General features: G+C 33.9%; 8 protein-coding genes and 2 pseudogenes across 18 annotated transcripts; 6 read left to right on the top strand and 4 right to left on the bottom strand.

Annotated features, from left to right (window-relative positions):
* The first annotated feature begins 25,097 nt into the window (after positions 1-25,097).
* LOC143240091 (apicoplast pyruvate carrier 1-like) lies at positions 25,098-47,256 on the top strand. Of its 3 annotated transcripts, XR_013021568.1 has the most exons (11): positions 25,098-25,165; positions 28,943-29,207; positions 29,565-29,691; positions 30,083-30,210; positions 33,328-33,454; positions 34,098-34,370; positions 36,563-36,685; positions 40,358-40,567; positions 41,085-41,184; positions 44,451-45,142; positions 45,173-47,256. XR_013021568.1 is itself a non-coding variant. In XM_076481943.1 (10 exons), the coding sequence occupies exons 2-10, from the start codon at positions 28,948-28,950 to the stop codon at positions 44,570-44,572; spliced, it is 1,437 nt and encodes a 478-aa protein (XP_076338058.1). In that variant the 5' UTR covers positions 25,098-25,165; positions 28,943-28,947; the 3' UTR covers positions 44,573-47,256. The 3 variants fall into 3 exon arrangements, 2 of the variants coding, with proteins under 2 accessions (XP_076338058.1, XP_076338057.1); XM_076481943.1 differs by having other exon boundaries at positions 40,358-40,534; positions 44,451-47,256; XM_076481942.1 differs by having other exon boundaries at positions 44,451-47,256.
* Positions 47,257-55,300: 8,044 nt separating this feature from the next.
* LOC143240090 (4-aminobutyrate aminotransferase, mitochondrial pseudogene) lies at positions 55,301-57,481 on the top strand (annotated as a pseudogene).
* A 17,605-nt stretch (positions 57,482-75,086) lies between these two features.
* LOC143240929 (4-aminobutyrate aminotransferase, mitochondrial-like) lies at positions 75,087-79,203 on the top strand. The gene has a single exon (XM_076484194.1). The coding sequence runs from the start codon at positions 75,242-75,244 to the stop codon at positions 76,787-76,789; it is 1,548 nt and encodes a 515-aa protein (XP_076340309.1). The 5' UTR covers positions 75,087-75,241; the 3' UTR covers positions 76,790-79,203.
* Positions 79,204-84,669: 5,466 nt separating this feature from the next.
* Positions 84,670-112,561, top strand: LOC143240087 (oxysterol-binding protein-related protein 9). Of its 2 annotated transcripts, none has more exons than XM_076481939.1 (21): positions 84,670-84,823; positions 86,343-86,393; positions 86,930-87,008; positions 87,426-87,514; positions 87,999-88,097; positions 92,657-92,731; positions 93,499-93,549; positions 93,965-94,046; positions 94,346-94,537; positions 96,417-96,573; positions 97,133-97,236; positions 102,967-102,996; positions 103,297-103,459; positions 103,867-104,035; positions 104,730-104,814; positions 105,792-105,966; positions 107,329-107,425; positions 108,020-108,142; positions 108,524-108,615; positions 109,573-109,708; positions 110,224-112,561. In XM_076481939.1, exons 1-21 carry the CDS (start codon positions 84,716-84,718, stop codon positions 110,293-110,295), a joined length of 2,229 nt encoding a protein of 742 aa, XP_076338054.1. In that variant the 5' UTR covers positions 84,670-84,715; the 3' UTR covers positions 110,296-112,561. The 2 variants fall into 2 exon arrangements, with proteins under 2 accessions (XP_076338054.1, XP_076338053.1); XM_076481938.1 differs by having other exon boundaries at positions 110,127-112,561.
* A 3,180-nt stretch (positions 112,562-115,741) lies between these two features.
* Positions 115,742-124,273, top strand: LOC143240089 (ADP-ribosylation factor 6). Its single transcript, XM_076481940.1, has 5 exons — positions 115,742-116,027; positions 117,382-117,495; positions 118,058-118,161; positions 119,781-119,979; positions 120,737-124,273. The coding sequence occupies exons 2-5, from the start codon at positions 117,414-117,416 to the stop codon at positions 120,877-120,879; spliced, it is 528 nt and encodes a 175-aa protein (XP_076338055.1). The 5' UTR covers positions 115,742-116,027; positions 117,382-117,413; the 3' UTR covers positions 120,880-124,273.
* A 1,709-nt stretch (positions 124,274-125,982) lies between these two features.
* On the bottom strand, positions 125,983-196,324 carry LOC143240086 (ribonucleoprotein PTB-binding 1-like). Of its 4 annotated transcripts, XM_076481934.1 has the most exons (15): positions 196,051-196,312; positions 195,571-195,637; positions 171,744-171,968; positions 171,206-171,453; positions 164,367-164,549; positions 163,390-163,489; positions 162,491-162,696; positions 162,129-162,206; positions 160,915-161,700; positions 146,976-147,101; positions 134,812-134,966; positions 134,513-134,579; positions 131,207-131,311; positions 130,256-130,288; positions 125,983-129,276 (listed from the first exon to the last, which is right to left on the bottom strand). In XM_076481934.1, exons 1-15 carry the CDS (start codon positions 196,291-196,293, stop codon positions 129,082-129,084), a joined length of 2,817 nt encoding a protein of 938 aa, XP_076338049.1. In that variant the 5' UTR covers positions 196,294-196,312; the 3' UTR covers positions 125,983-129,081. The 4 variants fall into 4 exon arrangements, with proteins under 4 accessions (XP_076338049.1, XP_076338050.1, XP_076338051.1 ...); XM_076481935.1 differs by lacking the exon at positions 130,256-130,288 and having other exon boundaries at positions 196,051-196,314; XM_076481936.1 differs by lacking the exons at positions 125,983-129,276; positions 130,256-130,288; positions 131,207-131,311; ... (1 more) ...; positions 134,812-134,966; positions 146,976-147,101 and adding an exon at positions 154,787-158,613 and having other exon boundaries at positions 196,051-196,324.
* A 3,750-nt stretch (positions 196,325-200,074) lies between these two features.
* LOC143240088 (polypyrimidine tract-binding protein 1-like) lies at positions 200,075-225,255 on the bottom strand (annotated as a pseudogene). The gene is made up of 18 exons (XR_013021567.1): positions 225,076-225,255; positions 222,304-222,328; positions 215,624-215,725; positions 214,595-214,741; positions 213,439-213,586; positions 212,969-213,106; positions 212,608-212,659; positions 209,847-209,905; positions 209,288-209,450; positions 208,723-208,806; positions 208,218-208,351; positions 206,863-206,896; positions 205,828-205,920; positions 205,448-205,545; positions 204,483-204,601; positions 203,974-204,051; positions 203,540-203,603; positions 200,075-202,176 (listed from the first exon to the last, which is right to left on the bottom strand). The product of XR_013021567.1 is annotated as a polypyrimidine tract-binding protein 1-like (transcript).
* A 14,256-nt stretch (positions 225,256-239,511) lies between these two features.
* LOC143240085 (3',5'-cyclic-AMP phosphodiesterase 4B-like) lies at positions 239,512-259,217 on the top strand. Of its 4 annotated transcripts, none has more exons than XM_076481932.1 (11): positions 239,512-239,852; positions 241,048-241,248; positions 249,141-249,231; positions 250,146-250,321; positions 250,666-250,764; positions 251,268-251,429; positions 253,167-253,266; positions 255,706-255,860; positions 256,412-256,534; positions 257,710-257,892; positions 258,624-259,217. In XM_076481932.1, the coding sequence occupies exons 3-11, from the start codon at positions 249,150-249,152 to the stop codon at positions 258,879-258,881; spliced, it is 1,338 nt and encodes a 445-aa protein (XP_076338047.1). In that variant the 5' UTR covers positions 239,512-239,852; positions 241,048-241,248; positions 249,141-249,149; the 3' UTR covers positions 258,882-259,217. The 4 variants fall into 4 exon arrangements, with proteins under 4 accessions (XP_076338047.1, XP_076338046.1, XP_076338044.1 ...); XM_076481931.1 differs by having other exon boundaries at positions 257,689-257,892; XM_076481929.1 differs by lacking the exons at positions 239,512-239,852; positions 241,048-241,248 and adding an exon at positions 245,457-245,585 and having other exon boundaries at positions 257,689-257,892.
* Positions 259,218-266,811: 7,594 nt separating this feature from the next.
* On the bottom strand, positions 266,812-267,880 carry LOC143237924 (nodal homolog). The gene has a single exon (XM_076477675.1). It carries the CDS (start codon positions 267,858-267,860, stop codon positions 267,561-267,563), a length of 300 nt encoding a protein of 99 aa, XP_076333790.1. The 5' UTR covers positions 267,861-267,880; the 3' UTR covers positions 266,812-267,560.
* A 32-nt stretch (positions 267,881-267,912) lies between these two features.
* LOC143237923 (uncharacterized) lies at positions 267,913-275,816 on the bottom strand. The gene is made up of 2 exons (XM_076477674.1): positions 275,380-275,816; positions 267,913-268,442 (listed from the first exon to the last, which is right to left on the bottom strand). The coding sequence occupies exons 1-2, from the start codon at positions 275,657-275,659 to the stop codon at positions 268,228-268,230; spliced, it is 495 nt and encodes a 164-aa protein (XP_076333789.1). The 5' UTR covers positions 275,660-275,816; the 3' UTR covers positions 267,913-268,227.
* Positions 275,817-288,358: the final 12,542 nt, after the last annotated feature.

The following is a 288,358-nucleotide window of genomic DNA, read 5'->3' as shown; positions in this document are numbered from 1 at the left end:
AATATACACAAAGCGAAAGTGGAGGCAGGGCGGCTCAGAAGCCGACATCCACCCGACCCCCCATCACTGCACAAAGGGACGAGACGTCCGGACGCCAGAGATGGTGAAACGTCCCGGAACCCAGGCGCTGGTAGTTCGCCTCAAGGTAGAATAACAGTCGATACCTACCCTTACCGAGTATCGAAAAGTACGACAACAGAGCCTGCTCGAAGACCAAGTTGTTCCAGTAAAGCCAGATGACGTACTTAAAGATGGTAACTGTGTAATCAAAGGTAAAGGCCAGGAGGCCGGGAACAGGGACCGGTACATGGTACAGGATGGTCTCCGCCGAGAGCGACAGGATCCGAAAAAAGGCCCGCAAACCTTTTCCACTTGAAAGCCTAGAGGTAGCGATCAACATGGTGCAGCGCAACGCGGCCCCAAATAACGTCCCACAGCAGAGCACAGTGGTAGCGCTCGAACCTGTGGGAAGATGCAGGGACCAACAGGCAGTAGAGAGAACGGGAGTCCGTCGGGACATCGGCAGACATGGTACAACACTGCCGTATCACAGCACCAGCGTCGACGTACCAGGAACGAGGGTCAAAACACATAGGTGTCTGCAGGCTCATAGGAACACCAAAGAGCCTGCGCCCCGTGCCAACCAAGACAGACAGTGAAAGGTAACAGACAGAAAAAGGGAAAGACACTGGGTCCGGACACATGGGATGCCCTGACAATCCCTGCGAGGCGGGAGCGACAAGGAGCACCGAGACACCACCTCAAGCTTGCCACCCCACAAAAAGGCATAGACATGGCACTCGATGGCTCGTGCATTACAGTCACACAGAGGAAGAACAGCCCCCCAGGTACCAGACCAAAGGGAGGATCCTCCTCCTCACCACCTCCGCCCTCTGAAACAGATTAAAAGGGCAGTAGCTGTAATCATGCACGTTCGAACCAATATGCTAAACCACCCCTCCCAAGCAGCCCCAGGGCCCGCGAGAAATCGAATCCTGAAGCAGGTGATTGGGAAACCAGTCCAATCCAGACCAAGCGAGGAGTCGGCAGCCGAAGCCCATTTACCAAAGCCTTGAGCACTAGACTTGGGAATATTCACCTGCGCAGCACTGGCGCGAGAGTAACAATGGACGATGGCCAGCATTGAACCTAAGGATGTGAAGTTCTCAAGAAGCCGGCTCACTTCATCTGCATGCGCAACATACGTCACGCACGATCCCCCCGGCATCTGGAGGCCACGCACCGAGACCGAGTGGTACAGATGAGAGAGCAGGCACTTGATAACTAACAGATAAAGTGTTGGAGTCAGCGGGCAGCCCTGACGAACTCCCTGTAGAATTGGAAAGGAAGATGTCAGGTACATGTTAACGAAGAGCCTGCTCGAAGAGGTCGCGTACAAGGCTTGCATGTACCAGACAAAATCTGGAGGGAAGCCAGACCTCTCCAGAACGAACCACAGAAATCCATGGTGAACTCGATCAAAAGCTTTGCTCTAATCGAGGAACACAAAGACGGCAGATATATCCCGATCCATGATGTAATGGAACAGGTCCCTTAGAAGCAACAGATTTTGTTGGATACTTCTGCCCTGCACACCACAAGTCTGAGTGCAGCAGACCAAGGAAGGCATGACTGCACCTTAAAAATAATCTTTGCATCCACGTTCAGGAGAGAAATGGGGTGCCATAAGAAAAGATATTCAGACCAGCTGGATCCTTTCAGCGAGCCCTCGAAAGGCGCATGCCAGCTTGCCACAGCAAGGAGGCACAGATTTCCTTGAGACCTGCCCACCAAGACCCAGTGACAGACTCAATAGAACAGAGCTCCTGAACAAGGGCAAGCAAAGTGTCTCCACCCTCATCCTCGCCAAGGAGGAAGATGTTGAACTGTCACACACCGGGGCTCCGAAAAACGGGGACAAAATCCCGGAACGTGGTGAGAAACGCGCTATGGTCAGACAAGTAAAACGAGACATCCCCAGCCCGTCGAACAGTATTCCCGCCGATGCTCTGCCAAAGGCATCCCGACCCCATCCCCTCCTCGCAGCAGCGGCCGCCAACATCCGACCACGGCTGCTGCACACGAGAGACATGTGGACCGAAGTCCAGCAACAAAACGGGGCTGCAATGCCCCCGCACCTCCCCTCTGTCCTCACTCAAGCCAGAGAGGCAGGGAAGACTAGGAAAGTCCTACAAACTCGCGAACGAGCTGGGCGACGGCAGCTTGTCCAACGTCGGGGTCAGCACCAGCACGGCCTCGGGGAAGGGAGCTGGAACGTCCACCATTCCCAAAGCCAGGGCCCCTTGGAATCCCAAGCTGCAGCAGCGCTAGCAGGGAAAGGCAGGGGCGCTTCAGAGTCCCCAAAAACCCCACTAACCCATCCCAAAGAGGGGAGGCAGGAACATTCACAGAGGGACCCACCTCTACACTGACAGCAGGAGCAGGACCTCCCTAACACTTATAGGGGTGGTTGGAACGTGGGCGCTCACACAGCCCCCAACCTCCACACCACCCGACAGCGATGTCAGAGCCTGTACGGAGACGAGGGTCGCCTCAGGCCCACCCAGGCCGTCCAGAACCCCCACAGGAGCTCCATCCAAACCCGGGCCCGAAGGGTTGGCCGAAGTCTCTGCAGAGATCCCCACCACCCGAACAGCACCCAAAGCGACACCCTCCACCGAAGAAGAAGCATTCTCCACGTCCAGGGTAGCTACCCCCCGAAAACGGCGTTCACGTCGTCTATGACCGCCGAGGGTAACGTGGCCGCGGTCACCACAAAGCGGAGAGACCGCGTCCGAGAAGAGTACGGTCGGATGGCCGAAGCCATACCGACCTACACAATGTGTACACACACACACAGCCACACACACGAAAAGGCGGCGAAACAGCGCTGAGACGACACAACACACGGCCAAGAGCAACAGATAAAGCCGAACACGACACGTAACACGGTAATAAAAACACAAACACCCGTAATGGGCACAGCAAACACCGGCACGACAAGAATTTGAAATTTATTTACAACAATATACTGTACAAAATGGCATGACATTAAGTAGTTACGACACGCGAAATATATAAAAACATGAAATATAGACAATGAAAAAAAAAGTAAATATTTTCAACATGAAAGATATACAATGAAACAGACATTAAAGATATACAGCATGAAATATATACAACACTAAATATATACAATAATAAATATATATAATAAGAAAAGAAACACGAAACATATATATACAATGAGAAAAACATGAAATATATACAAAAATCAAGAAATAGATACAAGAGAGAAAAACAAACAAACAAAACATAAAAATACACCCAAACGAACAATGTAATTAACCTCGAGAACTTTGAACTCGGTAACCTGGAAACACAACCTAAATATAAGCGTAAACTACGCAGTAACTCCACTCGCCATCACAGTGTTAAGATTTAAGAATCAGCCCTGAAGATCTCTGCAAGAAAGTAACAATAGAATCAAACTGTAATTTTAATCAACATCAACTTATACCAAGTCAAAGACCGCAAGAAGATTCCGCATCTAATTCATCTGAGGACAAAAAACTAATATGAAAATCGTTCCAATCAACAAGAGTAATGTAATACGCAATTTCATTGCCAAACCAAAAGCAGGTCCATTAAAAAAAAACTTTGTTGATGAATTTAGTAACGAAACTACAAAAGTACTAAACAATATCAAATCTATGAAACAAAACTTGACATCATCTTAAAGAAAAGGCCTAAAACTTCATAAGAAGAATAAAGACATTGTCATACAAAAAGTCGGTAAAGGAAATTGGATCGTTTGATTCCTTTTGGTAGATGTATTGAATTATGCGCGTACGTTTACCCAGCGAAATACATACCTCAACCCAGCATAGAACAAACAATTGAGAAAACTACTCAAGATATTGCTAACAGAAAGAATTATTACTAATTTATAATTTTTTGCACACAAACCAACCTAAAACTCGAAAAATATACGATTTAACAAAATTCTTCTAAACCCATTAACCTTACGCCAAATTGTGTTTTCTTGCAAAATACGCATCCACATAAAAATCACTCCATGTTTTGAACAGTACTTACATAATCTAGATAATAACGTCATTATATCTAGCTTTGTCATAATCCTATTCCTCAAACCCTTTGTCACGTATCATCACAACTTACTGCATAAATTATGTCACATGATACCGACAACAGAATCAAAATAAAACAGGAACACCAGACATAACTGTTATAACTATTCAAATTTATTTGTTTTCAATACAGATCCGTACTTACTTTAGTTACTTCGGTTTTCTATGGGAAATACATTACATTGACCACACTTGTCTTACATCATGTAGAATAAGTAACACGTCAGAGTCACTTCTATATATATAAGCCAACTTTTGGCTTACATATCTTGAAGACGTGTTTTTGTTGTTGTTATTTGTTTTCATCTTAACATGTTAAAAAGAATAAACAAATTTCATTCAATACATAAAGTCCTACAATTCCTACAAAACGAAAATAATTGCACGTGACGTATTTAAACTTTAACATGGTACTAACCCATTCCCCCAATGCTTCACCACTAATATTCATAAAATAAAAAAACATTCAACGGAACTTACATAAACTGGTTTGCTAATCATATAATCAAATAACCATATAATCATATAACCAAACCAAAAGCAGGTCCATTAAAAAAAAACTTTGTAGATGAATTTAGTAACGAAACTACAAAAGTACTAAACAATATCAAATCTATAAAACAAAACTTGACATCATCTTAAAGAAAAGGCCTAAAACTTCTTATCGTACAAAGAGCCGGTAAAGGAAAGTGGATCGTTTGGTTCATTATTGGTAGATGTATTGAATGATACGTGTAAGTTTACCCACCGACATATTTACCTCAACCCTGCATATAACAAACAATTGAGAAAATTACTAAAGATATTGCTAACAGAAAGAATTATTACTAATTTATAATTTTTTGCTTACAAACCAACGGAAAACTTCAAAAGTATACGGTTTAACAAAATTCCTCTAAACCCATTAACCTTACGTCTAATTATGTTTTCTTGCAAAATAAGCATCCACTTAAAAACCACTCCATATTTTGTACAGCACTTACATAGTCTAGATAATAACGTCATTATATCTAGCTTTGTCATAATCCTATTCCCTCAAACCCTTTGTCATGAATCATCACAACGCACTGCATAAATTATGTCACATGATACCGACAACAGAAACAAAATAAAATAAGAACACCTCACAGTACTGTTATAAATATTCATATTTATTTGTTTTCAATACAGATCCGTACTTACTTTAGGTACTTAATTTTCTATGGGAAATACATTATTCTACATCACGTAGAATAAATAACACTTCAAAGTCACTTCTATATATATAAGTCCACTTTTGATTTAGATATCTTGATGACGTGTTTTTGTTGTTGTCGCTTTGTTTTGCATCTTAACTTGTTAAAATGAACAAACAAATATCATTCAATATATAAAGTTCTACAATTCACAGATGAAAATGAAAATAATTGCACGATACATATTTAAACTTTAACATGGTACTAACCCCATCCCCGAATGCTTCACCACTAATATTCGTAAAATAAAAAAAAAACATACAACGGAACTTACATCAACTGGTTTCCTAATCGTATAATCCAACACAAACTACGCACTCTGAAAAACGTAACTCAATGTTTTATTGACGTTAACTAGTTCTTTAGTAAAGTAGTTGTTTAATCACCTTAAATTGTTTTTTTCTTTAACCATTCATGTATAATCTGTAAAATTCACGTGGAGTGGTATTTACATGAATAAGTAACTACTATCAGTTCTAGAATTTAAATTCATTGTAGAATTGTTGATTTAAATACTAAAACGTTCTTTACTGTAAAAAACTTTGTATTTAGTAATTATCATGCCAGTCATAGAAAAGTCGCGCCTGTTCTGAAAAATAATCTTAGTTATTGTAAAAGCTGTAAATGGGAATAAAATATGCTTTCTAAGTAAGTTTGGCTTGTTTCGAATTCCGAGCTAACTATTCATGATTTAGTAGGGAAGGGCTGGATGGAAGGTAGTTAGTTATCACTACCCATCGCCAGTTCTTAAGCTACTTTTTGTATTAACGAATGGTGGAATTGGCCGTCATATTATAACGTCCACACGGTGAACGGGTAAGTATAATCTGGGGGATGTGGATTCGAACCCCTACACCTTGGATTAAACGTCGAGTGCCTTAACTACTGAGCCATCCCGGACCGTAAAAGAAAATACACTCAAAACGACTTTTTTTTCGCTATTTTTCTTTCGATTCGCAATGAGTCACTAAAGTTACGTTTACATGTTTCATTTCAATAATATATTAATCCCTAAAAATGCATCTGATAAAATAACGCTTTAAATTACCCATAGTTCCATTGTTTACGTACAGCTGAAAAGCCTTAAAAAACGACGTTTGCCAGTGGATTCTAATGTCACGTCATCTGAAGAAGGACATTAAGGTGTTGATGAATGTTTTAAAATGTATTTTCTTCATAATCTGGCTTGGTACTTCCAGGTAAGGACTAAAGTTGCATACTTTTAACTATTGTATTTTTTTTATACATATACATATATAAGAAACGTCTTAACGTCATTTACACATATATCTGTCTGTCTATCTATTGTCCGATACTTCTGTTTGTCGATTTATCTGGATATATAATTTAATTTTAGGTTTACTTAATAATTATAAGTATTACTTTATTACAAGTTACAGTTTTAACTGTAAGGAAAAATATTACTAAAACAGGTACCACGTTTCAATAACTGGAACGATCTCTCTCCAGAACGAGAAGTTTGTGTTGTTTTTCATTAAAATTAATATTTAACGATCCAACAACATATTTAAATTAAAGAATCGTAAGTGATTAGCTATCCATGTTCATATGAACCTACACGAATTTACATATTATTTATTTATAAAGAAATTGAATAAATTGACAAAATTGAATAAATGTTAAACTGTGGGATATATTACACAAAAGATGTTCATAACATTAGGTTAGTGTGATGAAATAACGACCAAACACATACAGACATGTACCTAGCTATTCGTTAACTGTGGGGTTGTTTGATTTTATTAACAAGACTTCTCTGATGTTTCTTATGTTAATATCATGTAAATATTATGTTAATATTTTGTTCAGAAAATATAGGGTGTTTTTGTTCATATGTTCATGGACTTGGGAAGAAGGTTCTTGGTGTTCTTTTTACCTGGTGTTCAAATTACGCACTCTCTCATCTGTGTAAAACACTGGACAACTGTCACATTTTATTTCTTAAAGATTTTTTGGTTGAGGGGGGTTCATTATATAGTTTTCTTAAGGTGTTTAATTTTCATTCCCGGAGCCAAAATGAATCTAGTCTTTATATTAAGGTTATATTTATGTGCTGGTATTTTCCTTATTTCGGATAGAGGTACGTTAATATTTCATGTGTATGGGATAGTGCAAATGTTTTCTTTGATTTGTGAAGTGTTTGCAATGTTTTTTGTTCAATGTGTCTTACATGTGCTTGTTAATTTCATTAATAGCTTACATAACTACTTTAGTAAAGGAATAATTAACGTTAATAAAAGATTGAACAAAGCGTTTTACTTTTTTCTGTGGTACAAATATTGTGTTAAATTTAGGTCTTCGAGAGTGCCTAGCTTCTGGTGGATTATATGATCAGAAAACAAGATTATTTAAGGTTCGCTGTGGGTTTTATTATTCTATGAATGTTAGTGGTGAGGCCTTGGGGGAGAGAGTCGTGTCAGGTTAACGTTTAAAATTGTATCGTGTAGTTATTTTCGTTTCTAACTATGGATTGTAGAACTTTATGTATTGAATGAATTTTGTTTGTTCATTTTGACAAGTTAAGACGAAAAACAAATCAACAAGAACAAAAACATGTCATAAAAAATATCTAAGCCAAAACGTAGGCTTATATATATATATGGAAGTGTCTTTGACGTGTTATTCTATATGATGTATGACAAGAGTGGTCAAAATACCTGATGTATTTTCCGTCGCATGTCTAGGTAACTGAAGTAAGTACGGATCTGTATTGAAAGCAGATAAATAAGAATAGTTATGAGTTTTATCAGGTGTCTGCTGTTTTATTTTGATTCTATTGTTGGTGTATTGTGAAATAATTTATAATAATAAGTTGTGTTCCCCAATGGCAAAGGGTTTAAGGGAAATAAGTTTACGAAATAGGTTTTATTTTTGAGTACATCAAACAATATCAAAATAGAATGTTTTCAAATAGTATGATCAAATTTATAATATTCGCCCCTAACCATTAGACAAAAACAAACAAATAATTAGTAAACGATACTTAAGCACACATACGACAGCAAGAAGAGAAGCAACTTTAATTGAACAATTATGATAATTTTTAAACATTTCAAGTGTGAAATATCATGTTAAAAACCTGTCTACTTCAAGTGATATATTTCTGTCGTTTTTAATCGAAGAGCTGCACAATAGTTTATCTGCACTTTGTCTGGAGGGTCAGGTTTCATGTCAGGCCTCTTGCTCCCTCCTGACTACTGTTAATTTTGGATGCTGTGGAATTCGGAACTTGACATGGTGATGACGAAGATTTTTTTTTCTAATTTCGAGAGCATCATCTGGTTGCAACTCTTTTACAAACGAATAATGGGATTGAACATGCAGAGCCTTTGTGTATAAGATGCAGTCTGTACGTATAAGTTCGGGGGCTGTGTAGTTCTTGGTGTCAATAATAACAGTGTTTTTTCGTTGGTTTTTTTTTCAATTCTTTCATCTCTGCTTCTTTGTGTATGTTGCGGTACTTATTGTCGGTAATAAGTATGTTAAGATTCGACTTGTTTTATGTTCCAATTGTTTTTTGATGTCCTATATTCTGTCTTTTGAATGTGAATGCTCTGCCACATACTGATCGTTTTATCCCTCAAGTTTTGAACCACTAGGGGTCAGTTTATACGAATATTTACAAAATAACGGGTATTTGAACAAATAACTATGATTAACAATTTATTTATAATTGAACCAGAACATCAGAACTTTTCAAAGTCATATTTTTTCTGAAAAAAATAGCGAACTTTATATGATTACTTATATATTTATTATTAAAACAAAATAATTGAAGAGCCTAAATGCTCTGGTTTACAAAAAAGGGGATTCGGGTGTAGTGAGATTGTTCACATGCCCAAAATTTCAATCTATGGTTCCATGTTCGCGCCACGATTGTCGCAGTTGTATTACGATAAAAGTAAAACCATAGTCTCACTGAATGTGTGTGTGTTTTATTTTTGCAAAGCCACATCTTGCTATCTGCTGAGCTTACCTAGATAAATCCAAGCCTGTTGTAAATCCGTAGACTCATCGCTGTACTAGACAAGAATACTGAAACAACCGGCGGTGGGTGTTGTTAATTTGAAGTCCTTCTTCCGGTTCAGAATTATAGTCGGCTATGCGCAGATATCTCTATTTCTAGCGTTTAGGGTAAAAATATTGAATTTTAATCAATGTTTAGGAATTTTTCCAATTAAAAGCTATTAATTAAAACTGTAGTTGTATAGAAAAGAACCTAATATTAACGATATTCATTGTTTTGAAATATCGAGATGCTAAAATTATTTAGTAAATTGATTTGTTTTGGAGTTGAGCACAACGCATTACAATTGGGCATCTGTGCTCTGTTAAATAACTTAAATATAAACTTTTTTTCAGTAATTTTCATTCACCGTCTAGCCCTATGCAGAACATGGAAATTCGGCCGTATATTTCTGTATTTGGATGCTTTCTGATCCATTTTGGACTTGGTACATTTCCTACCTTCGGTAACTTAAATCCATACTTGACATCGTACCTGAAAAACCAAGTTGACTGAACAGTAACTTATGAGAAAGTCAGCTGGGTATTGTATACGTTTTACGTTGGTGTATCTTTCATAAATTTTGAAGATTGTTTAAGTCATGAGGTTGGACGACGTAAAGCCATGAACTTTGGCTTGTCCTGCTTCATGTAAGATACCCAAACTCTTTTGCATTTTACACGAAGAACATTGTAAAACAGAGACTAAATCAATTTTTCTTTTCTTATCTGATGTGGAATATTAACGAGAATATATTATGTTGGAAAATCATTAAGTGTATAATTGGAAGGTTTACTAAAGACACAATATTAAAAGTAAAGTCGCGTTTCAGTTTGATAAACTGTTAAATTCTTATGTTAATAAACTTTATTTTAATACAATTTCGTGCGTTGAATTAAAAAATATATATATTTTTTGGAGAAATTATAAGAAATAATTGAAATTAACACCTGAATTCGGGAAAAAAAAGCATAATTTTCTTAAAGAAATATTCGTTTTCTGAATTCACAAAAATAAAAAATCTACCATCAAATAATTGTAGTGGTCACCCACAGTACAACCATTTATATGAAGTTCACCTTCGCAAAATTTAGTACTTTTGTATTCTTTGGACTGACAACATATAATCAATATTTTCTCTTTTTAGGAGGTGTTTTATAATTGCCAAGTCACATTGGACTATCTTCTAGGACTACTGAAAGGAACCGAACTCCTGATTTTAACGTTGTAAATCCGCTGTCCCAGTGAGGAACTTTTCAGAAGAAGTGTTGTTCATTTGTATCAGGTTCCCTTCCTCATTGAATGTGATTCACTACAAATGTTTATTGTTTGTTTGTTTATTGACAACTCCATATAGTTGGTCAAAGAGAAATTTTATGTTCATTTGGTGTTTTATCCTTTATTGGGGATAATTTTGAAGGATTGCAAAAACATGTACCCATTGCTCTTGGAACTTGAAATCTGTCCATAACAATTATGGCCAAGTGTGTTAAGGCATTGGACTCGTAATCCTAGGGTCGCGGGTTCGAATCCCGGTGGCGCCAATCGTGGGCGCGCTATAATGTGACGGTCAATCCCACTAATCGTTGGTAAAAGAGTAGCCCAAGAGGTGGCGGTGGGTGGTGATGACTACCTGCCTTTCCTCTAGTCTTACACTGCGAAATTAGGGACGGATAACCCTCGAGTAACTTTGCGCGAAATTCAAAACAAAACAAACAAATCATAACCATTGTAAAATAAGTTCAGTTTTAATCTATAAACCTATAAAGAACAAGAATAATCGTCCTTTTTCAGTACTATCTTACTGTTTTTATTTAAAGAAATACATATTATTTTTAATTCAGCGCACGAAATTATGGAAGAATACGCTAAATATTTAATACTTGTATTTCTGTTATTTAAGTATCGAAAACACACGATAAAGGTATTTAGTCAATTTTCTGAGCTAGGTTTTTGGTATTTGGTTTTTATTTTCGATTTATATTTATATTTATAAATACGCAGATTTGTGTGCAGCTTTTCGGTTAACAATAACATAAAAATAACATTTAAAATAGACAGGTTTTTGAACATGAAATGTTTAAAAAACATCACAATTGTTTTATTAAATTTGATTTTCTTCTTCCTGTCGTAAGTGTGCTTAAATATCGTTTACTAATTATTTGTTTTTGTGTAATTGTTAGGAGCGAATATTATAAATTTGTTTATACTATTTCAAAACATTTTTTCCTAATATTGTTTGATATACTCAAAAATAAAATCATATACCTCCAGATTTTAGCATTGTAAACTCACCGCCGTCCCATCCAGGGGACGAACAGATAGACAGACTAGCAGATAATTCAGTCAGTACCAACACGATGTCCATTTTTCATGTCAATTCACGTAGATTAAGAACATTAATAAATAATTACTTACGATTCTTTTATTTAAATATATTGTTGGATCTTAAATAAACTTTTTATTTAAATATATTGTTTAAATATTGGTTTAAATAAAAAAACACAAACCTCTTGTTCTGGAGAGAGATCATCTCAGTTATTGAAACGTGGTACCAGTTTCAGTAATATTTTCCTTAATGTTAAAATTGTAACTTGTAATAACGTAATACTTATAATCATTAAGTAAACTCAAAATTAAATTAAATATCTAGATAGATCGACATACAGATGTATCGGACAATAGATAGAGCAGACTGATATGTGAATAACAGACGTTAAAAGAGACAGATAAACAGGCACTTGTATATATATATATATATATATAGAAAACAATACATGCAATGTTTAAAAGTATAAAGTTCAGTTCTTACCTTGAAGCACCAGACCAGATTACGAAGACAATATATTTTTAAACTTTCTCCAACACTTTAATGTCCTTCCTCATACAACTTAATGTAATGTAAGTTACAATATTTTCAGCTGTTTTAGAATTCACGGCCAAACGTTGTTTCCAAAAGTTTTCAACTGTACGTAAATAATGAAGCTACGTGTAATTTTTGTGAACCGTTCTTTTATCAGATGTATTTTTAGGGTTCAATGTATTCATGAAATGAAACAGATAAACGTAACCTAAGTGACTTATAAGGGATCGACAAAAAACAGCAATAACTTCGTTTTGAATTTACTTATTTATAAAGTACAGTTTATAATTTACAGCTTTTACATTAAGATTGTTTTCTCTTTTCGGTTGTTTCGTGTCTGCTTCTATCTATGTATGTGTTCCGAGTCTCTTTAGAGCTTAGTGTCAGTAATAAGTGTTGTTTTTTTTCCGGTTCTTTCATGTCTGCTTCTTTCTATGTATGTGTTCCGGGTCTTTGTAGTGCTTAGTGTCGGTAATAAGTGTTTTTGGCGTTTTTTTCAATTGTTTGATGTCTGCTTCTGTGAATGTGTGTAACGTTAGGATTCGACTTGTTATGTATGTTATGGTTTCATGTTTTAATGTCCTTACATTTATTGCATCTTTTGTAGTTTGCTATGTGATGTGCCACATATCCAGTGTTATTAACCCTCCAGGTTACCGCTTAACAACTAGGGGTCACTTTATATGGCAAAAAAATATTTATTTTCAAAACAAAGCTAACAAAGTTCTATTTTATGAATAGTAGAATATGTGTAATTATAAAGAATATAACTGCCATTAAAATGTAATATTTAACATAATAAATATTTATAGATTAAAAGTTCATATATACACTCTTAAGGCCAATGAATATAAAGAAAAAATATGCATTTTGCGTTGTTAGACTCAATCACTTATTTGAGTAGAGCTTCGAAAGATGAAAATAAGAAAAGGAAAAATAAAAGTGAAAACTTTTAGCATTTAATAGGGAACACTATGAAATTAGCCTAAATATTAGCTGGTCAAAGGTTTAAGACCATAATGAAACGAAGCGTTAATCGGTAAACACGTAACGAAATTTAGTCGTTTCTGTTCAAGCATTATCGTTGTCAACATCTCCTGTGTTACAGTGGGTAAAAACATGGCAAAAGCTGAAACGTTGACAGTGTTTGAACATGGCAGAATTGTCGAGTGCAAAAGCAAGGTCTCTCTCAACGTGACATCGCTGGTGAGATTGGGCGTAGTAAAACTGCATGTTGCAAATTTCTAAAAAGACCCTGATGGATACGAAACGTGAATTTTAAGTGGTCGGCCCAAGAAAATTTCGCCCGTGTTTGGCAGAAAGATTCGACGGGTTGTTCGGCAATACACCAGCCGATCGTCGAACCATATTAAGGTCCTTATGGACGCCGAATGCAGCTCAAGAACAATAAGATGGTATCTACGAGAGAAAAGCGTTAAAACCGTAAACGTCTTCAAAGGCAACGCCTCCTTCCACACCACGAAACAGCTCGGTTAAACTTTGCTGAGAAGCATCAAACATGGGACGTAGAAAAGTGGACGAAGGTTTTGTTCTCTGATTGTTTGTTTGTTTGTTTTGGATTTTGCACAAAGCTACTCGAGGGCTATCTGTGCTAGCCGTCCCTAATTTAGCAGTGTAAGACTAGAGGGAAGGCAGCTAGTCACACCACCCACCGCCAACTCTTGGGCTACTCTTTTACCAACGAATAGTGGGATTGACCGTCACATTATACACCCCCACGGCTGGGAGGGCGAGCATGTTTAGCACGACGCGGGTGCGAACCCGCGACCCTCGGATTACGAGTCGCACGCCTTACGCGCTTGGCCATGCTTGTTCTCTGATGAGAAAAAATTTAACCTGGACAGTCTAGATGGCTTCCAACGTTCCTGGCACGATAAGGATATCCCACCGGAGACATTTTCTACACGACACAGTGGAGGAGGTTCCATCATGTTCTGGGGTGCTTTCTCCTTTCATGGAACAATGGAACTTCAGGTTATACAGGGGCGTCGAACAGCATGTGGCTACATTGGCATGTTGGAGAGATCATTCTTATTGACTGAAGGCCCTCGCTTGTGTGGAAATGACTGGATCTTTCAGCAGAACAACGCTGCAATCCACAATACCCGCAGGCCAAAGGACTTTTTCATAACGAATAACGTGATTCTTTTGGACCATACCGCGTGTTTGCACGAACTGAACCCCATTGAAAATGTTTGAGGGTGGATGGCAAGGGAAGTCTATAGAAATGAACGTCAACTCCAAACAGTGCATGATCTTCGTAAAGCCATCTTCACCACTTGGAATAACATTCCAGCCAGCCTTCTGCAAACCCTTATATTGACCATGTCAAAGCGAAAGTTTGAAGTTATTCGCAATGACGGCCGTGCAACTCACTACTTAGACCTCTTGTTGGGCATTTCCTACCCTGTTAAGAACTTCTTTTTGGTATGGTCTTAAACTTTTGACCAGCTGGTACTTAGGCTAATTTCATAATCTTCACTTTTTCTTTTAAATGCTAAGAAGTTTTTGTTTTTTTTATTTTCCCTTTTCTTATTATCATCTTTCGAAGCTCCACTCAAATAAGTGGTGGAGTCTAACAACGCAAAATGTGTATTTTTTCTTTATGTTTATTAGCCTTAAGATTCTGGCCAACATTAACTCTATTTATCCCAACATTAACTTCACATGTGAACAGGAAGAAAGCAATCAAATATCATTTCTTAACCTCAAAATTACAAGAACCGATACACAATTTAAAACAGAAATCCACCGAAAAATAATCCATATTGGACTATACATTCCTTAAGACTCAGCACATGAAACAAAACAAAAACTCAACATACTAAGAAACCAAATAAACACAGCCATAAAACTATGCTCACCAGATAAAATTAACGATGAATTAGACAAAATAAGACAATACTTCATTACCATCAATAAGTTTCCTCCACAAACCGTGGAAAACATCACACCTAGACAGAAAGCAAAATCAACCAACTAAAGTAAATATATCTCACGAATCAAAAAATCACGAAACCATATACTGCTGTACACCATATATTCTCGACATCAGCAGACAAATAACCAACATTTGGCAAAAACTAGTAACAAAATATGACATTTCAGTTAATACCAAATTTATTCAAAAATCAGGCACAAAACTGAGGTCTATACTATGTAAAAACTACACTGACAAACACCACACCAACATTATTTATAAAATACAATGTGATAACTGCCACGACTTCTATATTGGAGAAACAAGTAGAAAAATTGAAACCAGATTTAAAGAACATAAAAAAGTCACCTTCACACGTTTTCGAACACTGCAAGTTAAATAAACACAACATAACCATAGAAAACACTCAAATACTAAATAAAGAAACAAACATAAACAAACGCAAAATTAAAGAAGCCTTACTTATACAACAACTTAAGCCCAAAATAAACCAATACAAAGGAACACCTTTATATCTATATTAAAAAATATATATAATAAATAATAATAATAAAATAATGATATAAAATTATATATTCAAACATCTAAGCCCGCCCTCTACATTCCGACACTCAGTTACACTGAGTGTATCTTCGGTCATCGTCAGGTTCACAAAGAAAGAGAGGGGTAACTGACCGAAAGCTGACCACATGAAAGGTCGAAACGTTGTTCACTCCTCTACGTAAAAAATTTTCACAACCCAAACGAGCCGTTTTTACATATATAGTCAACTGTGTGTAGCAATATGTGTAAAAATATTGAATTTTAAGCAATGTGTGTGAATATTCACAATTAAAAGTATGTAATTACAACTATACTCTTATTAAATGTATTCATTACTGCAAAAATAATTAAATGATAAAAATTATTTTGTAAATGATTTGTTTTGGAGTTAAGCACAAAGCAATACAATTGGCTATCTGTGCTCTCTTAAATAACTTCAATATATACATATATTTTTTTTTTTCAGTAACTTTCATTCAACCTCTAACCCAACGCAGAACACTGAAATTCGACCTCATATATCTGTATTTGGATGCTTCATGTTTTGGTGGTTGTTTATGTCTTCAGGTTGGATGACGTAAAGCCATAATCTTTGGCTTCTCTTGCATCATGTAAGATACCCATAACTCCCTTGGATTTTAAATTAAGAACATTGTAAAACAGAGACTAAATCTACTTTTCTCTTGTTATCTGACGTGGATTATTAATGAGAATATATTCTGTGGAAAATCAGTTGGAAGGTTTACTAAAGACACAACATTAAAAGTAAAGGCGCTTTTCAGTTTGATAAACTGTTAAATTCTTATGTTAATAAACTTTATTTTAATACAGTTTGTGCGTTGAATTAAAAAATATATATATTTCATTGCATAAATTATAAGAAATAACTGAAATTACAACCTGAATTCGGAAATATAATGTATATTTTCTTAAAGAAATATTCGTTTCTGTATCTATGAAGCCAAAAAAATTCACAGAAATAAAAATCTACCATCAAATAATTGTTGTGATCCAACATAATACATCCATTTATGTGAAGTTCGTCTTTGCAAAATTTAGTACTTATGTATTCATTGTACCAACAACATATAAAAATTTTCTTTTCTTTTTTTTTTTTTGATAAAGTGTTTTGGTGTGTTTCTCTTACAGCAAAGTCACCTTGGCCCATTTGCTATGTCTACTGAGGGGAACCAAACTCCTGATTTTAGCATTATAAATCCGAAGACTTTCCACTGTCACAGGGTGGGCCTTTTCAGAAGGAGTGTTGTTCAACTTAGTCAAATGCTCTTCCTTATTGAATACGCCCGGCATTGCCAAGCGAATTAAGGCGTTCGACTGGTAATCCGCGGGTCGCTGGTTCGAATCTCAGTAGCACGAAATATGGTCGCTCTTTCAGCCGTGGGGGCATTATAATGTGACGGTCAATCCCACTGTTCGTTGGTAAAAGAGTAGCCCAAGAGTTGGTTGTGAGTGGTGATGACTACCTGCCTACCCTCTAGTCTTACACTGCTAAATTAGGGACGGATAGCGCAGATAACCCTCGAGTAGCTTTGCGCGAAATTCAAAACAAACAAACAAACAATCGTGTATAGCAATATGTAACTATTCTAATTTAGAAATCAAAACCAATGTATGATGTACAGACGTATTTAGAAATCACAAGATTTTATGCATGGGAGTTTTTGTTTCTTTCATACTTGTAACCTCGTGTAACTATTTCGAAAGATTAACGTTTTTTAGGGGTTACTGGTTAAAATATTTCAGAAACTTAACTTTCGCTAAAGAGTGCAGAAGCGATGACGTCACACATTTTCCATAGTTCAAAACAAACACCAAGAAGTGGTGAAATAGCGTGGTAATCACTGTTTATTTTGAATCAAAGTCAATCGGTAGGAGAGAAAATTGGTACCAGTTAGATGCGGAAGCTTTTCAGTACGCAGAAAGTATTCTGTGCATGCAGATATGAAGAACAAGAATTTAATATTACGGTCAGTAAGTAATAGGTATATTATTATATACATCTATAACAACTTGTTCTGGACAACGAACGCGATATTTATCACTTTATTTATATATGAGGAATAATTTTTTAATCTTAGAAATATTTTCAAAATTTACGTATTTCATATTTAGTGTTCCTTGAAACAAAAAATGAACCTATTTAACGCGTTACATTTTTTAATTTGTTCTGAATAAAGTGTTAAACATATTTGTTACTTCATAACTAGCCCTCAGTGGCGCAACGATTTGTCTTTATGACTTATAACGCTAGAAAATGAGTTGCGATACATCTGGCTGGCAGAGTGCACAGAGTGTAGTTCTGTGCATTACTTGAACAAATTTCCTCAATAATTTATTTATAAACCGTAGAAAATGCTATTATATCACCAAAACATGCAGCTGTTTTACATATTCAGGAATGAATAAACACGCTCAAATAAAACCTCTGATGCAACATCAATTCTATTTGTTTGTTATCATTATTACTATATTCGATTCTTCATCAAGAGAGTGAAGGGAAGAAGTGTTTGTTTGTTTTTTAAACTTTGCGCAACGCTACACGAGGGCTATCTGCTCTAGCCCATCCTAATTTAGCAGTGTAAGATCAGAGGAAAGGCAGCTAGTCATCACCACCTACCGCCAACTTTTAGACTACTCTTTTACCAACGAATAGTGAGATTGACCGCACATTGTAACGACCCCACGACTGAAAGGGCAAGCATATTTGGTGTGACGGGGATTCGTACTCGCGACCCTCGGATTACGAGTCGAGTGCCTTAACCACCTGGCTATACCGAGGCCTGAGAGACAAATAAATAGAAAGCATATCCTTTCACAGGCTCAGAGAAGCCTGGGTCTCTTGTACGTATGTGGTTATAATAAAACAATGGTGGCACGTGAAAATAATACAAGACAATCACTAGCCCGAAATAAAAGTGAAACATAATTCGAATATTGAATTTGCATATATAATTCTAATATTAAATATGTATATATCATTTCCATCTCTAAACTGAGAGTGTATGTACACACTTTGGTCTCATCGAAAGGTACACAAAAAACAAGTTTCGAAACTTAACAAATGGAAAAAACAACTCTAAATTGAAACCCGCCATTAAGATTGAAGCCTGGACTTAATTACCCTCTTCTCTCTAATTAGCTACAGCTAGAAACATACATCTTGATAGATAAGCAAACAGAGGGAGTGAGAAAACTGTTTCACCCATCATCATCATAAATAAAACAAATTAATAGCTTGTGGGAACGTGCGCCACAGACGGTGTCTTAGAGCTCTGGAATATGTTTGTTACATTTTATGCCTTCGTCTGTTTCTTTCTGAGATAAATTTTCAATTTTGGTTTATTTTTATTGGAACATGCTGTAAAGTAAGGGTGTGCATCTCCTCGCTTCCTTCGCTACTATCTTTTGCATTTTACATATTTCTCGTAATATTGGTTTTAAGCCAATAACAAGAGCTTATTTCAATAGATTAATAACAAAAACAACCAAATGTACACCAATATTTTCACGGTTGTCCATACACCATTACCCACATAAGCCAAAGAAAAAGTTTTCCTGTTTTCCGTCCACGTATCATCCCCACAATCTGTTAATCATGTGACGATCTATTAACGACCAAAGTGTGTAGAGGACGCTTTTCGTTTTTCCATGAAATGTATGAGAAGTAAGACTTGTGCACGAGCAAAGTCGAGCACGTCCCTAACTACTTTAATTGTAGACATCAACAGCAAACTCGCATTGAAAGTTGTTTAAATTTACGTGCCTGTATTTTGTTTTTACCTCTAAGCTCTAACCTTAAGGTTTGTTTGCTTACTTTAAAATTTTATGAAACGAAGATTCATAATGAAAACGTTATATCTGTTTTGTTACAAAACATTGTTCTTAACCCAAAATAAACTATACCTTAACTCGTCCAAATGTAATCACTGAAATAGCCATGAACTTCACCCTTTCATAACTAGTTTAGAATATGTTGGTGTGAGTCAAATATATGATGGTATTTTTCGCTTTTATAAACGCCCATGTACATGTTCTGTATCTAGTGTGGCACTGGTTTTAAGCGAATGTCGAAAGTTTGTAAATGTGTACTAATATTCTTAGTGAAGTAAAGAATGCGTCAACATCTAGAAACTCGTAACGCTCTGTGTCTGTCGCTCTCTATACAAATTGATACGAGTTAGAATTTTGTATCTTCTATTATTGTTATTTCGAATAGTGTGTGACCTATGTAGCCATTGGTTCTGTTATACAGTACTTTACAAGATTTGGGCTGTAAATGGGAATTTGTTTTTACCTTTACCTGTACGGGCGTGGAAACAAATAACCCTCATCAACCGTTACAGCTGGTATAGATATATCTCATCATGAAGGTGGTTCATTCTGGTAAATAGACACTGTACAAGTTAACTGTGAATCATGGTAATGTTCATTTGTTCGCCTGTGTTCCTTTTTTATCTGATGAATGTCAATGAAACAAATACCCCACCTATAAAGATGGTTATTGTTTTTAAAAATTTCACATAGACTAAAGAACACAGAACGTTTAAAGAACTGCACTTACGTAATTCCTCATCCTTCCCCCAAAGAGTAAAGCTTCAACAAACACTAAAAACACAAAGCATTAATAAATAATTATTATAATCGCTCAGTAATCATGAGTATCGACATCTGCTTCACACATTTCTTTTAGGATACTTGTTCCTCAACACCCCTTCCAGGTGTCGAGTCTCCAGGTTCATCTAGCCCAGTAAGTAGGGTTACTTATTTGTTGTCAGTGATCCTGAATAAACTTCAAAGTTGATATTGACTGTTAACCAATACAAGTATTATTTTCACTGTCTAGACAATTTGATAGAAACAGATCCCCCCCCTCAGTGGCACAGCAGTGTGTCTGTGGACTCACTCACACCACTAAAAACCAGGCTTAGATACCCTTGGTGTCCAGAGCACAGATCGCCCATCATGAGGGTTTGTGCTTAATTCCAAACAAGAAACAGATATAAATTAACAAAAAACAATTAATCTTTTATGTATTTATGTATTTTTTATTTTATTATCCCATTTTATCTGTTCTCTAAATGTTTTATACTTCTTAAAGAAGACAAACAAATATTAAAGCATATGCTGTAAGCAGGCCTTCTCAGAAGAGGCTCAGACTACTTCTACCTTTTAAGGCCCATGACTATATTAAAATTTTAAAAATGAGACTATCATTAACTGAAAAGTTTATTTGTTTGAAGTTAAGCTCAAACCTACACAATGGGCTATGTATGCTTTGCCCACAACGGGTATCGAAACCAGATTTATAGCGTTGTGCGTCTTTACGGTAAACTCAATATTTGTATTTCGAGGTTAGATAGAAATTTCAGCAAATGGATGGTTATCAATAATACCGTAGCTAAGCTAAAATACTTGGTAGTTATTTTAGGTTTAGTGGAAAACCTGGTAGTTCTCAGAGGTCGATGTCGTCTCTCTTTGCCTTCTTTCTTGACGGGTTAATAATGGTGTGTCTCAATTGCTGGTTTTTCGTGACTCAAGCGTGAGGGAAACCCGCGAATAAAACCATTTGCTTTGTTCTTGATTATTTGACAGGAGGTGTTTTGAAACTTCAAGTAATCACAAACAGCGGACCCGGACCACACAGGCCAGCATCAGAATACCAGTACATTAGAATTGGTTGTATCACACACTTACATGTTATAGTTTTATAAGCAGTCGTTTTCATGGTGATTAACTTTACACAGAACTTACAATGTACTCTGTCTATACAGTTCCTGAACATTAGAGATCTTACTGAAACAGAAAACGTTCAGTCAACAACTATTAATGAATGTATGCGGTCCACTGATCGTTCTAATCGATAACCTGAAAAAGAGACAGGAGGAGGAGTTCGAAAGGTAAAACACTCAAGAAGTTTCTTGATGACGAGAAACCCACTTGAAATAAAAATGTATCTCACAACGGCTGGTGTGGGTATTAACACTTTTATTGATAAGAACAATGTTTCGACCTTCCTGAGTCATCTTTAGGTTAAGAAAAAGGTTCTCTCCTTATCAATAAAAGTGTTAATACCCACACCAGCCGCTCTGAGATACACTCAAGGTAGTTCTTGGGGTATGTATTGTTCGTTTCCTGAGGTGATGTGGTTTAGTGGAGAGATGAACTTGGTCCATTAGGTGGGTGTAGTATTTGTTAGCGAGGGTTAAGAAGTGTGCTAGTAATGTTATTGAACTGGTTGTTTGTGTAGTAAAAAGGAGTATAGACGTGGAATCGGTAAGTCAATCGTAGCGTTTTTAGTTGGGAAAATTCTAGTTGTTTTTGTAGATATGTAGCATCTTACCGGGCATCCGTATTCCAGAACAGGTCTTATATAGACTGTGTTTATCGTAATTGTCATTTTATGATTGCAGCCTCTGGTGAGGCCATTGTTTTTTGAAGATAGCTTGTTTGTTGTTTTGCCTTAATCGTTTTTTGTGAGAATCGTGTATTCCAGGTTAACCTACTGAAGGTCAAACCAAGAAAATTTAGACCATTTGTAATGTTGGTTTGTGTGTCACATAGCTTACGTTCAACGTATTTATTTCTTTTATTATTTTGCTTACGCCTACGCTAGAAGATAATAGGTTGTTTTTTTATGTGGGTTAAGTAGCAAGCGCCATCAGTTGAGCCATTGGATAATGTGGTTTAGAGTAGCTTGTATTCTGTTTGCTGCCGGTAGGGGGATACGTAATGTGTTCCACACTGTGATGTCGTTAGCGTACTCTGAAGCTTGTATTTTGGGAGCCTCTGAGAGATTTTTTCATTTACAAATAATATATAGTGTAGCAGGCTTAGTACAGAAACATAGGATACGTAAGTTTTAAGTGGGAATGAGGATGACATGTCGCTAGTAATTTTTACTTACTTAATTTTTGCTTTTAAGGATCTATTGATTAGAAAGTTTGAGACCTATTTAATGATTGGAGCAGGTATATTGTAGTTACACAGTTTATATATAAGGCTCGTTGTGCCAAACAGAATCGAAAGTTTTTTTAAGTCCAGGAAAACGCCGATTGTAACTTGGTTGCGATTAAACTTTTTGCTTGTTAAACCTATTAAAATCTGACTAAGTACTCATTTGCTGTTCGTTTTTGCATGATGCGTTTTGTATATATGAAAGGAGCTTATTTAATTAAAGATGGTAAAGCAGTCTGGTTGTAACCATCTTCTGCAATAGTTTACTGTTTCACAATGTTATTGATTTTGTAACCAGCTGGACTATTAGGGTCGTTACTGTTTTGGGGATGACGCTAATTATGTGATGCTGTGTTACATTCACAACTATACTGGTACAGATATGTAGATGACACGGTTGCGAGATTCAGATCTACAGAACACATACTTAATTTTTTCAATCACATTAACTCTATTTATCCCAACATTAACTTCACGTGTGAACAGGAAGAAAGCAATCAAATATCATTTCTTAACCTCAAAATTACAAGAACTGATACACAATTTAAAACAGAAATCCACCGAAAAATAACCCATATTGGACTATACATTCCTTAAGACTCAGCACATGAAACAAAACAAAAACTCAACATACTAAGAAACCAAATAAACACAGCCATAAAACTATGCTCACCAGATAAAATTAACGATGAATTAGACAAAATAAAACAATACTTCATCAACATCAATAAGTTTCCTCCACAAACCGTAGAAAACATCATACGCACACACCTAGACATAAAGCAAAATCAACCAACAAAAGTAAATATATCTCACGAACTAAAAAATCACGAAACCATATACTGCTGCACACCATATATTCCCGACATCAGCAGACAAATAACCAACATTTGGCAAAAACTAGTAACAAAATATGACATTTCAGTTAATACCAAATTTATTCAAAAATCAGGCACAAAACTGAGGTCTATACTATGTAAAAACTACACTGACAAACACCACACCAACATTATTTATAAAATACAATGTGATAACTGCCACGACTTCTATATTGGAGAAACAAGTAGAAAAATTGAAACCAGATTTAAAGAACATAAAAAGTCACCTTCACACGTTTTCGAAAACTGCAAGTCAAATAAACACAACATAACCATAGAAAACACTCAAATACTAAATAAAGAAACAAACATAAACAAACGCAAAATTAAAGAAGCCTTACTTATACAACAACTTAAACCCAAAATAAACCAATATAAATGAACGCCTTTATACCTATATTAAATATAATAAAATAAATAATAGAAAATTATATATTCAAACATCTAAGCCCACCCTCTACATTCCGACACTCAGTTATACAACCCCTTCCAAACATGTGGTCAGCTTCCAGTCAGTTACCTCTTTCTTTGTGAACCTGACGATGACCGAAGAAGGCCGAAACGTTGTTCGCTCTTCTACGTAAAATATTTTCTCAACCCAAACGAGCCGTTTTTGCATATATACTTCGTAACATCGTTTTATAATTGCTAGGAGAAACTGCTTGTTATGACAGTATTGACTAATAGTAATATTCGTACTCGATAACGAAACAAACATTGTGAATATAGCCAATCCCGAATACCTCAAGTAGGTATTTTTTTATGAAGTTGTATTTACGGTGACATTATATAAAGGGCGAAGGAGTTTTTATTTCTTATATAAAACTGGCATGGTAAATTGGAGACGTTTTTTTGTTTTGTTTTGTTTTTTTAAATTTTGCACAAAGCTACTCGAGGCCTATCTGTGATAGCCGTCCCTAATTTAGTAGTGTAAGACTAGAGGGAAGGCAGCTAGTCATCACCACCCACCGCCAACTCTTGGACTTTTCTTTTACCAACGAATAGTGGGATTGACCGTTACATTATAACGTCCCAATGGCTGAAAGGGCGAGCATGTTTGGCGCGACAGGGATGCAAACCGGCGACGCTCAAATTACCAGTCGCACGCCTTAACACGCTTGGCCATGCCGGAGACGTGAATGTGTTTTATATGTACATATTGTACATATACACAAATGTTCTCAATTAGTTTAGGGATTGAAGTGAGGAGTATCATATTTCTCAGAAAAAGTTAACACAGGTTATTATTTGATTACTTTTTTTATTTAGATTCATTAAGAATAGCGTTGCTAACGTCTCTGACCACGTGAATATTTCAAATCTTGAAAAGGCATGCGGTAAAATAAATGTTTACAACTACATGTAGTTCTATTGTTCACTTCTAGCTAAACAGTGATTGGCTGTGGATTCTCAAGTAGATTCAAAACATAACCACTTACATTTAGCCATCTGGCTCATATTCTGAAATAGTGAAACTTTCTGTTAAAGATCTAAAGTTGCTTCTCTTCATACGGTGGCTCGCTGTTTTCAGGTAAGGGTTAAACCTTTTCAGATAGTTTTAAACATAATTTCTCTCCACACACACACACACACACACACACACATGTAAAACTGCGTATTTATATGTACGTTTAAACATCTTTCTATTTTATCTATCCTTGGCCCGACATGGCCAGCTGGTTAAAACGCTCGACTCATAATCTGAGAGTTACGGGTTTGAATTCCCATCGCACCAAACATCCTAGTCTATTCCTTGTCAAAAGAGTATCCCAAGAGTTGGCAGTGGGTGGTGATGACTAGCTGCCTTCCCTCTAGTCTTACACTGCTAAATTAGGAACGGCTAGCTTAGATAGCCCTCGTGTAGCTTTGCGCGAAATTAAATAACAAACAAACTATCCTTATTTTTATTTTTTCTCTGCCTTTGTATCTATTAGCCTAAGTGTCTGTCTGCTAGTCTACCTCTCTCGTTAACATATTTTTCCGTAAACTTATACTTACTTTTATGTAAAACTGACGAACTTGAGCACAAAATATTAATTGACTAGTACCTGACGTTTCGGTTTACGCCTTTATGAAAGGTCTATGAACGTCACAAGTTAGCAAACTAATTTTTAATGACATTGACCAAAAACAAAATATACCACAACAATATAACAGAAAAATTTTACGTGATACAAGTACAGTTGAACAGTGTTTTACTTTAAATGTGTTTCTCGTCATAATGAATCAAAAGTGATTCCTGATATTTTCTCAATAGGTTAATCAGAGATTATTTACATATAAGTTCGAACATCATCTTCTTCACTCTTGATGTTGTTTTTATGTATCCTTTCTTTCCTATAGAAGAATGTATAAAATCGGTTATGAATATTTTTAGATCGACCAGCTGTTATACTACCATAGATATTCTTAGAGAAGTTACTGAAAATTTTCTCGAATTTATTCTCAGCAACAATTGCTTTAAATATGATTCAACTCTCTACAGACGAAAGAAAAGCATCGTTATGGAAATAACATGGCTGTCGTCAATTTCTTTGAATCATCGTGTTTTACTCAGTGCAATTTTGAAACTAATCTTCAACCAACTAAATGGAACAGATGTGTCGACGATATTTCGGATAGAAGGAATCGTGTACTCCCTTCTCTTATGTAATTGGTTGAATTTCCTAATAATCAATACTCCAACATAGTACTCACTTATTCCCACCGAAAATGGCCAGAAATCTATACCCTTTCTTTATCCATGGTCACTACAGCAAACAGCAAGTTTGTTACTTCGATATATTCTAAACCATGTGTTAAACCTATTATTCTACATTATAACTCACATCATCCACCAGCTACAAAACGAGGTGTCATTATTGGTCAACTAACAGAATTAAGAAAATCTACAACCCTATGAACGGTAAAACACAAGTCAGGATCAAACGTTACTGTCGTTGTATAGCTACCTGGACAGTCACACAACTAAGACATTTCGCAGTTTTGACTCACAAAATATTAACAAATAACGTCAAAAAAAGAAACTAGCACATAAGACACTTGTTCATCTGTTATGTCTTTCGTAGATCATCCTTTAAATAATCTCCTTCACCAAGTGATTACAAGATCTGGTTTGAATATCAAAATCATACAAAAATCTGTTCGGAACCTGAAGGGTGTACTCACTCGTTCAGCCTTTAATAACGACAATGTGTATAAATAAGAAAAAAGTGTTGGGTAAAGACGAATATCGTAGAGAAGTCCTGAACGCTTAAGAATTATGGTTTGTTTTGAATTTCAAACAAAGCTACTATCTTCTATCCTGCACACTTAAAAACAGTCTATAAATTTACGTGTGTACGGTGTTTGGCCACGCACATGATCGTTTCAGAGAACACATTCGTGCCACAATAAAGATGTTAAACAGTACTTACTTGAACTTATATAATCAAAATTGTAGAAAGTTGTGACAATTTTCCAGAGAGAAAATATAACTAATCACTTTCGATTCAGTCCAGACATTCTCCCATTAATAGGTGCAGGCCCGGCATGGCCAAGCGTGTTAAGGCTTGCGACTCGTAATCTGAGGGTCGCGGATCCGCATCCCCGTCGCGCCAAACATGCTCGCCCTTTCAGCCGTGGGGGCGTTATAATGTGATGGTTAATCCCACTATTCGTTGGTATAAGAGTAGCCCAAGAGTTGGCGGTGGGTGGTGATGATTAGCTGCCTTCCCTCTAGTCTTACACTGCTAAATTAGGGACGGCTAGCACAGATAGCCCTCGAGTAGCTTTGTGCGTATTTCAAAAACAAACAAACAAACAATAATAGGTGCAATGCCTAACCCCTTTAACATTTTATTATTATTATTAATTTTATAATTTTAATTTTATCTATATTTGTTATTATTATTATTTTCTCTGTTTTAATGATCAACGACTTAACACTGTTCAACGATATTTGTGTCATGTACACTTTTCTCGTATTTTGTTGCACACGTATTTTTTTCGGTTATTGTCTTTTAAAATCGGTTTGGTAACCTCTGACATTCGTAGACCCTTGATAAAAGTGTAAGCCGAAATGTCAAGTACAATCTATTAATCATTAAAAATTTAAAAAGTAATAGTGATATTATACTTACTTTTATTATTGAGAATTTCAAACAAAATGTAAAAAACAATGTTTACAAATAGTATCACTTACGAAACAGAAAATTTACTCTCTAAAATTGTTACACAAAAAAATAATAATTGTTAAAGAACAAAATTTGTTATTAAAAGGATAGAAGAAAATTTTGTGCAACATTTGCAACATGTCAAATACACTGCTGGCAAAAATCTTAAGGCCAATGAACATGAAGAAAAAATATACATTTTGCGTTGTTAGACTCAACCACTTATTTGAGTAGAGCTTCGAAAGACGAAAATAAGAAAAGGGAAAATAAAAATAAGAAACTTTTTTAGCATTTAATAGAGAACACTATAAAATTAGCCTAAATATTAGCTGGTCAAAGGTTTAAGACCGTACTGAAACTAAGCGTTAATCGGTAAACACGTAACGAAATTTAGTCATTTGTGTTCAAGCATTAACGTTGTCAACATCTCCCACTGACACCTCCTGTGTTACTTTGGGTAAAAACATGGCACGGACTAAAAAGTTGACAGAGTTTGAACGTGGCAGAATTGTCAAGCTGCAAAAGCAAGGTTTCTTTCAACGTGCCATCGCTGGTGAGACTGGGCGTAGTAAAACTACTGTTGCAAATTTCTTAAAAGACCCTGAGAGATACGGAACGAGAATTTCAAGTGGTCGGCTCAAGAAAGTTTCGCCGGTGAACTTATATGATTACTAATATATTTAGTATTCAAACAATATAACTAAAGAAACTAAATGTTGTGGTTGACAAAAAAGGGATTCGGGTGTAGTCTAATTGTAAACATGCTCGAGCTGTCAACGTATGGTTCCATGTTCGTGCCACGGTGCCGCGACTATGTTAAAATAAAAGTGACACCACAGTCTCACTGATGGCTTTTCGATTAGAAAAGGGTACTGAAAGAACTGGCGGTGGGTGTTGTTGATGTGATGTTCTCCATCCGGTTTAAAATTACGGTCGGCTATGTGTAGATACCTCTGTGTGTAGCATTTTGTATAAAAATATTGAATTTTAAATTATAGGTAGGATGATTTATTATTGTAAAATTAGTACAGGTGTATGTGCGTTCAAAGAAAAAATTTAATCGTATTAATTATTATAAATCTTCATCTTAAAGAATTGTGAATTTTATATATATGTATATTGCAGTAATCTTTTTCCAACCTCTGACCCTATAGAGAACATGAAAATTCGGCCGTATGTGTCTGTATTTGGATGCTTTCTGATCCATTTCGGACTTGGTAGTTTCGTTACTTTCGGTAACATAAATCCGTACTTAACATCGTACCTGAAAAACCGAGTTGACGAAACAGTAACCAAAGAACAAGTCAGTTGGGTATTGTACACGTTTCACGTTGGTATATCATTTATCCATTTTGGAGGCTGGTTAGGTCTTCAGGTTGGACGACGTAAAGCCATGATCTTTGGCTCGTGCTGTTTTATGTAAGATTCCCATAATTCATTTAGATTTTAAACACTGTGAAATTGAAGCTAAATTCCTTTTTTTTTCTTTTATTATCTAATTAGAATATTAATGAGAATATATTATGTGGCAAAATCATTATGTGTACAACTGGAAGATTTACTAAAGATACAATAGCATAAGATATTTCTCTTATTTAAGCATCAAAAACACACAAACAAAAGATATTTTGTTGTTTTATGTTGCTAGATTTTCTGTTATTAGTTTATATATACATATTTTGTGACGCATTATCTAAAGATTTTTACAAAAATTTTAAGGTTAGAATATGTTTTTAATAGTTGTATTTAATTAAAATTTGTGGTTTACAACGGCAGAGGGGCAATCGTTGCGACGCACTGGAGCATAAAGACAAGCCTAGCAGCTACGATTATAGTATATGGTGCATTTCATTCATTCGGATTAGTATGTGTTTATGGGCTACCTGTAGTCACAGCTATAGAGGTAAGAGCGTATTCATTTTATGTATAGCAATATGTAAATATTTTAACTTCCAAATGAAAAGCTATGTACAATTTATTTTTAAAATCACAAGATACTTCACGCATTGGGGTTTTTGTATGTTTTTTTCATTTGTTGTAGGCTCGCCTATATATTTTAAAACATGAACCATTATTTAAGATTTTCTGATTAAAAATTGGTAGTGTTATTATTACTTAAACTTAGCTCATGCTGTCTATTCACAAATTTATAAACGTTCAAGTGTGATTGATGTGGATACAAAGAGGTATGCCTATATATATATATATATAAACTAAACGAAGACTTTTAACAGCATTTACTTTTTTCTCTGTTCAAATGAAACACGTAGTGTTTTAAAGTTGTTTTTCTTCAGTGGTTTCCAGAGAAAAAAAGCTTAGCGACAGGAGTGGTTGCATCGGGATTTGCTGCTTGCCCTGTTTTAATGAACAACGTACAGACGTTTTTTGTCAACCCTAATAACCTGAATCCTACGTCTGATGGGTAAGTCTATCAAAAGATAAATAAAATAAAAAGTTGGACACGATTTCCTAGGATTTCTTGTATAGTTATATTTGTACTCATCACTGTATTGTTGGGTAAATAGGTTTTCCAATTAAGGGACAGTTAATACAATATGTAAAATGTATGTTAAGTTTTTTACTCATCACTTGTGAAAAAGGAGCAGGTTGTTGTTCAACTTCCATCATTATATTATTTCCAATGTTACAATACAATGGTTTGCTAGAAGGAGCTAATAATGGAGATGACGTAAGATATAGAAAGAATACCATGATAGTTTATGAATCTAGAAACGTAGTGCAATTTGGAAAAAGTAAAGTACAATGTAAGTATGAATAATTAGTATGTGTGAAGATTCAATGAGAATTTACTTGATAAACAGTGAGTTTATGAGTTTTTCAGAAAATAAGTTTGGTGATATTTACTATTCGGTTACTCGAACAATTAGACAAAAAATTCTGTAAGTTTGTTTGTGGGTTAGACAATTTCTGTTAAATGTCATGAGTGTGTAAGGCATACAATAGTTTCTGATGAAATGTATCGTATTTGAAGTCAGGCATTCAGGTAAAAGTAGCTGTAGCAAACGTTGAAACAGAAATAAATTAATTTCTTAGGGTTCTGCTAAACATTATTGACGACTTCGATCCAGTAAAACCAAAGTCCTCTTTGAAGCTGGTAGCGAATCATATAATTTTCTGATCTTTCTGTTTCTCTACTACAATGCACTTTTTGGTGGATAACGGAAAAATTACAAACAGTTATTACAGTTTAAACACTAATGGCATTAGTAGTTTAAACTGCTAGTTGTTTACTTGTGTGTTGTGAAGAACATAGCTATATAGTGGGCTACCTGTCTTCTGCCCATCGCAGATTTAGAAACCCCGTTTTTGGCATTTGGCAGGTAGAAACAGGCTTTAAAAAAGTTTTTTAAAAATGATGAATTTTAAAATGAAGTAGACGTCCTGCTATAAAAAATAATAAAGCTAGAATTGTGTGTGTTTTCTTATAGCAAAGTAAGGATTAAATGGTGTGTGTTTTCTTATAGCAAAGTAAGGATTAAATGGTGTGTGTTTTCTTATAGCAAAGTAAGGATTAAATGGTGTGTGTTTTCTTATAGCAAAGTAAGGATTAAATGGTGTGTGTTTTCTTATAGCAAAGTAAGGATTAAATTGTGTGTGTTTTCTTATAGCAAAGTAAGGATTAAATTGTGTGTGTTTTCTTACAGCAAAGTAAGGATTAAATTGTGTGTGTTTTCTTACAGCAAAGTAAGGATTAAATTGTGTGTGTTTTCTTACAGCAAAGTAAGAATTAAATTTTATAAATGTGTGGCCGTAGTTTTCATTCTTGTTTCATTACTTTTACACATATGTATAGCATGATCCTTACTTCATTCTAAAATTAATAATTTTTAATACTCTCGTTTCTTTACTTCTTGTGTTATGCTTCCTTAAAGTATATGCTCTACCTTTAGTTGGTAATTAAGTAAAACGCTACAGAGGGGACTGTCTGTACTTTTCATACCACGCCTATCGAAACTCGGTTTCTAGCGTTGTAAGTTCGTAGAGATGGCACTGTCCGACGTCTACCGCTAGGACGGCGGTAAATCCTTGGATTTACAACGTTAAAATTAGAGGCTCGATTCCCCTCTGTGGATGCAGCAGATAGCCCGATGTGGCTTTGCTATAAGAAAACACACGCGTCTGTCAACTGACATGTAGACTTGCTGACGTGATAAGGTGGATATAGGTATGCAGTAGATAAATATTTAAAGTTTTAGAAATATTTGAATTGTAATACCAGAAATATTAGCAATGTTTTAGCATATTATTAGTGTATATGCAGTTGATATATCGTAACTATTACTGTGAATGGTCGGTTTCTCGCTTAGAAATCCGATATGGTGATTTTTCAGCGCAATAATTATTTGGAAACCTTTGGAAAGTGCCATCGTAAGGTGTTTCCTATTATGCATTTATTTTAATATCAGCCCCGTCATAGCCAGGTGGGTTAAGGCGTTCGACTCGTAATCCGAGGGTTGCGGGTTCAAATCCCCGTCGCATCAAACATGCTCGCCCTTTCAGCCGTGGGGGCGTTGTACTGTGACGGTCAATCCCACTATTCGTTGGTAAAAGAGTAGCCCAAAAGTTTGCGGTGGGTGGTGATGACTAGCTGCCTTCCCTCTAGTCTTACACTGCTAAATTAGGGAAGGCTAGCGCAGATAACCCTTGAGTACCTTTGAGCTAAATTCAAAAACAAACAAACAAAACAATTTTAATATCGATGGCTGTTTTAGTTATATTTATAAATGTGTCTAACTTATGTTGTTAAATATGTGTTGCGAAATTCCTGCCTGTTCTCTATATTTGTAGAATATTCTAGAGTGTAAAAATAAACAGTGTATGTTTTACATTTTTCCCAACTGAACTTGCGAAAACTTCGCTTCAAGTTTGTAAACAGATTAGCAGAGAGACAGTTTTCATAATACTGTCGGCTTGTTCCAGTTAGTACACTATAAACATTGGAAACTACAACTCTGATAAACGTTTATTTATAGGAAAGCTACAGATAATTGATCAGAAACGCTTATAGATTTCGAACATTAAACACCGTTTAAGTTCAGTGAATTAACATTCGACATTAGCGTTTCTTCGAGGACATTAGATATCCGCCTCAATGAAAAGTGATCTGCTAAACGGCGTGAGGCCAGCCAATCCGTTAAGCGAATATCAATAACACAAAATAAATTTACTCCTCGTGGTCCATCGAAAGGCTATTCAGTTTTACACCAGATAGAAAACTTAATTTTGTTTGAAATTTGGTAAAGCTTTTTTATATAAATAATTATTTCTGTTAACCATTATCGTAAACTGTATCGTTGTTTGTATATTAAAATATATTTCTTTTAAGAAAAAAAGTTTTGTGTACCAATCTTGTTACCAAATATCATAAATTTGATACGTATGTTATACTGAGGGAAAAAATATATTTTATTCTGGTTGGTTAATTCATATAGTTTATTCAATTAATATATTCATATATTTGTTTCATCAACCAATTTTCACATTTTAATATTTTATCTTCGATATATTTGTGTTTTAGATACTTCGATGATCCTGATATTTTAGACGCAATCCCTTCAGTGTTTTTATTGACAGCAGGAGTGCACGGCTGCTTTTTATTTGTGGGTTTGTTACTTTACAGTGAACCCAAGTCTCGGGGAAATGAGGTAGGTTAGATTGGTTTGTTCTAAAGAACAAAACCACATTGGGCTGTAATGTTTTCTTCACTGTCGGGATTGTAGCTAACTACTTAAATCCACTGCTGTCTCACCGAAGAACTCAGTGGTTATTACAAATAAATAAACAACTTATTGTTCGTGTGTTTGTTTTCATTCAGTGTGAAGAAACCCATAGTTCGTTTTGACTCTTTTATCAGTTAATCAGTAGCTGATGAAATGAAATAAACTTGTTATCGTTGTTAACAATTAGTAAAACGAAAATAATTTCATAAGTTAACAGTTAAAACCTTCTTCAGGAAAGTTTACTTTAGATACCAGTTGTTGGTGTTAATAATTAAAATCTTGTTTAGGAGAGTTTACTCTAGATACCAGTTGTTGGTGTTAACAGTTAACACTTTGTTCAGGAGAGTTTTTACTCTAGATACTAGTTGTTGGTGTTACCGGTTAAAACGTTGTTCAGGAGTGTTTACTTTCGATATCCGTCGTTGTTTATAAGTTTATTGTCACTTTTGTTACAGGTGTTTGTGCATATAACTGTAATTTGTGTTTGTTGCAACAAGTAATCGATCGAAATACAATATCTATTTTCAATCGAACAAAAGTTTGATGGAAGTAAACTTTATAATTGCAGAACTCTAATGAACCTGACGCTGTCGACCTTAAAACAATCAAACCAAACTGTCAAGAAAGTTTGACTTCTTCTAACCTGGACCAGAAAGGATTAGAGAACACTGTGGATACCAAGGAAGTGACCAATGAGAACTCGCCAAGACCAGAATTGGTTGAGTCTAAAGAGTTTGCAGTAACCCCACAAGAAGCCCTCAAGTCTAAGCAATTCTATCTGCTAGTAATAACAGCTGTCTGTTCTTTTCACTCACTAACGTTTGTAAACACATTCTATAAGGTATGTGACGTCACATTTAGTATTATCTAATACTTATAAAGTAAACTGACGTTAGGGGACCATTATGAAAGAGGGGAATCTTGGTATACTCTTAAGCCATCTAAACAATATGATGTTGGTAGTGGAAGAGCAAATAGCGTTTCTGGTTGTATGTATGTATGTATATATATATATGTAAAATCGGCTGGTTTGGGTTGAGAAAATTTTCTATGTAGAAGAGCGAACAGCCAACAGTAATCGTCAGGTTCACGTGCTGTTTCTTTACTCATGTTATTGAGTGGGTTCCCATCTATTATTAAACATACAATCTAATTTATAATAATCAAAATGCATTAACTTGCACATGTTGCAACTAAAGATCATTTGCCAAATACTTGTCAAACTTAATTTATTAATTATACCTGTATCAATATCATTAATTGAAATGAGAAAAGGCAAATGTCTAAACACTGTTGGCTTTCTTTTATGGAGTCATATTTCATAAAATAATTTTGTGAAACTTCTTTTTATCACAATCTAGAATTTTCTCCCACTGCAGATCAGCTCTGATCACATCCTTTTGAAACAGGAGTAACATAAACAACTCTCAAATTGTCATGTCTGCCAGTTGTTTTCCAATATCTGATCCTTTCAAACCCTAGGAAAACCTTGTCTGGTCTTAGTGCTTAATGTTCCATTCTTTCTACTTGCAGCCATTGGATTGATTTCTAACTGTTTCGGATAGTTTTCAGTAGAATGTTAATGGTAAAGAATATTGCTAATATCTTTTTATGTAAAAAAAGGGAAGAAAACATTTAAACTTGAACATCTGTTACTTTTCAACAAAACCACCATCACCATCCGTAAGTACTCAGTTCCTTTTTTAAGAGTTGCTTGCCTATACTTAAAAACAATATTTGCTGTTCTTTTTAACATCACAAGCCAAGTGTTTCTTAGAGGTGCTTTTGGGTTTCCTAACTTTCTTAACAACCAGGTTCCAAGTTTTCTTGTAGTTTTGTAAACCTCCATTCCATCTATTAGTCAAACTCCTTAAAACTTGTAGCATTTAATCCTAATTTCCTTGTTATCTTTAGTAAACCAGTTAAGTTTTATCTTCTGTATTATGTGAACCTGACGATGACCGAAGATGGTCGAAACGTTGTTCGCTCCTCTACATAAAAAATTTTCTCAACCCAAACCAGCAGTTTTTACATATATATTTTCCTCTACAAGTGGGTTTTCTCGTCATCACTGGTTGTATGTATATAAAAACTGCATACAAGTATAAAAATATTATAATTTCATTGTATAGGTCATTAGTTATGCCACATTTGGAGTATTGTGTTCAGTTTTGGGCTTCTTACTTTATGAAGGACACTAAATTGTTGGAAATTGTTCAGAGGAAGGTTACTTAAATGGTATCTGGAAGGGAAGGATTGTCATATGAGGAGAGATTAAGTTCTCTGAAATTGTTTTATCTTTAAAAAAAAGTGTTTCAGGTTGATAAGCGAATCGACTGTGTTGATACATCATCTTGTTTCTTATGTAAAAGTTAAAAAACTAGAATTAGAGGAAACAGATGTAGCTTTAGGAAAGGTAGAAACTCTCTTTAGCTAAGACAGTTTTACTTTTCTATAGGGACGATTGGCCTTTGGGCGTTGTAGAGGCGGTAAATTTAATTGAGTTTTTAAGAGAAAGCTTGATGATCAAATTAATGATAATGGCTGGATTTGAAGGTTTCTTCCATGGTGTTAATTTATTTAGAGGAATGAACAGCCTAGATTGACCAATAGATCCCTTGTTGTCCCTAAACTTTGTTATGTCATAAAATAAATTTTAAAGAAATGTAGTAATCCGTATACGCTTGTTCATCGTATTACATTTGTAATTAACATTTACAATAAAACACTTATGAATGAATGAATAGTACAGAAATTAAATAAAAATTCCAAATTTATATAAATCTGTATTAACCCTAGAATATATAATAACAAAACAATTGACATTTTACTCGGTTTTTCTTTTTCATTGAATTGCTTGTTGGTCCATGACTTTGTTAGATAATCGCCCTCATGTAACACAGTTTACAGAAAAATGTTTAAACCGAAACAGTATAATTATTTCAAGTCATATCACTAATTATTTTAGGGGTGCATATAGACCTTAAAGTTTTAGGAGTTTACTGAAATATTTTTTTAAAATATCTTGTCTAGATATTTGGTCAATCATTAATTCAGGACGACAAGTTTCTAGCTACTGTTGGTTCTGTGTCTTGCGTGTTTCACGCAGTTAGTAGAGTCTTGATAGGCCTAATTCAACAGAAAAGTTCTTACAAGGTGAGTTTATGGTCATAAAGCAAAAGTTTAGAGGACATCCAAAATATTTATTTCAAAAAATATTTTGTAATGTGTGAAAATAATACTTTCCATTATTATTGAAAAAGTTAAATAGCTTCCAATTTTAGCATATACATTTTTGGCTTCACTTCTAATCTGTTTGTTGTTGTATGCAAAGCTACACAACGGGCTGTCTATGTTCTCCCTCGCTGCAAATATTTAAACCCGATTTTGAAAGTGTTAAGCCTTACTTTCAACTGAGCCATTGAAGGCTTCCTAATTTGGATGTCGTTTGTATTTTATGCCATCGTATATAATTTCGGAAACACTACCAGTGCTGTATATCCCCCAGCATTAAAATAAACTATGTAACCACTATTGTTAAACTTCTTGAAAACAGCATGCCTTTCTTTTCAGTGTTGGTACTTTTATATATTTTTATTTCACTTTAGATGTTTATTATGTTAAGAAATAAAATAGAAGCACAAGTTCATATCTTTTGTTAGAAATGAGTTTGGTTTGGTTTTCTTACTCTTCAAACAGACAAGCACTTCACCTAGTGTAAAAAAGGTTAAATATTCTGTTATAAAAATATATATGACAAATACAAATTAAAAGCGAAAATAAAGTACAGATAAACTTAAACTTGAGAGGCGGCTCAGTTGTAAAGTCTTTTATTGCTGTTTTAACCCTCTAGCCCCGGGTATCCTTTACTGCGCCTGACACAGTCTCAGTGTCTTACATTCCAAATTTTATTTAACTAATTTTTGTTTGTTATATCAACTAAAAGCATAAAATCTTAACTAATCATCCATATTTTAATAGTATGTAAGTTTTAAGTTCTTAAATCTACAAGGCAATGTTTTAAAAAGGTCATAAGTTCTCCAAATGTGACACGTTTTCTTTAGATGTCTTTTCTACTTTATTCACCACCCCTTCCAAAAAGTACAAAGCATAAATTACTCACTATAAATTCATCATTGCTCAAATGAACTATAATTTTTATAGCCTTCACTTCTGTTTGGCTACAAAATTATCAAATAGAAAATCATAATCCATTCTGTCACATCCTCTCTTTCAGGATTTGTTAATAGTCCTCTCTTACGTTTAATTATATATTACCTATAACCAATAGAAAGTCAAGATTTTCATCTAGATGTATAATGTTATGTTCTAAACAGTTAAGCGTCAGTTTCACTTATAATACAGATTTGATTCCAATGGGAAATTTAACGACTAGCTTTGATGTATTTGCAATGACTCTTGTAGCATGGTTAGAAAGTCATATAAATGTTGAGTTAGAGGAAATTGTCTGCTTTTTACATGCTATTATTCATGTTTTTTGGTACATTGTTTAATTTAATAAAGATCATTCAATGCATTATTGTCATTAGTATAAGAAAATCGGGTTAATTGTCATCGAAAATCGATAGCAAGAAAAAATGAACATTGGGTAAATAGTTTACTTCTTGTTTTTCGTGTTTATCCTTTATTTATTATTATAAAAGTGACTAAATGTGTAAAATATGGATTCTTATGTTATTTGCAATTAGATTAGGTAAAGTAAGTAATAATAGTAATATCATTAAAATATTTTTCACGAGGCATGCATACGAGTAATTTGAAGGTAATGCTATTCGATAACATAACGTGAACTGTAGGTTCCCCGAGTGATTTACATCTCATAATGGTGCAGATGGTAGTTATACAAGGCTCAAAGGGCAATAAAAGAATAACATTTAATTATAAATAAATATATACTGTTATGATCTTAAAGCTGCATGGGATAAACGAATGCACTTTTGTCTTGCAATTTTAGGTCGTTATAAAAATTAAAAATAACAGGTACTTTATATTTATCTCGTTTTGTGTGTGTGTGGTTACGAGGTCGGTCAAATTAACCAATCCTGCACACAGGTAGAGTAGATAAATCAACTAATAACACTGAAAAAGTTTGCATTATATATTAAGGGGTTTTAAGTATTACAGAAAGGAAATTTGAGGTTTTTGAGATGAGGAAAAGTATTTTTAATCTTAACATAAATTACTTTGTACACGAAATAATCAAAACAAATACTCTGTGTATTAATGGACACATCTTAATTTTAGTTTATTAAAAATACTTTACTCAAAAATATGCATTTTTTGGATGTGAAATACATAATGTTAACTGAAAGACTGCCAAATTTTGGAAAGATATATGTACTGTATTTAAATTTAAAAAATACTGAATGTATAAAGTCTTTAAAAATCTGTAACTCTCTGAACACTACGTTTTCGTACTAATTGTAGTAGTACACCATATAATTTTTATTTAATCAAATAATGCAACAAAGAACATAGAATAATAAAATGCAAAAGAAAACAGTCCTCCTCTGTCCCGTAAGGATCACAATTTTTCTGGCGTTTATAGCGGTCCAGTAGATTCAATATGAACCGTTAAAACCCAATCCATATACGTAATATCATTCCACGGTGAAAAATAAACAAAATATTTTATTAAGAAGTGATCTACAAATATTTGTGTCAAAAACAACGTAATGTAATACACTGTTGGATATAACTAATGTGGTCGTCAACGTAAGAGAGAAGTACATGTATTAACAAATATTGAAAAAGGTGTGACAGGTCGACGCAGAAGGAAGGGTCTGATTATTCTATTTGATGGCAGCGTAACCAAACAAAGCCTAAAGGGTGTGTTTTTGTTTGTTTTGTTGTGTGTTTTTTTGGGGGGTTTCACCGATAAAAAAATTATAGCGAGTAATTTGTGGTGTTTTCTGAATCAGTCAGAATATAAGGAGTGTAGAAAAATTAGGATTGTGTTTAAGTCTTTCAGTACATAAATAAGGCGTTTATCATTTACCGATAAGGAACAATACCTTCAGTTGCATACCTTCATATATGTAGTGTTAAAATGACTGTTTAGAGCTCTATTCACAGGTAGCCAGCCCTTCCTAAGCAATAAATGAACCATTACTGTAATTTTTCACCAAACTCTCGTCCCTAATGTTGAAGTAATACCGCTAGAGGGAAGGCAGTTAGCTTACGCCTCACAAGTAAAGGTATTTTCCACCGGTTTGACTATGACATTCTCCCTTAGGAATGTACGATCATCTTCGATAACAGGATTTGCTCCAGTGACCCCAAATAATGGGTTGTGACTCTGTCACCAATTATGTCTTAACAGAAACGCAGTTAGGAAATACAAAAGGGAAAATTTCTGTAACTTGGATATTTTATAATAATATACTGTGGTTTTATTTAATAATTAATGCACGATTGTATGTAGTAGTAGTAGTAGTACTAAATGCAATTAAATTTCGGTTACCTCTTCCAAAATTTCCTCTAAATAAGTATGCACTCCATCGAGCATGTTCAGTGCCCCTGCCAAATTGTGGTGTTTTCTGAATCAGTCAGAATATAAGGAGTATAGAAAAATTAAGATTGTATTTAAGTCTTTCACAAATTTTGCCTTCTTAAATTATTTTGAAAGAAAAACCTAAGAGTGCAGTAAGTTTGTAAACCCAAAACGAGTTTCTTGTACATTTGTTTTCTTTCTAATTGTAATTTTTATTCGTTGTCAAGATTAATGTAATTTGTTGCGTTTCACTGACAAATTAATAAGTACATTTTAATTATAGTGTTTTTGTTTGTTTCTTTCCTTTTTTACAGTCAACTGTTTTAATTTTGTTCGGAATGAAGACGGTGTTATTATTTACGCTGGTTGCGACATCTATCGGGGGTAAAGTGATGTTTCTGATATGGGTTTGTGGTTTGTACGTCACCTTTCCAATCTGTTTTGTTTGTGTCCCAGCTGTCATTTCTGAAGTGTTTGGAACCAAGTACACTGTAATTATCTTTGGAATGGTTATATTTATGGCGGTAAGACCATGGGAGCTAGAGTAATAGAATAACTCCTTAACTAAGCCTAACCCACTGCAGAACACATATATGAGTTGATGTCCTTTTAATAAACAAAATCTAAAGATATTTTTAGTCATGAAAATATTTATCTCGAATTCCATTACAAGCAGTTTCTATAGTGGTTTATCAAAGAGCATTTTATTAGAATGATAATATGTATAATTAATTTGTTAACATTTTCACTATAAAAATGGCGTTCTTTCATTTTCACTACTAGTATGTGTGCCATATATAATATGGCCACGTAAATCACAAGATATTTTGATGAAACTTGTACCCAACGTCTTTTATGAAAGGACCATCTAACTGTGTTAACTATGATATTTGGAGTATTCAACCGAGATGCTAGGATTGTTGTTCTTTTATTCCTACTAATTTCATATCATTTAATCCTACACGAAATACAAAACATTTATGTTAGACAAATTATTTTCATTGTTACATTGGTTGATGATATTTTTTTGTCTCAAACTAGGGTATGTCAAGTATCGTGTGGCCTGTCATCTTCACTGAATTAATACCAATTTTAGGATGGTTTGGAATGTTTTGTATAATGGCAGTTTTCTCTTCTATAGGTGGGTAGTTTATGGTGATATAATTTATAACTTACTATTCTTCCTTACTGAAATTTTACTATCAGTGGTAAAACAAAATCATGCAGAACGAAGCTTACACGTGTCGTACTATAAATAAAACTGTAGTTGTTGTACTTCAAATAAATCTTACTCGTTTTGTATTCTAAATGACACCTGCATGTGCTCTACTCTACACGGAACATGTACTTGCAGTATTGTAACAAATGCTGATCTTACACTCGTACCAAATTTGTCAGTAAGAAACTTTTAAAGAAAACTAATTAGAAGTTTTTAATCTGGGTTGTTTCCAAATACTTCAAAAGTGGTTTTGTGCTTGAGGTCATTTAATTATTCAATGTCCTTTACCTTTTTTATTTAATAAAACTGTATATATACGTGTGTGTGTGTGTGTGTGTGTGTGCGCGCGAAGATGCGCGTATAATAAACATTAGTAGAAATACCCTTGTCAGTCTTGGTTGTCAACGAGGTTTTGTTTGTTTGTTTTTGAATTTCGCGCAAAGCTACACGAGGGCTATCTGAGCTAGCCGTCCGTAATTTAGCAGTATAAGACGAGAACGGCTAGTCATCACCACCCACCGCCATCTCGTGAGTTTCTCGGTTACCAATGAATAGTGGGATTGATCGTAACATTATAACGTCCCCACAGCTGAAAGGGGTGAGCATGTTTGATGTGATGGGGATTCGAAACCGCAACCCTCACATTACGAATACGTTATGCCACATATCGGACAGTATCCAATCGCTGGTGGTAAACTTGTCAGCTATCACAAAATATTAATATGGTTCACAGATGAGTGGTTACTCCTAAAACGTCTCAACTCCTACTGTCAATAGCTACTTGTGAGAAGACAGTTACCCTTGTAGTATTTAAAGTAGAAATGAAACCATCCTAGAAATTTCTATTACATGAAATTTCTAGCTTACCCTCTTAAAAATATTTTAAATGAAACTACAAGCTTAGCACAATAACTCTTAAACACCGAAACTCCTCCATTTCTTTTAAAGATTTATTCAGGTATAACACTTTTTGAAGGTGGTCTTTCCGTTCCGGTACACTGAATAAAATTATATTTTACAAAAGTCTGTTTTTTGTTTGTTTGTTTGTTTTTTGGAACTTCGCACAAAGGTACTCGAGGGCTATCTGTGCTAGCCGTCCCTAATTTTGCAGTGTAAGACTAGAGGGAAGGCAGCTAGTCATCACCACCCACCGCAAACTTTTGGGCTACTCTTTTACCAATGAATAGTGGGATTGACCGTCACATTATACACCCCCACGGCTGGGAGGGCGAGCATGTTTAGCGCGACGTGGGCGCGAACTCGCGACCTATGGATTACGAGTCGCACGCCTTACGCGCTTGGCCATGCCAGACCTTACAAAAGTCAGCTAATTATAAACCTAAGTACCTAACGTCCTCTACTGTCTCCATAAGATATTTTCCATGATTTAATTTTAGTAAATTTAAATTTTGTAATAATAATTTCTGTTCTTGCAAAATTATCGAACAAGTCACTGAATACCCTCGTTAAATTCCTTAAATATATTTTAGTATACAGTGTAGTAAAATCATACACAGAAACAGAATTAGCTGTTTTTAAGTAATTTAAATTATGTCAACATTCCGAAACTAGAATGCTATTTTTAATAATTAAAGAAGTAATTATTCAGATTACTTAATAATAGTATTTTTTCAAAGAACACATCTAGAATAAAATTTACTACAATAGAGACAAACTTATTACTGTATTTAAATGACTGGTAACGAATCTTAACAACATTATTGTGCAATATTTTGAATTGCATACAAAAATGGAAAGTTAAAACAAGAAAAATCTGTAAGTATATTCCATTTTTAATGGCTTTCGTTAAATTAGTAATAATGTTTTTCTTTAAAAATACTTTCTCTAAATATACTTAATTTATTTTTATTTATGTAATTAATCTTATTTTAATTTATTATGTATTTAATTAATTTTATTATTAAAATTTGTGTGTAAATGTTTTTTTCACACACACTTCCAAAATTTACAGTATCAATATGGGTAATAATAAACTGTTCTTGAATTTCTTTTATTATATTTTTAAAAACCCTGAAAGAAATATCTTTTGTATATCAAGATAAATTTAAAGTTCTGCATCGATTTTTATTGAATTAATAAAACATAATTTCCACTCGAAAAGGAAGCATGGAGGGTAATAAAATTTGTTTTGCTTATTTTAATAATATAATTATCAATTTTTTCCAAATCTTTTCATATTTTACATTTTTACATAATTCTAAATTTAGAATTTTACTTCCTTATCTTTGATATCTACCAAATTACCTGTAACTATATGATTATGAAAAACGTCGGTGAAATCATTACCACGGTAACAAGAGAATTTGTCAACATATATGTTGGATTAAATTCTTCAGTGAATTCTCTTTATAATTTGAAGATAAGATGGCTTATAGGTTTATTATATTTAAAACTAACTACAGGCTGGACTGATTTAATTGGAAAAATGCTTTCTCAGTCGCTTTTATGGATTAGGTAAGGTTGAGATAAATCATCATATTTTGACAAGTATCTAAGTTTTTGTGTATTTTAATTAAAATAATTCTTTTAATAAGAATTTTTCGAAATTAACAGATCTATCAAACGCAGAATCTATATTGCCCATGTTATATTTGAATAAATCTTCAAAAGAAATGGTTTAGTTTGGATTTCGCGCAAAGCTACACGAGGGCTACTTGCGCTAGCTGTCCCTAATTTAATAGTATAAGACTATAGGAAAGGCAGCTAGTCATAACCACCCGCCGCCAACTCTTGGGCTACTCTTTTTTACTTACGGATAGTGGGATTGACTGTAACATTATAACGCCCGTATAGCTGAAAGGGCGAACATTTTTGGTGTGACGGGGATTCGAATCCACGACCCTCAGATGATGAGTCGAGTGCATTAACCACCTGGCCATGCCGGGCCCAAAAGAAAGGGAATAAATTGGGTATGGAAGAACTATTGAGGTAAGGTTTGTAGTTCTATTTAAGAACTCTCAGTTTTCATTTATTACCTTCTTGCAAGAACGTTGGGTGGGAAATTCACAGGAGAACAAACACATAATAATAACTGTAACTAACGTTTTTTAAAAATTTCTTACTGACAAATTTATTTGAATATGCTCATTTTGATCGCTTATTAACAATTAGTGTAACCAGTACTGTTTGAGATATTTATTTATTTTCTCTTCTTTTCATTTCTCCAGGTATCCTTGTAACTATGTTATTTCCAGAAACTAACCATCAACAACTGAAAACGTCTATAACTCAAAAGAAAACAGAAAAGCCAGAACGTAATTATGGAAGTATTTCTCCTGGAGAAAATTAAACATTAAACCAAAAGTAAATTAAAAAAAATGATTACCTGGATGTCATTATTTTCCACCACCACCCCACAGTAACATTTTAATTTTTTTTACTTTCTCTTACGTTGAGTGTGAAAGCGTCGTTTTATACTTAACGTTAGAAATGTCTTGCTCCAAAAAAAAGACGTTTTGTTTCCCTCACCCATGTTAAACTTACCACGTTGGAAGAGATGGAGGCGCTGTCTTGATTTACCTAGTAGTTGTAAATATTGTGTTTTGTCTAATGTATTTACCATATATGCTACACTATCTACCTTGTGTCGAGACGATTCGTCATATTGCTACACGTATATAATACTATTTACTGTAAACAGGTTAATCAGGTCTCTATTTACTTTAAACAATTGAATCAGGTTTTTCTTTATTGTAAACATGTTTTTAAGTCTTTATTCACTGTAAACGTATATATAAGGTCTTTATTTATTGTAAACAAGTTAATTGGGTCTTTATTCACTGTAAGCATGTGGAATTGGTATTTTATTCACTGTAAACGTAAGGATAAGGTCTTTATTCACTGTAAACGTAAGGATAAGGTTTTTATTCACTGTAAATGTAAGGATAAGGTCTTTATTGTAAACAAGTTAATTGGGTCTTTATTCACTGTAAGCATGTGGAATTGGTATTTTATTCACTGTAAACGTAAGGATAAGGTCTTTATTCACTGTAAACGTAAAGATAAGGTCTTTATTCACTGCAAATAAGGATAAGGTCTTTATTCACTGCAAACGTAAGGATAAGGTCTTTATTCACTGCAAATGTATGGATAAGGTCATTATTTATTGTAAACATGTTTTTAGGTCTTTATTCACTGCAAACGTAAGGATAAGGTCATTATTTATTGTAAACAAGTAAATTGGGTCTTTATTCACTGTAAGCATCATCGGTTTTATTTATTCTGTAAGCATGTTTATCGGTTCTTAACTGCTGTAAACATGTGGATAAGGTCTTTATTCACTGTAAACGTATGGATAAGGTCTTTATTTATTGTAAACAAGTTAATTGTGTCTTTATTCACTGTAAGCATGTTTATCGGTTCTTTATTTACTGTAAACATGTGAATTAAATCTTTATTTAATTTATTTAATTCTAAACATGTTAATCGGTTCTACTTATACTGTAAACACGTTAATGGATTCTTTATTTACTTTAGGAAAAGATTTGAATAAAGACTTTATTTGCTTTTAACATGTGAATCAGGTTTGTTTTTATTATCCGCTAAGGGTCCTATCCACATCCAATCCTTTTGTTTACCCCTAATATACTTTAAAAATACTTACTATTGATTTTGATGCTTTCAGGCAAATGTCTTTTCATAGATCCTTTTGAATGTCCTAACTTCCTATTTGACCAACTTTATTGAACTTTTAAATCTTCCATGGTAAATAAAGACTAGCATTTTTATGTAAACATCATAAACAAGTTTTTATTTCATGCAAACATGTAAATCAGGTATAACCATAAATAACAGGACGACAGCAGCAACAGCGAACATTTGACACTGTGTGTTGTTGTTGTTGTTTTGAATTAAGCACAAAGCTATACAATGGGCTATCTGTGCTCTGCCCACCACGGGTATCGAAACCCGGATTTTAGCATGTAAGTCCGTAGGCATGCCGCTGAGCCACTGGGGGCGACACTGTGTGTTCAATAATAAACATTTTATTTTTGGACGTTTCAGAATATATATATATATTCTATCTTCAGTAAGCTATATTAAACATTATAAATTATTAGCTACAGACATATTATACAGTTTAAACATTCTATAAAAATAATTAAAACAAACCATAAAAGTATGAAATAAATTAATAAACTATCAAATAAATAGATAATAGAATACAACGATATTGTACAAGTATTTAGAACAGATTAATTGTAGTGAAGCCGTGTTATTATTTTAATTTGGAAGTTAATTTCTAACAGATAAACTTTCTTTAATTAAAAGTTTCATATTGTATAATCCAGATAAGATGACTTTGAAATTCGTAATCAAAACATTTGGTTAATGTTTTCATTATGTGTGATAAATGTGGAGTCTGGTGGATTTGATAGATTTTTTACCAATTTTGTTTGATATTTTAATATCTTCGCAGGTGTAACTTTCATATAGTTTGGTCAATGTAAGTGTTATTACAGCCATACGGATAGATAATAGGTTTTGTATTTTGAAAGGTAATTTAAATATGATTTGTAGTTGAGTGTTTTTTTCTTATAGCAAAGCCACATCGGGCTAACTGTTATGTCCACCGAGAAGAATCGAACCGCTGATTTTAGTATTGTAAGTCCGTATACTTAATGCTGTCTCAGCGGGGGACATTTGTAGTTGAACTTGTAGATAAAAATATGTAGTTATTCTTAAATTTGTAATTTCAGTATGAAACTTTGCTTACCTATAAAAAGGAACAATCAATTTTAATGGGTATATATCAACGGTGTATGTTTTATGGGAGGGGAGGTGAAGAGTTCAACTTTGTGAGAAAGAAACTTGCGTGTTAGTGCTGGAACAAAGTACAAAGGATGGCTGTTATTTATTAGAATATTCTGTAACGTGATGAAGAGTGAGGTAGTTAAAACAGATGCTATATGATCTATCGAGAAGGTTGAGAATAAGTTTGCTTTTAAAATAATTTGGAATACAACTGTCGAACCGAGGATGTAAAGGTATATATATATATATATATATTTATAATAAACGGGTGTTGTGAAGTGGATATCTAATTTGTTGATTTGGATAACAAGGAAAGGCAATTTACCATTGTTTTATTTTTCAGTTTTACGAGTAAAATTAATGTCAGGGTGTCTCGAATTCAAATAATTTAAAAACTGTTTGATGTGAATTGAGAGTACAAAGACTCAACAAGTACTGACAACGTAACTTCGAAATAGAGCTGGTTTGTATTTAAGGGGACAGATGTCTAACCCGTAACAAAGAAATATATCAGCAAATATAGGCCCTAATGGTGACCCCATTGCCATGCTATCTATTTGGTCATGTAGTTGACCTTTGAAGATAATGTACTAGACTTGATGACAAGTTTAAGTTAAATGTTTGTAAGTAAAGATTCAATGGTGAAACTAGCAATACGTATTGATCACCGCCGTTCTTAATTTTAGAAATTTCTTGTCAATCGCTAAGTGTGAATTTCGCGCAAAGCTACACGAGGACTATCTGCGCTAGCCGTCCCTAATTTAGCGGTGTAATACTAGAGGGAAGGCAGAGCAGTGTAAGACTAGAGGGAGGGCAGCTAGTCATCACCACCCACTGCCAACGCTTGGGCTACTACCTAGCCAACGAATAGTGGTATTGACCGTATATTATAACGCCCCCATGTCTGAAAGGGCGAGCATATTTGGTGCGTCGGAGATTCGAACCAGCGACCCTTAGATTACGAGTCGAGTGCCTTAACCACCTGGCCATGACAGGCCCGTCCTGTTATTCATAATAAAACTTCGATTCCCATCAAATGAAACTACTCAGTGTAAATCAGGTCTTTATTTCTTTTAGGAGCGTGAATCGGGTTTTACTTACCGAATTATAAAAACAAGTTCCTAGACCGAAACTGTAGTGAGGTAATGAAGTTCACAATTATTGATAAATAAATAAAAATATACTTAGGCCGAAATCTTAAGAAGGTATAGCTTTCTAGTGTGACGTCATAACATCACGTGGTCGTTTCTTCTTTTGTCTTCTCGATCGGACGGCAACTCATGTATACTCTAGGCAGTGGGAAAAAAACGTGGAAATACGTTTCCACTGTTGGGCTTTTTTGTTGCACCAATAGACCTGGCTTATCTTCTTTTACATACTTCCTTTACCCAAAGCGGAAACCGAGAAGTTCTAGTAGCAATTTCTCCAGGAAACTGGAAGGTCAGGGATCTTTGTTTTTCTAATTTTGCTCAAAGCTACACGATGGCCATCTGCGCTAGTCGTACATAATTTAGCAGTGTAAGACTAAGGGGAAGGCAGCTAGTCATCACCACCCACTGCCAACTCTTGGGCTACTTTTTTTTTTAACAACGAATAGTGGTATTGAGCGAAACATTGTAATGTCCCCACGGCTGAAAGAGCGAGCATGTTTGGTATGAATGTGATTCAAACCCCCAACCCTCAGATTACGAGTCGAGCGCCCCTACCCGCCTGGTCATGCCGGGCTCAAAGAAAGAAAATAAATGTAGGAATAACTAATATCAATCGTTTAAAAACAATGCAAACAATACTTTAGGGATGGCATTTTTAACCCTAGATAATAATACAAATATAATTAACATATACCAATATATGAATGTATACATAAAACTATTCAATAAATAATTAGGTTTAATTTATCCTGTTTTTATCTGTTAGCATTCTAGTACACTCTGTGCCTGTGTTATTATGAAAAAAAATTAAATATCTATAATAGGGATATCTGAACCTAGAAATCGTACATTTTATTAAAAAACGAGTCTTTTTTGGTTTCGCTAAAATCCGAAGTTCGATTCCCTGCGGTTGACGTATGTCTAAAATGAATATTTACTTTTACTTTGCCAAAAAAACAAACTTTTAAAATGTTTGTACTTGACGCAGAATGTCCTGTGTTCCGTAAAAAAAAACGATTCATCATGTTGCAATACATGTTTGTCTCAGTGAGACCTCACGTCGGTTGTTATGCTATTTGTCACGTACATACGTTGTGAACTTTTCCCTTGTTTTCAACACAATTATTTCTTGAAATCTATTGTAATAAGGTCCCTCACGAGAGACGCGTTGCGTCAGTTTTTTGTACTTCCTGGAAATGCGTTTTGATATAGAAAGAGTCAAAACGCGACAGGTACTAGGTAGGTGGCGCTTCCGCCAACAAATTAAAATTAGCCCTCCAAATGCTGCACGGAAGGATATCATCAACCACAAACTTTAACAACTTCTTAAGAATTTTTTTGCCCATCTCATATGTTTGGGTAATATTTATTTATAAGCAATCGACTCTTTATAACATACAGTGCCTATGAGCCCGTTTTTGCCCATGTTTTAAGGTCAACGTCATACATGATATTGAGGATAGAGGTCTGAAACGACCTTCTTATCTGTTGGCAAATTTCAACAGCAATGAAATCCACTTAATGATTTATCTCAAAGAATTTTTCTAACTATTCCAGAGCTTACAAAAAGTCATGCGTTTATAACACTCTGGTTCTAAGTCCGTTGTTGTCCTAAGTTGAAGGTCATGCTCATGCCCTACATCAGATAGAGAGGTCGCTGCGGAACTAACAATGACACAGATGTTTTAGTGAATTTGTTTGGAAGTTCAAGAGTGATAAATTCCTTTCTTCGTCCCCTTCCCCATTTTCAGTTTTCAGTTAACTGTCAACTGGAATCGGCAGCAAAGATATATGTGTATATACATAAGCAAAATAAGTTAAAGAATCAATGGTATAGAAACCGTGATTTAGAATATAACACAAAAATTTAGGTTTCGGTACCTGTGATGGGCCCGGTGCAAGTGGTTTATGTGCAGAATTGCGCTTAAAGCTAACAAACGCATTTATGAAAATCGTAATTTAAACCAGATTAAAAAAAAGTTTAAGGCTTGAAATCTTTGTTTGTAGTTAAACACAAAGCTACACAATGCCTATCTGACATATTCTCACTACAAATATCGAAACCCAGTTGGCAGCGTTGTAAGTCCGCAATCTACCATTGCACCATTATAGGACCTTCGAAAGATAAAAGCTTCTTATCCAAATATATCAGCATCCTTTCAACCGTAACAGCAACATAATGTGACTTTCAATCCCATTTTTCGTTGGTACAGAGTAACTCACGAGTTGGCGGTGGATGTTGTTGATTAGCTACCTTTCCTCTACTTCATCATTTAAAATTTAGAGAGAGAATTAAATAACAAACAAGTAAGTCAAAACCAAATGTTAGAATTTATCTACAGTATAAAAATTTTAAGAGCTGTCGTAGAAGTGAGATATTAAGAGTGGAAGGCAAGACGCACTACTTCTTTGCAAGGTATAACACATCTTTACGAACTTGGTGAGGTGTCAGTATTAGAAATTTCCCATAAAAATCTGCATATATATCAGAGTAAGTAAGTTTCTCAGCAATGAATAGTCCAAAATTTTACATTAAAACATAAAATTATTTAATTATGAATAAAGTGCCACGCCTGGCCTCGTGGTTACCATTTCAGGAACATTAGTCCAACAATTTATGGTTTGCGTTACACTGCTGCAAAAGAAGAGAAAAAAAAAAGTGGCAAGCAAAATCGTGCTCCACACTTCAAACCCGAAATAGTGATGGTCAACACAGGAGTGCCCTTGACTCTTCTTGGTTATCGTGTCAGAATATGAAACATAGGGTCCAAAGTAACTGCAAATTCTATGTGTTTCTTGTTTATTTTAACTATCTGGTGAAAATAATGCGAATTGCAGTCCACTTAACGATAACAAACTAATTTATTTATTCAATAACGTTGTCACTGTTTGCGTTTACTTTGACTCGAGTGGTAGGTCTATGTTTACAATCACTTTTTATTTTCAACACTTCACTGATTACTCGTATTTATACTGATATATCAAGATCTACATATTAGTCGAAGCTCCTATATTTTTTGGATGACCACGAACTTTCTGGAAATTTTAAGATTACCTTCATGAAGTTGTTAGATCTACACGTTATGTCCCTCCCCCTCTTCATTAACTCAATGGTAAGTACAAATACGGCCAGGTGGTTAGGGCGCTCGACTCGTAATCTGAGGGCCACGGGTTCGAATCCTCGTCACACCAAACATACTCGTCCTTTCAGCCGTGAAGGGCGTTATAATGTACAGTCAATCCCATTATCAATTGGTATAAGAGTAGCCTAAGAATTGGCGGTGAATGATAATGAACAGTTGCCTTCCCTCTAGTTTTACACTGTTAAATTACGGACGGCTAGTGCAGATAGCCCTCATGTAGCTTTGGGCGAAATTAAAAGCAAACAAACCAAACCAATCTTACTATAATAAAAGAAAACGAATTTGACATTTGATCCATTTTGTATTAAACTGTTCACCAGCCTACTAAACAACCCTAAAAAGAAAACTAAAGAAACAAAGGCGATCATGCAACACGTTACCTTATTTTATGTAATGTACAGGATGTCTGGAACTGTAGTTACTTTACAGCTTTTCTTAATTTCAGATCCGTGACTTTTCATGAAGCATGTCTGTAATATTATCTTAGATACACAAAGGGATAAAGTTATGGACATATTAATATCTTAGACACACACAATAAACTTATGTCTGTGATATTTTATAGAAATAAATGTAGTTCTCACTTTACGCGATAGTTACATTCCAGGAATTGGTCGCGTACATTAAACACTATTTTTCACAGAGTCACACGATACGTTCAGTCTCAGTGGGAATGTTAGTCAAGTCTTAATATACTAGAAAAAAATAACAGTGGAAAACTTCTGAAAAGCCTTAGAAATTATCGACAAGTTCAAGACGGGTTCATCGCGTGTACCTGTAGATCGAGAACTTCGTTGACTTCCCGTCCCGTCGTGTCTCAAACTACCCATTTATTTATAGTGTTATATGTGTCACTTATGCTCACGTAGTCAACATAATAGATGTACAGAAAACATCAACTCCAAAGCATAGCGTGATAAATTGATTTTAATGACTTCTTTGTATGACTAAACGGACCCCGCGACTATCAGACTACTTCACAGATAACTGTAATGTTATTATCATTGTAAAGTCACTTCAACTATCGAGCGTCTCGTTATCGAGTATATTATCGTAATAAAGCGTCTATATCGGCTAGACTTTCAAACACACGGTGAATAACTGCTTCTGTTTGTACCATTATAATACACAAAGCGCTCAAAAATCGCGTTAACCCAAATTCGCAAGTGCGTCAATGGAGAAATGGTTTTATTCCATCGATTGCGTTAATCCAGAAACGCGTAGAAAGAATTCGCGTAAATTGAGAACTACTTACAGATAAAGTTATGTACTTGACAATATATTAGATACACTGTAGTAAAATAATAACAGGAGGATATTTTTGTATATTATTAGTACAATAACATCACAAATAATATGTACACGTGTATACACGACCATACTTACCCTAGAGGCCTTTACACACCAATATTGTCACATCTACTTCATTAAATACAACAACGTAACACAGAACAGAAAAGAAATTCTTTCAACTGAAATGACTGGAGGAGTCTTGAACTTTTTCGTTCCACAACTAGTCTGGGTATATACTGCTAGTAACGTATATTCAGGTATTTTTTTCTAAATGTTCGTGCAACTATTCGACATTAAGTGCGACACTTTTGTTAGTCGAATGTCGGAAGTTGGTAATCGCGTATTGATATGTTTAATCAGGTGCAGAGTGCATATGCCAACGTCTAGAAACTCAAACCACCTTGACACTGTTTCTATTTTCCCTGAGTCCATAATATGGGGTAGCACAAGCACATAATAGAAACTGGTAAGAGTTAAGAGTTTTGAATGTTACCTGGAATAGCCTGTGACGTACGCAGCGTTTGGTTCTTGTATGCAGTACTTCAGGAAAATGTCCTTTCCCAGTACAAACATGAAAACCAAATACTTTTAGGCACAGTGCATATGCACAGTCTCCCCCCCCCAAAAAAAAAAACATTACAAAATTAAGAGTGAAAGAAAATGAAAAACAAAGCGTTGGAAAATAACTACAGAATACATACAGCCCGAGGTTAGATACTTAGAAATGTAAACAGATGACTATTAGTGACAACGAAAATTTAACAATAGCGTTTTAAAGTTATGGAGACAAACACGTTGTATTTGTTAAGAAAGAGAATTGCGAAGTTATATGTTTTCTTATATGTTGCTTGTTTCTTGTTTTATTCTACAATTCGTTATGAGTTACGTTGGCTACGCTGGCCCGGTATGGCCAGGTGGGTTAAGGCGTTCGGCTCGTAGTCCGAGGATCGCGGGATCGAATCCCGGTCGAACCAAACATGCGCGCCCTTTCAGCCTTGAGGGCGTTATAATATAACGGTCAATCCCACTATTCATTGGTAAAAGAGTAACCCAAGAGTTGACGGTGGGTGGTGATGACTAGCTGCCTTCCCTCTAGTCTTACACTGCTAAATTAGGGACGACTAGCGCAAATAGCCCTTCAGTAGCTCTACGCGAAATTCAAAAAACAAACAAACCTTGGCTACGTTTACCTGTTTCATTTCCTGAATATATTAATCCCTAAAGATGCATATGGTAAAAGAACGCTTTACAAAAATTACACATGATTGCATTGTTTACACACAGCTGAAAATTCTTAGAAACAACGTTTGGGCGTGAATTTTAAAACAGCTGAAAATTCTTAGAAACAACGTTTGGGCGTGAATTTTAAAACATCTGAAAATTCTTAGAAACAACGTTTGGGCGTGAATTTTAAAACAGCTGAAAATTCTTAGAAACAACGTTTGGGCGTGAATTTTAAAACAGCTGAAAATTCTTAGAAACAACGTTTGGCCGTGAATTTTAAAACAGCTGAAAATATTTCTAACTTACATTATATTACGTCGTATGAGTAAAGACATTAAAGTGTTGGTGAAAATTTTAAAATACATTTTCTTCATAATCTGGCCTGGTGCTTCCAGGTAAGGACTGAACTTATATACTTTTGTTTTCTATATATGCGTACAAATACAAGAAACGTCTTAACGTCTGTTATACACATATCTGTCTGTTCAATCTGTTGTCCAATGCATCTGTTTGTCGATCTATCTAGATATTTAATTTAATTTTGAGTTTACTTAATAATTATAAGTATTACTTTATTACAAGTTACAGTTTTAACAATAAGGAACAATATTACTCAAACAATTGCAACGTTTCAATAACTGGGACGATCACGTGTTAAAAATACTATATAATAAACCCACCCTACCAGAAAACCTTTACAAAATAAAATGTAATAGTTGTCCAGTGTTTTACACAGATGAGAGAGTACGTAATTTGAACACCAGGTAAAAAGAACACCAAGAACCTTCTTCCCAAGTCCATGAACATATGAACAAAAACACCGTATATTTTCTGAACAAAATATCACCATACAAAAAAAAAACAAGCTGATATTAACATAAGAAACATCAGAGAAGTCTTGTTAATAAAATCAAACAACGCTACAGTTAACGAATAGCTAGGTACATGTCTGTATGTGTTTGATCATTATTTCATCACACTAACCTAATGTTATGAACATCTTTTGTGTAATATATCCCACAGTTTAACATTTATTCAATTTTGTCAATTTATTCAGTTTCTTTATAAATAAATAATATGTAAATTCACGTGGGTTCATATGAATATTAATAACTAATCACTTGCGATTTTTTGATTTAAATACATTGTTGGATTGTTGATTTAAATACATTGTTGTATTGTTGAATTAAATACATTGTTGGATTGTTGAATTAAATACACAAACATTTCTTTACTTGTTTTCTTGAAAATCACTAAACCATTCTTACACCATTACTCATTATAAAATCCGTACAATAAAATATACCGTATATCCGAATAATACTACTATAATCAGTAAGTAAATCCAGAACAAAAACATCGCTTTCTGAAACTAAAACGTGACGTTTATCTCCCCGAGAAAGCTTCGTGGCCTATTTTCTCAAGTCCGTTTTGCCCAACCCTCAATGTCTCGAGTTCCCTCGGGCGTATCTTTCATCAAAATATATCTTAACTAAAAGTTATTCTCCAGAAATGACTGGATGAAATACACGTGGATAATTCGTGATGACTAGAAACTCACCTGAAGACTTGAGAATACCTAAAAAGTGCTATGACTGGCGTCTTGTATCTGAGAGCTGAAAAAGCATTGCCCGGTGATTTGCTATGCATTGTGAAATCACTTCCTCTACCCCTGAGCAACGCGTCACGACCTAGAAAGTAAACACCCAGTGGAAAATTGTATATATATATACCTTCTGCTTGGACTGTAGTGCTGTTATTAGAATCCAAACCAACATAACACTGATCCATATACAAACTGTACATAAATAACTCCTTCGTACTCAACCAGCTAGTTTCTACGTACAGACCGTGTCTGTGACAGTGTAAACCCCTATTTCTGTCATGTTTAAACAATGGACTTGTTTATTCCGCGTATCAAATATCCAACGAAGAAACTGTTTCAAACTGTTCACCCTCTCGTCATATAGACGCATGACTACAATCCCAGAAGTAAAGAAAAGGAAGTTGACAGAGCAGGAACCACAAGATCTTAGCCTCCACAACAGACAAAATTTAGAACTAGAAACACAGGAGCCATCAGGCCCTTCTATCGTGACCAGCGAGGTTCCTGGACCAAAATCACGAGAACTAAAACAGCAGCTCGGAGAGATTCAAAATTCAGACGCAGTTCAGCTGTTCGTCGACTATAATAAATCTAGAGGGAATTATATTTGTGACGTAGACGGTAATACGTTTTTAGATGTTTTTAATCAAATATCATCCATGCCTCTTGGCTATAATCACCCAGCTTTATTAAAAGTCATACAAGACCCTAACAACCTGGCAACATTTGTAAACCGACCAGCTTTAGGTGCACTACCCCCTGTAGATTTTGTAGAGAGTTTACACACAGCTTTGTTATCTGTAGCGCCTCCTGGATTAAAACAAGTGATAACAATGGGTTGTGGCTCATGCTCCAATGAAAATGCTTATAAAGCTGTATGTATATGGCACATGAAAAAAGAACGAGATGGACGTGAACCTAATGATGAGGAACTTTTAAGTTGTGTAATCAATAAGTCCCCTGGAAGTCCTACGCTGTCCATTCTGTCGTTCAGGGGGGGATTTCATGGACGAACGTTTGGAGCTTTGTCTACAACTCATTTTAAACCACTTCACAAGTTGGATATCCCAGCTTTTGATTGGCCAATAGCTCCCTTTCCAAAGTACAAGTATCCCCTAGAAGACAATGTTCGAGAAAATAATGAAGAAGACAAAAAATGTTTAGCAGAAGTAGAAGATTTGATAGAAAAATCAAGAAATAATGGGAAACCAGTAGTTGGACTGATTGTGGAACCTATTCAAGGTGACGCGGGCGATAACCACGCATCGGATGAGTTCTTCAGAAATTTGAGACAAGTTGCCACCAATAATAGTGTTGCGTTTATTGTGGATGAAGTCCAAACTGGAGGAGGGTCGACTGGGAAGTTCTGGGCACACGAACATTGGAAGTTGGATAATCCTCCGGACATTGTTACTTTTGGTAAGAAGATGATGACTGGTGGTATATTCTACAAAGACGAATTTCAACCAAAAGAATCTTACCGGATCTTTAACACTTGGCTAGGAGATCCATCCAAACTGATACTTCTCAAGGAAGTGATTAAATTCATAAAGTCTAATAATCTAATAGATCGTGCTGTCTACATCGGATCTCATCTTTTGCAAGGTTTGGTAGAAACTGAGAGAAAATTTAGCCACCTGGTGTGCAAAGCTCGTGGAAGAGGTACCCTCTGTGCTATTGATTTCTGTGACGCCATTACCAGAGACAGGTCAGTTCTTGCTCTACATAAAAAGGGGATACACTGTGGTGTGTGTGGAACTAAAACCATAAGAATTCGACCGACGTTGACTTTCCAAAAACATCATGCAGACATTTTCCTTTCTGCTCTCAATGAAATTTTATATGAAATTCGTTGATTTTTTTTTAATTATAAATTTCTAAGCCTAAAAGCTAAGTAAGAAATCAATTACAATGCAGGAATCACAGTTTATTTTTATAATAAAAGTTTTCGTAGTAATAAAAAGAATATCCTTAGAGTGTGCTTAATGTATGTTTTATTATACAATTAATAAAAAACTGAGATTCTGGAATAACTACTGTATTGTCTAATAGTTTTTTTTTTATATTTTCATTACTGTATTAATGTTATTGTTTTAGTTCTTGCGCTAAAACACACGAAAGCTATTTGCTCATAGCCGTTCTTATTTGGGTGTATGTGTGTTTTCTTATAGCAAAGCCACATGTGGCTATCTGTTGAATCCATCTTATTTTTGTACTTTTAGACTAGAACGAACGTAGCTGTCAATAATGCTTACAGCCAACTCTTGAGCTACTCATGTCTGACTGTTCGGTAGAATCTAAAGGTTACTTTTATAGTGCACTTATACCCCAAAGTACGGAGCACGTTTTTCCATCCACGGAACGACAGTGAAAAAACCCTAGAATTTTTAATCCCGCAAGTTAACCTTTTGGTTAAGACTGTTCATACAAATAACTGATCCGCTGGTGAGACAGCGGTAAGTCTTCGTGTTTGCAACATTACTATTAGGGGTTCGATTCCCATCATGCAAATAGCCCGATGTGGTTTTGCTATAACAAACACTAACATACTAATTCCGGAAAATTCATCTAGCTAAAAAACACACAACAAAACTACACTGAATACCGACTTATTGTCTAGACAGCTCATCGTTTAATGACAAAAACTATGTACATTAACTTTTAGTTACTTACTACCCATTATTCTTCTGTGTCAACAACTAGGTACATTAACATTTAGTTACTTACTACCCATGATTCTTCTGTGTCAACAACTCGGTACATTAACTGTTAGTTACTTACTACCCATTGATCTTTCTGTGTCAACAATTAGTTAGTTACTTACTACCCATGATTCTTCTGTGTCAACAACTCGGTACATTAACAGTTAGTTACTTACTACCCATGATTCTTCTGTGTCAACAACCCGGTACATTAACTGTTAGTTACTTACTACCCATTGATCCTGGTACATTAGCTGTTAGTTACTTACTACCCATTGATCCTTCTGTGTCAACAACTCGGTACATTAACAGTTAGTTACTTACTACCCATTGATCTTTCTGTGTCAACAATTAGGTACATTAACTTTTAGTTACTTACTACCCATTGATCCTTCTGTGTCAACAACTGGGTACATTAACTGTTAGTTACTTACTACCCATTGATCTTTCTGTGTCAACAACTAGGTACATTAACTTTTAGTTACTTACTACCCATTGATCCTTCTGTGTCAACAACTGGGTACATTAACTGTTAGTTACTTACTACCCATTGATCCTTCTGTATCAACAACTAGGTACATTAGCTGTTAGTTACTTACTACCCATTGATCTTTCTGTGTCAACAACTAGGTATATTAACTTTTAGTTACTTACTACCCATTGATCCTTCTGTGTCAACAACTGGGTACATTAAGTGTTAGTTACTTACTACCCTACATTAACTGTTAGTTACTTACTACCCATTGATCCTTCTGTGTCAACAACTCGGTACGTTAACTGTTAGTTACTTACTACCCTACATTAACTGTTAGTTACTTACTACCCATTGATCCTTCTGTGTCAACAACTCGGTACGTTAACTGTTAGTTACTTACTACCCATTAATCCTGGTACATTAGTTGTTAGTTACTTACTACCCATGATCCTTCTGTGTCAACAACTCGGTACATTAACTTTTTACCCATAACCGTGTTGCGCTGGTGTTAAATAGTAAAAGCCAGACTATAGAAAATACTTGACATATTTCATTTCTCTAGAAGATGTTCAGAGAAACGTTTGCATGACAGGAAAGTATATTTATGTTTTCTTAGTTTTGGTGAATTCAAACTTTATGTTCAATAAACAAAACTACCTACAAATAAATTGTCTAAGTGTGGGGAATTCCGTGACGCAAGTTCTAACCAACATTTTTGTGACACAGATTGAATCTCAAAATACCAGTTCAACCTTACACCCGCCACTATACTGGTACAGGTATATTGATAATACAATTGTTGGATTCACGTCTACAGAACACACACTTAGGTTTATCAATCACATTAACTCGATACACTTCAACATTAAGTTCACCTGTAAACAGGAAAAAGCTAACCAAATAGCATTTCTTAACCCCAAGATCGCTAGAACTGATACACAATTTAAATCGGAAATCCACAGAAAAATCACCCATACTGGATTAATCATTACCCGGGTCTCAACACATGAAACAAAACAAAACCTCAACATGTTAAGAAACCAAATAAACACAAACACAAAACTATGTTCACCCGATAAAATTTACGATGAGATCAACAAAATAAAACAACACTTCATCAACAAATTTCCTCAAAAAACCGTGGAAAAAATTATACACACACACCTAGACCAACAACAAACAAATAACAATAAATCCCAAGATACAACAAACTACAAATCCTTATACTGCTGCATAACCATATGCTCCCGACATAAGCAAAAAGCAACATTTGGTTAAAACGTAAAACAAAATACAAGATTCCAGTAAACACCAAATTTATTCAAAAACCAAGTACAAAACTGAAGTCCATACTATGTAAAACTACACTGACAAACACAACACCAACATAATTTATAAAATACAATCCAATAACTGTCACGACTTCTTTATTGGAGAAACAAGTAGAAAAATGGAAACTGGATTCAAAGAACATAAAAACACCTTCACACGTTTGTGAACACTGCAAATCAAATAAACGCAACTGAAACCAAAATTAAACCAATATAAAGGAATACCTTTATACCTATAATAATTTATTATCTAACATCCACCTGCAACGACCCCTACAATCCTGTACACGTTTATATTTTCGTCCCTAAGACAAGTGCCCGGCAACGGTCAGTTGCAACTCTGTTAATCTGAAGATGACCTAGGAAGGTCAAAATGTTGTTCTCTGCTTCTCTATAAAAGTGTCAATTCCTGTACCTGCCGTTCTGAGGTACATGACGTCTTTTCTAGCTCCGCCCCTATTGCATGTGACTAACTTTAACGTGATTGAAATAAAATCGTTTTTTCACTCGTTATTGGACATCATATTGTACGAGCAATAGCCTAAGTCTAATTGTAGAAGTTGGTTGTTCTTTCATGTAAATATATTTTTTGTCCTAGTTGCGACACCAACGGATAAACCAACGTAATTTGACGCGATTCTACAAAGAACAACGATTACATTTGTTTACATTCCGAAAAAATGAGAATTTGATTGAAACAAGAGTCAATAACGGCAAACTCACCAAAAAAAAATATTTATTGGTATTTATAAACAACGTAAGTTTTTTTCTATTTGTTCTATTCTCTGTCGACCGTAACAAGGGATTCGAGCTTATCCAGGAGATATAGCGACGGTAAAGTCAGCTATGTATCATAGCTAACAGAGACAGCTTCAGGAGGATGCTGCTGTCGACCAGTCGAAATTAAAACAACTAAGTTTGACTCAAAGATATTTCTGATGATAAAAACCGGGCGTCAGGTCATTGCAATCGTTTTCCAAGAAAGTTATGCGATTGAAACGTATGCATTTCCCAAGAACGTGCGTCCCTCAGAAACCAACTTAATAGTAAAATAACATTTTACACATTCGAAACAGTTGACAGAAATTCGTAGATGAAACCAAAAAGTAGGAAATATAATACAGATATTCTGTTATATGTAGAAAAGGAACAGTCCCACACTGCGTATAAGAGCGTTTTCCAAATGTGATGACATCACGTTAGTATGGATAGACTTAGGTAAATAACCTCGTAATAAGTGTTTTTGTTGGGCTTTTGTGAGCGTATTAGTGGCGAGCGTACACGTTATTTTGACTTCATTATTTCTATATAAATTTATTTGTCTATTGTATGTCCATATAATTACTTTGCAGACTATGAACAGGTCTTCACCACAATTGGTATGGAGAGGGTTCATTGAGTTCATGGAGAGATAGATACAAATATTCAGGATTCCATTTTGCGTTCGATTTTTGGGGGCAGGTTTTTACCACCCACTACTTCGTTTTCTGTTAATGGATATTCACCATATTTGGCATGAAGGTTTGTTGGGCCCATAGGGAGAAACATGCAAACTTGAGGTTTCACATTTTATGTTTTGCAGTTTTGATGAGGTTCTTTACATTTAGTTTACAATTACAAGTAAGGGAAGCAACTTTTTAATTGTTAATCACGAATTTACATAACTTTACATAATTTTACTGAACTGGTGTTGAAGTTATAAATATATGTATAAACTAAAATTGAGGATATATAGAAACATCACCATATTTACTGAAATCAGTTTTTGAACCCTGGTGACATCTCAGGTACCCTATATGATATATCATTAATAAAATGGTTGAAGGTGATTGTATCACGGAATTCGACATCCCAGTTAAATGATGTATTCCTGAACTTTAAGAGCCTTACATTCCATATAGGTTGATCAAATCAGTGAAGTCTTTCTTTCAGTGACCAGATGTGTTTCAAACTGATTGTTTAGTTAAATAACAATGTTTAATTAAATTATACCAACATTGTTTAGTTACGTTATAACGATAACGTTTATTTGAACTATAACAACATTGTTTAGTTATATCTCAACAGTAGTGTTTAGCTAAATAACAACCATAATGCTTAGCAACATATACACAAATGTTCTTGCGATAATTATGGCCTGAAGTTTCTGGTATTTTGTCCCATTCTCTTCAGATGAGACTGACAGACTTTGGTTATTACTATATACAAACTGAATGGTCCAATCAGAAACTGATTTTGATTGAAGCTTCCTCATCGAGTTCTAACCCATTTTCAGAACTATAATGTACTTCAACAGCTGCCAGAATCGTTCTACCCAATCATCAACACCTAATTGAATGCTATCAGGAACAAATGTGCTCTGGACTGAAAGAATGTTGGAATAGAAACTTGAATTAAAACATAGGCTAAGGTTAAGGCTACACCATCGTAGACCATTAAACACAACACACCAGGTCAGGTAACCGTTCGTTGTAATACTTAAAATGCACATTTTCACTGTTTGTTTAAAATGATTTTGTATACTTCACAGTTATTGGTGAACGGCCGAAGTCTTTGGTAGTATTTGTTAACCATTTAAATGATGGTGTCCAATTCTCTCCATTTTGGCATTTGAATGGCGACAACATATTATTAGGTGTACTGGATAAAGTTTGTCACTAACCATGGTAAGTGCTCAGTATGATCGGATGAGCCGGTAAAAAAAATGGCCGACGTATATCATGTATTGAAACTGTTGTGATGACTTACACGCCAGAACGTTTCATTTTAACTTAGGGAGTGCAGTGTTTCACTAAGTTCAACACATGATGTCCATCAGGACAACTCATCACACTGTCATACATTATAAAATATTCACTGGTATTGTTTAAAACAATAAGTATGATGTGGGTATGACAATGCTAAAATAAGGGAAGAGATGAATACACAGAACCATACAAAAATCACTACATTAGTAGCCATTCAATGTTACAAGGTCACAGGGCTCGGCATAGCCAGATGGGTTAAGGCGTTCGACTCGTAATCTGAGGGTCGCGGGTTTGAATCCCCGTCTCACCAAACATGCTCGCCCTTTCAGCCGTGGGGGTATTATAATATGACGGTCAATCCCACTATTCATTGGTAAAAGAGTAGCTCAAAAGTTGACAGTGGGTGGTGATGACTAGCTGCCTTCCCTCTAGTCGTACACTGCTAAATTATGGACGGCTAGCGCAGATAGCCCTCGTGTAGCTTTGCGCGAAATTCCAAAACAAAGAAGGTCACGGGAATTGGACATTATAGCATTATTCAATTTAAATGTTTTTAATCAAACCTGAATTCAACATTTAGTTGTAGATATAAGTTTTTGCTGGAAAAAATTGTCTACTTATGTTGTACATTTTGTATGGTTTATTTATTTCATCTATACTTTGTTAAGTGAGGTGGCTAGGGGGCGATCGACTCCCAATCCGTATGCCAGGGTTCGAATCACTTCACACTAAACACGCTCGCCCCTTTCAGCCATAGGGGCGTTATAATATTACGATAAATCCCACTATTCGTTGGTAAGAAGCTAGTCCAAGAGTCCACCCAACTGGGTGGTAATGACTATCTCTCTTCCCTCTAGCCTTACGCTAATAAATTAAGGTTGAATTGTGCAGATAGCACTCGTGTAGTTTTGCGAAAAAATTCAAAACAAACAAATATACTTTGTTTCTGTACCTTTTGCCATTTCCAGTCTTACGTCATCTTAACTTCTTCAAACTTTTTGTTATTACTTTTACAACCAAACATCTCTTCTATACCTGCACGTGCCTGCATTAAAACTCCGAAATGGGAACACCACAAACTTCTACCAGTGTTGACTGGGTACATAAACTAAACGGTACCATTCGTGACAGTATTACACCGCTTTGTGTATATATATATATATAACAACTTGCACAATAAATATAATGTACTTCAACATTTGTTGCAATGTATTGCTTTTCACCTGAAACATTTCAAGTTAATTACATGTGTAGAGCATTAAGGTCATAGATAAAATATAGAACTCAATAATTTGCCTATTTTCATGCTTTTCCCAACATTAAACTACAATAGTTTTATTTCACAGACGTATTAACTGAAAACTACACAAGCGATGAGATCTTATAAAAAAAATTCTGACTGTTATATGAATATATTTGTAATAAATTTCTCACTGCTGTATGAATATATTTATAATAAATTTCTCACTGCTGTATGAATATATTTATAACAAATGTTTCACTGCTGTATGAATATATTTATAATAAATTTCTCACTGCTGTATGAATATATTTCATTAACAGACATATTTATTTCCGAAACTAAACATATTTTTCGACACCTACTTTTCAATATACTTTTATGATACTAGACCATAAATTAATGTTAATTTTTATTTCGCCTACTGATTACATTAGATCTTTTACTGTCTTAAATGATTCTTTTCTAAACCTGTCCTTGGAAGAAACAAAGTCATTCATACTTCGTTTCATGAAGAAAAGGATAAATCGAGCAGTTACAAGCGTAATATCTCAACCAGTTGCTTGATTAATTATTCTGGAAGAAGCAAAAAGAGAGATTACTCGGTGTTTTTCTTGTTCTTTGAGTAAATTAATAATGAAAATTAGAAAACTTAACTTAAAGTTAAGAGATGTGTGTTATGCGTTGTTAGCTGGTTTTGAATATCCATGCAAACTACACAAGGGTTAGCTATACATAACAAGTTCTGATTTTGAACTAATAGAATAGAGGGAAAGCAGCCCTTTTCCCCCAACTGACAGATCAGTCTAAAACCTTATAAAACTAGTCTGAATTTCCAAAAAAAGGCAACAAACAATTATATGGAAAGCAGCTAGTCAACAACACCTAAAGAAAAAAAAAAACCGAAAAACATTCAGTTTGTTGAAAAATATACTTTTAGTGTAAATTGATTTATCGAAAATACAGTCTAAAGTCTTTAATTATATTAACTTCTGACACCAGCTTTAAGTTTGTTTGTTTGTTTGTTTTTATTTTGCACAAAGCTACTCGAGGGCTATCTGTGCTAGCCATCCCTAATTTAGCAGTGTAAGACTAGAAGGAAGGCAGCTAGTTATCACCACCCACCGCCAACTCTTGAGCTACTCTTTTACCAACGAATAGTGGGATTGACCGTCACATTATAACGCCCCCACAGCTGAAAGGGGGAGCATGTTTGGCGCGACGGGGATACGAACCCGCGACCCTCAGATTACTAGTCGCACGCCTTGATACGCTTGGCCTTGCCGGGCCCCAACTTTAGGAGTTGGAGTGAATGAGTTCTTCAATATATATACATTTATACTCTAACAGCGTTCATGTTTTCTTCAGAATTAAAGTAAAATATTGAAGATAGACTTTTGATAGAAACGACAAGGCTTAAACAAATATCTATTTTTTGAAACCTCAAGTAACATTCAAAGTTATAATAAGCATGGTTTATCAAAAATTCAAACACATGCTAATATGATTATAAAATTATTCTTAAACATTCAAATATGCAGTTTAATCGAGATATACCTAAAATCTCTGAAGTTTCAAAAATTAATACAAACATTCGAAGGCTTCAAGATTAGAAGTTTCATAAAAAAAAAGCCTAAATCATGGGCATAATTTCGTGAAAACATATTCAATTTAAAGATTTGTGAATGTTTAAGAAGTCCTAACCTGATTTATGTTATCTTTAGAAATAAAGTAAAGTTTTAAAAAATTGGCACAATTTTGATACAACATCAAAACTTATCGTGCCTTGGGAGGTTTGATAGAAAATAATTATACTTGAAGAAACCAAAACAGCTCCATCTTCCTTGAAAAATATATTTAAAAATATAAAGTAAAAACTTTGAGGAAAAAAATGTTGAAAGTTTTATTAAAGAATTTTATTGTCTTCGTAAGCAAAGTAACATTAAACTTGGACAGAATTTTGATAGAAGCATGACAAATTAAGAAACAAATATCTTGAAAAGTCCTAGTTATTCTTTTTTTCAGAAGAACATTGAAAACAACAAAACTGAGACTAAAGTTTGTGATTTTTCGTACAAAAAAATGCACAACTAAGTGTATTTCATCAAATAATTAAGATTTTTTAACAATATAAAATTGCAACGAAAACACTAGGTTAAATTATGAGAAATAATTATAAATTACCAACTGTTGTTACTCGTTAGAAGGGTGAGAAATACCGGTAATTCGATTTTATTTCATCTGTTTACAAGTAAGTAAAGTATCCAATTTTAATGTTTCTACCTTTCTAAATGTAACTCATTGCTTTTATATTAGCGATAGCTTCTTCTCTCAGTTATTGAAGTATGTTGAATCTAATTATTTACTGAAATTAAATATCACTGAAGAAAGAACAGATCCTTTGTGAACCTGACGATGACCGTAGAAGATCGAAACGTTGTTCGCTCCTCTACATAAAAAATTTTCTCAACCCATACCAGTCGTGTATACATATATATTTTTATCTACAAGTGAGTTTTCTCGTCATCAAGTATTATGATGGAACAGTTCCTTCTGGAGCGCTGGACCGACATTAAAGACATAGTTTGGAAAGTACGTCCTCCAATTTCACCCCTTAATATAATGATTTTATCTTCTATAAAAAGACTAGTGTTAATTGGGCCTGCCATGCCCTAGCGCGTTAAGGCGTGCGCTTCGTAATCTGAGGGTCGCGGGTTCACGCCCGAGTCGCGCCAAACATGCTCGCCCTCCCAGACGTGGGGGCGTTATAATGTTACGGTCAATCCCACTATTCGTTGGTAAAAGAGTAGCCCAAGAGTTGGCGGTGGGTGGTGATGACTAGCCGCCTTCCTTCTAGTCTTACACTGCTAAATTAGGGACGGCTAGCACAGATAGCCCTCGAGTAGCTTTGTGCGAAATTCCAAAACAAACAAACAAACAAACTAGGGTTAATTGAACGCAAACACTAATATCATATTAAATTTTCTTATCATTACCTAAAGGCTTGAGTCATTTCACACCTCGATTGTATTGGATGTTTCTTTTTTTCAGTTTTCCGTAGATTCAAATGGCAAATATTTTATTTGTGCAATGAAAATAGGCAACTTTTCGTTGCATAAAGTAAATATGTGCTGTCACCTATCGTATACAACTTGAAAATATCAGTTTAAATTTCGTAGTGAATAAACAGGATTTATTTATTGGTATTTTGTTCCTTTCTACCACTGCTACAAACATATGTGTGGTAAAATAGCAGAAGAGCACTGCAGTTACATTTTAATTAATATGTGATATGTCTCTTTACATATGTTTTCTTTCGGAAAAATATGTTTAATAATTTATTTCATAAAGTAGATGCATCAGATTAAACTCAATTATTTCCTTCTTCTAACAGTAAAGTAAATTACATATACCTTCTAAAATTAGCGTCGACCGTGAACACCAGTGTTTTGTTTTTTTCAGTCGTAACTTGAAGAGTACAAAAAACATAAGTTAATAATTTTAGGATTAATACGTTGAATTAAGGAGTTGGTGGAAAAAAATACTCCATAAATTGAATTTTACCATGTCAAGTTACCTTGGAAAAACAAAGCTCTTTTTATTTCTGACTTCAGTTCTTGCGTGAAATTAAAAAACCAAAAAAACGTAACAGGAAGGGAGGGAATATTGTAATATGTTATATATCTTTGTTTTATATTTTATAACATCTTTTATACGACGAAAGTTTTATATAACTCATAACTCCATTTGCACAGCACATTCGTTCAAGATAACAATCAGAGTGCTCTCTCGAGATTTTGGTAATCATATGTACCCTGAGGGATCAGGTGAGCTTTGACCTCTTCCTCCTTCCTTTACTTACATGATCATGCATTGCTGGTTGGTATAGCTACTGCTTTAGGGTCAAAGTGGTCTGAGTTTACTCCGGCCCTTTTCAGGGCAATGTCCATGTACTAGTTTCGTACATTTATCGATACTATTTGCTCTATCAGTAGGAAGTTTAGTTTGATGGTGGCCTCTTTTTTTTTTGTCCCTTATATATGGTCCGGCATGGCCAGGTGGGTTAAGGCGTTTGACTCGTAATCCGAGGGTCGCGGGTTCGAATCCCCGTCGCACCAAAACATGCTCGCCCTTTCAACCGTGGGGGTGTTATAATTTAACGGTCAATCCCACTATTCGTTGGTAAAAGAGTAGTCCAAGAGTTGGCGGTGGGTGGTGATGACTATCTGCCTTCCCTCTAGTCGTACACTGCTAAATTAGGGACGGCTAGCACAGATAGCCCTCGTGTAGCTTTGCGCAAAATTCAAAGACAAACAAACAAACCCTTATATATATATTTGTGTGTGTTTAAAATATATATTGATCGGAAAGAGATGTTTATATCTGGATCAGTATATGTTTTAAATGTATTTTGTAGTTGGTATTTCTAAGCTTCGGCTTTTTCTTTATTTGTATAAGCTATTGTATTATTGTGTTCAAGTGCAGGATATTTCTTTGCGGCTGAATTGTCGTTGGTGAGTCGTATTAGGTGTGTCCAGAATTTTCTCGGATCAGTTTTATCGTTTAATTTTGAACAAAAATTGTCCCTTTTATCTTGTTTTAGTAGTTTTATTTGTGCTCTGATGTGGCTTCTTATATTGTATTTTTGTGTTTTGATTTTTCTGTTTCTTGTTATCATGAACTGTCTTCTAATTGTCTTTGTTTTTTGATTAGGTTTATTATTTGGGTGTTTGGTTTCCATGTGTTCTTTGTTGTTTCGGTATTGTTTTATTTGCCGCTTTTTGAAGGCACTCCGTTATTGTTTGACAGTAGTTATCCAATTTAATATGGTTTTTTTACCTCTTCTTAAACATTATTAGGTAGCTGATTGTCTAATTCCTTTTGATAGTCTTGCCAATTTGTTTTATTGTAATTAAACAATTCTTTTCTATGGGTTGTATTTTTATGGGGGGCGAGATCGAAGACGCAATATAATTGGTAGGTGCTCGCTATCAACATCTTTTCCCACCTGAAATTTTATTAGCTTCTGGCTCATTCTGTGTGTGCTAAGACATAAATCTAGTATGTCACTAGTGTTAGTGGCACACGCTGTATGTGTGGAGGTGTTATCATTCAGTAGAGCCATATTATTATCGTCTTTAAACTGTGATATATTTCTGCCATGGTGTCTGTATAATTGCAGCCAAAGTTAACATTTTTGCTGTTTAGGTCTCCAGTGACTATAGAATTTTTGGTTCTGGGAAAAGATGTTGTTGAGTAAAGTTAAATCTAGTTACTATTGTCACTTTTGTTTTATTTATTACCAGGATATCCACAGTAACATGTTTGTTGTTATTGCTCGTACTGATTCCTGTGACTGAGAGATCAGTTTTGTATAGCATCATTATGACTCTATTTTCATCGTTTTTATTTATTCTGTCTTTCCTTATTGCTGTGTAGTTTGGTATATTAAATCTATTGTTGTTGTATATTAAAGTTTAGTTTAATATTTTATTGTGGGGGTTAGTTTCTTGTGTAACGTCTTCGATCTCGTGTTTCTTGGAAGCTATTGCACCTTGGATGTCGATATGTACCACTGTGAACTTTATGTTTTTAGTAGATATCCTGTAAGTGTTGTTATTATGTTTGGTATATGACGTATAATATGTTGGTTTTTCAAGATGTATTCTATCCTGTGGTTATGTTTTTAGTTGTGGTAGCCAATAGACTTGTTTTGTCATGTGTGTTAGTGCTTGTTTCTGGGAGCGAGGCATTGTTTACTTGTGATTTTTGTGTATATATTGAGGTTTTATCTTCTTGTGTAATATTATTATTTTCTTGCCGGTTTTGTGTCTTGTTTCCTTTTAGCAATTGTGCATAAGTTGTTTTACATATTTTACTAACTTCTGTTGTTGTGTCATTTGTGTGTTGCGAATTTATGTTCGATTGTTCCTTTTCAATCGTTTGTTTTTCTTATCTCATATATACATTGTTTTATTTGTTTGTATTTGTCACATCCTTTGTAGTTTGCTCTATGTGTTTGACCACAGTTCCAACATTTAGGTGTTTCTTGTTCCTTTTTACGTTGAGAAATATGATGTTCCCCGCCACAACCGCAGCACGTCGGTGTTACTATACATGTTACAGAAATGTGCTTATATTGCACGTCGGTGTTACCATACATGTTACAGAAATGTGCTCATATTGCACGTCGGTGTTACCATACATGTTACAGAAATGTGCTCATATTGCACGTCGGTGTTACCATACATGTTACAGAAATGTGCTCATATTGCACGTCGGTTTTACCATACATGTTACAGAAATGTGCTCATATTGCACGTCGGTGTTACTATACATGTTACAGAAATGTGCTCATATTGCACGTCGGTGTTACTATACATGTTACAGAAATGTGCTCATAGCATTGAGTCACTACAATTCCCAGAATTTGTAATTGTTCAACCTGCTAGGTTTTGGTACCAAAACATTATTCCATTATTCATGATGTTTTGTATGTTGTAGTTATTATCTATGTCAACTCGTCTTAAATTTGTTGGTGCTTGTGTTTTTTTGGAAATTATTCGTTGTATATTTGTGTGTGGTATACTTTGTTCATCTAGTGCTTGGGCAATGGTGTCAGGGTTTATTGATTGATGCACCCCTCTTACGACAATGGATTTAGGCTGCGGCTTGCTACCTGGCAGGTGAATTTTGATTTTATCAGGTTTAAAAGCATCTTCAGGCGATTCCTCCAATAACCTGTTTAGGTCAGCGGCAACTTGCAGTTGTAGTATCAACATCCAAGGGGTTTGCTTTATTTATTGCTACATTTAATTTGTCAGTTTTATATCTATGCACTTAGTTGCTGAAGAATAAATTCCTGCTACTGTTATAGTTGAGTGGTTATCTAACAGGATGTCAGTCCTGCTACTGTCACAGTTGAGTGGTTATCTAACAGGAACTAAACTAAACTAAACTAACGTGGCAGGGGTTCAGTTTAGAGAGAGAGAAATCAGAAGAGTTCTCTCCCCAACTGGGGTGTTCAGGAACTTTGTAGTTCCTCTTCGTCCCCTTACATGAGAAATGTTTTAAGATATCCGTGGAATTTTTACTTTATTTTTAACATTTCAAAAAAATGTAGTGGTGTATTTGTGAGTGAGAGGAAGGACGGGAGAACTGGACGAAAGCAGCGAAAGTGAAGTGAGCCAGACTTTGGCTCGAGGATGGAGTACACTGGCGGCTGGTGAATTGGTTTAAAATTTACTGTAATTGATTAGATACCCTTGACTGGGAAAACGGCCCTTTTCAGAATGAGGCTGGGACCTACAGGTCCGATGCCAGAGATTTTGCTGTGGGGGGAAACGGGAGTGCCCCGAGAAAACCCACTTTCACGGCCTGGGCGCATCTAACAGGATGTCAGCCCTGCTACTGTTATAGCTGAGTGGTTTTCTAACAGGATGTCAGTCCTGCTACTATTATAGTTGAGTGGGTATCTAACAGGATGTCAGCCCTGCTACTGTTATAGTTGAGTGGGTATCTAACAGGATGTCAGTCCTGCTACTGTCACAGTTGAGTGATTATCTAACACGATATCAGTTCTGCTACTGTCACAGTTGAGTGGTTTTCTAATAGGATGTCAGTCCTGATACTGTTATAGTTGAGTGGTTATCTAACAGGATGTCAGTCCTGCTACTATTATAGTTCAGTGGGTATCTAACAGGATGTCAGTCCTGCTACTATTATAGTTGAGTGGGTATCTAACAGGATGTCAGTCCTGCTACTGTCATATTTCAGTGATTATCTAACAAGATGTCATATTTTCGTTGTTGCTGTTTATTTTAATTTCTGTTACTGAAAGATTGTTTTGTATAGCAACATGATTCCTCTGTTAATATCATGCTTGTGTGATCTATCCTCCCTGAATGCTGTACAGTTGCATATCTTAACTCTAGTGTTAGTATAGTTTTACTTAGAATTATAATATCAGGGTTGGTATCTTGTATTGTGTCTTCGATCTCGTCCTTTTTGGAGGCGAGTGCACTTTGGATGTTGATACTTAGAACTGTGAATTTATGTTTTTAGTAAGTATCCAGTGCTTGTTGTTATTAATTGTGGTATGTTTGGTATTATGCGTATTTTTGAAATGCTTATGATAAAATCACTACAGTTTTTGGTTTGGGTTGGTTTTGTATGTTCTGCATAGGGAAGGCAACTAGTCATCACTACCCATCGCCAACTCTTGGGCTACTCTTTTACCAACGAATAGTGAGACTGACCGTAACATTATAACGCTCCCACGGCTAAAAGGGAGAGCACGTTTGGTGTGAGAGGGATCGAACCCGCGTCCCTGAGATTACGAGTAGAATGCCTCAACCACCTGGCCATGCCGAGCCCCTTCAAGTAAGGTGCAAAGGAACTGTGTAATGAGAAACCGTACATATGAAACCTACACTGTGGTACAGAGAAACTGAATAATTTTATATCTTTACTATTTCTGATTAGGACAACAAATAGGGTTAAAACCGAAACTATTCCGGTTTTACTGAGGCGTCTAGTAACGCTTATTATATACCATGGAATTTATATTGACGTTATCACGTATTTAAGGAAGAAAATACACACACCCCAATCCAAGTTTGTTTTGTTTTGTTTTGTTTTTTGTTTTTAGAGCAAAGCCACATTGAGCTAAACGATATTTACGATAGTTTTGAAATATTTGAAATTTTCTATTAGTTCAAGGTTATAAACATAGGGATAAAAATGTAAAAAACAATCTCCAAATGAGCAAACAAGTTAGGTTTAATCTATCTTAGATTCTTTACACCTTGATTTAAGTTTCGTTCAACCTTTTCTAACCAAAAATCAGTGACGGCGCCAAGGGGGGGCTTGGGGAGCTTGAGACCCAAAAAAATGAGCCAAGACCCCTCAGCCAACTCAGTATTGTTACCTACATATATTCATAAAATATGGAAAACACAATCGTCGTCGTTGCTTAACAATTAACATCAAAAAGACATAGATATGTAGAACTCAACGTCGTCATGCGTCCCATAGCAACGTACTGAAAGATAGTTAGCCTGATAGTGGCCTTACTTTTCATCAGAGTGTATTAACTTCACATGGGATAATTCGTTTCTATTATGTAAACTACGTCTTTATGTTATATTTCTTTTGATTTGTAGCTTTACTTTTAATGGCACATTAAATGTTCAATCTAAGCTAATCTTGATTTTCTTCATTATTATGTATTACCTTGGGTGGAATTTAGGTGAGCTTCCTCTTTTACATATACGCATATTTTCATAAACAGATTATTTCTCATTTGTAATAATAAATTATTAATCAGAGTATGAGTTTCCAATGAAAACTGCATTGAAAATGCAGTTCAAAATAGCATACCTTTCTGAAATTACCTTGGTATTTACATTATTATAATTTACCATCTATACTATATATTGATGGCATTTTGGGAAGCCCTTCCACAGTTTACCTCAGCCCCTTCCCCCAACGAAAATATCCTGGCGCCGCTACTGCCAAAAATATAAAAATACAATATTTTAAGAATCATCATCTACTTTTAGCCCTTGCAACTATAAACGTTTTAGTGATAAAAAATTGATTTTCTGACTAAAAATTATTGTTTCGTCTTAAAGAGCTTCTAAACGAACCGAAACATTGTCCTAAAAACCAAGTAATTGTTGATTTCGATTGAAAATTGTGCTCCTACAGTCACAATTCTTATGAAATAATTTTGGGATTCATCCTTTTAAAGACGCTGATTACAAGAGATGTGTGTGTGTTTTCTCACAGCAAAGCCACGTCGGGCTATCTGCTGAGCCCATCGAGGGGATCGAACCCGTGATTTTGCGTTGTAAATTCGAAGACATACCGCTGTACTAGCGGGGTGGATTATAAGAGCCCTTAACTTTATTTTAAAAAAATCAAAATATAACTATAAAAGTCATTGGGTGATATATACGCTCCACTAATGTATATGAAACACATTAAAATTATTTTCATTTCTTCTGGACTATTGAAACGGGATTACTCAATTAGTTTTTAGACTTTTATGTAATTTTAGAAATTGTTTTGAAACTTTTTGGCATTATTCGTGAATTTTAAATATTTAAAATCATAATAAAATAAATAATTGTTACTAGATGACACTATTTATCTACCACTTGCAGATATAAACGCTGTAAGTGCGGCTGCAGGCGCCACATACATTATGGTAATAATATTCAAGGAAATGGAACACTTGTATAAAATCAACATAACTTTTTCCTTTCCATGCGTGATATTCGTAGATGCATTTAGGTTTATTTCATAAACATTCATATTGTATGTAATTAAATGATAAGTGTAAATTAGGGACGGCTAGTGCAGATAGCCCTCGAGTAGCTTTGCGCGAACTTCAAAACAAACAAACAAAATATGAAAAATATTTGATTTTTATGTGCCTCTTCCATCTGTAGACGATTACGTTTTCTGTGAATGTTTCTTACAGACCAGTTTCTGTAGCTTCATAAGCAAGGAAAGTAATTCATAAATCATAGCGACCGAAATTCTTCGGTTAGATAAAAAATATCTAAGACATTGCTTATAAGTCGGCAAATTTTTTTTATGGTTTAGTAATTCGAACACAAAGAAATGCATTATTGTAATAGCCAAAAGTAGATGAGTTGTCTTTAAAACGTGCATTTTTAACTAATAATTAAACAGATGATGTTTGAGATTCATGGTATATTAAATTTCGTTATATGCTCATGATAAGTAAGGCCAAAACTAAATATAACGTAAAATTGTTTTAGAATTTCGGTCAATGTTTCAAATGTTAACAATAAGGACAGGATGCTGTAATGTAAACTTCACACACTTGGCGCCTCGTATAATAACAAAAATAGAATCGGTATATTTTCCTTCATTCATGCATAAAACTATAACAAATATAAAATTAAATTAAAATAAGTATCATTTTACAGTTTTTTTATAAATACAAAACAAATCTTGATTGTTACCGTATACAAAAAACAAAAAAAAAAGAAATACCACCCTGAAATGCAATAAGTTAGTGGTACGACATCTATCGCAAAACCTTGGTATTATTCTTCTGAGTCTCTTGTCTAAGGAAAGAGCCAATAGAAACTCTCGTAAATATTTTTTTCTTTTTTCAACGATGAATGACTGACTGTAGCGTTTATAAGAAGCAGAAATGAGGAAAAGGTTATTTCTGCTTGAGATCTGATTCTGGTAGAGTATTTTTTAACGTGATTTAGTAAACATAAGTTTTGTATTTTTACAGTGAAAAGTATGACTAGATTTAGTTTCAAACAGGTAGGTTATTGTAAACAGTTAGCTCTGAGAAGTATTCCTGGTTTGTTGGATAAGGCAGCAAAATGGCGAGTTCAATCCAACTTTAATCGAACGAATCGCTGTTTCGCTACTCAGTCATCAAATCTTAATATTAAGGAGCCATCAGGCCCTTCCATCGTGACCAGCGAGATTCCTGGACCAAAATCACGAGAACTAAAGCAGCAACTGGAAGAGATTCAAAATTCGGACGCAGTTAAGCTGTTCGTCGACTATAATAAATCTAGAGGGAACTACATTTGTGACGTAGACGGTAATACGTTTTTAGATGTTTTTAATCAAATATCATCCATGCCTCTTGGCTATAATCACCCAGCTTTATTAAAAGTCATACAAGACCCTAACAACCTGGCAACATTTGCAAATCGGCCAGCTTTAGGTGCACTACCCCCTGTAGATTTTGTAGAGAGTTTACACACAGCTTTGTTATCTGTAGCGCCTCCTGGATTAAAACAAGTGATAACAATGGGTTGTGGCTCATGCTCCAATGAAAATGCTTATAAAGCTGTATGTATGTGGCACATGAAAAAAGAACGAGATGGACGTGAACCTAATAAAGAAGAATTTAATTCTGTCATGATTAATAAAGCCCCTGGGAGCCCACAGTTGGCTATACTTTCATTTATGGGTGGATTTCATGGCCGGACTTTTGGGACTCTATCAACTACTCATACAAATCCACTTCACAAGTTGGATATCCCAGCTTTTGATTGGCCAGTAGCTCCCTTTCCAAAGTACAAGTATCCCCTAGAAGACAATGTTCGAGAAAATAATGAAGAAGACAAAAAATGTTTAGCAGAAGTAGAAGATTTGATAGAAAAATCAAGAAATAATGGAAAACCAGTAGTTGGACTGATTGTGGAACCCATCCAGGCTGAGGGAGGGGATAACCATGCATCAGATGAGTTCTTCAGAAATTTGAGACAAGTTTCCACCAAAAATGATGTTGCACTTGTTGTAGATGAAGTCCAAACTGGAGGAGGGCCAACTGGAAAGTTTTGGGCACATGAACATTGGAACTTGGATAATCCTCCAGACATTATAACATTCAGTAAAAAAATGTTGACTGGCGGGTTTTATCATAAAGAAGAGTTTCGTCCAAAGGAGGCCTACAGAATCTTTAACACCTGGCTTGGAGACCCTGCTAAGCTTATTTTGTTGAAAGAAGTCATCAGAGTGGTGAAGGAAGAGGATCTGTTGACAAATGTTGCTATGGCCGGAAGTCAACTTTTGAAAGGGCTACAGCAATTTGAGCAAAAGTACAGTCACTTGATTTTTAACGCTAGAGGAAGAGGAACATTTTGTGCATTGGACTTTGTGGACACCACAGCACGAGACAGGGCTATAAAAGCTCTTCATATGAAGGGAATTCATTGTGGCAGTTGTGGATCTAAGTCTCTTCGAATTCGCACAGCTTTAACATTCAAAATTTCGCATGTGAACATCTTTCTTGATCGTTTGAGTCAGGTTTTGAATGAAAGATTTTGAGAGTACTCTATCTTTAATTTTCTGTTTTTTTACCTGTTAGTTTTAGTTTGTATTTTTATTGGATCCTTAAATACTAGAAACAAAGTGAGAGCAAACTTCCATTAATAGAGACACTATGAAATCAAATATTAGTAGTAAACACATGCAAAGCCTTTCCTAAAAGTGTTGTACTTGCTGTGCTTAGGTGAAAGTTTATCACACTTTAGTATGTAATTTGTCAGTAATGTGTGAAATAATGCATCTTGAGTAATATAGTTATTCACCATAGATATTTGGTGAAACTCCACAGCTAAAAAAACAGAAATATGGGGCAGTTGTCTGTTTTGTGAATATATTGTTTTTTAAGATCATGATTCCACCAACAAAGACATCATTATAATGACAGCTTTATTGGCCCTCTTTGAATAATGTGTTGTCTGATTTTTTACCTTAATTTTTTATTTGTGTATATCTTCACTTGGATTCCTCTATTAGTCAACAAATATATTTTGTTTTATAAAAAAGAAAAAGTTTATTTTTTATTGTTCTATTGAATTTATTAAAGAATAAGTTAGCTGATTTTCTTTACATTAATGTTGTTATTTACCCACAGTATAGAAATTATTAAAGTAAAAATCATGTAATTTATTTATCTAATGAGAAAATTAAAAAAAAGTACTGATTACTTCATAAATATAGCTATAAGGTGTGTGTGTGTGTTTTCTTATAGCAAAGCCATATCAGGCTATCTGCTTAGTCCACTAAGGGGAATCAAACACTTGATTTTTTGCATTATAAATCTCTGGACTTACTGCTGTACCAACAGGGGACTAGCTGTAAGGTTGTGCTCTTGTTTTACATGTATAGATAATATGTAACTATATACTTAAAATATGGTTTCATTATACCTTTTATTTTTACTTTATTATACTACCTCAGAAAATTTATTTTTCTTTATCAAGTTAAAAATATCATTCATGTGCATACCTTTGTTTAATTTTTCTTCATTTTATTTACAACATAATTCCAAGCTACTAGTCATTAAAATTGTTATAACGTTCCAGCAACTAAATGTTATTTTAATTATGTGAAGATGGATCTTTGTTTTATTCTAAGAATGTACTCTTAACAAACTCCAATGCTCTAGTGTGTGCTTGAGCATTGTATGAAAGCTGTTTCACTGTTAAGCCTATAAAATCTATAGATATCAGAAGTCTGGCAAACCTTAGCAACCAAATGTTTGCAAGATAGCAGACCTTGTTATTTTTTAGGAGAAATGAACATTTTGATATGAGGAAAAAATATGGCATGAGCCTTTGTGCATTGTTTGTTATTAATGTTGCATTTATTAACAATTTTGAGAATACTGTGTATATTAGTCTATGTTGCTAAGGGCAGCATCCATACACAGTAAGCTATAAGAGAATGTTATTATTAATGTGTGTGTTTGTGTGTATCCATTAACTGTTCTTTAGTATAAACACAATAGAGATCCCATTGAGTATTTAGAAAATGTTCAGTGCCATATCTATGATATTATATTACCCTGTTGTTTGAATAGTAACTGTAAAAAAAAGGGTTACTGGTTCTTAATCAGTTATTATTGACTAAAATATATTTTAAAGAAGTGTTTTGATTGTTTCTTAGTGTAATAGTCCCCTTAAAGAATTGGAATAGTTTGGGTATTGTTGTAATACTGTGACAACAAAAAAGAAAGACCTGATTGGTTCTCAACATGTGATGTGACCATTTTTTTATGTTCTGGCACATTCAGTAATAGTACATCTAAGAAACTCAAATTATATATTTACTTTCTCACTTAATGAAAAAATCTATTTATTGTACTTATAAGACAGAGCTAGAGAAACAAAAAATTATAAACTCTTTGATTAGTCAACCTTGTAATTTTCATTCTGCTGAATGATTGGAATGTTGTGAGAAATGTGTAAAGGAGGGAAAGTTATGGGTTGGTCCCTGTGTGTTCAAAACAGCTTTCCAACAGAAATTTAGTTTAAAATATTTTAATTTGCAGAATAAAACCTTTCAAGAAACATTAAATCTATGATTGCCAGCTAAATATAGCTTATATTTACAAATGGTTCTATAAAACTGTTTTGTGTTGCATTCAAGATAATTTAGAGTAAATAACACGTTTTTTATTTTTGAAGTATTTTCTAGTGTGTATATGTAAATGAATAATAACTGAGACTTGCACTACACGTACAGATATATTATTCCAATACTTATGGGAAGACACATTATAAGAAGTAACAGATTTTATATTTTTCATTATGGCTGCTATGCTTTTAGTCACTTATTTTTTTATATTCTTCCAGTCATTATTACTGAATTATACTGAATTTTGTGAACGGTTAATTTGTAAGTGTTATGTGTGTTAATAAAATGTGAAATGGTACTTCTCATGTTTAAGTCAACTTTTGTGGACAGTTTTTGTGTTAATTAAAATCGTAACGCTGCTTCATTATTCGTATATAGCGATAGTGCTTGTAGAAAAACATTTTAAAATTTAATTTTATCGTAATATTTAATTTATGTTTGAAGAATCAGTGATCTTGAAATGCAGCTCTGAATCGTGTATACACGTGTATTTTAATGTACCAGAAAATCATATATAAGTACGTATTAACGTGTGGTCATCTTTTGTAATGTACCAGAAAATCACATATGCATACGTGTTAACGTGTAGTTGTAGTTATCCAATGTAACGCAACAGAAAATCAAATATACATATGTAATAAAGTGAAATAATTATATTTAATCACCTGTAACTCGCATATCCATGAATATTATTAACGTATAATTGCAAGATAAATATTAACTGCTTTCTGAGATGTATGAAATATAAAATATTAAGAATTTTATTTGTTGACAAAGTTATTTTCGACGTATTAGGATATTACATTAATATAATCAAATATGGCGCAATAAATGAAATAAATACTACACGAATTGAAAGACCCAGTAGTTGTTTCCATTGGACAAATATGAAAGTTTTACTAATATTTAAGGTACGCTAATCGAATAAGTGATATCGATTTATTTAATGCATTGTATTAAAACACGTCCTTTCTTCCTGCAACATTTCAGTCTTTTTTTCTTTCTTTTTTTTACATATATGTGACTTGGGGTCGTAAAATGAAGCTTTAACTTTATTATTATTATTGTAGGCACATCTAATATGTTTTTTGTCGAATGCTGTTTAAGTTTTACTCTAACATTAATAAGCCCGTAATCCGAGGGTTGAGGGTTCGAATCCCCGTCACACCAAATATGCTCGCCCTTTCAGCCGTGGGAGGGTTATAATGCTCGTTCAATCTCTCTATTCGTTGATAAAAGGGTAGCCCAAGAGTTGACGGTAGGTGGTGAAGACTAGCTGCCTTCCCTCTAGTCTTTCACTGCTAAATTAAGGACGGCTAGCGTAGATAGCCCTCGTGTAGCTTTGCGCGAAATTCAGAACAAACAAACTAACTAACACTAATAAGTCTAACTACCGCATATAGTTATTCCTTAAACCGTATTTGTCAAGAAATCTGTCTAGACACATTTACCAAGGTGTCTGATACAATGAAAGAGAAAACGTACTTTTGAAAGAAATAAGTAGTCGTTAGTATTAATAGATTTTATTGCGCAGTCTTCTGCATAACTTCGTGTTAAACATGATATAAAGGTTCGACTGAAAAAAAAGAAAACACTTCTTGTAGTTGCTTTAAAACTGTTCCAAACAACAGGACAAAGTATTCAGGGTAATGAAGATTGTTATCCATTTGTCTTTCATTTTAATGGCTGCAAGTGAAAAAAAAAAAAAGTGTTAAGTGCAACATCCCACATAATTTTAAACAATCTAACGCGGAAGGATGTGACGTTATTAGACATAGTGATTCTCATGTGAACATGAAAGCTGTACGAGTGTTAAAGGAATAAAATTAAATTCCCCTCTCTATCAAACATCCTTGAACCTAACCCCGGAGGGGTGCTTATTGCTCGTTGCGACTGAAGATTTGGGAGGAGCCAGTGGACGAGTGAAACTATTCATATATACTAGTCGACACAATTTCAGCTGTTCCCAAGGTTTTGATATTAATACTGAATGTGGCTCAGTCGCATAAGAAAAGTAAATAACTAGTTATTTTCGTAGGATAATGTCATCTTTATAAACACCTAAGCATCTCCTGTTCATTCGATCAGTCTAATGATGTCACGTCCTCAACGGCGCTGTGCAACCTGTTGCCATGGGCAACAGACTGAGCTATCGATATATGAAACATTTTTGCTTATGTTAGAGAAATTAATCGCTACCGTGATCAGCTGAGTGGTGCAGCTTAAAGCAAATATATTTCAACAGACCAATCAAATCAACGAAGACGGATTTTATTAGCATGACCTATGCGTATTTAGGTATAAGATATAGTCTGATGAAGTGTTTCTAAACAACATTTGTATAGAATTACATTGTTTACGACCATATTTGTCTCACCATTTCAACCAGGAAGAATCTCTAAGTTGATTACTTCAGTTATGGTTAACGGTGTAGTATTATGAAACCGGGAAAGCAAAACGATAAATAATAGTCCTAAAACAGATGTGAAGCCCAATTTCTGAATTTAGTTTACTGCTTGTCACCGATCCATACCGGTTTCAGTGGATTCCACCCTTTCTCACCAGAAACCCTGAACAAGGAGAAAATTGAAAATAAGAAACAAAATTTCACATAGTGGTTAAACGTATTTAAACGGTGTTTCGAAATGCCTTTTTTTTTTTTTTTTTAGGATTAATACGTGAATAAATGACATTTCGAAACATCATTACAAAAACAAAACTAATATCTATAATAATAAAGATATTCAATGATCTAGTTTACCCAAAGATACTTGTGGTAATTGTTATTGAAGAAAACATAACTCGATCGGAATAAAGGAAATTCAGACTCCATGTTAACAATAGCAGTTCGTAATGAATACCACGAGTTTTGAAACAAGAAAAACTGTTTGACTTAAACGGAAAAAGATGTATTTTCTTACATGGATATCTGCTTACCTCAATTACAGAATGAGATATCTAATTAGAACAACACTAGAATGAGATATATACTTAGCACATAAATAGAACCAGATATCTACTTAGTACAGTAACAGAATGAAATATCTACTTACTACTGCAGTACTTGCTTTATTTATTTTTCTCTTAATAATATTAACACTAATTTATGTTTTGTTTAGAATTAACATTACATAAACTTCTTGTAACTGTAACTTATTTCGAACAAAGTAGAGTCGTGCAGTTTTTATGTAATGATTGATTACTAAGTACCCCAAATTTAGTTTTTTAATAAAACTCACGGGCCCTCGTTATTTGAGGGTCGCGGGTTCGAATCACCGTCACACCAAACATACTCGCCCTTTCAACCGTGGGGGCGTTATAATGTAATGGTCAAAAGACTTGGCGGAGGTAGTGATGACTAGCTGCCTTCTTACACTGTCTTACACTGCAAAATTAGGGACAGCTAACGCAGATAGTTCTCCTATAGCTTTGCGCGAAATTCAAACTAAATACAACTTATTAGCACTCTGATTGTTAGGGAGGAAGAGGTCATAGAGAGGCTGACCCTCCAGGGTATGAACTTTTATTACCCAAGCACCGACGACATTCATTCATTCTGATTGTTATGTTGAACGAATGTACTTTACAAATGGTGTTATAAATTATATAAAACTTTCCTGTGTGTTTGTATGTTTTTCTCACAGCAAAGCCACATCGGGCTACCTGCTGAGCCCACCGAGAGAAAATCAAATCCCTTGATTTTAGCGTTATAAATCCGTAGACTTACCGCTGTACTAGCGGGGGGCCAAAACTTCGTTGTATAGAAGATATAAAATATATTTCTGAGTCCGCAACTTGTTTCATGAGAGACATGAGGACAAATTTTAAACTGGGGGCGCTGAAAATTGGGTATGGAAGTCTATATTTTTAAATGATTTTTTAAATAAATATATAGATAGAAAATAATTACTTTTGTGAAATTCTTTCTCGTATGCACAAATTAAATCAAATTGATTTTACATGTAAGAAGACACAGCGACAGAAAATGAAAATAGCAACAAAAACTCAGAAAATTCAAGTCTATCCTATTATTATTAATTTAAAACGAGAAGGATGTCGCGCTAAACATGCTCGCCCTCCCAGCCGTGGGGGTGTATAATGTTACAGTCAATCCCACTATTCGTTTGTTGGTAAAAGAGTAGCCCAAGAGTTGGCGGTGGGTGGTGATGACTAGCTGCCTTCCCTCTAGTCTTACACTGCTAAATAAGGGACGGCTAGCACAGATAGCCCTCGAGTAGCTTTGTGCGAAATTCCCAAACAAACAAACGAGAAGGACGGTTCATACCACCACTTTTCGTGTCCTTGTGTTTGATTGCTTTCTGTCAATTATCACTCAGGTTATTCCTTGAACTACAGTGGGAAAAGGACATTTTTTGTGTATGTGTTAAAATGCTTGATATTTCAGACTTTTGTGGCCCTTTAGTTACAATTGGAAAAGTTATAATATACGTATATATGATTTTTAACTATTAGTTATAAAAACTATTTTCTGGTTTTCAAGGTTGCGAGTACTTTTGTCTCTCTCTTTTTTTCTTTTTTTTGCACTGTTACAAACTGTTCCCACACTTTAAGCTATTGATGCGTTATAAAGATGGAAGTAAATCTCCTAGCGTGGTCTGTGAATGATACAATGATACTGACTGGCTGACTTCTCTTTTGTCAACAGCTCAAAATTAGGGACGGCAACAAATAGCGTTAATACCTTTACAATAAATCCAAAAATAAAAGTAATAATCATATCCATTGTTAGGATTGATCGATTGTTTGGAAAGCTACACAATTAGCTATCTGTGCTCTGTCCACCACGGGTATCGAAATCCGGTTTCTCGCGGGTAAGTCCACAGATATACTGCTGTGTTTCTGGAGGGCTCGCTATTAGGATAATTTTTTAAATATAAATTTTGTTTGTTTGTTATTAAGCGCAATGTACACAATGGTCTGTGTATAATCTTAACACCGTGAGTATCGAAATCCGATTTTTAGCGTTATAAGCCCAAGACTTACTGCTAATCCCCAGAGATAAACGTTTTTTGTTTTAATGCCAAAGTTATACATTGGGATATCTGTGCTCTATCTGTTAAGCGCAAAGCTACACTGACTACTACGGACGTTGAAACAATTTTTACGGGTTGTAAACCCTCAGACTTCCTAATGAGCCAGAGTGGAATTGAAAGGCAAATTTGTTAAACCCTATTTAACCAATATTTTAAACTAAATGACTTAATTATTAGCAGGTTCAAGCGTAATCCCGGTTGTTATCGTTCCGAACCATGGATATAAAGTTTCCATTTTCATTTTTCGTTATCAAAAAAAAATCGTTCTTTTCCCTATGGAACCGCAAGTGAGTTATAAATGTTACAGTCAAATCCTACTATTCTGGCAAACAAGAGTAGCTCAAGAATCTATCATTTCAAATTTATGGGCGGCTAGGGCAGGAAGCCATTTAATAACGTTATAAAGATATCCGAAAACAAACAAACAGTAAGAAATTAGTCGTTGATCAAATATTAATAAAAATGAAACAAAAAATAAAACATCAACTGTGAAAGATGAAAATAAAGTGAAAATTGATATTTGTACAGAATTTTCACAAACACTTTTCTGAATAAAGCATTAAGTTTTTTATACGCTATTTTGTTGTTTGTGTGTTGTTGTTATTGTGAGGGAGGGAATATCATATTATGGAAGGGTTTCGTAAAACTTGAAATAAACAAAACATGACCAGCCTAGGTCCAAATAATAAACTTTAAATAGCGACCTCTTTAGGGAAACTGAAATATCAAGTATAAGATTCTTGGTGTCGAGATTTAACTGTCACGCGTTTTAAATATGGCGGTGATGGAAGGTCAGTTATGTAAGTGGACAAATGTCATGAAAGGGTGGCAATATCGATGGCTCGTATTAGATGACAATGCTGGATTATTATCATATTATACGGTAGGTAGGATTAGTTTTTTTTATAAAGTTTAAGAGCACTTGCTGTTATTAATTTCATCCTGGGTTAGTATGTTTACTCTGATATAATTGAGGTAATTATTGATACCAATATTATCACCGATGAGAGCGATGTTTGATGACGTGAAAATAAGTGTAGAGGCTCCCTCTTCTAAGTGATAATATTAATAGTTAATATCAAAGCAATAAAATATTATAATTAAATGTGTTGACCATAGCGTACCTTCGATACCTAGTAGTAGTAGTACTAGTTTTCTATGATTAACCTAAATTGTAAAACTAAATAAAATAAAAGCGAAGGCGTAGAGCTGCGTGTGATACCACTAAGCCTATAATTAACTTTTCAGTTTTAAGATATTAAAAAAGTTTATTTACAGTTTGCTTTAAATCATGCAGATTTTGTATTGTTTTTCTAATCGTCTGAGTGTGAAATTAAGCATTGTGTTGATAAATAAAAGTCCGAATATATGTGTGTGTGTGAACAATATGAAAGGTTTTTATAGCTTATATACTCGTTTGTCGTTAAAAAGAACTAGGTCAACTGCATTGTCACATAAACAGAATTGTTTACATTAGTAAATGTGAGAGTAAATATCCATAATGGACGTCCATGGCATAAAGATGGTTACATCGTAATGGTTTATGCTTTGATGTGTATTCCTGTGTTACACCACCTAGCAAGATTTGAAAGTATAATAGATAAAGACATTAGTTTTGTGATCCTATGACTGAGACAACTGATCTTGCCCTAAGCAAGCTTTTCTATAACTAGATGAAGTGAAACATTTGTAGAATTATTTTTCTCCTTTTGGTATAAGTATTAGTATACAAATAATAAACTGTGGTCAGCCATTACCTGATGGGCAGAGACATGCATGCTGTACTTCTTGTGTTGTCCATGTTAAGTTTGGTCAGATTATGTTAGCTTGCATCCACAGGTTATGAGAGGCGAGATTGATTTACTTTAGATTTAACTTTATGTAGTAATTGGCTACCCTAGTTGTAGTTAATGTACGTACTATTACAGAATAGTTGTACGTACAGTTAAACTGTAAATTGTTTTCCTGATGAGCAAATGTCATTTTTATTTTACAACATACACTGTAGTTGTGTAATCATTTTCATTTCACTGTGTATAGAATGACCAACTACATAATGTTTTCAACAGTTGGGTATGGGTATGGTTGTAGTCACAACCAGTTAAGGCCAATTTATAAATGCATTATTAAGTATCAGCAATACTTCTAATGTATATTATCTTGTGTTTTACTTATTAATGCTGCTAATCAATGTTATTAATTACTGGATAAAAATCATTTTAATATAAGATAAGTATATTATTCAAAAAAATGTTTTGTATTCAGATTTTGTCAATAAAACTATTTTTTGATGTGGCATTCTAACCATTAAACATTTATTGAAACTCTTTTATAGTACATACTGTTATAAGCAAGTGTGTATACCTTATTTGATGTGGTAATTATTTTGTTACTCTTTTTAGTCAAAGGAGAAAATGATGCGAGGTGCTAGGAGAGGATGTGTAAGACTCAAGGTTAGTCCTAACATCACACAAGAATTATATGAAATTATATTAAATAAATAAACTATTATTTGCAAGTATGATGACTACTTTTAATTCTACTGTGTTTTACATGTCCAAAAATAATTTTTTAAAAATTTCAGTTAGTAAATTTATTAAAAAAACTGGAAGTTAATATGGAGGTACTACTTTGACTTAGAATTAGTTTAAGGGTCTGAGGAAAAAGATATTACATATTGAGTTAAAAACTGGGGAAAACAGTTTTTTTACAACTAGAATTTCAAGGTAGCTTATGTAATTGTTTTGTCTTCAATTTATATAGCAATAAAATTTGTATAAATGAAAATGTTCATTTCTCTACAACACAATTTCAAGTTGCAAGGTTTTGTAATTTATAGCGAATGAACCTAAATAAGCCATATCAGAAGAGGAATCTTGGGAAGTTTGTACAGTTTCCACTTTGTTTATATTTGAATGGAGGTTAGTTTAAAGTGAAAGTATGCTTATATTTTCATCAATTGTTTATTTTGCTTGGCTTTTAATCAAAGGGAGCTGTTATTGGAATAGACGATGAAGATGATAGCACCTTCACCATCACTGTGGATGGAAAAATATTTCACTTTCAAGGTGACCCCATACACAAAGATTTTAAGATATTAGTCTTTAAGAAATTGTCATTCTTAGCATAAAATTGTTTAACAAATTTCTTTTTCGTAATATCCTGTGTCTTGTTTTTCATAATAATGAAGTTTTATATAAAAATATGATTTTAGGTTTTTAATACATTAATTGCTTACATTTTTTATTTAATTAATAGATTAAGCCTTTTCTGTGTCAAAAGAGAACAGGAAAATTTTAAGATGACTTATTTTGAACCAAACAATGCTAGTACCATCTTAGTCTGTTTTTAATTTGCAAGATTTGCATAATTATTTTAAAATCTCTCTAAACATGTATTAGACTAACAAAAAACATATTCTTACTGTGACTGGTATTTAATTATATATCATGTAGAGAAGTTAATTTTAATATTTTCAACCCTAGCTGAAAATGCTGATGATCGAGAAAAGTGGGTTTCAGCATTAGAAGAAACTATTGTGAGACACACTCCAAGCCGAGGTAGTTATTACAAGGTAAGGTTAAAACAAGATTTGTTTTTGTTAAGATTCTCCATAGTTTATTATCTCGGCTGCAGACAGAACTTGAATGGAGGTACTTTATGTTTGAAAACATCTCTGAAATTCAACTTGTTTCATAAACTTATTAAATATGGTTTATCAGTTTACATGGTTGTTTGTTTCCCTAATATTTAGTGCACAAGTTCTTAACCATGATAAGGAATATCACAACAGGTGTAATAATGATATTAAACTATATGATACTGAACAAGCATATGTTTTAAAGTTTGATCTTTGACAAACATCAAAAGATATTTTTTTTGATATTGTAGGTTATTTGCTTTTTCTCATTTGAAAAAAGATGTTATTCTCCTTGTTACAATGAGATTTGGTTACTTTTAAATAATCTTTACTTCGGTCCTTTCTTTTCATTAGAATGTTTGAACATGTAACAGGTCTTGTGTTTTTTTATTCTTATATTAGTTGTGTATTTTTTCAGAGCTGGGAGAGAAGTGTCTTGGCTTCAACAATCCAAGATTTTGAGTCCAAACTTACTGAATCAGATGCATATTTACAACTTATGATAGAGCAAGTCAAGGTGGGTCAGAAATAATAAACTTTTAATATTCAAAGTTTTGTTCTTGCCGAGAGTTAAATCTAAAAATTACTAGCTTACTAGCTATTAAGAAATAAATTGAGAATGGAACTTCAGGTATAGAAGTGAAAATAATATTTTTGTTCTAATTTCTGCATAAATAGGTTTATATGCATCAGAAAGTTTCATATAGTTTATCATTATAGTTGTATAAGTGATAATTTATATTTTGTTTCATAGCGTTCGGTAATGTATTGTGGCGGAGGGTTCTGAGAGTGTTATTATTACAGTGTGTAGCGATCAGCTGATGTGGTCTCCCCCAACTAACTTTTGATATGAATTATGATCAAAAGCAAGTGTGATATTGTTTTACCTGAGTTCTTATTTCTAGGGTTAAACCACTGCTTTAGCATTTTGGTAAAACTGTAAGTTCTTTAACTTCCAGCATTGTTTACTGGAGATAGAGATTTTTGTACAGATTGTGTTGATTGGATGTTTATGACTCGGCATATGGTCTGTAAGAAGACAACTTACACTTCCAGTGGTAGCTACTGGAGCTAGAGATTTATATAAAGATCTTATTGCTTTGATGATTATAACTTGGCGTGTGGTTTATAATAATTATGACTTGGGATGTGGTTTATAAGAAGACAAAAACTTGCAATACCTGCTGAAGAAGTAAAGACATTTATTTTCCAGAATGGTCAAAGTTTAGTCCTTTCATCATGGGTTGGGTAGAATCCACCCAACTTGTGACCATGAAAGTAATTACACTATGATTTTTGTTAATGTACGCATATGTTTACAAAAGATCACAGGTTATTTTTAAACATTTAAAAGGCTTTGATGTACAAAATGTTGTTGTTTTTTTAATCAAGTATTAGGATGTTTTGATTAAAGATTTTCTCATAAATCTTTCTTTAAAAATGTTGACTAGGCAACAAACATGCAGAGTACTTTTCATTTTAAGATTAAAAATACCTCCAAATAACTATCGAATGTTTTAAGAAAAAACTAATTTATCTGTTATTTTTGCTATCAAATCAAAATCTCTGTGTTTTATAGATTTGACTGATCTTATAACCAATTAATCATGCTTTTTTCTTACTAGAATGTTCCCCACTGGGACAGCAGTAAGTCCTCAGACTTACAATGCTAAAATCAGGGGTTCAATTCCCCTTGGTGGACTCAGCAGATAGCTCAATGTGGCTTTGCTATAAGAAAAATTTGCACACTCTTACTAGAATGACTACAAATTATAACTCAAACAAATGTTTAATCTAAATAGCTTAAATGTCATCACCTTATACATTTGTATATTTTTATTATATTGACCTTTCAGCCATTGCTGGCTAAAATAGAAGTTACAATGACGAGATGTACATACACTTAGGTTACTGTATCCAAAAATATAAAACTGACATTATAGTCTTTACAAAGTGATCTATTGTGGCTGTGTTTTAATGTTTGTTCTTTTAAAATAAAATCTCACTTTAGTGATGATGCTTTATGTGTGTGTGTGTGTGTGTACATTATCACTATTTGCAAATAAGATTTTAAACTGATTTTTCTTAAATTATAGCACAGTAAATAAAGAAATTAAAGCAAACATCTCTTCTAGTTATGACCTTTGTACTCAGTTGCTAAATCTTAAAAAATTTCACACATGGAGGATGTGAAACAATTATTTTTTTTAGGTTTATGCAGTTGAATAACCAAAAAAAAAATAAATTACTATATTGACATCATAGAAATCTATTATAATTTTTTCTAGTGTAGTAACAGAGGAGTAAAAAAAAAAAAAAAGAAATTTTGAACAGGTGAAGATTTCTCTCACAAGAAATAGGTGGCACTCTTATATTTTAGAATGGCTGAGAAACTCACTTGTGGGATATTCTGAGCTTTCAGTTGGTTTTTCACATAGAATAATGCATATATAAGGGACTGTTTCCAAAAATCAAAGGAGATGAGTGCAAGGGGCACTGTTTGATTCAGTACAGTAGATATATTTCATCATATAGAAAAGATAGGTTTTTATTATTTAGTATATATTTTAGCTTTAAAATATTGGTAATTTCAGTTCCTAATTTGTACAAAGTTACCAACTTTGTATTTTGACATCATAAACATTTAATTTGAACCAGTGCTGCATTCAACATACCATGTGATGCACAGAATCAATGTTTAAGAGCATTTTTTTAAATTGAGAAATTAAATATTTTATAATATTAAATTTTGAATTCTAATCTAGTTAGTTGCCATACTTAATTACATAAGCTCACAAAATCATAGTTGAATAGAATTTTAAGTGTGATTTAAACAAACAAAATGATGTGGCCTTTGGCCTGTCTTAGTAGGGTTAATCTTATTTAAAGAATTTCTTGGAATCCCTCAACTCTGCTCAACAATGATGCACATAGAAGATTAACTGATATGTTAAAAGTTTGTTGAACAGTGTGAAACTAAGAATATGTTTAAAAAAGAAACAAAGTTATACCAAGGTTTTTAAAGACCGATAGTTGAACTTATAAATTGTGTTATCCTTTCACAAAGAAAATATAAATAATATTCCTGATCCTGAGGATTGTGTTGGAAGCATCAGAATTGGCTAAGTCATATAGATATGTGGAAAAAATTGAAATTCAAATTAGGTAAAGAACCATGTAGGACCAGGATTTTAATAGTGGTAAAAAATCAAATGTGTGAACCTCTCCACCTTTTATTTTTTTACAGGTCAATATATAGTTATCTGATGATTGGAGAGTTGTTTGTGTTATCCTTATGAAGCAAATACTTGACTCATGAATTTTTAATTATAGTGAGTCTAAGGTAATGCATTTGGGTTATTGTAATTTGGATCACATGTTACAATGTAGATGAAAATTTGCTTGGCATGGCTGAAAAAAAGATCTTTGAATTTTAGTGAATAAATAACTGAGACTATTGAAGCAGTACTTTGTTGCTTGTAGTAGAGTTAACAGAATTCCAAGTTGTACTTGTAGACATACTAGTTAAAAGAGGAAATAATTACCTTTATACAAATAAATAGGTAAGTCTCACTTTGAATACTGTATCCAGCTTTGATTTACTTACTGGAGAAAATGTATTGAAAGGATGGCTTTATGACATGTGCATAATTTAACAAAGAAATTTTCTTTATTTAAACTTTTTTTTTCTGCTCTACTATTGATTATGATTGCTATTGCTACCCAAATTCAAGGTACTGGTAACATTTGTCCAATGATAATGGACTAACATCTGATCCATTTTCTATTTAAGTGGACTTCTAGATGCAGTAAGTCAAAGATTTCTTTCTGATACATAAATAGCACAGTTAAAATCTTTCTACCCAGCACAAACTTCCTCACAAAGACTTCGTGACACACTAAACAGCACCCAATAAAATTCAGCTATTCTGAATTGGAAAGAAAAACCACTTGTGAAACGTATAATCAGGGTTAATTTATCTTAATTTCCACCAGGTTTTTGTGTTTCCTTTTTGAAAATGTATTCAATTAAATTTAAAGCTTACATGTTTTGAGCTATTTTATTTTGATGGGTTTTTATTTCTTTATTTGAAGTTTCTCAGATTCATACATGGGGCAGGTTAACCATAACCACAAATTTTGTATTTTCACCTCTACAATCTTTAATTTACATAAACCCTTACATCATCCTGAAGTTATTTCTGTCATAGTGACTAAGGGTTCAGAGGAGGCTATTAAGATTGTTCCAGGGATGGGAGGGTTATTGTACAATGATAGGTTAAGAGCTCTTGAGAAAAGAATTATAACAGATGGCCTTATTCATGTTTGTAAGGTTATACAGAAGACTGATAGTATAAATGTTTCTGATTTTCTTGTGCAGTGTTTTGAAGTTAATATGACAAGTGAAGACGTGATATTTGGAAAAAACAGGCTTGGTTCCAATTAAGTTAATGAGATTCTATTGGTAGTATATTACAGGAACTTGAAGAGGAGAATCAGTGTTTCTTTATGAACTAAAGGTCAAGTTTAAATCATGGTAGTAGCTAGCAATTTACAGGAACTTGGAGAGGAGGATTAGTGATTCTCTGTAAAGTGAAGATTAGGTTTACATCATACTTTTCCCAAGTGTTGGTGTACAAGGACAGCCTTGAAGGACCACATAATCCTTTGTTGTATATATGTAAATGCATGCTACAATGTAGCCCTTGTTTAACTTTTTGCAAAAATGAAAATATTAATTGATAAGATTTCTTTTTGTTATTTAAAAGGAAAAAAAAAATCCATTTCTAACAATTGTTTTTGTGGCTAAACTACCAATGTGTATTGACATTTGAAGAGTGGGTAATGAATTAAATTGTGTTACTAGTTTAGCATAGTAAAAAATATGACACGTTTCATCGTGGAGCACTTGTTCAATCATAAACGGTGAGTTTCTTTATCAAGATGGATTGAACAACAAATCATTCCTCAGAAAATCAATTTAAGATATTTCATAGAAATTATAATTTAGCTAAAACTTGCATTTCAGAACTGTTAATATCTACTAATCCAGCTATGTTTATTTTTTTCTAACAGAATATTGAACACAAAATTGAAACTGCTGATGAAACAGAAAAAATTCTCTTATCATTAGTGAGAGATAAAGCAAACGTGAGTCTCAAAGTTTTTTGTTTTTTTAAGAAATTAGTTTCAACATTTAAGAAGAAAGTACATTACAATACTTATTTTACCCTGATGAAGAAAGTATGCCATTTCTTATTGTTGTGTGTAATTTTTTTTACCATAAATGTTTTTCCAATAATGTTTGTGCATGTCTTGATAAAGTTAACAAAAAATGATATTTACACTCCAGACAAATATAAATGTATTTTTATTTATCTAGGGTGTAAAGGTTGTATTTTTTTTCTTAACTCTTATCAAATATGTAAATCCCTCCAGTATGCACTACATATTTCACAGTGTGTCCTAGAACATGGTATATTTAATATAATTATGAAAAAAAAAAAAGGGGGGGGTTGATGGTGGAAAAAGAAACCGGAGAAAATTATCCCTAAGCTTGGAAAGGTCTGTTAAAACTGTGCCCTCAATTTCAAAAGCCTGCATACACGTAAACTGTACTGCTTAGTTGCACTACTTATTGGCATATTTTAATGTAATTGATATATTTAATAACAGTGAACTAATTCAGTATGTGTTATAATCTTATAAACACAAAAAATGGGATATTTTGTCATCTCCCTTCAAGTTATAATGTTTAAAGGCACTTTTCTGTAGTAATTTAATCTGTGATAACGTGTCCTCAAGTTTTCAAGTCATCTTATGTTAATTAGTTAACATTTTGAGAAATCAGAAAACTGATAATGTCAAGGAATGAAGCAGTGTTTTTTAAATAAATTGGTATTTGTTCTTTTATGTAGTGTGTGGTGGAAAGTGTGAAACACTCCATTATTCTCCTACAGATTGCTAAGGTTTGGAAATGTTTTTGTTGTTTTTTATGTTATTAAAATAGTTTTTAATTCTGTCCTTAATTTTTTTAAAACTCAAATAAGGTTCTGTGTAAATGTTTTTGTACTTGAATAACTTAAAGAAAAGTGTATCATTTTATCTATTTATTTGAAACAAGTGGATACATGATTGTTTAATATTTAATTTCAAAGTTTGCAAGGCAATGTGATTCAATTCTTTGTAGACACCAGTGGGCTGGTAATATCCGAGTACATTGAAAACTAAGAGTTTATTAAAAACAGCAAGGAATTCCATATAGTAGTTCTTTGTCTGAGCATATTTTCCACTACTTACCTGTCAGTGTTGTATGTAATTGTCTTGGTTCACCTGTTTTAATTTGTAAGAACACCCATTGACACAGTGTGTTCTGTCCGGTAGAATACCTCACATCCAGTGAATGGAGTTTATCAAACATTTAAACCCACCGAAGTTTCTCCCCAGCCTTCAGTAAGTTCAAGAGGTAACGTGAATAATTGTATTATCAGGTCCAGAGATTTTATATTATAATAATTTTTTTTAAGAAAGCATAATGTAATCAGTTATGTAATTGTATAGGGTGGTTTTAATTACATTAACATTTAAAGAAAATGTTTCCATGTTTATCATGGTATTTGTTGATAAGTGAGTGTACATGCAATATGTATGTAACTTAAATAGGATATAATTCCACGTAAATAATTTTATTCATATTTGCTTATTTTTGAGTTTCATGGAAGCTGAGTTTTCAATGTAATTTCAAAATAAATGTGTTTTTTACAGAGATAAGTTCAGAAAGCGATCCTATCAAACTACCAGTTGTTAAAGTAGAGGAAGCAGCAGAATGTAAGGAAGATGGTGGATCAAAAGATGTTAATTCCACTACTTCACAGTCTTCAAGTTCTAGTATGCAGGTGACTACACCTCTTCCTCAAATATCTGTGTCCTGTAGTCAGTCCGTTGTTTCAAGGCCAGGTAAGGAAAGTATGAATTAATATACACTTACTTTGGTAAGCCTAACTCTATTTGGAATTGACCCTCTTACCCCAGGTATCATTTACTGGACATGACACAGTTAGTGTTTTGCATTCAAACTTTTATTAAACAACTGGTTTATGTTATACCAATTAGCATAGCATAAAATCTTAACTAATTATCCATATTTTAATGATATTCAAGTTTCAAGTTCTTAATTTTACAAAACAATATTTTAAAACATCTTGAATTTTCCCTAATGTGACACATTTTCTCTAGGCATCTTCTCCATTTTATCTACCAACCATTGAAAGAGTAAGAAATTAAACATTAAAATACCCACTATAAAATTGTCATTGCTCAGACAAACCATAATCTTTATAGCTTTCAAATTTGTTTTGGTTACACAGTTAAAAATAGAAAATCGGACCCACCTGTCGCAAATTACCTATAACCAATAGAAAGTCGAAGTTTTCGTCTATGAAATGATGCATTGTGTTACATTTATGTTCTGAACAGATAAGCATCAGTTTCCCTTATAATACAACATCAGTTCCCATGGGAATCACAATAGCTAGTTTCGATGAACTTGTGATTGCTCTTGTTATATAGTTAGAAAACCAAAAGTATTTTGAGAGATAAGAAAATTTGTCTACTTTTTGCATGTTATCAATTTATGTCTTTGGTGCATTATTTAATTATATAAAAATTATTTAGTGCATCACTACCATCAGTATCAAAAATAGGCTTAAATGTCCTCAACATTTGACAGCAAGAAAGAAGATTGGGAAGGTATTTTATTTAATGTAAAATTAGGGATCTTTTTATATTAGCTAAGAGTATATTGAGTAAAATAAATACTAATATAATTAAAATGCTTAACAAGGCTCACATGCAAGCAGCTTGTAGTAGCTCGGATAATGTAATTCGATACTCTAATGTGCGTTGCATATACCTCAAGTAATTTACAACTTATGGCATGGACAGAAGTTGGACAATAAAACAATATTACTTAATTATAAATAGAAGTATACTGTTACAAGCTTAAAACTACATGGGATAAACAATTGTAATTTTATGTAACAATTTGAAGTATTTTGTGGTTATGGGGTCAGTCGGTATGAGTGATCCTGTTTTAAGATAGGGCAGATAAAATATAAAGGTTTACTGGGAAAAGAATGTTTGAAATGTATTTAGGAGGTTTTAGGGATTAAACAAATGAAATTTGAAATGAGGAAAATATTTTTAATCTTAACATGAAAATTACTTTGCACGCAGACTATTCAAAACAAATACTTATATTCATGAACAAATCTTTTTTAGTTTATTAAAAATATTTCACTAAAAATGATCTTTCATCTGTGGAAGACTTATCTTAACTGAAAGATTGCAGGATTTTGTGAGTATACACACCTCATTAACAGTTAAAGTATTAAATCTGTAGACTTTAAACAACTACAAAGAGGTTACGTCATCGGTCAAATTGACCAAGCGCATGTTGAGAGAGTTAATTGAGTTCTTTTATTTGACAGGAAATGAGTAGGGTTAAGTACAAGGCTATTTTTGTTTTGACTTTGTTAGATTCTACCTTAAGTAAGTAATGGATTTTTTGTTGTTGTGTACTATAAGCAGTCTTAATGACTGCTGTAAAAATTCAAAAAAATCATAAACAGTTTTTAATTTATAGGAAAAACCATTTTATTTAATATCTTTACTTGAAATGTTACCTCATGTAAGAAATCACTTGATAATCATTACTTTTCCATATAAACTCAGCTACATTAATAAACCCCTTAAATAACCAGACTGCATTCAGTTTTCCAAAGTATTTTAAACTGTCAGGATGTTATAACTCTTATTAAATACATTTTATCTGTAGAAGTTCCTGAGCTGGAATCACTAGTTGCCCCTCTGTCTACAGCCAATGCTGTTTCTCAGTTAAACCAGTTGTTCCCAGAAACTTCTTATTCTAGTAGTGAAGATGACGATTTTTTTGATGCTGCCGAAGATACCGTGTCCTCCCTGCAGAGCCCCAAGTAAGCCTTAACAAGTTGGCTTTAAAGTTTTAAACATCCAGTACAGAGAGACAATGTTTGCAATCCTTTTGACATTATGTTAGAACTAGCCAGATCTATTAGAAGATTAAAAGATTGCATAGTTATAGTCTTTTAATTTGATAATTGTTGAACTGTTGTTAGTTTAAAAAGGTGACTTAATTATTTCACATGCTTTTATTGTTATTTGGATGTAGAATGCATTATTTGGAAATGGTGAGTGATATTAGATTATAATAAATCCAGTAATATAAATTACATGATTCTTCACCAGTCCAATAGAGAGCTCTGAAATAAGAAGAAACTTAAACAAGGGAAAGATAAAATGGTATTATGTGTTGTTCTTATGGAAGTCTGTGCTGGAGAGTGGAGAGTGATGCATGTTAAAGTATGCTTTTAAATGAACTATTTTTGTGTCACAACAAACATAATATATGAATAGGATAACAATTTCTTTTAAGGTAAATATTACTTACACCTGGTGTTATGAAGTTTTTTATGCTTGCACAAAAATGTTTTGAAAATTCCATCTTTTTTACAGTGGGCATCGCACATTTGTTGATGCTATGGAATCGTTGGAGGTGGTTCCAGTTCGAGCTGTAGAACCAGAACCTTTGGTCGACACAAGAAATATTAACAATGATGGTAATATCCTAGTTTTAATTTAATGACTTTAATACAAAGGTTTTCAGCTTGAGCAGGGGAGCTACAATTACTAGTTATAGCTGTTTGATGCAACTAGTGAATGTCAGTGTCACAAAACTTTTCCTGAAGTTGTAAAAAATCGGGATACTTGCACGTCATTGAATTTCTTGTCTTAGTACTTTGCATGCATACATCACTGAGCAAAAGTGCAACTAATGGATTTTGATATTGAAAAAGTACAAAAAAAAAAGATCAAATTTTTAATTTTATATAAAATGCCATACAGTTACGTAATTATAAATGAAATCTGCATCAGTACAGGTTGTGGAAAGACTAGTTTATAGGATTGTAAGATGATAAAATATGAGAAAGCAGAAGGTTATGAATACAGAGTCTTGTCAAACTGAACCTTTGTTACTAGTGGTGTACCTTTAGGGGCCAGTCCTTGGGCATTTGTTCTTTCATTATTAACATTGTTGATAGAAGCATAATTAATGAATTACTGAAGTTTCATGTATTTCTGGCTATACTGAGGATAAGGTACTACTAAAGAAAGATACGGAAGTTTCATGTATTTCTAACCATACTGAGGATGAGGTACAACTAAAGAATAATACTGAAGTTTCATGTATTTCTGGCTATACTGAGGATGAGGTACTACTAAAGAAAGATATGGAAGTTTCATGTATTTCTAACCATACTGAGGATGAGTTACAACTAAAGAATAATACTGAAGTTTCATGTATTTCTGGCTATACTGAGGATGAGGTACTACTAAAGAATGATACTGAAGTTTCATGTATTTCTAGCTATACTGAGGATGAGGTATTACTAAAGAATGATACTGAAGTTTCATGTATTTCTAGCTATACTGAGGATGAGGTATTACTAAAGAATGATACTGAAGTTTCATGTATTTCTAGCTATACTGAGGATGAGGTATTACTAAAGAATGATACTGAAGTTTCATGTATTTCTAGTAATACTGAGGATGAGGTACTACTAAAGAATTATACTGAAGTTTCATGTATTTCTAGTAATACTGAGGATGAGGTACTACTAAAGAATGATACTGAAGTTTCATGTATTTCTAGTAATACTGAGGATGAGGTACTACTAAAGAATGATACTGAAGTTTCATATATTTCTGGCTATACTGAGGATGAGGTACTACTAAAGAATGATACTGAATTTTCATGTATTTCTAGCTGTACTGAGGATGAGGTACTACTAAAGAATGATTAGAATTTATTAGTAATACGTATCACATATTTAATGTAGACAAGAACAAACATAAAATTGTGAGTTTCAAATCTTGGAATGATGGCAGGTGAATTATCACTCGAGCTGTTGAAACGGTGCTCTGTTGCTGATAGTTACTTAATCCAATGGAATAACAGGGTGTATTTATACTGTAGACAGGTTTATTACAAATAAAAAAGATTACCTCACATTTAGTTGTCACTTGAAATACTGTCTCCCTATCTGAGAAAGAATATTTAGTTATTGAAGAGGTTTCAGAGGAGAACTACCATGATGAATCCAGGGATCGAGGGTTATCTTGCAGGGATAGGTTAAGATGCCTTAATTTATTTTCTCTTGAGAAAAGAAAGGTGAGGCTAGATTTTACTTAATGGATTTATATTTTAGACAGGGTGACTGACATTTGGAAAGAGGTTCCATCACTAGTAGTGAAAGCTTGTATTTTACACAAGCTTAAGAAGGAATTAGGGATTGATTAATGAAGGTTGGTACTTTACAAAAGTTTAAGAGGGTATTGATTGTAACGGATGTCACTTTACACAAGCTTAAAGAGGGTGTTAATGCATGTTACTGAGTTGCATTTAAAACTTAAACTTCTTCACTATCAATGTATTTCAATAAAATTCAGCATTATCAATTACGTTATAATCCAAAGTTTAATGTATATAAGCTTTTATTTCAAAAGAAACCTCTAAAACAATAATTAAAGCTTCAGTAGTAGTGTTAATTCTGTTCCATCTGATGTGTATGTACAATATCTTGACATTTAAATGAGTTAAAACCAAATACCAAACAAGGGGTTCAAATTACACTCTAAGACTTTAAAAGGAAAAGCTGAAAGTCTTTCTTGTCCTCTGATAGTTGCCACACTGACCTTTTTAAAGCAAAAATGAAAATATTACAATGTAATTTAGTTCCCCAAGGGCATGTTTATATTCAGTAGAATGAGCTAATTTTAACTGTAACCTCTGAGCCTGTTATCATAAAACTGATGCTCTTTGTTAATTCCAAGTTCTTTGATCCTCTTAATTATTGTTGAACATTTTTCATCGGCTAGCACTTCTGTTTTTTTTTCACGTACATATTAGGTTGTTAGACATTTAAATTTTATTTAGGTTTTACATTTGTATTCTTAGTTAATCATGTATTATTTCTGTCTTAAAATTCATATTTGAAAGGTTTAATCATTGTTTTTTTAGTATAACCCAAACTTTCCTTCTCTTCAAAATGCTTATTAAACCTCTAAAACAATTTTCCCAGATACTGAAATATCTGTGCTGATCATACTGTTGTTTTGCTCTCTGGTTCACATTGATATATCTCAATATATATATATATATTCTATGGTTAAAGAAAAGGAAAGCAAGATAAAACATTAAAAATAATTATAAGTAAAAAGATGTGAAGTTATGCATATGACTCAATGAAGATATATTAAAATTATTCAACCAAGAGATATATATAGATATTTCTGTTACTTAATTTTAAATATTTCATTGCATCATACATTGATGATAAGTTACAGTTAGGGATATGGAAGAAAAAATTCAAAATAAAATATGAATTTTTACCTTAAAAAACCTTTTTGTATTCATTGAGGAGGTTTGAGTAGTTATGCAAATGAAATTTGAAAACTGTAAGATGAAAAGAAATGTTTTTATTTTATACTTAACAGGAAAAATCACCTTACACTTGAACTCTTCAGAATCCAAATAACTACAATAAATAAATATTTAGTAGAAACAGAAGTAGAATTTAAAATATTTTTTTGAAACTACCTATCTTGTTTCTTGTTAAATTTCAAACAATTTCATCCACTAGTTTTTATTTTTGAATTAAAATTTGATGATGGTTACATAACCTACTTATAATGTAATTAGGTCGTACTGAATGGGTTTTTGTAAAAACTCTAATGACATCAATCATGTTCAAAGATTATAGAGTAATTGTGTCGCTTGTATTACTGACATCAGTCACATTCATGGATTATGGAGTGATACAGTACCACTTGTAATACTGACATCAGTCACATTCAAGGATTATGGAGCAATGCAGTATAATCTAGAAAAAGAAAGAGAGAGGATTCAGTGAAAGTTAGTGGTTAATATGTCTGGTTTTGGATATGATATGTATAGTTTAAGAGTTAAGACATAGTTCTGCAGGATATGGTCTACAATTTCAGCTGTAAATGCCTTATAAAAGTGACAGTCCAGTTATTCAGTTCAAAGAACCAAACAAAGCCTTATGTTGGAGGTTGTTACAGGGTTAGTTGATTTCAGTTAGTAATTCAAAATTAGATATGGGAATTTCTGAACCTTAGAGGGTTTATTGTGGTTATTTAAACAATGGCTACCCCTTAACCTTAGGGGTGGGGGATGTCTGCCCTCATCATCTAGTCCATACATCTATAAGGAGCCATTCAAGTTTTATAAAATTAAATTCCAATTGAAAATGAGGAAATGCATTTAAAAGAGTGTAATGTAGTTTAGAAGATGCTTATAAATACCTTTAGTAGTAAAAGCTACTTCTAATCAAATGTTCCATTAACACATTTATTACAATACAAATAGAAACAGTGAAAGTATTACTGTGATGAATTGTAAAAAAATAGCACAAGTCACTGGTACTAAACTACAGGGAATGAAATGTTTCAAGCTACATACTTCTTAAGGGGTTTGACAGAATTTTAATATCTAGAATATAAATTTTAAAATCTTTGATACAATAAATTACCAAATTAAACATGTTAACATGTAGAACATTTACAATTAATTACTTTTATTGAGTAATGAATTATCAGACTAATGATATGTAATTATTAAATGATTTTTAATCAGTTTTATCAAACCGTGAATTATCAAACTAATTGTATCTAAGAATTAGAGAGTGTACAATTAATTTTGTTGAGTAATGAATTATCAGACTAATAATATCTAAAGGTGAGTCAAGCATTTTTTATACTTTTTATTTTCCGATTGTTTTTTTCGAAAATAAAAGTGGGAGGAAAGGGGGAAGTTCTTAACAATATGGTTGCATCAGCCAAACAGATCTTTTCTACATGCAGAACTGCACAAAAATCTATAGAAATAAAAATGTAAAGCAACATAAGGTTCTGATGTGTTTATTCATCAATGTAGAGATTTTGTGTCCTGTCATTGGTTTCTTGGTAGAAGTGAAGCATTTGTTACAAATGGTCCTCCTCAGTTCCTTAATTTCTTAATTTTTGTGTAGCATGTTCTTGTCAGCATACTACTTGGAAATCTATTGTTAAACTTGTATGATAAAGTTACAAGATTAATTTTACTCCGTAAAACCTAAGGCTAAAGATGATCCAGAAAACTTTGTCTCATGTTATGTTTGTTTTTTTTAAACTGCATGTAAACCAGTCTCTAATTTCATTCTTGTTTATTTATACTAAATATAGCAGGTGGTCATAAAACAACAAAGTTTTTATAATGAGTTTCAACACACTGTTGTCAATAATTCCCCAATTCAAGCATTTTTTATACCTGACTTCTTAGGTTGTTTCCATACCCATTGATAATAGCAAATGATATCCATGAGTTCACCAGGATTTCAGGCTGATGCTTATAGTTGTGCTTAATTCTCTTCAAACCATTTTCCTGTTTTCCACTGTAGTCCAAATCTTGAACCAAGATCACATGCATTTTAAGCACATGTTAAACGATGAGAAAAGACAACATAACTCTTGAGAAATTGTAATAGTGGTAAAAGTTCACTTTTTTTGATAGAAAACTGATGGTGATGCAGAAATAAAAAAAATAAAAATTTATTTAATTTTTACGTTTGATTATTTCTGAGTGAGAAGCAAAAATATTTTATTTTTATCTACAGTCAGGAAGATTATAAAACTAAAAAATACTCACCTTACAATGTGTGTGTGTGTAGGTAATTTATTATTTTATAAATGAATTTGTCTAAGTGAATTTCATCACACTTATTAAAACTTCTCTGTAAGTAATGTTTAGTTTTATTTCTTCAAACTTAAACAATTTTGATTTCTATTCATCACTTGATCAATGAACTTCACTATTATTAAACTTTTCACTTCATGTCTTAACAACAAAAACTAGATGTAAATTACAGTGACTTCACCTATTTTTTGAGTCCTGTTGTAACCTTTTTTGGCGAGAATGCTCTTTTCCCAATTTGTGGGGATATTATAATGTAGTGGTCAGTCCCACTGTTTGTTGATGAAGAGTGGCTCAAGGTGTTGGCAATGGGTGCTTCTGTCCAGATCTGACATGCAAAATTCAATGTAAAGGGTGGACATTTGGAAATTGGAAATTTGATGAAATAACTCATTTTACAATATTGTGCTAAATAGAAGTAAATCAGCTGGTCATTTTTCATTTGTTCCTAATTTTTGAGCTCATGAACTAAAATAAATGACATGGGAAGGAACCAGGAAGCTTTATATACTTAAGAAATTTTCTTTATTTTCAGCCCTTTATGAAGACAATGATGAAGAAGATTGTAAGTACAAATAGTTCTGTAAACTAGAATGTTTTTAATGCAATACCCAGTTTGGTGATGTCAGGTTCTTCAATAAACTAACAAACAAACCAACATTGTTTTGGTGGTTAAGTCAATAGCTTTTCAATAATTTTTGTTTTTTGAAACACTAATGTTGTTAAAGCTAATTATCATGTTTTTTCTTATACAGAAAATGTTTGTTTTTCTTGTTCTTTCATTTCGTGGTTAGTGTAACATTAATTTTAATTACCCGTTTCCCTATGAATGTTCCTCGTGATTGATTTTTTTTTTTTTTTTCAGTGGGGTCTTTAGAAAATCAAGGCAGTGTGATCAGCCACTTGTTATCACAGGTGAAGATAGGCATGGACCTGACCAAGGTTGTCTTACCAACATTTATTCTGGAAAAACGGTCTCTTTTAGAAATGTATGCTGACTTCTTTGCTCACCCAGATATCTTTGTAAGGTAATTATTTCAATTTCTAATAAATTTCAGGGTTAATGTGGGGTTTATTCAGATTTACTGTTGGATATTTTCACCTGTCTTTCATTCCTCGTTTCTTAATGTGGTTTACTGTCGTTTTTCCCTTAATAGTCATCCTCTGTGATTAAGAAAGGATATTTTCATAGTTTTTTTTAATATCTAGATTATCTTTTACTGCCAATAAAATGTGTTGGTGTGAAAATAAGTATATTTCTTAAACTTCAACAAACTCTGTTTACGTACGTGAATTCTGTATTTTTGTTTCTCTTATCATTTTGACATTGAAGGTATTTAAATACTCTGAACATGTGTGAATGTCATGTTATCTTTCAAGAATAAGTATCAGCTTCATAAAGTTGAACAAATTAATATGAGGTTTTATGTAAAAGCATTCCAGACTTTGAAGATCCGAAGGACCGAATGGTTCAGGTACTTAGATGGTACCTCTCTGCGTTTCATGCCGGTAGAAAGTCATCTGTTGCCAAGAAACCATATAATCCTATCCTTGGGGAAATATTTCGGTGTTTCTGGGAGGTTCCAGGTTTTCGTAATACACAGGTTGGTCTCTAATGGTGGTTTTTGTTGTTTTTTACTTACTGTTCAATAAAGTGTTTTTATTACTAGATGATTTGGCAAACTGAAAACGTGTGAAATACATGATTTTATTGTACTGCTAAAATGCATGTGATAGTATGACATCTTTACGCTGGCTTGCATTTGTCATGTTTGTTTTGTAGTGTTTGTGTGTTACTGTATGTACGTGTGAAAATTTTTCCAATTAAAACCATAACAGATGTATAAAAACAATGCCAGTTTCTTACTAATGTTGGAAAATAATTGTCAGCATCATATATAAATGTTGGACAGTTTGTTACTATTATTTGACAGCCTCTGTCTGCTCCAGAGAGAAATGTTGAACGGTTTCTTACTAGTGTCAGACAGCAACTATTGACTTCACATATGAATGTTGTACAGTCACTTACTAGTGTTGGACTACAACTGTTGGCATCATGTGTAAGTGTTGAACTGTGACTATCAGCTTTATGTATATATGTTGAATATATATATATAGCTAACAAACCATGACATAACAAAGCTTGGTCAGTAACACATTACTGTGATTGTTGTAAAAAAAGAAATGTAAGATCTCTTAACAACACATGTGGGCTAACTTGTATAGTTTTTAATGTTATTTCTTGGGTATGTGTGATGAACCAGTTTTGAAAGTAATACGCTCATCATGTTTTTATAGGAATATGTAGTTGATGGTCCTATTCCCTGGGCAACTAAGCAGAACCTCACCTTTATAGCCGAGCAAGTCTCTCATCATCCGCCCAGTAGGTGTAAATTTGGTCATTAGGCTTATAAAATCTTTGGTATAACATTTGAATCTAACTGTTGAACCTGATTGGTTTTAGTGACCAATGTAAGTAGTGCATGAGATAATTACTGTTGGTTTCTATTTGTCTAAATTGCACTTACCTTTGATACCTATCTGCTTGTTTATTTTTTAAGTAGTTAAAGTGTAAGATTATAATTTCACAAGTTAGGTCCCTTTGTTGTGTCTGTTTGAAAGTTTTATACAGTCTGTGGTCCAAAAGGTTAAAAATAAATGATGACCCTGATTTGGGGGGAAAAAAAACCTTTAAAATCTATTAAACTGACCATTAAAATAAGTTAAAACAAGTGATGCCTATAAGGATATGTGAATTAAGTATGAAACCATCAAGTAGAAGATTCTCATGTCACTTGTTTGTTTGTTTTTTTTAAAAAAAAGGAAATGTGGATTTGAATCCTACTCTCAATTATGTTTCTCATATTGACTTATGCCAGCATAGTGATAGTCAATCCCACTATATGTTGGTAGAGATCAGCTTAAGAGTTTAGGGTTGGTACTCCTCTAGTAGCTTTGGGCAGGGCAAACTTTACAACTAAACAAACCTTTAAAAGGCTTTCTGGTGTGAATGTTGAATTTGATTAGCTGTATCAGTTTTGTGCTGTGGAAGTTACTTTGTTCAAATGTGTTCGGGATGTAGGGTTTCTATTTTATTTCTATCAAGACTTCTTAGACCTATGTGTATTTAGAACATTTTTAGACATGTTTGCTAGAATCTTTTTTTGTTTTTTTCCTTAGCAAAAAAATGTAACAAATAAAATCTTCATGATTTGGAAGTAGAAATGTTACTTGCCACTTCTGACACTGTATTAATTTTCTTTCATTTTTAACAAAGACTCAAAGTAGACTTATTTCTCTGATTTTGTGTGTCTTTTTCTTTGTTATTCATTCACCAACTGTTTGTTTGTCTGTTCACAGTATCAGCTTTTTATGCAGAACACTACGAGAAAGGGATTTCCTGTTGTGCTCACATCTGGACAAAATCAAAATTTCTGGGGCTGTCGATAGGTGTACATAATATTGGTCAGGGCTGTATCTCCTTACTAAAGTATAACGAGGAATATATTGTTACATTTCCTAATGGTTATGGCAGGTACAGTATATTTCTGTTGTTTCATGTTCGTGTTTTTATATTTCTTGTGCTGTACAGTTTATAATGGCGGTGATACATACAGTGTTGTGTTTCATGTCATTGTGTTGTAAGTTTATAATGGTTGTTATACATACAGTGTTGTGTTTCAAGTACTGATCCAACTGGATTGTGCTAATTAATGTAAGTTTTGTTTCTCTTCAAGTAATTGTAAACCTTAAATGAATGTGACTATACTGTCTCGATGTATACACTATTCCTGAACCATGTACAGGAGTTCTGAAGTGTCATTTTTGTATACCACAGTACTGTTTATGTGTTTTACACAGTTTAAACTTGATGGATAATAAACATCATTGATAACTGCCTGTTCTGGAATGCTTGCATGATAATTGGGTTGTACACATATTGAGTAACATCTGATATAATTGGCCTGAAACGTATCATAACAATTTGTATTGATATTTTACTGTTTTAGTGTCATGACAATAATTTTAAAACTGTATTCATTAGGTTCAGGTTTTGGCCCTAGCATGGCCAGGTGGTTAAGGCACTCGACTCGTAATCCGAGGGTCGCAGATTCGAATCCCTGTTACACCAAACATGCTTGCCCTTTTAGCCGTGGAAGCATTATAATGTTACGGTCAATCCCACTATTCATTTGGTAAAAGAGTAGCCCAAGAGTTAGTGGTGGGCGGTAATTCCCTCTAGTCTTACACTGCTAAATTAGAGACGGCTAGCGCAGATAGCCCTCGTGTAGCTTTGCGAGAAATTCAAAACAAAACAGGTTCAGGTTTTAAATTTTACAATAAATTACACAGGCCTGTGAAGTTAAACTTCATAAAAGTTATCTTGGTCTTAATAACGTATTTTCTATAATTCAGTTTTGGAGGTTTTGAAATAAGTATCCATTTTCTCTATCACGTAAGGTTTTCTTTACAAATTAGGAATAATAATAAAAAAAACAACTCAAATCAAATTATGATTTTATTGCCATAATGAACATTCCTTATTATTACATTTGTTATGTTTAGGTACTAGAACAATTATTAAGACTTTCATGTTGGAATTTGTCCAGAGAAATCTATAGCCAGTTGTTGTCAACATATTAAGCATAAAATGATTCACTTATGCTAAAGTACATATGACATTATGTGAAAAGTTTAAACTACAGATAAAAGTGGATATCGTGTTTGGAGTCAGCTTACTGTAGAAGGTGTAAACAATTTGAAGACAATAAAACCATCTCAGGCCTGTGTTATTATAGACTCATGAATGTTGTGGCAGATGTACAGTAAGTTTCAAACCTTGTCTGTGTAAGGAGACTATATCTGTAATAATAAATGATACTTAACCCTGATCTAGGTCAATTCTGACAGTACCGTGGATTGAATTAGGTAGTCACGTTAGTATCACGTGTGCTCAGACTGGTTATTCTGCAACAGTAGAATTCTTAACCAAGGTATCTGTATATATACTTTCTTTAGTGTTTATTGTTTGTTTTGTTTTTATAAATAGCATTTATGTAAACATATATTCTTCTATTAAACTGTTGTTTTTTCAAGTGGGTGGAAACCCAAAGCAGAAAACATTATGAACAAAAATTAATGTTTCTGCTAAACCTAAATTGAGGTTCCAAAAAAAACATAAAAACCTCATGTTATGGGTCTCGTGACTAGAATCTAACAAATGTTATAATTGAAAGGGCTCCCAAGACTTGTTATACATAGATTTATTTTTGTTATTGATGATCAGAAAGCCCTTCATGTTTTTTTTATTTATTTTTATTATAGTCTGTCTTGTGATATTCATAATTTGTTAGTCATGTGCTTTGAATATTGAGGTAAATTCTGTGTTTTTCTGTCCTTTTCCTTATATGACAAGATAATATGTGCATTCATAATTGTAAAGACTGAAGAGAGAAGGTTAAGTGCAACTGAGTTTGTTTAAAGCAAGTTAATAAATTAAGACTATCGAGACTGACTTGTTTTATAGCTTGAATTCTACTTATGGTGTCGTCTGATTAAAAATAAAAAAAATGAAAATTCCTCTTCAGCCTTTCTATGGTGGAAAGAAACACCGGATAACAGCTGAAGTCTTCCAACCTAATGACAGGAAACCGTTCATGAGTGTTGCAGGAGAGTGGAACGGAATAATGCACGCAAAATGGGCTAGTGGAGTAAGCTGGAATTTTTTTTCATTCTGTACTAGGTATAGATTTAGTATAAATCTACTGTACCCAACTCTCATGTTTCTTACTTCTAGGAAACAAGTTTTATTTTTTCAGACCTTGTTAACACTGACTATTTTCGTTTGAAATAACAGAGTGAAAATCATTCTTTAATCATAGAAATGTAGTCAGTGATTCATAATTAAGCAGGTACTTTTAAAGATTTATAGACAGTCATCACTCATGTTGTTTTTATTATATCAACGGAAGTACATATTTTGGCTTGCTAACAGCAATTTCATAATATTTGTGTTTCTATCAAATTCTGTTTACTTGTTACTTGTGTTACTAAGAACATTAATGCCTGGGTAACTATTTCTGATCATTCAGGAAACGGAAGTATTTGTTGATACAAGAAAGATTCCCATCATACGAAAGAGAGTTAAGAACATAGATGAGCAAGAACTTTATGAATCAAGAAGGTATTGAGGTTTTCTTATCAGTTAAGATTGTCTTTTAAGATAAACACCTGAAGAAATATAAGAGAACCTTACTAATGTTGGAACCACTAAGGTATTATGCTTTGAATGATATCATTTTAAGGGATCTTGGAATTTTGTGAGTACTTGTGCAATGTCCATCTCCGTTTACCATGGACCGTTTACAGAGATGCCAACCATTACGATTTGAGCGTAATCATTACGATTTTGGTGTATACATTATGACTATATGCTCATACAGACAAATATTACGACTTGTTGCAACTCCCAAATTATTATATATTATATAGGCCTATACAATAAAGTGATAAATTGTTCTCCCAGGGCTTGAAAGGGGTGAAAAGAAAATTTCTAGTGAGATACAAATAAATTTTGATGATAAATAAAAGACATAGTCCAAATGGTTACTTGCAATAATCATGTTTGTGCTTGAAATAATAAAAAATATTTGTATCTCCAACGTCTACCAATAGTTTGAGTGCGGTGTTTCTCCATACTGGGTACGTGGAGGAATTCATAGTTATGTCATCAGTGCTTGTCAGCCAATCAGTGCTTGCGTAGTGGGTATTTCTCGTTTTCTAAGTGGCATAGAAAGACCAATGCGATCGTTCACAAGATGGAAAAAAAGAGGCCTCATTCACCAGATTGTCTTGTTTCTGGCAAATCTAAAAGGACTAAAACTGTGAAAGGGCTCTGTCTACAGTCATTATGCTCAGTCATTTGAAATAGTTGGCATCTCTGCATTTATTACCTTAACCACTAAAAGTAGGCACCAACTTGTTAGTACAGAAAATAAAGGAATATTTTAATTACCACAATTTTCAAAACCTCACACTTTTTTGTTTATTTTCTGTTTTTTAACAGTTTCTGTTGGTTTCTCCATTTAAAAGGTTTTATTAACATTTCTGTTTAACATATTTTAAATATTTTTATCGAAAGGTTGTGGGTTGACGTCACCCGAGGGTTGAAGTTTCATCATGTTGATGCAGCAACAGAAGCAAAATTTTCTTTGGAGCAGCAACAAAGGGATGAGGCTAGGGCAAGAAAGGAGACGGGAAGCAAATGGGAAACTAGAGTAAGTACAAGTCTGCCTGCTGTGTGTAAGGCTACTTTTGTAAAAATTTCTTACATTGCACATTATATGAAAAAACATTATCATTGTTAATCTTTTAAGATTTACAAAAAATTTGTTCAGGTTAATGAAAAATATTTTTAAAAAAAACTAAAGTTAGTGCTTACAGAAAAATAAAAGGATTCTGTAGTGAGCCATTTTTAAGATTTTAGAGACTTCTGTTATAGATTTAAAGAGTGTAAGTTATGAACCATTTTGGAATGAAATAAACAAACATTTTGTATGTTTACAAGAAGACGTGCAGAATATTCGTTTCATGTGTTTCACTTTATCTTTGTTAATTATAAATTAATTAATTTCCATTATTCTTCATTTTCACTTTGCCAATTTTGTTTGTTTGTTGTTGGTTTTTTTTTGGCAGTTTTTCCATGAGGTGGGAGAACATTGGGTGTATGACCATCCTCTTCAGAAGAGAACACAAGTTAACTGTACATAATATAAAATATCTTCATTTCTAGTCTATAGAAAACTCGCTAAAGGGCTCTGGGTTCCAGATTAAGTTGTCTCAAGCAACTCACCACCAGTTATAAAGGATGGTGGACAGTTGGCTCAAGAAAAGGCTTATGACTGTTGATTAGTCAGTATTTTGGTCTCTTTTTGCTGGGTTACATCAGGATTTCGACTGATTATTTGATGGTTTTGGTAGAAATTGTGATGCAAGACAATGAAGTGAATTAAAGTTAATAGTTATTATTATTAATGTTATTTCTGTACTTTAAATTAATGATTTTTTTTGTTTCTTGATGCTAGATATAACTTTTAACAGCCACGAGCCCACAAAATCATATGGATGTTCTAAAATATGTGTATATATGTATTAATTGTTTAATATAAACTACTTTTTCATTTACATACAGTGAAAAGTGAGTAGAGACAGTTTTAAGCTCCATGTCACTTTTTTTCTTCTGGTGTGCGATGTCAAGATTGTTGCTTTAAAGTCTATATAAATTTCTGTTAAATTTTCAGTTTATCATTCCAAGCATAATCAAGTAACAGGGTTTAAACATAGCCAAGATTTTTTGTGTTTTTTTTGTTGTCGTTTTCTTCTATAACTGAAGGATTTTAAAAATATTTCTGATGTAAGAAAGATTCAAAATTACTGCCAGTTACTTAGTTAGTTAGCTGTTGTTTTTATATTACTCTTTTTCCATTCAGTTGCATTCCTTATTAGGGATTCATGTATAATTCTTACATCTTAAACTGCATCTTAAAGAAATTAGAATGAAAAAACATAAATGTATTAGATGTTAGTTTTTTGTTTTTATCAGAATTCTGGAAACGTTTTTTTTATCTTTTTGTCTTTTGTTTTGGACAGAAGATGATAAGGAAACTTTAATATTTTTCTTTGTAATTCATATAAGAGAAGCTATTATTTTATTCTTATTAATTATCTATTGTGGAATTAATAAATCTCAAAGTGAGAATAAAGCTCTTTCCAGAAAACAAAACAAAATAAATATCTATTAATACTATGCCCAAAATGTAAAAAATATAACTTGATCCAATTCATCACCAGAATACACTTGGTGTTATATTTTTAGTTGAGAGATTTTCTAACACAAATATCATTTTCCACTAACATTTTCAAATAATTTTATCTCAAACCACTGGAACCTGGATTGTATTCTGTGATAAAATATATTCTTATATATCTTTAATAATTTTTCTGTGTTCTAGTGATTTGATGTGGTTGGACGGGTGATCTGGTGTTTGACCAAAAGTTTCAGAGTTAGATAATTCAGTTGGATTCTGCTTATAGCTTTTTAAGTTAATTTTTAAATAAATTAATTCAACAACTTTTGGTGAGCAGTAGTTACCCATTTAACTATCAAGGAGCAGTTTCTGAGGGTTTCATGACCTTGTGTTAAAAGAGTATGAATAGTATAACATTCCACAACAATTGATGTGTTACTGTCTTGCAAACTTAATAATTTGACTCTCAAGTCTGAATGAAATCCAAGAATTGTTGGCCCAGTTTGGAGCTAAAAATGTCTAGGAACCAGTTGCTTCAGTTTCAGTGATATATTTGTTATTAGTTGAACTATGTGATTGTGATGGCTTTTTACTATTCCAATCTTTTAGTATTTTAATATTTTCTTAAAAAACAAGTATGATTCTTAAGCTATTCGTGAGGAATTGAATTGGGACATCAGGTATTATTCTTAGAATTGGAACATTGTTTAATTACCAAAATAGGCACAACAATGATGTCAATTTATTATAGGATTATCGCAGTGACTATCTTCTGACCAAAAAAAAAAGGGGGGGGTTCTATTCTGCATACACTTGTGTACAAAACCTTAGTAGGTTTTTGTGACCATTGCAAAGGATAGTTAGCTTTAGTTTGTAGAAGGTGTGGGCTTGACTAGGATTTTTTATAAATTGATTAGTTTATTAAACAAGATCATAGTTGTGGTATATTATAGATTCTAGGTCAATAATTTAACATTTAATGCTTTGATTATACATTTTTACTAGAATCAAACACATCTATGTTTTTGCAAGAGGGCATCTTTAGCCTGCTAAACTTTCATGTTAGTCTTTGTACTTTTGTCACTAAAACATTCCTGAATCTTTTTGAATGTCATTAAAAACTAGTAGTTGTTGATACTGCAGTATTTTCATACTATACACTAGTAACAAAAGTCACTATACGTTTAGTTTTATAGTAAAACGAGGAAATGTGGGAGTTAAAACCAGGAGTCATCTGAGTGCCTATATGAATTGTGTTTTATTATCTCTTCCGTTAATTTCTGTCTTTGCAAGAAAATAGAGTAATAAACAGCTATTTCAAAACTGTGTGATTTTTTTTTTTGTCTTCAGGAATGAACATTGGAAGTTTCCTCTTCACTGAAAAAATTTTAGTGATAACATTTTTCTTATTTTATGGTTAGAACATCAATTTTAGTTACATTTATCTAAAATTTCACAACATATTTTTTTTTCATGCTATAGTTATATATAATCGATATTAAATAATATTTTGGCGAAAGTATTGGCCCTGTTGGTTACAGAGTACATTAGTTTATGAAACGGCAAATATCTATATGTATATATACTTGTGTGTGTGTATATATATATATATATATATATATATATATATGATGATAATTCTATTTATATCAAATGTTGTAATAAATCACATCGGAAGAAAGCTGCTTGCTTTTTTACAAAGTAAACTTTCACTTTTTCGAAGAAAGTAAAATGAACTGGAGAAGTTTTTGACACCAGAATCTCAGAATAAATAAATAATAATTTTACTACCTATATGTGGTGGTGGGGGATAAAGTAACGGTTGTAAAATATACAAAAGAACTTAATTGTGAGATTATAAGTATGATCATCATAGGAATTCTGAACACAGTTATTAATGTACCGAACTACTTATAGGTCAAAAATGCATTAATTATATAGTTCTTAATTTAGTAGGTATGATGTGATTCATTTAATATATTCTTCGTTACTTTTTCACAAGTGCTTGGCCAGGTGGTTAAGGCACTCGTAATCCGAGGGTTGCGCGTTCGAATCTGTTACACCAAACATGCTCGCCCTTTCAGACATGAGGGCGTTGTATTGTTACGGTCAATCCCACTATTCGTTGGTAATAGCGTAACCCAAGAGTTGTGGTAGTGATGACTAGCTGCCTTTCCTCTAGTCTTACACAAATTAGGGACGGCTAGCGCAGATAGCCCTCGTGTAGCTTTGGGCGAAATTCAAACCAAACAAAGTTACAAGTACTTATGGATATCAGCTACAAAAAAATTGAACAAAAATACAGTCATGTTACAAACCCATTAGTTCCTGTGGGACTTCATTTGTATAAAATAGATGGTTTCCGCCATTTATATACTCTGCGTGTTGCGAAAGGCAAAGTCATTCGAGTTACGATAAATGGCACAAGAACTAGACGGGAATTTTTGGGTTAATGAAGGAAGTAGTTAATATGAGAGTGCCCTTAAGGTTCTGTTAAATTGTTTCTTTCAAATAATTTCAAAAATATGATATTCGTACTAACTTATGTCACTATCTTAAATGACGTATGCAAAAGACAATCGTACAATTAATTAAATAGCCAGGCAAACAATATAAAATGTTTTTGGTTAAAATTTCCCTGGCCATTCTAATCTTACACAAATTTTTACACATTCAATTTTTTTATGTTTATCGATAGATAAATAATTTATCATCTCACGAATTGATATGCACAGTAACCAATATTGATTATGTTATTTAAATACACTATTAGGTAGTTAATTTACACATTGAAACCTCTTATCTTTGGTTTGTTTTGAATTTCTCGCAAAGCTACTCGAGGACTATCTGCACTAGCCGTCCCTAATTTAGCAGTGTAAGACTAGAGGGAAGGCAGCTGGTCATCACCGCCCACTGCCAACTCTTGGACTACTCTTTTACCAACGAATAGTGGGATTGACCGTCATATTATAATGTCCTCCACGGCTGAAAGGGTGAACATGTGTGGTATGATGGGGATTTGAACCCGCGACCCTCAGATTCCAAGTGGAGTGCCTTATTCACCTAGCCCTGCCGGGCCGCTATTTTCTTTAAAACTGTGTGCTTAAGAATGATCGAAACATCGCACCCGTTTGTTTGTTTTTGTTTATTTTTAATAAAGTTATTTGTTATTGTAAATTTTGTAATGCGTTAAAGAGAGTGGCCAGTATAAAATTGGTTGATATGTTATAGTGTATTTCATAGTAAGTACATGACAAAACAAACAAACCTCTTTCTTTCTTTCGGTATGAATGTTTTCGATTTAAATTTGTATTAATGATACCAATGAAATTTCAATTGCAGATTGTTCATTGTTATAGTATAATAGTAGACTCGGCATGGTTAGGTATTTAAGGCGCTCGACCCGTAATCTGACAATTCTGGGTTCGAATCCCCGCCACACCAAACATGCTTGCCCTTTCAGTCATGGAGCATTATAATGTTACAATCAATCCCACTATTATTTGGTAAGAGAGTTGGCGGTGGGTGTGGTGATGACTAGCTGCCTTCTCTCTAGTCTTACAGTGCTAAATTAGAACCGGCTAGCGCAGATAGACCTCGTGTAGCTTTGCGTGAAATTATAAAACAAACGAGCTAACAAGTATAATAGTAGCACTTGAACTTGACTGAAACATTAATTTAATAATTAAGCTTCTTCGATGAATCGACAATTTATGGAATTCCTTCAAAATCAGGTAAAATAAATCGATTTTAAAAAACATCATTTGTTTCAACTTAACTTTCAACCAAATAATGATAGGGATAAAGATCATGTACTATTATTATTATTAAACCACTTCTGGAATTTCGCCAGTTTACGGATTTACAGCGCTAAAATTAGGGGTTTGATTCCCCTTGGTGGGTCCAGCAGATAGCCCTATGTGGCTTTGTCATAAGAAAAATACACACAATGGTGTTTAATATAAAATTTTCTCTTTCAAAGTAAGCCTAGCACGGCCAGGTGGTTAAGGCACTCGACTCGTAATCTGAAGGTCGCGGGTTCGAATCCCCGTCACATCAAACATGTTTGCTCTTTCAGCCGTGGTGGCGTTATAATATGTCGGTCAATCCCACTATTCTTTGGTAAAAGAGTTGGCGGTGGGTGGTGGTGATGACTACCTGCCTTCCCTCTAGTCTTACCCTACAAAATTAGGAACGGCTACGCAAATAGCTCTCGTGTAGCTTTGCGCGAAATTCAAAACAAACCCTTGAAGTAGATAATGTAGTATGTAATAAAACTTAGATGATTTAATTTCGATGGGAAGCAGCCTCAGATAGTTATGTGTTTGTAGAGCCAAAATTAAACGAGAACGTTCATTAAAATATTAACGTTTCTTTGAATGAAATAATAAAAAAGTGATATTAACAAAATAATTTCCAGAACTAAACTGATATAATTAATGATTCATGCTCAATTTACAATAATGAAAAAGAGGGAGCGCTTTTATAAATGATAAATTTGTTGTTCTCAAAAAAAAAAAAAGGGAAAAGGGGGACCAAGGAACGCCTATTAAAAAATTTGAAAGGAGGTGGTGTTTGTCATTATTTGAAGATGTGCTATAGCTGTTGACATAGATGATTGCGTTAGGTATTATAAAATTATTAGGTTAATGCTGAAATTGTAGTGCCTTTAATCCTAAAATTCACAAAAACAAAATATAAAGTGCGCTAACACTGTTCATATTCTCTCCTTGCCGGTACGACGATAGACTTACTGTCGCAATCAGTGGGTTGGGTCACGGCCCCAACGGTAAGCCTAACTTCATACACTACAGTTTTATTTAAATTCATTATTAGTATTAATGACCCTTAATACTCTAAAAGTAAGAGTTAAACTCTGTGGTTTTACATTTATTAAATCGATAGTTTGTGAACGTAGAGTTTAATTGTTACTGGTATTAAACCTTTATGATAACCATGATTTTGTGTGCATAAGTTTGTTATCTAGAGCTATGATTTGGAGTTGTACTACTAATAGTACTATACTACCGTTATGAGTATTTTTATTAATATTAGCTATCCAAGTTCCTTTACTTTTTTTCTTTCGTCAATTCTCAAGCATTTGTTATTACCCGACTAGTTACTCCTAAGCTAATAATTATTTTAAAACTACACCGAGGGAAATACTTTATAAAAAAGGTTAATATAGTGCATTTTTAAAAAATATATTAGACTGTTATATACATTATGTACTCAGTATCTAAGGATTTTCATACTGAGTGTGGGTCTATACTCCACAAGTAAAATTTGGGATCTTGTATTATTTTTAATGCAGATGTACCAAATTAATGCCTTACATTTTATAGAATCTGTATTCTAATATGCACACATGGTAAATTTATTAATAAGAACTTCTAAGTGGAGTAAAGAATTATGTATAATTAAATAGAAACCCTATAACCTGTGTGTATAATATTAGACTTACTGGGTTTGATTTTTGCATAAAATCTAGTATTTATCATGGCCCACATTTCTTGAAAAGTATTGCTACAAATACATCATAAAAAAAAAAATCATTGTTGTGTATAAGAAGCTGCAAAACGAATAACTAGAAACTGTCAGTGCTGTACCCAGTGGATGGTAAACCTCAGTCTCTGATAACACTTTTGTCATATTCATAATTTAGCTTTACGATACCAAGCCATTATTATAAATCAATTTGTTCTACCTTGATGTAATGAGAATACTTCTCATTTAGCTAAAGAAAAAAAAAAGACTAAATTGTGTTGTAACAATAAACTGTTAAACATGGAAGCTGCAGATTTTAAGATGGTATTTTCAAAGTAAAGTATAAAATGTAGTTAGATGTGTTATTTGAAATTTATTCATTTTTTGTATGAAAGTAAAATGTCTTGTTCTGGAATGTTTGTGTTTAATGCTGAACGTTGAATGTATTTTTCTCCAAGTAGATGTTGCACGATTTGACAAGCAGTTAGTATAATCTACACCATTTATTAGAGAAGAGGTGTTGAAACCCCACCATATTTTATATTCTTATAGAAGATACAAATGTTATAAATTTATTTCCTCATCAAGTAAAGTGTAACATACTTAATAGTTTACCTATATACATAATTACAATGATATGACATTCCTTCTTACAGGGTTTTACTCATCCTTTTCTAAGTGCAAGAAGATGGGAAAGCTGTTGTCTAAAATATTTGGCAATAAAGAAATGAGAATACTTATGCTTGGTTTAGATGCAGCAGGAAAAACAAGTATCCTTTTCTAAAAACAAAGCTAGGTTTTTAAATTTGATATTTATGTTATTGATACAATGTTCATGACTTTATGATTAAAGTAGAAAGATTTTCAAAAAAAAACTTCGTGCCTAATTAATTAATAGGTCTTGGGAAGAACCTGATGAATTAGTATAATTTATTACCCAGAAGCATCATTTACATTTTCTATCATGTAAAATGATCAAAATGATAAATCAATGAAAATAACTGAGTTTATTGTTTTCCTGTTATAACTGTCTAATAATTAAAATATTTCCATTTTCACTTCATATTATTATTTTTGATAAAATTCTTTCTTAACCACTTACTGTCATTACTCAAAATAACTCAGGATGAAAGACAGTTCTCAAACTTAAAATATATTATTGTTCATGATACCAGGTAGAAGAATTGGATTTAGTCATGTATATATGATTACAATTGTGTTTTTTAATTGTTTTTGTGGTACTAGGAGTAACCATTGTACTTGTAACTGTGTCTGGGAAAATTGTTTCCCTTAAATGAGATAATAAACAGTTTTCCTTAATTTGCATATCAGCTGTTTTATACAAACTCAAACTAGGTCAGTCTGTTACAACAATACCTACAGTAGGTTTCAATGTGGAAACTGTGACATATAAAAACGTTAGGTTTAATGTGTGGGTAAGTAGTACTTTATTAATGATTGCTGTGTAGAAGGGTGGTTTTGAAATCTGTTTTTGCTACTTGGGTGACTACATTTGGTAAACAACTGTTGCGAAACTCCATGTGCAACCCAACTTGACTGTACAGTAGACATCTTGCATGTCATTGCAGTGACTTGTTTAATAGTTGTTGAACTGATGTTTGGACAGTATGTACAATGTTACAATATGCCGTATGACTGTGTGCATTGTCTTTTACATGGTCTTGTTGGTGTACATACAAAATTTATAATTATCTTGATTGCTGTTTTCTCAGTAGTTTATGAGATAGGGAATGTTCATACTTGCATATATATAGATACACAATTATAAGTCAAGAAAAATATATTTTGGTGATAGGTTATAAATACATCACTTTTTGCTAAATGGTAAAGACAAAAGTTTGCTGCAAATATTTTATTTTCTAAGATGGTAACTTCCTATATTCTCCAAGTTATCTTTCTGTTTCCCAGCTTTCACTTTGGCTAACACATTCTGAACAGTTGCATGCTATACTTTCGAACTCTGAAACTTGTGGCATTTCCTAGTGGGAAATACAGACGAGATATAATAAAAAAAAAAATTTTAATGACGTATAAAGTAACCCACAAAACTGCTTTCAAATACTTTGCAGTTTTAAATTAAAAGATTTTAGAAAGAATCAAGACAGATTTTTTTTTATGTTTGTAGGCACACCAGGCTAATTCAACTAAACTTTCTCAGCCTGTTGTTCTAGGCTGAGGCTTCTCTACTAATTAGGATGGAAACATATTGAGATACAGAAGTTGATAACTGTCAGGAACATTCTTATTTTAGTGGTATATATTAAAGTAAGTATATGGGTGTGTTGGGCTAAGGGTTATTCTGTTGGTGTCTATAACTTGTTGATGATAGATTCAACAATAAACAAACAACACCCACTTCTCTTGTTTTTTAAAAAGATATGTATGTTACAAACAAGTTGAATGTGTGTATTCTCAAGACAGCTGTATGAGTATTAGCACATGAATTAAAATAAAGTACAGAACAATATTTTTTGACCTTCTTAGGTCAAAACATTGTTCTGTACTTTATTTTAATTCATGTGCTAATGCCCATACCAGCCATTTTGAGAATACATTTTTACTTCAAGTAAGTTTCTTGTCATCACAAAGTTGAATGTGTTTTCAAACATTTTTTACACTATTGAAATTATAGTTGTATCTTAAATGCTATACATTTCACTTGGTATTATCAAAAGTCCATTTAGGCCTATTCTATTGCTTTAGAATTCAGTTGATGAGCTTATCTAATTGACTTTCTATTTTTCTCTCAAATGCTATGGAGATAAAAATGATTCATTTACATTGTCTCTAAGTTACCACAGTTTTATCCTATATTTCCATAATTGTCTGCTTTTGTACTTCTAAACATCCTCTGCCTTTTGTTAAAGTCCACTCATGTTGGTTCAATTATTTTAGAACACCCTTTGATGAGACAACATATTCTCTTTATCTCTTTCAAAATTGTTCATCTTTCACTAACATATCAATCATTTGGCCATTTGTTCTCATGATGGTTAACTTTTTTTTTTTACCAACCTTCTCTTTTTCTTTGTAGGATGTTGGAGGGCAAGATAAAATCCGACCATTGTGGAGACACTATTATACAGGGACACAAGGGCTCATCTTTGTTGTGGACTGTGCAGACAGGGACAGAATAGATGAAGCTCGCCAGGAACTGCACAAGATTATTAATGACAGAGAAATGAGAGATGCCATTATCCTGGTGTTTGCTAACAAGCAAGACCTGCCAGAAGGTATGATTAATGCTAAGCACAGGTGGAATTTGGGGTCAAAACATGGGGAAGAAAAAATAACAGTGTAACTTAATTACTGTCAGTGTCATGTGAGCAGTATATTTTGCAGAAAAAGAAAACGTGGGGTGGCAACCCTCCCACATCTGTGGCATTAATATTCCTTGCAATGTTTTTCATTTTAATAACTATAAAACCACATGTATTATATAGAGGAGATATTTGAGCAGGTTAACTGTAGACGTTGTTTACTAACGCTTATGTTTAGACTTTTTGCAGTATGATAAATATGGAATGGTTGAGCAGTGGTTCATCACTGGGGGTGATCCTCATCTAATTGCTTGTTGATTTAATTTTATTAAATAACAACACTAAATTTCAAAATTCAAAAGATCACTACCTCAGCTGAATAATTCATCTGAAAGACAAGGGTTGCATAATCACCTGAGTATTTGTTAATTATATTAGAATGAGTTACCTAAAATTAACACAATTATACAAACTTTGGTGTTTCTGGGTGTTTGTGAATAATATTTATCATGACACGGTGGTTGTGCATGTTTGTACAAGTACATTACTTTTTGTATGTGATTCATGTACAGATGTAATAGGAAAAACTTCTTTTGCTGCTGCTGTCCTTCTCTTAACTTAAATGTAGATTTTACTACTTTTGGTCTGTTATGTTACTCTTGGTTTATGTTAGTTTCACATGATACACACATTTGTAGCTGTTCTTTTCATGGGTTATTTATGGTTGCAGCCATGAAACCTCACGAAATCCAGGAGAAACTTGGACTCACTAGAATTCGAGACCGTAACTGGTACGTACAGCCATCGTGTGCCACAACGGGGGATGGATTGTATGAAGGACTCACCTGGCTCACTTCAAACCACAAGTCCTGAGAAGTGTATAGAATTGAACTGTACCTAAGATTTATTTTAAATTTCCATTTATTGTACAGCATCATTGAGAAGTGTAGAACAAAAAACAACAACAAACCATCAGCAGTTTTCAAAATTTTCTTTTTGGCTATTGTTAAGGTGAAAGGGTAGCCAACCCATCTTCTTTCCCTCACAGTTGGATACAGTGTGAATGTGTAGGTAACGTTGAGACCATAAACCTGTATATAGCAAAAGACTAAATTTATTGAGGTCAAGAACAAGGAGACCCAGAAAATGCGAGTTAAAAAACAAAGAAAACTGAATTTCAGTTTTTTCTGTATAGAAATGAACTGTTTGTGTGAGTAAGAGAGAACTACTTGATTTAAAATAATCTTTTCCTGTGTGTGTGTGTGTGTGTGTGTGTTTGACTTCTCTATCAAACTGTGTTCGTTTAGGACTTGGTTTTTAGTGCTTGAATAATGTTATGTAGATTTTTAAATTCCATTTTTCTGCATCATTTTATGAAGTAAATGTTTTTGCAGTTAATGTTTAAGTACTCATGAAAACTGTTTAAGTCACAAACAAAAGTGTTTACATGATTACTCTCAAGAAACTACAAGTATGAAAGTAATTTTATGTAAAACCTTTCAAGCCTTAGATGCTGTGTGAAGTTCGGCGTACTTCCTGTACTATACTCTGGATTTGTGAGCATTGCTAAGTTTTTTTCAGAGTAAATTTTTCATACAGATACTTTATTCTCAAGATAGTTTTTTGTTTTAAACAATTACTCCTTGAAACAATGTGCCCGGGTTATAGAATATCTTGTTTAAAAGCTAAGATTTTTCATAATAGGTTTCAGCTGTCTTTCTTTTTGTATCATCTCAAAGGTTTTTCAACATTTGTCTTTTGCACAACTAATGTGTATTTGAGAAAGGACCATAGTTTTTGCTTTTAGGTGTTTATGTTGATGAAAAGTGGCATTTCTTACATCATCTGAAATTACAAATGATGTGGTGAAAATTAAAACTACTGGGTAGGGATTATTATAAAAACTTGTATTGGACAGGAACTGCAAGTTTTTCTCTCCCCCATTTTATTTCCATGGAATAAATCTCAGAGTAATTTTGATCTTGATAACAGTGTGTTTATAATCGAGGATATCTTCCAATGTCCCTGTTTTTAACGGTAGTTAAAAAAGTATCGAACCGATTTCAGATAATTTGTAGATGACCCAAAGTAATAAAAGTTTGAAATTTCTATAATAAAACTTGACGGATTGCTTAACATACATACTACAAATAATCCTGAGATGTTTTACAAGTGGCAAAGGTAGTTACAACTGTTACAGGTGTTGTATTTCAAATCGAGATTTTTAAAAATTATTTTGATCGACTTACAAACTCTGCCTTTCTATGTAAAGAATCTTAGAAGTAAACCTTCCACTTTCTGCTTGGTGAGCTTTCATCCGTCTTTGATTTTACGAATAAGTCGGTCATTTTAACCTTTATTGAAGATTTGGTACTGTTTAAAAATTAATTTATTGTTAATATTGTGACAATAACACAGTTTAACATGTTATCCTGTTGATGTAGTTGGATCTAGCTCCTTGTTTCACTAGAGGGTATTGACTGCAAGAGAGGGTTTAATTTTCTTTACTTAGTAGATGGAGGAAGATAGCTGTGACAGATGCCTGTATAGTGTGACATAGTTATCTGTGTAGTTGTGGACAATACAGATATGCTGTATTTTTCACTGTTCTAAATGTTCTTCTACCCTTGTTTCATTGCTTTTGGTATCAAATTCCTAAGTGCCAGCTCAATATTTCCTGTACAAGGTTGGTTATCTTCACTTTGGATAAAAACAGCTAGGGATGAAAATGTGAACTTGTGTGTTGTGATGGTCTGTTTTCAGCTAATCGGCTAGCAGATCAACTCTTGGTTATCTTGACTCTCGCATACCCAGTGTGCATACTCAGATGCAGGTTCACTGCTTTCATGTAACCTAGATGCACCATCTAGATGTATAATCACTGCTATTTATTCTTGGATTAGTTCCTTTTCAAAACTACCATGTAACAATGGTTATAAGTTACTTTTGTGAAGTGTATTTCTCAGTGCTCTTAAAGAATATGGAGTTTTATAAGCATAGTATTTTAGCCATTAAATATGACATAACCAGTACATGGAAATTATACTAAGAACCAGGGTAATAGTTTACTTTTTGTTTATGATTGCTGAGAAAGGGGGAACATTAACCAGAACCATTTTACAGTGTATGATTATGACTGGATAACCACATGAGTAAACCTGTAACTTAAGGTACATTAGTGAGTCTGTAACTATATGAATTTTGATTAGAAAATATATTTTATAATCCGAGATGTTCATAAACATAAATGGTAATTTACTCACTGCATAGATGTAGAAAAGTGGCTATTTAATTGTAGTTTTTACTTCTTGAAGTTTAATATTACATAATAGTAGACGGTGTTCTGTAACAGAAGTTTTAAGCAGCTATTTAAAATTAAAATGGATTTACTATTATGTGATAACCCCAAGGGGTTTAGTGTCCAAAATCATGTTATCTATAAAACTTGCATCCTGGTTTAGTTTCAAACTCTAAGAATGTAGATTTTGTGTGAAAATTTAGTTAGTTTCAAGTAGTTGATAGAATACAAAAACTTGTGCAACTCATTTTATTAGAATTAGTTTATAGATAGATATACAGGAACTTTGCTTTAACAAATATGGTAGGAGATATTCATCTGTAGTTATATTTCAAGGGGCATCTCATTCTATGTAAAAGAACTTTACATTCCATCCATCTCAAGTACTGGTAAAATAAATCTGAAAATAGTTAACTTGTATACATACATACAAGTAATGTGGTTGTATTTTATTATACACTACTTATTTAAAGTATAGGAGAAACCTCAAAACAGTTGAATGTTAATGTATTCCTAACATCTTGAGACAAACTACACTAATGATGTAAAAAGCATTATAAGTCACAATTAAGGGAACTCCATTATTCAGGGATATATAAAAGTTAAAATATTCCTTTCAGGTTATTTTGAAGTTGCAAGAGTTAATTTTAGTTTGTTTCATTGAAATACAGTTATAAAAAGTAATCATTAATAGTATTCTGGCTGGTACATCTGTTCAGTAATTCACACTTGATATTAATGATTAAACAGTTTAGTGGCTAAGCCTTGTCCCAAAGTATGACATAGAAATCATTGGATAATAATTGTCTTGAATTGGTTTTACCTTGTTATTTATTTTTGTTAACGGTAGAACAAAACAGACATCTTGTTAATATAGAAGTAGGGGTGAGGTTAAATGTTTTATTTCAATTAGTTGATGAAAACTGTAAATGAATGTCAACAATAAATGAACTACGTTTTTAATAGGTATGTCTGTTGCTGAGGTCTTTTCTGTACCAGCTTCTTAATGTCCTTAGGTAAATGGTAGTTATGGTAATCTTGTAAAACTTGTAGAAAAAATATGCATAAGATATCTACACTTTGTCAAAACAGAACATTTCAGGAAATACTAGACTAATCAATAAATTTTTTATAAAAACATTTTTGCTGAAAAGTTCTCGGATTAACTCGGCTCACAGTGTTAGATTCAAAATTAAACAATTAAATTAAATATCCAACCATTATTATTAGTTCTTGTTGATATCAGCCATTGCAATGTTGTGTTGATGCATTATGGTGCATGTCCTTCCTTGCTCTTCATAGAATTATGGGCTGTGGGACTAGAGGACAACCCTCAGTGTACTTGTATTACAAGACATGTTGGTTCTTCAAGATATCTCTGGTAAAATTCCAACACTGCATTTACACTTCTTTACACATCATGAGATTTATATAACATTCCTGATGCTCTCTTAAGAATCATAGCTATGTTAGATCATGTGTTAACTACTTAAGAGTAGAACACAATGTTTTGGCATAACAAACAGTAGAACTTAGATTTTTCAGTTGCCATTATCAGGGTTGAAATTTTTAATAAAGATTATCTTTAAGGTTAAAAAACAAATGCATTTATTTTAGTCTTAATACAGTAGCACAATCATGCTGCAGAGAAATTGAGTAGTTTGATGGATAATTTGGAAACAGTTAGGAAAGAAAACTAGTTGCATTTCACAATAAAAAAACTAAGAATTTAGTATGTATTATTGAAAGTTGTTTTGAAGAAGTTCATTTCTTACACACTAACTCAGCACAGAATCTCTCCCTTAACCAAAAGAGCTTTGGTAGCATGGATTGGATAAAACCTAAACAGGACAGAGCATAAGATATGAAAATTGAAACACATTGTGTGGTATCATTAAACACCCTATAGTTAATGACAGTATTTCTTGTTGTATAACCTATGGGTATATTATAACAAACAGTCTTTGCACAGCAGTGCATGTGTTTCTCATATAGGAGTCCAAGAGCTAGCTTTAAGCTCTGCTTCCTGTGACTGGAACTACACTTTGATGTGAAAGGTTCCAAAATGTTTGACTTGCAGTCAAAATAGTTTTTGATAGCCCTTTTTGACAAAAATCAATCTGTGAAACCCCACAAGTCTGTAGCAGCTATCACAAATAGGTTTGGTATTGACAAGGACAATTGTGAATGTAGTAGCCTTCAGGCAGGTCAGAATATCAATACCAATCAATTGGCATTTGTGATCATTGCTTGTAAGAAGGTGAGGCCACTCCATTGCTCCCACATAAAACAGTACGATAATGGGGTTGGTAGATTGGGATACAACAGACTGCCTACGAGAGTATACAATAAATTCAAGAAAAGAATTACCAGAATTTGTTGTACCTTTCTCCAAAAAGGCTAAACTTAGATTTCTGTACTTTTACATTATTTTCATGTGTCAAGGTTAATGTACAAAGTAAACAGCTTGAATTCGTTTTCTGACAAATACATTAAACAAATTCCAAGCTTCTCATTTTAAGCTGCTGAATAGGTCCTACAATCTTCTGATATACCAAGTTATAATTACATCATTAAATTTATGCTATAGCTGTTGCTTGTGTGTATATACACACTTACATTCCTACAAGCAAACCTTCCAGGGAGGTTTTTCTGAAGAAATGTTTTAAGAACAAAGGTATTTCACATCATTTTATTAATGACACATTTACCTTACATCAGGACATCTGTTGTAAGAAAATAAAGTTGATAAACAAATGTTTATTTTTATAATTAGCATTTAGTTTAATATAGTAAATGAATTTTCAGAATGTTAATCTTTGGACATGAACTGCTAAGCAAAACACTACTTCACACTGAATGCTTCTTGGTAATATTTACAAAATTTGTAAAAATAATTATTCATAACTTTCAATTCTTTTAATTACTGTAATATCATAATCAGCTTCAAAACAAACTTTAGTGAATTAACAAAATCACAAACTTGTGCAATGAGCTATACATAATAAAATGAAACAAATTACACTTCATAACACACAACATCATGAAAATAATAAATTTCTCAAAAAAAGCTAATTATAAAATGGTGCTTTGTGTCTGACATCAGAACTTATCTATTAAAAAATTCATTGTTTAAATAATAACCACTTAAAAATTGGCAACATATTAAACTTTCCAACAATAAACAAGTCTAATTTCCAAATATTAACACAGTATAAACTAAATCCATGATAAGTTCTCTTTTACTTACAAATTATTAGAACACTACACAAAATAGGTAACTATTTCAACATACAAATTGTATAATCTCAAACTTACTTAATCCGTGCTTTTCTTCATGTATTAATTCTTCATTAATTATTTTTGTCCATTTCTTCCAAGAGAGGAGGAAACAATGATGTTGACATAATTATAAGTGTGATAACAAATGTTTGAAACTTCGATAAGGGAAAAATAATGTGATCAACTTTTCACTCAAGTCACTTTACTGATCCCAACAAAGGTTATTTGACCAAAACACTGCCTGCATAATTATTTTAACATTTATCAAATATAATATACTATGTTAATAGTTAAGATCTTAGTACTTGGCAGATGCAATTCAAGCCCTGACTCCCAACTTAATAAATAGATACAAAGCCTATAACAAGTACACAAACAATGTTCTGAAGCATAACAAAATAAGTACACAAACGTAGGGCAGTATATACCCAGACATACAACTTTATTTGGAGATCAAGTAGTAACTGTCTGATAATTCTGTTTGACATAAGTACCTTTATGGGAGAAGATGGACATATAAAACAGGTTCCAAACTTAAGAATCACTTGTTGATGAAGGCTTGTGCAGCTTGGAACAAGAACCTACACCACCCTCAGAGAAATGAAACTTATTTGGGTACAGTTGTTTTAGGCAGTGATTCTTATGGGAAAGTGGATAGGTGCAAATGGCCTGATGTTCCAGTAATGAACAGCTCTAGAGAATATTGCTCTCAAAAGTGTAATGATTGTTAACTGGCCCACCAATTCTATTGCACACGTGAAATATTAAACTACACATTCTATCAAAATGTTAGATAATATTCCTAGAGTTGTTTACACTTCAGGTAAAAAATGGCAAGTTAGATAGACACTAGACCAGTACAGAAAAACAACTGCATGTGGTTTCAGGCCACAGGGACTACAGAAGAGAAGCTGCAGGGTGATATTATATCTGCTCAGTTGAACTGTGTAAAAGTAGCTCCACCTAGAAGCACATCAACATTTTTCTGACAACAAACCTTAACTTATGAAGGCACCAGCAAGTTTGGGATTGCAGTTACCAACATTCCTTCTCCAAAATTAATCAATTCATGTATCAAATGTTGATTCATGTGTGGGCTATCTATCCTACTTATAAGTACAAATCTTTGGTGTAATGTTTTCTTTTCAACTATCAAAACTAACTTGAACAACAAACATTTCTTCATTTTAATTATTTAATAAAAATTAAAAAATGCTCAATTTGGATGAAAACTGGTAGATATAGGCCATGATTATTTGGATCAAAGATGGCTATAGTACCATACTGATGACAGCCACTCTATACTACAAAAAATTATTATTCAGTTATGTTTTAATTGCCAAAAGCTGGGTAGTGTTACAAGCCTTAAATTTGTGTTAATCATTATAAAATAATGAGGAATGATGAAAAAATATCTGCACTTTATGTGATTTAATTTTTATTTTTATTACCTCCAATAAACAATCAGTTGGCACTTGGTCACAGAATTTCTAATCATACTGCAAGAAAAACTGCATTACAGAGGTCAGACAGTTTGAGTTCCAGCTGGCCCACAGGCTAATTGCCTTGGCAACAGATAAAAAGCAAAAGAAACTGTACCCTTACAACCTCCATTTTTTTACACCAAGTCCAGGATGCCATGTTGAATGTGTCATGGCATCTTTTTATGGTGCTTTCCTGCACCACTAACTAACAGTTTAATGGCAAGCCCTACATGGGGGTGAGGGGGAGATTCTCACAATATTATTAGAATATCTCAACACAAGCATGAAATCTGTCAGAAAAGATAAGAAAGTTGGTGCAAATGTTATTAAATCTAACAGTCAGTGAAGGAAACCTGATGTTTTATATAAAGCAGAAGTTTGTTACACTATTACCACATTTATATTAACCATCTTTCAGTTATCCAAAAATTTGAGAACTTAAAACCATAATGATTTCTGAAAAACACTTCAAAATTATTTTATGGTAATCAGAGAAACTAGAATATGAACAGGTTATATAATTTTTAAAATTTTTAAAAACATTTAATATTCAATACCACACTACCCAAAACCAAGTATGTATTCTGGGGTAGCTCTAAGCTAGCTAACTTGTAAGGTCAACCATGTCTTTTTACATGAAAAATAAATGTTGATAGAAATTCTACCATTTAGCCTCTCTCTTCTGTTAAGTTGATAGTTTTACCAAGATACCTTCATAAATGAGATATTCCAAAAATATTGTGCATCCCTCTTGATGAGGGTATGGTGTGCCTTAATAAAGTTCTGACAATTGATTACAATAATACCAGTTCTTCCAACCTGGTGGTAAATGACTAATTGTTGTAGAAAAGTTAAGCCTCACTGGCTAAATATTTGTGGCTAACATTGCACATCATAAAATGGTGTATGGCAAAAAAAAAGTAAACTAGTAAAAATAGTTTAATATGCAAAAACACAAAAAAACAAAAGACCCACAATAAATTGTACTGTATTTCCTCCTGCATTATAGGTTCACCTTCGGTCCGGTAAAATCTGTCGAGTGGCACCATAAGGAGTCATACCAGACTGAGATGCTCCTCTGTTAGTACCAGTCTGTAGGCTGAGAACAGTTTTACTCATGTCTAGTTGTTCTTTACTGAAGTTACGTCTGTTTTCTTCTGCCAATTTCACACCTATCACAGGGCCATCGAAACCTCTCTTTTGGGCCTAAAGGAAGAGATTCAAAGATAATTAACTAATCTGAAATAAACAACACATTGTGCTTGAATGAGTATCTTCTCCATACCCAAATACACTATATGTCCAAAAGTATAAACAACATTTCACGAGTAATCTTCTTCACTTAAAAACATGACACAAGTAAAGAGAATTCTCTATAAAAATATTTAAACAAATTTTACAAGTTTCAATACTTTTGTTTACAGAGTAGAAGTTTTGTGTACATACATAGAACTGAAACAGATGTGTTCTATACACTTGTAGTCCTAACTGATCAGTAAGTCTACTGTTTGTGTACATACATAGAACTGAAGTACCTGTGTTCTATACACTTGTAGCCTGAACTGATAAATAGATTACTGTTTGTGTATGTACATCAGAACTGAAATAGCTGTATTCTATACACTTGTAGCCCGAACTGATAAATAGATTACTATTTGTGTATGTACATCAGAACTGAAATAGCTGTGTTCTATATCTTAACTGATCAAATAGTTCCTGTTTATGAACTGACACTAGAACTGAAACAGTTGTGATATCCAAACTTGTAGCCCTAAATGATCAATAAAATCTACTGTTCATGTACTACATCAGAACTAAAAGAATTGAGTTCAGTACACTTGAAGCCCAAAGTATCAACAAATCTACTGTTTGTGTACTTAAATTAGAACTGAAACAACTGTATTCAGTACCTCTGTAGCCCTAATTGATCAATTAATCAAGAGTTTGCACACTCACATCAGAAATAAAAGAACTGTGTTTTGTTCACTTGAGCCATAACTGATCAAAGTGTCCCTGTTTGTGTATTTATAGGACTACAAGACCAAAATTGAGCCATAACAGGAAATAAACTGAAACGAACAAGACTTTTAACTCAAAATTTAATATTATTTGTGGTTTTAATAAACACCATTCTTCCAATCACAAACATGTAGATATGAATTAAGTGTTTCTATATCTAACTTACCAAGCCCCCTAAGGTGAATAAACAGCTCACAACCTGGAAAAGAGGAAATGATTTTACTTTATTTTACTAATGTTTGCACATAAATCTGTGGATATAATAATAGATTTTAAACCATTACCTTGTAACCCTAATTTTCATCACAACTTGAAGACCAACTGTACACTCATGTTAATTATGGTAAGAACCTAATAGAGGAACTTTTGTGCATAAATGATCTCCATTCATTATATCTTAAGGAAACCTTCTACACATAAATTATGTTACATGGTTTTCTTATTCAGCTCCAGCATTACATATCATTTGTGGTCTTCAAGCTTTATACTTCAAAGCTAACATTTCATTACTGGTCACCCAATTTCAAAGTTAAAGCTGGCCCAGTCTTAAAAACTCCAAACTAATTAAATGAAAGATATATCTTAAGGCTTCCAGTTAAAGTATGTTGTTGTCTCATGATGTAAAAGCAAATGTACTGCTAGCTAGTATCTTAAAACATTCGGAATTCTTGTAGTAAAAATCCATCACCAGACCACTGGCTAATACTGTTAAAGCTTCAATTAAAAATATACCCAATGACTTCTGGCTAATACTGTTAAATTTTAATTAAATGTGAATGGACTAACCATTAGACTAATAATATAAAATTTCCATAATTTTTGTTTCTTGTAATAAAGAAGTATCAGCTGACCACTGGCTACTATCATAAAACATTCACAGTTCTTATAATAAGACCTGCTGACTAACCACACATCTGTAAGTAAGAATTAATGAGAAATGTACAGAGCCAGGTTGATAACAGACAATCAACTACATTCAAAAGTCTGAACACAATTCAGCAAAAGTTCACATTATCATGACAGTTAAAAGTGAAATACAACTCCAAATTGCAGATAAATCACATTTTCACACACAAATCGAACTAGGAATGTTTGTTAATCCTCTGGTTTCACTTACCATGTAAAGGTTCTTTCTTTCGTATAAGTCATTGACTTGGAACAGGTCATGAGGTTTCAATCCATATTTAGTACACCCTTTAAGGAACATTTCGATGTTTTCCATCTACTTACAAGTGAGAAAAAAAAATAGTATTCTTAATAAAATATAATTTCTAAACTGTCTGCTCTCTATGTTCTCTATATTAATGAGTTACAAAAACAACTTCAAACAGTCACATTTTATGTCACAACATCTATGAAGGACATTTGTTAAGAAAGATTTCAACAGTCCTATCTGCCTTAATGGAACATTTATCAAGTAATATTTCAGCAACTAACATTTCACTGTGTACCTCAAAAGTATTTTCACTAAACAGGAATTGAACATCTAAAGGAATAAAGTATCTGAAATAATGTTTACATACCTCTAACTTTTATTGAACAAACTATGAGGAATACAAGAGAAAAACATATGCAGCAGACTAGTTTCTATAACACTTTTTAGCCTATTGATTTCCAGTATTTTGACAGTTTACTTGCTTAACATAATATTTAGGGATAACAAGGAACCTGTTGGACCATCGACTGTCCAATCCTCTAAGCCAAACTAAAAAAAAGTTTAAAGCCAGCCTTAATCATTCATACACTTATCAAACATTCTTTTAAAACTCACTCAAATTTACTGCCTCCACAACATTTGAAGGCAATCCATTCCTTAGGCCAGCTAACCTATCTGAAAAATAAATTTGTCTTAGCTGAAGACGGCTTCTACCTTTTCTAAATCTCTATTTGTGTTCACTAGTTCTATAATTCTCACTGTTAAGTATGAAGAATATTGCCATTCTAGTAACCCTCCTCTGAACACTCTAAAAGTGGCCTAACCAATAACCTATACAGTGAAATTATAAAGCTTTAGACTTGTATTCAACATTCCTGTACATACAACCTAAAATCCTATTTGCCCTACCACTAGAAACAATACAGTGCTTCAATAGCTTAAGAAACTTATCAACCATCCACCAAGAATCTTTCATTTCATAACACTGTTAAGATTAGTCTCATTCAAATTATACATAATTTATGACAACCCCACATCGAATATCTTGCATTTATTATAATTAAAACCCATGTACCACTTATTCATCCAACTCACTAAATGATCTAAAACCTTTTGTAAATCAGCAGCATCCTCTTCACAGTCAGTAACACCCAAGACCTTGATATCATCTGTTAATATAAGTAATTTCTTGGCCACACCTTCATCTATATCACTAATGTAAATCAAAAAGAGAAACGGTCCTAAGAGAAAGCCCTGATGTACATCACTTGCATCATTAATCCAGTCTGACTGAACTCAATTTGTATCTCAGAACAGCTAGTATGAGAAAAACACTTTTACTAATAAAGCGGAGAATAACATTCCAACCTTCTTGAAGATGACCTAGGAAGTGAGTTTATCATCACCAAGAATGAACTCCATTTATAACAACCCTCTACTTTCTTCCTTCAAGCTACTCTTCTATCCAGTTAGTTAACTTGCCTCCCCACACCTATAGAGATAAGTTTCTTTACAAGCTTTTTATGTGAATGGCACTTCATCAAATACTTTCTGAAAATCCAGACACCAAATCTACACTCTTATCCTCATCTACATAAACAGCAACATTTTTAAAGCATATCAAAAAATTTGTAAGACAAGATTTTCCCTTAGTTAAACCATGTTGACTGTGATAAAATTCTAAATATTATTAAATAACTTTGCAAAGTGTCTTTTATCACATTTTCCAAAACTTTTCCAACAACTGATGTAACACTAATTACTGGAACAACTTTTATTTCCTTTCTTGAAGTTAGGAGTGTCATTAGCTAATTTCCTATCTGTTGGAATATACATTTGTTTTGAATATAGAATATTCGTTCTTTGAAAATTTTCCACATTTGACCAGTGTCTCCAAATAAAGCTGCCCTATTCACAACAGATAATTATTGTTTCATCCCTTCAAAATTAGTTTTTTGAAAATTTGGAATCAAAATATTATTTCCAATTTCCATACTCAGCAAAACATCAAACCTAACACAGCAGCAATCACTTGTATCTAACTTTAAACAGTAACTTGTATTATTCTATTATGTATATGTATGTGCATATATGTTTCATAGAATCCTCAGTCTCTCATCATCTGAGCATTGTTTTAACATAGATGGAAAGAGGGTAGTAACAACACTAGTATGTACAAAAGGAACTTACTTTTCTATGCTGTCATATCAATTTCACCCTCTGTAACATCATGCTTAAAAACACTTTGGGACTGATAGTGACATCTAATGGTTATATAAAGTACTAATTTACTCCTTCATATTACAATAAGAGTTATGAATATACAGACAAGTTCATTTTACACTTCAACATTTTAAAACCAAAAACACATCTATCATCATAACACCAAGTTACATGGCCCAATAACTCTGAAATCCAGTACAGAGTTTGATACCAAAAGTTAAATTCACTCAAGTGTAAATTATTTTGTTTATAAAAAAACAAAACAATGATGTTTCTAAAACTCACACTAAAGACTGTTTCCAACACAGATGCCCATGTGATGATCACTTACTGGCTTTGGTTTTACTTTACAAAGAAAACAAGTATTCCATTCAACAGGAATATCAAAACAAAGTGCTTAATGACATAATTTCAGTAGAAACTGTACAGTGAAGAGATCCTCTACATAGAGATTGTAGAATCACAGATTCTACACATATGTTAAGCTCTGACCTACAGTGTATCACATGTCATTACATCATCAGATTTCAGTACTAGAGTAAATAGCATTTTCTTTTCCTTTTCTTGACATGTCAAGAAATATTACATAGATGGTTTTTCCACACCATCTTTTTTCTACACTACAACTAATTCCAGTTTTCACTGAAGTCCAACAGATTCAAAAGTTGAATCATCTTTTAATGCTTAGTTGAAACAAATTAGGGTATGTATTAATTTTGCAAGTCTTGAAAAATATGATTTCTATGATTAGAGGCATCAAAAGTTATGGCCCTTATAAGGTGTAAAAAAACAATGAATAATTTTTATTATTATTTTCTGTTAGACATATATTGTACATTAAAAATACTATATTAATATGTTTTTCCTCATATCTCAAAATTATGGATTTACCAACAACCTGAACATACAAGCTTCCAGAAAAATTACCAAAGTTAATTCTTCCTTTCTCTTAGAGGATAATAGAACTTTTCTGAAGATGAATCACTTACATCTTTAGTGTATGTCATATGTAATGGAACAACATTATTTTTGGCATCAACTAACCTGTTTAAATGGCATTTTCCCTTCATTTATTTTAGGTACAGCACCTGGCATGAGTATATTTATAAGCCTGTAAGAAACAAAAGCATATTTACCAAACTAAAAACCTAAAGCTTCATAAACAGGCTAAACAGGAGTTGTTCTTTTCTATGGATCTATAATAATACCTTTCACTGTCATTCAAAAAAGTTATGAATTAGAACAGAAATAATTCAGGAACTCAGTATCTTACTATAAACATTTAATTCTCTTCTTCTGAATTTGTTGTATCTTAAAAATAATGTGATAAAAAAATAACACACTTGCAGAGAGCAATCCCATCCTTCAAACTATCAGCAAAATCCACTTGGTCTTCAAATCCTCTCTCTGGATTGGGTGGTTCTAGCTTCTCATTGGTTACTTCTCTCACCCAATCAAGAGCTTGAAGAGCCTGATCCAGTTGAAACTTCTTTTTTGACTACATGTATAATATTATGGAAGAGTTATATAAACTTTTTACTATATCTGCATGGGATGTTATCTTATACAAGTACCATATTTAACAATATTTGATTATCAAGTATAATATCAGTACAAAATACAAAAGATGTCTAGTTAAACTCAAATCAACTGTATAAAATAACTACTCAAGATAGTCACTTTCAATCAACCACAAGAACAGTAATGTAACCACTTGTATTTCGGGACACTACAGCCTAACAAGACACTTAAAGAGTTTAATATAGTCTAACAATGTTGCTCATTCTGTGTGGGTGTTTAACAAATTATATACCATCAGTAATAACAATGATTTTATGCTATCATTACTGCTTTAAATAATATTTATTTTACCATTCCACACGATATTGACATATCACAGCTATCAATTCCTCAGTTATATTCCTACAACTATCAAATATTTCACACATTTGTTGAATAATTTCATGCATAACTAATTTAATAACATTAGACACATAATTTGCCAACATCTGAGATGGTGTGCTACAGAGCTGGTACAATGGTTAAACAATAAATTTTGAAATGGTTAGTGAATCATGGTCTCATTCTTATACAAGAAACATGATAGATCCATGTGTGATAATTTAGTGTTCTCCCTGAAGATTAGCCCAAACATTGGAAGAAACATGATAAATTTGGTTTTCACCAACTAATGATCACAAGTGTTAGGTGCAAGCTTCATTCTTCCTGGTGCATTACCTCATACTTAAAAATATAAACTTCTGTAACTTGCTTAATATACTGTGGCATTCTCTGGTGAAATGAAAATACTTTGTAGCAATATCAGATAAGCTGACTAAACAGGAAATTTCATCAGTACAGAATATGTAGCAGATGAGTTAATGCTAAGGAATAAGACATGCAAGTTAGATGACTAAAACACATACTCACAGTAGTGTACTTGCTTGACTAGGGATGATTGCTTCTCTACTGGTTAAAAACTAAGGTCAGGTTTAGACAACACTTGGAATCAAACTTTAGAAGAAGTAAATGAAAGGTTGCAACCAACAACAAAAACTTAAAATTTAGCTAGTACAACTGGGCATCTTTATTCCACACAACAGCTCTAATAGAGAATTGTACAGCACACCTTCTTGTACTTATAACTGATCTTACAAATGTCATGGGCTACATGCATCCATGCTATGCCTTTCTGTATGAGAGTCAGATGAATTACTCCTTTCTATACAAGAATTCCTTCAGCTGTTCTTTCTGAAGCTCACAAACCATTAATTGCTGCATCTGTCTGCTTGTGAAATCAGATAAGGTCTGTCACTGTGTTAAAAACATGCATCTCAGAATGGCTGATATTAACAGGGTATTAACAATTATTTATAAGAAGCAAACAACATTTCGACCTTCCTAGGCTAACAAAGAGTTCTGAGATACATTTTTATTTCAAGTGGGTTTCTCATCATCAAGAGTATATTAAAAACATTCTTAGCTCCCACACAGCATCCAAGAAGAGAACATATTTGATGAAAAAATAACCTCACCATTCAGCAACGACAGGCAGGCTATATTTCTGTGTTATACTTCTGTAAAGCTATTATCTAGTTTGCAATCATCCTTAAAAGGTATTTAAAAATTCATGAGTCATTTTAATAACTTATGATCCCATCAAACTGAGCATTCTACCACATGGATAGAGCCAAAAGTACACCACAAAGACAACAACTGCAACTAGTTCTCTTTTCATCATGTAGTATCTAACCTGTAAGCAAGTGACCACTGTACACTGCTCAAATTTAACTGTTGCTGGTGTCCAGCAGAAAGTTACAATCCTGTTGTGGATATGCCAACATTGGATCTTCTATCAAAGCACATTTCATTGACTGGAATGCTTGCTTGTACTCCTCACTCCAAATGAAATGCATTTCATTCTTTTACAAGAGCCAATTTCATAGAAATTGGCCATAAACCATCAGTGAAACCAAGGTAACTGCATACTTGCTACTTTTCACAATTTGAGTCAATCTTACAATGTTGCTATCTTAGAAGAATCCACAGAGATTCACCTTCAACTCAAAACATGACTGAGAAATGTCACCTTTGTTCATATTTTCTGGATTTAAGTTTCAAGTCTGCCATTTCTTACTCACTAGAAACCAGTGTGGTTGCATCACAATTCCATTATGCACAGGTGATTGGCTGAGCCATGACAGAGAATCCTGATGAGATCAGTCTGTTGGGTTCAAAGTCACTGCAACTACTGTTACAGACTTCTTCCATTCTTGCAAATGAACTAAAGTTACCACTTTCAACCCCTCATAACAGAAATGACTTCTGTTAGTGAGATAAGTGCTCTCATATGCAGGACTCATTTGGAAACCATTACATAAACTTCTCAGCAAGGACTTTCTTGCGATCCATTGAAGCATTATAGCAAATGGTGTAGGTCATCTGCAAGTTTTTCACAGGTACCTTTTTTGAGCCTTGAACTAAACCCAGTGGATTACACTATTCTACACCATGTCAGGCCTTCTGCACAACTTGGTAATGATGATCTCACAGTTCAGAAATGGCTTTTCACTGACAACTCAATACCAGGTGTTAAACTACCTACTCAAAAGTCCAGCCATTTCAAGCAATTACTTGCCCTAAACTTTTTAAAACACAGTTTAAAATCTTCCTTTGCCTTTAAAGGTTGGTGAAGTGACTTATTTACTCTTACTCACAGAAAACAGTGAATATGACAAAAAATGCATTCAATGACCTCTGGTCAATACCTGATTGCAAAGCTCATAGTATAATAGGAGTATTCTGTTATCTTAATGTCCCAGTGGACTCCTGAATTTAAAGAGGCAGTGTAAGGCACATGCTTGATTGATTGATTGATTGATTTAGTGTTTTATGGCACAAAGCAGCGAGGCTATCTGTGCCAGACATTCGGTAAAAATGTAAAAAAAAAATAATAATAAATGTAGTAATAGACATAAATAGAAATGAAGGTAAAACAAACAAGTATAAAACCAATGTTGACACCTAGTCTACAATGTTAAGATAGAAGGCAGAGTATAAGAAGTTGTAACGTATTTACTCTAGCAAAAAGGTAATGATCATAACCCACCAGGAAGACTAACAGGTAAGTTCAAGAACCACCGTCAGTCATCTGAAGTTGGTCTTTCCAGTCCTGGTTCTGGGTTATGTGTCATAGCAACCAGTATCAAAATGTAAAAGAATAGAAGTTTTAAAAGATACATAGCAAAATTGTAACAATGAGTAGCCAAATGTCCAGTAAAAAGATAAAGTCAAGTAAATGGAGTAGAATTTGTAAAAGTAAATGAAGGTAAAAACAAAACAGCAATTAAAACAGAAAATGGTGTAAAAACCAATGGTGACATCCAGTCTTCAAAGTTGTAAAATATTTACTCTAGCAAAATGGTAATGATCATAACCCGCCAAGAAGACTAACAGGTAAGTTCAAGAACCACCATCAATCACCTGAAGTTGGCCTTTCCAGTCCTGGTTCCGGGTTATGTGTCGTAGCAACTATTATCAAAATGTAGAAGAATAAAAGTTTTAAAAGACACTCCGCAAAATCGTAATAATGAGTAGCCAAATGTCCAGTAAAAAGATAAAAGTCAAGTAAATGGAGTAAAATTTGTAAAAGTAATTGAAGATAAAAGCAAAACGGCAATTAAAACAGAAAATGGCGTACAACAAAGTTGTAAAGGACTACCTGTAGCAGAATGGTAATGATCATAACCCGCCAGGAAGACTAACAGGTAAGTATAAAAACCACCGTCAGTCACCTGAAGTTGGTCTTTCCAGTCCTGGTTCCAGGTTATGAGTCAATATGGCCAGTACTAAAAGTAAAGTAGTAAAAGTGTGAAATGATATGCAGCAAAAGTATAATAACAACTCGCCAGGACGACTAACGAATAGTTCAAACGGATAGTTCAAACAGTAGCGTTAGTCACCTGAAGTTGGTCTTTCCAGTCCTGGTGTCGAGTTATTTAATGTTCTGGCCATTGTTCAATGTCAAATTGAATGAGAGAGATTAAAACTGTAAAAAAGGAACCACAATGAAAAAGGTGTAATGAATAAATATGCAACACTAAAATGAGATTAAAAAGATTAATGGCCATTAAAAAATTAAAAACATTATCAAGGTGGACAGAGTCACCATCACCAATAACTCTGTCCAATGTTACAGACTGACCCTGGGAAAAAATATGTTTAAAATATTGCCGTCGTTGAGAATTGTAACGATGGCAAGAAAGTAAAACGTGGCTAATAGTGATTTGAGTGTTACACAAACTACACATTGGTGCATCAGTTCCAGATAAAAGAAAATGATGAGTTAAAAACTGTGACCAATCGCGTAGCCTAGTGAGAACAACTTCCTCCTTCCGAACTTTACGGAAGCTAGATGGCCAACGTCAATTTTGGGTTTGATTTGAAAAAGTTTGTTGTCGCGTTGCTCACTCCAAGTGGACTGCCAGCTGGCACGGAGCCGAGCCTTGAAGACAACACCATAGTCCATGTACGGAATAGGCACAGGTGTGATGGTGCTGAAGCAGACATATTTAGCTGCCATGTCTGCAAGCTCGTTCCCTCAAATACCAACATGGCCTGGTATCCAGAAAAACTGGATTGAAGTAGCTGCTAATGAGAAATTGGCCAGTCGGTTTCAAATATCAGCGAGAATAGGATGTGAGCTAACGTGTAGCGATTCCAAGGCAAGTATAGAACTAAGCGAATCAGTATAAATAGTGCAGTTGGAGTACTACTCAACTGCAATATGATCCAGGGCAAGAGATATGGCATACAGTTCAGCAATGAACACAGAAGCTGTAGAAGGGATTCTGCACTCAACTATTGACCCATAGCAAACCATAGCAGAGCCCACTGAATTACCCGATTTGGAACCATCTGTATACATGGGAACTGAATGATTGTTTGAAAGATATTCATTGAATAAAAGACGGTACTTCCAATCTGGAGTATCTGCCTTTTTTAGGTGACTGAAAGAAAGGTCACATTTGGGGCTGTAATAAGCCATGGTGGGATGGGCTGACCTGTGGAATCTGCAATGTTATCAAGGACAGACCCAATTCATCCAATTAGCCGGATGTGAAGGCCAAACGAGCAATGACAGATCGTCTGTTCTGAAAAAGTACTGCCCACCGAGGAAGGAAAACACATTTTCAGGTGGGATGCTTTGGTAAGGAATGAAGTTTCGATGTATATTGTAAAGATAGTTGCAAACGGCGAAGGTGTAGAGAAGGTTCATGAGATTCAATGTATATACTTTGAACTGGAGAGGTACGGAAAGCCCCAGTGCAGAGTCAAAGTCCTTGGTCGATGTATATTGTAAAGATAGTTGCAAACGGCAAAGGTGTAGAGAAGGTTCATGAGATTCAATGTATATACTTTGAACTGGAGAGGTACGGAAAGCCCCAGTGCAGAGTCGAAGTCCTTGGTGATGAATGGGGTCCAGCATCTTTAAGGCCAAGGGTCTGGCAGAGCCACAGACCATTGATCCATAATCGAGTTTCGATCTAATAAGAGCACGATATACCTTTAACATTGAACAGCGATCTGCCCCCCAACTGGTAGAAGAGAGAACACGGAGGATGTTCAGTGCTCTTGTGCATTTGACCCGAAGCTGCTTTAAGTGTGGTATAAAGGTCAGTTTACGATCAAAGATAAGCCCCAAGAACTTGGTCTCCGGGACCACAGACAGCAAAACTTCACCGATATGAAGTTCAGGATCAGGGTGAATACCCCATCGATGGCAAAAGTGCATGCATACAGTTTTGGAGAAAGAAAAATTAAAGCCGTTCACCAGAGTCCACTTCTGTACACAATTGAGGGCAGTTTGTAGTTGCCGCTCAATATATCTCATGTTTGACGACTGACATGAGATGTGAAAGTCGTCGACATACAACCCATTCGCAACAGTGAGAGGAAGTTGTTCAGTGATGGCATTTATCTTTATACTGAAGAGTGTAACACTCAATACACAGCCTTGAGGGACTCCAAGTTCCTGTACAAAAGAACGGGAAAGTGTCGAACCCACACGAACTTGGAATCTCCTGTCCATTAAAAAATTTTTAATAAACATGGGTAGATGGCCACGTAACCCATATGTATGGAGGTCTCGCAAAATGCCGTACCTCCATGTTGTGTCGTAAGCCTTCTCTATGTCAAAGAATATTGATACAAGATGTTGGCGGTTGAGAAAGGCTTCTCTGATAGATGTTTCAAGACGAATTAGGTGGTCTGTGGTGGAGTGCTGTCGACGGAACCCACACTGGGTGGGCGAGGAGATTGTTTGATTCAAGGAACCAAACAAGACGAGCATTAACCATCCTTTCTAATGTCTTACAGAGACAGCTCGTCAAAGCAATTGGACGGTAGTTTGAAGAAATCTTGGGATCTTTCCCTGGCTTAGAGAAAGGTAAAATAATAGCCTGGCGCCAGGCATCAGGAAAAATATTCTCCTGCCAGATCTGGTTGAAAACAATCAGAAGGACATCAAGAGAAGAAGGAGATAGATGGTGCAGCATGTCATAATGAATATCATCAGGTCCAACAGACATACTGGCAGACCAATGAAGGGCCATTTTTAGTTCCACCAGGGTAAAGGGACAATTATAGTCAAAGAAACAGTCAGTCCGAAAGGAAAGAAGTGATCGCTCTGCCCGAGTCTTGATGGCCAGGAAGGTGGAGGAACAAGCAGAAGTGCTAGATACCCGGCAAAAGCTTTCACCTAGAGTGTTAGCGATGTTCCGAACATCAGTCACCTCCTGACCATCAGAGAATAAGATCGAGAGGGGGACAGGTAGTGCCCATTAACCTTTCGAATCCTGTCCCATATGATTTGGAACTGGTGGTAGAAGATATGCTGGTTGTGAACTTAATCCAAGATTCCTTCTGGCTTTGACGTCTTACCCACCTCGCATGTGCACGGGCCCGTTGGAAAGCAACCCGGTTTGAAAGTGTGGGATATCTACGAAAAGTATCCCAAGCCCGCTTTTGAGCCTTCCATGCTAAGTGGCAAGCAGGATTCCACCACGGACGAGGATATTGTGGAAAACGTGTTGAGGTTTTAGGAATACACTGAGCAGCTGCATGTGTAATACAGTCAGTTACCGCTGCTACAGAGTCGTCTATTGATGGCAGGATCAAGTTCTGCGAGAGCAGTGAAAGTGGACCAGTCTGCCTTATCCAGCTTCCACCTGGGCACGTGGGTAGGGTGGCATCGACCAAGGCCAGTCTCTCTCAAAAGGATCGGAAAATGATCACTGCCTAGTGGATTACTGTCAACCCTCCATGAAAAATGGGAGAATAATGAAGGGGAGCAAACTGAGAGATAAATAGTGGTAAAGGACTGACTAGGTGCATGAATGTAAGTGGAAGAACCAGTATTGAAAAGAGAATGATTGTGATCAGAGAGCATCCGCTCTACAGATCGGCCCCTCCCATCAATAATAGCACTTCCCAAGAGGGGATGATGTCCATTAAAATCCCCTAGGATTAGAAATGGAGATGGCAACTGTTCAACGAGAGCATCAAGATCTGATTGATCATATGTCTCTCCAGGGGACAGGTACAGAGAACAAACAGTGATGGTATGACCCAAGGAAACACGGATGGCTGCAGCCTCCAAGGGTGTGTTGAGTGACAAAAACAGGGTGGGCACGTGTTGATAAACCAACAGTGTCACCCCTCCATGTACTCGACCATCACACAACCTGTCATTTCTGTACAGAGAAAACTGCCGAATGGAGACAGTATCAGCAGTTTTGAGAAATGTTTCTTGTAAAGAAAGACAAACAGGATGGTAGGAAGCAATCATCGTTTTGATATCATCCAGATTAGAACGTAAACCTCGACAGTTCCATTGTATCAAGGTGGCTATTTTTAAGAACGGGTAGGTGAAGTGGCTGGAGAACCCTTCGGTTTACGACCACGTCTTTTTTCTTTACTGTCTTTAGTCGGAGGAGGTCTATCAACCTCCATGGATCCTGCTCTGAGTCGGGTGGACAGGTTTTTGTTATTGGAAGGGGAATCCAGTGACTGAAGACGCGAACAAATAATTGTTTTGTCTCTTGTGGTGGGAGAAAAAGATGTATCAGAAGAAATGCCTGTATTTGAAACTGAAGGACGTGGATCTTGAGGTTTGTTGGAAGGTATGGGAGGAACAGAGATGGGTGTGGAAGTCGATTCATCAACCTTTTTAACCACGGAGGTCAAAAGGCTTTTCATTTGTTTTGAAAACGATTCTCTTGGAGGCACAGAGAGATCTGTCTGCACTCCCACTGTAGTTGTGGAATGAAGTGCAGCAGCATATGTCCGAGATGGAGTTGTGGACACCAATTTCCGAGCCTCAGGATAACTAATGTTATATGTCGTTTTCAAACGCTGCACCTCTTTTTCCTCCAACCATTTTGGGCAAGAATGAAAGTAAGAGGGGTGAGAAACATTGCAGTTTACGCAATGTGGGTTCATGTCACAGTCATAGGCACCGTGGTCCTTGCCTCCACAACGAGCACGTGTCAGGGAACCACGACAAGTTGTCTTTGAGTTGCCGAATCTCTGATATTGGAAACATCGAAGAGGGTTTGGTATGTATGGCCGAACCCTGCAAATGAGATAACCTGCCTTGATGGTGGCAGGTGCACGGTGAAGTAAATGTTAAAACGAGGGTATTTGCTGGCAGTGTAACTCCATCTTTGCAGTGGAGATGCTCACTGCAGAAACTCCTTGAGTGGAGAGACCAGCGAGAATCTCTGACTCGGGAACGTTCTTCAAATCCCTTTCAACAATAACCCCTCTTGAAGAATTCAAGGTAGCATGGGGTGTAACCTCAATAGGTATATCCCCAATTGCCTTTGAATTCAAGAGGAGTTCACTGTGTTGGGATGTGGATGTTTCAACCAATATGTCACCAGATCGAAGTTTCTTTACTGACTTTGGAGAGCCAGCAGGTCCCTCTAGTCCCTTTTGAATAAAAAAAGGGGACATTTGCCCTAAAGGTTTTTCTGAAAAAGAATGTAATATAAGAAAATGAGGTACGTATGTCACTGATGTTGAAGATTGCTGTTCTGAGTATTCAAGACGTGGTCGTTTACCCATTGACTGTTTTTTACAATTTTATTTAAATTTTTTGGAAGATCCATAGGAAAAAGAAAAAATTTCGGTACCCACTGACCCCACCCACCATGGAGCCCTACAAGGGGACGCACTACAAAGTCATGCAAGGACAATGCAGCAACGCCAGGGTTTCGTGAGCACTATACCCAAACACCAGCATCAGGCACAATGTCCACAACACCCGTTGAGAACTTCCAACTCTGGTACTTGGTTGACTCTAGCCCAAGTGGACCAGCCAATTGACCCAAGGGGGGCCACCCAAATGCTGCCCGTCTACAGGAATTCGAGGCCAAAGTGGTGTGTTAGGGTTGGACCCCTCAACCACCAGGATCCTCTCCTCTTCACGGGTCGCCACACACGGCAAACACATGGGTGGATGTTTAGATCCCAGAGAAGGTAACCAGATAGAACAGAACCTTCCCTGGGAGGTCCCCTCACCACATACAGGAATCCACACAGAGGGGGTAAGGCACATGCAGCAGCTTGTTTCTGTCCTCTGTCAAACCACAAACTCCTTCATGGTTTACTCTTATGTCAACAATACATCTCCTAACTTGAGGAGGCTCACTATTGCCCAACAGTCTACTCAGCATCTACCATCTCACTTACTGGTGAGAGAGCATCAGTTGACAGTGTTGACCGATTCCAGTCCTGACTCTGACTGGTAAGATCTGAGAGTTCTATACAATTTACACACTCTCTCTCTCTCAAAAGTGGTACCAGAATCACAAGATACCATAACTCCATGGCAACCCTCAGAAAGCATCACCCTTACACCTACATTAACCCTTAATAAGAGGATCTTATTGAACATTGATCTAGATGCACTAGATTTTGACAGTTCTTGATTCATATACCATAAGAGTGCAGTCATGGAACTTCACAAAAGCAGTAAAAAGTTCAATGTCCAGGAAAGAACTTCTCTTATATATTACTGCTCTCTTAAATAGCACTCTCTAATCAGTAACTAACTTACTCATAGAGTTATACGTCATTTTTGTTGTAGAAGTTGAACATTTACAATTTTTTAAACCAGAGTTCAAGCTAATGGCCACACACATTCAAACTATCAGAGTCTGCAATAACCAGTATTCTGTGGCAACAACACCAACATTTCTCATATGCATTCTATGGTATTCTTAGGTTAAATGAAAATTCTTTGGAGCCATATCAGATAAGTCAGCCAAACAAAAAATTCAATCACAACATGGATGCTGAGTTTGTACTGGGTGAGTAATGCTAAGTAATCAGATTAGGCAAAAAATGTAAAATACAATGGAAACAACCTTTATTAAACTCAAAAACAAAAACATTATAAATATTTGCTTGACTATGGATGTTCCCTTCTTTACAAGATCAGGTTTAGATGAAACTTGGAATAAGACTTGAATAAATTAACTAAATAAGAGAATTGTGCTAAAAATGAAACCTTGCATTTACCATACAGACAACACTACTGCATGACCGGTCATTCTCATTTCACATAAGATATACCAAAACCTCTAAATGTTACATACACAACAACTGAAATACACTGCCATCAGCAACTTGAAATAAGGTCATTACAAGCAGCATTCTCCATGGGTAGCAAACAACAGGTACTATCAACTTTGAAAATACAAAAAGAAACAAAGATAATAAAAAAAAACACGAAATTCATGGTTTTTTCACCCATACATATTGTGAAAACCTACACACACAAAAAAACAAATTTTAATACAAAACTTTGGGTATATTCATATAACAGAGAATCATCTGATCTTAGAGATGTAAAATAAACATTTTTTGGTTTTTAAACACAGAGAAGCTATTATTATCTTTAAATGCAGAGAAGTTCTGCTTTGGTCTTCAGACACAGAAAAGTTCTGACCATTAAATGCAGAGATGTTCTGTTTTGGCCATTAAATGCAAAGAAGTTCTGTTTTTGTCTTTATACATACAGGAAGAATGAGTAAATTTCATTAATTTATGAGCTTTGCATAGATTTTTAGTTATATCAAATAATTAATAAATCAACCTACTTACCAATTTAATTTTATGTTTAAAATATGAAAACAAATGCATTAGTCTCCATATAAATTATACAAAAATTACCCAAGTGATAATTAACTTTAGAGGGTGTAATTACAACAAATAATTTTTTTAAATCCAAGTTCACTTGCTATTTTATGACATCAAGTGGAGTCTAATTAATTTACATATAAATCTGATTATGTAAATTGAAAAATGAAAGCAACATAACTAGATTTTTATACATCAATTATGACACAAGAGTGTTATCCACCATTCTAGAACCCAAACATAATAATAATACTCTTGGTGGTAATCCATATATTAACTTCATCTATGAGTTTTTCTTCCCAATTTGCACAAAAAATCTTTACGTGACAGAAAGAAAGAAATATTTTCGAAATCTGCGTAGCTCAATTAAGAAACATCCGTCATTAAAACCAAAACAAGATTCACGAAGTTTTAAATCACAGGCCTATGTAGTTATTACTAGTCTATTTTACGTTTATTACATAATTCATGGTTTAGTCTAGTGAGGCTCCACCTTTTTACCCATTAGAAATAATCATAATGCTATTTAACAAGCGACCATCAATATTTTAAATATTTATTCTCGTTATTACATATTATCTTCAGTCTGTTTTAATAAATGTTCTATAAGTGTAAATATAATTTCTAAATTGTACAAATAATTCCTTACGTACAGGAGGTAAATCTTAATCTAACTTCCTGAACTCGACTAACTAGTCAGTACTTTTTAACTATTAAAAAAACACAAAGTTGGTTAGTTCTAGGCTAACAGGTTATATTTCTCTGCACTTTTATTTATCTCGATCAGCAAGATCCTTACCTTTATCTGACACTCTCGACTGAGGCCATAAGCTGGTCCTTGGTATGCCATTTTCATCAGATAATTGTGGGGTCTGACACTTCCAACTCGATCGAATATTTCCTTTCGAGAGTTTAACTGCGACCACTTCAAAATAATGTACGAAAAAGGATGGGTCAAAGCAAGAAGTTAGCACGTGATTTAACATTTGCCCAATCATAAGAGTTTTCTCATCTACGCAAGAGGCTTTCATTTCGTTTTACCAAATACTTCCAAAAATAAAGTAAGCGCCCTAAATTACGTGAAAAATAACTTGTGCTCGTGCATACTTTCGAAGTATAAATGGCAAACCATATGAAAACGCCAGAACTTTATTTAAAACTCTTGAAGCATGTAACTTACTGTATTACTAAAGGTAACTTTTATACATTCTAATTCACTAAGTTGACTAATTTGTTATATGATAAACGAAAACAAAAGTTTTAGACATTGGTAACGTAAATATGTATGTTTTATACATTTTTACAGCCTCTGATGGACTAAAATAGCTTACATTTAAGCAAACTGTAACGGTAATAAATTCTTAAATATCGATAACTTAAACCAAAAGGCATGTATTACTAATAGATTTAATCCTTAAAAAATGAAGTTATCATTCGTAATAAAGCTTATTGAAATTACGTGTAAGGTATAAATATGTTAACGTATTAATTAATAATTACGCGTTAGCTACAAATACCGAGAAGTTTTCTACCTTATTTGGCCATTTTATAAGATTATAATTATTTTATTATATTATGATTAGTCTGTTAATATATTGTGCTAACATCCATATCGCGCAAAACTACTGGACAGCCATCTGCGCTAGCTGTCCCTAATTTAGCAGTGTAAAACTAAAGGGAAGGCATCTAGTCATCACCACCCACCGCCAACTCTTGGGCTACTCTTTTACCAACGAATAGGAGGATTGACCGTACATTATAACGCTCCCACGGCTGAAAGGGCGACCATGTTTGGTGTGACGGGGATTCGAACGCGCAACCCTGGGGTTTACGAGTCGAGTACCTTAACCAACTGGCAATCCTGGGCGGTTCAAAATTTGTAGTGCATACTGAAAAAATTTAAACATTTTAAATAAAAGTTAAGAAAAAGCAACCTTTACACTCCGGATAAACATGATATATGTATATTAACCCTGAAGAAGCCGCAAAGGTTAGACGTTGGTTTAAATAAAAATATATTCTTTTATATTTATCTGGAGTATAAAGGTAGATTTTTCTTAACTTTTACCATAATTTATGTCTTTCGTAAGCATGAAATTAATACGGCTCATTCATTAAATACTTTTAACAGCAGAATGAAGAGCCCAAGCGATTTTCATTATGTACATGTATCTAAACTTGACCCACTAAAAAAAAAGTTTCAGCTACGCATAAATAAACACAATTTCAATGGTATGTAAATACTCATATTCTATCCAGATCTTAGCACATTAGAACAGATGTTCAAAGCTATGGTACAAAGAAAAGATTCATATTTGTAGATAAGTTTGTAGATCCCGGAGGAAATCCGAAACCTTAAACAATTCAGTTAAATAAGCAGAAAGAATATATATATAATATAAAAGTATCAAACTTACGTTGTACGGCTTTCGAGAGGAAACGGGAAACATTGTTTACTTATGAATTCTCTTGCGTTTAAAATAATAGCCTATCTGTTAGTTCTTCTAAAAGAAAAAAAGCCACAGCCCTAGGTGATTTTTTTTTCTCAATGAAACAGTTAAGGTCGGAATTTAAAAGATATTCACTATTAGAGTTTTGTTTTCAGAGAACGGGTAAGTGCCCAGAATTCGCAGACAAAGCATTTTTCTCGTGCGAGGGATGATCTTCATCGCTTGCGGCTCTCAAACCTAAATACAGAAACACGATCAAAGCTGACGAACCTAGCATTATAGAACTTTTCTTACAAAGAGTGGGCGCGCTCATCGCATAAAAACATAGAAAGTCTATATTTAATACTAATATTATAGTGATTTTTACGCTTTTTTCTGCGTTGTTAAATTATACATTTATTATGTGGTCCAACGAATTCCACCCTCAAACATAGATTCTTAAATGGTCCCGAAACAAATACGTTTCGGAACCACTGTGTTAGAATTTATCATACTTTAGTTCGTTTTGTATATTCAAATAATTTTTCAATAGTATGAATATGAGAAATACATCGACATCACAGAAATGAATCATAAACATTCAACCAGAACTATAGGTTAATAAGTTTTACAAAATCAGTTAACACGTTTTAAACAGCACACATTCTGGGTTTGATTACATATATATAACCACCTGTTGGATTCTATCTTAAACATTCTGGGTTTGGTTACATGTATATAACCACCTGTTGGATTCTATCTCAAACATTCTGGGTTTGGTTACATGTATATAACCACCTGTTGGATTCTATCTCAAACATTCTGGGTTTGGTTACATGTATATAACCACCTGTTGGATTCTATCTCAAACATTCTGGGTTTGTTTGCATTAATATAACAAACATACCTCAACAACATACGTACGTAACAAACATTCATTTCAACGTCACGTAAACAGAAATATCCACTTCACCACCAGGTTATATAAAAAATATCTTCATGTGGGCCCGCAAGAGAGGGTATTTTCTTCCCTTACATTTCACAAAAAAATGTACACAGCACGATACCAACTTAACATCGTATTTAAATTAAATATTCCTAGTAATGCTTATTAAAACTAAATTTATGTTCAAGTTTAAGCACTCATAGCACATATTATTTCAAACTGTTGAATGACACTGTAAAAGCTGCCTCCTTACATGCGTTTACCCCCCGAAAATATTTCTGTGGGCGTTCACGAATATCTTATCACATTTTAGGGGAGAGAGAGGCACGATCATTGTAACGTAATTTCTTTCTCTATCAACGTCCACACCTTACCCATTAATTGAAACCGTTCGTTAAAATGTGGCCCGGTGTGGTTAACGCGTTCGATTTGTAATCTGAGGGTCGCGGATTTGAATCCCCGTCGCACCAAACATGCTCGCCCTTTCAGTTGTGAGGGCGTTATAATGTGACGGTCAATCCCACTATTCGTTGGTAAAAGAGTAATCCAAGAGTTGGCGGTGGGTGGTGATGATGACTAGCTGCCTTCCCTCTAGCCCTACACTGCTAAATTAGGGACAGCTAGTGCAGATAGCTCTCGTGTAGCTTTGCGCGAAATTCAAAACAAACCAAAATCGTTAGAATATTTAACTAATGAGTAATAAAGTTTATTAGCCTTACATGTGATCCGAGTGTAGCAGGTTAATGAGCTTAAAAATCTGATGTCACAGTCACTAAACGTAGTCGAAATAAAACAAAAATCAAGATACATTACTCGGTTAAGACGTATTCTCTGTTCACTCCTTCGTTTGTTTGTTTGTTTTGGAATTTCGCACAAAGCAACTCGAGGGCTATCTGTGCTAGCCGTCCCTAATTTAGCAGTGTAAGACTAGAGGGAAGGCAGCTAGTCATCACCACCCACCGCCAACTCATGGGCTACTCTTTTACCAACGAATAGTGGGATTGACCGTCACATTATAACGCCCCCACGGCTGGGAGGGCGAGCATGTTTGGCGCGACTCGGGCGTGAACCCGCGACCCTCAGATTACGAAGTGCACGCCTTAACGCGCTAGGCCATGCCAGGCCCTGCACTCCTTCGACTGTTATAATGAAAGAACAGTGTTTCTTATTGGTAAAAATGTCCCCTTTCGTGGAAAACTATACAGATGTAATCAAAACACTGGCTGATAAATACGAAATCCGATACCTGAATTCGTTAAAAATGATAAATACAGAATTCTGAACAGCAGCAATAACTGGAGATTCCAGGAATTTCTGTCGCTACCCGCTTTACCACAACAGGGTTCGAAGTTGGAATTTAAACATTGCACACATTTACATATCTCAGTTAATTAACAGGACACTAAAATGGCGGCATTGTGACAAACTGTTCGTCACTGAGCCCCGTTTGTTTTGAATTTCGCGCAAAGCTACTCGAGGACTATCTGCGCTAGCCGTCCCTAATTTAGTAGTGTAAGACTAAAGGAAAAGTCGCCACCACCAACTCTTGGGCTACTCTTTTACCAACGAACAGTGGGATTGACCGTCACATTATGACGCCTCCACGGCTGAAAGGGCGAGCATGTTTGGTGTGACGGGGATTCGAACCCGCGACCTTCAGATTACGAATCGAGTGCTTTAACCACCTTGTCATGCCGGACCCACTAAGCCTCTTTATCGTCTGTTACCAAATATTTTACTGGATCGTCTTAATTTAAAACGTTTATTCATTATTTTCGTACAAAACTAGAAACAAAAAGGGGAAGTTTAGCCGTCTCTTCCACAGCGCACGTGTGGATCTCTTTTCTGCATTAACGGGATTCGAAACATGAATAACTGGGCTCACAGTTCGGATGCGCTAACCAACAGGTCACACCCAGCCTTAAAAGGAATAGAAAAAAAAAACACTAACATTTAAAGAAACTAAACTATTGTCTTCGATTTTCCAGCAGTTAAAAGACAGTGAAAAACTTATACAGGTCCGAGCACGTAATTAGTAAAACTATAATTACTCACTGATCCTTCACGATATTCAAAACTACATGTAATTTATATGTTTCTCAACGCGAACTGTGTTCACTTTCACTCGAACTACGGCTTCGTATATATCATATCTAGTGCGCAGCTATAAAGTTCTGCGAGTGACAAGAACGGAGAATAAGTAACTCGCAGAACGCGGGAGTAGCGTACATCAAACTTCCAACAACGAACTTATTAAATAAGATTCATCTCTGTGCATAATCGTTTGTTACTGTTGACTCATGGAGATATTTGCTACTTGTGCTCGAGGTTATTCAATATAACTGTTTATTCGTCCGAAAATACTTCGAAAATCAGATGATGTACAGACACATTTAACCACGGTTGGGTATACTCGTTTGACTGAAACATTTTATAGTGTCTAATCTTACGGAATTCTTCTCAGTATCTTTCAAAATACCAGGGATTAAACGTTTCTGGAATCAAATCATTTTAAACGTGGGGTTAGATTACCAAGCCAGGTGGTTATATAAATCACGACACGTCATGGAAGTCGATGGTGAATTTAAAGAGAGTTAATTTATTGCATTTATTTGATGTGAATCACGCACATCTTACGTCTTCGGGTCCTGCACAGTGAATCACGTGGTTTGAAACTTAATACTCTCACTACAGCCTTGTCCCACCTTTAGAAACCAAGGTCCTTAATCTTCTACAAACTCTTTCCTTATTCGGTCAAATGTTGATAAAATCACAGGTCCTTAAGGAACAGTAAAGTGACTGGTATTTATACTTGTCGTACAGAATCAATGGTCTTTTAAGAACAGTAAAGTGAGTGGTATTTATGCTTATTGTATAGAATCATTGGTCCTTAGGGCACTGTAAAGTGACTGGGATTTATGCTTATCATATAGAATCATTGGTGTTTAAAGACCAGTACAGTGACTGGAATTTATATTTATCGTAGAGAATCATGTCTTTAAAAAACAGTAAAGTGACTGGTATTTGTAATTATAGTTTAGAATCATTGGTCTTTAAGGAACATTAAAGTGACTGGTATGTATCATTAATCAACCCTATAACTCTGGGAGCTACAGCAATTAAGAAACCTGTAACCCCAAAACAGGTGGTGTTACCCAAGTTGAGACACTCATAGCCCCCCAAACTGGTGGTGTTAGAAGAATTTAGACACCTATCTTAAGAATGTCACTAAAATTTCACTTGGTTATTGTTAAGCTCTGTACTCTACCCAGTTTTCACCAATATAACCCTGTAGACTTACTGACCATTACAAAATAGTACCTGGGAAATATATGAAAAATAGTTACAATGAGTACCAATATGATTTGTCAATAAAACATTATGAAACCATTGTTTTAGTTACCATGAACCAAGTAAAAAGTTAGGTATATGACAGTTACACCTAATAACATATATTTCAGGAGTTTTGTTACTACATGGATAGTCTGAGGGTTGTATAATGTTGTAATTATCAGAAACTTGAGAGTTTAGATACTGAACATAAAGTACAGGTGTATTAACCACTTTACCATTTCTTGATGTTTCAATTTCAGAATTAACAAGTTAACATAATGAATACATCTAGTCGATAATATTGTATTAACACCTGTATGGTTTCTTGAAGTAGTAGTTTTAGAATTAACAAGTTAACATAATGAATACTTCTAGTCAATAATGGTGTATTAAGGCCTGTATGGTTATTGAAGTGGTACTTTTAGAATTAACAAGCTAACATAATGAATCATCTAGTCAATAATGGTGTATTAACACCTGTATGGTTTCTTGAAGTAGTAGTTTTAGAATTAACAAGCTAACATAATGAATACATCTGGTCAATAACGTACTTACACTTTATGTAAAACCTTGCTTCCTTTTAAATATAACATTACCTGCAGCAGAGAAGTATGGTGGTAATGGTTTTATATGATGTGAACAACTTTGCATACAGAGGTGTGGTCTCAACAACACCAATCCTAACATGCTGCACGACAACATAAAACAAATACAGCAGCTACAAAAACCAACAGATATAGCTTCCATTTGTGTATGACAGACAGACAGACACTGGTTAATTTACTCAACCTGACCAAAATATTTGGTTACCTTCACTTTCAAGGTTGTCCACTGCCACCCATTTGGGGCTCATTATGCTAGCTGTGGTAGGAAAACAAGTGGATCGTGAATATAAAAAAAAAAAGATACAAATATTCACAAATAATTTGTCCTGTCGGGAACGTTTCTTCACAAGTTAAACTGAGTCAAGATTAATAGTCTATTAAAATATAAAGTTGTTTCATATTTCTTTTTGATAGATTGTTTAGGCAGAGTATTCACGATGAAACTGTGTTGAATAGATGGCAAGTGTCTCTTGTGAAGACACAAGTGTAGAGGATGACATTTCGAAAGTCTTCTGCCTTTCATCAATCTGAAGACAAAAGTTGGAAGACTTTCGAAACGTTGTCCTCTACATTTGTATCTCCACAACAGATAGTTTATGTGCATTCTACAAAGTTTCATCATGTTTCATATTCTTGAAAATTTTGAAAACTTTCCTAATTCTGGGATTTCACGTCTGTACAATCTGGGTGAATCTGAAAAAAGTTTTTTGGGTTTGATATTTCTGTGATTCCTATAAGCTCTTGCAGCATGTGTCCCAATCTTAGCCTTCTGTGTGCTATTTATTACTGGGTTATACTTTCAAGTACAGATGTATATTCTTTACACATGATAATAAAGATGTTATACAAATATATCTTATTGAAAGGTAATTAGTCTTTGACTATGCCACCTTCTGTACACATAAGATGAGAAATAACTGGGCCATAAGAATGTTATAAAACTCACTGAGTTCAAACACAATTTGAATGATATACCCTGTGCACATGGTCATCCATATTCTCTTGGATTTCTCTCAAACATGCGGAAATCTTAAATGTTTGTATCAAAAGCAAAGTTCCAATATAAGTGACCATAAAATACAAATAAAATAAAAAACTATTACAATTTACACATATGAGTATTCTGTCAGTTTTTGTTTGTAAAATCTCATGGATCAGCAAGATGGCTGTGACAGTAACCTACAAGTCCCTTTTGTTACAGTTGTTTCTAAAAACATGTACCTCATTTGTGTAAGCTAGTTATTGGGATCACAGATTAAAAAGGCATTATAAGAAAACAAGAAACCAGACACAAAGAAACACAGTGTGTACTTTATTCAACTCTACTTACTGGCTACAGTAGCTAAGAAAACAGACACATCTCCACCAGGGACACCACCCAACATGGTATTTTTAAAGAATCTTTAAGACATAAAAGACAAGCAACTGTTAAATTGTTTACTTACTGAATTCCTCAACATTTGATAAAGAAACTGCAGATTCAGCATAAATTTGAAACTAACCTACAGCGACAATTTCATGGAAAACACTAAAAACTACTACAACATTTGCGAAAGTGTCCTGATGCTGACATTAAAAACAGCTGTTGAATTACAAATGGAAATTCTACACAAAAACAAAACACATTAATCAAAAACTTGAATCCACATCTGCTATTATTTTCTTGGTTGAGCTATATTGTGTTTTTGAGCAAGTTGTTTTCAACCGAAGAAGCATTTCATCATTACCATGTCTAGATCAGGTCTCCAGCAGCCCCATATCAGTGTGTTAGAATTCACATGAAATTATCACCTTCTTGGGGTAAAAACTGTCATAAAGGGAATCACAGAACGTCATACAACACATATATTGTTACTATTATAATACAGACCTATACCACAGATGCTGGCTGAGCTGACTGATATATGTCTGATTGCATGTTTTTTTTTTAATAATATGTATAATTCATCAAAATCTCAGAGAGATCTCACAAAGCCATTTAACACTTACAAGTTACATACATTTCCACTAGTTCAATTTTTCTTGATTTTGATAAGACTGCCTTGAAAGCAGCAAACTACCCTCTGGAAATATAAGAAATACATGCTAAGGGCAAGCAGATGAAACAGTTACACGGTCTGCCAAGATGCAGTTTCCTAAGACTATAACTTCCTTCTTATATCCTACTGAAATAAAATAAAACATCTGTATTTATTTAACATGTGACAGCATTATCAATAACACCACTTTCAGTGTAAGTTTTGTTTGGAAATGACATATCTGAAAATACACACACGTTATTCATCTCTATTCTTTAGAAGAAAATGCAGACTTAATTAAAAATAACAATATCAAAACAAATCATATTTATCTTGTAGCAATCCTACGTTGAGTGAATTTATGAACAAAGATAAGTGTTACCCTCTCATATTGAGGAATAAAAATCCCTTTAACATAATTTGATCTATTCAATTCAGTTTTACTGCCATGCAAATAAGGTTAAGTTCTACAAGAACTCAGTAACTTGAATACCTTTTTTTCCACTAACATGGAAAACATGTACAATTATAAAAATGAACACGTAATGTCAGTGTGATAATTGATTTTTAACCTAACAGGAGATAACTAACAATGGCTGCAGTGAAGAGTTTTAGTGTTCACATAATCTCTCATACAACCTAAAACTTTTTTACCACTACCTCTCAACTACGAAGATGAATTTAAAAATGTTGATATCATCCATCCTTATATTCATTTAGACATCAGAAGTGAGTGGAAGCTCGTTCATACAGTAATTCTGTTTCCCAAACTTCAAATAGTGGTGCTCCCAAACTCAACAAACTCCCCACCCCCCACCCCTCGGAAGTGACAACAGCAGAATCAACGTTTTCTTTTCCTGTTTTTACTCATTCTTTTAAAATGAAAAATAGATTGTAAGGAATGAGTAAAGATGAGAGAGAAAAAAACAAAAACTTTAAGAGCAAACTGATAGTTTTATCACATTATCTTCACATCCAACTCTTCCATTTCTTTTCTTATTTTTGGGCTCCCACCCCCAAAGGGCATGCTCAGATTTTGAAAAACACTAGATTAAGTGAAGAAATTTTCTAAAGCAGTATCAAAGTAAATTAAATAAGTATAAACCAGAAAGAGTGAAAATCTAAGGTCTTAGAAGTTTATAATTGTAGACTATACATATATACCAAGTTTTCAAAAATTCATATTACAGAATATTTTAGTCATGCTAATAAAAAATAAAGACGAATAAAGCAACAACATTAACAGCATAAGAAATAAATGTGAAACCATAACCACTGTATACCTATCATAAATAGATAACCATATCATAACAAAATTTCAAAATATTCATTACTTCAAATACTAAATGGACCACAAATACACTGTGCCCTATTAAATGTATAAACAACCAAGAGGATCTAGTTTCTGTTTTTTATCTTTCAAAAAAACATTAAGTTTCATTTCATTAACTATGAAAATTGGATGAACAAGTTTTCTCTCAGTTATTTCACAATTTATACTGATACCATTTGAATCTCAGAATTCTATTATTAATACACCTAGCTTCCATACAGTACCTGTGGTTTTTAACAACAGCCCTCCAAAACATTTGTCACTATAAAAAGTTGTAACTTTATATATCCACCATTTTGTTTTGCATAGTTTTATCTAATAGGTAAAAGGTGTTAAGGTATACTCTTAGACAGAAATGAAATCATTTATACTGAAAACTGTCTTCACTTACCAAACATACACATACACACACACACACACACACACACACACACACACACGCACACACACACACACACACACACCAATATTCATGGCCCACTTTCAGTTCTAAGCACTATACATTAATATGTAACAACACCCTTGACACAGATTCAGTTCAAAGGTTGTTTTACATCAGGAATTTAGACTTGTATCTTGTCTGAAGTACAATATATGTTAGTGTCCTAGACCTCCACCTTTGGTTTGAAGTACAGTATATGTTAATGTCCTAGACCCCACCTTTGGTTTGAAGTATGACAATTACTGACTCATCCCCAGTTGAAGAATGTCTTCAATGAGAAGTTCCAACTGAATAAAAAATAAATATACTGATTCTGTGATAAAAATCCAATACATTCCTTCCTCACAACTGTAAACATGTAACATTATTTTGTTTAGAACATGATTGATCACAAACAACTCTTAACTGATTTCTTTGTGGCAAGGGCTATCACATCAAATTTTATCCAATCTAAAAACAACCTCAATAATATCTATAACCAACAGACAAGCCAACTTAACAGTTTCTACATCATACCTTTACACTGAAGTATGTTATTATAATATCTTATGTTTGAAGCCAATATACAGACTGTTTCAGATTATCCAATAAAATTTGAAAATATAAATAAAAAAAGATTAGCTTCCAGCTGAAAGCTTAATTAACATAAAAATTGCATCAGATTCTTACAGTCAAAGATTATAAAGCTATGTGCTAGAAGCTTTACAAGCAGTCCTATCCTAAAACAGATTTATTTATTAAACATAGCATACATACATGCACACACAAATCTTGTGATACAAATGTAACACAATTTCTATATAAAATAGCAAATACTTAATTGTTTTTACATAACCTATACATCTGGATTTCAGTGTACAGAATTTATTGTTTGCCATGCAGAAGAACTAAACTGCTTCTGCATGTCTTCACGTTCCAGAACCGAAACCATACATCAACGAAAGATTTTTAACATCAAAATATTCTCTCCTCTACAGTCAAGCTTCTATAGAACATATATAACAAGCTCAAACTTAAAAAGTCCACTCTTTGTGACTCGTCTACCAGAATTATTGTACATGTATCCAAAACCAGAAAGTCGGTCTCTTCCCTGCAGTAGTGTAACTTCAGCCTACTGGGACAAGTCAACGGTCACATCCATCTGTTCACTTCACCACACAATCTTGGGTCCCGTAGTTTGGAGATTATAGCTTGAGCCTCTTGTTCGACAGGTAGGACTCAGGGTAGTGGCCACCGATCCCCTGGGAGTGCTGTCCAACATAGTTGTTCTCCGGACTGGGTTCTGGAGAGGGCAACAAGTAATGGAGCTTGCGTTTTTGTCCGACAGGAGTCTTGAAACAAAAACACATTTACCCCTTCTTATGATCTGTTACTACTAGTTATTGTTATCGTATGTCATGAGGTTTTAAACAAAAGCTGTCTGTAGTATGGCAAGCACTTGTGAAGCAAAAAAAAAAGTTTCCCCAAAACATGCATAAAAATATTTCATTATTTAGTTTTCATAAAAATGACAAAGCTCAGAATATCCACAAAGCATTTTAGTAACAAATGGCCATTTTAAGAAACTCCATAAGGTTACCATTAAAACTCTCACCCTACAATAGCACTGGTCAAAGTTTCATCCTGTACTATAACACTGATCAAAATTTTATCTTACATTATAACACCAGTCAAAATTTATCCTACACGAAAACACTGGTCAAAGTTTCATCATACACAATAACAACACTGGTCAAAGTTTCATCCTATAACACTGGTGACATTTGTAATGTTTGAGTCAGTGTACAAAAACAATTTTGCTTAGTTGCAATTGTACATGCAACAAAGAATGTATGATATAGATACCTTGTGAAAGAAGTTCAAAAGTTTGTTTTTTTAAGAGATGATTGAGTTTCAAACAAAGAACACATCATACCAACAGCATTAAAGTGCAAGCCATATTACAAGTCTCTCAGCTTTTGTCTCACAATCCCTCAGTAACATGTCTTCATTATGTAAAAGCTAACAGATTGCTTATGTTTGAAAAAGTTTTGTTTAACTCAGAAATATACGTTTTAATCATCAATTGTATTGGAACAATTTCAGTTACCAATCTTATTACATGATACAAACTTGGTGACAGTTATAACTAGATCACTGGTTCGAAGTTGTAACACATCTCTTGTAGTTTTTAATCATTTGTTAAATTTATCAAACAGTACTATTTTAGATTAGAATCAAAATAATGTTTTTTTAGTCTATAACATACATACAATAACAGATTACTTATTTTCACACTTTCTGCTGCTATTATTTAGCATACTTTACACGCTCATATTTTAACATGAATCAGCAATCGATGGATTAAGATAAAACATACCCACAAGTTTCAATTATTTATACAAGTACAAAATAAAAATTAAAATATTCCCACAATGTAACTGCAACTACTACATCCTGTCTAGCTTGGTGTTTAAATATTACACCCAAGAATTAAGAAAATACATTTAAGTTTTAGATTACTCAAAGATGCTTGACACAATATTAGAACAGATATTACCTGGATGTTGTTACAGTATCAGGTTTTCACAACTTTCTTATAAAAATTACATTAAAAAATGAACTTTTGTAGTTGAGTATATTATATCAAAACAACATTGAATAAACAACTCAGCAAGTTTGAATATATCAGAAATACAGTATGACATTGTGGAGTATTTCATATTTAGTGTAATGCTTTTGGGAAGGGTATACAACAGCTCTTTCAAATGCAAAATATTAACTACCCAGATCATGAATATGTGTTCATATTAGGATTTTGAATTTTTATTTCATGTAATTAGAAAATAAAGAAATATGGATCAACCTGGATAACTAGGACCATCCAGAAAAAGAGCTCAACCAAGTTGTAACCAAACCACTGTATGCAAAATGCAGTTTATTATAATAGATAAGAATCCATCAACACAAAGGTCAGTGATAAATGTCACTTACATGCTCCAGACAAGATCAAGAATCACTATTTGGAAAAATAAAAAAAATTCCCACGTACACCAGCTGCTTATATAACATATCTACTCAACCACTGTACGTCTTAAGCAGCTGGACAACAAAAACAGGTATCCATGCTATTCCATTTAAAAATGTAGCAGCCAAGAAGTGTCATGTAGCATCCATGGACCTGTGTGTGATTGGACTGTTGAAAAGGGCACTGTGAAACCATCATTCTTGTACATTAGATGGATTATGAAAACATGCATGGAAAGTGGTGTGCTTTGAGCACAACAGCCTTACAACAAAGCTTTTACAAACAAAACTACACTTCAAGAGTACTGTCAAGATGCATGGTCACCAGAAAAAATACAACTGGACAAGTCAACATGGACTGCAATGAGGTTTTTGATAGTCCAAAATCTTTTTTAATATAACTTACTCTGTATAATAAACTAACTTAAGATGTTAAATGAATTAACAAATTATACTCAGTGTCACCTAATTGAACAAGTAAAGCACTTTAATTAAAAGATTTTTAAACATAAATTCCACATTCAAATTACACTATCCACAAAATAACAAAGTAACCAACATTCAGGAAACCCTATCTATATACCACATAAAACCAAACCTGATGAGATAGAAAACTACAGACTTACATGTGGAATTCCATTTAAAAATGGTGGCCTAAGATAGCCTGAACTGGAAGTATTAAGAGAATTTCCTGGAGATCTCCACTGGAATGACTGTGTGGGGGATTGCCCTATCCCCCTTCCAGGAAGTGTTGTATTACTTCTTCCAGCTACACTGTTTAGTAATGATGGGTGGGAGGTTGGTGCAGAAGGACCACTGAAGTAGTTTTTGGCCTGCAGATTAACCAGTAGATGCTGGAGGTTAGAAGGATTGTTAGGAACACTCATTCCCCTATCAGTGATTGATCTAGCTCCCCCAGTAAGTCCAAGCTGCTGCTGTTGGTTTAACTGTTGAGCTAACAAAGCTGCATTACTCTGGTCAACCCTGGCAACATTACTGTTCTTGAGGATTTCATTTGAAGCACTAGAAAACGTATTTACAGCTTGGGGTCGAGGTTCACCAGCTGCTCTGTTCTGCATCAGACTAGAGAGTTCACGATTCTGGAGGAGGTTCCACTGCTGCTGTTGAGTAGCAGCAGATGAAGCAGCCAATCCATTTCTTGCTGACAACAGCTGTTGATTTAAGGAATGTTGCAGTTTTTGCTGGATTAGATTTTGTGCCATTTGGTTATTTACAGCTGCTAAAGAGTTCTGAAAACTAGTTGATGTGTTGCCCACCATTACCTGTGGCTGCCTAAATCGTTGAATACTAGTTGTTGGATTCAGCTGTGTATTTAGGAGAACACGATGGTTTGGTGTGGCATTAGTTAAATTTGGAGGCTGGGGTCGAATTACACTTGACTGTGCTGAAACCTGAGGAAGAAACATGACATAGTTAACCACAAACTAAAATTTCAACTTTAGAAAAAAATGTGAATTTAGAACACGATTTATTCTAAGCCTTTCATAACGTTAGAGATTGTTTAAATGTCACCTGATATTACTTTCCACATTAACATATTTCTAGTGCTACCATTTTTTTTCCCCAGCTTGAAACTGTTGCATTTTTACCTAAAATGTCCACATCACTGTAAGTTGACATTTTTATACATTGCAGCATTAATTGTTAATAAAATTTGTTTTACTAAATCCATAGGCAATTTAATGATTTTAACCACAGACACATATTTAAAGCTTATTTGCAAATGTAAAAAAAAAGCAAAAAACTTTCAAATAAATCAACTATTATCAACTGCCTGATCCTGTTTTTACAACATCTATGAAGAATTAAAACATCTCACCAGTTTCTGAGCTACAGGATTCATATTTCTGACAGTGTGTGTGGATATTCCACTGCTGGAAGCTTGAGACTGGAGATTCTGAAATCACAGAACTTAGAATCTGTCAGAATACAAAAAATTACACTTCCTACCAATATCACAAACACTTGTTTTATGTGTATATAACCATGTGGAACAAATTCAGGAATACCAGTGTTTGTTAGTATCATAGAATTGAATATGATGGCTATTTGGATTACAAGCTATAAGAAACTACCACATCATTAAAACCATCTATAACTAGTGTCATATAATGTACTTTTATTTGTAGTACAAAAATAAGCAAGAGAAAAAATTTCCCAAAAGACAATGAAAGGACAAACCTGGTTCCACGTGAAGGATGTCTGTAAGTTTGGAGGATTTTGAGTTGGGCCACGTATAGTATTAGGTAGCACTGGAGAAATCCAATTCTGAAGCCCAAAGTTTGGAGCTCTCAAAGGCCATGGAGCTCGATTTCCTGCCTGTTGTTGAAGAGGGCGAGGCTGCATTTGCATCAAGTTATTTGGCAAAAGTTTTTTCAAAACTTGAGCTGAAAAATTAACATATTAGTTACTGCTCAATAAAATCACGCTGGTGGAGCTTTAGGAAGAAATATTATATTTCTATCTTTATGTGCATGGGCTGGGGTCAAAGGTAACTTCTGTGAATAAGCTACACTGAGATAAATATTTAACATATTTTATTGCAAAATTTAATCTTAACTTAATAGGTCTGTAACTGTATTAACAGCTATTCAAAAATATGTTTATTGGAATTAAACAGATATCGATAAATAAAAAATTTATCATGACTATGCAAAAATACAAAACTGGATAAAAGTTCAGCTAGAAACTTCTCTTTATGTCGTATTTTGTGAAAAAAAATTTATATATAAAAATAAAAAAGAAAAAATTACTAATGTTAAAAATTTTCAATGATTCACACATTACTTTATATCTAAAGTACCTGTGTTTAAAATAAGGTGTCTTTTATGATTTCACAAATTTTGAAAAAACGGAGATGCAGAAATGGCAATATACTTCTGTCGGGCTAAAAAGGGCTTAATACCAATTAATATTGACATACTCATAAATTATTCTTGTAAATGAGTAATTCAGATTTGCTTTAAAAACAAAGTGAAAAGTTTATTTTTCCATTTTAGCATACACTGACAAATAAAGTACACACATACAACTAAAAGGAACATTTTTAACATTAAAATAAAGAAAGATGGGATAAGCACCTTGGGCATTTTTCATAGCTGCCATTCTTAACTGATGCAATACTTGGGCTGGAAATGCAGGTGTTGGAAGTAACCCACTTTTATTTCTACTCTTGGAATCCTAAACAATAACAACACAATCTGAAAAAGCTCTTTCTTTTTTAAAGTATTAAAATTAAAACTTATAGTTTAAATAAAAATTGTAAAATTGTAAGTATAAAATATATAAATTTTATTTGAATTTAAAATCAAACTCTGATTACAATGAATCTTTTGATTAATATCAAAATTAAAATATTTTTGATGTTAGCAATAAAATGACTAACAAAAATTCCACAAACTATAGATATTATTTTCAAAAAATGCTTTACTTACTTTGTCCTGAATAACTTATTTGGAGTTACACACAGTAGGCTTAAAGTATGTGCAATCCTGGGCCCATATTGATTAAACATCTCATCTCATCTAACAATTTAAGTAAAACTTAAAGAAGCACTAAATAAAGCATTTTCCAAGGACTAATATTTTTCTTTTCCATTACATATCAAGGAGGGCAATCTTTCATAAAACAGGTTCATTGTAAGTAAATTAACTTCTAAATTATTTTATTGTTCAAAATACAAATCTTTCCATGTAGAACATTTTAAAACATAAGTTACATTTTTATTCTACAATAAAAAGAACCTTTCAACTTAAATAATTCCTACCCTCTTCATTCAACATTCTAACACTAGTTAGAAAGTTTTCACTTCTTGTCCAACTGAAACTTATTCCAGACAATAGAGTAACCATTAACATGAAATCTAACAAATTTAAAAATGGGAAAAACCATATTGTTCCCCCTCTATAAAAAAAAACAAAACAAAGTTATTCCATTTTGCTAGTCCCAGAATGCAGCTGTTTCACAGAAACTGTATTCATCACAATATTAGAAAATACATTACTAAGCAATTACTTCTGAAGTAGCAGTAAGTAAGCCAGTATATATGTTTACTCACCATGTCAGCCACCAGCTTGTCAAATAGCTTTACTGCAGTAAATCCTGGCTGACCAAAGGACACTCTCAGCTTCTGGCCCCCGTGCTCTCGTCCATCAAACTTCTTTTGGGTCTCATCAGCATCCTTTTGGTTTGCAAACTCCACGAGACCAAACTTCGCTGATGGTTCATTTCTCAAGGATAACTACAAATAAGTTTGAAAACTCGAAACTGTTTACTGTTGCAAAACATAAATAGTTTAGTTGTACTCTTAAATCTGCAACATACAGCTTTTCTGTTGACCAAACATGAGGATTTTCTTCCAGATTATTTTTTTTTAAACTACAGGCATTAATTCTTCCTCCAATTTCAAATACGCTTAGCTATTAATGCCATCCATCAGAATGTTTCTATACATTTTTCTGAACAAAATGCACATTTTGTTTAAAAAGCGATATGTCCAATGTTGGTCATTTAGTTTATTTTCTTAAATCAATAGGTATTAAAATAATGTGTAAATAACTGTCTCTGAGTAACCCTGATGAGACAGTGGAGTAGATGAAAAAAGGTGTAAAAAAACATTTACACAATAAATGCATTGTAGAAAATTCTTTACCTCATTCCTAGAGAGAAAACTCTCTTAAAGGAAAAATAAACTCAAATTCAATAAGACAATGCAATAACTAACTTCTTTAAAGTAGTACTTCCAAACTCTGAAAGATTTTTATACAGATACATGTAGAAAATAAAAATGAATCAGCTTTTCCCAGTACAATAAAATCCCACTCCCTGGAAATATACTGATGAAATAAAACATTAATAAATAAATTCTCCATAATTCATTCTGATTTCCATAGTTCTTAAATTCTGGAACACAATATTAAATTAGCATTTTTATTTTTATTTTTCCATCAAGGAGAAAATGCAACAGGCTCGAGTCTTATGAGAATCAACATTTACAGTAATATTATTTACTTGAGTGTCATGGCACACAACATTCACAGCAATAAATGTCAGTAAAAAGGAAAGGTTTTTCTGGCTTGGATGGTTGGTTAATTGATTTAGTGTTTTATGGCACAAAGCAGCTAGGATATCTGTGGCAAACATCCAGTAAAAAGTTAAAATTAAAGTAAAATTAGGAAATTTATAAAAGGAAATTAAGGTAAAATGAAACAAAGTTAAAAAAAAGTATAAAACCAATGTTTACATCTAGTCTACAGCATTAAGAGAAAAACTACAGTAATACAAGTTGTAAAGGACTTTCTGTAGCATAACTACAGGAAGACTAACAGATAACTACAAAAACTGCCTTCAGTCACCTGAAGTTGGCCTTTCCAGTCCTGGTTCCGAGTTATTTGGTGTTATGGCCATTTTCAAAAAGTAAAGTAAAAACAATTTTAAAAGACTTGTAGCAAAATTTTAATAATCACTGGCCGGGATGACTAACAAGTAGTTCGAACAGCACCGTTTGTCACCTGAAGTTGGCCTTTCCAGTCCTGGTTTCGAGTTATTTGACTTTATGGCCATTTTCTAATTTCAAATCGGACTAGATGGACTGTGATTCTTAAAAGGGAATCTCATTAAAAAAGGTCTAATGTATAAATTAAAAAACTAAAATGGCAATATAAAAATTGATGGCATTTAAAAAACTAAAAACATTACCAAGGTGGAAAGTGTCACCATCACCAATAACACGGTCTAACGTTACGGACAAATTTTGGGACAGAATATGGTGAAAATGGTGACACTGTTGAGAGTCATAACAATGGCAAGAAAGTAAAATGTGATTTACTGTGACCCAAGTATCATGCACACTGCACAATGGTGCATCAGTTCCAGATAAAAGAAAATGATGAGTTAAAAATTGCAATCAATGTGTAGTCTAGTCAGAACAACTTTCTCTTTCCTATCCTTACAGAAGCAAGACTCATTCCAAGTCGACTGCCAACTGGCATGGATGGTTCCATGCCTTAAATACAGGACCATAGTCCATGTATGGAATAGGCACAGTGGTGATAGTGCTAGAGCAGATAGATTTAGCTGCCATGTCTGCAAGCTCATTCCCACAAATACCAACATGGCCTGGTATCCAGAAAAACTAGATAGATGTAGATATTAAAGAGAAATGAACCAGTCAGTTTTGAATATCAGCGAGAGCAGGGTGTGAACCAACGTGAAGCTATTCCAGGCTCAGTAGAGAACTAAGCGAGTCAGTATAAATAGTGCAGTTTGAGTACTGCTAAGCTTCAATATGATCCAGGGCAAGAGATATGGCATACAGTCCAGCAGTGAACAAAGAAGCTGTAGAGGGGATTCTGCCTGCAACCACCAAACTGCAACCAAATTGGAATAAAAAGGTTGTTCAAAAGATGTTCAGTAAATAAAAGAAGGTACTTCCAATCAGGAGTGTCTGCTTTGCTCAGATGACTTAAAGAAAGGTCACATCTGAGGACTGTAATTAGCCATGGTGGGATGGGCTGACCAGTGGATACAGCAATGTTATCCAAGGACAGACCCAATTCATCCAACTGCACCTTGATACGAAGGCCAAAAGGAGCAATGGCAGATCGTCTGTTCTGAAAAAGTATGACCCACCGAGGAAGAAAAAAAAAATCCCAGGTGGGATGCTTTGGTAAGGAATGAAGTTTCAAAGCATATAGTAAAGACAGTTGCAAATGGCAAAGGTGCAAAGAAGGTTCATGAGACTACGTATAAGTTCTGAACTGGGAAAGCGTGGAGAGCCCCAGTGCAGAGCCGAAGTCCTTAATCCGCTCCCCAGGTGGTAGAAGAGAGGATGATCAGTGCTCTTGTACATTTGACCCGTAGCTGCTTGATGTGTAATATAAAGGTCAGCTTAATCAAAGATAAGCCCGAAATACTTTGTCTCAGGGACCACAGGCGATACAATTTTGCCAACATGGAGTTCAGGTTCAGGGTGAATACCATGTTGACAGTAAAATTGCATGCAAACAATTTTAGAGAGAGAGAAGTTAAAGCCATTTGCCATGGTCCACTTCAGTAAACAATTGAGGGCAGTCTGAAGCTACCACTCAATAAACCTCATGTTCGACAACTGAGAGGAGATGTGAAAGACATTGACGTAGAGCCCATTTGTAACAAAAAGAGAGAGTCGTTCAGACACAGAAAAGAACAGGAAGGTGTTGAACCCACATGAACTTGGAATCTCCTGTCCATTAACCCATATATTTGGAGATCTTGCAAAATGCCATACCTCCAGGTTGCAACATAAGCCTTCTCAATGTCAAAGAATACTGATACAAGATGTTGTCATTTGAAAAAGGCTTCTCTGATGGATGTTTCAAGTTGAATCAAGTGGTCCATGATGGAGTGCTGTTGTCAAAACCCACACTGGATGGATGAGAGGAGGTTGTTTGATTCGAGGAACCAAATGAGATTAACCATCCTCTCTAAGGTCTTACAGAGACAGCTCATCAAAGCAATTGAGCAGTAGTTTGAAGGACTATTAGGATCCTTCCCAGGCTTAGAGAAAGGTAGGGCAATAGCTTGGTGCCAGGCATCAGGAAAAACATTCTCCTGCCAGATTCAGTTAAAAACAAGCAGAAGAATAGTAAGAGAAGCAGGAAATAGATGGTGCAGCATTTCATAGTGTACATCATCAGGCCCAACCTATGTACTGCCAGACTGATGGCCAGCTTGAGTGCCAACAGTGTAAAGGGACAATTATAGTCACAGAGACAATCAGCTCAAAAGGACAGAGTTGTTTGTCTGCTTGAGTCTTGACGGCGAAGAAGGTAGAGGAAGAAGCAGAAGTGCCAGATACCTGGCAAAAGCATTCACCTAGAGTATCAGTGATGCTCCAGGTATCAGGTATTTCCTGGCCATCAGAGAACAAAATCGAAACGGAGATGGTATTATACTGCCCACTGACCTTTCAAATCTTGTCTCATATGACTCTGAAACAGGCTGTAGAAGATATGCTGGTTGTGAACTTAATCCAAGATTCCTTCTGGCTTTGACATTTTATCCACCGAGCATGTGCACAGGCCTGCTGGAAAGCAATGCAGTGCGAGTGTGGGATACCTACGAAAAGTATCCCAGGCCCGTTTTTGAGCCTTCCGTGTCATGTGGCAGGCAGGATTCCACCATAGATGAGGATATCGTGGAAAACATGTAAAGGTTTTAGGAATACACTGAGCAGCTTCTTGCATAATATAGTTAGTTACTGCTGCCACACAGTCATCTATTGATGGCTTACAGACAATGGCAGAATCAAGTTCTGCAAGAGCAGTGAAAGAGGGTCAATTTGCTTGATCCAGCTTCCACCGAGGCATGGGGGTCAGATGGCATCGATCAAGACCAATCTCTCAAAATTATAGAAAAATTATCACTACCTCTTGGATTATTGTCAACCCTCCAAGAAAAATGGGAGAATAGTGAAGGAGAGCCATTTGAGAGTTCAATAGCAGTAAAGGACTGACTAGGTGCATGAAAATGAGTAGAAGAACCAGTATTGAAAAGAGAAAGGTTATGATCAGAGAGCATATGCTCTATGGAGCAACCCCTCCTTTCAATATCAGCACATCCCCAGAGGGAATGATGTCCATTAAAGTCCTCCAGGATTAAAAAGGGAGACAGCAGCTGCTCAATTACAGCATCAAGAGAACAAATAGTAATGGTACGACCCAAAGAAACATGGATGGCTACGGCCTCCAAGGGTGTGTCAAGTGGCAAAGACAGGATGGGCACATGCTGTTCAACCAACAGTGCCACCCCTCCATCCACCACACAGCCTGTCATTTCTGTACAAAGAAAATTGCTGAAAGGTGACTGTATCAACAGGTTTCAGGAATGTTTCCTGTAAGGAAAGACATATAGGATGGTAGGAAGCAATCAGTGTTTTGATGTCATCCAGATTAGAACGTAAACCTCGACAGTTCCATTGTGTCAAGGTGGCCATTTTTATTTACTTGTAGGTGAATTTGATAGAGAACCCTCCTGTTTATGACCATGTCCTTTCTCTTTACTGTCTTTATTCAAGGGAGGTCTATCGACCTCCATGGATCCTGTCCTAGGTCGATTGGGCAGGTCTTTGCTGTTGGAAGAGGTTTCCAGCGACTGAGGATGTCAATGAATGATCATTTTGCATCGTGGGGTGGGAGAATAAGATATATCCAAGGGAATGCTTGTACCCAAAACCAAAGGAAGGATCTGTGGATTTGTTGGAATGTATGGAAGGGACAGAGATGGGTGTTGTAAATTTTATTCATCAACCTTTTTAACCATGGAGATCAAAAGACTTTTCATTTGTTTTGAGAACAATTCTCTTGGAGACCCACAGAGATCCGTCTGCACTCCCACTGTAGTTGTGGAATGAAGTGAAGCCGCATATGTCCGAGATGAAGTGGTGGACAGCAACTTGCAAGCCTCAGGATAAGTAATGTTATGAATTGTTTTCAAATGCTGAATCTCTTTTTCTTCCATCCATTTAGGGCAAGAACGAAAGTAGGATGGGTGAGAGCCATTGCAATTGACGCAGTGAGGGTCTGTTTCACACTCGTAGGCATCGTGATCCTTGCCACCACAACGAGTACATGTCAAGGAACCCCTGACATGACATCTTCAAGTGACTGAACTGCTGACACTGGAAACATCAGAGAGGGTTTGGAATGTATAGCTGTACTCTGCAATTTAGATAACCTGCCTTGATGGTGGCAGGCGGACGTAGTGACATAAGTGTGAGAATGAGAACAATGGTTGGCATCATAATTCCATCTTTGTGAATGGATATACACCTCACTGCAGAAACCAGTGAGAATCTATGACTCTGGGATGTTCTTCAAACCCCTCTCAACAATAACTCCTCATGACAAATTCAAAAGTAGCATGAGGTGTAACCTCAATAGGTATATCCCCAATTGCCTTTGAATGCAAGAGGAGTTTACTGTGTTGAGATGTGGATGTTTCAATCAATATGTCTCCAGATCAAAGCTTCTTTACTGACTTAAGAGAGCCAACAAGTCCCTTGTGAATGAAAAAGGGGACACATTTGCCCTAAAGATTTGTCTGAAAGTAAATGTAATATAAGTAAATGAGGTAGAACAGGTGGTACAGATGGTGAGGATTGCTGCTCAGAATCTTTAAGATGTGGTCCTTTACCTGTAGACTGTTTTTCTAATATTTTATTAAGATTTTTAATTGGAGTATCCATAATGAAAAAAGGAAAATTTCAGTGCCCACTGATCCCACCCACCATGGAGCCCTATGAGGGGATGCACTACAATGTCAAAGAAGGACACTGCAGCAACACCAGGGTTTCGTAAGCACTACACCCAAACACCAGCATCAGATACAATGTCCACAACACCTATTGAGAACATTCAACACAGGTAATTGGTTAACCCTAGCCCAAGTGGACCAGCTGACTGACCCAAGGGGGCCACCCCAAGGCCACCGTCTTCAGGAATTAAAGGCCAAAGTGGTGTGTTAGGGTTGAAGCCCTCAACTACCAGGATCCTCTCCTCTCCTTCACAGGTTGCCACACACGGCAAACACGTGGGTGTATGTTTAGATCCCAGAGGTAAAATGAAAGAACAGAACCTTCCCTGAGAGGTCCCCTCACCACGTACAGGAATCCACACTGAGGGGTTTTGCTGGGATCTTATAACATATATTTAAATGTCAGTAAACAGGAAAGGTTTATCTTTAGATTCTTACAACTCATATTTAAATGTCAGTATACAGGAAAGGTTTTCTGGATTTTTACAACTTATATTTAAATGTCAGTAAATAAGAAAGCTTTTTCCTCTGGATTCTTACAACTTATATTTAAATGTAGATAAACATTTAAAAAATCTCTGAACCCTTACAACTTGTACTTACCTGGCAGTAAATAGGAGTGGCAACTTCACTGAAAAATTTTCTAAAACTTGTGAGATCTCGGAAGTCAGCAGGCAGCTTGGTCACAAACAAACACCGGGAATAGAGACTCGAATACGTGATTAACTTGTGGTCCAGCCATTCACAGTAAAGAAATTCTGAATCTAGTTGCTTAAGATTCAACAAACTTTTAGCCTGGCATGCTACAGCCCTACTGCAGTACTCCACTAGCCCATAGCCCTTACTTTGATCTGTACATAAAGAGATTTGGCTGACTACAGCATCAAGGTTGAAACAAGAAATGAGTCATATTCATTTTTTAATACCTACCAACTACATGGTTTAGGTAACTAACGTTTTAATACACACAAATGAATGTTCACATTACAAAATGAACAAATATAATTTTTTTCCTGTTGAATATGTATGAGTAGTTTAATAAAGCACCCAAATGGCAAAATAAATATCTATGTGTTATAAATGTATCTATTCGATTTATGACAATACTTAAACAAAGAAATGCTGTCTGTCTGTCACTTACCTGTTTCATGGTCATAAACAAGGAAGCTTCTCTCTACAGGCCCAAACTTTTCAACTAACTGATCAAAATCTTTTTCACCAAAAGTGAGTGGAAGGTTAGACACACAAAGAAAATTTTCTGCATTTGAAAACTGTACAACAACTTTCTTTCCATTCAGCATAGTTGGTGCTTCTGTAGTATGAATTAATGGATCAAATGTTTCTGGCTTCTCAAGAATGACCTTGGCTACAGAAATTATTTAAATACATTAGTAATGAAAACTACAATTATGTACTAGTATTAAATAAAATCAGGTTATGAGTTTTATAAACCTATAAACTGTGAAACAGCTTAATATTGACCAAATACACAATTATGAGTTGGGGAGAATAGAGAGAAGTACATTTAACCTCTTTGACAAACTATAAGTCGATGATCTATACATACGATGAAAGCTTTTTTTTTTGTTCTTTTTAAAAGTAAAAATCAATGTGGCTTTCGGTTTGGTGGAGATTTGTAGAGAAATTAATGAAATCAAGAGAATACGATAAAATCTTATGTGAATGGGTCTGGGAGTCTCCATCGACTTGCACCATCTGCCACCATTTTTTTTGTGGCTCCAACAGTCACTGATTATTTTTGCGCTACCAGCCGACCACTGAAAGACACTACCATTGATGTACACGTTCATTTTCATAAGTGTGTGTTCAGTATGCAAGATCATCTACCACAACTTGTAGATGTTTTACACTGTCATTTCTTGTAAGTGATAAGTTCAATCTGTGTTTATTAAATTTCTACACCATATCTGATTAAATAATTATTCATGTTCATTGTGCTTAGATCTACAAATGCCAGACAAACTGAAGTGGAGGTTTAATCCGTGTATCTACCAGAACTAGCCTGAGTGACCACTAATGTTAACTAGATCTACACCTATCAGCAATATACAAGGCTGGAAGATGCTACAAACACCCTTATAACCAATATACTTAATGATTTACATTAATCTCTATTACCATACAACATTAAACAAGCAGTTTATTTACTAAAACTACAGTCTAAATTCTCTGAAAGAGTCATATGAATTGTAACCAAAATAATGCAACCTGTCGCCTCTAAAACCTGAACAAACAAGTCCATTCCATGTGTGTATACTACCTTTTAGACCTAGTGTCCATAGAGATACAAAAAAGCCAAAGACAGTTATAATCTGAAATTTTAAAGGTCTTCAGACCCAAATGTAGTATTTACTAAATTATATGATATTAATTATGAGACTCATGTTTTTTTTATTATTTCAGACCTATAAAATATATAATATAAAATAAAATGTATTAAAATAATGTAATATCAATAATAATAAAAAAAGAATATCAAAATAATTTCATCAATTCTATCACTCTGATGTTCATATGTCAATGAAATATCTTTCTAATATATTCTACCACTGACTATTTAAATGGATATATATCAATTCTTAAAAACTATTGCAAATTATTAAATTAACAATGTTTTGTAGATCCCACTGTACACCAGGAAGTGTGAATGATTAGAGAGTTGAACAGTAACTGTTTCAGGTCGGGGAGCACAAAATCACAAACAGTAATGTGTCAATTAATTGAACTGCCCAAAATGCCACAAGTTTATACCAGATCCAAGTAAGGTAAAGCGATCTAGCAAAGCTTAGCAGTATTACAGACTGTTGATGGAAACAAAATGGCCACACCGAAGAGAAAGATGTGTATTACTGTCAGTTGTGCTTAACAGGGGCATAGATTTTTTACACCCAATGGGAAGGATGATTTTTGCAACCACTTGTGTAGATTGTTCAATTTGGAAATTGGTAATCTCTTATTACGTGAACCTGAAAGCTGTAAACATGAAGTCACAGAGTAATCTTGTTGTCATGATACTTCAAGGCTTCCATGTAGGTTTGTATAAGTGAGGTGTTGTGAACAGTTTTCAAAATGTTAATAGAATAAAGACAAATGTGTCACAAATTAACTGCCACATGAATTTATTCCTGCACACTGCACAGTATAAAAGATGGCCATTATACTTGACAAGGTTACTAATAACTTTCATTGCATGAATTACATTTTCAAATATTAATAAAATTAGTAATTACTCTTTATATGTTTATATCTACTGAAAAACTGTTCATGTTGTTTGATAAAAATAATTAAAATGTCTTTGTGAACTCTTGAAAATTACACATCAATAAAATGTAGCATATAATTATTCATACTTTTCACTGAAGTAAGATTCATTTAGTCCTCTAGTCTACATGTTCCAAAACATAGACCTTCTTTGTGATGATCTGTTTATGAATTCTTTCATATGCTCTTCTGTATTTATCTTGTCAACCTCATCTTTGTGAGTGTGACAAACTGCCACATGGTTGAGGTGGCACTGAGACATAGTTAACCTTAACCACGTCTTCAACCGTCTTAATGCGGAAAAGCTGTGTTCACATTCGCAGCTGGAAACTGGACATACAAGCAAAATTTTCATGAGAAGAAACACTTCACTAAACACCTGCTGGCTTGTTTCATGCATTTTACAGAAAGCATCCTTTGCACCTTTCTGAGATACTACTTTTGTTGTTCCTTTAAACATGGGCAACTGAAACTTGAGCTGTTGTGCAGAGATTTCTGGATAGAAGTTTATAACAGTTGTCAATCTTGCCAGATGTGATCATGTTCTCAAGTGCCAGATATTGCCTCAAGTCATTGTTGTCTGCATTGAATCTAGTGGTCAGATGTTCTATGACTGTGTCCACAAATTCAAAATATTGGCTTCTGTAGTAATCTCTAGCTGTTGCAGAATGGTGTGCTGAGCCATCACCTGTGATCCTTCTGGGGGGTCTGCGAACGCGAGGTAGTTCAATAGGCACCAGATCTAGGGAAGTTACCTTTTTCTCAGCTTCATCAAATATCTTGTTGTAATTTTCCTATGTTTGCAATACCCACAATTACTCAACTGTCATTGCAGATGCTTCAATCATGCCAGATACTGTTGCTCATTTTGCTTGGAATGCACGGTTTAGTTCCTCTAATGCAGCTAATAGATGCTGAGCCATCAACAATCCTAAAACTGCCTTTCCTTTGTCAAATCTGTCCAGTAGACCTCGTGCTTTCACTGCTACATCTGATTTTTCATTTGCTCATTCAGACAAAGAATCAACAATGTCACTGTAGTGATCATTAGCACATGTAATTGCAGATAGGTGGCATAACCAGTGTGTTGGACACAGTGGGCAGATGTATTTAACTGGACCGTTGTGGCTGTCTGATGATACAATATTTTCAAAGATTGTCTTGTATTTACCTGACCTCTGAAGCATGACACCAAGTTCATGTACCCACTGGATAGAATCTTAAACACATTCACAAGCTTCAACTGCATGCTGCATTATTAAATTAGCCTTGTGTACTCCGCAGTGAAAAAACAAAGCTGATGGTTGTTTCTCTTTTATTTTTGGCCGGCATCCACTGTACGCACCACTCATGTTAGCAGCTCCATCATAAGTTTGTGCTCTTAATCCTGACAGTGGTAAATTGAGTCTAGTCAGTACATAAAGTATAGTCGAGGATATTGTTTCACCAGTTGTATTGGAAACACTGCACAAACCAAGAAATATCTCATGGATGTCAAGGTTCTCATCTACATATTGTACACATATTGCTTCCTGTTCAGCACCTATAACATCTTGAGTGCCATCAACCATTAATGAAAAGATTTTACTCTGCTGCACTTCCTGTGCTATGTTCCTCAGTATTTGATGGCTGAATATCTCCATTATTTCATTCTAAGCCTGGGGTGATGTGAATGTGGTTTTCTTTAACAAGTAAGTCATCAACTCAGGATCTTCCTCTTCCAGGAGCTTCATTAATTGCAGGAAGTTCCCCTCCATATCAGTATGTCCACGTAATGCTAAACCTTGACACAGTAAGAAACGTAAACTTCTGAATATTTTGGCTAGACTTCTTTTGCATTCTTCCTGCTGCTTCCTTTTTCCATCATGTAGCTGGACAGTCACTGGAGTTACATCAAGTAAACCTTCTGGAGATATAGCAAATCTGTGCTGAGAGGAAGATTGGTGTTCATTGAATTTCTGTTTTGCCTTTTTCCAGTTGCAAAAACCAGTGGGTATGAAGGTATACTCCACTGGCCTCTCCAATTTCCCTGTAAAAAGGCCTCTATTTTCCGCCTTGGCACAATGAAAGCATATGACTTTTTGAGTCTGACTGTCAAAGTGCAGCCATGGGAACTCATCAAACCACTTGCCCTGAAAGTTAATATTTTGAGATTTTGCTTTCTGTCGTGGTATTAGTTGTGTGTCTGGGTGATGTGGCTTTCCACACTGTATCTGTGGAGTGTCAGATTTTTCGTTACTGCACAAACTTGTTTCACAACTATCTGGTGGTTCATGATGTGCAATAGTTGCACAAGCATTTTCAGTCTCGTCCTCTGATGAACATGGTATTTCCTCTGTATGGCAAGTTTCTATTCCTTTGCTTGAGGTTGTTGGATTATCTGCATCTGCATTGTCACTTGTAGTACTAGTAACTGGCTTGCAGAACTGTCTAATATTGGATAGTTTCAGACGCATGCTTGTCATAATTGGAATCTATTTCCCAAATGACTCAACAGAATAAAATACAGTCTTTACTGAAAAACTCTAACATACAACGAACAAAGATAGAACAGAATGGAAGTAGGACTGAACTGTACAATGTATTTAAATCGAAGGCGCAAACCTCACAGTGACTATTGAGCTGACTGACCACGTGGGCATCACTGGGACAATGATATGTGCTAGTTACAACACAAGTAATTGCAAGTTTCTTGAAAAATACTTAAACAATCACAAATATATTATATTCCTGTTAAAGGTCATCAAAAGGCAAACACGTTGTGATATAATGTCTATAAACACGTCTATTAAATAAAAACACCTAAACAAAAACTAGCAATACAATTCGAGTAGAGGCTTCAGACTGTTGAAATCACTCTTTTTGTGTTCTAATTATACAAGAAAATACAATATTTTTACTATATATGATAAGAGAATATATTGTTCTTTTACCATAAAGCACCAGCGCTTTATTAGATGGTGGTGATAATCTGAAATTTCATGGATTAATGAGGGCCATAAACACAGGTCTAATGAGCCTTGTTGTAAAATCGAGGCTCAGACTAAACGGAGGGGAGGGGGGTTATGTAGAGCATGTCTGGATCCGAGCGGCCCGAACCTGTCGTTAACTATACACTAAACATACACTATGGTCAGCGGCCTTGGCAGCTAAGGAGAGCAAAGCGTTCAACAATAAAACCAACTAGACATGCATAAGAACAAATGGCACAGGAAAACTGCACAATATACACATAAGATTGATGCCCAGACCTAGATCATGGGAGTTTATGCTTGGGAGTAATATTTTCAAATTTCATGCTCTGTTCAATCTGTTGTGATGAAAAGTTTACTTAATCTTACACTACGTACAAGACGTAGGTAGATTCTGTGATAGTGCTTGCAAGCCTTGCATGTATACTTAAGCCTACTGACTGATACAAACTATCGCTTAGATCGAAAATCTTAGAAGCACGCCAATATTAAAGATGTACATTTCGGCTACTAAAAAAGCCTACATCTAGGCCTAATTATATAATTTGATTGGTAAGAACACGAGAATCACAAGAACAAACACACAATTTGTAGACCTGTGATGCAATAAAACAATTCAACAGACCAAACTGTAGGGGGATGATTGTATGCACCATTCCCTCCACCTAAAATGAAGGGGAGGATGTATACCCCCATCCCCTTCAGGATCTACACCCCTGGTACTTAACAGACCAACAAGAATGATGTCATATAAATTGGTTCATACATCCTGTACCCACAGACTTGAGTAAGGCACAGCGATTGACAACATGAAGGTTCATCTTTTTAAGAAATACAGAAAGAAATCAACACTCTCAGAAATTATCATCAGCTTAAGCTTACTGTAGCATACTTCAACAGATACATTATTCTCTGGCTAAGTGAAGACCAATTACTGCTCAGCATCATGGCAAAAACAGAGTTCAGAAAATTCACACACACACAAAAAGGGTATTCATTTATCAGACAGGACAACATTGTAAAAGGCCCCAATTATGGATAAGTATAAAATAGTTAAGCAGCAAATCAGACATCAGCTAATCAAGACTATTATTACTGCTATTATGTTTTATGGGTGGACAGACAAGCTGTCTTTCAAGTTGGATTGGGAAATTAATATTTTCACACAAAGCTGTATGCCACTAGAAGGCCACATTGCTGTTAATCAAAAAAAAAAACTTAAATTATCTGATTTTTTTTCTTCTTCTTCCTCCAAAATGATGAAATAAAATGCATACTGTATCTGATGGTGCAGCAATTATCATGAAAACAATGAAACTTTTAAGTATTCAAGACCCAGAGCATTTTGTTGCTCATTACTGTCAGTGAGGATAGATTTGGAAAACCATAACAGTTTCCAAATTACTTATTAAATCTAAAAATACTGTGACTGTCCAACAATGTAAGTCCTACTTAATCAGTTAGGATGCTATGTTTGGAAAAGACCTTAAAATATTTCAATGTAATTCAGAGCCTTGTAATGTTATGCACCTTGATGAACAGTTTCCATTTGAATAAAAAACTGATTAGGAAGACTTAGGTCCAGTTAAATGTAGTTCAGGTGACTTAAGGTCACCTCACAGTCACAAAAGTCTGATCAACTCCCTCTCACCAATCTCCGTAGAGTGGTTTAGGTCTTTTTTTCACACAGGTGGTGAGTTCTGGTGGAAATGTCTGTCAAATATGCCCTAAAATTCCCTAATAAATAGGGGAAAAAATGGAAATTTGTACAAGGTGAAATAGTGTTCTTAATACGCAAGAATCCATACTTTTATGAAAACAGTCATGCATGAACATGTTAAAAAACACTGGGATCTGGTGATGAATGCTGAAGAAGTGCACATGACAAAGTCTACTCAGTTTCCTCAGACCATTTCATGAGCTCACAGAAATGGTGAGTAACAATCAGGTAGTTATCTCACGAATATAGGTGGAAATAAAGAAGGTTTATCAAATATACCAATTAAATATCTCAATAAAGTGATACTCCCCAGAATAAACTCACTTTAAATTATCAAAGTTGCAAAAGTGGTATGTGCCCTAGACCCTGTAGATTACTGTTTAATACCCAAGGAAGAGGTAGTTGAATCCTTATTGGAACATGTATGTCCAAAACTAACAAAATCAATGATGGATGAAAACACCTTAGATTCTGATGGGCTTAGAGGTGAAATATTGCAGTATTAAGTGCACCAACCTGGTAAAGCTGAGTCAGCAAACACATTTCTCTTCTGAAAAAACAATGCATACTATTATCCAAGATTAGTCAGTGCAGCAAAAATATATTTGTCTCTTCCCTGCGCAAGTGTACCAGTTGATAACTTGTTTCAATTACAGGTCTTATCATATAAGCACAAAGGAGTTACCACCATCCAATGACTATAAAGACAGTGTAATTTATCCATGACAATATAAACCTAGTGAAAATATATATTGTCTGGTGAAGGTTAGATAAATCTCATTCACTGATGTCATGAACCAGGCTTATAATACACCATATTTAAAGTGCTCAGACTATTAATGAACACTGACAATACATTACAGAATTTCACTTATTTCTTGTTTTGTGGGACAAAGGTAATTGTCTCTTGACAAGAAATGCATCTCAGAATGGCTGGTATGGGTATTAACACTTTTACTTATAAAGCAGAGAAAAACAATGCTGAAGGTAGTAATACAATGTTTTATAAGTAATACAAGTACATTTGTTACTTGTGTACAATAACATCACAAAGTTTATTATTCTGTGTAGCACAGAAATTTTCATAGTCTTAATTTATTTCTCACCTTTTGGTGAATACATATAATTGTCTTTAAAGTGCTTTAATAATTTTATAAAACACAATTTTTTTCTGTTATGCATTGAGCCACTCAGCCAATTCACTTAAACAGCCAGCTGATTTTATACCAAGTGACTGGCTCTGAGGTGTACATGTGAATGGAAATTGCCAAAATATTTGTGAAAAAAAGTCACTATCATTTTATACTACATTTGAATTATAAAATTCCATTATCATAAGAAATGTTGTTTTGCGGAACAAGATGAGATAGGCTTAGATTAATCATTTCCTATATAACCATACAGTCTTATTTGCCTCAACACCTGCCATTGTTTCCTGTTAGGATGTCTTTACATTAGGGCTTATTGACCTAATTACAATATCACCAAAAAGAGGACATACATATATATGAAAAACAATAATGGGTTTAAAATCTAATGAGTATGTTAAACTTTCTGATTAAAAATTTAAGAAGTCGGCTTCTTATAAATCCAGGCTTGGTAAAAAAGTTATTTGTATTGTGCACTAGCAATTGTAAGCACTGAACTGTTTATTGAATCAAGTGAAAGTTAAAATTTATGGTTTTGTAGTTTGAAAATTTTATACATAGTTTTAAAATAATGTCTGAAAAAAAAAAGAGCTTCTCCACATAGGTCATGGGTCAAAAGCCACATCATCTCATTTTGTTGAGTTGCATTCAAAATTGTACTGAACTACTATTTTATGAATTTGTGTCAATAAGTTTGGTATCAAATGGCAGATTATGTATATTTCACATTTTCACATTATACACTAATTTCTTAACTTAAATAAACAAATACAAGTTACATAGTACACTGAACGCAGCACTGATACATGTTAGGTGTTTGTGACGTCAAGCTACGAAGTCTATATTTTTGTTGAATTAGAAACTAAAATCATCAATATTGACAAGCTAGAATTCAAAACAAAAACAATTTATCTTTTTTATTTGCTGAGCTATTACTCATGTACTGAATCAAACACAGTGGTTTCCCACCCCTCTTTTCATTTTAGTGAACACTTTCTCACATACAATTATTTCTATCTATAACGTGAAAAACCAATCAAAAGCTCACATTTCCTCAGTGGGTTTCTCAACCAATTTCAAATATCATCACATCAATTTGTTCCCTTGATACAAGATTTTATGTTGTTAAGTTGAATCTTTAGTCTGCTAAAATTTTTATATTTGTTTAGACACAAATATAGCTTAGTTACTAAGTGCAATAAATTATAGTGGAATTCTATGGTATCAATATACTAATTTATGATTTTTTGGTTATTTAAGTGCATGTATAAAACATCTTCCAGATGTGAAAGCTCATAAGACTTAGCAGCCTATCACAAGCAGAAAACAAGTATAAAAGTCATAACTAGAAGATACAATTGTTTGCTTTATTTACTGTTCTATGTTTCAAGAAAAATATTTTTAAAATCTTATTTGTAAATAGTAATAATGTATGTACATATATAACATATTACAACTGAAATATGATTGTATTTTACAAATACACTAAAACAGCCAAGACAGGGTCACTATGTAAAGACTACAGGTAGGTTTTACACTCTCAGATATAGTAACACAAGTGTGCACATGCTGAATCACTGTAACTTCTTAGCCAGCAAAAGGTCAATATAATAAAAATATACACAAATGTATAAGGTAATGATATTTAAGCTATTTAGATTAAACATTTGTGTTTGAGTTATAATTTGTAGTCATTCTAGTAAGACAAAAAGCATGATTTATATTTACTTCCTAATTACTTACGGTGGTTATGAGATTGGTTAATTCTATCAAACACATACACAGATTTTGATTTGATAGCAAAAATAAAAGATAGTTTTTCTTTCAAAATGTTTGATATTTATCTGGAAGTTATAAAGGTTTTCTTTGTGAAATTCAATCATTTTCTGATGTATCAATGTACTTTTTAGCATTAAAATGAAAACTACTTTGCATGTCCAACAGGCAATGTGTGAAAAGAAAAAAAGGCATGTCAAAAACATTACTTAAAAAACCTTAAGACTTACTAATAAAAAAACTCGTATTTTGTAATGTTTACTGTTAATCTGCTAAATATCATGAATATATGCTTACTAACTAAAAAGTTATAGCATGAAAACAATAACAAGCACAAAACTGTCTAGAGGTTGATATCAGAGACTGTGTTGAAAGAGTGAAGTGAAATCTATGACAAAAGTGAGCATTTCTTAACTGTTTCTTTAAAAAAAAAAGTTATGTTACAATGAAATCTTTTTTGCCAGTTGCTGAGGAAGAAATACAGTTTCAAGTTATAATTTTCAGAAAGCCAGTTTTGAGACCAGGAGAAAAAAAATTATTGTTGATACAGTTGGTTGGTTGTTTGGTTGATTTAGTGTTTTATGGCACAAAGCAGCTGGGCTATCTGCACCAAATGTCTGGTAAAAAGGTAAAAGTAAATGTAGTAAAATTCATAAAAGGAAATGAAGGTAAAACAAAACAGCAATTAAAAAAATAAATAGCACAAAAACCAATGTTGACATCCAGTCTACAATGTTAAGAGAGAAATTACAGAAAGAGAAGTTAAAAAGGACTTTCTGTAGCATAATGGTAATTATCACAACCCACCAGGAAGACTAACAGGTAAGTACAAGAACCACTGTCAGACATCTGAAGTTGGCCTTTCCAGTCCTGGTTTCAAGTTATGTGTCATTACAGCCATTATCAAAGGGTGAAGTAATAAAAGTGTTAAAAGACGTCCAGCAAAATTATAATAATAACTCGCCAGGACAACTAACGGGTAGTTCAAACAGCAGCGTTAGTCACCTGAAGTTGGCCTTTCCAGTCGTGATGTCGAGTTATTTAATGTTATGGCCATTTTCTAATTTCAAATCGAATTAGAGAGATTGTGACTCTTAAAAGGGAACCACAATAAAAAAGGTTTAATGAAGAAATATAAAACACTTAAATGACATTAACCCTCATTCACACGGTGGGGGTCAAAAATGGGCCCACTGGTGTTTAAAGTTGTTATAGAAATATCAAAGGTGTGACTTTCGGGCCTAAAAATGTACCTAATTTAATCTATACTAATAACATACTATACTAATACGTTTAACATGTATTTTATGCAAATGGGGTATTACACCCCTTGGCTAATGTCGAAATTCACGTTTTCCACATTGGGGGTCATTTTTAAAAAACTCAATTACATTTCTGGTAAACAATCAAATAATATATTGATATGAAATTTTGTGTTCTAGAACATTCTAGAACACTCTATAAATGTTCTCGAGCATTCTAGAATATTCTTATCTACATTGCATAGAGAGCCCTCAATCGATGATGAATCAGGAAAACCTGAAATAATATCATACTATAATTCCACCAAATGAGGAGTAGATACACTAGACCAAATAGTTAGATTCTTTTCCACAAAAAGAAAGACCAGAAGGTGGCCAATGGCACTATTTTATAACATTCTTGATGCTGCCGCATACAATGCTTACCTTCTCTATCGTCAGCGCCATCCAGAATTCGCATCAAAGTACCAAAAAAGAGCAAGACGTGAATTTCTGAAGTTGCTTACTGATGAATTACTGCCTGAAGAAGATACAAATGAAGTGATCCCTCCCAAAAGACAAAAAGTTGCTGAAGAGAACGTTAGGAAATGGTGTCAAATATGCGCACGTGATTCAAGGAAAAAACTCCTTCAAAGTGTATCAAATGTAGTAAAATGGCTTGCAATGAACATAAAGTTACCCAGAGTGTATGCATAAATTGTATAGAATAAATATTTTGTCCAAATTTATACTTTGCTTATTTATATGAAAATAAATTTTTTAAAAATATTTTTGGTGGGGGTCAAAAATGACCCCCAGTGTGGGCAACGTAATTTTTTTGAGTGTGTGTACTAGGGTTAAAAAGATTAATGGCTGTTAAAAAACTAAAAAACTTTATCAAGGTGGACAGTGTTACCGTCACCAATAACACTGTCTAATGTTATGAACAAACAGTGGGACAGAACATGTTTGAAACATTGCCATCGTTGAAACTCTTAAAGAAGACAAGAAAGTAAAATGTGACTTACAGTGATCTGAGTGTTACATAAACTACACAATGGTGTATCAGTTCCAGATAAAAGAAAACAATGAGTTAAAAAGCTGTGACCAATGCAGTGTCTAGTCAGAACAACTTCCTCCTTCTGATCCTTACAGAAGCAAGACGGCCAAAGTCCAATATAGGGTTTTATTTGGAAAAGCTGGTTTTCGTGTTGCTCACGGCACGGAGCTGGCACAGAGCCGAGCCTTGAATACAGGACCATAGTCCATGAATGGAATAGGCACAGTAGTGATAGTGCCAGAGCAGATAGATTTAGCTACCGTGTCTGCAAGCTCGTTCCTGTGAATACCAACATGGCCTGGTATCCAGAAAAACTGGATAAAAGAAGATATTAAAAAGAAATGGGCCAGTCAGTTTTGAATATCAGCGAGAACAGGGTGTGAACCAACGTGAAACGATTCCAGGGCTAGTAGAGAACTAAGCGAGTCAGTATAAATTGTGCAGTTGGAGTACTGCTCAGCTTCAATATGATCCAGGGTAAGAGAAATGGTGTACAGTTCAGCAGTGAACACAGAAGCTGAAGAGGGGATTCTGCGCGCAACTACCGAACCGCAAAAAACCATGGCAGAGACTACAACAGAGTCACCTGATTTGGAACCATCTGTATAAATTGGAATAAAAAGGTTGTTCAAAAGATGTTCAGTAAATAAAAGAAGGTACTTCCAATCAGGAGTATCTGCTTTTCTCAGATGACTTAAAGAAAGGTCACATTTGGAAAATGTAATAAGCCATGGTGGGATGGGCTGACCAGTGGATTCTGCAATTTTATCCAAGGACAGACCCAAATCATCCAATTGCACCTGGACGCAAAGACCAAAAGGAGCAATGGCAGATCATCTGTTCTGAAAAAGTATGGCCTGTCGAGGAAGGAAAACACAACACCAGGTGGGATGCTTTGGTAAGAAACAAAGTTTTGAAGAATATAGTAAAGACAGTTACAAATGGCAAAGGTGCAAAGAAGGTTCAGGAGATTCTACGTATAAGCTCTGAACTGGGGAAGTGCAGAAAGCCCCAGTACAGAGTCGAAGTTCTTGATGATGAATGGGGTCCAGCATCTTTAAGGCCAAGGGTCTGACAGAGGCATAGACCACTGATCCATAGTCGAGTTTCGATCAAATAAGAGCACAATATATCTTTAACATAGAACATCAATCCGCTCCCCAACTGGTGGAAGAGAGGGCACGGAGGATGCTCAGTGTTCTTGTACACTTAACCTGTAGCTGCTTTAAGTGTGGTATAAAAGTCAGCTTAAGGTCTAAAATAAGCCCAAAGAATGTGGTCTCCGAAACTTCACCGATACGGAGTTCAGGATCAGGGTGAATACCCTGTTGGCAGCAAAAGTGCATGCAAACGTTTTTAGAGAGAGAGAAATTAAAGCTGTTCACCGTGGTCCACTTCAGTACACGATCGAAGGCAAATTGTAGTTGCCGCTCAATATATCTCATATTCGACGACTAACACAAGATGTGAAAGTCGTAGAGAGAGAACCCACTTGCAACAGTGAGAGGGAGTTGTTTAGCAATGGAATTAATTTTTATACTGAAAAGTGTGACATTCAAAACACAGCCCTGAGGGACCCCAAGTTCCTGTACAATCTTCGACACGGGAAAGTGTCGAACCCACACGAACATGGAATCTCCTGTCTGTTAAAATTTTTTTAATAAACATGGGTAAATGGCCACGTAACCCATATATATGGAGGTCTCACAAAATGCCATACCTCCAGGTTGTGTCATAAGCCTTCTCAATGTCAAAGAAAATTGATACAAGATGTCATTTGAGAAAGGCTTCTCTGACTCACGTTTCAAGTCGAATTAGGTGGTCCATGGGAGTGCTGTCATCGGTACCCACACTGGGTGGGCAGAGAAGGTTGTTTGATTCGACAAACCAAACAAGACAAGCATTAACCATCCTCTCTAAGGTCTTACAGAGACAGCTCATCACAGCAATTGGATGGTAATTTGAATGAATCTTGGGATCTTTCCCAGGCTTAGAGAAAGGTAAGATAATAGCCTGGTGCCAGGCATTAGGAAAAACATTCTCCTGCCAGATCCAGTTAAAAATAATTAGAAGAATAACAAGAGAAGCAGGAGATAGATGGTGCAGCATGTCATAGGGTACATCATCTGGTCCAACAGATGTACTGCCAGACCAATGAAGGGCCATTGTCAGAACACCAGTGTAAAGGGACGATTATAGTAAAAAAGACAGTCAGTTTGAAAGGAAAGAGGTGAACGCTCTGCCCAAGGCTTGATGGCCAAGAAGGTGGAGGAACAAGCAGAAGTGCTAGATACCCGGCAAAAGCTTTCACCTAGAGTATCGGCGATGCTTCGGGTATAAGCTACTTCCTGGCCATCAGAGAGTAAGACCAAGAGGGGGACAGAATTGTAGTGCCCACTGACCTTTCGAACCCTGTCCCATATGACCTTGGAACTGGTGGTAGAAGATATGTTAGTTGTGAACTTAATCCAAGATTCCTTCTGGCTTTGACATCTTACCCACCTAGCATGTGCACTAACCTGCTGGAAAGTGATGCAGTTTGAAAGTGTGGAACATCTACAGAAAGTATCTCAGACCCGTTTTTGAGCCTTCTGTGCCATGTGGCAGGCAGGATACCACCACGGACGAGGATATAGTGAAAAGCGTGTCAAGGTTTTAGGAATACACTGAGCAGCTGCTTGTATAATAGTCAGTTACTGCTGCCACACAGTCGTCTATTGATGGCTGACAGACGGCAGGATCAAGTGCTGCGAGAGCAGTGAAAGTGGACCAGTCTGCCTGATCCAGCTTCCACCGGGGCAAGCAGGTAGAAGGCATCAACCATGGCCAGTCTCTCTCAAAAGTATAGGAAAATTATCACTGCCTAGTGAATTATTGTCAACACTCCATGAAAAATGGGAGAATAATGAAGGGGAGCAAACCAACAGATCAATAGCAGTAAAGGACTGACTAGGTGCATGAAAATAAGTGGAAGAACCAGTATTGAAAAGAAAAAGGTTGTGATCAGAAAGCACACACTCTACAGAGTGACCCTACTAACAGCACTTCCCCAGAAGGGATGATGTCCATTAAAGTCCTCCAGGATTTGAAAGGGAGACGGCAACTGTTCAACAAGAGCATCAAGGTCTGATTGATTATATGTCTCTCGAGGTAACAGGTAGAGAGAACAAACAGTGATGGTATGACCCAAGGAATCACGGATGGCTACGGCCTCCAAGGGTATGTTGAGCAACAAAGACAGGGTGGGCACATGCTGATCAATCAACAGTGCCACCCCTCCATGCACTCGTCCATCACACAGTCTGTCATTTCTGTACAGAGAAAACTGCCGAATGGTGACTGTATCAGCAGGTTTCAGAAATGTTTCTTGTAAGGAAAGACCTACAGGATGGAAGGAAGCAATCAGTGTTTTGATATCATCTAGATTAAAACGTAAACATCGACAGTTCCATCATATCAAGGTGGCCATTTTTAATGACACATAGGCAAAGTGGCTAAAGAACCCTTCTGTTTATGACCACGTCTTTTTTCCTTACTGTCCTTATTCTGAGGAGGTCTATTGACCTCCATGGATCCTGCCCTGGGTCAATTGGGCAGGTCTTTATTGTTGGAAGGAGATTCCAGTGTTTGAGGATGTGAACAGATGATTGTTTTACATCTTGGGGTGGGAGAAAAAGATGTATCTGAAGAAATTCCTGAATTTGGAACCAAAGGATGTGGATCTTGGGGTTTATTGGAATGTATGGGAAGAACAGAAATAGGTGTAGAAGTTGATTCATCAACTTTTTTAACCATGACGTAAGGCTTTTCATTTGTTTAGAGAATGATTCTCTTGGAGGCACAGAGAGATCTATCTGCACTCCCACTGTAGTTGTGGAACGAAGTGCAGCAGCATGCATCCAAGATGAAGTGGCGGACAGCAATTTCCAAGCCTCAGGATAATTAATGTTATGTGTTTTCAAACGTTGCACCTCTTTTTCCTCCAACTATTTAGGGCAAGAACGAAAGTAGGAAGGATGAAAACCATTGCAGTTGACATTATGTGGGTCCATGTCACACTCATAGGCATCGTGGTCCTTGCCACTATAATGAGCACATGTCAGGGAACCATGACATGACATCTTTCAGTGGCCAAACCTCTGAGACTGGAAAGAGCGGAGAGGGTTTGGAATGTACGGCCATACCCTGCAATTTAGAAAATCTGTCTTGATGGTGGCAGGAGCACTTGGTGATATAAATGTCAAATTGAGGATATTTGTCTGCAGTGTAACTCCATCTTTGTGAGTGGAGATGTGTCTTACTGCAGAAATTCCTTGAGTGGAGAAACCAGCGAGAATCTCTGACTCGGAGACATTCTTCAAATCCCTCTCAACAATAACTCCTCGTGATGAATTCAAGGTAGCATGAGGGGTAACCTCAACTGGTACATTCCCAATAGCCTTTGAATTCAAGAGGAGTTCACTGTGTTGGGATGTGGATGTTTTAACCAATATGTCTCCAAATTGAAGCTTCTTTACTGACTTTGGAGAGCCAGCAAGTCCCTCCAGTCCCTTCTGAATAAAAAAGGGGGACATTTGCCCTAAAGGTTTTTCTAAAAAAGAATGTAGGATGAGAAAATAAGGTACAACTGGTGGTACAGACGTTGAAGACGTGGTCGTTTACCTGTTGACTGTTTTTTCACTACTTTCTTTTAATTTTTATTAGGAGGATCCATAGGAAAAAGAGAAAATTACAGTGCCCACTGACCCCACTCACCATGGAGCCCTACGAGGGGACGCACTACAATGTCATGCAAGGACATTGCAGCAACGCCAGGGTTCCATGAGCACTATACCCAAACACCAGCATCAGACACAATGTCCACAACACTCACTGAGAACTTCCAACACTGGTACTTGGTTGACTCTAGCTGATTGACCCTAAGGGGGCCTCCCAAAGGCTGCCCATCTACAGGAATTCAAGACCAAAATGGTGTATTAGGGTTGCACCCCTCAACCACCAGGATCCTCTCCTTCCCTTCACGGGTCACAACGCACGACAAACATGTGGATGGATGTTTAGATCCCAGAGGAGGTAATCTGAAAGAACAGAACCTTCCCTGTAAGGTCCCCTCACCACGTACAGGAATCCACACTGAGGATTGTTATAGAACAGCATTAATAAATATAAAACATTTTCCAAAAACTGCTTTTAGTTTGAGATACTTAGTGATTCTAATTTACTTTACTATGGAAATAAAAGAAGTTGATGAATAAATGATGCAGTTTATATCACATATTGGAAGATTGACAGAACTCTTTGGATTTGGCTAAAACAGCAATAAAGAAAACCAAAAGGGGTGTAGGAGAAACAGCTGGTTTATGTTGAAAAGTTAACTAGGATTTTAATTACTTTTATAATATAATGGTGACAGAAAAGTTAATGTTAAAGATGCTTACATAGCTGAACTTTTATTTTTGATGTTGAAAGTGAAGATATAAGCAATATTCTTGAACCTGAGCAAACTATGGAAAATACAGAATCATCTAGATATTAAAAACAGGACCAGAAAATGTTTCTCCATTGTTTTAATGAAGGTTAAAGGTCAGATATGCAAGCAGGTCAGCAGAGTTAATAGTAAGACTGAACAGTTTCTTATGTCACTCCAGTTTTTAAAGGAGCAGACAGTTCCTTAAGTTACTCCAGTTTTAAAAGGTCTGGACAGTTTCTCATGTTACTCCAGGTTTAAAGGACTGGACAGTTTCTCATGTTACTCCAGGTTTAAAGGACTGGGCAGTTTCTCATGTTACTCCAGTTTTCAAAGGGGGTGATAACAACTGTCTGGAAATTATAGGGCAGATAGCCATACTAGTATACAGTTCTAAAGTATGATAAGATCCACAATATCAGTAGGTGAAATATGATAAATGAAAGCCAACAAGGATTCACCATAGTGAAGTCTAGATTTACTAATATGTTGGGTGCAGACTTAGTGTAGTTAAGATTTTCAAAGAAAAGATCTTAACAAGGTGCCACAGAAAAAATTAGTTATTAGCTAAGAAAAATCAAACATTAATCAGTAGGGAAATATTAAATAATTGGACTGCAGGACAATATTCCCTCTACTATTTCAATCCATGTGTACCAGTAACAAAGCAGTGAGCAAACATGTGTTACTTGTTATTTTGTTTTTTGGAGGGGGGTTATATTTTGATCACCAGTCCTATTGGATCATTAGGTAACTTTGCAATGCTGTCAGTTGGTTATTTAGACTTTTTAGTTAGGCCTACTGACTGCCAGAGTCATTAAGGCTGACAACATGTTATGACTTCTCACCATTATTGAAAATGTGCTCAGCTGGAATTATGAAGTCCATGGCATTTAATTGGTTGTTGTGCAGCTTAGAGGAAACTGAAACAGGGTGGTTGGATGGGAGAAAGCAAAAGGTATTTATTAATATAGTCCAGTTTTAATTACTAGTTGTGTAGCCTCCTTGGGCCTTTACCCTTTCTTATTAACATTACCAAAAACGAGTATTTCTAGATTTACTGAAAGTGCTGAAATATTAAAGAATACCTTGGATCAGTTGGTAAACTGGAGAAATACTCAACAAAAAACTTTCAGTTATAATAGTGCAAGGTAGTTATGAATCAAAATAAGAAAGGAATGTCTGATTTTGATTGGCTAGAACAGGAATTGGTAACTTATTTTACAATGGCCACAACTGTAGTTAATGAACACAAAGTTTTCTTTCAAAAAAGAAAAGAAAGAAAGAAAGATGTTAATTTAATCAAAATAATTACATTTTAACTAACCTTCAATGTGAAAATTGATGGGGTTTTTATCAACAAGTTTTGTGAAATTTGGCTTAATATCTATGCTCAATGAGCATTTTAACTCTGCCTCTAAATTTATGCCAGTAAGCCAAGATCTGTACGTAGACTTGAGAAAATCTAGCATAGAAAATGTTGACTCACACACCCATGTGGATCCAAACATGGAAAATAATTTTGAAATTGCTATCTATAAACTTGGAAGACTCTCATTTATCAGAATAGTGAGCCACATCTCACTGATAGGACATTTTTATTTACCTTTTATATATTCTACACTTTGCAGAGTAAACATCTTGTCTTCAAATCCAATTTATCCAAAGATAAAAAAGGTGTAATTTCCTTACTGAAATTTCCTAAGTCAAATTGAAATGGATCATGCAAAAATTATCAATTTCAAAATTTTAAATTCATAGGAATGTGATTCAAAGTTTTGAGATAGATTTTTTATCCAGTTTACATAAAGATCACCTTTAGCATCAGAGTAATCATATTCATTATTTTTTTTCAACTTTGCAAAATGTGTCAAATCATTCTTTTATGATTGTTATGCAAAGAGGTTTAGCTTTAACTGAAATTCATGAACAGACTGTGATTGCTCGCATATAAATATACCTCTTCCCTGAAGCTTCATATTCAAATTATTCAAGTGAGCCATCATGTCACACACAAAGTGCACATCACACTGGCATGACAAAGTTTCAATTTCAGGGAAATTTTTAATCTTACCTTTTTCAACAAGATACTCTTTTATTTGAGGAAATGAGGAAGTAAATCATTCCAAGACTTTTCCTCTACTTAACCATCTTACATTTGCAAAATAAGTAAGATCATCAAAAGTACAGTCACTGCTTTCCTTTAAAGACTCAACAAATTGTTGATGGATGAGAGAGCTTCTACTTCTAATATAATTCACAATTTTTTTCAACAATGTCCATCAAATTATTCAATTTATCACTTCTAGACATCTGAGCACATACATTTTCCTGATGTAAAATGCAATGGAAAGATGCCAGAGTGTACTTCACTTTATTTTCAATTAAATGTTGCTTCAAAAAAAAACAAATCCTAATTTCACCCCAGTCGTGGCAGAAGCACTGTCTGTTGTGACAGAAACCAGTTTTTTTTAAATCCAGATTGAATTTTTTTGACATTTCAAGAAATTCTTCAAAGATGTTTTTTCCACATGTTTAATCACGTAATCCACAAAGGCCAAGCACTTCTTCCCTCACTTGAAGATCTGAAGTTACATATCAAACTCAAAATATCAACTGTGCAGTGTCACTAACATCTCTTGACTCATCTAGTGCTAAAGAAAAATATAAACAGTCTTTTAGTTGTTCAAGCAACTGATTTTTATGTCTTTCACTAACTCTTGCATTCTACAGACAATTGTTCTATGACTTAATTGCAAATTATTTACCTTTTAAAGAATATCATCTTTTATTTTTGAATCATAATTCTCCAAGAGAGGTTCAATGACCACATTTACTAGTTCAGGATCAGAAAGTAATTTCTTCTTTTGAGCTAGAATCCAAGCTACTTTATAGCTAGCTTAAGTAACTAGTTCTATCAATGATAAACATCTTTTTAGGCTTCCCTTTTGTTCATAAAGTTGTGCTTTCAGACGGCTAATTTCATTAATACGATTTTTGCTATGAACTGGAAAATTGTTAAAGTATTGCTTAAGGTTGTATACTTTATTATTACTAAAAACTTTGTTACACAAACGACACACTGGTTTATTATTTACTTCAATCACTGCAAATTTCAACTCCCAACTTTCATTAAATTCTTGTTTCATGTTTTTCAGCAGTAATACCAGAATCAATTATACTGTCTTTATTTTCTGAGTGTTCATCATCATGTGGATTATTTTGTTTTCAAATTATCCACTTATCCATATTATGGGATTAAAAACAAAATATAGTTAAACACTTGAAAGTTGCACAAAAAATATATTTGCAAGAGCATGCAAAACAATGCACACACAATGACAAACATCTAAACCAGACTAAATTTACAAAATGGGCAGAGTCTGTGGCAGTGATGAAGTGTATGACATCAGCAACGATGTAAGGCGGTGCAGTTGCTGATTGCCAAATTTCAATAAAAAAATAAATGATGGAAAAAGTTGATTCCTAAACTCGAGCTGACCACAATTGTGCTGTCCACTGGCCACGGAGTTGCTCACCCCTGGGCTAGAATAATGTCAGTTAATCTACAACATAATTAAAGGAGAAAATCTGAATTATGTGTTATCCATGTATCATTACCAATATTAAAATATTTAGTTTATCTTCATATAACAAAGGAAATGAAACAATCTCAGTTATTTGTAGACCAGCCCTTGACACAGTACACTCCGCTGAATCATTTTGTTTATATTGAACAAAAATCAATGCTACCGGTTTAGAAAACAGACAACAAATATACAATACATGAATACACTTGAAAACAAATGTTTATCATAATACATAAACTTCCATTAACCATTTAGGTTATTATCTATAATATTAGTTTAGTACTAGCTGAAGACTGAATGTTGTCATTTCTGTCATTATACTCTTCACCATTATTGGTTTTAGTTTCTTGACTACCAGAATCACTGATTCTTTACACCTTGTCTGCTGTTAAAATTATGTATTGTTAATATACACACAAGAAAATAATGATATTACCAGCAACTATCACCATCATAAGAGAAAGTATAGAAAGATTCTTTTATCTTCCCATTATCAGGCAACATTCTAAGTGGAGTTGTAACATGTCCAAACTCTCAGTTAATTTCATGCTCTCACTTATGAGTAAATACATGATGAGAATTAAAGTCCAAAATATCTTGAAATCAAAATATTAGGAGATTTCGAGATAGAGGACAGATATAACAAATTCTAATGCTTCTACATTATTTATTAATATGTTTGTTTTCAATGCAGACAAGATTATGTGGGATTAATCATGTGATATTCAGAGCATCTGAAACCTAATGCTGGTAATTCTTCAAATACCTTCAAGTATCTAAATCAAGAAAGTGATTGCACTGCTGAAGAAAACATCTTTGACACATGCAAGTTTCAACAATGATTAAATCTGTAAAAATCTAATAAACATCAAACAAAAACCAATAATGAACTCTAGCTCTGCATTATTAGAAACTGTTTAGCACAAGAAGAAAACAAATTTTATGCTTATGGCAACTCATGATCATTACAACAGTTCTGACAAAAAATCAGGACGCCCAGCCAAGCAACTTGAACGTCCTGAGTGGCTAGAGAAATTGTGGTTCTCAGGCAACAGGACCATCATTTCCAATATCAATAATGTATCTGGGTTATCATAATTTAGATTACACCATATCAACAAAGTAAATGAAGAGAAGAGTCTTAACATAATGGTGAATAACTCATAGATGTTAATAGCAGAGATAATAAGAATTGAAGGGTGTATTTACATACATATGGATTACAAGTCAAAGGAGGTAATTCTCAATATATATATACTCACATATGCCTCTCTTGGAATTTTGACTCACCAAAAAGAGCTCAGAGGAAGGCTGCTTGAATAATTCCAGGGACAGAAGGCTTATAAGAACAGGTTAGTGTATCTTAACTTTTTTTTGAAAGATAAAAGGATGTAAGCTTAGTAAAATTCACTAAATTATATAGATGGAGAGGGGACTGATGAAACTTAGATCTCTGGTTTCTTCATGCTACACTCTAAAGATATTGGAAGAAGAGAACACGAGTTTCATATTTTTAAAAGAAAGACTTGGCTCTAGTTAAGACAGTTTTACTTTTCTAAGGGTGATTGAATTACAGAACTGAGATAATAGACCATACTGGTGGCTATATTTACAGAAGTTTAAGTGGAAAAGTAATGATTTTCTGAAAAGCATGATGTGAGTGACCAATTCCAGCTTTAAAAAACCAACTAAGTTGTCCACAGATTATGCTATGAGAATACAGAACCATTTAGACAACACTTCATTATCTTTAGCACATTATATTGGGTTGAGGAATAATTCGTGAGCGTTTTTTCAAGTTAACAAAATATATTCATAAATGAAATGCTTTCGCAAAAAATTTCATGTCATTTGGTAGATAATTTTTTGCTCTAATAGATGGTGTGTTTGATTTTCATATGTCTTTAATTTTTGCTTTCATTTTCAGCTCATTAAATGGAATGTCAAGTGGACAAAATCGAGCATTTTTGACACCATCTGCTTTTCGCATTTAATTTCTTGCAATTTCGTTTAAAACAATGCATACTATATACCTAGGTATTACATGAAATAAAGTATCATAATAAATGTTTTGGGTGTAATGTGTTCATGCATTGAAGTATTGTATAGTCTTGCATGTAATGCCTGAATGAAATTATTTAAAAACGCTCACGAATTATTCCTCAACCTAATACATAGTGATACCAAAGCGTATACTACCACAATATTTCCAAGTTCATCTCCTACAATATTTTTTTGGTCACGTTTGTTTTTTTATTAGCCATCTTTTTCTTTTATTACAAAAATAAGTTCAGCTGTCATTAACCTCACATAAAATCGACAAAATAACATTATCAGTGCACATACTACAGATCCTTTTAGGCAAAACAGTAAAAATAATAATTATCAATTTTTGTCTCACCCTGTGAATAAGAAATAGAAAAACACTACCTATGTCTGTATTACAGGAATCTTTTGGAAGATTACATTATTTTACTTTTTTTCAGCTTAGACATATGAAATAGTATGTTTATAACCCAGAAAACTTGTATTGATTTGAAATTTTATGTTTTTTGTTGGAAAATTTCATAAGTCAAGTTACGTATACACACACACACAAAAAATGTAAATTTCTATCCTTACACAGGTACACACACAGGATTATGAAGCATGGTGATTTCACATGACTAAAGTAATAAACACACTTAGTTTTGTCAAAATCTGCTGAATTACCTGAAGCTGTGGCTTTATTCATTTCCACATCTTTAATATCAAGAGAACATAAAAATTCCCGAATATCCTGAAAAAAAGGAGTTTATTATATGTCAAAACACATTTTCAAAACTGTAAAATCTAAATCATCCCACTTCAAAAAAATACATAACCTTACCAAACTATTTAATAAAACCAGTGGATATGTTTTTAATACATTTTGATCTAGCTTTTAGTATATTAATAGTAATACTATTACTAACAGTATGGCTATGAGACGACTGTACGGCTGACTCATTCCGGCACTACTCTTTCGTTAGGCTTAAGTTTATCTTTTTTTGTTTGTTTGTGAAATTAGTGATAATAGACGTAAGCACCGTTAATTCTTTTACTTTTGACAACTTTATACTTCTTTATCAAACATTATACAATTATCAAAATATTGCATAATTATGCACGAGAGGTACTGGTCTAAGCATAATGAACTTGTACTATGTCTACCTTTTCCTCTGTGTCATCAGACAAATGCGATATTTGAACAAAACGACCGTTATGAAAGAGTCGCATAGACTTTTTCCATTGATTTTCATCTTCCAGCACGGATACACTTTCTTCTGTTAATTCATTATTTTCCTGCTCTTCTTTTGTGTTACCAGCGTCTTCTTCTGTACTTTTTGACTTGAATTCAGCTTCGTCATTAGTTGCTGCATCAGACTCAACCTCCATTTCTAATTTGTCCGCCATTACATCTGTTAAAACTTAACAGTCTACCTTAAATCTCACTAGAGGACGCTCGCTAATTAATATCACCTTCTTGCATTGAAAACTAATTTTATGCTCTGCTTTCTCCCTCTCTGTTTCCTTTCGTCTTAAAACTCAACATCATGAGCACAACTAATAGATTAACTTGAGCACATATGAGCACTCACAGACTGCTCGATAATTGAACCATTTAAGTATTTACTGCCAATGTATCAAAATTAAATATTTCATTTAATCAGCGATTAATAACTACATATATATTACACAATAGTTGCATTATTAATTACTAAATATACAGTAATTAAAATAATTTGTTTGCTTTGAATTTAGCGCAAAGCTACAAAATTGCTATCTGCGCTAGCCATCCCTAATTTTGCAGTGTAAGACTAGAGGGAAGGCAACTAGTCATCACTACCCACCGCCAACTCTTAAGCTACTCTTTTACCAACGAATAGTGGGATTGATCGTTAGATTATAACGCCCCTACGGCTGAAAGGGCAAGCATGTTTGGCGCGACGGGGATGCGAACCCGAGACCCCTAGATTACTAGTCGCACGCCTTAGCACGCTTGGCCATGCAGGACCTAATTGAAAAAAGAAACACCAGATGTATTAATATTGATTCTAAAGAAAACTTACACTGTTTATACATAACGTTTTTATTACAAATTGATTTAAATACCAACAAGAAAACAAAGGAATAAAACTATTAAAAATATATGCTTAATTTACTTATGAAGAACCTTTCTTGTTAAGTTGTTTTGAATTAAGCACAAAGCTACACAATGGGCTGTTTGTGCGCTGCCCACCACGGGTATCGGAACCGCGGTTTTTAGCGTTATAAGTCCACAGACATGCTGCTGAGCCACTGGGGGTTTCTCGTTAAGAAAAACCCAAACTAGTAAATTATTTCAACATAAACGTACAAAAAGTATTCATATATTTTTTGTTCATGCGAGTATTAGAACCACGCCAGAAAACGAAAACATCATCCGAGTGGTTTCATTTAATTCCATGAACCTTATTTAACTACTCGGAACGTTTAATGATGTGTTTATAAGTAAGTACTGCACCTAAACCTTTTTCAAGAAGAAAGTGGTAGGACTTGTTTAAAATCTTAAACTCACACAAAATTACCCGTATCTGTATAACCGCTTATTCATGATGCCGGGAAAACAGTTTACTCCTGAAGGAGGACCTACCTTTCGAAAGCATTCGGCTTATGAGGTTTTCATCATTTTATTTTACCATTTCTATATTTTACAAACTCAGTTGTTGTTTTTTTATTTTATCAAAAGCATTCCTTCATCGTGAATTAGTAGTACATCTGAGAACTTATTTTTGTCAGGATCTAAGAACTGGGAGGAGGGGCAGATTTGTTAACCTCGTCCTCTTCCCAGTATTACGTTATATGGTTGCTGTAAAAATTATATATAGATACTACACAAACGTGAAAGTAAACCGCACAATCTTCGCTCCCTTTCAGCAAAATGTTCATTTAGATACAGTTAATTACATTCATATCTTGTAAACACCCTTGTTAATGTTCGAAATTACATAGTCCAGTATCTTGAATACACACATTTCACTAGTTCTAATCCTAATTTGAGAACATTTTACTTACAAAACACTTTTCAGTTTAGTTTAAAACTAATGTAAATGGTTCAATCTAGCATTACGTAGCCTGATCTACTCTTTCCTTCTAAAATACACGTTAAGTGGCAAGAGCGGTTTAGATCTATTTCCATAATGTATGTAGTTTTTAACAAAGTAATTTAGAGAATTATACAAGCCTATTGACGTTCGTTTACACGTTTCTGTAATTATGTATAAATTTAGCTGATGTGCTACATAATTATTTATAAGCTAAGTAATAAGTTTTATATTTGCAATTTATTTAACTGTTTAGGTGCTGTGTATATATATATTCTATAAATAGGCATATGTACGTTTACAGTATAATTTGATATTATCTGCTGTGACTCCATGTTTCTTTACCTGCTAAACTTCCATAATTTATTTATTTAGAATCGTTGGTTAGAATTTTGGCGAAGCTATGATCTGGAAGTGTTCCATTCATATAATTTAATGGTGTTATTTTTTTGTCTTGTTTTGAGGTCGTAAAGATTCTCGTTCGATAACTTTTATGATCTTCGACTAGTTGGGGTTGAAGATCAGTTGCTACAATAGATTTTTGGGACCGGTTTTCCAAACATCATCCGCGGATTGCGATTAAAATAGTTTTTGGGTCTTGCAACGGTATATTGCTTACATATCTGAAGTATATACTAGGGCTAACTATCCTTCCTTGGAAAACGTCTACGAAATAAAAAAAAAAAAAAACTTGGGGTTGGTTCCCCTAATATTTATCTTAAATGTTCTATTCCCCCCCCCCCCCAAAAAAAAAGATACAAACCAGCGAATAATTCCACACCATAGATCCAATTCGGTACTAATAATGCTAAAATCCTGATTTCGATATTTGTAGTGGACGAAATACAAATAGTCCATTCTTTAGATTTGTGCTTAAACAACAAAATCATTTCAGGTTCAAAATTTTAATAAATATTGTGGTCCATTTTTTTCTTAGTTTATTTCATGGGTGCAATGTGTTCACAGATTTTTTCATTACACCACGATATATTGCATATACGTTTTTTCAGTTTTATATCAGTATTGTTACTAAGATCAACTACAGATAATGTAACTGGCCAGTAGTAGCATGTACTGCTCTTATAAACAATATCATGACCTATAGACCCTTTTCTAAAAAAAATTGTAAATCTAAACCTCCAAGAGTATTATTTTCATGGCTCTATTTATGGTAGTCGTTATTTGAACGTTTAATTAGAAAGTGCCTGCTAGTGGTGGGTAAATACACGCACGTATGAATTCACATTTTAGCAGGTACAATGCCTTTGACTGCATAACCACAAACTGCCCCTACCAACAGAAAAGTACTATGTGGACGTATGACTTAAAATTACCATCCATCATTAATATGGTGATAATCTAAGATGTATAACCAGAAACTGGTATTTTGTTATCATAAGGAAATTAATACTTGCATGCACAACCATAAATTACAACGTAATCCATTGTCAGGATGTCAAAACCAAAGTGTAATAACGATAGTGTTAATGTCAAGCAGTGGCATATTTAAGAGCTAGAGGGGCACTCGGGCACAGGGCCCATTGAAAATTTTATTCTATGTAAAACTGCATGGGATGTAGGGGCCCACACAACCTAAAATCGTCACTGTTGTCAGGAAGGTCACATCTATGTCCAAAAATTACTGTAACAGTCATGATTAGCAAGATACTTAATTGTAACCAGAAATTATCATTTCTTATTAGAATAAAGGCCAACTGAAAACTCCAATTCTATCATCATAGCCAGAAATTAGTGTCAAGTCATCAGGAAAGGTAACATCTAGCTGCATAACCAGAAATTAGTTTGTACACAAAGTACTGTCAACTTTGAAATATTAATTCTAAATCTGATTTATGACTAACCAATTCATTTTGTAAAAATTACTGAATGAAAATCTAGTGTACTGCTACCCCAAAGAGCTATGTGTATCCCGAACAACATTACACTGTTAATATTATAATATTCAGAAGTTGATTAGAAGAGTCAAGAATTACTGTAGGGAAATACTTGTCTCCAAATTTGTTACTTGTCTTCTTTTTTCTCTCTACATTGAGCAGTGTAAGCATGGAAAGTACTGATTAGAGATGACAGAGCAGAGACCATAACACAAATGAAGTTCAGAACTTTAATAACATAGTAAAGATAAGTGTACAGAAAGAGTGCTGCATTACAGTCATGGAGAGAAAGAAAGAAAAGCTCAACTTGGCATTTCATAAACTGACCAAATATGAACACACAAATAAAAGACTGATCATATGCTTGTCTTTTAGAATTACACCAATAATATAAATACACAAAACACATCTCCCCATGAAAAAAAAAATCACCTTGTTACAGGAATGAAAAGAACATAATTACTCTATAGAGAAAAATGTAATGGATATAACCTGATGTGTATGACATAACAAAACTGCACTGGTTCAGACACTGTAGATATAGAGAAAAGTATAGTGGTTATAACCTGCTATACATGTTACAATAAAACTGTACTGGTATTAAACAATTACCTATTACTACTGTCTGCATGTGTATAAATATCCAAACCATTCCAAAAATAGATGGACGTCAACCAAACATTTGTCAGTATCAAAGACAGAGAAAAAGCTTTATATAATCTAATGAGAAGTAAAAAAAAAGTAAATATGTGCTTCAGTAAGTAAAAGGGCTGTATTACTTGAAACTAAATTATTTTATTTAAATGGAATGTGCTAAAATACAAATTTTATTCCAACAACTTGATCTCTCCAATACAATTGAGAGTTGAAGCTCTGTTTTCAGCAAGGTGTTAGGAAAAAACAACACCAGCTTGTCAGTGAAGGCACCTAATCAGAATGAGTTTTTCCACATTTTGAATTTTATAAAGCACAACTAGAATTATTTCTACTTCTTATGAAATACAAGAGATCCATCACAAATTATGTAGCTAGTGAGAAACATTAAGCATCAGTATTGTCAACCTTCAAGCTCCAATGACATGTAGCAATAACGAAAGCTGTATAGATGACAAATTTTGGCAGAAAGTGTCCAATTACTAGAAACAAAACCTGAGAACCAGTGTTAAAGTGAGAAATGACAGCTAATGCATATTCACACAACTGTGTACAGCATTCATTATATAACACTTCAGAACATTTTTAAGAAAAATATTTTATACTCAAAATAAAATGCTAAGTCCATAACAATAAAACCAGTTTTATGGAAGATTTGGTCCATTGAATACCATCTTTTAAATTAAAAAAAAAGGCATATTTGCTGTCTGGTTCTTACATCACAGTTTTCAGTGCATGATTTCTCATCTTTTTTCACTTCCAAGCTGCTAGAATATATAGATTAAACTAAGAAAGTGGCTGTTGGTTTTTATATTTCCTAATTAAATCAATAATGTAAATGATTACCATGCCAAGAGAGCAAGACCTTTTGTGAAGTGATACGATTAATTGTTTCTGCTCACATTGAAATCACAGATGGACAGAATAAAATCAGAATATCACTAAAACTGACAATTTTCTTTACAGATAAGTATGTTTCAACCTTAAATTTAAACTAAAAAAATTCTATTTTTTACTTATTAAATAGAGACTGCAGTTGTTTACCAACATAATTTTGTTTGGATCACAAAGGGATAATTCCGAGTTAATGTTTACAAATGAAAAACGTGCTTTTTGATCATGTGTCTGTAATTCATGAAAAATTTCTTTACTGTATATGAAAATAGAGCTTTACACACATTTAAATGGCCATCAACTACCACTTACAGTTGCACTAGGAAAAAACACAGCCTTATAATATAAAAAGGTCTTCACAAGACATTTCACAAAACAGCACAAAATACAGAAGTTTTGATATAAAGTATGGAAACTCTGAACTGGTTAAAAACCAACAAGCACATTAAAAAAATTCTCCTTAATGTGAGTTTCCTTCTATTACACAATTATTTTTTTTGTTAGAAACTGGTACATTTATCAATTTCTCAGAGATGAGACAATGTCCAAAAAGGGTTCAAGTAAAGAAATCTGACATTGGATGAGTTCTGGTAGATGCTAGTGGCACATGAAACACCAACCCCAATCCTAATCTTGTTTCCAGGTTAGAAAAGTATAATATCAACTGGAACAAGCTGCATGGCTGGGAAGTGGTTATTGTTTCAAATGGTCGATTTCGAGAAAGACACTCTCAGGTGACTGGAATCTGTTACCTGGTAGTTGTGCATTTTCTGAAAAATCAAAACAAATCTTTGAACTCAAATTATCAGATCAGTATTAACAGTTTCACAAATGTTACTACCAGACTATTAACTCTCATAAATACACTTCTTATCATGTACACTATTGGTAGATTACTAATACTACATCTTACTGGCTAAACATGCATGTTTGTCTCACAGCACTGAGCATAAAACACACATGAAAGCATTTTTTGTGTAAAACACAATGGATCTCTGAAGCAATTTGTATGGTCATTAAACTAACAATGATATTCTTGTTTGTTTTTTACTTATTTGAACAATGGCCCTTTATTAAAACTGCAAAGTTGTGTACTCATAAGCAAAATGATGAAGTAATTTTAAAGAATCCATTAAAAATTAGAAACAATCCCAAGATCTACATGGACCTTTATCAGTAATTTTAGGGTTAAGAAATGTATTGTAATGTGTATAACATGTTCAAACTTGCAGCAGAATCTACTATATATTCATGACACAGCAGATACCATAATTTAGTTCTTAATGAAGTAACCAATAAACCATCCTGTTGCATTGCAAGTTTGTTTTAAAATAGTAATATACCAAAATGTTTCCATTCAGTTCTTTAGGTCAGTACCTACACATCCATTAGTGAAAAAATTCACCCAACCTCCACCCTCCTGGTTATTATTAAATTTTCTTTCAAACTGCTTCCACCATCAAGCATGAATCAAGGAATTTTTTAACAAACATTCCACAAGTTTCAAAATAAATACTTCTCCTTAAAATAAACCTTAAAACAAGTCTTGCTTTTCCTAAACAAAAATATCGTTTCTGATAATACAGCACTGTAAAAAAGTTTTTACTGGAAATCAGAATAGTATTAAGTACACACTACAGAAATAGCATGAACAAAGAATACCAGTTAAGACTGGACTACAGAAAGTAAGATAAAGATAGAATAATGGACAAGAGTAGGATATAGACAGAATAATGGTCATGTGTAGACTACAGACAAAATAATGGTCATGTTTGGACTACAGAAGTAGGATATAGACAAAATAATAGTCATGTTTGGACTATAGAAGTAGGATATAGAGAGAATAATGGTCATGTTTAGAATACAGGAGAATAAAGATAGAAAATTAGTTAATTATCCATTATAGACTAATAAATCCTGAACACTGGTGAAGTTTCAACAGGAGATATAGCTATTGAACATTAATTTAGTTTAGATACAAGTGCATGAAGCATTAATGAAAGGAAAAATCTGAATTTTATCAGCACACCTAGAAATGGGTATTTGTATACAACTTACATCACCTATTGCTGTAAATATTAACAAAATTACATTGAATCTATATTGCAGTTTTAGTCAGAATAACCAACTTACAATCAAGGCAATCACTGCTTCTTCAACAGATTCCATCTGTATGAGTGCCATCCTTCTATCCTTCCTGAAAAAAGGTAATACCTGATGAAGTTCCTAATTACAACTACGATACAAATTACTTCTGTGGAGTGAAATTATGGTGCAACATTTTATTCACTGGTTTAACTGTACACACTGATAAAATAACTGTTAACCTCCAAGAGTTTTTTCTGGTTTTCTTCAAAAGGTGGACCCTTATCAATCGGGGGACAAACTTTCAAATTTATGTCATTGGTACTATTTTACGCAGGCTACACATCAAGGAGAGACTTTCATTTTATCACACAAAGATTAGTAATGTTCCTTTGTCATAAGCCTCAACACCTATTATTCAAAAATCAGTTTCAATAAATTGTACCAAATCCACAACCTGAATATAAAATAAAAATACTTACTGAAAGAACTTGAAAGCAACAACATCTCCACCAGTATCTTGGAAAGATTGCTTTATATCCTCCTCTGTGATACTAGCCCTGGAAATAGTTTAAAATGTGCTGTACTCTTGAAAAGAATAAAGCTAGAAAGTTAGCAGTTTACATTACTGATTTAAAAATTTTTCTTCTGGACATCAAAATGTCAATATTTTGTATGTTAGGCTTCACAATACTAAAGCAGAGAGAGAAAGTTGCAAAATTTACCATTATATATTTCTGTATGGGAGACCTTTTTCACAACAGTTTCTCATTTACACAAAAAAGGTCTATACATTTGATGAAATTTAAATAACCAGGGGAAGGTATCTGATATCAAAGACAAATTTTCTGCATGGTTATTCAAATATAACATACAAATAACACCTGTGTACTTGTATATTCATTCTGGAGTTTCCCTAGTTATTTAAACAGAGCTAACAATAAGCATCATTTGATAATTAACCCTACTAAAGTAACTGAATTAAACTCACGGAATGTTTGAAATATGAAGTGTAGCTGATGGTGGGTAGATGTTTTGATAGTTTTTGGAGCCTGGTTTTTTGAAACGGTGAAGGGGTGAATTAGTGAAGTCTTTGGTCAAGCCAGCATCCTGAAAAATTAAGAATAAACATCTTTATAATCAGCTAAAACTACTAGAATCAGCAGTGGCACCTTTATAAATTTCTTAATCACCTAACAAGCTAAGAATTAGGATTAAACAAGCTAAGACTGTATTAAAATAATTAGAATCAAACAGACTGTTATCATGAGTAGTCAAATTTCATTCTTACTAACTGTCAATATTTTCCTTCATTTTTAGATAATTTGGACAAAAGCCATGTTTGAATGTTTAAAGAAACTGCTGTGTAATTTGAAAATAACATTTGAAATAACCTTGAAGTGTATTCATTTTTAAGTTGTTACTTCTTTTGTAGTCACATAAAAGCTTCCTACAGATAGCCACCTCAAATGTAACTGACAGACTAGAAAATAAAGACAGTTATTTTAACAAATGTCATTTGACCACCACTTTTATAATACATTCACAGAACATTTTTTATGGTAATGAAGCATGAACCATGAACTTTCACATCCACAGCTTGGGCACACTAACCACTCGGCTACAACTGAGAGATAACTTTGCATATGTATAATAGTTAAGGAAAGCCACCCATAAAATTCAAACTATATGATTTGAAAACTTTAGTAGTTCTACAATACAAATCAATTCTCATCTCACCACTAGGAAACAAATAACTAAACATCTGACTTATAAACCAAGGTCAGTAATTATATATACGAAAAAACTAGTTTGAAGACTGCTTGAATGTGTAGTAAAAGAAACTATGCAACAAGTTTCTACTGCAAACCATTCAAGCCTTCTCTGTACTTTACTTTCTACAAAGATGATTCCTTATCAAATATAAAGAAACTATTCAAATGTTTGTCATCTTACAGACTGGCCTTCCTTTGGCATCTGAACGACTTGATGCTTGGATGGGTTAACTCGCATCTCTTTTCCAAAAACTTTGATCTTGTCCAAGTTGGTCAAGGCTAAAGAAAAAGTAACATACCATGTTCAATCTCCAATGAAATACAACTAAATTTTTACAAAAGAACAAATGCAGAACTTACTAAAATATAAACAGTACAGTCAAACACACTGCTAATGAATTAACCATTAAACAGCAGCCATGATTAACTGATGCTGCTGCCAACAACATTCCTGCTGAAAATGAAAACATAACTACAGCAAGTTCTACTGTTGACAAATAGCACTAACATCACAGCTACATCCATTACTCATTTTAGGAAGCAAAAGAACAAGAGACGTACCTAACTGTGCTTGATGTGGCTCAGACATCTGAACCAGAGCATTGTCTTTCTTGTTAAACAAAATTTTAACACGTACAACATCACCGTAGACACCTGGCGAGAGAAATAAATTGAACTGTAAGTAATAAAAAAGCGACAAACATTTCAACAGTACAAAAACAAACAATAAAAAAAAGCCAAAAGCATGCTCATTTTAATTTTGAAAAATTTAAACAAGACCAGTTTTAAAACAAAACCAACTTGCTCTACAGTTATGAAAAACATTAACATGAGGATGCTGAGAAAGACCAAGACAAACATCTAGATACAGTGAATGCCAGCAAACTCATTAACCAACAGTATCTCTAATAAAACAGGCACAAAACATTTTAACAAGAAACAAACAGGAAAACTAATTATACTATCAATTTAATATCCTGAACATGACCAATGGTGGTTTTGATTAAATCAATTTAAACTTTATTTACTTCCTTTTGTCAAAATTAGTTTCTACTACAGTGCTTTTCTGGTTTAATATACCACTAAGTGGTTCAAACCTAAACTGTATTTAAAAGATTTACTTAGGGTGAATTAGTGCTGCTTCTTTAGAGAAATAGAGTGAAATTTATTATGTTTCTCAGTATACAACCATGTCTGAAATATGACTTTAATAGCAATTTTTAAAGATTTTATGATCTAGTGTTTATGGAGTGTTAATTTATTTTTTCTATTATTTTAAGGTTTTTATGAGTTAGTAGTAGTATACCGTTAATAATTATTTTTCTATCGTTATTTTCAAAGTTTGTATGAAGTAGTTTTGGTCAGTGATCTGTAATTCCTAGTATGACAATCAGATAAAGGTGTTGAATATCACTGTTAAGAAATGAAACTACTTTGTAAGCTGTTCTCAATCCTTGTCCTGTCAGAAGAATAAACAACAGGATACAAAGCAAAACAAAGAACTGTTTGTGTTTCTGAAAACAAAACAAAAAAAAGTCCTAGCACTACATGTTTGAATGAATAAACAAAATACTGAGTGCTTGATTACAAACATACCAAAAAGGATAAAAAGAGCATCGGGCGTGACCTTCTATGGGTCAGAGCAACAGGAGCGGAGCAGAGCAGCAGAGTGGAAGGAATCAGTGTGTTCCGAATAAAGAAGTCCACACGGGGAAGACACCAGCAGGCCAAGTAGGGAGAGAGAGAAAGAGAAAAAAAAAAAAATCATACGAGATAAACAATCACAGTAGATAATGGTAAGATGAAGAGCATTTATACAAATTTGCTCTCAAACATCAACCACGACTGGCAAGAGATGATAGATTACAAAAAACAAAATAAAATATCTAAGGAAACAGGCAAAAAGTATACAAGGGTTTGTTTGGTAATAGTTATTTCTTTCATATAATTTCTCAATTTCCCGTGCAATAACATTTTATTTGTTTGAAGCTTTAGAGAGGTAAAAACTAGTGGAGCTTAAAACAGCCTCTGATATAAGTAAAGAGTAGGATTTCACATGAGAAGAAAATTTATTTAATCTCTGGAGTATGTAAAATGCTTCAAAAGATAAAAGAAAACTAATCTAAACAACCTCTAAAGTATGTATGGGCTTAACATGAAAAGGTTAAATGTTTTAGTGAAAAGCTACACAACAGTCTACATTTTGTCCAATGTGGGAAATCACACTCTGAATTTTAGCATTTAAGTATAAATTTGCCATTGATCCATCAGAAGCACAAGAACATTGACTAATTTGAACAATCTGAACACTAAGCAAGCAAGGCAAATACTGCTATTAAGTGGCACATCTCGAGTTTCAGGCTTAAGTACAGAAACACTGTATACATTTTCAGAGAAAATACATTAACTGAAACATTTTTATTCAATAAAATATTTAACTGGGAACAGATTAACAAACTAAAGTGATAGTCCAGCATTATAAAATTAAATATTCCTGAAAAAGATGTATGAGTTGGGCTTACCATACAACATAATAGAATTAGATAACACCTCAAGCATCAGTATAAAAATATTTCAGAATGGAACATATTAGCAAATTCTCCTTCCTCATTACAGAGGTGTATTTAATTCAAAATCCAGTAGCTTTTCAAAAGTATCTCATTGCACCTCACTTACATTGGAGTTATCAAACCATAACACTGTTACATACACTAACCAGAGGAAAGCAAGGTTGTATTCCAATTAACTCTGTTATCTGACACTTAATCAGACATAGTATGTAATATCAAAATATCACACATGAAAAATACTTGTTTTACTAATCAATTTGACTAAATAACTTGTATTCATGCCCTTCATTTTGCTAGAAGAGAACCAAAGTGTCACAAAGTAAGATTTTACAGAGAGCTATGTTCCACACATGTGCAAGATAAACAAAACCTTGTACTTACCTCTTCATTTAGATTGCTGACTAACAGAACACACCCACCAAATGTTTGAGGACTTGGAAGGCCAAGCCCAGCCAGGCTCAGGGTTGTACTGGCCCCAGTACCTGAGGGCAGGGCAAATGCCCCTAAAGGTAGACCTTAGAGAAGAAATGTAAATACAAGTGTAGCATATTTTCAGAGAAAACATATCAAACTCAAACATATATCTAGCAGAAGAATGTATGTAAATTACATATAAACACATTCACTGATTTTAATCCAAATATCTAATGTAAAATGACTAATGTAATCATATTCTACAGATAACTATATGTCTCAAGGTATGAACAACTTTAATGGAAGTTCATATAATCAGGTGAAAGTAAAAATAACCTTATTTGATACTTGTTGCATATGGCAAATTAAATTAATGAAAAAAAAAGTTCAAAATGACAGTTTCCTCCTCCTATTTGACAAACTAACCATAAAATAAATTAGTTGCGAGGAAAACACAAAAGGCAAAGCATACCTCCAGCTGCTGCAAAAGCAGCTGTTAGTGGTGATCCCAGGCCAGACAGACCTGTGAAAGGAGATCCCATCACACCAACAGAACCTTGGTCGAAATAAACCAGAATACTTATTAAACAATGTTTACACCTTTACCTGTAGAAAGCAAAATAAGACATATCGTGCAAAGAGGAAGTGAAACAGCCTAGTTTTACAAGAGATATGATCAAGTAAAGAAAAACCACTAAAAGCAAAATACTAAACAAAAAGTGCATCTTAATTTGGCATGTTAATAACACAAAGAAACATCTGCAGATAAAAAAAAAACTTGTTTGTTAAAACAATGATAAAGCTAAACATACTACAGGATGTTATTTAGCTAATCACCAGTGAATAAAATAAATGTATCGTAACCATAAATAAAATTCATAGGAAAAAAATAATTACAACTACCATTTATAGGAAATATGTATATATTTTTACTGAGCAAAAAACTAGATCATAGCCATACTTTTGAATGTAGAAGACACTCCCCACAGTGATTTTAAGACAAGCATCAAACTGTCACAAAAACAGCTGGTTCTCACCTCTAAAACCAATACCATCCAACCCTGTGTCACCCATGGGTAAGCCTGGGTTGGTAAAATCTCTACTTTTGTCATTGTTGTATTTCACATTCAAGTTGTTCAGTTTGGAGTAGTCTATTCGTAGCGTACAACAGCCATTGTAGATGTTCTGTCCATCCAGAGACTGATAAAATATACATTATTACATCAACAAACTGTACAACAGAGAAACATTGAATAAACAACAAGGATATTGTACAACTGATTGTATTCAAAGAATGAAACAGATCAAGCATGCTTAAAGAATGTATTATAAATATTTAACATACCTACACTAAAAGAAATAATTTCATTAGTGGAAATTAAAAAAACACATTTGCACAACATTTTTCACTAGTAATATATAGCCGTAAAACCACAAATTACTACATCAGGCATTACCGGGAAGGTGATATATAGCTGTATAACCAGTCACCAAATAGCTATGTATATGACTGAAATACAAAGTTGAATATTAAACTATATACAACAGAAACAATATTCACCAACTATTACATCTATATGAATGTATGAATCTCACCAGTTTTGCTGCTTGTGCAGTGATAACATCTGGATACTGGATAAGAGCTTGGAATGATCCTGATGACAGAAAAAAAAGAACATAAACCCCTGCATAAGAAAATGGGAGAATAAACAGTAATCCTATACAAGATACCACTTACTGAAAATATCTACTAACATTATGAAACTAGATTCACCTTTTTTGTTGCCCAATGTTCACATTTATTTTGGAAAAAATAAAAATGATTAATATAGTTCTTTAATTAGAAGCCATTTATTTTCTATAAAGCAGTATTAAGATTCCAATACCCACTGAAAACTCTCAATCACATATTTTTTCCACCATGAAAATATTCACCAGACAAAAAAAGAAGCATTCGACTAAAAGCATACACACAAACTTGGAATTAAAACATTTTCAACCTCAATACACGTGTATTCGAGATCAGCGGTTCCAAACAACTGGTCCCCAAAATATCCAGTGAAAGTCTTGCATTCTCTTGCAGATGTATAAAAGAAACAAAACTCATAACTTCCACTTCAAAACTCTGTGTAGCCAGTGCCAACCATTCTGTATTTTGTTCCAACAATAAAACTAGTGTATGAAATTGTTTGCAACTTTATTAAAACTTTATAAACACACAGTTTAAAAAGATAAAAAGTTTGTACTTTTGATAAATTATCCCCCCATTATGATCTTTATTTAATAATTTGGGAAATTACTTAAGGAAATGGTGTGATTACAATATTTACATCTGTTCCAGATTTTAACTTGTTACTTCTTATCATCTATAAAATATAAATTTTGTATATATTTTTTCTTTTTTATTAATGACTTACTCTCCCATATGGTTTCAAGTAACATACAAGATTGAAAATACTTCTAAGTAACCCTAAATAATTAATGATTTTTTAAATTTTATTTCTAAATAGAATTTCTGTTTATATGTGTACATAAACATTTTATCTGTTTTCCAACTAAATTTTTATTTTAAGTTTGTGCTTCATTGCAGTAATATATATATTTATTGTGATGAAAAAAACCATGAGGTTAGAGTTAGCTTCGTACATTTGCTTTAAACAATCATGCCTGTTGAGGGTTCACTCTTGTTCAGTCCAACCCAGGGGTGTTTGAATATTACTGTTGCTATGATAGTAAGATGTTTGGTACTTGAACGTTTCTTTACAGTTTCAAACAAGCTTGTTTCAACACATGTAACTGTATGTTGTTTCACTACACAGCCAAAATTAATTGTCACTAGTGAATATACATAACAGTTTAACATATAGGTGGTTTGAATAACACTGCCTGACCATAGTTAAATGATACATCCTGTTACATTACCAAAGGATACAGACATTATAAACTACAAAGAAAATCACTTTACAGCACTTAAAAAGTTGGCTTTGGTCACATTCCTCTTATTATAGACAAGATTTATATTGGAATTTGAAATGTAAGTGTATCCACTCCAACTGTAAGAATATTAGTTTTCACTGTATTATTGAGATGAACATGCTTAGTGTTTCATCACCAACATATGGGTTTTATTGTTGTCACTTATATACTGAATTTGTGAAATATCAAAATAAACTTTTCCCATATCAGTTACTGTTTTAATTATAAAAGCAACAACAGAGGTGTGGATTTACCACAAAGATAGTAAAAAGGAAGAACAAATAAAATTATTACAAGTATAAACAAATCACAAAATACTGAATTTATTTTATTACGAACAATATAAAATTATGCCAAATTATTGAATTTAAAACTGCTAATATAAATGCAAAAGAATCGCAAACTCTCAGTTCTATGTGCTAAGCCTAATTTATTAAAACACCATGCACTCACCAGATCTTAACTAACATTTGTGGATCAACCTCTTTCCTAAAAATACATCTATTTTGAGTTTATTTTTTAATATAATGATTAATATAAATAGACATACATTATAGCATGATATAAACTACTATATAAAAATAATATTCACATACATCCAATGCAGTTTTTCTACAAGCAAGTTTTCTAAGGCTCATAAGAATATGCTGTTGATCACTACTAAATACAACCTCTACATAAAATGGCAACTACCATAATAAGCACCATGGACATTCATGTCATGAAATCCACATAACCTTTTGTCACATGCTTTGCTTATCAGCTACGATTTGTCAAACATGAGATACAGAACTGGAATTACATGGTACTGAAATTGACTTCTTTGACAACAATTGGCTAAAGGTTTTACAACTAAGGTTTAACATGTCTAAATATTGTTTAAAAAAAAAAAAACACTAGATAGAGGTTTAGATACCAATCAGAGATGGCAGAAGTAACACTAAAATGCAAGGATTTTTTTTTCAAATATTAAAAAAAATATTTTTTAGAGCTTAGAGGGCCGTTTATTTATAGTCTATATAAACAGCACTAAAATGCAAGGATTTTTTTTCAAATGTTAAAAAATTTTCTTAGAGGGCACTTATATAATCTAATAAAATTATTTTTTTTATATTATATTTCTCTTTAAACTTCATTAAATAATATAATTTAGTCTATGTAATTGAATGCTGTGCTTCTATTTACAAAAATAAAATCCAATAAAAGATAAGTTCTCTATAATTTTTTTCAATTCAAAAATGTGATTTTGCCCTCACAATAAAACAAAATGGCCCCAGTGATTAAAGGGTTAAGAAACATTATAGGCACATAAATACTAATGATTTTGCTGGTTTTTGCAGTGAAAAATTTAGGGACTACTGATATATATTGTTCTACTTACCATTTTTGGTGAATGTTATTATTTTCAGAACCTTGCCTACTCTAGAAAAAATCTGAAAAATAAGGTTACATGTGTATTTTTCCATCATCCAGGAGACAATATTTACTAAAAACTAAGTTTTTTTCTTTAATATTGAAATGTGTTGAGTTGTAAATGAATACAATAACACTTTCTTTGAAATTGTGTTGCTAACAATGCTAAAATGTGTTCTCTATAATATTTAGTATATTTATAAATACAGCTGACCAAAATCACCTACTCCCTTATTTCAGAAAATACCTTTACATAACAGCCTTATTAACAGAAATATTAAGGATATTCTTGTTTCCTAAACAACTAATGAGTGATAACAAAGGCATACTTGATGTAAAACATCCAATGTGATGGGATAAATCTGGTTGTCCACTATGACTCTCAGCACTGTGTTTGGTCCTCCTTGTGTATCGGTTTGGCTTGAGAGAGCCTGGGCTGCTTGTAGAGCTGCCTGGGTTGACACCTGCTATATGAAATAACTGTTAACAATTGAAAGCTACAACACAAAAACCTACCAAAATGTTCTTATATTTATCTTCAGAATATGATAGAGAATGTTTCATTTTAAACTTTGAGAACTTGTGTAACCTAATAAAGCTCAAGTTACACAAGATCTCTAACCTACAAAATGCTGTACTCGCTATGTGCTGTCTGTTTAGTTCTACAAAGAAAACTAGCTAATCACATACTGAGTTGGGACATGTGGTCTGTTTAGTTCTATGTGAAAACTAGCTAATTATTTACTGAGCTGCGATACGTGGTCTGTTTGGTTGAACACAAAATTAGCTACACACTTACTGAGCTGGGATTCGTGCTGTCTGTTTTCAACTCTTTATGATTAGAAAACTGGACGTGACAGTGCGCCCCTGACAGTTGGAGTTCCCGAGTTGTTATAGTACTTTACCATTGCCATGGCAGTTGTCTCATCAGCCATTTCAAGAAATGCCTAAAAAAGGTTTTGAAAGTGAAAGCATTTATACATGATTAAAATTATTTTTATCTTACAACTAGGGCAAACAGTTTATGTTTCAAATAATACATGCAGTTTAAGGTGCCAAAATTTTGTTTTTAGTTTGGATGACTTACTATTTATACAAACTGTAATAACAATTCTTTAGATATAACAAACAAAGCTCCTTCTACCAATCCCTGTGCAGACACTAGTAACTCTTACATTATCCAAACTTGTAACTTCAGTGGATCAAGCACTGAAAGAAAACTTCTGAAAATGACACTTTTACCAGTTATTTTTATGCAGACCAATGTTTAATAAGAGTATTAATAAAATAATAACAAGTTTTAACACAAAAGTAGATAAAAATAGTTGAAACAAAACTGGCTTCGTTTCAACTATTACCTAATTTCGTGTTAAAAACTGGTTTTGTTTCAACTATTTTTACATACTTTTGTTAAAAATAGTTGAAATGAAACCAGTTTTAACACAAAAGTAGGTAAAAATAGTTGAAATAAAACCAGTTTCAATACAATTAGGTTAAAAATAACTCAAAATCAGTTCAAACATCAAATTAAAATCAAACCAAGACTTAATGTGAATCAACTATAAAGACCAATTGTTTAACAAAACAAAGTTGTCCCATAAAGAAAGTTCATGTGTTAAATGAAGTACATGTGGACAATATTACATAATACAGTGGTTAAAACTCATTTCAACATCACTGTTCTAATCACAATATTCAAAATCAATTACTCATGTCTGTCACTATAGAACCAGGATTACATATAGAAGTACAGTAACAAGAAGTACGTTATCAAAGTACAGAATAACAATGGTTATCACACGTAAAATGCTTGTGAAACCTTTAAGATAATTTAAAACACAGTTCCACTAGTTTAACCACAATTTCAGTATCTATAAAATAAAAACTGAAAATATTGAAACATTGGTTAAATGACAAAGAGAGCCAGTGAAATGTTAAGACTGGAGATCACTCACTTGGTTCTTTCCTTTCAGAAGCAGGACATTTGTAATTCGACCAAAAGGAATACCCAAATTAATGACGTCAGTTTCCATAGCTTCATTTGGAATGTTTCGAACGTGGACCACTCTAGATGGCTTGTTCAGATTTCTGTCCAACTTCACCTGAGCAATAGCAATATGATTTCTTTTTTCTTTTTTTTTACTTTAAAACACTAAATTATTTCTTTGGATCACATTAACTCAGATGTTCCAACTACCACTAAGTTTCACTTCACTAAGGGTAATTATTTATACATGCATAAATTAAACATCAAATTATAATCATTTCGTAACATTTCCACACAAATCCATCTTAAAACTTTTTTCCTGAATGAAGAGTACAGTTATAATAATTGAGTTAAACCAAGAGTAAACAGTCCACTGGAGAAGGAATAAAACTAAATATGTAGATTTTACAATGATAACGACAGTACAAGAAGCTGCTAAATCTAGAGGGAGGAAGGTTGTAGGGTACACCCCTCAGATAATTAATAATTTAAAGTTGCTATACAAGTCAAATATACAAAAGTAAGGGTGCTACAGCCACCCCAATTCCAACACTTCTACAGTCCAAACCACTAGGTTAAACCAAGTTCAATTATCAAATATTGTAGCACGGTGATGAACCAGTGATATTAGTGCAAAAGCTCAAATATGAAACAGAGCAATTTGCCAGAACCTTTTAAACTATCATTCTTTAATTTCATTCTCTATGTAAATATTACCATGTTTACAGAATTTTCTAAACCACTCATCAGGATTTGAGAAAAGTTTCTTATTTAACATGGCTTGCATTTCACTAAAGACAGCTGAATTATTTATCTTAACACAACAAATATCACTGTTTTCCATTGGTAACTAAGATGGGATCAACCCTTTATCATCCATGGAAAGGTTTCTTCTATTACCATAATATGAGCAAACATGCGAGTAAAGATAATCAACATGCTAAAAACTATGATGATTCAGAGGTTAGCTTCAAGGATGGACCAAAAGCATTCCTACCTTTTTGGCATCATTATTATTATCTCTGTGGTCGGTGTGAGAGTTCATGACACCACCATTACTAACTGCAGTCGCCTGAGAAAACAGTTCGTCAGAGCCTCTCTGAAAGCAAAGAAACAATCATAATTAACTACAAAACTAATGTTCTTGAAGCTTCCATGTGAAACAGTTCGATACAAGCAACACTAACATTACTACTATTAACCAAGAAATCATCATTTCACAGTTCATGACAAATCATCTTCAAATTTTTATTAATGAGGCCTAATTGTCACTTCATCTGGTTCTTAGGACTAGCTTCACTTACTAAGCACTGATGGGCCACGTGCTTTACAATATAATTGTGACCTACACCATCAAAACTGCTACACAATTACACTAATTAAGACAACGCTTTTCACCTATCACTTCCCTTAAATTCACATTAAATATTTTTAGGGTGTGGTCAACAAACTGACCACAACGAGGCAACATGGTACTTACCACCTGCTACCGATTAGTAATGAACGATGGCTAACTTTACTTCACGTGCATTGAAATCGCTTTTTGTATGGGTTGTTTACGCGTTAGAAGTCACTGTAACCAACAATGATGTTGTTCACGCAGTCGCCACAAGCAGGAGAGAAAACAGAAATGCAGAATGCACAAAGGAGAGCTGGCGTACGTCACAACATGAGAAATAACAGCGATTAAAAAAAATATCACTTTCACGGCCAAAAACACCGTTCAGTCAATGGTTATTGGAAGCCTACATGCGCGCACTCATCAAGATGGATGGGACCCGCCCGTTTCACGCCACCAAATCGTCACGTTTAACAAACAAAACTGTTTTAATACGCTATTAAGTTGTACTTTTTCGGATAGCACATACAGTATTTGGCGATAAGCTTAATATGTAGGTTACAAAACCAAATACGTTCGTAAAGGTTACAATGGGGTGGCGACTTTACCCCACTTAGGAGCGTTGTCACTTTTAAGTAATTAAATTACACTGCGGTCACTATGACAACTGGTCGGTATTCTCTCTCTGGTCTACCAACTTAAACACTTATGATTATGCGTGATAAGGGGAGGAGGAGAAAAAAGGTAGTATAGTTGATTCCAAATACCTGTTATGCAAATATCTGTAACTGTCTTACAGTTGTTTACCAGTAATTCGATTACTGTAGTATTCTCCAAAATCGTTTATGTTCGATTGTAATTCAAGTTTAGTTAAGTGCTAATCTTTCTTAAACATACAAGTACAAATCAAAAACCGAAACGGTAGGAACCATTGCGAAACTGTCGGTTGCGTTCGGGTTATTAATTAGTGCAGCAAATGACCATTGATATTCATTGTTTTCCTATTTCTCACAAAAGAGACTAAAACGATAAACTCTGAAAATCCCGTTAAAAAAAATTGTCTGTTTTCAAATATAAATTTTATTTCTATTCTATTCACTGGACCCTACGTGACAATGTATTCGCATGATAAAGTAGTTTTCTACAGTAATTCTGCCCTTACTTTTAAATTTAAAAAACACACGTTACTAAATTTCCAATATCTGTTAACTTGTGACTCTCCAATATCTGTTGTAGACAATGGAACTATTTGGTACAAATCGGTAATTATGTTTTTGTAAAAATACTCGTATTCGATGTTAATCCACTGACGGTTTGTAAAGTTCGAAATGTGTAAGCATACCTGGTCAAATATTTGGCGATTCAAAGTTAATAAGCATTAACCACAGTTGTAACTTCCGAGGTTTATCGTACACCAACTGTAGCAAACCAATATACACTGTATATATTTCACCTTTAGAAACTCGCGCATCTATGCATTGATACGTAGCGCCATCTATTGGATTGGAAAGATATTTAATTAGTGCATGATACGTTTACCGTTGATATTATACCTGTGTGTGGATTTTTATTGGAATATAAAAGTAAGCTGGAGAAATCTTGTAGCGATAGTCCGAACCGTCTACTCACCCTCTGACGTGATCAAGTAGGAAGTAAACGAAAAAAAATGTTATACCGGCTATGTTAGGGACCCTTTTTTTTTTTAGCTTATTACTAGTATCTATATATATGTCGTAAACAATACTTCGAATGGTCGGTTTTTCAGCGAGTGAATTATTTTAAATTAATGTCAATCCGTTTGTTTTTGAGTTTCCCGCAAAGCTACACGAGGGCTATCTGCGCTAGCCGTCCCTAATTTAGCAGTGTAAGACTAGAGGGAAGGCAGCTAGTCATCACAAACCATCTGCAACTCTTGGGCTACTCTTATCAACGAATAATGGGATTGACCGTCACATTATAACGACTCCACGGCTGAATGGGCGAGCGTGTTTGGTGCGACGGGGATTCAAACCCACGACCCTCAGACTACGAGTCGAACGCCTTAACCCACCTGGCCATGTCGGGCCTATGTCAATCCGTACTACAGTTCTACCGTACTTGAAATAGCATACATTTCAATGTTTCGCCACTAACCGACTAACATATACACCGTATCTCACTGCTCCGTCATTTACTTGAAAAAACAAAACAAAACAGAAAACAGACACCATTAGATCACAGAAATAGATGAACATTATTCCCTCACGTAAACATTTTTATTAGCAGCCTTGGATCCGACCTATGTAAACAGCACATACAGGATGTTGCCAATTTACTAGCCTATTGTAGCAGAAAATAGCAGACGCGTAATAGGTTACACAGCAGCAAGATACATGGTAGACTTATGAACATCCACTTTTCCCAGTTTTAAAAGCAACGAAACTTGCAGTTTCAAGCGAAAATGCAAACAAAAAAGATGGTAACAGTTACCTCTCAAACATGGAGGCACAAAACATGGTTTAATATTGGGTTGAGGAATAATTCGTGAGCGTTTTTTCAAGTTAACAAAATATATTCATAAATGAAACGCTTTCGCAAAATATTTCATGTCATTTGGTAGATAATTTTTTGCTCTAATAGATGGTGTGTTTGATTTTCATATGTCTTTAATTTTTGCTTTCATTTTCAGCTCATTAAATGGAATGTCAAGTGGACAAAATCGAGCATTTTCGACACCATCTGCTTTTCGCATTTAATTTCTTGCAATTTCGTTTAAAACAATGCATACGATATACCTAGGTATTACATGAAATAAAGTATCATAATAAATGTTTTGGGTGTAATTTGTTCATGCATTGAAGTATTGTATAGTCTTGCATGTAATGCTTGAATGAAATTATTTAAAAACGCTCACGAATTATTCCTCAACCTAATATTTAGAAGTGGTTCTTGTATATAATACATAATAAATTATGTATCGAATGCTCGAATTACACCTTACGGAGAAGACGAATGAACATATCACTATGACACTATTAGGTCATGCGATTCTTCTCGGAATGAAAAGACGCCACTATGAGACATTTTACAACAGTGCTGCCATCTCGAGTTATTCCATGTGAACAGAAATGTTACCGACAGTGAGACTAATTAATTAGGCTAATCAAAGTAAATTAACCTGTTTGTTTTTTCACTTCGTGTATATACATACTCACTAGAAAATTTACCCCAATAGTTCCCAAACCAGAAAATATTTCGGAATTTGGGAACAAAAGGATGGAATTACTATATTCCCTTGGAGACTAGTAATGCCCTTAAACATACAGATACCTAACTAAGTGATTGCTCAGCTGACAATCGGACAAAATTTCTACAAAACCAAACCATCGCAAGTCTAAACGAAATCTAATAGAAGTAATTATATTAAACATGCTTGATTTCTAACAGTTTTATACTTTTAAAAGGATGGCCATCACACATTAAAGGGAAGATAATGACCACTCTTCCCTAACTGTATGATACAACATGATCTATTGACCATATATACTATAATACAGTATTAAACGCCCTAATTATAGGCTTGAAATATAGCAGTTTTAGAGAAATGTTCATTTTAAATTTCATGCAAAGCTACACTAGGGCTATTTGCACTAGCTGTTCCTAATTTAGCAGTGAAAGACTAGAGAGAGGCAGCTAGTCATCACCACCCACTACCAACTCTTGGGCTACCCTTTTACCAACGAATAGTGAGATTGACTGTCACATTATAACACCCCCACAGCTAAAAGGATAAGCATGATTGATGTGACAGACATTCAAACCTGCAACCCTCAAACTACAAGCTAAGTACCTTAACACCTGGCCATGCCGGGCCAACTTAAAAGAACGCAGCCAGTCAGCCATCTCCACCTGCCACCTCAACTCTGTGAAATGAAAAACAGGGATAACTGTCACTTTTATAATGCACCCACAGCCAAAATTGAGGAGGGTATTAAATGACATTACATCTTCAACCCCATACATTCATTTACAGCCTGACATGCTAACTATTAGGCCATGTCCAACCTTGTTTTTACAAAAGAACAAACAAGGTAATTTATAGACTTGACAGATATTAGGCATTTTTATTTTTAAACTACATCTTTAAAATGCAACCATGTTTATTCACTTCACATAAAAAAGCCAATATCACCAAATATACTTGTGAACTTTAGAGTATACAATTAAGACAACCTAACAGGTCCTTTATTTGCTCTTCTTATGAAGCTATGGTTTTTTGTACAGATGGTACCCTAATTAAGCTTGAAAATGCAGACAAACTACTGATTCTCCCAACTGAGAAATGTAATGGGTTTATTTTGTGCAAAGCTACTTATGGATTATTTGTACTAGCCATTCATAACTTTGAAATTATAGACTACATCAACACAACTTATTGTCATTTCATCAGTTATTCTAATTAGTGGGATTTGAGTGCCACACTTTTCTCAAACTGTGGTCTATGGGCTGGTACAAAATGCAAGTCACTAACACTTAATGCCACAGCTGAGACAATATGACAGAACAGAGAAGAAAGAGTGAGACAAGTACTTTGTCCCCAGACAAAAAATGTTTGAAAACCACTGTTGCAATGGGACCATGTCCCCAAAGTACAAAGGCCAGTTTTTTTGGTTCAGGATGTCAACTGCTGATAAAAAAATGTAGGTGCACATGTACAAGCAGTATGTCATTTAAAACATTCAAGTTCTGATAACATCTATGTACACTACATTACAGATATAAAAATGTACTTTTACAACCCTCCACCAGGTGTCTAAAAGGTAAATATAAAATAATTATCTCCCCAACCCTCTCCCACAAAAAAAATAAAGTAAGTAACACAAGAGGTACAGAAAAACTAACACAATCCAAGCAGAAAATACAGCTAAATATGTATGTTGGATACAGATGTACACATGCCTCACATACCAACTGACATACACTTACCAAAATCAGTTAATGAGCCCATCAAATATTTATTAGTTAAATTTTCTGGCACACTGATTAATGCCATTCAGTCAAATTTATTAAACCTAGTTCTTTTGTGTTATGTAGTTTATCTTAACATTGACTTCTAATCTATACAGTTCACTTCTGAAATGTTACAGTAACCTATAAACACACACACACACACACACACACACAATTTAAATAATTTGCACTTCTTGACATGATATATTGTAAAAATAGGCCATCAGGAATTTTTTCAGATTATATTTGGACTAGGAAAGTGGTTTAAATAGTTATATCAACATCTATGTCAATTTTTCAAACTCTTGTTTAGATTCTGTAAAAAACTTTTTTATGGTCCCCAATGTCCCAAAATATTTTGACAAATTCTGGGATTTAACATCTGACAATTATTTTTTTTTTAAATCCTAAACTAAGCACCTTCAGGCAATGTTAGGAATCAGTTAAAATATTATTCTCTAATTATCACAGAAGATACATTAATTTACCTAACTTGAAATATATGTAACACACAAAAATCAAGTAAGAACTAAGCTATGTATACATTTTATAAAATTATACCTACACATAGAAAATTTGTACTTGTTGAATGAAGGAGAAAAGTTAATTAACTTCAAAAAATAAAAATGCTCTTGTGACAGAGAAAACTGTAACACCTCTTACACACCAGTGGAAGAAAAATTTAAAATATCAATTATACAAAAAACATACATCTACTGTTTTTAAAGTTATCAGCTATTCTCTTAATGTTGACAACAAATATCAAACAATATAAACATAAGCCTCATTACTGTTCTGTTAGATCGTTAGAACTAAAACTTTCCAGTAATAAATATAGGTCAAATCATGTGACCTTAAATCTAATAACATTAATTAGTGTTCTACAGGTATACCAGTTTAATAGAATTCTAAAAATGAACATAAATTTAATAAGAGTTTTGGTGGATGATGTTTTTAAAAATCATCACATCTCTTGACAACTTCAAGTAAATCATAGTTTAACAATAATACTGTAACATTTGCCCACACAAAAATATTACATATTAAGGCTATTTCCAATTATACACGGACAGAACTTTCAATTGAAGCTTCCTTTAGGTCAATTACACAACTTTTTTTTTATATTAAACAAAAACCACCCTGTAAAAAGTTCAAACTAAATGAGCTATATTTTAACTTGTACTAAATTCAGATCTGTTCATTTGTTTTGGGGATGAGTCACTATCTGACAGAACACTATTATTTCAATCTTATTCATATTAACATGCATATAATTCCACACCATAAAATCATTCATAATGTCATACTTGGATTAGTTCTAAATAGATCTCAAACATTTTGTAACATACCTTTAGTCCAGACTTTCGGATTCCTCTGAAACAGAAACAAACCCTGTTAATTGTAGTGATTACAGTTGTAATGGTAAACAGTGAAAAACTAGAGTACTAAAACCAATATGGAAATCTTATCCTTATATTGCTTTGATTGAGGAAATACCAATATTTTGGAATAAACCAGTCAAGACTATCAGGCCATGTCACTGTCTAAATACATGCATCTTTAAAGCAGTGTTTAAATAATTTTTCTTGCAAACAAGTAAAAAAACTAATAATGTAATGTGTGATACAATTTGGTAGAAATGACCAGACACTGCCAAAATTTACTTTGCATAATTTGATCATTTTCAGTTTAAGGGTTTGTACACTAATTCAGAGATTATATACTTAACAAAATGTCCATGGTTTAGTAACAATAACAAGCACTTGTAAGAAAGCAATAACAAATTTCTTTTTAATATTTTTGGCTTTAGTAAAAAATTTTAAAACAGGAGTTTATTTCACACTGTTTACTTTTCACTAACACTGAGTTGTACTATAACAGAAAACTTCTTGATGACGAGAAACCCATTTGAAATAAAAATGCATCTCAGAACGGTTTGTATGTGTGTTAACACTTACTGATAAGGAGAGAAATTTTGACCTTCCTAGGCCATCTTCAAGTTAACAAAGAGTTTGCAACTGATCATTGCCAGGCACATCTTAGGGACAAGAGAGGAAGCTTGTCATTCCCAATGTATCCAAACTTTTTCCAAACTCATTTCATCACTTAACAGCTAATTGTTACATAAAATACATTAGGAATTAACTTACAGCAATTCTGCCAAAGTTACAAAAGAATAAAATCACATTTTTTAAAAATGGCTTAAATAAAAACAATGCCTCATCCAACACTAACAACTAGTTTTGAGGCATTAGTTAGACTTCAATTACAACATTCTTGAGTTTGGACATCTGGAAACTTTGCCCTCCCATAGTGCAACATCCACATAATTAATGCAAGGAGCAAACAAACAGCACATTAAAGGGAAATTTCATTCACTCTCTACACTTGCCTACTGTCTAGACTTGTTTTAATAATAACCGTTTGTTTGTGATGAATTTCAAATTTATAAATATGGTGAAGAGTTGTTCTGTATTCATTTGCACCAAAAGTTGAAAAGACCTGAACTTTCCTTCAACACGATACCCAGTTTCAACTCACCATAACAGTAAGCATAAAGCAAACACTTATGGGATTTTATTCCTAGCCTAGAATACAGTCTTAAAACAATTTGTTGATAACTGCTTTAAACACTAGTTCAACCTGGCACTTTACTTTTCAACACACGTTTTACTACAGAAACAAGCTACTGAAAAGGTGTTGAGTCTGAAGGTTATTAACCACAAACACAGGAAGCTACAGGATACTGCACACTGGGCCACTCTGTCAGGCTGTTGATCCACCAGTTGGCAGGAACAAAAATCACGCCCAGTTAACTGCAACTTTATCTAATATCTTAATTTCACAATCAACAATGCCTCCACATAACACACTACAATTGATAACTTGAAAATCAAAGAATATACAGGCTGTTCGGAAAGTCACTGTGCAGTTTTGTAATCCTATTTTATTCAGTCTATTTCAAGCCAGCAAAAATAGCAGTTTAGAAAGAAAATAAGAAGGATCCAAACTTGTATTGATGCCAACGGGGGTCACTTTCAACATTGTTTATAATTGTCATTCATATTTACCTCCTGTATTCTATATTGAAACGTGCCTGTTAATAAATATAAGTGCACAGTGACTTTCCGAACACCCTGTATAAATAACTGAAGAATATGGACAGCTAATTTAGCAAGAACATGTGTATACAGTAGACTACATAAAGTTGCATACACACAGCTCTACTTGCTTCACTACTGTTTGCCCCTTTGTCAAGATGGCAATCACATTACAAAGCAAAATCACACAACTCTAACGTCATTCCAAACTAAGTAATATTGCCAACTTATAATTAATTTTAAACAATAAAATCATTAAACAATATGCCCCAAAATTACTTGATTAAATTAATGTCTTCAAACTTTAAACAACAAATTGTTAAATATTGCCAGTAAATATTGAGATTTCTTAAGCTTACAAAGGCCCAAGTTTAAAATCAATTATTTCTTCATTCTACTTTTGCATCTCTTGAATTAAAAAAACAGAGTTATGGGATACAAAGTGAAGGAAAGCAGCAATTTGTAATAAGATAATGATTAAAATTTAAAAAAAAAAAACAGCGAACAGTATTTAGTATATCATGTTATATTCAGTACTAATGTAACACCAGCACTAATACCTGTTAATAATAAAAAAAACTTCTCGAAACACCGTATACGTTACTTGTATTACTAATAAAATTTATTTCATTAACCATTCAACTTTATAATATATTAGATTACTGCTTAGTTTTAATTCTTAGTAAGAGCAGTAGTAGTTGTACTAATAGTTCAGATAGGAACTGGGCTCATTTTTCTAACATATACGGAACAAATTAGTTGTTTTTTTTAAATGGGCTAATTTACTCTCATGTTCAGAAACTTAATTGCAGTAATTTAAGCTTGACATTTTCAGAGTTAACTTGAACTGATTCAGCCGAAAAAACTACTTTAAAATCATTTTTCTTACTCTTAGGCTTAACATCCCAAAGCATAATATTAACTGTCCCATTGTCAAGATTAAGGCTAAGAGCGAGTCCTGTGACCACAGCTTCCACATTAAAGTATGTATATATAAAAAACATTCTCAATTTGTCTTACCCGTTCAACACATGTAAACCCGCACCTAACAACATGGAGACTTTTTTTATATATTCTTAAAGCTTCGTTTCCTAAAAGTAAAACGTACTTCTTTCTTCTTCAATAAAAACATGCAATAGTAAGATTAACAGGTTGTTGTTAGGCCTACTTCTTTGTTGTGCAAACAAGATATGGCGGAATTTTAAGAATGAGCAATACAGCTGTCGACGTTATTTGAAAGATTTACATGCTCGAACTACAAGTTTCCCAGCAAATGGAATAAAAGAAAAGGTTATGAAAAACAAATTATTTTTAGGAATATCACAAATTTTTAACTTAACATTTAAGCTATTTAATTATTTTCTTTAAAAAAACGCTAGAGTATAGCGTGGACATATAAAATTATAATCGAGATATAACATGTTATTAAACTAGCTAAATTTATTTTATCACAACACTAATTTAATACGAGCTAATTTTTTTTAAAACAAAATGTTAGTATTAATATAGTTCTTAATTGTATAACTTAATAAATATTCAAACGCTCCAGGCCCGGCATGGCCAAGTGTGTTAAGGCGTGCGACTCGTAATCTGAGGGTCGCAGGTTCGCATCCCCGTCGCGCCAAACATGCTCGCCCTTTCAGCCATAGGGGCGTTATAAAGTCACGGTCAATCCCACTATTCGTTGGTAAAAGAGTAGCCCAAGAGTGGGTGGTGATGACTAGCTGCCTTCCCTCTAGTTTTACACGGCTAGCACAGATAGCCCTCGAGTAGCTTTGTGCGAATTTTAAAAACAATCAAACGCTCCAACTCAACATTTACTAAGTAATTTTTATCGATACAATCTTAAATTAAAATTTGGCCACATATACTAATGATAGTAATTTTGAGTAACAATCTGCATGCAATTGTTAAACCTGTATATATATAAAACTTGCAACAGGTCAACAAAATAATTAATAAATTCGTAATAAACATGTTATATTTCACATTGGTTCCCCAGTAGTTTGGCGCCAAGCCTAAAAATTATGAGTTATAATATTACAAAAGATTAATATAAGCCACGTGTTGTTAAGGAAGCACAAGAAACTACAGCAACTTGTGAATGTTATTTAACATATCCGAGAATAAGTGGCTATAAAAACCAAAAGAAAAAACCACGTCAAGAAGCAGTTTAATAATAGGCTTCATTTATAAAATTTCTCTTTATTATTTTTACCTGTCAATTAAAGGCAAATGAATCAACTTTCGTACAGTAAAATTGTTTTGTATTAGAGGTATTTAAAAACATATTCCAGTGTTATATTTCAGTTAAATAGGTGATATTATGGTTTAAAAGTTAACCTTTTATTCTAACACCTTGTGCCCCAACTTAAGCGTCAGATTTTGTAGCAGTGCAGACAGCCCACCGTGAAGCTTTGAATTACAAAGGAAACAAAACATTTTACTAGAATGTAAAATAGGTTATGATTCGATGATATTGAGAGAGAAAAAAACATTACTCTGCTTCTCTTTAAATATTTAGCTATGGTCGTTTATATACGCAAAATTTTAATTGTCATAACCGATTCTCGTAAAAATACTTTCCTGAGAATGTTTTTACTCGTCTAAATATTGTCACTTGCAATAAAACAAATATTAATTAAAAATAACATCGATAATAATTTATACGTGAATCGTGGAAAATTTTAGAAAAAACATCAAGTTATTTTTGTTTACGTAAAATTAATTTCATTTATAATTTAAATGCTTGGAATTCTCAACAGGTGGCGCGTGCTACCTAAATTTTCTCTTTTGGTCCTATTGCAGGATTGAACTCCCGTCACCGTACATGTTCACTCATTAATCCATGGAGGCGCTAAATGTGGTAAAAGAGTAGCCCAAGAGTTGGCTGTGGGTGATGTTGATTAGTTGCCTTCTCTCTAGTCTTTCACTGCTAAATTAATGACGGCTAGCGCAGACAGCCCTCGTGATGCTTTGTGCAAAATTCAATGCAAACCAAACCTTACGTTCTCGAAGCTTGTCGTTAAGTCTTCTCTGTACTACATGTTTGAATGTGTAGATAACAATTGTATTATAGTAAATAAGCCTGATTTTGCCTTTTGTAATAGATGGTGGTACTTGAGTTCGAAAATACATGGAATTGTCAGAGAAAAATGAAGTATCTTGCATATATTTTGTACCGACTGGTCTCTAGCCATAATAAAAGCATCGCTGAATGATTTGAACTGAGGAGGGGGTATTTTTCCGAACCCTTTCCAGAGGCTGTCTCAGGGTTTTACGTAGTAACAGCAGTACAAAACACGAAATTTGGGGAATGTTAAGCCTAACAATGGCAGTTAATAATAATGTATTCCAATGTGTTACAGGTATTAACAATCACCTTCCACGTTTGATGAGGCTCAAGTTACATTGGGATCAAATTATGGATTTTTCTTCTCGTCTAATGTAAAGTTCATGATTTCCAGTTGTTAATCTAGGATGTGTGGGTAAGTTAAATATCGTGGATTTTCAAGGTAGATAAGATTAGAATAAAATATAAAGGGGGAGCACTTTTATTTTTAGCTTTAAGAATTTACTTAGATCACTCTACTGCTATCCATGTGTAAACTAAAGCCCCATTTGAAAATCCTAGTCACAAAGCGAGAATACGTTGTTTATTCATTTAAATGTTAAAATTACCATATCTTATAGTTAAGTGTACAAGTAGTAATATTTTACAGATTTTAAAAAAAAATTCTTTTGAACAAGGAAACCTACCATAGCAGTCTGGAAGAATTTTAGTCGTGCATTGGTTTAATAACTTTCTAGGATTCAGTAAGTAGGACTAATTAAAAGATTTCAATATCATGTACACCACACAGCTATCAGCAATAGTACTAACATTAAAACAACGTTTTCCAAACGTTTGTCAATGAATGGTTTCTCCTTAAACAAATATGGTTTCTTATGTGCACACTTCCTTTTTAAATGTGTCAAAAAATGAGTTAAGTAGTGAAATGTAATACACGAATATATATTAAAATGCTATATGTGTTGCAGTAATTACTTATTATTCTCTCTAATAAATACATATTAAAACATTTTATTTCGCATTATTGCATTACCGACTTTATTCCAATCGCTCGTTTCTTCCCCCTGAGAAAAAGATAATTTGCACCCACTCTAGGGGGTGCGGCCCACACTTTGGGAAACACTGGGCTAAGATTTTTGTTATCAACACGCTTCAAAGCTGTGAGCATATGTATATGCCCCTCCTGCAGGGGGCACAACTGAATATGTGCGGACCTACAACACTATAAATTGGGTTTCAATACCTCTGGTGGTCAGAGTACAAATAACACCTTGTGTAGCTTTGTGTTTAACTTCATATAAGTAATGCAGATGTATCTTATAGCGTTTCCTGGTGGAAAGATTTAGCATCCAGTAACTTTCGCCATATGATCATTAAGAAATTAGAGATAAATATTAAATTATCACATCGTGTTACCAACTCGCTGTAGTTGTTATTACAAACAGTTACTAGTTGGTATTGAAATATGATTGACCAGCAACCATGTATATATATTCTTACATCCACACCTACGTATACATACTGACACTTACACCTAGATATCTATACATACACTTACACTCACACACCTACGAATATACTCTTAGTTATCAAAAGCAGATCAAATAGAAAATATATTTATTAAATGCAGAAAATAAAGTCTCCCTATGGGATAACGGTAAGTTTAAGGATAATACAAACATCCGGGATTCGATCCAAATAGCCCAACGTGCGTTTATTCTGAAGCGAACAAAGAGACAATGAAAAGCGTATTTATTAAAATCTTGCTTTGGAATTAAGAACTAAATTACATAATTGTCTACCTGGACTCTAACCACCATGGGTATCGAAACCCGGTTTCTAACGTTGTAAGTCCGTAGATGTACCACTGTGCCATGTTATTAAAACAGATCCAGTAAAAGCATAGTTATTAGAAGCTAATCTAACAGAAAACACTGTCATTAAAACATCTGACGATTATTTTGAAGCCAAATTGTCACATACTATATTAATAATTAGAGCCTCACGTTAATGTCCTAAACAACCCTGTGCTTGTAAACGAGCCAAAATATTAAAATTTCTTATTTCTTTTTCTAAACTAGTTTTAACAACTTCATAGAGATGGGAGTACTGTATTCTTAAAAAACAACAACAATTTACTGAAATGGAAATATATAATTTTGTACTCAACTGTTCTGTTCCATTAACAGCTGGTATAGATAATACGTTTAACAAATACTCAAGTCTTATACTTAAATATCAACGAAAATAGGGAAACAGTTTTAATCCCACCTGTATTTTCCCTTCATTTTATTTTCATACAGTTTTAAAATTTGTCAGATTTATACCTTCAATTGGTAATATAAATTTCGCCTGTTTTTCTCTTCCTTCATTTTATCATCGATATCATTTTAGCAGACGTTAAATAAACTGAGATAACATTTCTGACCAGTTGATAACGAGCTAGTCTTTAAACTACTACAGGACTTATCTGTTGACAGAAGACTGAATCATTAACTTTCCAACTGCCACCTTAACTGAAACCTTGACTTTAGCCTACTTTCATTAAAGATGACTTTCTCTCTTTCTTGGGTTTTGACCCAATTTAAGGTATTTATTACTTGAGTAAGGAAGCGCATTGTTCTAATATGATAATACGTTAACAAACAACGATTTAGAAGCATAATAAAGTAATTTATTTTGGCGAAACATACTACATATTTCTGAAGAAAAGAAACCAATGTTCTGTTGAAATGTGTTGTATGCCCCTTCCCTAAGAATAAATCATTTTGTTATGCTTATAAATTGTTATTTGCCAACTTATTGTTAGTGTTTGTTGAAACAAGAATACCGTATCTACAATTTCGGAAAGTTAGTTCAAATTGCAAGTGTTTTTTTTAATAGTGGCATAAAAGAGCGACAGTCAACAATGGAAATATATAAATATATATGTTAAAACGAGCCTTAAAATAAGTGGTACTTCCGCAGCAAAATAATTTCTGTCAATGAAGTATTAATTTGCTAAAAGCTGCCGAGAGAAGGTACAATGTTTGCATCCTACCAGTATAGTATTTGAGCTAGGCTTACGTCAGAATGTAATCAATATAATTTCTTGCGTATTTATTTCCAGGTTGTATAATTACGTTTGTAATACATAATTACGTTATGTTTGAACGTAGTTAAGAAGGGTATGATGCTTTAAATACTTGTAAAATGGTTCGATAATTCTGTGTGTTTTATTTTTTAATTGTCGTTTAGTCTATCAACTTTTATGTCTATATAGGCTCGCAACAGAAATTTGTTTATAGTGTACAACTGTTTTATATATTGAGTACGAGTTATTTCTAGTATCGTACTGACAATTAACAGAATGTTATTATTCATTACTGTTATAATCTATGATATATTTTCATTTTACTGAAGTTTAATGTTTGATCAAGGTACTCAAAGTTATAATGACAATGTAATTTTAAACTAATATGTGTTCCTTTATTTGAAACTAGGATTGAGTTAATAATACAGGCTCGTGTCAGATTTTTTTCATCGTTAGATTTTACTCAATTTGATTATCTATTATCATTATTGGGTAACGTTACGAAGCATTTTCTAAAATAGAATATACTTTAATTATTATTACGTCCATGCCACGTAGCATCGGAATGATAATAACTGATATACCAACTCAAAAAACAAACGATAATAAAATTATTTACTGAACATTCAACATAATGATGAATTTTTCACGTTTTCTATTTTATGGATAAACTAGTTTTATTTCTGCCTCTAGAAATGTACCACGTTGTTAAGGTTCAAGTGTTAAATGTCGCATCTTTATTTCCAGGCCTTGTAATATTACAAACAGAAAGAATTATGCGTTAGCATCACTTCTATTCTAAAACGGGGAAGTTTCAACTGAAATTTAAATGTTTTTTTTTTTTTTGGTTCCTAGACACCACGAGTTTTTAAAACACGTATTTCTAAACTAACTATGCACCAAACTGCTTCGGGTTTATGAAATTGTTGGTTACAGGGTCCTTAAAAAGATACAAGCCACAAAAAGAACTACTAACAATATACCAATTAAACTATTTACTTTTGAAATCCCTTATGTATTTTTATACAGAAAATGGGTGGTTTCACTTTACTTTTGTAGCCAATGTTTTTACACTGAATTTCGTAACTAGCAAAAACATTAGTCAGTATAACACCCTATACAGACTCCTCTAATGGTGAATAGTATAAAAACAAACTTTAAGTTCTTTGGGTTAACCCAATAGTTAGTGTAATACTAATTCTGTCTACTAACCATTGATAATTATATAAGGGAAGAGCACTTTATTTTTAATTTTTATTTTGAATTTCGCGCAAAGCTACACTAAAGCTATCTGTGTTAGATATCCCTAATTTAGCAGTGTAAGACTAGAGGGAAAGCAACTTGTCATTACCACCCACCACCAACTCTTGAGCTACTTGTTACCAACAAATAATGCGATTCACCCTTACTTATAACGCCCTCACGGCTGAAACGGTGAGCATGTTTAGTGTGACGAGAATTTAAATCCACGGCCCTCAAATTACTTGTCAAGCGCCCTAACCACCCGGCCATGCCGAGACGGTTTACTTTTAATGATATAAATTTTATTTTATTTGTAAGTTTTAATATTCTTTGTATATATATCTCATCATATATCATTAACAAGGTGGCCTTCTGTTTAATACTAGAACTTAACAATTAGAATGGACTGGACACGTCGTGATAGAAAGGTATATTGAAATTACTTTTATAGTCTAGTGTAACTTTAATCGTTATTAGTAAGCCGAAAGTTGCCTGAGCTTAGAAAGCATAACACTATGTTAGACTAATTTAGTGAGAAGCAATAAAAATGAGAACAAAAAAATCTGAGATTTATTTTCATATTTGTTACTTTTTAGTATGCCGTAAGCTGTTGAAGCAAGGAAACTTATCAACCTGTGAGAAACTAATTTAATAAAAGAGAAGCAGATAAAAATCTGCAACGTAGTTTGATTTTATCACTAATATTAGGTTTATATTATACAGGGTGGCCCGTACGTCCCTACCCATCCACATTGTGTCTAAACAATGTTATAATACTAGTGATGAGTTGAAGGCACCTGTTACCGCGGGATTTGGAACAATAACCCCTGCTATGTTGAGGAAAATGTCTCACAGAACATGGCGTCGCATAATATTATGCAGCGAGAATGAGGGACAGCACACAGATACACTGGATACATAAGATATATGGATGGGTAGGGACTTACGGGCCACCCTGTAGTATCAAACGTCAAAAGCTGATGAAGCAAATAAAACAATAATGTGGCAATAGGTCTGTGTTGAAGTAACTGAAATGGAAAAAAAAAAGTAAAAAAATATCAATAATCTAATAAGATTTGATTACTATTATTAACTATAGAATCATACAACAAAAACAAAAAAAATGTTTGTAAAATTTACACGTCCGTTAGGCCTAATGCTATCAGCAACCTTATACGAAGAGCACTAGCTGGAAACGTTGTATACCAACTATGGAAATATAACTAGTAACCATATTTCCTTAGTGAAAACTTGGATTTTTTTTTCCATGCGGAGTGAAAATGTGACAACTTTGAACCAGTTTAAATTGCAATAACAAATTTTATCATTTGCTAAAGAAGCTGTTTATTACATCACATTTTGAAACCACAGAAAAAATTTAATAAAAGTTAATGTAATTAAAAATAATAATAAATTAAAAACAATTTCGATAATCTAGAACCTTCTCAAAAGAAATATTTTTCTTCTTCGCTATCTTTTTTGAAACTAAACATGACTTTAAATCTTAATTCCTGCGGTTGCGCATTGACAGTTTAGGTTAAGAAAACGTAACAGAGGAAGCGAACATTATGTCGTGTTCTTTCTTATGCCGAGTAATTCTCCAAGCAAAATTTAAGGAGTCGCGTATAATGACTAACTGTACACATCAAATTCACCCAGATACAGAATAAACTGGGACAAGTTAATGCATTTACTCCGTGATGACGAGAAACCCACTTGAAGTAAAAACTGTATTCTCGAGACGGCTGGTATGGGTATTAGCATTTTAATTAAAATAAAGTACAGAACAACGTTTCGACCTTCTTAGGTCATATTCAGGTTAACAAAGGTCGAAACGCTGTTCTATACTTTATTTTAATTAAAGTGATAATACCAATGCCAGCCGTCTTGATAATACATTAATGTATTTACTGTTTTTTATAAAGTCAAAGAAGTAAAGTTAAAAATTGGGACGGACGTCTGCTAACCCCAAATATAATTATTTTCAAATTTACGATATTTTCTCTTGGCCCGGCATGGCCAGGTGGTTAATGCACGTGACTCATACTCCGAGGGTCGCGGGTTTGAATACCCGTCACACTAAAGATTTTCACCCTTTCAGCCGTGAGGGCATTATAATGTTACAGTCAATTCCACTATTCGTTGGTAAAAGAGTAGCCCAAGAGTTGGTGGTGATGTCTAGCTGCCTTCCTTCTTTCTTTTATTGCTAAATTAGGGACGGCTAGCGCAAATAGCCCTTGTGTAGCTTTGCGCAAAATTCAAACCAATCTCTTCTCTTTTTTGGCTTTGTTTTTTTCATTAGCTTAGTATAATTCACTTACTATAAGTTCATTACTATTATTTTACTTCTTTTTATGTATATTTTTCTAACATGAATACTGATTTATTACCCGTTTTTCTCTGCTTATGATTTACTTCGATAACCTCAACAATACATTCTTTTTTGAATTTTAATTTATTTAACGTGGGCCCAGTAGTAATCTCTGCATTGGTGGAGTGACGTAAAGATAGCCTAGACTGTAAATGGTTGATATGTTGTTGATGTGAGCTACTAAAAATAGTTGTTAGATTATTTGAACTTATTATACATATTTTTATTATTTAGTTTAATGTAATGTATATAAATGAGAATGGATTATGGTTGAGAAATAGGATTTGATTAACATTCCCGATGTTAGTGTGATATGAGACTAGTTTTTACGTCACTTAGGTAGCAGCTACAATTTAGTATTCACCATACTAATATTGTAAAACATCCTTAGAAAGAATTAAAATTATGTTTTTAACGTCCCACTGCTACATCATCACAAGGGAATAATACAAACAAATAATAGAAACAATAATATCAAAAGTTTGATGAACTTATATGTTTTGTGCGTGTGTGTTAAGTTTAATGTTTCTGGTTGGTTGTTGTCCACCTAATCGTAATCGTTTCAAGTTAACGCTCAGATGGTTATGACACAGTACGTTTGTAAGTCAACGTTATACCGGGTTCTAAAACACTTTTATCTTAAAAGAACTATCAAAGTTAAATGTGCAAATATTTTCGTCATGTATATGTGTAAAACCTTAATACACTTTGTAAAGCAAGGCGGTAGTCAAGCTATGTTGTTCTATTATATATATATATACATAATTAAAAACTGAATACAAAGAATACACTGTTTTTGTTTTCATTATTTTTATCTGTGTACTTGTATCGGATTAGAATGAATGATAAGTTTTTGTTTATCCAATAAAGTGTAAGGTTTATAAAGGACTACATATAGAAAGATATATTTATTTGTAGTCAGATAGAACAGACAAACAAACTTTATTCCTTCTATAAATCACATTTGAATGTAGAAATTTCATGGCCACATTTTATTTGTTCTGTCAAGATTTCTCTTTCACTTCTTCATAGGCCTGGCATGGCCTAGCGCGTAAAGGCGTGCGCTTCGTAATCTGAGGGTCGCGGGTTCGCGCCCGAGTCGCGCCAAACATGCTCGCCCTCCCAGCCGTGGGGGCGTTTTAACGTGACGGTCAATCCCACTTTTCGTTGGTAAAAGAGTAGCCCAAGAGTTGGCGGTGGGTGGTGATGACTAGCTGCCTTCCCTCTAGTCTTACACTGCTAAATTAGGGACGGCTAGCACAGATAGCCCGCGAGTAGCTTTGTGCGAAATTCAAAAACAAAACAAACACTTTTTCATCAACAGATTACCCAGCGCTGTAACAACTTATTTGAGACCTTGAACAAATAAACATATTATCTTCTGGTCATTCTCTGTAGCTAGAACAGAGTATAAAGTTGAATCTATTCTGCAGTTTATCTGTTTTTATGTAGAAATAACTTTTTAACTGTAGCACCTTTAATAGCGTTTTAAACGAACTAATTAAGAAAATAAGATAATAACAGTCTCTACTTGCACACATGTTCAACACAAATGTATAAAGTTTATCAAAGCTGTACACATGTTTATCAGACTCAGAAGATAACTAGCTATTATTCGGGATCAAGCGTGATGAATGCCCTCCTACAGTAATATCTTGCTTTGCATGTTGAGTGACTAGTTACCTTACACTAGAAAATATTAAACTTTAACTTGAGAGCATTGTGGTTACTCAACTCTCCCCACACACACACACACACCGTACAACTGTGTTCGTTACAACTAAGGTCCGAGATTATCGTATTCCTAATATATTTATCAGTAGAGGTGTGACAATACAGCGATAACGATACAAGTATTATTTCGTGAAATAGTGATACGATTGTATTATTACATCATCAGACGTATTTATCAAATTTCCTTGGTAAAAGCTACATTTTAATACTGTTTGACTTACCAACCTTCCTTGGTTATAGCTTCATTTTAGTACTATGTGATTCACTAACCTTCCTTGGTTATAGCTACATTTTAGTATTGGTTCATTCACTAGCCTTCGTTGCTTATAGCTACATTTTAGTATTGTTTCATTCACTAACCTTCCTTCGTTATAGCTACATTTTAGTATTGTTTGATTCTCTAACCTTCCTTGGTTATAGCTACATTTTAGTATTGTTTCATTCACTAACCTTCCTTCGTTATAGCTACATTTCAGTCTTGTTTGATTCTCTAACCTTCCTTGGTTATAGCTACATTTTAGTATTGTTTCATTCACTAACCTTCCTTCGTTATAGCTACATTTCAGTATTGTTTGATTCACTAACCTTCTTTGGTTATAGATACATTTTAGTATTGTTTTATTCACTAACTTTTCAAAGCATTAGTGTTTTGCTTTATTATGGTTTCTATATTTGAATGAACTGTATATTTGTGTCTTACCATCGTGGTTCCCTGGAGGGATATCGATAAGCTTACGGATGTCCAGTGTTAAACTTCTGTGTTAGATTCCTCGCTCAATGTGGCTGTGCTCAAAATCAATACAAAGAAACACCATGATGAATGTTCCCTCTAATATTTTCAGTCCATGTGCGGAATGAATTTTTTTCGTGTGCCCCAGTATCAAGGCACTATGCAGATGTCCACTACCGGTTTTATAAATTTTTATACCATCGACCCTATTAGATCATCAAGCCACTTTGCAATGCTACCAATTTGTTATTTGGGTTTTAGGCCTATCGATTGTTAGGGTCTTTAAAGCTGCCAACGTGTTAAGGCTCCTCACTATCAGTGAGGATACGCGCGGTTTTACGTCGTTAAACGCCTTAAAATAGGAAGCAGCGACTCTAATAAGCCTAGTATTAGTGATAAAAATAACCGTCAAGCTTCCTGGCAACGACGAGTAACAAAGTGATGAACTACATTAAAAAAAATGTAGAGAAACGTATATACAGTCTTAAGGTTATTTTTAAATTGGTTTTGATTTTATATTTGCAAAAAATGAGAGATTTATACAGTATGTATTTTGTGTAAAACTCTTTCGTTTGGTTTACATTTCGCGCAAAGCTACAGGAGGGCTATCTACGCTAGTTCTCCCTAATTTTGCAGGGTAAGACTAGAGGGAAGGCAGCTAGTCATCAACACCCACCGCCAACTCTTGGGTTACTATCTTACTAATGAATAGTGGGATTGACCGTCACATTATATACCCCCACGGCTGAAAGGGCGAGCATGTTTGGTATGACAAGGATTCGAACCCGGGACCCTTAGATTACGAGTCGAGTGCCTTGACTACCTGGCCATGCCGGGCCAAACTCTTTCGTTTATGGATGGTTTGTCGTTTAACAAAAACATTATACACTGAAGTTCTAATACGTTCTTTTTCATTCTCATATATGTACTTCACTGGTTAAAATAATTACATTGAAACATCTTTAGGAATTATTAGATTTTTGATAAATAAGGAATTAAATATATGCATTTTTTTAAAAATAATTAGAATGCTTAGTTCGGGTAAAAATAAACACTGTATTACAAAATTTTTCGGAAGTTTGTTTTTCTTTGGTTTCCACAGAAACAACTATTTAAGTTCCAGTTGGAATCTTTATTTAAAAATAAACAGTTTTTTTTAATCTTGTTAAACTGAGAATTTGCCCCCACGCTGTGATGATACAGATGTGCGCATGCCCAGTTGTTCTTCCAGAGAAAATGTATGTAAATAACACGTTACTAACTTCCTCGAGAGGGCAGCTGCGAGATGATAAGCCAATCCTAAACTGTAGTAAAAATGTAAAAAACATAAAGTCGAATCATAAAAGGAGAAAGATGTGTACACAGCACCTGATTTTTCCAGGTCGCACAAACATGAACAAAAACTTATTCGAGAAGGCGCGACCGTAGAAGTAATGTCACGAGGGTTAAGTTGGTGTATTACTAAGCCTTTTTCTCCTTTTTTATTTATTGACCAGTATCAAATATATTAAGACTAGGCAGTGGTTTAATAGTAGTTTCTAAGATTGGCCCCGTATGGTTACGGCGCTTGTCTCTCAATCTGAGGATCATGGGTTCGAGTCCCCGTCCCACCAAACATGCTCAACTTTTCAGTGTTGGAGGCTTTGTAACGGAACGATTAATTACAGTATTCTTTGGTAAAGGAATAGCCCGAAAGTTAGTGATGGGTGATGATGACTAGCTGCCTTCCCTCCAGACTTTCACAGCTAAATTAGGGATGGCTATCTCAGATAAATCTCGTGTAACTTTGTGCGATATTCAAAACCAAATGTTAAGACTATAGCAGAGGCAGTAAAAATCCACACCCAAATTAAAGACATATCGAATCAAACGAAGAACACTCCCAATCCACAAATGCTCAAACACAAGAAAATGACAAAAGCAGCCAAAAATATATTCTACAAATTCCTCGCTAAATACAGAAACCCCAAAAGCAATATGACAGTTTTAAATTAATCATTAAAGTAGCCATTGAACATCTAATGCCAATGGCTACCACACGTAAAACAACTGTTTGTGTTAACATAAACAATACAACACACAAAAAACATAGCACACATAAGCCCAGAAACATACACAATCTGACAACATAAAATGAACGTAGCCCTGAAATTTTGTTTCTATTTTGAATAGAAACAAGCAAACACTCAAACCAACTTACCTACCCTAAACTGAATAATATTTGATAACAACAATGACTAAAATTCAGATTAGTAATTCAGCGAACACTGGTGTAATTATTACTAAGACTACAGACAGAGATGTAACTTCTTACTAAAAAATGTTAAAACTACGCTTAAAGTGAAGTAACTATTGTTACTAAGACTAGACTCAAAAGTGGTGTAACTACGAGCATAAACAGTATTGTCAGTTACTGTTACGAAGTCTGCAGGCTCAAGTGTAACTGTAGCTTTGTTGTAAGTCAGGTCATTGTACTAAGTTAAAGCCTTTTTTAAAAAATAAGGTATCACACAACAAGATGTTATCCCTTTTTTGTTTGACATATTAAGATTATTCATCCATTTCATATATATTACCATATATTTAACTACTATTAAATAATATAGGATAAAAGTTAGGCCTATATAGCTATTTTAAAGCAGTGTTTCGCAGATAAACGAATTTTTATCGCGGAATACGTTGTTGCCCCATGAAGGCTGAAATCTTGCAAATGAAAGTATTTTAATATGGAGAAAAGTCCGTGTATAACTCTAAATATTAACTTTTTACGTTATAAATCTTAAGACACAAGTCAGCATGTTGCTATGTTGCAATAAATCAGCATATCTTATTTACTGGTAATACGCTCGCGAAAACAATTACTGTTTTATTTGTTACTTTAACTTTCAAATCTAGCAAATCACATGTATGATTAATGTTTTTATATATTGTTAATAATTTTCAACAGATGGGGCAGCTAGGCTATAAACATTAGAGTCGCGGTTCTAACATTCATATGTAATATATTTCGTGATTGTTAACGTTATTTAATGAGAACAGTATAATAAAGTTTCAAAAATAAGCTCATTAATTAATTAGTATAAAATATGTACGATTAATGTCACTTTTTATTAGTTTTTGTTCTCAATTGAATTTTATAATTGTTCGTTTGGTCAAAGTGAATTTACGTAAAGTAGTTTTTCATAACACAACTCGTTCATTTTATAAAGTGATTAATTAAAGTTGTTCATTCTATCACGACAATAGTTAAGTCTGACTGTTAGGCCCTAGACTCCTTCCGTGAAATGTAATAGTTTATCACCCTCCTCCAAAAGAAACTGTTTACACCTTTTAATAAGAAAGCGATTGTCTTCATCCTTGAGCTAAAGTAAGATTCTGTTTGCATTGTTGGTGGGATAATAATTATTTTAACAATCAGTGATGTCGAGAAAACCCACTTGAAGAGAAATGTGAACCTGACGATGACCGAAGAAGGTCGAAACATTGTTCTCACCTCTACGTAAAATATTTTTCTCAACCCAAACGAACCGTTTTTACATATATATTTTAACAATGTTCACATCCATCAACAATAGTAAGGTTATTATTATGGTATGGGGATAAATAAGTTTAACCCAGAGGGAATCCTAAATAGTTGAATGTAAATTCTGAGAGCCATAGAAACGTTATTATTTTCCAAATTTTTATAAATAAAAAAAATAAATATGAATCATATATATATATGTATATTATTTTGACAAATGAAAAATTATATAGTAGAAAAAAAACTAAAAATATGTTAAAATTTTCTTCCATTTGTTATTAATTTCTTTTATCAATTCAGACATGAAAAAAATGACTAAACTTTAAATCTCATGAAGAACAAAGGTGAAATGTGGCAAATATAAACAAACTCTTCTTAACGTCTGACAGACATCAATCATGTGCAAGTAATACCTGAGTCAGAATAATAAAAAGGCAGAAGACTGAAATATTGCTGAATTAGGGCATTATGGAAAATGTTTTGAGATTTTTTTCTTGGAGAGAGGAGGATTATTGGGTGTAATATAGGCAGACAATCATCCATTTATTTATTGAGAAATGGGGGACATAAAAGGAGTTAAGTAATTGGTAATTTTAGTAAGCTTGCATTTGTGGTTTTGTACTACTCAATTACTTGTTCATTTTTTGGTAATGTGAAAAATGCTTAAAAATTAGTCAGTGGTGTATGTTACAGCCATAAATAGAAATCAGAAAAATTTTAAAATAATCTGGACCTTTGGTGGTCACTACTGCACTATGAGCATTTTCCCAGATATTTGCAAATATGTTCAAAATGTAGAGATTGAACTTTAGACTATTCTGGAAGAGTCAGTGAACTGTGCATCTAGAGAATATGTTTCATCTTCAGTGTAGTGATGACAATATTCTATTATTTCTCTTGTATTATTTAAGTCAAACAATAATAAATCTTTGGACCTCATTTCTTTAAACAAGTTTATAAATAGCACATGAGAGGATAAGTCTAGAAATAGCCTTGACATAACTACTATAGCTTTTTTTTTGTATATACACAAACATTTTAACATTCACAAATGAGGGGGAGGTACGTTAACCTTTGAACAGATTGAAGTTTACAAGGAGATTTAGTACTTTGTGTTGTGCTGTTTCTTTCTTTTAGTTGGAGAAGTTCCAAAATAGACTTAGTTAGAACAGATGTTTTGCTTAAGAAGGAAAATTCATTTGAACACTTTAAATTCAAAGAAAATAACATTGAATCACTTCTTCAGATTGTTAGAATGATGTATTTCCTGAATACTTCCTGGTACGACAGATTTTGTGGGACAGGCTATGTACTTATTGATGGTGTGAAATGGCTGTTACTCAAAGGAGGAAAGAAAGCTCTCACATAACTATAGCACTGGTATTCCTAGGGACAAACATTGGTGCTCCTTTTGGGAGAAGCTTCTACAGGTGCCTGGCAGTGTGGGGTATGTTAACTTCAAGTCTTAGTCCAGTATTTCAGTTAACATTTGTTACTAATTCTTTCATGTCAGGTGATACTTTGCTTGCAGTTTATTTTGAGATCAATCCACATATTATTCTGTAGTTAAGTCATTTTAACACAATTGAAGCAAAATATCCTACTATTAAATAGTCTGTTTCTTTTGTTTAGATGACACTTTTTATAAATCTCGGTGTCCTATCAACATTTAATATTGTAGTATATTGTTATCAGCTCTAGCTGCCTTCATGAACCTTAATCTTTCAGCTGTGGAGTCTTATGAAATAAGTTATCAACCAATCAAAATTTAGTAATCAGTTGGGTGCATTCCACAGTCTGTTGCTCAAAGAAATTAAAGTGCACCATTCAGCATGTTCCAAAGCTAAGGGGTAATCTACCTACTATCATCTTACTAACAACTACTAGTTTAGTCACCTGTTGTCAGCTGGAGCTGTTTTCATGAAACTTAATCTACCTACTAATAGTTAATAGTTTAGTTACCTATTTTCAGCTGTAATAACTCAAAATCTATATACTATCATCCAACTAACAGTTAATAATTCAGTTACCTGTTGTCAACTGGAGTTATCTCTATGAACCTCAGTCTACCTACTTTCCACTGACTAACTTTAATAGATTCAAATTTTAATATTGTTGTTTCTTTTACTCTTATTTGTTTGGCATTCACATTAAAGTTTTTCATGTTTTAATCTTCATAGATAAAATATTTACTGTTTTATTTTTTTTATATTTAAATATAAATATAAGTTTTTATTTGTAATCTCATTTTTATTTTATAATGCAAATATATAGTTTTACCTTAATTTCTTCCTTCAATAAAGAAAAGCTAAATATTTGTAACTATAGAAAACAAAAAGTTAAAAATGGTTCTTGATTAGTAAACTACCAGTTTAACACCTGTCTCTGTCTATGTAATTAACATACTATTTACCACTACCTCATGTCAGTTACAATTTTTTTTAGCTTTATTTAAACATTTAGTATATAAATAAGATAATTTATGATTAAATTAAAATGTTCTTAACAAACAGACTTTTAAAAGTTTTATGTTTTCAAAGTAATTATTACATTTTCAACATTTTATTGTTTTACTTGTTTGTTCTGTAGTTATGGAGACCAAAATACAGTTGTTACACAATTTGCTCAAAATCTTCAGAGTTTGAGAAATGTTCAGAACAATTATATTACCCTTGTATAGGAATGTGACAGATTTGTTTTAGTGCATCTTAAGTACATGATAGTTAAACAACACTTTTTTGTAATGTTGAATTATATATTTTATTCTTCAGCTTTCTGTAAACCAGGTTTTAAGCAAGCAACACAGTAATAACAAGAACTACTTTATATTAAAAGCTAGTGGTTCTGGTGATAATAACAAGAACTACTTTATATTAAAAGCTAGTGGTTCTGGTGATAATAACAAGAACTACTTTATATTAAAAGCTAGTGGTTCTGGTAATAATAATAACTACTACTTCATATTAAAAGCTAGTGGTTCTGGTGATAAGAACAAGAACTACTTTATATTAAAAGCTAGTGGTTCTGGTGATAATAACAAGAACTACTTTATATTAAAAGCTAGTGGTTCTGGTAATAATAATAACTACTACTTCATATTAAAAGCTAGTGGTTCTGGTGATAATAACAAGAACTACTTTATATTAAAAGCTAGTGGTTCTGGTGATAATAACAAGAACTACTTTATATTAAAAGCTAGTGGTTCTGGTAATAATAATAACTACTACTTTATATTAAAAGCTAGTGGTTCTGGTAATAATAACAAGAACTACTTTATATTAAAAGCTAGTGGTTCTGGTGATAAGAACAAGAACTATTTTATATTAAAAGCTAGTGGTTCTGGTGATAATAACAAGAACTACTTTATATTAAAAGCTAGTGGTTCTGGTGATAATAACAAGAACTACTTTATATTAAAAGCTAGTGGTTCTGGTAATAATAATAACTACTACTTCATATTAAAAGCTAGTGGTTCTGGTGATAATAACAAGAACTATTTTATATTAAAAGCTAGTGGTTCTCGTAATAATAACAAGAACTACTTTATATTAAAAGCTAATGGTTCTGGTAATAATAACAAGAACTACTTTATATTAAAAGCTAATGGTTCTGGTGATAATAACAAGAACTACTTTATATTAAAAGCTAGTGGTTCTGGTAATAATAATAATTACTTTATATTAAAAGCTAGTGGTTCTCGTAATAATAACAAGAACTACTTTATATTAAAAGCTAATGGTTCTGGTAATAATAACAAGAACTACTTTATATTAAAAGCTAGTGGTTCTGGTGATAATAACAAGAACTACTTCATATTAAAAGCTAGTGGTTTTGGTAATAATAACAAGAACTACTTCATATTAAAAGCTAGTGGTTCTGGTAATAATAACAAGAACTACTTTATATTAAAAGCTAGTGGTTCTGGTGATAATAACAAGAACTACTTTATATTAAAAGCTAGTGGTTCTGGTAATAATAATAATTACTTTATATTAAAAGCTAGTGGTTCTGGTAATAATAATAATTACTTTATATTAAAAGCTAGTGGTTCTGGTAATAATAACAAGAACTACTTTATATTAAAAGCTAATGGTTCTGGTGATAATAACAAGAACTACTTTATATTAAAAGCTAATGGTTCTGGTAATAATAACAAGAACTACTTTATATTAAAAGCTAGTGGTTCTGGTGATAATAACAAAACTACTTTATATTAAAAGCTAGTGGTTCTGGTAATATAACACGAACTACTTTAGATTCAAATCTACTGACTCTCATGGTAAAAATAACAAAGCTATTTTAGATTTTAAGCTCTGGCATAGCACTACTTATAACATTAGCAATAATTACTTTTCATGTTGAGATCTCATTCATAGCTACCAAGGCAGTTTTTCAGTCTCTGTAGTAGTCAAGGTATCAAATAAAACTGACATAGAGTGTTCAAGGTATCTAATAAATGAAGCTGAAACGTAAGTCATATATTAATTATTAGATATGGTGATTACATGGACAAGTGTTTTAATTCTGGAATTGCCTGTTTGTGGTGGTCCACATGGGTTGTTAAACACTATGCACAAAACTGTATTGTTTGTGGGTCCATATCCTTTGTTTCCTGCGTTCATTGTTACACGAGTCACACAAAACATTTAAATAAAAATATTGTTAGTATTTCAGTTAATTACTCTTGTGTATTTTACATAGAAAATAAACTAAAGATTTCATCTGTTTTATTAATCCTGAACAATATGTGTGTTGTAATGGTTAGAACACTAGACAACTGGATACACAGATTTCTTCAGTAGTGGATGGTATGATGAATAAAAGCCTTGTTTTTGTATAACTCATAGCTACACAATTGACACTCTTTACTATGCCTAGTGCAGGGATCAAATCCTACATTTTAGTGTTATAAGCTCTGAACCTTAGCAATGGGTTACCAGATTGGGTTGGATGAAAGGATAGAAGATATTCAGTTTTCATTAAAAAGAATCATTGATGCATTTCATACATCTAAAAAATATCTAAATTAATAATTTAGTTATAATTGTTATATATCAGACCTAAGAGACAATGTGTTGGAAAACAGGTTGAATTAGATAGGTCAGGGCGACTTTGGTTTGGACAGTAATAATACTATGTTTTTCAGTAAAATATTTTACACCATTATTATTAAGTTATTGGAGTTATTTCAGTATATTATTATAAACTTTTACACACTGGATAGTTATTAAAACTTATTAAATAGACAGATACTGATACATTTGTTCAAACATATATCCAAAAACTTCTCTCCAAATATTATGTCAATGCTCCCCTACTGTAATATCTTTCATTTTAAACTATCAGACATAATTTACATAATTAATCCTATTTAGTTTAGAAATATCTTTAATTTTTCCCATGGGTCTTCTGAGGTTTATATAAACCAGTAAAACATGTTTTGGTAGTCTATGTAAAGACTAAGGGTGTGGCTTGTTTAAGCCTTATTTGTATAAATTTCAACCTAAGCTAATTATAATTAACAGTGCTGACAGTTTCTGGTGAGAAATATGCCAAGCTTCTATTTTTAGAATATTCAACAGGATCTTCATGTGATGTAACTTGTGTAATATTCTCTTCGCAGTATAGTGGTCCAGATGTGATATCTCAACCTGCAAAAAAATTACCATTATAATAGTTATTACAAAGTTTTCCCAGTATGTGATTACCATGTTTAATAGCAAGGCTTAACTAATTCATTATCTTAACTTTATGGCTGTGTATTCTTTAAAGATCTCTCTCCTGGTGAGTTTTCTGTGATAACATCTACTGTAATGATTGAAACTTTTGAAACTATTTCAGATACTTGTTCACCCTCTCTAGCAATAATGTAACACTGCTTCATTTGTCATCCTTCATATGCATAGCTTTCATTTTGAACTGGTATAATTAAGTTATAGGATAATGGCAATATAACACTGCTGGTATGTTTAAGTTTTATGGTAATGTTAATGTATCACTGCTGGTATAATTAAGTTTTAGGGTATGTTAATATATTATTGCTGACATAATTACGTTTTGGAATAATGTTAATATATTACTGCAAGTATAATTACGTTTTAGGGTAATGTTAACATATCATTGTTGGTATAATTAAGTTCTAGGGTAAAGTAATATATCACTGCTGGTATAATTAAGTTTTAGGGTAATGTTAATATGTCATTGCTGGTATAATTAAGTTGTAGGATAATGGTAGTATAACAATGATGTGTAATTAATTTGTAGGATAATGATAATGTATCACTGCTGGTATAATTAATCAATTGCCATATGGTAGTCAAACAATTTCATGTTTTGTAATCTTTGGATATTACTCTTCAAGTCTTGTTGGTTAGATCTTTATCACTGAGTGATACTCCTCAGTTTTTATTGGGTAGATCTTTCTTTTCAAGTGTTATACTTTTTTCTTTTAGTTAGATCTTTATCACTGAGTAATAATCCTCAGTTTTTATTGGGTAGATCTTTCTTTTCAAGTGTTATACTTTTTTCTTTTAGTTAGATCTTTATCACTGAGTAATAATCCTCAGTTTTTATTGGGTAGATCTTTCTTTTCAAGTGTTATACTTTTTTCTTTTAGTTAGATCTTTATCACTGAGCATAAAATTTCAAGTCATATTTGTAAAATAATTATCATTAAACATCAGTCTTCAAGTTCTGCTGATCAGGTCAGTAACTTAATCAAGCTTATAGTCAGTAGATAAACATGTTTTAAAACTTATAACTCAACACTTTACCCTTATTGGATGAAGTAGTTTTATATTTAGGTGCATAAATTAGTAAAAACATTAACAGAAGTTCAAATATTTTCATTTGGTCATAGAAACGTTGACCTTTATCATATATTTTAATGTCCACAGATCAAGAGTTCTTCACCAAGTAACAATTCATGTCCAGTGTCAAATAAGATTATAGGTAAATTAAGACCTCAAGAGATTATGTTTCATTTTCCTTTTCTTTTTCTCCTTCAATGCTCTAAACCAAAATAAAACAAAATTCTGAGATGGATAACCTTATTCTTGTGTCTCTTCTCCATGATAGTAAAGTCATTTCTCTAGATTTCATTTTTTACTTAATATCCATAGTACATTCTTCATTCATCCTTGTTTATGGTTTACTTGATCCATACATATATTCTTCATTCATCCTTGTTTATGGTTTACTTGATCCATACATATATTCTTCATTCATCCTTGTTTATGGTTTACTTGATCCATACATATATTCTTCATTCATCCTTGTTTATGGTTTACTTGATCCATACATATATTCTTCATTTATTCTTGTTTATGGTTTACTTGATATTTATTCTGTTTTACTTTTTTACTGTTTTCAAACCTTGGTAATACTGAGCTGTACTGGTGAAATTTTTCTAAGTATCCCTCTGATTCTGTATACATAAAGCTTCATGAATATAATTCATTAAATGTTACAGTTTTTAATCTGTTCAAATGAAACACTGAAATAATGAATAGGTCGAGTAAGTTAAACCTTAGTTACATGAATGCTGTTTGAGAGAAACTGGTTGACAATAGGTCGTAATCTGGAGATTTAATTTTGCTGTCATTCAGGTGAAGAATGAACATGTAATATTCAAGGAAAATATCCAATTCTAAACATCTTTCTGAATACAACTGTTAAAAAGTTGTTGTTTTTTCTTATCTTCACCACTATATTGCATTATACAAAAATTTGGAAGTGTGTTAAAGGATTATGTAATTATTGGCTTTTGTCAATTAATCTCTATGTTAAACTGTGATAAAGTCTATTTTTCACACTTATCATATTAAAGAAAACTAATCAGTGTGATTAAAGTTCACACAGAGGATCAGTATACAAGTTAATAATAAACACTCTAGGAAGATTTGACTGGTGTATAGACCAACTAAAAACACTGCAGGCACATAGGTCTGTGGGAGATACAACCTCAAGTAAGGTATGTACATTGTGTTTAGGATAAAAGTGTTGAGATCAGCAAGTGGTGCTAACACACTGATGTATAGATATCAGAATATGTTTAAATCCTAACATATAAATGTGTTATTATATATTTTAGGGTTATGTACTTCTATGAAGTAAGTTCTTCAAAAGTCCTTATCAAACTTTGATTATCTATTAATAGTATTCACATTCTTTACATTTACTTTAAACTACTAACTATAAATAGATCAATAGTTGGTGACATATTTATCTTGAAGACCAGTTACCAGTTGTGTAGTATAGGAATAACTTATCAGTCCAGCAATATTTCTGTTTATGGATATATATAAAACCATTATTCTTTGAAATGCCGTGTTTTGCCAGCTTCATGTGGCATTATCAAGTGGCAAGTTTTGAATAGAAGAATACAATAATATAAAACTGTTGTATGTCACAAGATTAGTGATTCTACGATGTCATTCAGGAACAATGTAATAAAAGTTAACAACAGCTAAGTAATCAACATTGTACTGTCATTTGGTAACAATGTAATAAAAGTTATCAACAGCTAAGTAATCAATATTGTGCTGTCATTTAGTAACAATGTAATAAAAGTTACCAACAGCTAAGTAATCAATATTGTGCTGTCATTTAATAACAATGTAATAAAAGTTATCAACAGCTAAGTAATCAACATTGTACTGTTATTTAGCAACAATGTAATAAATGTTAACAACAGCTAAGTAATCAACATTGTGCTGTCATTTGGTAACAATGTAATAAAAGTTATCAACAGCTAAGTAATCAATATTGTGCTGTCATTTAGTAACAATGTAATAAAAGTTACCAACAGCTAAGTAATCAATATTGTGCTGTCATTTAATAACAATGTAATAAAAGTTATCAACAGCTAAGTAATCAACATTGTACTGTTATTTAGCAACAATGTAATAAATGTTAACAACAGCTAAGTAATCAACATTGTGCTGTCATTTGGTAACAATGTAATAAAGTTATCAACAGCTAAGTAATCAATATTGTGCTGTCATTTAGTAACAATGTAATAAAAGTTATCAGCAGCTAAGTAATCAATATTGTACTGTCATTTAATAACAATGTAATAAAAGTTATCAACTGCTAAGTGATCAACATTGTACTGTTATTTAGCAACAATGTAATAAATGTTAACAATAGCTAAGTAATCAACATTGTACTGTCATTTGGTAACAATGTAATAAAAGTTACCAACAGCTAAATAATCAATATTGTACTATGTCATTTATGAACAATGAAATGAAAGTAGTAATTAGTTTATCTGTATGTAGTTCAACCTTGGTTTTGTAGATTATAATTTCTTAAAATAGTTGTTTACCTTATTTTTAGTTCAAGAGGATGTTAAATAAGGAACTTGGAGATTTCTCAGAATCTAAATCAGGAAGTCAGATCTCAGATTATATCTTTAGTACATTTTTGGGTAAGTTTACAGATCATGCATGTACAGAGTTGTTATTTAGTTTAGAATATTGGTACTTTAATTGTCTTAACTTGAAGAATCACATCTTTTACATCTGTCAGAATATCTTACTCTTTATTCTGGCAAAATATTTTTCAGGTATCAAACCACAAGTTTTGTGTTCCCAAAAGAGCTGGTGTGGATATTAAAACTTTAATTAAAATAAAGTACAGAACAACATTTTAATCTTCTTTTGTGATCTTAAGGTTAACAAAGGTTTTGTTATCACAAAATTACATTATTTATGGAGATAACTTTACAAAAACATTTCAGGGATGGAACTATATATAAGGTAGTCTGACCAAATTATTTTAAATGTCTTACTTAATTATTGGATAATTCTGGAAATATAAAATTATACGTTTTATACTTGTTTTATAAGAAAACAAGTTGATGTAGCTTGAAAATAGCATTAGGTGTACTTGTGAATAAAACATGCATAAAAAACCTAAAAGTATACATTTTAATTAGTATAAAGTTTTTTATTGAAATAATAATTATAATTACCAGTACTTATGTGTGTCTATTACAATGATTCATCTGACTTGCACTGTTTGTATATTTTTATGTATGGGACTGCATTACTGTCAGGTGTCACTTTGTTCTCCTCTGTAGGGGTGACTGAATGTATTACTGGCAAATATTACTTTGTCCTCTTTTACAGACATGATAACAGACTGTATTATTGACAACAAACATTTCTTTGTTCTCTTTTACAGAGATGATTATAGTCTGTATTACTGACAAATATTACTTTGTACTCTTCTGTAGAGATGGTAACTGACTGTTACTGACAGACATTGATTTGTTCTCTAGAGAGATGATAGCTAAGTGTTGTATAAATAATAAACTTAAAGATTTCTGGCTTTAATTAGATAACCAAGACCTCGATATTCCAACAAAGCCAACGGAAAATCACAAATCCCAATATGGCATTGAGCAAACAATATTTCATATCTCTGGAGTTAAGGAGTCAATGTGTCAAACAAGCAGCATTACAAGTCTGCCAAAATATGGAGTAAACACACCACATGAAGAAGAAGTGGGAGAGGTAATACAGATACAGTTACAAAAAAATTCTTATAGATTAAGAAATGTAATAATGTGTAGTCATATCAGTTAACACATTAAGTAAATCCACAAAACTGTATATATTAAGAAGGTTACAAATGTGGGCATGTTGAAAATGTTTTGTCCTGGTTAAGAATAATGTGTTTTTTTTTAAATATAATTTGTCTCTAGACATTTCCATGCAAGCTATTATTGTCATAAAGTTTACCATGTTTCAGTTAACCATGTTTATAATCATGGATATCACATTGTACATTTTTTAAGTTTTTCGAAAATGCCTTTTGTAAACATCTGTGCATTACTTCAAGCTATTTGTTTTCACAGTTTCTTGAAAGTACAGACAAGTGGGGAGTAGACATTTTTAGGATTGCAGAATATTCTTCTCACCGGCCACTTACAGCAGTGATGTATGCAATTTTTAAAGTGAGTACTTAATTATAAATTGTTCATTGGTATTTGTATCATCAGATTCCCTCACTAACACTACTATATACAGTAAATCAGTTTCTGATTTTAATAGGTAGAATTAGAGTTCAGCATTCCACTATTCAGTAACCAGATTTTTATTCAATAATTTGGTTTATATTTTTTCTCCAACACATATTCCATTTTTTGTCTTTATACAATTTATATTTTATGAATAATGTGTACTGTAACTTTTACCATCATTATAAGTTAACTCATAAAATGTATTAAGTATTCTGTAATTTTATCACCATTATAAGTTAATTCATGAAATGTATTAAGTATTCTGTAATTTTATCACCATTATAAGTTAATTCATGAAATATATTAAGTATTCTTGGAAAGATGTAGCAGTTATTTTTTCAAGTCAACTCCATATCTGAACATTAGATTTGGATGTTTTTATCTAAAATCTTTATTATTAAGAGACATAAAAGTTTTAATGTTTTTTATTGCTTAAGGACAGAGGTTTATTGAATGCTTTCAAGATCTCGGAAAAGACTTTGGTTAACTTTCTGGTAACTCTAGAAGATCACTATCTCCAAATCCCGTACCATAACAGGATCCATGCAGCTGATGTAACTCAATCAATCAATGTTCTCCTGTTCTCTCCTGCATTTCACGTAAGTACTGGTGTAACCTTTCTGTTTCTGTCACATTTGGAAAAATAATTTCTCATAAGTTGTAACCAGTTTTCTTAGTTGTGTGTTATGAATTAGGTTTATTGAACAAGCTAATGACACGTAAATATGTGATTTTGAGTATTATTTGTTACTATTTCAAATGACTGTGGGCAGCTGTATGGCATTCAAATGTCCTTGTGTCAAGATTTGAAACTGAACACTTTTTTCTGATTTTCTTTTTTTTCACTTGTAATTGCGAGAGAGTTTCAAGTTCTTTCATCAAAATGTAAGAACTGAGTATGTTTATCAGAAATGTTATAAAACACTTGTGCATTTCACATCATGATGCCTTTAATGGCAAAACAGTGGTTGTGAATAAATGACGTATTTGTGAAACATACAATTTTCTTCTTTTTCTTCAATTCTATAATTATAGAGTTTCATCAAGTACCAACAATTTCAAGAGTCAATTATGTAGCAAGTTGTTGTTTGTTAAACTTTGATGAAAGATGTGGTTAAATCATCTACAAAAATCCAGTTAAATAAACAACTACTTAAATGAACAATGGTCTTAGAAAAGATTGAAATGAAAATCTATCAAATGTAATGTACATTTATCACAAGGATATTGTGTACTAAAAAAAGTTATTTTCTAAGTATTTACACTAAAAGACACATAAGTATAAACACATAAAGAATCAGGTAAATGAACAGATTCAGTATTCACAACCAAAAGAAAAAATACTCTTGAAAGATTGTTACTAAAGCTTTGAAATAAATAAATATATATGTATAAGAAACTTAGTCATCATCTTAGAAAATAATAAAAGATTTTCATTAGATTTTAAAGAGAAAATTAAAAGATATTAACAATTCAACTATACTTGTATTTTGTTTCTCACTTTGGTTCCTTAATCCTTTCTGGACCCAGAACGGAGGGAAATCTAGAAATTTAAGTGAATATTAGAAATGTTACCTGGAGTATTTATACCTCGAATGAAAGTTATGTTAATTCGTTATTAATGAAATGTTACCTTTAAACATGGAAACTTGCTTCCTTTATATTAATTGTAAAAATTACAAAAATGACCATAAAAACCTCAAAATGCAAATTGCAAAACTAAAAATTTAAATCTCTTCATATGGACCCAACAAAGCTACATGGGAGATTTACTAAAGATCCATCAACAGGAGGTAAGGTAGTTGTAAAAAATGCCCATAAAAACTGTAAAATGCAAAATTGCATATACCCCCACATGTACATAATGAACCACTATTCCACACCCTGTGAAGTACTTGCGTGAACATGTAACAGACAGCACAATTATGTTCATATAGAGTTTACTGCAGTTAAGCCTACAAACACTATATCATTATATTCAGTAAGAAAAACCATGAACAGAAATAGTGGGTGTAGCAAATACACCCTTATGCTAAGTAATGGGTAGTTTTGTTTTTTTGGGACGGTTGATAACTGCTGCATGTACAAAATTTGAAAATAGAATGGATAAGACAAAATCTTTTTTTTTTGTCATACGTGTATTTACCTAAAAACTTTTTTTTTACATCGTAATTTTATAGGTCAACAGCAATGTTTCTTTCTGAGGAGCTGTTGACAGTCAATTGTATTCAGACTTTAAACTAGTTACATATAAATATCGTGGTCAGCATGTGCCAACTTACTATTTTTCTTATCCAACTGCACTTGTATTTATTTTTTGTTTTTGTTTTTTCTAGTCAGTATTTACAGACCTAGAAGTTTTTGCTGCATTATTTGCAGCAGCTGTTCATGATGTGCATCATCCAGGAGTGACCAATCAGTATCTGGTCAAAACTTGTAAGTTTTTTGAAGTTTCATATTTCTTGCTTGATTTTTTTCTTTACCAGTACAGTCTTGTCAACACTTATACGTTAATTTACAAATTTTATTTATGTTGCTTGATCTTCTCCTTATATGAATCTAGTTACAGTACTAGTCAGTCATGTTGATTTACCAGTATTGATATATGAATCTAGTTACAGCACTACTCAGTCATGTTGATTTACCAGTATTGATATATGAATCTAGTTACAGCACTACTCAGTCATGTTGATTTACCAGTATTGATATATGAATCTAGTTACAGTACTAGTCAGTCATGTTGATTTACCAGTATTGATATATGAATCTAGTTACAGTACTAGTCAGTCATGTTGATTTACCAGTATTGATATATGAATCTAGTTACAGTACTACTCAGTCATGTTGATTTACCAGTATTGATATATGAATCTAGTTACAGTACTAGTCAGTCATGTTGATTTACCAGTATTGATATATGAATCTAGTTACAGCACTACTCAGTCATGTTGATTTACCAGTATTGATATATGAATCTAGTTACAGCACTACTCAGTCATGTTGACTTACCAATATTGATATATGAATCTAGTTGCAGTACTAGTCGGTCATGTTGACTTACCAATATTGATATATGAATCTAGTTGCAGTACTAGTCAGTCATGTTGACTTACCAATATTGATATATGAATCTAGTTGCAGTACTAGTCAGTCATGTTGACTTACCAATATTGATATATGAATCTAGTTGCAGTACTAGTCAGTCATGTTGATTTACCAGTTTTGATATATGAATATAGTTGCAGTACTAGTCGGTCATGTTGACTTACCAGTATTGATATATGAATCTAGTTACAGTACTACTCAGTCATGTTGATTTACCAGTATTGATATATGAATCTAGTTACAGTACTAGTCAGTCATGTTGATTTACCAGTATTGATATATGAATCTAGTTACAGCACTACTCAGTCATGTTGATTTACCAGTATTGATATATGAATCTAGTTACAGCACTACTCAGTCATGTTGATTTACCAGTATTGATATATGAATCTAGTTACAGTACTAGTCAGTCATGTTGATTTACCAGTATTGATATATGAATCTAGTTACAGTACTAGTCAGTCATGTTGATTTACCAGTATTGATATATGAATCTGGTTACAGTACTACTCAGTCATGTTGATTTACCAGTATTGATATATGAATCTAGTTACAGTACTAGTCAGTCATGTTGATTTACCAGTATTAATATATGAATCTAGTTACAGCACTACTCAGTCATGTTGATTTACCAGTATTGATATATGAATCTAGTTACAGCACTACTCAGTCATGTTGATTTACCAGTATTGATATATGAATCTAGTTACAGTACTAGTCAGTCATGTTGATTTACCAGTATTGATATATGAATCTAGTTACAGTACTAGTCGGTCATGTTGATTTACCAGTATTGATATATGAATCTAGTTACAGTACTAGTCAGTCATGTTGATTTACCAGTTTTGATATATGAATATAGTTGCAGTACTAGTCAGTCATGTTGACTTACCAATATTGATATATGAATAGTAGTTACAGTATTGATAGTCTAGTTACAGTACTAGTCAGTCATGTTGATTTACCAATATTGAATATAGTTGCATATAGTCGGTCAATCTATTGATTATGAATCAGTTACTAGTCAGTCATGTTGATTTACCAGTTTTGATATATGAATATAGTTGCAGTACTAGTCGGTCATGTTGACTTACCAATATTGATATATGATATATGAATGTTGATTTACCAGTTTTGAGTATACAGTACTAGTCGGTCATGTTGATTTACCAATATTGATATATGAATCTAGTTACAGTACTAGTCGGTCATGTTGATTTACCAGTATTGATATATGAATCTAGTTACAGTACTAGTCGGTCATGTTGATTTACCAGTATTGATATATGAATCTAGTTACAGTACTAGTCAGTCATGTTGATTTACCAGTATTGATATATGAATCTAGTTACAGTACTAGTCGGTCATGTTGACTTACCAATATTGATATATGAATCTAGTTACAGCACTAGTCGGTCATGTTGATTTACCAGTATTGACATATGAATCTAGTTACAGTACTAGTCGGTCATGTTGATTTACCAGTATTGACATATGAATCTAGTTACAGTACTAGTCAGTCATGTTTATTTACCAGTATTGATATATGAATCTAGTTACAGTATTACTCAGTCATGTTGATTTACCTTCTTTTGAACTCAACACACACAGTTTAATCTTGTTAAATTAACAGGTTATGAAAATATAATAAGCATTGGTCAGTCACATTGGTTTAACTAAGGTGATATAAACTTTATGGTTTCGCTATTTTTATTACCTGTCTTTGTTTGGACAAACATATAGAAATACTGTTTATTTTTTCTTTTACAGTTTCTGAACTAGCAGTGATGTATAATGATAAGGCTGTTCTAGAGAACCACTCGTTATCAGTTACTTTCAAACTATTGCAAGATGAAAACTGTAATATTTTAAATACGTTGAACAGGAAACAGCAGCAGTCATTCAGGAAGATTGTAACAGACATGGTAAGAAATTTCTGAATGTATCATTCTCATTATTAACAGTGAAATAAGTGTAACAGTTTTGAGTTTTGTCAACATATTGTTGTTTGAGGCTGTTGTAATAAAGGGTTATGTAGTATGGTTACTGTGTTTTCATGGTGGTACATAAGTCTAAGTATTATAGAAGTTTTATAAATGTTAACTGCAGTTTTTCCTTGCACAGTATATGTTTTTTTTAGGAAACCTTTATAGTCTTGTTGTTTAACAACTTTTAGAGGATGAAATAAGATAGACAGATAAAAATAATTATAGATGGGTGGAAAAGAATGGATGGGGAGAGATAAATAAACAGTATAATCTTAGTTTTAGCAGTTTTTATATATGTTTATGATGTTAGTGAATACAATGTTATTCCGTTTCTTTTTCTCTTTAAGCAGAACATATTCTTGAGAAAGAGTAAAATATCCTGTTCGGTTGAAAGACTTTGGGATGAACAAAATTTTTGTTGGTTTATTTATGGGACATTTGAGAAACAGATATTTTTATTGTGGTTTCCCTGATTTTACCCCACACAGGTTTTGGCCACTGACATGTCAAAGCACACGAGTCTTCTTGCTGATTTGAAAATGATGGTGGAAACAAAGAAGGTTGCAGGGACAGGTGTCGTTGCTCTGAACCACTATACAGAAAGGATTCAAGTAAGTTAAATACTTTACTCTTCAACTTCTAACTGAAGTATTGTAACACACTTTACAACAAGGACAAAATAAAACCTGTATTGCAGTGTTTCATAAGTAAAGGAGTATCTTTCAATATTTCTGAACCAAATTACTTATAGGTCCACGTTTTTATTGGTTATTAATGATGTATGTATCACACATACACACACATAAAACAATTAGCTTTGCACTTATTACTATTCTTTTTGTTTGTGTTTTATCCATATTTAGTCCAGATTTTACAATAGATCATCTTAATTAAAACATAAAATGACTTAATATGATGTTAATATCTAAACCACACTGGTAATGAGTGATATAAAAGATTAGAGTAATTAGGTCCTAAGTCCTGGTTTGAAGACAAAACAAGACAAGTCATTAATTTGAGAATTACGAATTGCTAGTAGGTTAACAAGTTTCATCTTCATAAGTTTAATTTTTAAGATGTAAATTCACTTATGTAAAGTTCTAAGTCTTGACATAAAAATTATCTAATTTCTTCCTGCTCATGATGACATTATAGGATGCTCACATTCTGTACTAACTGTTTATATTTAAACAACTAGAGCTGGTAGATCAATAGAAACCAAAGGACCTAAAGGATTTGATAAAATCCACATAAACTGCAGGTGTGTGTCCCCCTTCCTGTTACTTTATCCATTTTCTATTCAAAATCAGAGGTATGTAAAATTGGTATTGTAGATATATGCATTGTCTCTCATGAGTCACTGACAGTGAGCCTTTTGTTCAATACCAGAACTTGTTACTTGGGCTAGGGAACAAGAGAGATAAAATATTACCTGAAACACTGTTTATATACATATACTATAATACTTTTAAAAGTTACAATTTAAATAAAGTGTTCTGATATTGAAAGAAGTTCCTTTTGGGCAATGACTTGTGGGAAATAAATGATAGATTTATAATGTTAATTTCACACAAACATAATTATTTTTATCTCTATTTAACATGATTTTTGTTGGGTTTTTTTGTACTAACTGTTTGGTTTTTGAAGAATGTAATGCACCATCATAAACTTGGATTGTATTTTATAGTAATTAAAAACAGCCTATTTTGAAATTTACATCTTAACTGGATCAACTTCTCTATAATAGTTTGACTGAAAGTTATAGGTTTCTATGGTACCTGTACAGGTCCTTCAGAACATGATCCATTGCTCTGACCTCAGTAATCCAACAAAACATTTAGAGCTGTATAAGAAGTGGGTAGATCTTCTCATGGAGGAGTTTTACCAGCAAGGTGACAAAGAACGAAAACAAGGATTAGACATTAGCCCCATGTGTGACCGCTACAACACCAATGTTGAGAAATCCCAGGTAAAGTTTGACTGAATGTGTATATCCACGTCAAGGTTTGACTGAATGTGTATATCCATGTCAAGGTTTGACTAAATGTGTATATCCATGTCAAGGTTTGACTGAATGCGTATATCCATGTCAAGGTTTGACTGAATGCGTATATCCATGTCAAGGTTTGACTGAATGAGTATATCCATGTCAAGGTTTGACTGAATGCGTATATCCATGTCAAGGTTTGACTGAATGCGTATATCCATGTCAAGGTTTGACTGAATGTGTATATCCATGTCAAGGTCTCTTTTCTTACCATAATCAAACAGATGTTATTCTTATTGTTTAATACCCACTAGTAGTCAATGTAGTATATCTGGATATTTGTAGCAATATGATTTAGACCACAAACTCTCACTGCATGTTATGACACCAGAACCTAACTCTTTAACTTAATCTTTTATACTAGCTGAGTTTTAGTGTTCTAATATTACCAGCTCATTCTCATTAGCTCTCGTAATTTGTTATCCATGTACTCTTGTTGGGTATCTTGTTTTGCTATATTAATATTATCACCCAACCATTATTGGCTCTATTGTTTTATTATGTTAAAACTACCACCACTGACATTGGTTCACCTGTTTATTTATCTTGATACTATCAAGTAACTATTACTAATTCATTTGTCTTGTTAATGTATTTAGTTATTGCATTTATTTAATTTTCTGTTTCAGTGACGTTTGTTTTTTACTCTACAGATTGAATTTATTGACTATTTTGTTCATCCATTGTGGAAAACTTGGGCTGATCTTGTCCATCCTGATGCTCAGGAGATTTTGGATACCTTAGAAGAGAACAGATACTGGTACCAAAACATGATTCCTGCCAGCCCCAACAACATCACCAGCACCCCCAGTCTAGGCCACGGTTGGGATTACACAAATCCACTACCAAAATGTCCAAAGTCTTCAGAAGGTGAACAGGAAGAAGACAAGTTTGAAGGAGCTGTTATGTAGCAGTTAAATGAAGAAAAACGAATGTTGGTGATGAAGTGTAATATAAGTTACTGGTAGGGTGTGCCTCAAGTATCTGAAAAAATACCATCAGTCAGTAGTATGGTTTGTACCAACTTGTGGAAGGAAGTTTTATATCTATTGCAGAAAATCATAAGAGGGTTACAAGCTCTTTAGCTTTTGACTACAAAGAAAATCCTCATACAACCTAATCCTTTGTTTTAGCAAAGAGAATCTAATACTCAGCCAAACAGAGAGAGAGAGAGTGGACTTACTTCAACAGCTAATTCATTCTGTACATAACGAGTTATTTCACAAATAAAAGCAATTTTGTGCTAAGTGTTGTAAGTGTATGTGTCACCCCATCTTATTTGTTTATCATCAGAACACTTTTTTTTTTAAGTCTTATGATTAGTTCTCAAACATCTCTTGTATTTGAATAGAGTGAACAAAAGAAGTTTTGTTTGTGCTTTAGTGTTCACAAATTAACCGACCATAGCTTTGGGATTGACTATGTGGGTAAAAGAACATTATATCCATCGAACTGAGGACATATTTATCACTCCAGGGTTGGCCCAGACACTACATATGGATAACCACTTTTACTGTGTTACTTGGGTGGATGGAGCTTGTTATGAAAATTTCTATGTTCAAGCACCCAGTCACTATATAAATACTTTAAACTGACAAAATTCCATACATAGATGCAATATATATATATGTATGCATGCTACATAAGACATTTCCCTTTTCTACTGAAAATTCAAAGGATTTCTTGGTCAAATATTCTTGACATTGCAGATGAAAAACACATTACAAACTTAAGTGACTAAATGTTAAAACACTTTCTAAGAGAAACACAGTTTTAACAAAAGCATTGGAAAACTTTGTGTTTTGGATTAATCGATTCTTAAGGCTGGAAGAAAAGTACCTCCAGTATATATCACCTCTTTGTGGTGCCAGCTCAGAATCACCCTGGCTTAGTAAATCTAACTTAAGGATTAACCTATCCACTGATGCATTTCAAAATGTTAAAACGAGTTATTTTTTTAATTTAACTTTACCCACATAAAAAGGTTGATTCGTAGTTTATATATTTACATAAAACTCCATGGGATTCCCTGTCTACAGTTAACAAGAAGATTATTAGGTCCATTTCTAATGTAAATTGTTGGGTGTAACATTTCATTAGAAATTTTGTTTGATGTTTTAATGTATTACTTTTAAGACTGCAGTTTTAAATTCTAAAAAAGTTTATATATGATACGTCAGTAGAAGTTACAAATTTGCGTCGACTTGTAATAAATGAAAATACGTCAAAGGAAAAACCATTATCCGTCAACGTTATATTAAAACAGAAAGGAGTAAATGTATACTATAATACAGTGTTGCTAAAGTTCAATAATATGTGTTGTTAAAAGATGGCGCCATTAAAGCCTACTCAGAGTGGTAATCAGGCTCGTCAGAAAAAGTACTACTAAAGTTAATATATATAACGTTTATCGTTTGAAGATGACGATTTTGAAGCTTACAAAGTGGTAACAATGGTTATTAAAAGATGCTACTCTTAAATGTTAACATCATAGTAATAATATGTTGTGGAAAGGTCGTATTTTATTAAAGCTTATGTAACAATCGAGTAATAACATGTATCATCAAGAGATGGCACTTGTGTTATATGTCATGTGCCGAGAAAAGATTTGATTTGTTTTCTTGAATTTCGCGCAAAGCTACACGAGTACTATCTGCGCTAGCTGTCCCTAATTTAGCAAAGGGAAGGCAGCTAGTCATCGCCAACTCTTGGGCTACTCTTTTACCAACGAATAGTGGAATTGACCATCACATTATAACGCCACCACGGTTAAAAGTGCAAGCATGTTTGGTGCGACGGGGGATTCGAACCCACGAACTTCAGATTACGAGTCGAACGCTTACCCTACCTGGCCATACCGAGCCTAGAGAAAGGGAAACTTAACTGAAACTATTAGAGAATAGAAAAATAAATGTCTAACTCTGCAAAAAGTTACAAATATAGGATATTTTAGTTTTGCAACGCCTAACGCACAATTACATGTTTTTGAAAAAATAAAAAAATAGATTTTTATGTGACATATTTAAATATTGTTTGTCTTCATCTTTATAAATCTGTTATTAGGCTTCAACAGACCTAAAGCCCCTTACCAATAAAGTAAAAAGTGTTTCTTTCTTTTTTCATATAGCAAAGCCACAAAGGGCTATATGCTCAGCCCACCGAGGGGAATCGAACCCCTAATTTTAGCGTTGTAAATGCGGAGACGTACCGCTGTACTAGCGAGGGCAGTGAAAAGTGATACAACAAAAACTCACAATTGTATAGCAATGTAATAAAATTATAAAAAAGTAACAAAAGTTAGTCGTAATATCAATTTTATGTTTCCAGCTTTGTGTATTTTTCTACAAATTTATCTTCTTTGTGTTAATTATTTTACATTTAAAAATGAGGTACTAAAATATATATATTTGTGTTAATTTGATTCGTTCTCTACAGAGGGCCTTCAGGACGTTGGAAAAAAATGGCAGCCATGTAAACTAGGTACACCCTTGTGCAAATTAATTGAAACAAGACTGAAAATTACGATTTTTTCAATTTTTTGCGTTTTATTTCTGATAATCCAAAAATTACTCACAAATTAATACATGATATGACCGCCTTTATTTTTCAGAAGATCATTAATTCGCTTTGGCATCGAATCCACGAGTTGACTGCAATCTTTACTAATATTTGGATCGCGGTACCACACATCAATTATGGCCTCAATTAGCTTATCTTTCGTAGTACAGTCTTTTCCCCGAAGTCTTTCTTTACAAATAGCTCAAAGATTTTCAATAGGATTTAAGTCTGAGAGTTTCCAGGCCAGTCCAGCACCTTTATTCGCGTTGTAGTCATAAAATTCTTCACAAGTTTCGATGTGTGGCACGGAGCCAGATCTTGTTGAAAAATGCCAGATCCATCTGGAAATCTCTTTTCAATTCTGGAACGACTCTTCTCTGCAACTCTTCGATGTACTGTGGTTCTCGCATCATAACTTCTATAATATGTAAGCCTCCGACGACATAGTAGCTGAAAAGCCCCAAAACATCTTCTTCAAGGGATGTTTTACGAACTGATTAATGTGAGATTCTCGAAGTTTCTCACCTTGAGATCTGCGAACATGCAGACTTCTTTGATCCTGTACGAAGAAATGAGTCTCGTCACTGAATAACACATTCCTCCATTGTTCTTGCGTCCAGTTCTTGTATTTCAGACCCCATTGATACCGTTTTTTCTTCATTGAGTTGGTAAGAAGTTGTTTTTTGACTGATCCTTGCCCTTCTAACGCAATTTCGAATGACGTATTTAATATTCCTAAAATTTTCGTCATATATTCCAAAAATAGATCGACCGTACTGCAAAACACAGCTAATGATGCCGTCTGTGTGAAAAATGACTATTAGAGGAAATCAGCGGGTTCAGCGAGCCTACACCAGCCGCCATGCTGAAAGTATTGTAAAATGACGATTTGTTTCAATTAATTTGCATATATATGAATATTAGTGTTGCGTTTAGGCAAGTTTAAACTTAACAGCATGTTGAGATATTAATTTGATTTTATATGTTATAAATTTTGATCATAGTGATATGTATTTGCACAGCAACTGTAAAAAAAGAGCCATGAAAAATTTGGAATAGTTTTTCCTTTACAGATTTTCTGCTTCATAATTTTTTTTTCCTGATACTTCCAACAGGTACGTTGGAAAATGTTAAAATAGGTTGTTTAGTTGTTTGCTGGGTATCAACTCTGTCAGTGACAAAATGTTAGTCTCGCGACGTAAAACTTTAAAATGTCAGTTTATATGATGTGTAATTAAATGCGCAAGGCCTACCAAAGTAGGGTAATTTCATACCACGTTACAGCCAAAAATTTCACGCGATTGTTTTCGTCTGCAAAGGTATTTTACGAATGTTAGTAATATCTAGACTAATTTGTTCTGTAAAATGCATGTGCCCGCTAAAATATAGTATAAAGGGCGCTACGTTCTTACCCCATCTAAATACAATATAAATACAATTTCATGGAAAATTATAAAGTAGAAACGAAACAAAGGATGGCAACCTAACACTATTATGTTATGGCAAGAATCTGTTAGGAGTGACGCGTTGTTACGTTAATAACTTGTTAGAGGTGATATTTTATCTTGGGTAGAATCTAATATGGAAACATTTTATAGAATTAGTTATGGATGATGATGTAATATGCATGGAATTCGTTATGGGTATAATCTATTATGAATGAAATTTTTAATAGTTAGAATTTATGTGATATGTATTCTTGAATTCATTATTAGAAATGTTGTGCACAAATTAATAGTCAGGGGATATATTTATCTGTAGGTTCGTGATAGTTAATCAGTTGTATTTTTGTCTGAACGAGCTTTGGTTTTTTTACTTTGTATGTCTGCTTTGTATCAAGGGTTTTGTTTGATTTTGAATTTCGTGCAAAGCTACACAAGGGCTGTCTGCGTTAGCCGTCCCTAATTTAGCAGTGTAAGACTAAAGGGAAGGCAGCTAGTCGTCACCACCCACAGCCAACTCTTGGGTTACTCTTTACCAACGAATAGTGAGATTAACCGTAACGTTATAACGCCCCCACAGCTGAAAGGGCGAGCATGTATCAAGGGAGATCAAATGAGATTTGATGTGTGTATTCCTATGTGTGTGAATTTTTCCCTTCAGAATTGCAAAATATTTCATACTTTGATTATTGGAAAATTATCTGTTGTTTTTTTTTAATTTTATAACTTCTTTGGGAGATGTGAATTAATGTTTTACTGGTAAGAAGCCCCTTGGCACTAAGGTGATGAGTTTGATTCGGTAACTGAATTTCAGTCATCGACGGTTGGAGTAGGAACTAGTTCAAAATTTAATAAAGTGCTGCGGTTAAATTTTAGGAATAATTAGTGATACGAACGTCCGAGCGGCGAGAAACAGAACACAAATAATGTATGCGTATATTTTCACGAAATTAAGAAAAAAAACAAAAACAAAGAGAAACATACATCTATACTCACCTTTAGCAGACAGAAATGTCCGTCTGTAATAGGCTTACGCATAAAGTGTTTAAAATTCAAACCTTTTGGGCGCAGACCTTGACCAATGTTTCATTGTCTGAGGTCAGGAAATAAGGAAAATTGGTTTGAATGTAGAATCAGAATCGAAAGCTATGATTGATATTATACTGAAACGAACAAAATTCCCTCGCCTATGGGCCCGAGCCGCGAATCCTTCAAGCCTCTGCATACCACCCACAATACGGAACTGATTGTCTGTCTTATAACACAACCACAGTGAGAATAGTATTTTATCGTGTCGCCTTGATATGAACCTGATTCACAACCTCGAGATTCAACTCTCTACCACAAGGGCCAACCCATGCCTCTGAATAATAGAAACTATCTTGATATCCATGGTGAGCAGAGTACAAAAAGCTCGTTGTGTAGCTCTTCGTATTCAACAAAAACCATAAAAAGCAGTGTCTGGAAATATACAGAAACCATTTTCTGCAATGTTGTTGTGGTTTTTTTCAGAATATTTTAAATACATTTTGTTCTTGAGATGTTCTTCTTTCTTTTGTGTGTGTAAATAACGTTTATCTTATTTAGATATCTTAACATTCGGGTCAGAGAACTCGGCTCAAAATAGGGAAAACTCTATTGTAGGTTTTAAAAACAACATTCTTGAGTCATTGCCAGATAACATGTTTCTGTCATGAATAGAAGTTTTGATGAAGGTAACAGAAAATAAGTGTCCAATACTTCCAACCGTTTCATTGGGTCAGAAGCTCTAGGCCTCAGGTTATTTCACTTTGATATGCTTAATCTCATCACGCGCTCGCTCAGCAATACACTTGAAGGTATATGACATTAAAACTCGTGTTTCGAGTCCAGCAGTGGGCAAACCATAGATAGTCTATTATGGTGAACAACAAGAAGAATCATATTTGTTCTTTTGTTGTTGTTGTCATTTCTTTGGTGTCATGAACAAAGTCAAACAATGAGCTGTATTCCGCAGGTATTGAAATTCGATTTTTAGCCTTATATGCCATTAAACTAACCAATACCCTTAATTAAGTAATACCCTTTAAGCATGTCACAATACAACTTACTGACTTAACTGTTTACTGTAAAAGTATAAACCTGCATTGACATTCTGTGATGGTTCAATTTTCTTCAAATACCTTAAATTACTACTTTACTAACATGTGTATAGTTGTGTCCTTTACATAATTTTCTGTAAATATAAACACAGAAATATCAAAAGTGGTAAATGATGTTTTCTGTTAGCTTCTCTTTGTTGTATTTTTAGAGCAACTGTTTCTTCTTTTAAACGCATTACGATCAGCAGTAAAGTCAGCTTAAAGGTTCAGGTCCTGAATACGTGGAATACGGCGAAGAGAAACCTTCACTTAGTAACAAACCTGCTAAGTTTTTGCGTATGTTATTCCCATTTTCTTTTTTCTGTGGTATAAGAGGCGGGGTTTGATGACGTCAGCACACCTACCCGAAGTGAGTAAACTCGACCACACACGAAGATTAGCCTGACCTGTTTCTTCGGGATTTCTAACGGTCGTATCTATGTGTTACCTTGGTTATTTATTCATATTAATTAAACAATAGGCAAACTTCCTCAGTTAATAACAAATTCACAGACACTCATGTTTTTCAGTTTGTATGTATTGCATTAGTTTTTCAACAAAAATATCTGGCTTACTGTAACTGTCCAGAAAATGAACAGTTTATAAATCTGACTTAGTTTAACTGTCCAGAAATATGGACAATTTATACATCTACTCACTTGAGATTATTATTACTTGGTGTTTTTTTTTGTCGCTGTTACATAACCAGATTGAGATAAAGCATCGTATTTAATGGTTTATTTATTAACCAATATAAGAGATATTTATTTAATTCCACTTTACACTTGTGTTATATTTTTATTATCTACAATAAGACCAAATACTGACTCTTTGATGTTTCACTGTTTTGTGAATCAAATGTCATTACGAGAAGTTAAGTGAAGGGCGTGGACAACAGGCAGTATGTGGGTCGCAAGTTTCTGAAATCGGTACTGAGTGTTGCAGAAACGACCTTTGTAAGCCTCTTTGTAATTTTCTGTGCTAATTAGAGCGCTTATAGCCCTTGCAGACTCCGCCAGCGTGACATGCCAGAAATACCAAGATCACGTAAATCAAACATATTTAGTGTATTTGGAGTTAAGTAACACTCAACAAATTAATCATTTGAGTATCCTGATCGATCATGTATCTTATATAAAGCTTCAATCGCGTAGACTAATGACCGAAGTTTATCGCTAAATTAAAAGTCAAATACGTGATTAAACTTGACGCTTTCCGCTCATTGTGGCTACTCAGGTCTTTATATAAGGTTTCATCTGTCAGGATTAATCACTGTAGTATTGTTTAGTGACGAGGGCAATGCTGTTGGAAGTTGAACTTTTCATAAACTTTATGAAAACAACAACATATTTCCATCACAGCATTAAGTGTAGTAGTAGTTATAGTGACAGAAATCAGGTTGGTTTGAAATGCTGTGTAGGGTTGACAACCATGGCTGCCAGGTGTAGCACCTTCAGTTTTATGGAACATCCTTGTTAATTATTTTAAATTTAAGTGCGCCCTCTAGTGAATCAGATGTAATACTGAGGGCCTATAATGCTAAAAATTGGGTTGGAATACCCGTGGTGGAAGCAACACAGATAGCTCATTGCGTAGCTTTATGCTTAACAACAAAACAAAGAAAGAAACTGATTATCGTGTAGTCCTCTAGAAAGCGCTTTTCCAAATCGTTTTTCTTCATTCTGGACCGATTTGTTTTCTGTTATTTCCTTGTGTACTATTGGTGTATAGATCTCTGTAGAGCCAGAACTGGAGAATAATAGAAATGAAATCTCATGTAGATGACAAGCAAAGTGAATACGAAGTTCTAATGTCTTAACTAAATATCTCATCTCCTAAATAACTTTATACAAGAATACTGATACAAACAGGTATCTCATCCAAAGAATAATTTTGTACAGCAGTAATTATTTGAAAAAGTACAAAGTAGCTTAGTTTTGTTAAAGTTACAGTTATATATAATCATTAATTTAAGTGAAGTTTTCCCAAGGCAGGAAGTCAGATTCAGATGATGTTAGTGGAGTGAAGTTTGTAATATGTTTTGTTACGTGAACTACCCCTCGTTGAAGAACCCCCAGGCTAGGTGACGTCACAGTGTGGGAGAATGGTGTTCCTGAAATTCGAGAGATGATTCGCGCCCCAAATTACTCGCAGGTCGTTATTGTAGCCATTGGTCAGTGTGACCCTATAAATAATCAGCTACGTAGATGAACTCTATAGGGATTGCAGAGGGAACTGCTTAAAGGCGGCGGGGAAGGGAGGGTACATTAAACAAAGCTGTAGTCGTATATTTGGTTTATCTATCGACTCATAGTTGGGGTAGAACATTGGGTTTTTTGTTCACCCATATTTGGTGTATAATATTGTATTTGTCTGACCACCCAAAGTTGGAGTTGAATATTGGGTTCTTCTGTACACCTAAAGTTGCAAAAGGATATTGGGTTCGGCTGTCCACTCAAGTGAAGAACCTTTAACCACATCCACACTCTGTGACAATCATGTCATCAAGCTTCCCTTGTCGTCGTTGAAAATGACTATCAACCACCTTGACCACCAATGGTTTTCGTTTTTTGGACGTGCAGCACAGTCGTGGAATCTCGCTCTTCTTGACCCGACGGAGCCTGTTCTGGAGCAAGGCGTGTGTATTAAGAATACTTTTAGACCGCTTGTTACACTTCCCTTTGCACACAAATGCATCAAATTCCTTGGGTTCTATTATCGACTCCCAGCCGGTCCCCTTGAGAGGGATGCTATGGAAAGACACTTTCATTTTGTAGCGACAACATCTCTTGGTCCTTTACCACGTGTACAATCCAGGGGATTTTCTGGTGTGACGAACATTCCGTTTGGAACGACCAGATCTTCTCGAGAGGCCTAATTCAAGAACGGCCAGGTGAGGAGGAACTCTGTGGGAGAAGGGGATTTCCTGGGAACTGGTTACTGACTTAAATACAAAGTCGCAGTTACTACACACAATCTGAAGGCTGAGTTGCGACCTGCTAGAGGAAAACCAATCTTTTATTGCACTAGAAACTTCGAATGTCTCCCACGCTTCCGCCCCTTCCAGTTCTAATTTCCGAGATGTGACTAGGATCCGTGTCAGGGGGTTTTCTCCTATCAATCTGTACACAAACACCTCAGGTTGAGTACGATTTATTTTTATGGGCTTCTGCACTTTCCTGGGTCATGTTGGCGCTTTCATAGTTTCTGGTGGGGGAACCGGATCCCCAGGATCTATACATATGTAATGATGATGAAGTAATAGAATGGGTAGAGGACAGTTCCCTAACGTCTGGTAAAAAATACACGTTCACTGTTTCGAGAGTTCTAGTGCTCATCTGTGGGGAAACACCTGAAAAGTTAAATAAATCGTGTAAGGACTCAGTATAACGATTGTATTAACAGCCCCCCTCCAGTAAAAGCTAAAACAACTTTATTAACCTGAATATTAAAGTAAGATACTTGGTTTCTGATGCAATAATGTTATAGTTTCTTCCTCATCCATGTTCCATTTCAAAATTATCAAGTTTAAATTCTTATATTTAACACTCTACAGTTAAACATATCCATACTGAATCATCCCATCAAAATCAAGCTTAACTATTTATTTTTAACACTTTGTAGTTAGGCATATTTATTCACTTTCAGTCTTTTCTTTCTCTGAAAATAGTTGATATTTTGAAACGTAAACGTGAGATTTTCCTTGTTTTTACAACACACACAGTAATAATTAAAAAATGGAATAACTTAGTATTTGAGTTCTAGAATTCGTTACGTTTAAAACAAGTGGCACAGCAGTAACTTTGCAGACTTACAGAATAACAAATATAATGACACCCTAGTGGTACTTTATGTAATTAAAACATCCATGACCTATATCGGCTCTTATTTATATAATAAGTGAATTGTGTACCCATCTATTTACTGATTACGGAATCCCTAATATCACAGGAACCTCTTGAAAGATTGTAAACAATAAAAACACTACAATTAACCCCATAAATTACCGATGGAGTTATATAGAAAATAAGTGGTCTTGACCCATTTTCTTTTTATCGATTCTGTGTTAAAAGTTTTGTAATTAGTGTTATCAATTCTGTGTTAAGAGTTTTGTAATTAGTGTTATCGATTCTGTGTTAAGAGTTTTGTAATTAGTGTTATCAATTCTGTGTTAAGAGTTTTGTAATTAGTGTTATCGATTCTGTGTTAAGAGTTTTGTAATTAGTGTTATCGATTCTGTGTTAAGAGTTTTGTAATTAGTGTTATCAATTCTGTGTTAAGAGTTTTGTAATTAGTGTTATCAATTCTGTGTTAAGAGTTTTGTAATTAGTGTTATCGATTCTGTGTTAAAAGTTTTGTAATTAGTGTTATCAATTCTGTGTTAAGAGTTTTGTAATTAGTGTTATCGATTCTGTGTTAAGAGTTTTGTAATTAGTGACGGGAAAAACCACGAAAGAGGGCAGTATTATTCTCTTGACACATTCATTCCGTAACTTGATCTTCTTCTGATGACGTAACAAACTGTGAAGACCGTCGTCCCCTCGACTCACTCGAGAGGTCAGGAAATACTAGAAATTCCTAACATACAGGTGGACAGGCTAGTTTTTGTATGAGCGAGTTCACTTTTCTGATATTTTTTTCTGAACAAGTAACACCACAGCAGGTGTTCCAATATTTTAACATCAATAATAAAATGTAAATCCCTGTGTGAAAACAAATAAATTGTATTCGTTTAACCGACAAGTTTCTATGTAGTTAAATTGAAGATGACGTCACTGTTCAGGTCGTTAACTTATACTATGCATCTTGCAATATTCTACATTGCTGGTTGTTAACTTATGCTGTGTATATTACAATATTTTACACTTCTGGTAGTTAACTTATACTATGTATTTTGGAATATTTTACACTTCTGGTCGTAAACTTATAATGTGTATTTTGTAATATTCTACACTGCTGGTTGTTAAATTACACTGTGTGTATTGTAATATTTTACATTTCTAGTCGTTAACTTACACTATGTATCTTCTAATATTTTACACTTCTCGTTAACTTATACTATGTATCTTGTAATATTTTACAGTCTGGTCGTAAACTTATACTATGTATTTTGTAACATTCTACACTGCTGGTCGTTAAATTACACTGTGTGTATTGTAACATTTTACAATTCTGGTCGTTAAGTTACACTATGTAATATTTTAGACTTCCCATCGTTAACTTACACTGTGTATCTTGTAATATTTTACACTTCTGGTCGTTAACTTACACTATGCACCTAGTAATATTTCACACTTCTCGTCGTAATCTTACACTGTGTATATTGTAGTATTTTACACTCCTGGTCGTCAAATTACACTATGTATCTGGTAATATTTTACATTTCTGGCCGTTAATTTACACTATGTATCTTGTAATATTCTACACTGCTGGTCGTTAACTTACACAATGCATCTTGTAATAGTTTACACCTGTTAACTTACTCTATGTATCTTGTAATATTTTACACTTCTCGTTAACTTACACTGTGTATCTCGTAATATTCTACATTTTTGGTAGTTTACTTATACTATGTATTTTGTAATATTTTACACTTCAGGTCGTTAACTTATACTGTGTGCATTGTAACATTTTACACTTCTGGTCGTTAACTAACACTATGCATCTTGTAATATTTTACACTTCTGGTAGTTAACTTACTCCTTGTATCTTGCAGAGATCAATTGGGACGCTGGAATACTGGTGACCCCTGGGTCAGTGTGAAGATAACCTGGTTATGCCGTCCCGGTGCAATTAACTAATGTACCCAGTTATTTACTTATCTATATATATACACATATTATTTTGATTTTTGAGTATTTGACCAGGCTTCTTTTTGGCTCCCTGTCCACCCCTCATATCGTATAATGTTTTATATTTCTGGTCGTTAACCTACACTGTGTATTCAGTAACGTTTCACAGTTCTAATCATTGTTAGAAACAAATTTATTTGTTTATTTGTTTGTTTTTGAACTTCGCACAAAGCTACACGAGAACTATCTGTGCTAGCTGTCCCTAATTTAGCAGTGTAAGACCAGAGGGAAGGCAGCTGGTTATCACCACCCACCGCCAACTCTTGGGCTACTCTTTTACCAACGAATAGTGGGATTGACCGTCACATTATAACGCCCTCACGGCTGAAAGGGCGAGCATGTTTGGCGCGACGGGGATGCGAACCCGCGACCCTCAGATTATGAGTCGCACGCCTTAACACGCTTGGCCATGCCGGGCCCTCTGGTTTATAGCTGATTAGTTTGTATTCTAGTTGTTCATGTAAAAATGTTTTACTGATTCAGGTTGTTTCTGTAAAGGTGCTTTACTGATAATAGTTGTTTATGTTGAAATGTGTTAACTTATCTTAGTTTTGTGGCATCAGTATTTAAAAGTTATACATACTGTCTAAACTTAACCACCAGGTGGGTTCTGTGACTCATTCTCGGCTATAAGTTACATTATTACAATTATAAAAGCCCTATAATTCTAAACTTAGCCTAATCCATTGGCACATTTAACCTTATTCAGAAATAGAGAGAAATAAAAATAAAGAACTGCGGTGTTTTAAAACAAATCTCACAACAGTTTACTTTTTGCCAAACGCCATCTTTCTGACTCTCTTCCAGAATTCAGAAAAAAAAAACAACATAACTGACAGGTACAATTATATCCGCGTTTCTGGAGTATGTAGAGATAGTTTGGATTTGACTATATTCAAGAAAAAACACCTAACAAAATGAAGTTCGTAAATTTAGTTGTAACATATGAAACACCGTTACAGACATGGTTTAATAACCTGGATCTTTTCGTTTTGACAGAGGGAAAACCGCAACTGCGTGAGTTAACCTGGTCGTTTTATTTTCCATATAGGGGACACTGATGCTGACATGATTTAACATGAATCGTTTCAGGGTTTTCGTAAGAAAAAAAATTATAATATTACTGTTCTGGTTCGTGGCTCTACTAAGAATGATGTATAATAATACCATGCTTACTGTTCTGGTTCGGGGTTCTACTAAGAATGGTGTATAATAATACCGTGTTTACTGTTCTGGTTCGTGGTTCTGCTAAGAATGATGTATAATAATGCCATGTTTACTGTTCTAGTTTCGGGTTCTACTAAGAATGGTGTATAATAATACCGTGTTTACTGTTCTGGTTCGGAGTTCTGCTAAGAATGGTGTATAATAATACCGTGTTTACTGTTCTGGTTCGGGGTTCTACTAAGAATGATGTATAATAATGCCATGTTTACTGTTCTAGTTTCGGGTTCTACTAAGAATGGTGTATAATAATACCGTGATTACTGTTCTGGTTCGGGGTTCTGCTAAGAATGGTGTATAATAATACCATGTTTACTGTTCTGGTTCGGGGTTCTGCTAAGAATGGTGTATAATAATACCATGTTTACTGTTCTGGTTCGGGGTTCTACTAAGAATGATGTATAATAACACCATGTTTACTGTTCTGGTTTGGGGTTCTGCTAAGAATGATGTATAATAATGCCATGTTTACTGTTCTAGTTTGGGGTTCTACTAAGAATGGTGTATAATAATACCGTGTTTACTGTTCTACTAAGAATGATGTATAATAACACCATGTTTACTGTTCTGGTTTGGGGTTCTACTAAGAATGGTGTATAATAATACCGTGTTTACTGTTCTGGTTCGGGGTTCTACTAAGAATGGTGTATAATAATACCTTGTTTACTGTTCTGGTTCGAGGTTCTACTAAGAATGATGTATAATAATACCGTGTTTACTGTTCTGGTTTGGGGTCCTGCTAAGAATGATGTATAATAATGCCATGTTTACTGTTCTAATTTGGGGTTCTACTAAGAATGGTGTATAATAATACCGTGTTTACTGTTCTGGTTCGGGTTTCTGCTAAGAATGGTGTATAATAATACCGTGTTTACTGTTCTGGTTCGGGGTTCTACTAAGAATGATGTATAATAATGCCATGTTTACTGTTCTGGTTTGGGGTTCTGCTAAGAATGGTGTATAATAATGCCATGTTTACTGTTCTAGTTTGGGGTTCTACTAAGAATGGTGTATAATAATACCGTGTTTACTGTTCTACTAAGAATGATGTATAATAACACCATGTTTACTGTTCTGGTTTGGGGTTCTACTAAGAATGGTGTATAATAATACCGTGTTTACTGTTCTGGTTCGGGGTTCTACTAAGAATGGTGTATAATAATACCTTGTTTACTGTTCTGGTTCGGGGTTCTACTAAGAATGATGTATAATAATACCGTGTTTACTGTGTGATGTATAGTAACACCATACTGTTCTAGTTTGGGGTTCTACTAAGAATGGTGTATAATAATACCGTGTTCTGGTTCGGGGTTCTGCTAAGAATGGTGTATAATAATACCATGTTTACTGTTCTGGTTCGGGGTTCTACTAAGAATGGTGTATAATAATACCATGTTTACTGTTCTGGTTCGGGGTTCTACTAAGAATGATGTATAATAACACCATGTTTACTGTTCTGGTTTGGGGTTCTGCTAAGAATGATGTATAATAATGCCATGTTTACTGTTCTAGTTTGGGGTTCTACTAAGAATGGTGTATGTGTTTACTGTATAATGAATAATAACCCATGTTTACTGTTCTACTACTAAGAATGGTGTATAATAATACCGTGTTTACTGTTCTGGTTCGGGGTTCTACTAAGAATGGTGTATAATAATACCTTGTTTACTGTTCTGGTTTGGGGTTCTACTAAGAATGGTGTATAATAATACCGTGTTTACTGTTCTGGTTTGGGGTCTGTTCTGGTTCTCGGGGTTCTACTAAGAATGGTGTATAATAATACCATGTTTACTGTTCTGGTTCGGGGTTCTGCTAAGAATGATGTATAATAATACCGTGTTTACTGTTCTGGTTTGGGGTTCTACTAAGAATGGTGTATATTAATACCATGTTTACTGTTCTGGTTCGGGGTTCTACTAAGAATGATGTATAGTAACACCGTGTTTACTGTTCTAGTTTGGGGTTCTACTAAGAATGGTGTATAATAATACCATGTTTACTGTTCTGGTTCGGGGTTCTACTAAGAATGGTGTATAATAATACCGTGTTTACTGTTCTGGTTCGGGTTTCTGCTAAGAATGGTGTATAATAATACCTTGTTTACTGTTCTGGTTCGGGGTTCTACTAAGAATGATGTATAGTAACACCATGTTTACTGTTCTAGTTTGGGGTTCTACTAAGAATGGTGTATAATAATACCATGTTTACTGTTCTGGTTCGGGGTTCTACTAAGAATGATGTATAGTAACACCATGTTTACTGTTCTAGTTTGGGGTTCTACTAAGAATGGTGTATAATAATACCATGTTTACTGTTCTGGTTCGGGGTTCTACTAAGAATGATGTATAGTAACACCATGTTTACTGTTCTAGTTTGGGGTTCTACTAAGAATGGTGTATAATAATACCATGTTTACTGTTCTGGTTCGGGGTTCTACTAAGAATGGTGTATAATAATACCATGTTTACTGTTCTGGTTCGGGGTTCTACTAAGAATGGTGTATAATAATACCAAGAATGTTATACCATGTTTACTGTTCTGGTTCGGGGTTCTACTAAGAATGATGTATAGTAACACCATGTTTACTGTTCTAGTTTGGGGTTCTACTAAGAATGGTGTATAATAATACCATGTTTACTGTTCTGGTTCGGGGTTCTACTAAGAATGTTTACTGTGTATAAGAATAAATAATACCATGTTTACTGTTCTGGTTCGGGGTTCTACTAAGAATGATGTATAGTAACACCATGTTTACTGTTAGTTTGGGGTTCTACTAAGTGTTCTACTAAGAATGATGTATAGTAACACCATGTTTGGGGTTCTACTAAGAATGGTGTATAATAATACCATGTTTACTGTTCTAGTTTGGGGTTCCTACTAAGAATGGTGTTTTTTAATACCATGTTTACTGTTCCAATTACGAGGTTATAGTATGAGTTTAATATGTAACTCTGTGTGTTTTATAAAACTGGTTATTCTGAGCTACCTGGTGTAGTGAAATGTATTTTACGTCAGTGGTTTTTAAAGCAGAAATAAAAACTTGGGGCGTAAAAAGCCTTAGCTGTCAGTAATAATAGTAATAACTTACTATTAGTAAGCGCGATATATAACGACGAATTCTTACAGGTCGATAAAACATCAAACATACTTCGTCTTCCGCTGAGGTCCAAGTTTTGACATCGTGCTGAGAAAACGGAAGGGGAGAAAACATACCTGTATTGGTGAATGTATACGACATGACGTCATCTTCTGTTCTGTAATGGACATGAATAGCCTTCTCCAGTTCGAATCGAGTAACATTGGTCAGGCCTTGCAGGTGGGTTAAGATACGGTATTTAATATACTGGACTTCGGCTTTAAAGTCCGACTCTTCTATGTTGTTCAACTCACCCCACCAGAAGGAGGAATAACTCGATAAGGGGAGACATTCCCCTCTACAGACGATTAATATTATCCAGTATACACAAATTAAGGACTGGTGTTTCCTGGTCATCTCTTCCACCACATTGAGGCTGCCTGAGAACTAAATGAAAGCACTTATGTGAGTAGCTAGAATTGCTTAGCTCTCACCGAAGCACTGATCTATCAACACAGCACCTGCTCGCGGATGACCGCTGACTCCAGTTCTTTGGTCTGAGACCGATCGAGTAGAGCCATGCGTCTGAACCACCAGAAACAACGTGCACCAATAAACAACTGTTTAAAGAGAGGCATATGTGGCTGCGTTTTATTTCAAAGAAGTCACACCGGTAGGAATTTGAGCTTACGTTGAGGTACGCGCTGCCCTCAAATCATCATCAGAGTTTGTGACGTCACTCACGCTTTGTAAAATCAGTTAGTAAATATTTCCGGAAACTTTGTTGAGCATCAACAGCTTTCCATATGACTGTATTTAAACCCGTCTATGGGTATATTTCATTATCACACCATTCTCTCTACTGCTGACACCTGCCTTCATCTTTTTAATTCTTATCTGATTTTTGACTTAATGTAACGTTGCATTTTCACCAGCACCAGTTAAGTATGTGGGTTCTCAACGAAATCTTAGTTTTAAATAACCAGTTTTATAAACACCAGTTAACTGACTGTGTGATTTTTTAACGAAGCCCTTAGTAATAAGTAACCAGTTTTATCAATACCAGTTAACTGACTGTTTTGGTTATTAACGAAACCCTTAATTCTGAGTGACCAGTTATCAAAGCCAGTTAACTGGCTATGTGGGTATTTAACGAAACCTGTAGTTCTAACTAACCAGTTTTTATCAGCACTAGTTAACTGACTGTTTTGGTTCTTAACGAAACTCTTAGTTTTAAGTAACCACTTTTTATTAGCACCAGTTAAATGACTGTGTTGGTTCTTGACGAAACATGTAGTTCTAAGTAACCAGTTTTTATCAGCACTACTTAACTGACTGTTTTAATTCTTAACGAAACCCATAATTAATCAACCAGTTTTATCAGCACTACTTAACTGACTGTTTTAGTTCTTAATGAAACCCATAGTTAACTAACCACTTTTTATTAGCACCAGTTAAATGACTGTGTTGGTTCTTAACGAAACCTGTAGTTCTAACTAACCAGTTTTTATCAGCACTACTTAACTGACTGTTTTGGTTCTTAACGAAACTCTTAGTTCTAAGTAACCACTTTTTATTAGCACCAGTTAAATGACTGTGTTGGTTCTTGACGAAACCTGTAGTTCTAAGTAACCAGTTTCTACTAACCAATACACATCGAAATGGAAGGAAGAAAACATATTCCTAAGCGACAGTGTTTCAAGCAACAGTTAAATGATAAGTAGGATCGAAACAGATGTTGAACAGTTGGTTTCCTAGCAACATGTATACTAAACATAGGGAGCGTTTAGACAGAGGTACCTGGAATGTGTAATGCTTGTTTGAACATGTAACATTTGATCTTTAACAGTGGGTGGTTTGTTTATTTGTTTTCAATGAAGAACGTAGCTACACAATGAGCTATCTGTTCTCTGCCCACCATGGGTATCAAAACCCGGTTTCTAGCATTGTAAGTCTGCAGACATACCGTTGTGCCACTGGGGGTGGGGGCGGAATGTGGGTGTAGACATGCTGCATCCATTAACGTAATTAATCTATGTCATCTTACTGAAAATGTATATTTATAAAGCTAAAGAAAACGTCATATTTGTGAAAATATCAAAAGTAAAAGCTTATGTTAGCCCAAAAATGAGAAAGTTACGTACCGCACGTGCGAGTTGTTTATTCTACGTTTTGTTTAAGTGTTGAATCATGCTTTTTTCGGTTCACGGGGTCATCTCCCCAATGTCGGGGGCTCAACAGCACCGGAACTCTGGTATTTCTTGTTCAGTAAACAGGACTTGACCACGATCCTTAGCTGACATGGTATAAGATTATACTAGAATAAATTATAAAACGATAAAAACTCTCTAACCCTAGCCTTTTGAAAGGTTAGGGTTAGCATATTTTATCGTTTTATATTAATTCTTGAACGTAAGCGTTTTTCTGGCGTTAGAGTTAATGGATTCACGGTTCACCGAATTTATGGAAACCAGACACTTATTACCAAACTGACCAGCATGACGTCACGTTTTAGATTTTCTTTCGGTGAAACCGAATTCTTTGTGTTTAAATCCTGACATAAATAAATATTTGAACAACCTAAAACGCAATATTTGCTCTGAACAGTATTATATTTTACACTAACTAAATACAAGCTTAGATAACTCAAGCTTTTTTATCAATCTGTGATATGCTCCATTGTCTGTGCTTATATTTGACATATTTTTGTAACAGTTAATATGAAACGTTTAAATTTCACAGAGATTAGAAACCTTGCAATAACGGTAATAAATTTAATAATACTAAAAGCGTTTTACAGTTTAAAAACAACTTATAACATTTTTGTTCACGTTTTTCTGAGCGTAGAGTCCTCCAATGTCTCAGCGGTACGTCTGGAGGCTTATAACTCTAAAAACCCGGTTTTGATAGCCCGCAGTGGCCTCAGTCACTTGTTTGGCTTTGCGCGTAACAACAAAGAAAACTAAGCATAAAAATTATCCTAAGCTTGTATGTCAGCAACTTTTAATAACTGTTTTACAGTCGAGTTAAAAATTAACAAGGAGAGAAGATTATGTGTCGAAATTAATTACAAAATATATAAAAAATATATTTCTGGTTTTAAAACACTAATTTATTTATTCCACGCGTTAAGAGTTTTTGCTAATATTATATAACTTAACTGATTTTTTTATTTTGTTTTTCCGAGTCAGGCGAGTTGTGATGGCTGTAGGAAGTAGTGCGAAGGTTAAATTATTGGATCCAGTGTGACGTAAGCTTCCCTACATGAAATTCATATCTAAAAATACTACACCGTCACATGAGAAACATATTGCGTCACAAAAGAGATGTTATATCAGTTGTCATACAAAAATAGGACCGTCTTCTAGGTTTTAGTGTAGCTAAAGTATATTTTAAGTAAGGATATTAATATCTTTTTTTCTCTCTCTCTCATTCAGAGACAACAACACCGCTACCAGGTTTCACTCAGTTCTATTGTCATAATATTATTGTGTAAAAATCTTAAGATGGCGTAACACTTAATTCTACTCTCCTCCATAATAGATTGTTCTGGGGAGTATTGCCCAGAAAGCTGGGGGATCTGTTGCTTACGTAAGTGATACTTGATGATAATTTCGCGTTTGTTATTTCCCTACCCACTCACCCCGGCAACAAGAAATTCCTACCATACTGCTGCACCCTGCCGGTACCCTGTCAGACCCATGACAACGACTAAACTTTATACACGGAAGAGTCCAACACATACGTTTCTCTTTTCGAAATAGAAAGTAAAAGTTGATTTTATGGACAAGTTTCGATTTCGTTTTATTACATGACTCCAATTCTGTCTGTATTTTGACGTTAAGGTTTTAAATTCGGTGTAAGAGATTAACTAACAAGAAATTCGTGCTGCTATACACTAATGATTTCTTCACCAAAGTACCAGACTGCTCATCAGAAAAGTATGTTTTACAGGGGCCACACGTCTGAATTTTTGTGTGTTTTTAATCTGATGACAGTATCATAAATGAGTTCCTTGTGCCCTAACGAATAGAAAACATACCCAGTTTCCACAGCTACATATCCAAGACTGATATAATATATTCAGTTATACATCTCTGGTCAGTTTCTGCCAACTACACATCCAACACTGATGTAATATATTCAGTTATAAACCTCTGGTCAGTTTCTACAAGCTACACATCCAAGACTGATGTAATATATTGGGTTATGTATTTCTAGTCAGTTTCTACTAGCTACATATCCAAGACAGATGTAATATATTCAGTTATAAATTTCTGGTCAGTTTCTACCAGCTACACATCCAAGACTGATGTAATATATTCAGTTATAAACCTCTGGTCAGTTTCTACAAGCTACACATCCAAGACTGATGTAATATATTGGGTTATGTATTTCTAGTCAGTTTCTACTAGCTACATAGCCAAGACAGATGTAATATATTCAGTTATAAATTTCTGGTCAGTTTCTACCAGCTACACATCCAAGACTGATGTAATGTATTCAGTTATAAATCTCTGGGCAGTTTCCACAAGTTACACATCCAAGACTGATGTAATATATTGGGTTATATATCTCTGGTCAGTTTCTACCAGCTACACATCTAAGACTGAAGTAATATGTTCAGTTATACATCTCTGATCAGTTTCTACAGCTACAATTCCAGGTTTATAGATAGCAACTGTTGATTATTTTAAACAGTATAAATTAACTAACCCTAGAACTAAGTGTTTATATTTGTAGGTCTGTATATGAATATTGTTGATTATTTTAAATTATTTGTGTGTGAGGATATTCTTAAAGGTTAATTTTCAACAAATTTAATAATTGCCTTAGAAAGTGTACTTTGGCTAGGTATAATTCCTGTGTGGTTGCCATATTTTTAAACACTTTAGTTTTTGAGTAAAAAATGAAACAAAATATGCGGGTCCTCGAACTCAAGTTCCTCTCGGTCGTTCGGCTGTTTCCGTGACGTTTTACAACTATGACGTAATAATTGCCAAACACGCTTCGTTGCGCGCCGACCATTTTGTTCCTTTTAGTGCTGGTGTTTTATGTAAATCTATCGGTGCTTTTTTCGGATTACATACTTTGTGAGACTATTTTTTGTCTTGATATTGCTACTTTATGTTTGTTTTATGATAACATGGTTTACTGCGTTGCTTATGGTTGTAAAAACGGTTCGGCATCGGGCAAAAGCTTCTTTTCGTTTCCGTGCAAGGAGAAGGAACCGACAAGGTGGCAACAGTGGGTGCGGATGGTCAATAGGAAGAACTGGACACCTTCACACCATGCAAAGCTTTGTCAAGATTACTTTGAACGCTCATGTTTTGTGTCGGATCCCACAATTTTGGATTCCGTGGGTTTCAAGCCAGGCAGTTTGAGACTGAAAAAACCATTGGCAGTGGACAGGATCGTCCCCACCATCTTTCCTCGTGTAGAGCTAAGGACTGATCTCAGCCTGCAGCGTACAGGTTCCACCCCTCTAAAGCCATCCCTTACCATCACGAAAAGAACAAACTTAAAGGTAAGTGTGCAGTATAAGGCGATAAACAGTAACTAGTATAATATAATAACTTAAAAAGTACAAGTTTTTGAAGAATGTAACTAGACATACACATTTCACATTCATGAGCGTGTTTTGCATCTGTGGCACCTGAAAGTCAGTGAAACCTTGAGTTCCTAGTCTAAACAGTGGACAAATCTATCCCAAATAGAGTATATTCCAAGTTTAAAAGCTGGAAGATCATTCTGTAGATGTTTATGTATGATTTTTAAACATGGAAAAGTTTGAAGATTCCATTTTTCAAATTTAACATTTCAAGATAAATTGCAATAAGACTATGTCTTGAACATGTTGAAGTAATCAAGTACATGTTATGTATTAAAAAAATTGTAGACTTGTAAAAAATCAAATATAAACTCCATAACATATTTCCATAGCTCATCATAATAAAATTAATCTTAACACAGTACTTTGACATTGTCATATTAAATGTAAATCTCATAAACCTCATGAAGCATGTTGTTATAATATATAATCTTATATCTTCAGCTTTTAGACGAAAGTTCTGCTGATGACGCAGTGCCTACTTCTGTAGAGGAAGTTGTGATTCAGCCCATCCCTGATGATGATACCAAGACTCATTTCAGAGTGTGTCTGTTCAGACTCTTGTAAGTAGATCATGATTGTTAGATTAAACATTCATAAGTTGCAATAATTGATGTATAATTTTTGAATCTAACCGTGAAAGAATGTTATTATTTCAATACCTAAATAAAAACCTATTGTTTTAGCCTATCCCAAATATTTCAAGATGGACACAGACTGGCTGGTATTCTGCTTCCAGAGGTGTACAGGTATTCCCATCTGGCTTGAAGACTGTAGCTACCCAGAAAGAAAATCTTCCAACAATAGATTTTGCTTGTGATACTGGTAAGTTTCACAATTTTCATTCATGATTTAACAATATTCAATAGTCAGATTAGTCTTGTTAATATTATTTTGATTATTTATTATAAACTATTGCTGGTAAACAGTACATTGTTCATATACATGTAATTCTTTCACTGATTTTTGCAGAATCATCACCTGCTGCTGATAAGTCCTCTGTATCACAAGTGACAGATGCTGATGATACTGATGATGTTCATATGAGTGATGATAAAGGTGCTGATCCTGACTAGAACTTGTCAGATATGTGTCAAAAGTAACTGTTCTAGGTTCGTTCAAAGTAGGTTCGAATTGATATGGTGCTACTCGACACTGTTCAGAACACAAAGTCAAAACAGACTCCGCCTCTGTTTCTCCGTATGCACTAGCCATGTTTATTTACATTCAACGCGCTGGCGTTGGCGGTTTGTTTGGCAACTATTACGTCACAGTACTCTTCCTAGCGGCAAAGGTAAAAACTAAAAAGTTCGGATTGCCGCTCGGAAAGGGCTCTTTCTGCACCAAGTTCTGTTTCATTTATTAGGAAATATTTTTTATAAAAAATGTAAACCTGCAAAATTAATCAGTATGAGTAGTTCTTTTGACTGTAAAGTTTTCTTTTTTCTGTAAAATTCACCTTTAAAGCGATAAATTGTCATTCTACTAATTAAGTATGTTGTCAAGATATAGTTTGTTTTGTCTCCAACAGTGGTGTTTCTACAAAAAAACGGAAGGGAAACTTGTTCATGTAAAAATTAACTGAAACATTTAACAAAGAAAACATTTGTATTTTGGGAGTTGTACCTGTTTCGTTCAGGTACATTCAACTGTGTATGCTCCTAGCATAATTCTTGATTTTGTTCCAGTAACTTAACAACAGTAGTTGTCATTTGTTTGTTAGCCACAACGTTTTTCAGTGTGTAGTTTATATACAAATATAACAGTACTGTCTATTAACTACTTTTAACTACTTTTAACTACTTCGCAGGGTTTGGATGGATCTTCACCATATTTGGTATGGAGGTCCATTGGATTTAAGGAGAGACACATACAAATTTCCAGTTTCGCATTTTGTGTTTTTACGATTTTAGCGGCATTTTGTGTGATTTTTTATTTAATCACTATCTCGCATCCTGTCGATGGATCTTCACCATATTTGGTATGGAGGTTCATTGGGTCCATAAAAACATACATACAAATTTTAAGTTTTGGAGTTTTTTTGCGATTTATTTGTTAACCTGTTCTTCGCCCCTGTTTATGGATCTTTACCAAATTTGCCATGAAGGTTTGTTGATTCAATACTGTGGTTTTACATTTTGTGTTTTAAAGTTTTTATTTTATTTTTATTATTATTATTATCTTTACATTAACATACAAAGGAAGCAACTTTTAATGTTATGAGATAACCTTTCATTAATCATGAATTTAGATAACTTACATCCAGAGGACGGGAACTTCAACTAGAACATTTCATTATTCTTATACGTTTTTACTTGTATTTTCTACCCTCGTGACCTACCAGTGGCTCAGCAGTTTGTCTGCGGACTTACAACGTCTAAAAACTAGGTTTCGATACCCGTTGTGGGCAGAGCACATTGTGTAGCTTTGTGCTTAATTCAAAACAACAACTATCTTGTGGTTTCTGTTCCAACAGAATTGTTAAGAAGTAGTGTTTTTTACTCTATTGAACTTTTATTGCAAATATTTTTATTGATACAAAGGATGTTTTGTTACATTATGATATTTGTTGCTGGGATGTGTTTTATTGTTGTTGCTCATTTTTTATAATTTATTGCTAGGAGGTATTTTCATTGTTGTGTTCATATTTTCCTTGAAAGAGATGTGTCTGTTGTATGTTTTTTAATCGCACATAATTTTACTCGGTTTTCGTTTCGTTAGATGGTAAATACTCAGAATCGTTTTATTTCCTTTCAATATTATTTTTTGTTCTTCCTTTGTTATAATTAATGTTTTGTGACTAACTGTATCTCACAGAGTATTAAATGATATTCATGATGTGAATTGTTCAGAACTTTAGACATTCTAGTGATTTTGTCAGTAGTATATTTTTATATTTAAAAATACTAGGCGAGTAAAAATATTTGTAAGCATATACATATTAAAATTTACAAGATTTTTCTATTTTAAGGTATATTTTACTCATTCATCTTTTATACAGCTCATATGGCAACATCAATAACAATACACATTTCTTAATCCATTTGTATGTTTCATAGTTTATTTCGAATCTTTATCATACTATTAGTGTATATATATATATATATCCATAACTATTTTATATGTATATTTTAAAAGGTTATTTCCCTTATTATACAGTTGCTGTGACGACACCTATATCAAACATTTTTCTGTCGTTGATTTGTGTATTTTAGTTTATTTCCTTTACTGTTATACAGCTTGTACAGCGCCATCTATGTGACACATTTGTAACCCATTGATTTGTGTATTTTACAGTTTATTTTACATGTCAGTTATACGTATGGTAGCGACATTTATGTGATCACTCTTTTAACTGTGGCATGTCCTAATGTGACGATACATCTCACCATTCTATTAAAATAGGCTTAGTCTATTAAACAGTCATTTGACAGTGTAACACTGTTTTTCATACATGAACTTAGATGATGTTTCAGTGTGATGACAATTCAGCAAAAACAAAAATTATAGTATTTGGTTAGTGCTGCCATCTATCATTGAGAAGTAGAGTGATATAAAAACCTATTTTTCAGGAATAATGTAACTAATAATTAAACGTTTTCTACCAGCACGACCCAAAATCAAATCTCGGATCCCATTGCCACACACGAGACTTCACTGAATGCAGCAGCAAATCAAGAGATGAAACGTAAATTGATGAGCGATTAATCTTGTCATAATGCAGAAAATAACCTATTAATCACTAGAGGAAGTATCCTTCTTCGGACTGATGAAGTGAAGTTTCTTCCTATGTGGTTTAAGCGCAAAGCTCCACACCTTGTTCAGCCCACCACGGGTGTCGAAGTTCGGTTTGTAGCGTTGTAAATCCGCAAACATACCATTGGAGGGGGTGGGAAAGTGAATATTCGTTTGTAAGAAAGTGTGGGAAATTGTGCTAACACAATGAACATTGTGTAAAATAAAAATACATAACGACAGCAATACTGAAAAGAAATATATACTGTTTTCAAGAATTATAAAAGCAGTGGTTATATAGCTCATTCTAATGTTAAGAGATATACAACATTGGTAGCATTTCCAAAAGTAGTTATACACTCTGTCAAGTGTGATGCTGGCTGATCAGAAATATTGAAACGTATAAGGAACGAATAAACAGACACAAATATATATTAACGTTTACTTGTATAGATTTGACTTGGATTATCATATATTATGTTCAAGATTAATATCAGTCCTCATAACTTTAACATAATTAAAATATCTTCTGGCTTTATGTTATACTTTCTTCTGATGCCTTGGCCATGTTTAGTGTGCTTGAATTAAAAATCTGAGAGTCTATGTTGAATGGCTTGCTGTGTCCTCAGTCACACAGCTGTTAGTCTACAGATTTACCATGCTAAAATCTGGAGTTCGATTACTGCCATGGACATGGTGATTAACCCAATGTGGCTTTGCTCTAAAACAAACATACAGGTGTAACATAGTACAGACTTATAACACTTGATATCGGGTTTATATACCCTTAATGCGCACAGCACAGACAGTCCATTGTGTATATATATATATATATATATAGCTATGTACCTAATTATAAACAAACAATTTTTTATCGTTAAAACACGTTCTGCACTTTGAGGCTATAGTTGCGTTCTAAGAGTAAGAGTTAAATTCAACTACTTAGTCAGGCTGGAGATATTATAGATATTATATAGTCAAACTACAAACCCACGCTGTTACCTAGAATTATATTTGATGCGGTCAAAGTAGGGATTTATAGTTTGACTAAATAATATCTACAATATCTCCGGTTTTTAAATCCCTAATTTGTTTATTTATCTTGTTTACTGTCCTTTTTATGCTCAACTATGGGCAAAGGATCACTTGATATGGTAGTTAAATTTATACATTGTAATAATAATAATAAATATGACTCGTAACTAGCTAATATGGCTAATGATGATTTACTGTAGTTATTGACTATATGATCACATTTGTTCAAAATGCGAAAGGTTAAGCCTCAACTGGAGATTTCTTTGAGAATATAGTGAGCATTTATAGTTTCTATGTAACTAAATTATATATATAATTCATAGTAATTGGCAAATATTATGCCTAGACTAAGACACAACCCCTACTAATCACGTATAAACTTTAACCAGCAGAAAAGCAGTCTTTTCAAATAAAACGTATGTGTCTAAGACATCGCTTTAAATAAACCTTCATGTCTTTTAAAGTAATTATTCTACGTGTGTGTAATAAAATTCGATGGTATATGTTCTGATTTTTATCTACTCCTTTATTTCATACATAATATAGGAGTTGGCCCCCTAAGGACACCGACTGTATAGTGTACAAAGCATTGAGTATTTGCACCGTAGATCCATCTAACCTTTGTCTTTTATTGGTTGGGAGTTCCCGTTTTACTCCGTACTTAAACTTTTTAAAGGAATACCATATATTGTAAGAAAGCTAGCTTCAAGGGCTAACGTTAACATCGTTTACACTGGAATTGTGCTTTTCGCTTTTAACTGTGTAAAATATAGAAGAAACAAATTGATTTTTGCAATACCCCTACGACCTTCTCAGCATATTATTTAGTATTCTACAAATACTTTGAGTGCAACATATGAAGCCATTTTTGTTGTATGCTTGAAAGAGAATAATAATAACAATAAGAATTAGAAACGAGACATTTTGAGCGAATATTCAATTCCTTCTATGTCTAATATGCTTGTTTTTTGTTGTTTTTATGTGTAAAATTATATGCGTACAGCTTTATCTGTAATAATAGTTTAAAGTGTTGTTTGAACTGAATATTTACTGATTAAGGTGATTTTTGCTCGAACATTGTTAAAGTTTTGTATAATTCTTTGTGATCCATATTATGAACCACGAAAGTGGTTTATGATAACCCAGAAAAACTACAAATATAAATTTTATTAAAACATGTTTATACTACTAATAGTGCTGCCATCTCTTGAGTAATGTTTACATGAAAGCTGTTCTTAAAACTGAAATTAAAATTGTTGTAAAATCAATTTATCGTTTTATAATCACACAAGAACTGAAAAATGTTTTTCACACATTTTAAGATAAAAAGCTTATTGCTTCACATTTTTTATATTTTTAAAATAAACAAGTTTGTTTTTTTAGTTCGTAAAACCAACAACCTTTATTTTCTCTTATCTACTGAAACGAAGAATTCTCAATATTTCTAACCTTGTAAACCGAACAATACTTATATTTTCTTACCTTGTAAACCGAACATTGCGGGTTGTTTCACGTCTTGTAAAGTGAGCATAATTAGGAAAAACCTATTTTTACCTATTTGGTGAGAATAATATATTATGGTTTGCTCAGATTCCAAGTAATTGAAAGAAAACTCACAAATGCTCAGAATTTTCTGTATTCGTTGAGTGTTGATACTGTCACGTTTACACTGTCAGTTTTATTCTGTCAATGGCTATAACACTGAGTATTGACTTTCACTGTCTCTTTTATCCTGTCAGTGGCAATAACACTGAGTGTTGACTCTGTCAGTGGCTATCACACTGAGTGTTGGCACTGTCACTTTTTATCTTGTGGGTGGTTATAACATTGAGTATCGACTTTCACTGTCACTTTTATCTTGTCAGTAGCAATAACACTGAGTATTGACACTTTAACTTTTTATCTTGTGAGTTGTTATAACACTGAGTGTTACTTTCACTGTCACTTTGACTCTACCAGTGGCTATAACACTGAGTGTTGACACTTTAACTTTTTATCTTGTGAGTAGTTATAACACTGAGTGTTACTTTCACTATCACTTTGACTCTGTCAGTGGCTGTAACACTGTCCCTTTTTATCTTGTGATTGGTTATAACACTGAGCGTTGACGCTGTCGCTTTTACTCTATCAATGGTCATAACGCTCAGTGTTGACTATCATTGTCACTTTTACTCTGTAAGTTGTTAGAATACTGAGTGTTGATGTTGTTTATTTTACCACGTGACTTGTTTTAACTTTGGCTGTTGACCATGTTTTCTTTACCGCAAGCTGATTTGATTTGAATTTTGCGCAAAGCTACATTGAGTAAACATTACTCAAGAGATGGCAGCACTATTAGTAGTATAAACATGTTTTAACTTTGGCTGTTGACCATGTTTTCTTTACCGCAAGCTGATTTGATTTGAATTTTGCGCAAAGCTACACGAGGTCTATCTGCGCTAGCCGTTTCAAATTTGGCAGTGTAAGGCTAGAGAGAAGGCAGCTAATCATCACCACCCCCTCCAACTCTTGAGTTACTCTTTTACCAACGAATAATAGGATTGAGCGTAGCTTTATAACGTCCGCCCATACGTCTGACCCTCAGTTTGAGAGTTGAGTGCCCTAAACACCTGGCTATGCCGGACTCTTTACCACAATACTACCACTCGTTTTAACAAGTTGTTACCAAGGGAAGAACCTTTTTGTTTTATAGTTTACGTGTATGTAATGAAACGAAAAGAATGACGAAATACAAA

This window comes from Tachypleus tridentatus, chromosome 13 (assembly GCF_004210375.1).
Source record: "Tachypleus tridentatus isolate NWPU-2018 chromosome 13, ASM421037v1, whole genome shotgun sequence".
Classification (NCBI taxonomy): domain Eukaryota; kingdom Metazoa; phylum Arthropoda; class Merostomata; order Xiphosura; family Limulidae; genus Tachypleus; species Tachypleus tridentatus.
This window is presented reverse-complemented; position numbering and strand designations above follow the sequence as displayed.

Coding starts and splice junctions, on each gene's coding strand:
- LOC143240091 (XM_076481942.1), top strand. CDS start 28,948: ATGAAAATTCGGCCGTATGTGTCTGTATTTGGATGCTTTCTGATCCAT. Junction 33,455..34,097: donor CCAAGTCTCGGGGAAATGAG/GTAGGTTAGATT, acceptor TTATAATTGCAG/AACTCTAATGAACCTGACGC. Junction 40,568..41,084: donor GAATGGTTATATTTATGGCG/GTAAGACCATGG, acceptor GTCTCAAACTAG/GGTATGTCAAGTATCGTGTG.
- LOC143240929 (XM_076484194.1), top strand. CDS start 75,242: ATGACTAGATTTAGTTTCAAACAGGTAGGTTATTGTAAACAGTTAGCT.
- LOC143240087 (XM_076481938.1), top strand. CDS start 84,716: ATGGCGGTGATGGAAGGTCAGTTATGTAAGTGGACAAATGTCATGAAA. Junction 84,824..86,342: donor GATTATTATCATATTATACG/GTAGGTAGGATT, acceptor TACTCTTTTTAG/TCAAAGGAGAAAATGATGCG. Junction 107,426..108,019: donor CAGTAGAATTCTTAACCAAG/GTATCTGTATAT, acceptor ATTCCTCTTCAG/CCTTTCTATGGTGGAAAGAA.
- LOC143240089 (XM_076481940.1), top strand. CDS start 117,414: ATGGGAAAGCTGTTGTCTAAAATATTTGGCAATAAAGAAATGAGAATA. Junction 117,496..118,057: donor AGATGCAGCAGGAAAAACAA/GTATCCTTTTCT, acceptor TTTGCATATCAG/CTGTTTTATACAAACTCAAA. Junction 119,980..120,736: donor CAAGCAAGACCTGCCAGAAG/GTATGATTAATG, acceptor TTATGGTTGCAG/CCATGAAACCTCACGAAATC.
- LOC143240086 (XM_076481934.1), bottom strand. CDS start 196,293: ATGGCGGACAAATTAGAAATGGAGGTTGAGTCTGATGCAGCAACTAAT. Junction 147,102..160,914: donor TTTTAAATGGAATTCCACAT/GTAAGTCTGTAG, acceptor ATTATTTTGAAG/TGGTCGCAGTTAAACTCTCG. Junction 129,277..130,255: donor TATTCACCTTAGGGGGCTTG/GTAAGTTAGATA, acceptor CTCTTCCTTTAG/GCCCAAAAGAGAGGTTTCGA.
- LOC143240085 (XM_076481929.1), top strand. CDS start 245,553: ATGGCTGTGTATTCTTTAAAGATCTCTCTCCTG. Junction 255,861..256,411: donor GGAAGATTGTAACAGACATG/GTAAGAAATTTC, acceptor TACCCCACACAG/GTTTTGGCCACTGACATGTC. Junction 256,535..257,688: donor ACTATACAGAAAGGATTCAA/GTAAGTTAAATA, acceptor TGAAAGTTATAG/GTTTCTATGGTACCTGTACA.
- LOC143237924 (XM_076477675.1), bottom strand. CDS start 267,860: ATGAAAGTGTCTTTCCATAGCATCCCTCTCAAGGGGACCGGCTGGGAG.
- LOC143237923 (XM_076477674.1), bottom strand. CDS start 275,659: ATGACCAGGAAACACCAGTCCTTAATTTGTGTATACTGGATAATATTA. Junction 268,443..275,379: donor GTATACATTCACCAATACAG/GTATGTTTTCTC, acceptor TTAACTTTTCAG/GTGTTTCCCCACAGATGAGC.